This window comes from Schistocerca serialis, chromosome 1 (genome assembly GCF_023864345.2).
Source record: "Schistocerca serialis cubense isolate TAMUIC-IGC-003099 chromosome 1, iqSchSeri2.2, whole genome shotgun sequence".
NCBI classification, from domain to species: domain Eukaryota; kingdom Metazoa; phylum Arthropoda; class Insecta; order Orthoptera; family Acrididae; genus Schistocerca; species Schistocerca serialis.
This window is the reverse complement of record NC_064638.1, coordinates 568242872-568531229: the sequence shown is the minus strand read 5'-3', so window position 1 is coordinate 568531229 and position 288358 is coordinate 568242872. Positions and strand designations below refer to the sequence as shown.

General features: G+C 41.1%; 1 protein-coding gene and 1 non-coding gene across 3 annotated transcripts; both read right to left on the bottom strand.

Annotated features, from left to right (window-relative positions):
• Positions 1-122400: 122400 nt before the first annotated feature.
• Positions 122401-122475, bottom strand: Trnat-ugu (transfer RNA threonine (anticodon UGU)). Its single transcript has one exon. It is a non-coding gene; the product is annotated as a tRNA-Thr (tRNA).
• Positions 122476-146561: 24086 nt separating this feature from the next.
• On the bottom strand, positions 146562-278666 carry LOC126476135 (caspase-8). Of its 2 annotated transcripts, none has more exons than XM_050103521.1 (11): positions 278423-278666; positions 273000-273092; positions 244682-244829; positions 242859-243071; positions 214833-214996; positions 193573-193785; positions 173192-173507; positions 169914-170127; positions 158119-158259; positions 156259-156377; positions 146562-149619 (listed from the first exon to the last, which is right to left on the bottom strand). In XM_050103521.1, exons 1-11 carry the CDS (start codon positions 278452-278454, stop codon positions 149308-149310), a joined length of 1965 nt encoding a protein of 654 aa, XP_049959478.1. In that variant the 5' UTR covers positions 278455-278666; the 3' UTR covers positions 146562-149307. The 2 variants fall into 2 exon arrangements, with proteins under 2 accessions (XP_049959478.1, XP_049959479.1); XM_050103522.1 differs by lacking the exon at positions 278423-278666 and adding an exon at positions 278096-278252.
• Between the last annotated feature and the right edge of the window lie 9692 nt (positions 278667-288358).

The window sequence follows — 288358 nt, the reverse complement described above, 5'->3', positions numbered from 1 at the left end:
CTCACTGTACGGTCCCCGAGAATTTACTGGCCTTCGAAACCGCGTAGCTCCCATATAATGCACTCACTACTACACAGAACACTGCTATGACCACGACTGACACTTGCAGTGTATTAAAAGTAAAGTCGTAGTGCGAGAACCCGGAGAGCAGGTTTGGGTGCCTAATTGGAAAGATTTTTTTTCTATCCCTCGATCCTGCAGGCACCTTCATTTCGCGAAATATGATAGCTGTGTTTGTAAGCGTGAGTGTAGGTGACTGTAATAGGTGTGTTTGTAGTGTAGTGTCAAGTTCGAGTTGGAGACGATGAGAGAAGGGAGGGGGTGAAACCCGATATCAGCACATAGCCTGATCCTCACGAAGAACACAAGGGCACCGTCGGTCTTAACATCCCCATCCGACGAACGGGTCACCATTAGCAGTGTCAAATGCCCTCACTTCACGAGACACTGCATTGAATCCAGGACATTGGCGCAAAGACTGCTGCTGAGAGACTTTACCCCTCTTGCCCCGCTGCTATAAAGGCTCAGGGAAAACAGCACGCGGCTTACTGAGACGGTCACCCGTCCAAGTACTAGCGCCTGTTAACATCGGTGATCTGATGGGAAACGCTGTATCCACGTCGGCAAGACTGCCCAACTGCAGTGTATTGAGGACACGCCACTGGTGCTGTTCATAGTCAAAGACAACCGCGCAGCCTCCAGGCTTGGCTAGCACCTGCATTTATGTTCAAGCAAGCATTTCTGGTTGTGTTTCCATATTTCGTCCAACCTCTGTATACGAAGTAAGTTACACAGTAAGTAGATCCTAATGCTTTAAAGAAAATAGTGTGGTAAAATTGGTGGGCGGATCTCCTCGCACTAGGCTGTGTGTCATGTGTTTTGAAGGGATATCGAGCGACGTGCTAAAAAAAATGGTTCAAATGGCTCTGAGCACTATGGAACTCAACTGCTGTGGTCATTAGTCCCCTAGAACTTAGAACTACTTAAACCTAACTAACCTAAGGACATCACACACATCCATGCCCGAGGCAGGATTCGAACCTGCGACCGTAGCAGTCGCACGGTTCCGGACTGCGCGCCTAGAACCGCGAGACCACCGCGGCTGGCCGAGCGACGTGCTGCAGTTGTCAGGCAAGGCAACCGCATTCGAGATCATTGTGGTTTCAGTCCCCATCGGCCATTCATATTTAGTTTTCCCGTGGTTTCCCTAAATCGCTTAAGGTAAATGCTTCCTTCCCCATTCAAGAACTTGTGATCCGTCTCTAATGACTTCGTTGTCAGTGTAACGTTTAATCCTAATATTCCACCCTTCCTTCCGTCCTTCCTTCGAAAGGAGGCAGGCTCACCGCTGGCAACCGGGAAATCTGGACCATGTTCCGCATGCTATGTACAGTTTCTGCTCTTTACTCTTTAAAACAATTTATATATACGAAGCACTACAATTCTTCTTTGTTCTTATCAGATTTCTTGTATTTCTTTTATGCTACCCTCAAATAACCAGAGATCGGCGACATAACACCGCCTATATTTCACTAAAACCAAACGCAGCCCTTGAAGCCTAATGTGCGTCTAGTGGCACCTACGACAGGCAGCAGAGTGGCGCTATTGGCTGGTGTGTTACATCGTAAGCTCACCGAAGAAAATATTAGTATCCTTATTAAAAGACCCCAGTGGTAAATGCAGGTGGAATGAAACTGGTACCAAGCGGTCACGTGAGCCTCCACCGCTAAGGTCGTCATGACACTGAAATTGTTATTACGTGGCAGTGAGTTGTGCGGAATAAAGGCAATAAGGCGGGTTGACGTGCATACATGACAGAATGGCAGAAAGCAGTTAGCTTGTTTTCATGCAAACACGATCACATGGCCAGTGAAGTTACCCGATTTGCTACTGTATCAGTGTGGACTGTCCTCCGTGTTTACAAGGAAAGGTGAACCACACTCGGTTTCTGTCCAGATATAAACTGATAAATTGCTGCTCAATCAACGTCCGAGCGGCAGTTCTGAAGGCAAATGCAGTCAATGGACATTCAGAGTTGGACGCCACGCAAAAGGTCATTGCATACAACGGCACATAAATTCGTAAGTCTTCATTGGCCTAAACCATACATAAAGTGGACAGTTACTAACTGGAGGGCCGCAGTGTAGTTAAGTGAGTCGCGACTTTGCAACTTCTCAGATGATGCAAGCCGTGAAGCGTACTGGCGGCCCAATGAGACGCTTGATCCACAGTATTCTACATCTACATCTACATTTATACTCCGCAAGCCACCCAACGGTGTGTGGCGGAGGGCACTTTACGTGCCACTGTCATTACCTCCCTTTCCTGTTCCAGTCGCGTATGGTTCGCGGGAAGAACGACTGTCTGAAAGCCTCCGTGCGCGCTCTAATCACTCTAATTTTACATTCGTGATCTCCTCGGGAGGTATAAGTAGGGGGAAGCAATATATTCGATACCTCATCCAGAAACGCACCCTCTCGAAACCTGGCGAGCAAGCTACACCGCGATGCAGAGCGCCTCTCTTGCAGAGTCTGCCACTTGAGTTCGTTAAACATCTCCGTAACGCTATCACGGTTACCAAATAACCCTGTGACGAAACGCGCCGCTCTTCTTTGGATCTTCTCTATCTCCTCCGTCAACCCGATCTGGTACGGATCCCACACTGATGAGCAATACTCAAGTATAGGTCGAACGAGTGTTTTGTAAGCCACCTCCTTTGTTGATGGACTACATTTTCTAAGGACTCTCCCAATGAATCTCAACCTGGTACCCGCCTTACCAACAATTAATTTTATATGATAATTCCACTTCAAATCGTTCCGCACGCATACTCCCAGATATTTTACAGAAGTAACTGCTACCAGTGTTTGTTCCGCTATCAAATAATCATACAATAAAGGATCCTCCTTTCTATGTATTTGCAATACATTACATTTGTCTATGTTAAGGGTCAGTTGCCACTCCCTGCACCAAGTGCCTATCCGCTGCAGATCTTCCTGCATTTCGCTACAATTTTCTAATGCTGCAACTTCTCTGTATACTACAGCATCATCCGCGAAAAGCCGCATGGGACTTCCGACACTATCTACTAGGTCATTTATATATATTGTGAAAAGCAATGGTCCCATAACACTCCCCTGTGGCACGCCAGAGGTTACTTTAACGTCTGTAGACGTCTCTCCATTGATAACAACATGCTGTGTTCTGTTTGCTAAAAACTCTTCAATCCAGCCACACAGCTGGTCTGATATTCCGTAGGCTCTTACTTTGTTTATCAGGCGACAGTGCGGAACTGTATCGAACGCCTTCCGGAAGTCAAGAAAAATAGCATCTGCCTGGGAGCCTGTATCTAATATTTTCTGGGTCTCATGAACAAATAAAGCGAGTTGGGTCTCACACGATCGCTATTTCCGGAATCCATGTTGATTCCTACATAGTAGATTCTGGGTTTCCAAAAACGACATGATACTCGAGCAAAAAACATGTTCTAAAATTCTACAACAGATCGACGTCAGAGATATAGGTCTATAGTTTTGCGCATCTGCTCGACGATCCTTCTTGAAGACTGGGACTACCTGTGCTCTTTTCCAATCATTTGGAACCTTCCGTTCCTCTAGAGACTTGCGGTACACGGCTGTTAGAAGGGGGGCAAGTTCTTTCGCGTACTCTGTGTAGAATCGAATTGGTATCCCGTCAGGTCCAGTGGACTTTCCTCTGTTGAGTGATTCCAGTTGCTTTTCTATTCCTTGGACACTTATTTCGATGTCAGCCATTTTTTCGTATGTGCGAGGATTTAGAGAAGGAACTGCAGTGCGGTCTTCCTCTGTGAAACAGCTTTGGAAAAAGGTGTTCAGTGTTTCAGCTTTACGCGTGTCATGTAGTTAATGTCGGAGGTTATTTTTCTGTGCCATGACCTGGGCTCACTTATTCAGATTACAGTGGACGTAAATAAGGATATTCAGTTCTACATTCTCAATGACCAGTTGTCAGCAAGTCTTCCTCGCCGGTTAGAGTGGCCGAGCGGTTCTAGGCGCTACAGTCCGCAACCGCGGGACCGCTACGGTCGCAGGATCGAATCCTGCCTCGGGCATGGATGTGTGTGATGTCCTTAGGTTAGTTAGGTTTAAGTAGTTCCAAGTTCTAGGAGACTGATGACCTCAGAAGTTAAGTCCCATAGTGCTCAGAGCCAGTCTTCTACTTCCTCATGATTAGTATGCTGCGAACACTCTCGTCTTCCAAGATGACAACAGTCGTGTTCACAGGGCTACGCACGTACTTTTATGACCCGACGAATGCTCAGGCACTCTTTTAATCCTTGACTGACTCGCTATATCACCCGATATAGTCCCATATGCGTGCGTGGGACTAACTGTGGAAGTGGATGAAATGTAGCAATCAGTATCGCCACGATCATCAATGAGTGGCTTCAGCTGGACGTTGTATACCTGAAGACACTTATGAACTCTATTCCTTTCTGAACTGAGGCCATTATCACGGCAGGAGGTGGTGATGCACTAGGTTAGCGTGGTGTCTCCCAGGAGGGAACAACTTTTTTTTTGGGTGTGCGTATGTCCTCTCCTGCAACATAACATCAGAGCATTATCTGAATACGTGCCTCCTTGGGTGCTCACCCTCTAGTTCAGTGGGAGAATGGATCATACATCCCATAGATGTAAATGAAAGAATTTCTTCTGGCTCCAGATGTCTGTACACCTTTAGAGATTCGTTCAACATTCTGTGAAAATGAAGATCTATAATGCAGTTATACACCCCGATATCCTCTATGGTTCAGAAAGCTGGCCGCTATCTAAAAGGGAGGTGCAAATGCTTCTTACATTTGAAACAACGGCCCAGTGAGAGACGGAGATACTTGGAACAGCAAGAAAGAATAATGAAATTTATGAGGTCATGAATCAGCCCAACGTTTTACAATATCAAAAGGACAGACGAGTCCAATGGACAGGTCACATAATCCGTATCCCAGAGACATTACTTCCTCAGCAAGCTTTCTTTGCCCACATTAGTAGGCAAGGAAACAAACGGGAGGACGACACAAAAAGAGATGCCGAAATTTTGAATGTGGTCAAGTGGTACGAAAGAGCAATGGACAGAATGCAGTGAAGAATAATTGTTGATCCAGGGCATGGTCTACAGGGCTGGTGACTGCTGGATAACTAAGGAAGTAATTAAGTAAATAAATAAATAAGTAAAGGAAACTTAAATTTACATTCCTGCTAGTCTATAGTGCAACGTACCATCTCAAGCCTGTTGAGACTAGTAACAATTCTCCGATGCGAATGTGATATCCATGTTTCGATCAACTTGCGAGTTTGAAAGACATTTTTCGATTAAGACACTAAACAAGTCACGGTTATATGGCAACCTGACTGAGAAAATCCGCGAAGTTGCCTGTGTCTGTCGGTCGGCGGACAATTTGTGCCGGATATAAACCTTATTATGTCTCCAGCGCACCAAAAATAATTAAACAATACTAAAAATTTGGTTCAGAAATATGAAACATGAAACAAAGCTGCATACTACACGTGGCACTTTTCCGACAGATAGCGTGGCATGATTAGAAAGGAAAGTGTGCATTCGGGAGCGACAGAGTGGCATTCATCTACAAGCGCCAAATTTGAAAAGAGTTCTTACCTGTCCCTGAATTAAACCCTGAGTGCTGTCAGAACCTGCGAAGTTGGCTTAATAGCCAGAGATCCTCCCACAGTCAGGATTTTTAAAGCAAATTTTAAGTTGCGAATAAATTTGTGAGAAATCCTAGCACGAAGCAGCATCTCCAGAGAACTGCTATTAGCGGGAGAAGGGGATAACTTTGCTGCGAGAGTCATTTCCCTACGTAGGCTGGTTTTATTTTTCAAATAATCACTTTTTTTCATGATTTTGCCGTGAGCTAATTTCGCCACCTGGTCATTTTCAAACAGTGTGATATTACAATAACATCAAAACTTACAGGAGCTTGAAGAACAGAAGAAATAAAATAAAAATATACATACATCAAAAATTTACACACGTCTGTTACTTGCATCACAGTAAAAATTGTTATCATACAGGAACTTACATTCCACATATCTGTGTGGAGGAAGCAACGTCTGATGGGATCCATAATAACGGTTTCTTATGATCGTGGCAGTCACGGGCACAATCTGTATATACATCACTATAAAGCACAATTGACAACAAAAACGCAAAATATGGAATTCTTATGGGCTTACCGCCAAATTCTGTTGTGACCTACTGCGACAGACGTGAATGCCGTATGAAAAAAGGGAAAAACGGGACCGTTAAGTAGCTTTCATCACTGCACCAGCGTACAACGTATTTAAACGTGTTATTGTCACATTTCAAATAAAACTGCAGATGGTGCGGTCAAATTCTTAGAATTAAATCGAGTTCATGTCAACGAATTTAACAGTGCGACTGTGTCATCAAACATGCAAAAAACTTAAAGAAAAAGAAATACAGTTTTGGCCACAGACATTAGGGCAATGACTGTATGTAAGGGGTTAAAAAGAATGGGATATAATGGTCGGGCAGCTCCTCACAAGCCATACATTTCTGTAGTCACTGCTAAGCAACGCTGGACAGTGGATGACTGGAAATGAATGATTTGGAGTGATAAACGCTGTGACAATCTGATGGAAAGATTTGGGCTCGGCGAATGTTTGGACAACGTTATCTGTCATTATGTGTAGAGCCGAAAGTGAAATACAGAAGAGATGGTGTTACGGTATGAGGGTATTTTTCGTAGTTAGGATGTGGTCCCCTTATTGCACTCAAGCAAAGAGGATGATTGTATCAGCATGACAATGCACCCTCTCATAATGCAGGATCTGCGAGAAATGGCTTGTGGACAATAACATTCGCCGCGCGAAGTGGCAGCGCGGTTTGAGGCACTATTTCACGGATTGCGCGGCCCCTCCCGCCGGAAGTTCGACTCCTCCCTCGGGCATGGGTGTGCGTGTGTTGATCTTAGCATATAAGTTAGCTTAAGCAGTGTGTAAGTCTAGGGATCGCTGACCTCAGCAGTTTGGTCCCTTAGGAATTCACACACACACAATAACAGCCCTGAAATGGACTGGCCTGCTCAAGATCCCGACCTGAGCGCAATAGAACACTTTTGGGAAGATTTAGAAAGTCTACTTCGTTCCAGATCCCATCATCCAACACCAGTTCAAATGGTTCAAATGGCTCTGAGCACTATGGTACTCAACAACTGAGGTCATCAGTACCCTAGAACTGAGAACTACTTAAACCTAACTAACCTAAGGACAACACACACATCCATGCTCGAGGCAGGATTTGAACCTGCGACCATAGCGGTCGCGCTGTTCCAGACTGAAGCGCCTAGAACCGCTCGCCCACGGTGGCCGGCTCCAACACCAGGAGTTTCAGACGAAAAGTGGACACACGCAGTATCAACATATAAGTCATACGTGTCAGGATACGTTTGATCAGACAGTATACTTTACATCTACATCTACATTTATACTCCGCAAGCCACCCAACAGTGTGTGGCGGAGGGAACTTTACGTGCCACTGTCATTACCTCTACTCGCACTCATCATAGTTATCCACTCGAGGACGACGGTTCAAAACCCACGTCCGGCCATCCTGATTCAGGTTTTCCGTGATTTCCCTAAATCGCTTCAGGCAAATGCCAGGATGGTTCCTTTACAAGGGCACGGCCGACTTCCTTCCCCATCCTTCCATAATCCGACGGGACCGGTATCCTCGCTGCTTGGTCTCTTTCACCAAATCAACCATCCAACCTACTATCCACTCGAACGAAGCGACTGAATCCTCCCTGCTATTATGTCAGAGTTTATTTAGCCCGTGTGCCGTGTCAGGTGATTACGTTTTGGACGAGACACTAGTCTGTCACTTTCAGTTTCGATATCACGGCAATTTCGTTGTCACAAGCGAGCCACGGGCAGAGTTCGCTACGTACAAGGCTGGTGGCAGGCTAGCAGGCGGATCGCTGCCGCAGCCTCGCGGCACTTCCCCATGCAAATTGCCCCGGCCCAGTCACCCTCTCACTGCTCCGCCGCGGAATGCAGCCTTGGATCCGCGTCACGATAGCGTAGCCTAGCGCACATCCGCATCTCACTCGCGGTTGCCCTGTCCCCCAGCCTCTCCTTCCATTCACAAATCGCGTCCAGCGAGATCTTGTGAAAGTAAACAAGGTATGGAACTAATGAGTCTAGAAATATCTGTAACTTCTCTGTCCTATCATCTTTACTTGCGTGCTTTATTATGCTTATAATTATCACTTTAGGTCTGTCTAATTACAACTTATTGAGAGTAAAACGAATTTTTTGTGACAAGTGCATTTCGCCTTTATTATGTGAACGGCATCATCAGATGACTGAAGTATGTACATATTTGTGTTTGTACTATGTTACTTCACATAATGGAAACAGGGCACCGGATATTCAGTTTATAATCAATAAGGCACGTTCTGATTTTCTATGACGTAATGATAATTTAAATTTCTGTTTACAAAAAATGGTTCAAATGGCTCTAAGCACTATGGGACATAACTTCTAAGGTCATCAGTCCCCTAGAACTTAGAACTACTTAAACCTAAATAATCTAAGAACATCACACACATCCATGCCCGAGGCAGGATTCGAACCTACGACCGTAGCGGTCGTGCGGTTCCAGACTGTAGCGCCTAGAACCGCTCAGCCACCCGGCCGGCTTCTGTTTACAAATTTCGTATGTACTGCTGCATATTTACTCTTGTTCCGGTATTAGAACTGTTCTTAGAAATTTCATTTCTAAAATGAACACTCATGTTCTTGATTATGTATTTTGGATGCTGACGCTAACTGTTGTCCACTATCAAGTAGTTCAAATGGCTCTAAGCACTATTGGACTTAACATCTGAGGGCATCAGTCCCCTAGACTTAGGACTACTTAAACCTAACTAACCTAAGGACATCACACACATCTATGCTCGAGGCAGGATTCGAACCTGCGACCGTAGCAGCAGCGCGGTTCCGGACTGAAGTGCCTAGAGCCGCTCGGCCACAGCGGCCGGCTGTCCACTATCAAACGCGAGTTTGTGATACCTATGGTCCTTCGTGTGCGTGTTTGTGTGTGTGTGTGTGTGTGTGTGTGTGGCAGAGACAGAGACAAAGAATTTGAGCCAGAGACAAAGAATTTGTATTTGCTTTAGTATGGTCAGGCTTGTGTACCCATACGTCTCTTTATTTTCTTTTTTTCAAATGGCCTTAAGCAGAAGTACAACTCCAAAACCGGAACAAAACACATGTAGATCAGCATCCACGAAATTTGTAAGTGGATATGTAAATTACTATCACGTTGAAACTTAATGGCAGATTAAAACTATCACGTTATTAAAAATCGTAAAGTGCCAGAACTGTTTATAACCTCAGTGTACAATACTCATTATGCGAAACCAAATATTATAAACACGAATATGTACACATTTCAGGCTACTAGTGATACCTTTCGAATAATACGTACGGCGCGAAAAAATCGTTTTACGCTGTTCTAATTAGACGGAAATAAAGTGATGATTATCAATACAAAAATGATTCCAGAGCTTCTTTCTCCACGGTGTAAATAAAAACTTAAAGATGCAGAATAATCCTCTTTCTGAGTTTATAAACTTCTGTTTCTGGTTTTCCGGGTTTGCAAATTATGTTTTATTTCGAAAAACTCCGCTTCTTGCAAGAACAGAGTTCTTTCAATTTCTTATTCTTTATGCCTATGTATCGTCTTCAAGGTGTTTCGTTGTATTTCTGGAAAATATTATGAAAACTTTTGGTTGATTCTCTATTTTAGGCCTGAAAATTATATGGGATTCATTTTTTTTTATTACTACTCACCTGAAACTGTGTTAATTTGAGTTATTGTATCGTACAAATTAGCCTGGTCTCATGCGTTTTATGGCGTGCCAGCATCTCGTATGTAAAATAGCCGGAAAAACACAATGATCAGTTAGAACATCATGCGCACCAATCTACTATCGATATAATCCCATCCAGGCGATAGCAGTGTCAGCTGGCGAGGAATGACTACTATTCAGACATACACACGGTGCATGTAGTATCAGAGAGCATGCTGTCCGCGTGTAGAATGAGGAAGGCGCGCGCTCTATCTAAGTTTGATCAAGGGCAGATTTACATGGCCCGGAGGCTTGGCACGAGTATTTCGGAAACTGCACGACTTGTCAGGTGTTCGAGAAGTACTGTGGTGAGTGTCTTCAACACGTGGCAAAACCAAGGTGAAAGCACGAAAGACGTCGTGGGGTTGGGTGGTCATCCCTCATTACAGACGTCAGACTTCGTATGCTGGGCAGACTGGTAAAACGGGACAGACGGCGACTTGTGGCGGAATTAACATAAGATTTAAATGCTGGGCAGATTAAAAGTGTGTCTAAACACACAGTGCAACGAACACTCCCGGCTATGGGCCTCCGCAGCCGACGACTCATTCATGTGCCAATGTTCAGCACCACGACATCGGCAGCTACGCCTGAAATGGGCATGTGACTGTCGGCACTGGACGTTGGCGTATTGTCAGAGCGTTGCATGGGTCTGCTGAATCCCGATACCTTTTGGTTCAAAATGGTTCAAATGGCTCTGAGCATTATGGGACTTAGCATCTATGGTCATCAGTCCCCTAGAACTTAGAACTACTCAAACCTAACTAACCTAAGGACATCACACAACACCCAGTCATCACGGATACCTTTTGCATCATGCCGATGGGAGGGCGCGAATTCGCCGTCTTCCAGGGAGAAGGTTCCTTGGCATAAGGATTGCGGGACGAAGGCAAGCTGGCGGCAGCTCCGTTATGCTCTGGGGAACATTCACGTGGACAGCTTTGTGTCCAGAGAAGCTCGTGCAAGGCACTATGACGGCCAAGGAGTATTGTACACTGGTTTCAGACCACGTACAACCCTTCAGGACGATCATGTTACCCAACGGCAGTGGTATTTTTCAACAAGATAATGCGCGATGCCACAAGGCAAGGAGTGTGATGGAGTGGTTCGAGGGACACAGTGGCGAGCTCCAATTGATGTGCTGCCATCCCAACTCGCCAGATCTGAACCCGATCGAACACATCTGGCTGTCTCTGAGCGCTATGGGACTCAACTGCTGAGGTCATAAGTCCCCTAGAACTTAGAACTACTTAGACCTAACTAACCTAAGGACAACACACACATCCATGCCCGAGGCAGGATTCGAACCTGCGACCGTAGCGGTCGCGCGGTTCCAGACTGTAGCGCCAGAACCGCTCGGCCACCAGCGGCCGGCGAACACATCTGGAATGTGGCGTCAGAGTTCATCTCCCTCTTCCCGAAATTCTTGGGAATTTGGTGATTTGTGTGTGCAGATGTGGCGCCAACTCACTCCAGCGACCTACCAAGGCCTCAATGGTTCCCTGCCACGACGTGTCGTCGCTGTTATTCGTGCCAAAGGTGGACACACAGGCTATTACGTAGGTGGTCATAATGTTCTGGCTGATGAGCGTATATTTCTTTGCTCAATAAGATATTGTTTTCTATATTATCCCGGGGATAACAGTGCTGGTGGTTCCTTGCTTACATCTTTCGTCACGTTGTGCGTCCGTTGCGTATTTTACGAGTTCTGCATAAGAACAACATTCCTTTCTGCAGAAGGCGTAGTTTTTAAAAATCGAAGGAATTTCACAATTCACTGTGCTTATTTACAGAATTTATGTAAACAACACACTAGATAAACATTCACGAAATAAATAAAATAATTTTAGAAGGAAATAAAATAAACTCTCGGTTGTAACTTTTGATGTTCCTCAGACAGTATTTCTATTTTTCTTTTTTTCCCTTTTATGGCCCACACTGACTGCTTCACGATGTTACGGCGGTATGTGTTAGACTTGGTAGTGCAGCATTCCACTCTGTCCAACAAGTCAGAAGTGCCTGATTTTCCTGGAAGAAGTACTGGTGGAGTTCTTGGAAGGTGTACCACTGAATATTCGTCATTAAACACGACGGCGCGCCAGATAAATTCACAGTTCACTACAACTTCGACGCAACATTCGGGAAAATGTGAAAATGTCAAAGTGGATGATATCGCCAGCAGCCAAAATGTTCTAAATTTAGTTACCCAAGACCTTTTCTGGTCAGGATACATTAGGAGATTTTTTTTACAACGCTACTTCACGTACTAGGACTTTATACAGGATGAACAGTAATAAATCCGACAAAATTCAGGATGGATTCCTGACTGTAAATGGAGGGAAAAAAGTCCTATGAACCATGTTTTTGGAAATGCATCGTTGCCACGGTACATGGCGCTGACGAATGGTAGTTCCTCTGACCACATGCAGTGTGTTTCTTGTGTGCTGCAGGCTGTGTGATTGACGCAGCGTGGTTTAAGCAGCAGAATGGTCCGGTATTCATGTCGGGAACAAGCCGAGATAGTGATTCTGTACGGACCGCCAAGCAGATGGAAACAGTCGAAAGGCAACACGGCAATACAAAAACAATTAGCCTCACAGACTCCAACCATATCTCACAACATTTCACTTTTTGAGCGTTTGCGTGATCATAGATTCTTTCAGACACACGGACGTGCAAGGAGCTGGCGGATTGTGCGTACACCAGATTTGGAGGATTGGGTTCTACAGGATATGCAGACGAATCCTAGTAGAAGCTCCAGGCAAGTGGCCCGCCAACATGTTAAACCCAAAATACGATTATGTACATACTGCATGACAACCGCTACTATCCCTATCACCTGCAATGAGTGCAAGGATGATAATCAGCGGATTTCTCTCTACGGGACGGATTTTATCGATGGATTTTGCACCAAACCATCGTAATTATGGGATTCCTGTCATTAGTCCTCTTTGCCGACGAAGCAACCTTTACCAGAAATGACATCATCAATCTGCATAATCTCCATCTGTGGACTACAGACAATCCTCGAGGAATGCTTGAGGCGTCTCATCAGCGTCGGTTCAGCATCAAACTCTGAGCTGGGACTTTTGGCGACGATATCCGTGGACCGTTTATTACTCCACAATGCCTCGACGAAGGAACATACCTGCTCTGCCTGGGCTGCTTGAGAATGATCCTTTGGCAATGTGACGTATTATGTGGTTTCTACATGACGGAGCATCACCCCACTCCCTCATTACAGTTCGCCGGTGCCTCAACTACAACTTCCCCGGGAGCTGGAGAGAACGCAGACGCCCTGCTAGATCACCAGATTTAAGTCCCTTGGATTTTTATCTATTGGGGCAACTGGAAAGCATCGTGAGTGCTGAACCAGTTCCTGACGTACAGGCTTTTCAACAGCGTGTTCACGACGCCTGTGACGCTATTCGGAGAGAGACTAGAATGTGCGAAAGTGTGTGACTATCCATGAAGCGACGTGTGAACGCGTGCATTGCATCCCATGGAGGCCACATTGAACATCTGTTGTAACGCGGATGCGATGCAGCTCTGTACTGTGTTCTGGTATTGACAGCAAGGCGTCCGCCTCCATAGCTGCGTGGTCAGCGCTTTTCCCTGTCATGCGGAAAATTTTCGACACTGCCAGGGATTTTTCTTTGGTGGGAGGTATAGAATGGGACGCACTTCGTCTCATGAAACCAATTGACGACAAGATAATTAAAAGAAAAGTAGCGGTTCAAAGATCTGAAAAGCTGGTAACGGCGAAGAGAATAATGGGCTGAAATGGTCCCAACCACATCACATACATATGACGTCATATGAGAGAGGATGACACGGCGGCCAGTCGGCATCACGATGGAGTGAGGGCCTGATCGCGGCGTTATCCTTCACTCGGCCAGCGCAGGGTCTGTGTGACGATCCGTTTTCACCTCCTTTTTCCTTTGTTAAAGTAATCATACCAACAAAGAGATAAGTGAATTTTGCTAAAGATGTGTGCCCACATTATCTGCGTCAGGGCATACAAAATCCACTACACGCGCTGTCATGTGTGCACAGAACATTAAAAGGAGCATCGATACGTGTCACGAGAAGGAGAAAAGCCTGGGCAACTCGGATAAAACGGCAGTAACAGAGCTTTCGACTGGGACCTGGGGACTACAGATTACTATGTCACACCAAAGAAGAGACTGAAACTCTATTAACACGAGAACAACGACAAAACAACTCAGAAAAAAGTATTTAAACTAGACAGATCCTTTTCTTGCCATCGGAATCGTGGCTAGTAAGTCATTTTGTACAAGAGACTGAGCAAGCTGAAGCAACAAATTGACACTAGTATCACCAATATTCTCGCATTAGAAACTGCATCTACTTGCCGCAAGATCATGGACGTTTGAGTGATCAGTACCTGTAACCAAGTTTTTGTATGCACCTACAGCTTCTGTACCATCCCTGGTATCTTGCAGGCGATAGGGCCATATCTGCGTGCTGTTAAATCTTTATCTTATGGAGAGCGTTTTATGATTCGAATGTTATGTAATAATTTCACGTCGAAAAAAATTAGTTCAGTTGACCTATTCTCTACACTTTTCAATTCTAAATAAAATTAGAATTGTGTTGATTGGCAGTTACCATGAACTCTTATCAGCTACGTATTATAGGCCCTGCATATCTTTACACAATTTGTTTGAAAAGGTCATCGTACGTTTCCCCTATGTAAACAAGAGGTGACTGTAAAGTAGGTAAACCAAAAACACACATATCAAAAAAAGTTTTGCATCACCCCGGTTCCCAGAATTCCTGACGGTGACTGTGGATATTGTATCACAGACACAGTCCGTTTGGCTGTTCAGAGATGTCACTAAACCCGCAGAAAGATGTAAACAACCACGCATGAACAGCGCCTACTAGACTGAGGGGGTCCGGTAGCCGATCAGTTCCACTCATACCACCAGAAAGAAGGTATGCGGCTCGTGTTGTTTGTAGTTCAGCCATGCCTAGACAGTCAATACCGCGCTTCGATAGCCTCCGAATTGTTATTTTGGTCCAGAAAGGGCTCTCAACAAGGAAAGTGTCCAGGCATCTCGGAGTGAACCAAAGCGATGTTGTTCGGACATGGAAGAGATACAGAGAGACAGGAACTGTCGATGAAGTGCCTAGTTCAGGCCGCCCAAGGGCTACTACTGCAGTGGATGACCGTTACCTACGGATTATGGATCGGAAGAAACCTGACAGTAACGCCACCATGTTGAATAATGCTTTTCGTGCAGCCACAGGACGTCGTGTTACGACTCAAACTGTGCACAATAGGCTGCATGACGCGCAACTTCACAGGCCCAACAACATGCCGAATGGACTGCTCAGGATTTGTATCACGTTCTCTTCACCGATGAGTGTCGCATATGCCTCAAACCAGACAATCGTCGGAGACGTGTTGGGGGGCAACACGGTCAGGCTGAAGCCTTAGACACAATGTCCAGCGAGTGCAGCAAGGTGGAGGTTTCCTAATGTTTTGGGGTGGCATTATGTGGGGCCGACGTACGCTGCTGGTGGTCATGGAAGGCGCCGTAACGGCTGTACGATCGTGAATGCCATCCTCCGACCGATAGTGCAACCATATCGACAGCATATTGGTGAGGCATTCGTCTTCATGGACGACAATTCGTGCCCCATCCTGCACATCTTGTGATTGACTTCCTTCAGGATAACGACATATCGCTCGACTAGAGTGGCCAGCATGTTCTCCAGATATGAACCGTATCGAACATTCCTGGGATAGATCTAAAAGGGCTGTTTATGGACGACGTGAACCACCAACCACTCTGAGGGATCTACGCCAAATCGCTGTTGGGGAGTGGGACAGTCTGGACCAACAGAGCTTTGATGAACTTGTGGATAGTATGCCACGACGAATACAGGCTTGCATCAATGCAAGAGGACGTGCTACTGGGTATTAGAGGTACCGGTGTGTACAGAAATCTGCACCACCATCTCCGAAGGTCACGCTGTATGGTGGTACAACATGCAATGAGTGGTCTTCATGAGCAATTAAAAGGGAGGAAATGATGTTTATGTTGATCTCTATTCCAATTTTCAGTTCAGGTTCCGGAACTCTCGGAACCGAGGTAATGCAAAATTTCTTTTGATGTGTGTAAATTACAAAAAGAGACTTTGTCGCCGAATACGACATACGGCGGCGCAGCACAATTATTTTCTCATGTAATATTCGATGACGTCATCTCACTACGTCCATTGCGAGGGTACGAATTACCAATTCAGCTGTTTTATTTTTAATGTGTGGACAGCAGCTGAAACGTCTGACAGAAATATTTGCCTTGGTCCACCAACAATAGCAAAAAAAAAAGATAGTTGTCAATTAGAATATAAATACGCGGCTTTGAAAACCTGAACTCTAGAAACGTTGTTAGATATTCTTCAGCCATTCTTCTTACAGCTTTCAAGAACTTGCGTGACTAAAACTGCATGGCCTTGGACAGGATCAGTGGATGGGACGCAGGATCATGTAAAGTGTCCACGTCAGCGATGGTGTGACCTAACAAGCGTCCATAAATACCCCGATACCCGTACTGCTGAATTTCCTTGACTAACCCATCGCTCTTTAAGGTTGCGCAGTAGGACTTGTATTCTCATCAAACATAAATGATTCATTAGATAAGGTGAGCGGAAGTATGAGGCTATACGCTGACGGAAGTATCGTCGGTGGACGGTCGTAAGTCAATAAGAATTGCGTAAAGGCTTGAACAAAATTTCCATCTGCGTTGAAGAACGGCAAATTCCTTTAACTTTCATTAAATACAAAAAAATGACTATAGTGTAGAAAAACAACCCTGCAGTATCTGATTCCCGGATAAATAGAGAAAAATAAATGGAGAAAACCAGGTGTCACTTCCTGTAATTGTTTATGGATAATAATAAGAATCGATATGAAATGGAGTGAAGACGTAAAATTAGTAGTAGGGAAGTGGAATGGAAGACAGTGTTGTTGCAAGAGTTCTGGGATAGTGCAGTGCAGCGGTGAAATGCAGCCGCGTACTATACGCCACGGCGATCGATTCTAGACTGTCGTTGCAGTGTTTTGGGTCCTTATCACTTAGGAATGACCACATCCATCGAACGACATTCCAGATGCTCTCCTAGGATTGTAAAAGATCGGCATTATTTGTATACAACTACAGGGGTGGGGAAAAAACAAGTAAACACCGCGAGATATGCCTGCTTGAACATTAAAACAGTTGCTAGTCAAGTCTACAGGCTGCGCTGTTATAGGAAAATTGGAAATTTGTGGTAAGGTCTTATGGGACCAAACTGCTGAGGTTATCTGTCCCTAAGCTTACACACTACGTACGCCAACTCAACCTAACTTACGCTAACGACAACACACACACCCATGCTCGAGGAAGGACTCGAACCTCCGACGCGGGGAGCCGCGCTAACCGTGACAAGGTGCCCTAGACAGCGCTGTTATATTTGACAACGAACGACACCTGTACAATGGTCTCAATAAGTTATTAGTGTCATTCGTGTTCAGAACAGTGTTCTGTGTAGCTGTGAGTGTATTATATCGGAGCGCAATGCAGTAGAACACAGGCAAATTATTGGTGCTCGTGTAGATGAGTGCCCCCGCAACCAAGGTAGCCGAAATGTTTGGTGTTTCGAGATTCACCTCATCGAAGATTCATATCGCATACGAGGAAAGCGGGGAAACATCATTCCACATGTCACAACGTGGACGAAAGTGTTCTGAGTGATCCTAGCAGATGGTCATTCAGGAAGATTGTGACAAAAAATAACAGGACGACAGCTGCAAAATTCGCTAAATAACTGAACGTTGCACTAGCGATCACTGTCAGCACCAAAAGACACGAAGGAAGCTCCAGAAGCAGGGAACTGCAGAGCGAGCTGGAATTCCAACACCAGTCATCAGTGATGAAAATGACTGTAAAAGGAAAACGTTACGCCGAGGTCAAAATTCCTGGACTATGGAGAAGTGGAGGAAAGTCATTTGGTCGGATGAGTCTTGGCGGTGATTCGTGGATGACCTGACAGTCATATGGTTGTATTCCATGGGTGCCATCCCTACTTTGCAAGATCGCATTACTGCCATGGATTAAGTGACAATTTTTTCTGATCAGGTCCATCCCTTGGTAAAATGTTTGTTCCACAATGAGGAAGCTGTGTTCCAAGACGACAAGGTCTCCGTTCGTACAGGACACATATTCCAGGACTCGTTTAGTGAGCACAGCGATGAATTGTCGCATCTCCTCTTGTTACAATAGTCAACTTATCTTCAATATGACTGAGCCGTTGTCGTCTAGTTTGGAGAGAAGGGGGTGTGACCACTATCCACTTACATCATCATTACCCGAACTTGCCACTAGTCAGCAGGCTGGCTCTGTGCACTATGGGACTTAACATCTGAGGTCATCAGTCCCCTAGAACGTAGAACTACTTAAACTTGACTAAACTAAGGACATCACACACATCCATGCCCGAGACAAGATTCGAACCTGCGACGTAGCAGTGTCGCGGTTCCGGACTGAAGCGCCTAGAACCGCACGGCCACCGCGGCCGGCCTAGTCAGCAGGAAAGATGGTGCAAGATTCCCTTCAAAACCGTACGGGATCTGCGTTTATCCATTCCTAGACGACTAGAAGCTGTTTTTAATACCAACGATTTTCCTAAACCATATTAGGCCTTTTAATGTGTTTGTGGTGTTTCATTATTTTGGTTCAACCTCTGTACAAAAGAAATGCTCAGGAAAATTAAATAGGAATCCTTGTAAGAAAGTCGACGTTGTTGTCGCGATAACATGTTGGGGAATTTAGAGAATCGACAGAGTAAATATGTAGGAATCAATTGAACATTGTGTACTGTCGCGCGAGGCGTAGAAAATGGGATGCTGCCCCGTCACACATAACGCACATTCGTTGTATTTCAGCAGTGGTACAGTTCTCCAGTAGCATGAGTGGTTTGTCGCTCAGAAATTCTTGATAAATTACACACCCCAACGTGTTCGGTAACAATAAATAAATGAATAAATAAGGCAGAAGTATTTATTTTTCTGCTTTTAGAAGGAAAATGCCTGCATCATCAGAAACGTATTAACATAAGAATCTCCACTGCATAGAAAGCGTTGCAGGGATGAACTTTCGTCATAGTTTTATTATTAATTTTGTTATTTTATTATTAATTTATATTATACACTTCGTTTCCAAAATTACTTCTTAAAAAACCACTTCAACTCCCGAACAAATCTAGTGTTTCTAACTATCGCCCCGTACCTACAAACAGAAACAGAGTTCTTAGAATGTGGACCATCTGGAAAACTTGTCAGTCAAAATGTAGGTTTAGCCTCCCAACATACAAAAGCAAAAATTTTGCGAGTTTATAAGCTACATACAATCACAGAAGTACCTTAGCACATGAATCTGCATTACATGGAAAGCGTTGGCGAAAGTTTATCCGTATAAAGCTTTGCATGTAATGCAGATTCACGTGCTAAGGTAATTCTCTGACTATATGTAAGTTATAAACTCGTAAAAATTTATGCCTTTGCATTTTGGGTGGCTTAACCTACATTTTAACTTACAAGATTTCCACATGTTACACTTTCTAACTAATACTGTTTCTGTTTGTTGGTACGGAGCGATAGTTAGACACTTAAATCGTTCGAGAGGAGAAGGGTCTTCATTTTTATTTCTTTAAAGAAATAATTTTGGAGACCAAGTCTATAATGACACTCAGATTGGTTACAACTGCTACCATTAATACTTTTAAAAATCCGGATACACGCTTGCTTGTGAACAGTACAAGAGATTCTACAGTACATTGTTACAGGCTTAGGTACTATTACCTAATTTCGATACTCTGTAATGCAAATAACACAATGTTTTCTACCATACGTCAATTTCAACGTTACTTAAATGATTCTTCATTGTTTTGTAATCAGAGTTATCAGACTAGTTGTTAGTCCAAAATTCAAGTTTATGAGCGTTTCCCTGTCTACATATTATCATTGATATTCGCTGTGATTTTCCTAAGCCGCTTCAGGCATGGTTACTTTCAAAAGGATACGGCCGATTTACTTCCCTAATCTTGTTCAATTTGAGCTCGTGCTCTGTCTCTAACGAATATGACGTTGACGGAACATTCCTCTCTAACATTCCTTCCTTCCACTTCTGTGTGGCCTCTATCCTCGTGTGCGGCTGACAAACATGGCTATTTCCAATACGTTTCTGTGTCACTTAGAAAATATTCCGTTGTCAGCATTCCCTATTTCGCTGAAGTACGTGCTCGGATTTAGACATAACTGTCCGGCATTCGCCGCTGTTCGGCCGTGGCCAAAGGACTCCACGGTTCTGAACTGCAGCCGACTTCGAAAGCTCTCTTGGCGAACTGGTTGAAAGCCCTACAGTAAATAAATACCCGTATCTTTCATAATGTATTATCATTTTATCATCGTCAGCAGCATCTCGAAAGGAGATCAAAATCATTGGTGAAGAAGACCGGGACATGATGGGAAAACGACAGTGAAAGTTGTTTACCTCGTGTACTTATAAGAACATTTATAACTCGTCTTCTGCAACGGACCTTTATATTCTTTCTTAGCCATACATGTTTCGTACAATTATTTAAGAAACCTTCATTTTTACTTCTCCTATGTAACATGATTCGAAGTCCACGTTAAACTTAAGTCCCTCCCAAAACTAGCTGTGTAAACCATTTCAGACGTCGGATGAAGCCAACGGTATACCACCTCCAACGGACAAAGTCTGTGGCGTTCAAACACGTCTATGAATTGACAGTAGTTTTACTATATTTTATGTGTTCTACGTATGTCCGTCTGATAAACAAGAAAAACAAAAAAATCTATGAAAATGCGTCAAACAATCAGATGCATTAGTCTCCGTTACGAAAAAAATGTAATCCATTTGGAAAGACAAGTGATAATTATTTTTATCTACAACATCAACAGCGTTGAACCAGGAAATGAGGAAAAACGGCAACAAAGACTACCGACTGAACAGATATGTTGAGGCTCTGATCGGCCTAGTACCATACCGCAGTGAGACAGGTTTTCCAGTGAGACACGCTTCACCCAAAAACGTTGAGTATGCGAGTTAAATCCGAATCTCTTCTCGAAATATAAATAGAATTCGGTGCCTTCAGCTCAAGTTCTCTTAGCATTTGCACCATCAGAAGTGGATAAAATAGCGTGTACACACGTTAATACAAGGTGAACAAGTTCGAGTAAAGAAAACTGGCAGTTCGGTTTTTACAAGTATCGTCTGTTATCCGACGACTGGCGTTTCATTATCTTATATAAAAAAAATCGCAGCACCAAGAGGAGTTGGTAGGCGTTTCTCTATATCTGAAAAATGATGGCTATTCAAATCTCGCAGCAGGCGCATAAGAGTGGCGCTAGCAGCGCCACGAGGATACAAATCAGGTTTCCTGTAAATAAACGCTGCTCGTCGTGACACCTCTCATGAATTGATGCTAGTCAAGAAAGCCTTTAAGACGACAAAGACGCCATTATCAACACCTCACTGAGTTTGAAGGAGGTCGTGTAACAGGGCTACAAGAAGATGGATGTTCCTTCTGCGATACTACAGAAATACTTGGCAGGAATGTAGCCGCTGCAAGTGATTGCTAGCAGCGGTAGTCACGAGAATGTACAGTCACAAAAAGACCGGGATGGCACTACCGAGAGAGAAGACCATGGCTTTCGGCGTATGTCTCTGGCGCATGGTACTGCATCTTCAGCAACAATTTGAATACCAGTTGACACCAAAGTGACTCAGTGCATTGTTACAAATCGATTACTTCAATGAGAGCTCTGAGTCAGTCGCCATATAGCGTGCATTCCACCGACCCCAAACCGACGCCATTTTCGACTTCAGTGGTGTCAAGCGAGAGCTCATTGGAGGGCACCGTGGAGGTCTCTTTCTCGGTTCTGCGTCGGTGCCAGTGATGGCCGTGTTGGTTAGGAGCAGACCAGTTGAGGGCCTGCAACCAACCTGTGGCCGTGCTAGACACGCTGGACCTGCACCTGTAGTTACGGTCTGGAGTGCTATTTTGTATGGCAGCAAGAGCACTCTCCTAGCTATCCCACGCCCCCTGACTGCAGATTTGTACGCCAATCTGATGCTTCGACCTGTTGAGCTGTCATTCATGAACAACATTCCAGGAGGTGTTTTCTGCTCGATCACCAGATCTTTCTCCAATCGAGCACATATGGGACATCATCGGACGACGAAACGGCATTAACCGTCACCGTATTGACAGAGCAAGTGCAACAGGGACGGAACTGCATCCTAACAACTGACATCCGGCACCTGTACAACACAATGCACGGCAGTTTTTATGCTTGCATTCAACATTCTGTCTGCTAGAATTGTTATTAACGTCCAAGCATTTCACATTTGCATTGGCTTATCTCGTACTTACATTAACCTGTGATCTTGCAGTGTTAGTGACTTAAATACGTTATCTAGACAAAAATATTCCCAAAATTTCGTTACCGTACAGTAATTATTATGTGGTGTTGCGATTTTTCCCGCCAGTGTATTTCACTACATTTGTTTTGGGAAGAAATATAAAAAAAGAATATGTTACTTCATTATTTACACGAGCAAAAATTATTTTATTGTCACCATTATTACTTTAACTGTTACTATTACTATTATTATAACTATTATTATCATTATCACTCACCGTGCCACTTTCCTATGTAAACGGCACTGGGAACAGATTCGATTATTCAGCTGGGATCCCCAAAATATTTACAAAATATCATCGGCTATGAAAGAACAAAATCGGTACTCTTTTTGCTATTTGAAATGTAAGACACTCAAGGTTCGTATTACATTATGTGGAAACGGATGCACCATTTACTTATCACAAGCTGTCGCTCCCACGACTCATATGCCTGTAATCATTCTTTTAAGTTTTATTTCCACTGACGTTCCCTTCAGAGGGAACTAATTGAATGCCACGAATTTTAAACCTGCTGTATTAAACTTATTGTAATTACTTTTGAGCATACACGATGAGCTCTCATTTATCGCCATAGTAAGTTACTTATATGTTGTCATTTCATGTCCTTTCCGGAAGGCAATAACATTATGCTATGATTTTAAACTTATTTCGATTTTAATTGATAAGTAATTTAAACGTGATGCGGGAGATTAGAAATCATCTGATGAATATTAGAACTCGGGAAACTCATGGAAGTGAGAAAGAAGCTAAACTAAGGTTTGTTACATAAATCTCTGCACTCGCTACCTAATTCAACTTTGTTGCAGGAAAGCCAATAGAAACGAAGAAAGCGGAAAGAAATAATATTGTGACAGACAAATAAATTGCACGAGATTTTCTAATGTTCTAAAATTGTACCTGAGCAAATTCCGAAAAGTGTGAATTATATGGTAGACTAGATGGGATACACGGCTTCGCTCAGGGAGTTGATATGTGATTGTGTGGTAGTTGGAATAAAAGGATAAACTTTAAAGTATATGAGGTAAAAAAATATTGAAGACATATTCTAATTATTAACAATACTTGTTTAAGTATAAGAGGTAACAAAAAAATTATTGAAAACTTATTCTATCTATTTGCTATACTTGACTACAAACAAAATTTTTTTTTTGTTATCCTGGCTATATATGTACAAATTTTTCGAATTTCCTGTTGGAGAGCAAGCTACGTGTAATACACCGTGAGAGAAGCAGGAGGCTTTGAGATTGATGCCACAATATTTCAAAGTTTTTCCTTGCGCTTTGTTAATTGTAAAACTGTAAGCTAATTTGATTGGAAATTGTAGTCTTTTAGATTGGAATGGCAGTTCAGTAGAGATCCATGGTGTCTGGGATTAAATAGTATGTGGACTTCGTACTTTCCAGTCATAACTTCGGTTTCGATGATGTTATTCGATAGCTGTTTGACGATCATTCTTGTTACATTACATAGCTTTGGTGAGGTGAGATTTCTGGGTAGTACGATCGTAGATCCAACTTAAAGTCGACGGCAGAGTACTAGCATTCCTGGTACTTGCAAAGAGTTAAGAAATTCTGTAGGGAAGTTCACAATTTCTTCAACGTTAACATCGTGTCGATGTTCTCTCTTCACCGGGTATTTTCTTTTGAATATTAAAGCTGATATCGTCCACAATATTATTTTTAATTTGCAAAAGTACTCTTCCAAATAGCCAGTCCAGATTGACATATTTGTAGACTATGTATGGATAAATTTGGTCGATGAGTTCGTTTTCAGCAGTGGCTATGTTTAAAAAATCACTGTTGAGTTTAGTGAGGTCGGTCGTCTGGTCAGTAGGATATGTGCCTTCGCCTACTTGTAAAAGTTGTTGAGCAAAATGTACTGTTGTTTCGTCTTTCGAGAGCTCAACTATCGTATTTTTTGTTGATCGCAGTATTTCTATGTGGGAACAGAGATGTTACTTTTTGAAGCATGCGTTGATCTCGTCTGCTGGTGTTGACTTGGGGATAACTGGAAGTGTTTGTAGAAAATGTCCTGAGAGTATGAGTAGAGCTCCTTCCACCACTTCAGAGTTTCCTTGCAAGTCTTGTAATGTTCTGTCCATGCCTTCGAGTGATTTCTTATGTGCCATTGTGCATTCGTCCCAGAAGATAATTTCAGCTTTAGAAGTTCACCTCGTCCAGATGCTCTTGAAATTTTACATACCAGGAATTGTTCTTCGGTTATATTCAACGGCAGTTGTAGGGCGGAATGGGCAGTTCGTCCTCCTTGCGCAAGTGTGGCTGCAAAACGGATGATTCCAGTGCAAATGCGATGTGTTGTTCAGCACGTGTTTCCGCCAGCAACAGATTTATTAGAAACGCTTTCCCAGTGCAGCCTGGTGCCTCCATGAAAATAATTCCGCCAGTGTTGTTGTCGATACGGTCTATGACAATGTTGTAAATTTCCTTTTGACTGTCATTGAGGAGTGGTTTGTTGTGAGCAATGCATAGAAATAGTTCGTTAATATCGTAGCTTTTTTCATTTTTAATTTGCAAGTTTAGTACACAGATAGCATCTTTTCGTGGTGCTTGCATTCCACGATATACTAAGATCTGGTTGTTTATAGTTAAACATTTATCTTCTAGACGAATAAATGTTTCATTGACGATGTCAGTGGTCCTTTCAGGATGATCTGTCGGATTTGGTACAGTGTGCCACCACTCATAGACTCTTTGAAGGAGTCCCTTAGCTGTTTTGGATTCGATGGATTACATGTTGCTAGAATTGTGGCGAATAAGTCTCTCATTTGTTCTGCTGAGGCTGTGAGTCAGGCTTCTTGTAATATTAATTCCCAGTTGTTGTCGTTTCCAAGTAGTCCTAAGCGTTGGCGTGTTTCTCTGGCATGGGTAACCGTCGTCAACAATCTTGAGATCTCTGAAACTTGTTGGTGCCCGTATTTCGTGCAGCAACATCTGGAGATAGAAACCTTCGGAGTTGTTCGGATGTGTGGTGTATATTCGGCGTAGTACTCCAGATTTCATGATTCCTCGATGATCTTCTACTGGAATTCCTTGTTTTTGTCGTCGAAGGATTTTTCTTGTGTTGCACGTATATTAGGTAGGGACGTCGACATATAGTAATGTTTTCGCGAATGGATCCGTTTGGCACAGTTTGTAAAATACTGTTAATGTTGTGGGGTAGTTCGCTTGAATTTTTTCTCGCGGTGTCTTTTGTGAAGCAAACTCTCTGTCCATTCTCCATATGTTGCACAGTTGGTTCATGTTCGTGTAAAGGAAAACCGAAAATCCGCCACGCTGCTTCTTTACTGTTGATGCATCATCCTATTTCGTACATGAGGATCTCTAATCGTTTCTGTTTTGTTCGCTGTCTTTGGCTATTTGAATCACTGCCTTGTCACGGCCTTTGTTCACATACTTACAGACATATTTGATGGATTTCATTGAATTGCAATATTCTACGTTTATGTGAACTTGGAACCCTTTAGAAAGTAGTGTTTTATATGGCATTATCCATCGATTATCTATTTCCAGTTCGTCACTGCCGTCCGCAGCTCGTGGTCTGGTGGGTAGCGTTGCTACCTCCGGACCAGGGTTCGCGGGTTCGATTCGCGACAGGGACGGGAATTTTTCTCTGCAAGGACTGTGTTTGTGTTGTCATCATTTCATCATCACTAGTGAAAGAGGCGGGACTGGACCATGAGAAGATAGGGAATCGCTCCACAAACCAAGTAACATCATCATCATCATTATCATCGTCGCTGCCTCTTATTCGTATTACCGCTGTGAAGCCGCCGTTTTTAGGTGATCTTCTACTGTATTTCAGATGGCTATCAACTCCGATTTGTGTGTCACCCAAGTATGGTTTTCGGCACTTTCTTGTAGACTGTCCATCACATCATACGTGGCGAATTGGGGTTTACTGACCCGCATGATCCGCGAATCACGTTTTTCTTTACTATGTTGTACAGTTTCGGAACTCCTTGTAGATTGGGAAATTCAGTTTAGATGATTTTGTCGATATCCGTTGGGTGAATTCTGTCATGTAGCCACATGAGATTGTGTGTGTGAGGCAGTCCTCGTTTTTGCCGTTCGATTGTGCACAACCAGCATCTAACGGTTCCACAGATGAGGTATTTTGTGATAACTTTAATAAATCTCGTTTGGCTTTGCCGGAAAACGCAGGCTATTACGTCGTGTCGATGCATTGCGGATTGTCCGTATCTCAATTGTTCTTTGATTCCTGCCACGACGACTTGCATATGAATGTCACGAAAACGTCAGGTGTCATGGCACCTTGAGTCTATTCGTGCACATATCTCTGACTTCCTATGTATGATGAAGTAAAGATTACCATTGTTCCAAATTCGTCAATGTTTCCGTCATTTATGATTGCGTCTCGAAGGTGGGTGTATTCATCCGTGCGTAGTTTCTTCTGATTAAGTCGTACGTAAAGCATCCATTCCGCTTCTGCTTTTCCATACATATCTACCAAACTTTCAAAACAGAAAACGCGTCTCTAAATAAAATGAATTCTGCTACTTCGATAATTCGGTGAAAAGTGAACATTAAGAAAGAAACTGAAACTTGAGACAAAACTACGATTTTAAAAGGAACTACGCAAGCCTAAAATTAAGAAAGAAATGTGTCAAGACGTTTGTTAGAGAGTTACTAACTTATGCATAGTCTCTTGGAATGCTGTTGTTGTTGTTGTGGTCTTCAGTCCTGAGACTGGTTTTATACAGCTCTCCGTGCTACTCTATCCTGTGCATTTTTCTGTAGCACCACATTTCGAAAGCTTCTATTCTCTTCGTGTCCTAACTATTTATCGTCCACGTTTCACTTCCATACATGGCTACACTCCATACAAATACTCTCAGAAACGACGAAACGAGTTCCTGACACTTAAATTTATACTCGATGTTAAACAAATTTCTCTTCCTCAGAAACGCTTTCCTTGCCATTGCCAGTCTACATTTTATATCTTCTCTATTTCTACCATCATGAATTATTTTGCTCCCCAAATAGCAAAACTCCTTTACTACTTTAAGTGTCTTGGAATACAGATGACAAAAAAAATTGTTTTAGTAAAGTGCAACGAAGAAAAATGAAAGAAATATCTTCGTAGAACAATACTTCGATTGGCAAGTACTGAAATGTATAAATGAACAATTTTAGGAAAGAGATAAATAAAAATTATTGTACATCTCATTCAGGGGTACAGTTTCTTCATATTATGCGTTCTTAGACGGAGTAGTCGAGGGCAGTAAGACAACGAGTAAATCCAAAAGATCATTTTGAGAGCACCACAAGCTACTATGTAAAAATATCTGTATTGTGACAGTTATGAGGGGCGACCATAAAGTTTCCGTTCGAAAATGGTTCAAATGGCTCTGAGCACTATGGGACTTAACATCTGATTTCATCAGTCCCCTAGAACTTAGAACGATTTAAACCTAACTAACCTAAGGACACCACACACATCCATGCCCGAGGCAGGATTCGAACCTGCGACCGTAGCGGTCGCGCGGTTGCAGACTGAAGCGCCTAGAACCGCTCGGCTACAGCGACCGGCTTTCCGTTCGAAGGCCGTACAGTGCAGAGTCCATAATTTCCTGCTTCACATCCTTGTCTGACAATATTCGTCGATCTTTCAAGGCCTTGTTTAAGGTACCGAAGACGTGATAGTCGCATGGGGAGAGATCTGGAATATAGGACGGGTCCTCCCAATTGAGCTGGTGGGCGTTACAGTGAATCAGTACCTCCCCTTGTCGCAGTTTTCCACAACGATCGTTTTCGACAGACAAGCTGCCCCATACACATTCTTCATTCTCTGATGGATGTCTATCGCAGTGTGTCCTTCTGCAGCCAAGAAAAGAACAGCAGCACGATGTACGGATTTGGTAATAGGTCACATTTCCGCATTTACCATCTTTCCGCATCTGCCACACGCATGTCAGAAAGACTCGAATGTCCCACTAACCCCATGGCTACATCTCGGTGCTTAAATACCCGCATCGGAGTCGCGCTACTACGCTTATACGCTTGAGCAATGCCCCCAAAGGAAACTTTTTGATTGCCCGTTGTACTTTCGATTTATACTGGTCATCATCTGGTAGATTTTAGTTACAGCAAAAGAACATGTAACAAAGTACATAGGTCTGAAGAGTCATGTATATGTTCGAGCGGAAGAGTACCTACAATCTCATAACATAAAAGATATAACTACGGAACATCGCAAAAATATGGAACAGACATTTCGATATTGGAGATGTGGGGATGGGGTGCATAAAACAGAATGTCAGATAATGCGTATAACACTGAAAGCAATATTGAAACGTAATAGTTTATATAGCTCGAGTTATAACTTGCTGACTGTGGAAGTCGCTTACTGGTACTAATCGATTCTTTTATCCTCTTTCAGTTTCTCAACTTGAAGTGTTACGCTTTTATACCTACCCACGTAAACAACTGTAGCAGACCTTGGCTATCAATGCCACTGAAGATCCTTAAGTTCCTGTGCTTTGGAATTAAATAGTCCACGATTATTCTAAGTCTTTGCTCATTCTAGAACATAAACAAACAACAGCCATTTCTAAAATTAGTTGGCAGTGGAAGTTCGACGGTGTGGCAGCATTATGGCTCATGTTCGTAACAACAGTTGGTTGCACGATTTGTAAATAGAGCACTGATATGCTCGAACATATGTGGTATTACGTGTCTATTCGATATTTTCGTGACGTTTCGTGATTATAGTCTGGATATCAATAGGTAAGCAAATGATATTGCTATGTTCTTGCAAATACTGTTTCATTAGTACATATGTCTGACACCCCAAACGTGTACTGTTTCTGCTCATTCTTTTACAACTTACGTTTACGTTGACAAGATGATGGCCAATGCAGGTCGAAATTAATTCTCATAAGAAATCAGCTCACGATGCTCCTGAAATGTAGTCTTTAAATTTCTTAAAGCTTTGGAGTACCGTCTATATGAGACGTCCTGAAAGCTTATGACACGCATTTGAACTATATATTATATTCGTAGCTTAGTAACAATAACCTATCGAAAACAACTTTCACTTGTAAAAAGCCAATAGTGAAACAATTCCTTAACCCTGTAGTGCAAAGAAATACGAGTCACAGAAAAATCTACTGATTTCAACACTTTGCGAAACATGCACTATGTTAAAGTAGTTATAAAGCACAACAACGATCACATGGCCACAATCACGTGCAGTCACAACCATGTAAATAATGGACAATTGCTGCTTATATCTGAATTCCATTGATGTCCGAGAGTGGAAATGGAGGCACGACAAAGACTTCCAAGTGGTTCGAGAAAAGTGTAAGACATTCCCACTCACGCACATCTGTTGTATAATTATGGAGCACGTTTCACGCTCGCGGATTACGACCGTTTTGGAGAAGAAAAACCTTCTGCGTAGAAATCAGTTTGGGTTTTGCAAACAAGGATCTTACGACTCAGCTCACTCTGTTTGCCTGTGAAATCCAGAGCGCAGTAGATAACGGTGAATCCGTAGTGATTCGATGAAGTTACGCTATGTCATTTAGTGACCAAAATACAACATATCGGAATACCGTACTTCCTAGCAGATGGAACTTAACACGTCGTTCTTAGCGGGCAAAGTCGTCCACATGTGAAAGTGACTTATTTTGACTATCCCAAATGATTGTTATGAGGCCGTTACTGTTATAATGCTGTTGTATACAGAAAAGTTACAACTCCAAAAAGCAGCTGCGAAATGCTGGAAGATCGGCAGTTGACATTCAACGTAAGTAAATATATATTACTGCGCATAAACTTGAGGAAAGACCCATTACTATTGGATTACGCTATAGGATTCGATCACTTGAAATAGTACTAATCAGAAAATATCTAAGAGTGTCCGTTCAGAGCGAACTGGAGTGGATCGGTCACTTAAAATTAGTTGTGTGAAAATCAGATACCAGGCTGAGGTTCACAGAAAGAATATTAAACAACGTAATTTATACACAAAAGGAGTAGCTTACAAACCCCCCGATTACCGATTTTTGAGTATTGTTTACTTTTCTGGAATTTTTTTCAGAAAATGGCAACAGAGAGGACAGAGAAGACCAAAAGGAAAATCTTGTTTCGTTACGGATTCGTTTAGGAAGGTGAGAGCGTTAGGAAGATGCTAATGAAACTACAGTGAATGACACTGTAAGAATGGACATTTTCCCCCTTCATCTCAGAGCAGCAGATCCACCTCACGTCCTCAATTATTTGTTGGATGTATTACAGTCTCTGCCTTCCCTTACGGCTTTTGCCCTCTACAGTTCTCTCTAGTACCATGGAAGGTATTCCCAGATGTCCTAATACATACTCTATTATCCTGTCCCTTATTCTTGTCAATATTTTCTATATAGTCCATTCTTTGCCGATTTTGCGGGAAACTTCTTCATTTTTTATTTTATCAGTCCAGCTAATTTTCAGCAACCTTCTATAGCACCACTTTTAAAACGCATTTATTACTTTCTTTTCCGGTTTTCCAATAGTCTATGATTCGCTATCGTACAATGCTGTGCTCCAAGTACACATTTCCAGATATTAGCCAGATTATAACTAATGTGAAGGCATACCGATAATCATTTTTTCCACGCACCTTTCGTGTAAAGCTCGAGAAAGATACTAGACTGAAAAGTCAAAGAAATTGTTACACCTGCCTAATATCGTGTATGGCCCCCGAGAGCACGCAGAAGTGCCGCAGCACGACGTGGCGTGGACTCGACTAATGTCTGAAGCAGTACTGGAGGGAGCTGACATCATGAATATTGCAGGGCTGTCCATAAATCTGTGGGAGTACGAGGGAGTGGAGACCTCTTCAGAACAGCACATTGCAAGGCCTCCCAGATATGCTCAATGATCTACATGTCTGGGGAGTTTGGTGGCCAGCGGAAGTGTTTAAAGTCATGAGAGTATTCCTGGAGCCACTCCATAGCAATGCTGGACGTGTGCGGTGTCGCATTGTCCTGCTGGAATTGCCCAAGTCCGTGGTAATGCATAATGGGTATGAATGGATACAGGTGATCAGGCAGGACGCTTACGTACGTGTCACCTGTCAGAGTCGTATCTAGACGCATCAGGAGTGCCATATCACTCCAACAGCACACGCCGCACATCATTACAGAGCCTTCACCAGCTTGAACAGTCCCCTTCTAACATGAAGGGGCTATGGATTCATAAGGTTGCCTCCGTACCTGGCTCCGAAAGCCGATATCGATGATGTTTCGTTGAATGGTTCGCACACTGACTCTTGTTGATGGCCCAGCATTGACATCTGCAGCAATTTGAGAAATGGTTGCAATTCTGTCTCTTCAGTCGTAGTTGGTCCCGTTCTTGCAGTATCTTTTTCCGGTGGCAGCGGTGACGGAGATTTGAGGTCTTACCAGATTCCTCATGTTCATGGTACACTCGTGAAATGGTCGTAAAGGAAAATCTCCACTTCATCGCTACCTCGGACATGCTGTGTCCCATCGCTAGTGCGCCGACTATAACACTAGATTCAAACTCACTTTAATCTTGATAACCTGCCATTGTAGCAGCAGTAACCGATCTAACAACTGAGCTGACACTTGTTGTCTTATATAGGCGTTGCTGATCGCAGCGCCACATTCTGACTGTTTACATATATCTGTATTTGAATACGCATGCCTATACCAGTTTCTTTGGCGCTTCACTGTATAAGGTGGACACTGTCTAATCTTAGGATAACGTTCTCAAAATGGTTCAAATGGTTCAAATGGCTCTGACCACTATAGGACTTAACATCTGAGATCATCAGTCCCCTAGAACCTAGAACTGCTTAAAGCTAACTAACCTAAGGACATCACACACATCCATGCCCGAGGCAGGATTCGAACCTGCTACCGTAGCGGTCGCGCTGTTCCCGACTGAAGCGCCCAGAACCGCTCGGCCACCCCGGCCGGCTAACGTTCTCAGATTGTGAGTAAATTTGCTACTGTATTCGGGACACAAAGCGAGGAATTTGAAGAAACTCCTATTAAAATTCACTATGTGCTACATCGTTATGATTTACAATGGTCATTTCCGCGAACCAGCACGCCATAAGTATTATTCCTTTCAGATTCAGTTTTACACCTTTCAAAAGGGCGACAGAATTTAGTAAACAAGGCATACTATTTCAATTAAAGCCTTAGGAAATGAGAAATACAAGTTCGGCTACTCATAGTATAGCTACAGGATAAACAAGATATAAACTATTGAACGGCTGATGAGAGAATAGCAATAGACTAAGTAACAAAGGTGTAGAAAATGCAAACGGAGGCAAGGTAGTGGAAGGAAATAAAAGCTTTTCGTGTCTTTGATGGTGGTTTTATTAGTTTCGGAGCAGGATCTCTCATACACTTTGTAGTGTTAAAAAACAGTATTAGCATTTTTATGAACAATCCTGACATTCAACTCTATTGTTTTAAGCTGACAAGAAGTAGCGAATCAATAGGGTATTTGACTGTTTTCTGGAAATCGTCTTAAATGGTTAATTATACCGTTTTATGCTCATAACATGCTTATTTCCTCTTCAATTACAGTATTTAAAAAAGCCGAAATGAATTTCAAATAGTTTAGAAGCTCGATAAAACGCTCCATCTGAGTCATGTGATGCCTGTGACGTCACTGGCCGGCTCGCTGCTCCTACTGTTGTGAAACTTATTCACAGCGATATCTTGTTTCGGAATTTAATTTTCGGAAAATGGATTACAAATGGTGTACATTGTACAAAAACATCTATAAAAATTTCTGAAGTATTGTTTCTGAATATTCCAAAGAAAGATAAGATACATAAAATTTGATTTCACTGTACCGACAAAATTCTATCACGTCGATGCACAAGGTCACTAACATAATTATAAATGTCTCTCACTCTGAATCTGATATTAATTTACCTCCAAGATATGTTTTCCTTCTCTTGCTAGGAAGGATAGCATCATTCAATGAAATTAAACTCGCAGTGAAAATTGGGAGAACTGAGTACTGAACTGTAATGGGGTGTATGTAGATGTTGATAGGTCGGTGATATAAATCGGGCCCGGACGAATATTTTAACTTATTTATAAGCGACTCGACAGTTCTCTCATATGGAAGCCAAATCACAATTACAAAAGTGCACCAGACCGATCAGAAACATAGTATTGTTGAGTTTTCCTTCAGATTTTATATGCTTACATTTGCAATCGCTGTTCAAACACATCACCTTCAGGAATTTAGTCAACGTGACCACACACTTTTTAGTTTATTGGAAATAATCCTTTTTCTATCGGTACTGTGCAACTAGGATCCTTATTGTTTAAAGTTTCATCATCTTACATAAAGATGAAATAAGTCTGCTTCAGACAGTGACGTTATTTTCCACTCAAAAACTTAACAGCCCTCACATTTGTGTTATCAGCATATTGTAGATGCTTTATATTTCCCCGCATACAAAACATCATCGTCCTACTCGTAGTTGTACTGCTGGCGTGTGGTGAAACCTTCACCACAAGCAATGCTTTCAAATAATTTAACTTTGTGTACGCAAATTAAATGCATTTAGTCTCGGTTGTCCGTTTCTCCGACAAAGATTAATGTGAAGCTATATATAATATATCCCACCGTGTAAACAACTGCCACAAGGAGTTCTTGCTAACGCTATTTTCGTATTTCGTGTAACACTTTCAAAACTTTACGACGCTGCCAGGGTTCAAACCTGGGAGCTGCTGATCCGTTATCCGTTTGTGTCACAGAGCCCATGCACGCTGCGTTATCTCAAGTGATTGCCTTGTATACGAGGATATCATCACTATGTTTTGCCAAGCATTGCATTGTGCTTTGGGTAGTACTTCATGACTAATACTCGACGTCCTAGATGCAAGATACGGACCCAGTTGCAAAACGTCCTAAAATTCCTTAGTTTTGAGCGAGTTTAATGATGTTGCAGGGAGCGGGGAAAAGAATGTCCATCCTTGCACATATCGCCGCTCTAAATCGGTGGAGCGTAAACGCATCAACTTACGAAACGCATCAACTTACGGAAGGTTTCTAGTATCAGCATTCACAAATTTCCTTTCTATTGTTACGTAAAAGTTGTAAAGTCGTTTTCCATCGTTAAGTAGCTGAGCTTGAGCCAATAGGCGTTTTCGACCACGTGATCCACAAATCTTCAAATTTAAACATTTTTAAGCTTTAATTACATTGACCGAAAATGCTGTTCAAATATTATAATCATTCAGAATAACAACAGTCCGAACCATATTTTTAACACAGCCTATTGTAATCAGTGGAAAGTGAGATTCGACAATATCATCAAAATCAGGAAGTTTGAAGTAACAGATTGGCATAGTGACAAATTGTTCTTCAATAAGACTATAGAGGACGCAACAAAATCTAGGCAAAAGCTTCTGAAACTATGTTTGGAGCACAATGTGAAAGTAGAACATAGGCTGTGAAGAAAAGGAAGGACGTAGATGGTTCAAATGGTTCAAATGGCTCTGAGCGCTATGGGACATAACTGCTGAGGTCATCAGTCCTCTAGAACTTAGAACTACTTAAACCTAACTAACCTAGGGACATCACACACATCGATGCCCAAGGCAGGATTTTAACCTGCGACCGTAGCGGCAGCTCGGTTCCAGACTGTAGCGCCTAGAACCGCTCGGCCACTCCGGCCGGCCGGAAGGAGATGGAAGTACTGTACGTGAAACGCTACAGAATGGTGATAAAGACGTGAACAGGTAAGCTTCGATATAAAGAGGTATATAAGAGAATACTAGGAGAGAAATATGTGGACAGAATTTAATAGAAAAAGATACAAGTTGGCGATTTATATCCCAAAGCGTCCAGGAATTGTTCTCCTGGAAGTGCAGGAAATGATAAAAGGAAATAATAGGAAGCGCTGATGGCGATTGCAATATGCATTGCGAGTGAATTGCAGCCATGACGTTATTCCACCGCGATTTTTACTGCAAATGAAAAATTCTCTTACACATCTTGCACTAGCAACAGAGTTGACATACCATAGATAGGCAGATAGATAAAAGACATTTACGATACATAGAAATAAATAAAATGCAACATCTAAAATTAGAAATGAAATAATTGTCGCACAAAGTATTCTTTACGTTAGTGTTGAACAATTACACAATGAAATTTCTAAAAACTCTGCCTGTTCAACGAATAAGTACCACCAGAGGATCTTAGCCTCATTGGGAATGGAGCGAAGACTCAACATCGCAACGTGAGGCGCAAACGAAGACCCACTGTCTTTTATTGGTGATATAAAAATGTCAAACAATGGAAACTTAGAGCACATGAATTTGCTGCTTGTGACTCGCTCACTAAAGGCACTCCACCTTCTGACGATAGTGGCGAAAACGTGAAACAACCAGCTGTACGCCTACTGTTTTACGTGATTTCGCAAAGCAAGTATCTCGCACAGAGCGAGGTGGCGTGGCGTAGAGTCGGTACACTGCACTCTGGGTCGGTAGGAACGGGGGTCCTAACCTTGGCACAATCGAAATTTAAAGTTTTCGTGTTTTCCTAAATCATTCAAGAGGGATATAGGATGGCTCGTTTGAAAAAAACACGGTCGATTCCCCTTTCCCCGACCCCTCAATGTCCCTAACGACCTCATTGTCGTCGGGAGGTTATGATCTTATCCCCTATTCTATCCACTGTTTGGCTGGTTCCGTTCTCCCGATCAGAAAATATAGACTGCAGAGAACAGTGCTAATTCTCAGCGGATAAAACCGATACAAATGAAGGGAGAGGGGGGGTGGGGGGCGGCGCTCTTAAGAGCATCTGAATGTTGGTCCGATTGAAGGAAGAGGGTTCCAGAAAATTGTAATTGTACAGTTGAAACACCAATAGGAAGAACATTTAAACATACTACAGAGGTCACAGTTCGTAGTAATTGACGGAAAGTCATGCAAAGTCATGGAAAGTCATGGAAAGTCATGCATGCTGACGTTCTCCAAGGTAGTGCTATAGGCTCTTTGCTGTTCTTTATCTATATAAACGATTTAGGAGACAATCTGAGCAGCCGTCGCGTGGCCGCTACGGTCGCAGGTTCGAATCCTGCCTCGGGCATGGATGTGTGTGATGTCCTTAGGTTAGTTAGGTTTAAGTAGTTCTAAGTACTAGGGGACTGATGACCTTAGAAGTTAAGTCCCAAAGTGCTCAGAGCCATTTGAACCATTTTTTTGAGCAGCCGTCTTAGGTTGTTTGCAGATGATGCTATCGTTTATCGACTAGTAATGTCATCAGAAGATCAAAACAAATTGCAAAACGATTTAGAAATGATATCTGTATAGTGCAAAAATTGGCAAGTGGCATTAAATAACGAAAAGTGTGAGGTCATCCACATCAGTGCTAAAAGGAATCGGTTAAACTTCGGTTACACGATAAATCGCACAAATCTAAATGCTGTAAACTCAACTAAGTACTTAGTGATAGCGATTAGGAATAACTTAAATCGGAACGATCACCTACATAAAGTTGCGGGGAAAGCAAACCAAATCTTCCTTTTATGTGCAGAAGACTTAGAAAATGGAAGGTGTCAACTAAAGAGACTGCTTACACGCCGCTTGTGCTTCTTCTTCTGAAGTATTGCTGCGCGGTGTGTGACTCGCATCAGATAGAACTGATAGAGTACATCGAAAAAGGTCAAAGCAGGGCAGTGTCTTTTGTATTCTTGAAAAATAGGGAAGAGAGTGTCACAGACATGATACAGGATTTGGGGTGGACATCATGATATATGGTTTGGGGTACACATCATTTCAACAAAGGCGTTTCTCGTTGCGGCGGGATCTTCTCACGAAATTTCAGTTACCAAATTTCTGCTCCGTCTGTGAAAATATTTTGTTGACGCCAATCTACACATGGTGAAACGATCATCAAAATAAAATGAGGGAAATCGTAAATGACACGGGAAGACATAGGTTTGAGTTTTTTCCGTGAGCTGTTCGAGAGTGGAATAACAAAGAATGATTATGAAGGTGGTTCGATGAACCCTCTACCAGGACTTAAGGGGGGTAGGACGTCAAACGGGACGACTTGGAGCAGGAGAGACACCACAGGACATTTTAATTTTCACTGTCTATCCTTTTGCAAATAAATTCATAAAACTTTTTCAGCATGACCAGGAAGGATTCAGGATTCACACACATAGCAGTGGAAGTTCGGAAACATAACGAAATGATTTTTTTACTTGTGAAATTTCATCATTTTTTTCACTTACTAATGGCAATATTTGTTGCTATAGGTACACTTTTCTTCATAAGTAAGAGAGATTCTTCGATGAATTTTGCACAGCATACAAACCACACTTAAAGGTAGATGAAACTCTAGAATTTTCCAAATCTATCAAAAACTGTGGTAAAAATTGAAGTAATTAACTACAAGATTTGTGTTTTTTCTAAACATGAAGTTTAAAATATAACAGCTCATTCGTTTTTTCATAAATTAAATAAATTCAAGAGTTTCATACACTTGTAAGTATGGTATATATGCTGTGCAAAATTCATCGAAGAATCTCTCTAACTTATGAAGAAAAGTGTACCTACAGCAACAAATACAGCCATTAGTAAGTGAAAAAATGATGAAATTTCGCACGTAAAAAAAATTATTTTGTTATGTTTTCGAACTTCCACTGCAATGAGTGTGAATCCTGAATCCTTCCTGCTGATGCTGACAAACTTTTATGAATTTATTTATAGAAATGTCTTGTGATGCCTCTCCTGCTTCTAGCCGGCCCGTCTGACGTCCTACCCCCCATAAGTATGATTTGCAAAGCAGCTATGTAGATGTAGATCTGTAGCGTAGTCCGACGTCTAGATTACGTTGAAAGGTCACAGTCTGGTTGTGAGTTGGCGAAGCCAACGAATGTGGATACTAAATAATGGTTACGGTAACAGACTGACGTGTAGCGTAGCGTATGATGTTGGCGCCATATTTAGCTGATGTGTTTGAGCCTAACGTCAGCTGTACGGTTGTCGTTTTAGTTTCTCGTGGCTATCAGGAGGAGGAACGTGCGAGTGGGACGGCGGTATCCCGCGGAGTGCTGTGAGGCAGGGCAGCGCAGGCGAAGCTAGCGGCCGTGGGAAGCGGGTACTCACGCAGCGCATTCTCCGGCAGCCGCTGATGTCTGGGCCGCGAGCCGCGCGCAGACTGCGGAGAACCGCGAGCCCAGCACTCGCTGCCCTCAGAAGGGGGGGGGGGGGGGGGGCGGCGCAAGAACTGGAGCTGGAGCGGCCACCCCCGGACAACACAGGTGAGGCCAGGACGCTGAACTTGCCGCCCAGCCGGCAACGTGGGCCCCGCGAGGGGCTTCCGGCGAAGGCGACCTCACATCCGTCCGCTAGGCCCCGTCTCGGCACTAACACACTATCACTCATTTCGAACCCTTCGCTCTCTCAGCTTTTTGGCAACCGCGTTCGCACTGCCTGCTGGCGATTACAGTTGCAACACCATAAAAGCGGCAAGCAACAAACCGCGAATTTCCATGAAGTATATACACTACTGGCCATTAAAATTGCTACACCATGAAGATGACGTGCTACAGACGCGAAATTCAACCGACAGGAAGAACATGCTGTGATACGCACATGATTAGCTTTTCAGAGCATTCACACAAGGTTGGCGCCGGTGGCGACACCTACATCGTACTGACATGAGGAAACTTTCCAACCGATTTCTCATACACAAACAGTAGTTGACCGGCGTTGCCTGGTGAAACGTTGTTGTGATGCCTCGTGTAAGGAGGAGAAATGCGTACCATCACGTTTCCGAATTTGATAAAGGTCGGATTGTAGCCTATCGCGATTGCGGTTTATCGTATCGCGACATTACCGCTCGCGTTGGTCGATATCCTATGACTGTTAGCAGAATGTGGAATCGGTGGGTTCAGGAGGGTAATACGGAACGCCGTGCTGGATCCCAACGGCCTCGTATCACTAGCAGTCGAGATGACAGGCATCTTATCCGCATGGCTGTAACGGATCGTGCAGCCACGTCTCGATCCCTGAGACAACAGATGGGGACGTACGCAAGACAACAACCATCTGCACGAACAGTTCGACGACGTTTGCAGCAGCATGGACTATCAGCTCGGAGAACGTGGTTGCGGTTACCCTTGACGCTGCATCACAGACAGGAGCGCCTGCCATGGTGTACTCAACGGCGAACCTGGGTGCACGAATGGCAAAACGTCATTTTTTCGGATGAATCCACGTTCTGTTTACAGCATCATGGTGGTAGCATCGCGGTGAACGCTCATTGGAAGCGTGTATTCGTCATCGCCATACTGGCGTATCACCCGGCGTGATGGTATGGTGTGCCATTGGTTACACGTCTCGGTCACCTCTTGTTCGCGCTGACGGCACTTTGAACAGTGGACGTTACATTTCAGTTGTGTCACGACCCGTGGCTCTACCCTTCATTCGATCCCTGCGAAACCCTACATTTCAGCAGGATGATGCACGACCGCATGTTGCAGGTCCTGTACGGGCCTTTCTGGATACAGAAAATGTTCGACTGCTGCCCTGGCCAGCACATTCTCCAGATCTCTCTCCAATTGAAAACGTCTGGTCAATGGTGGCCGAGCAACTGGCTCGTCACAATACGCCAGTCACTACTCTTGATGAACTGTGGTATCGTGTTGACGCTGCATGGGCAGTTGTACCTGTACACGCCATCCAAGCTCTGTTTGACTCAATGCCCAGGCGTATGAAGCCCGATTACCGCCAGACGTGGCTGTTCTGGGTATTGATTTCTCAGGATCTATGCATCCAAATTACGTGAAAATGTAATCACATGTCAGTTCTAGTACAATATATGTTTCCAATGAATACCCGTTTATCATCTGCATTTCTTTTTGGTGTAGCAGTTTTAATGACCAGTAGTGTACTACATACGCTACCTGTCCAAAAAATTAGAAGCACCCAGAAGGCGACGAGGAAAGGCAATGAAATTTAACGGATTAAGATGTGATTTGCTGTTACTTCAGTGATCACAATATCGAGTGAAATTTCAAGAACTTGGCAGTATGAGCCCACTTATCAGCATGAAGTTCAAATGGTTCAAATGGCTCTGAGCACTATGGGACTTAACATCTGAGGTCATCAGTCCCCTAGACTTAGAACTACTTAAACCTAACTAACCTAAGGACATCACATACATCCATGCCAGCGGCAGGATTCGAACCTGCGACCGTAGGAGTCGTGCGGTTCCGGACTGAAGCGCTTAGAACCGCTCGGCCACCGCGGCGGGCACAGCATGAAGTTTCAGCCCCTCTGCCCTGCTTCCCGCATTGATAATCTGAGAGGGTGTTGTAACGTTGTTGTAGATATTCCTGAGGTAACGTCTCCCACACTACACTGAAGTTACAAAAGTCATTGAATACCTCTTAGTAACGTGTCGGATCTCCTTATGCCTGGCATAGTACAGAAAATTGGCGTGGCACTGACTCAACAATTCGTTGGAAGTACGCTGCAGAAATATTGAGCCATGCTGCCCATCTAGCCGTCCGTAATTGCGAAAATTTTGCCACAGCAGAATTTTGTGCGCTAACTGACCTCTCGATCATATCTCATAAATGTTCGATGGGTATCATGTCGAGTCATCTGGGTGGAATAAGTATTCGTTCGAACTGTCGAAAATGTTCTTCAGACCAATCGCGAACAATTATGGCCCCCTGATACGACGCATTGTCATCAATAAAAATTCCACCGTTGTTTTGGAACATCAAGCCCGTGAATGACTGAAAATGGTCTCCAAGCAACCGAACATAACCATCTGCAGTCAATGATCGGTTCCATTGGACCAGAGGACCCAATCCATTCCATGTAAACACAGCCCAGCGCATTATGGAGCCACCGCCAAATTGCACAGTGCCTTATTGACAACTTCGGACCATTGCTTTGTGGAGTCTGCGCCACACTCGAACACTACCATCAGCTCTTGCTATCTGAAATCGGGACTCATCTGTCCAGGCCACGATTTGCCAATCGCCTAGGGTCCAACCGGTAAGGTCACGAGCTCAGGAGTGGCGCTACAGGCGACGTCGTGCTGTTAGCAGAGGCACTCGAGTCGGCCGCGTGGTGCCACAGCCCATTAACGGCATATTGGTCGCACTGTCCTAATGGTTACGTTCGTCATACATCCCACATTGATTACTGCGGTTATTTCAGGCTGTCTTTCTTGTCTCTTAGCACTGACTATTCTACGCAAACGCCACTGCTCTCGGTTGTTAAGTGAAGAACGACGGACATCGTGTTGTCTGTGGTGAGACGTAATGTCTGAAATTTGGTGTTCTCGGCACTGTCTTGAGACTTTGGATTTCGGAATATTGAATTCCCTAACGATTTCCGAAATGAAATGTCCCGTGCATTTTCCTGTAACTACCATTGCGCGTTTAAAGACTGTTAATTCCCATCGTGAGGCCTTAATCACATCAGAAATCTTTTTAAAAATGTCTCCAAGCACTGTGGGACTTAACATCTGCGGTGATCAGTCTCCTAGACTTAGAACTACTAAAACCTTACTAACTTAAAGACGTCACAGAAATCCATGCCCAAGGTAGGATTCGAACCGTAGCAGCAGCGCGGTTCCGGACTGAAGCGCCTAGAACCGCTCGGCCACAGAGGCCGACAGAAATCTTTTCACGTGAATGACCTTAGTACTAATGATAGCACCGCCAAAGCACTGCCCTTTTATGTCTTGTCTAAGCGCTACTACCGCCATCTCTATATGTGCATATCGCTATCCCATGACTTCTGTCACCTCAGTAGTTTGTCATTGGTTCTTGTATAACCTCCATACCAGCACCATATTGGAGCTGACGTCCGACATGGTCTTACAGCTGTTGTGTCGCTGCCAGATGTGGGCATATTTTTGGGCGCTGAAGTATCTCAACATCACACACGCAGTTCACACAGTCACAGGTCACGTGTGGACGAACATTGTCCTGTTGAAAAATGGCACCACGATACAGCCGCAAGAAAAGTAACACATGAGGAAGTGGAATGTCCTTGACGTTCCGATGTGCGGTCAGAGCTCCCTGAATCATTACTATCCGTGTGACCTTCCGTAACACCAAATGGCCCTCACCACGACGCTAGTAATAACACTGCTTTACCTCTCCAAACATTCAAAGAATGTGACCAGCCACCCAGGTCTCCGCCAGGGTACTGCGGAACCGTGATTATTCGCTGAACACGATGCAATGTCATTCATCAGCAGTACGCGCTTTCCAATCACAGCACCACTCCGAATGCCGTGGTGCTTACGGCATCCTGTGCGTTGGACGATAATTAACTAGTCTAGCTGTTACTAGTCTTTAACCAATAGTACAGGATGACACAGAATATCCAGAGAGTCCATAACTTGTTTTCGGATGGCATGTGAAGATGTGAAGGGGTTACAATGTGCAAGGTGCATAATCGATCGTTCCTTGTGGTACACACATAGTTCAATAATGGCTCTGAGCACTATGGGACTCAACATCTTAGGTCATAAGTCCCCTAGAACTTAGAACTACTTAAACCTAACTAACCTAAGGACATCACACACATCCATGCCCGAGGCAGGATTCGAACCTGCGACCGTAGCAGTCCCGCACACACATAGTTGACCGGAACCTTGACGACATATATGCTTACTCTCACATTCCTATGCAGTCCTAGATTGGGCGACTGCACGTCCAAATGCCTCACAAATCTGGATGTTGGAGGATTCGACTACCTGACAAAATGGAGACACATAATCAAGCCCTTTCAAACTCTGTTAGGTGCTGATAACGCTACCTCAAATGAGTACGCAGCATCTCCCTGTCCTCCACTGTGATGACTCAAAATCTGACACTGATGACGCACTTAATATACTCTCCCAGGCCAGGTTACAACACTAAACACAAACAACACTGATGGACCCTCGTGATCTTTCTACTTGTCAGAGAACAGCAACTCTTATTAATCATTTACATTCTTGCTGATGGTGTATACATGTACAATGTCACACTGACATCTGATAATGTCTCCTGGAAGCTTCACTTTCTTTCTCAGGGAGTGTACTTGGATATTTTATTTATTTATTTATTTATTTCCTATTTTCTTTTAGACTGTTATCTAGATCAAATATTGCATATGAATTATTATGTGTGAATATAGCTCATAATATTTTAATATAAAATTTTAAATATATTACTATAACTCAGGATTCTGGTGTTTAAGAAAAAGAGAAATATCTACATTTTAAGAAAATCTACCACTACCCTAGTGCAGATATGTGCTCATCGGAATCCAGAAGACACATTTTACTGCTCTACTGTACTAGAGCCCATGGTTACATCACATATTTTGTAATTTCTAATTTTAGACTAGACACTACTCTATATGATACAACACTACACTGTACAGCACCCTATTACTGCACTTCGTACTAGAAGAAAAAGTGGACTTCCTCATTTTCTCTACATTGCTAGCCATTAGCTAAGATATAAACCGCTTTGTGTGCTGCTGTGCAGCAATTTCTAAGCTTTCAAGAACTTCCCTATTACTTTCGTCTAATTTTGCCCTTGTGCTGGTAGACACTATAACTAGCAGATTATTTGCATAGGAGATGGAGTCCTTCATATTGTGAAGGTGGATCAGAGGCGGCTCTACGCCAAAATCTCAGAACTTTGGAGCACAAATCAACAAAATTTTCTTCCCTGGGCATCGTTATTGGTCGTAGGTATTGTGGTATTGAAGCGATACTACGAGGGCGGCCCAGAAAGTAATGCACTGCATTTTTTTTCTCAGCCGAAAACAGGGCTACGAATGCGAAACGTTACGTATGTATTATTTGAAGTCTCCTGAGTGAACACGCCAAGTTTCCGTCACTTCCAACAGATAACGTAGGTGAAGTACGTGCCGTCATTGAATTTCTCACCACAGAGAAAGAAGCTATGGCGAAATTCACAAACGCTTGTGCAAGACCTATGGAATATCTGCTGTCGACAGAAGTACACTTAGTTGCTGGGCACGGAGGGTGTGGTCATCAGAAGGCGGTTCGGCGGCGATCCACGATTTGCAGTGGTCGGGTAGACCGTCCACGGCTGTCATACCTGACATGTTGCAACGAGTTGATGTTGTCATTCACGAAGACAGACGCATTACGTGGAAGACATTTTTAGGACGATGAGGAGGTGATTCACACAGTGAAGCAGTGGCTCCGCCACCAGTGCATGGACTTGTACCGACAGGGCATAAATGGTTCAAATGGCTCTGACCACTATGGGACTTAACATATGAGGTCATCAGTCCCCTAGAACTTAGAACTTCTTAAACCTAACTAACCTAAGGACATCACACACATCCATGCCCAAGGCAAGATTCGAACCTACGAACGTAACGGTCGCGCGGTTCCACAGTGAAGCGCCTAGAACCGCTCGGCCACACTGGCCGGCGACAGGGCATAGCGCCCTTGTTTCACACTGGAGGAAGGCCATAGAACAGGATGGAGATTACGTGGAAAAATCCGGTGTATAGATAAAACCCGAATCTTTCGTGTGTTAAATATCATTATTTTCAGTAAAAAATTGTTGCAGAAAAAAATGCGATGCGTTACTTTCTGGGCAACCCTCGTAGTAGTACGTTTTATTGACGAAACTCACTTGTGAGCAACATGAATGACAGATGCGGATAGATAATGAATTATTTTGTTAATTACAAGTTACTATTAACGTAACACCAGTCTTTATGTTTATTTCCTTATTCGCATACTTCAGTTTTTGGACATAGGAATGGAACAAACCAGTGTTTTAATTCAATAAAAGTCGTGCTGGGTCACATTTCTTGATCCTTTCTATGACCTCCTACTATGTGTGAGAGAGTAATGATGTGTGAAAGAAATAAGAACTAGAAGGGTGTATGTAGCTTCAAAGATAGGTAGTAGGGCAGTAGGCTTCTCAATGCAGAAACTAGCAAGGCTCAAAGCAGGAATGGCCTGGGATGCTTGAGAGAGATCAGTTTGGTTAGAGCAGAGAAGGCACCGGTCGGCCCTCACCCAATGAGAACGAGAGATTCGAGCAAGGGAGGTTGGGTCCGGCCAGGATCCCTCTGGGGTGACGGTTAGTCTAGCTGGAGCGCTCTAGACAGAGGACAAGCCACGGAGGCGCTGCGGCTGCGGTATCGGAAGATGTCGTAAATATGCAATATTCTACTCGAGTCGATTCTGGGCATTGCAGTTAGGTTCAGTCTGCTTGTAGAAGTACTGGACGTTCCAAGTTTGGCAGATTGAGCGCTTTTCTAGATCATAGTCATAACGGCTTTGTACTAGAGCTTCAGAGGCGTTAAGACGAACGGCAGATAACGGTACGATTCTTTCTCGTTACAATATAAATGATTTCAATTATTGGTATAAATTTTGTGGGGAGAAATTAATATTTTATGGTATTTCCTTTGTGATGTGTATCGGGGCGCATGTTGGCTCGCTTTTCCACGTGGAACCTTCAGTGTCCAGAGGAATGCATTCTGTGAGCAAATAAGGATAGGAAGTGGTGTAGGTCAAGGATAGGAACTGTGTTGCGGTAAGTTTTACGTAATTATTGTGTGAATTTGGTATGTTTCTTTACGCGTTGTGTTCGCGCCACGTGTCGTTCAGACAGGGAATGACCGCGGCAGTAGTAACAGTATTTCGCTTTTCTAATGTTTTTTCGTGTTAAACCATCAAAATAAACTTTATGAAATGAGAGGGACGCGTTTTCTGCAAGTTTTGTAAATTTCGAGCAGATTTTCTTTGTGCGGACATCGACGGTTATTACTCATACACCACGTGGCATGTGAGCGTGGCTCTGGCTTAGTAGAGACATGAGCATTATACTTAACGTCTCCGAGAACTCGTTAGTGCAAGTCTTAGTGTAACCATTTTATCGTCTCTCGTAATTTTTGGAAATTTTGTGATAGTTTTGTGTCCGAACCGGCCACGTTTACGATACTGGACGTTCTGACCGAATGATTATGGCCTTCAGCCATCCATGTCGTGTTCAATCCAGAGCTTTTGCCATAATATTTCCGATGAGAGAAGCGTCTTTGTTCGTTAATGCTAACTTGCGCTGGAATCGACTAAGCCGCGACGGCACAGATTACGGCAGTTGCTGTAGAAACGCACTTTAATTCGGTTTACTGACTAATAACGTGTAATTCTTTTGGTCCGGTCTTTGATTATGCTTGTGGAACTCTCAACTTGCAGCCCATTGCGTAGCCTATCTGGGTTTTTTGCATTTGCGCTTTGCTAGGCAAATAGAATACCGGCGCTGTGAGTAAATTTATGTGTGTGTATGTGTGTGCGTGTGTGTGTGCGGTTGGGGGAGGCGGGGGGGGGGGGCATGTTTCAAATGAAGTTATCTGGTTGGTTAGAAAGAGATCAGAATGTTCATCCCACCAACTTCCGCATAATGTGACCCACAGTAGTATTAAATAAGAGACTATTTCTATAGTTCATTTAGATTTATGTGTTGAATCAAACGAACGAGAGTTTTGTTTAGACAATAAATATCAGATCTTTCACAGTCAAATTTATGAAATAGTAACCGAAAATGATACCCCCTTACTTATCAAATCCACTTAATAACCAACAGTAAGCAATGACAGATCGTTACTGCCCCTATAAAGGATGTTCAATGATAGTAATTGTCATAGACAGTATTCTCATCATGTTCAGACAGTAGTTATATCCCCAGCTAAGGCATGCTTATAGCATGCGATTACCACCTCCCCCACGTATGCGTCGGCTTGGTGTGCAAGGATAGTTATCCGTTGCGCACATTGTTTCCTTTAAAAGTTATCAGATTCATTTGGAATTTAAATAAATTGCCTTGCACCCGTAACCTCAGTATAGGGTACGAGAGACACTTGGTAGCACAGTATCATAATTAAAGAGAATTAGAATCATCCAATGAAGGCACAAGCTTTTGCTGTGTGGCAAATTTAAATTTCAGAACCACCGGCATGGACGTGCAATATTTCAACATTAAGTAAGGTACAACAAGAAATTCGAATACTTTAATGAGAAACAAGAGTCGCTAATAGCATGCTTTGGTGCATTTTAGGTCATACATTGCGCATGGGAAATTTAGCTAACATACTGAATTTTTTTTATTTTTTTTTTTTAAGCTTGAGACGAGATCTACATCCATCTCCAGTCCCGAGACAATAGATTACAAGTAGTGCGATATTCATAATATCCCTCATACCTTATTAACTAATTAAGTTATCGAAACGAACTTTTGACAAATGATGGCACACATACCAAAGAGTATTCTGGCACATGTTTAACAGGCGAAACTTTGTCTACCGCGATATACGAGCAACTACAGAATTTTTCGAATAGTGTAATTACTTTGAGGGCCATCGATACCTGCTGCAAATAGAATTAGTAAGGGTATGCAACAACGTTAAGTTAAGAAATTAGACGTTTATTTTTATACCGAGGCTAAGCTTTTCATGAGCGACTAACCTGACGTTTCTTCAGTTGTTTGTTTAACACTTACTAAGTGGAATTATTTAACAATCAAGGAACATGCACATTATGTCTGATATCAGTAATTCAGAAAACAGATGTAAGGGATGATTCACAGGTAGCAAATATATGTAACAACCATTCCTGAAATGTAGTAGAAAATAGAGAGACAAACAGTCCAACAGAAAAAACGCAGCAGTATGTGTAAAAAGCAACTCTCACAAAATTCATATGAATGTATCAACAACTTCTCTCTCTCTGAAATTAAGAAAATTATATATTCTTTTAAAAAGTAAAAGCTCATATGGTTATGATGGTATTTCTAACAGAGTACTAAACAGTTGTTCCCATACAACAAGCCCTGTCTTATTTGAAATACGTAATGCATCACTTACTCAAGACATTTTTCCAGACAGATTAAAATACACCACTGTTAAACCCTTGTATAAGAAAGGTGATAGAAGAGATGTCAATAACTACCGATCTGTTTCACGACTGACGTCATTTTCCAAAGGTGATGTGTTCTAGAATAGTATCCAACCTGAGCAACAATAATATCCTCAGTAAATCGCAGTTTGGGTTTCAGCAGAATTGCTCTCCTGAGTATGTTATTTACATACTTACCTAGCAAATTTTACAAGCATTAAATAACAAAATAGCAACGTTTGGAATCTTCTGTGAAGGCATTTGACTGTGAACCATGTCGTCCTCCTAGATAAACTGAGATTTCACGGAACTGATGGTACAGCCAACCACTAGATGTCATATCTAACCAAAAGAATGCTAGAAGTTATACTTAGTAATTCAACCAATGTAAGCATGGGGGATTTGTCTGATTTGGGAGAAATCACGTATGGAATTCCACAGGGCTCAATATTAGGTCCATGACCGATCCTCATATATGCAAACGGTCTTCTGTCTAATATGCAACTAGCAGCATTAGTTCTCTTTCCGAATGACTCTACGACTGTAGTCAGCCTAGGCATGTATAAAGCAATAGAAGAAATGGTAAAAAATGTTCTTAAGAGGGTCATTGACTAGTTTATGCGTACGGTCTCACACTCAATTTTAAAAAGACACAACATATTCAGTTCTGCACATCCAGAGGCACTATACCAATGACAAGTGTAGCACACGGCGAGGAAGTAATAAACTGGGTGAAAATTTCAAAATTTTTAGGCATCCATACTGATGAGAATTTAAACTGAAAAACACATTTTGGAACTCCTAAAACAATTTAGTTTAGCCACATTTACATTTAGAATCATTGCAAATTTTAGCGACAGGCAAATCAGTAAGCTGTCATATTTTGCGTATTGTCATTCAATTTGTCATATAGAATAATGTTCTGGGGTAACTCATCTTTAAGCAAGAAAGTCTTCATTGCTCAAAAACGTGCTGTAAGTATATTATGTGGTGCTTACCCGTGATTATCTCGTAGACATCTGTTTGAGGAGTTGGACATTCCTACTACTGCTTCACGGTATATTAATGTCCTCATGAAGTTTTTGTAAGTTATCCACTACGATTCAAAAGGGACAATGATGTTCATTACAGTAGCAGAAGAAAAAATTACATTGATTAAGCCACATTATGATTTTCTTTAGAATAAAAAGGGGTGCACAATGCTGCTACTAAAATTTTTGACAGCAAAATAAAATTGAAAACAAACTGAAAAAGTATCACTTTGGCAATTCCTTATGTTCCATGCACGAATCTCTGTTATTGTATTGTATAAAAGGTTGTGGCTTTGAATTACTAACTCACATCTGTATACATAATAATGATAATAATAGAAAACAAGAAAGAACAAAAAAGTTATAAACGTTGAGCTTGTAGCCATAGCTACAAATTAATTAGATGTGTGAATGTAAAATGGCTCATTCCATATTATCATGATTTACCGAGCAAATGATCCATGCAATATGAAACTAATTAACTAACTAACAGACTGTTTCAAGATTCTGTCACAACTGCAACTGTATTTTCGTGACAGTAAACCTCACTGTTTTTTGGCAAAGGAAGCTAATTTTAACATGGCAACAAGAGAAACAAAAAAAGGTCTACAAGCCAGGCGAAAATAAATCGCTGCTTTTGTTGCAGTTTCAGTATAACCCCGTAACCATTGCGTTTTTTGTAATTGGTTGACTTGTAGAATTATTGTTCGTAGTGGCATAACATGTTAAAACGATCGTTCGCGGGCTCGCTAGCTGTAGCGTAGAAGTTCCCTGAGATAGGCGTTCGTGTGAAGGCTTCAGTTGTAGAATTACGCCACCCCTAAAGCGCCGCACGTCCGCAACGGAACCGCCATCACTACCGTTTTCCCTCTTCTAAAGCGTCATCTGCACAGCTAGCAGCCAAGTAATTTTGGACATATTCTGCCTGCTTGTACATGCAGTAATCTCATAGACATACTTAGATATGCAAATGATTGTCTTTGCTATGCAACCATGCAAAATAGATAATAGTTACAGCATCTACATTCAGCATAAAACGAAAGATTATACAGTGAGTTTTTATTCTGACTCCGCATTTGTATGTCAGTTTTTTGTGAAAATATAGCATTACGCCTCATGTATGAAGGAGAAAAGTGTACTAGACCATGTAGGAATTTGGTAGCGGCAAGAGCGTGGCTCATCGAGGCTGTTGCTTATCGTTTAGCGATACTGCTGTTTGCGTTGCCCAGGATCTCGGTACCGCCACACGAACATGGAATCAAAAGATTCAAGAGGCAACAGTTAACATCATTCAGTTTTTCAATGCCCCCCATGCATCTAGCGCATGAGGCGACAGTCATATTGCTCTTTAGGTGGAGCAGTGTCGCAAAGACACGTCACATACATTGAGTCTAGAAATAGGCTTCTTTGCAGCAAAACAAGTATTCACCGACAGTGCGACATGGTCTGGGGCGCCAGCCAGTGATGGTATACTAATATGACGAAAGTCATACGTTACCAATGTACAGCCGGCCGCGGTGGTCTAGCGGTTCTAGGCGCGGAGTCCGGAACCGCGCGACTGCTACGGTCGCAGGTTCGAATCCTGCCTCGGGCATGGATGTGTGTGATGTCCTTAGGTTAGTTAGGTTTAAGTAGTTCTAAGTTCTACGGGACTGATGACCACAGATGTTGTCCCATAGTGCTCAGAACCATTTGAACCAATGTACAGTAGATATGCAGATGGCGGTAGTATCGTGTACACGAGGTATAAAAGGGCAGTGCGTTGGCGGAGCTGTCATTTGTACTCGGGTGATTCATATGGAAGGGTTTCCGACATGATTATGGCCGCACGACGGACTTTGAACAGGGAATGGTAGTTGGAGCTAGACGCAAGGGACATTCCATTTCGTAAATCGTTAGAGAATTCAGTATTCCGAGATTCACAGTGTCAAGAGTGTGCCGAGAATACCAAATTTCAGGCGTTACTTCTCACCACCGACAACACAGCCGCCGTAGGCCTTCACTTAACGACCGAGTGAAGCTGAGTTTGCGTAGAGATGTCAGTGTTAACAGACAAGCAACACTGCGGGAAATAACCGCAGAAATCAGTGTCATACGTACGACGAACGTACCCGTTAGGACAGAGACACAGAATTTGGTGTTAATGGGCTATGGCAGCAGACGACCTACGCGAAAGCCTTTAGCTAACAGCACGACATCGTCTGCAGCTCCTCTCCTGCGCTCGTGACCACGTCGGTTGGACCCTAGACGACTGGCAAATCGCGGCCTCATCAGATGGTTCCCCATTTCAGATAATAATAATAATAATAATGGCGTGTGACGAGGGCCTCTCGTCGGGTAGACCGCTCGCCTGGTGCAAGTCTTTCCATTTGACGCCACTCGGCAACTTGCGCGTCGATGGGGATGAAATAATGATGATTAGGACAACACAACATCCAGTCCCTGAGCGGAGAAACTTTCCGACGCAGCCGGGAATCGAACCCGTGCTCCTAGGATTGACAGTCCGTCGCGCTGACGACTCAGCTACCGGGGGCGGACCCTATTTCGGATGGTAAGAGCTGATGGTAAAGATCGAGTGTGGCGCAGACCCCAATAAGCAATCAACCCGCAGCTGTCGATTCAACTCGAAGCCCAGTAAAGTCAGAGCCATTGTTGGCACCAGAAGAACGGATTCTTGTATACTACGTTACATATACTCTATAACCCCAAACTACTTGCAGCTTAAATAATGTAAGTAAAATTTCGTCGTTTGTTATCCTTTCCGGTGTTACAGTTTCGAATGCCAACATTATATTAATATTAGTAGAGATCTCGAAAACCTGGAGCCGAGAAAATACTTGGTTGTACAATGGAGTTTTGCCTTGCAGTCTCCGGTAAAACATTCACGTAATTCTTCCTTTTAGCTTGGAGCCATGTTCAGTATTAGGCCAAGGTAGTCCTAATGCTGAATTTAGTTGATGAAAGGAGAAAATATAAAAGTGCTGCAAATGAAGCAGGTGAAAGGGAATACAACCGCCAAAAAAATGAGACTGACAGGTAGTCGATATGGTTAAAAAGGGATGGCTAGAGAACAAATGTGGGGACATAGAAACATACACAGGGTGTTATAAACAGAAAAAAACTTTAACATTACGGACAGGTACCTTACACCAAAACAAGAAAAAACGTCTAGCAAACAATGGCTCTGAAGCGCATACCTTAAGAGATGTGAGCACTTGTTCACCTTCGATGCTACGAAACACATCTCTTCTATTGGAATCTCTTTGCTTTTCGTATTTTGGAAGGTGGTAGCATGGACCACAACAAAAGAAAGAGAACAAGAAAAAATGACTAGAAAACATGGGCTCCAAAATGCGTAACGTAAGAGCTACGAGCACTTGTTCAGTAGAAGGGATGTTTCACATTAGCGCAGATGAACAAGTGCTCATAGCTCTTACAGTATGCATTTTAGACCGCTTGTTTACTAGACTCCTTTCCTTATTTTGGTCAATACTTCCTCCTCCCAAAATACGGAAAGCAAAGACCTCGCAGTAGAAGAGATCTGTTCATAGCACCGAAAATTAACAAGCGCTCATACCTCTTAAGGTATGCACTTTAGAGTCCCTGTTTACTAGATATTTTTTACTTGTTTCTGTGTAAGGAACCCGTCCCTAAAGTTTGTCGACGTCTTTTTGGGTCACCCTGTATAACTAAGGGTAAGATAGATACTGGCTATAGCAAAACAAGAAAAGCAGCGGTATGAATATCAAGAGCTCTGATTGAAAACTAGTACTAAGCAATGAAGACAAATGTGACAGATGGAAAGAATATATACAAGAGCTCTGCAAGCTAAGTGAACTTCAAGGAAATGTTATAGAAAAAGAATACGACGTAGGAAAAGATGAGATAGAAGATTTGATACTCAGAGAAGAATTCAACAGATCACTCAAAGACGTAAGTCGAAAGAAGGCCCCCGGAGTACACGACATTCCGTCAGAACTGCTGATATCCTCGGGGGAGTCAACCAAACAAAACTATTTCATCTCGTATGAAAGATGTATGCGACAAGCAAAATACCCTCAGACTTCAAGAAGAACGTAACAATTCCAGCTCCAAACAAAGCAGATTCTGACAGGTGTGAATATTACAAAACTATCAGTTTAATAAGTCATGATTACAAAATACTAACACGAATTATTTACACAGGAATGTAGAAACTCGTAGGAGCTGACCTCGAGGAAGGTCAGTTGAGATTCCAAAGAAATACTGAACACACGAGGCAATACTGACCCTATAGCTTAGCTTAGAAGATAGGTTAAGGAAAGACAAAACTGCGTTTATAGCTGTTCTAGGTTTGGAGAAAGGTTTTGACAATGTTCACTGGAATAAATTCTTTGAAATTCTGAAAGCGGCAGGAGTAAAATACGGAGTGAGAAATGTTATTGACGATTTGTACGGAGAACACACGGAGCCGAGGGGCATGAAATGGAACCAATGCGTTGGAAGGGACTGAGGCACGTTCGTAGCCTATGTCCGACGCTATTCAATCTGTACACTCAGCAAGAATTGAAGCAAACCAAAGAAAAACTTGGAGGAGGAATTAAAGTCTTGAAAGAATAAAAAAGCTCTTAAGAAATAAAAACTTGGAATTCTGTCAGAGACAAGCAAAGGACTTAGAAGTTCAGTTGAACGGAATGGACTGGGTCTTGAAAGTAGAATTTAAGATTAACATTAACAAAAGCACAAAGAGGATAACGGATCGTAGTCGAATTAAGTCAGGCGATGCTGTGCGAATTTGATTAGGAAATGAGACGCTAAAAGTATATATGATTTTTGCTATTTGGGCATTAAAATAACTGATAACAGCCGAATTAGAGAGGCTAAAAAGTATGGACCAGTAACACCAAAAAAGCGTTTCTGGAGAAGAGAAATTTGTGTACATCGAAGACCTGCAGATGTTTTGCATTAAAGCTCCCTCTTACTCTGTTGAAATGTAGTTGACACTCACACCTTATGGGCTTCCTTTAACTTACAAATTTAAGACAAAAATATGAAATTTAAGTTAATTTTTCCACTTAAAAAATGTTTTTCTTCTAATTTGGAAAGTCACAGCACACCATCTTTTCTGTCATATTACCAGATACTTTTGATGTAATTATAAACAGTATCTTCTCTGCTCTAGATACCTGTATTACGTAAATATTTATTGCTAAAAATGTAAAAAAATTGCATTTTTACTAAGCTTTTACGAATTATTTACACGAAAACCCCCATCCGAAAACATCTGAGAATTACACAAAATATTGTCTGGTTAATATTTTACTAATCAGTGCTAACACAGTGGGCAATATTTTTTCTGTGTAAAGTGTTAAAAAAATTTTCAACATTCTGCATATTTCGCATCACTGAATTTCTTGTGTAAAATATGCATGTTGGCAACACTGTTTCCAACGCTCTTCTGTTTATATCAAACGAGTGAGAACTTGCATATAAACCATTCTGTATCGAGTTTTGCGTTTGGTTTGAACTTTTTGTTGATAGAGATGTCAGTGAGGAAGTACAGTAAGGTGTTTGGGCTATGAAAAAAGGCACAAGTAGGTGTGTTGTTTAAGAAAAATCAAAAACATTTCACAGTTGTTGGAAATCTGTCAGTGGTATTGCAGAAGTGGTTTGGTCGTCAAGCAACGGTATTAGTATCACATTTATCCGCCTACTCAGCTGAGTGGTTACGCGCTTGAATACCATCCAGCGGGCCCGGGTTCGATTCCTGGCCGCTTTGGAGATTTTTTTCCCCGCTCTTGGACTGGGTGTTGTGTTATCCTCATCATCATCTCATATTCACCGACGCACAAGTCGCTCAATGTGACGTCACCTGAAATAAGATTTGCAACCTGACGGCCAAACTTTCCCTGTTAGGGTCTCCCGGCCAACAATGTCACACGATTATTTCATCACATCTACTGTGCAGGAATTGTTACATTCACTACAAGAAGATATTTAGTTGCAACCGACCTGAATGATCACTATCACCCGAATGTGAGACTGAAGAAGACCGAGCAAATGTTTGTATTCCTGGGTGTGAAGTTATTGATACATTGAACGTTGACATTTCTGCTGTAGCCCCTACTATATCCCCCTTAAAAGTCCAGGAAAGATAAGAAGCTCAAGAAGAAAACAGTATGTAAAAAAAAAGTGGAATAAATTGAAACAACTTTTACACAAGCAACATCTTCAAAACTTTGTGAAGTTTATAATGTAGATGCACTTGGTGTAGAACCTGAAGATAGTGATGCGAGCACGAAATGTTATGTGTGGTTTCAAAACATATATACTGCAGTCTCAGCAGCCACCTATACTGAGAAGGTACAGTTACTGAATCTAATACCGGGTGGCTACTCTAAGCAGCAGATACAGAAATACATACCCACTTCCTCACATTATTTGATTTCAAAAGTTCGTAAAAAAAATAGTGAGCAAGATATTTGGGCATACCCAGATTCTTACTTTGGGTATCCGCTGCAAGGCGATATGCTTACTGTTGCTCTGGAATGTAATCCAAGTGATGACGAAGAATGCAGCAGACAAAGCACTAACCATGCTGATGTTATCTCTGTCAGTGAAGATGGTGAAAAAGGCAAAAAGATATATGACAGGAGCAATAGAGAAGCATATCTCCTAATGAAAAAAGAGAACCCGAATTTAAATCTACTCTTTATGACCAAAACGGATGAAATGCCAGCCAGTGAAGGAAGGATGCACATATATTTACTGCACTAATTTGAAACTTGTTTGTTTCGCCATAAGCAGTTTCACAGGAAAAAAGTACACAGAGGTGGGCCTGATGCTTTTGTGTATATGACAACAGCCGCAGGATAAATGTTGGCTGCAGGAGTGTTCAATGTGTCCTGGTGATGAAGTGATGACTTTTGAAGCATGACACCATCAGGATACTGACAGTGACGTAACCTATGCATTGTGGTAGGGAGGAGAGTTGGTGAAAAAGACAGTAGAGTCAGAGAAGTTTGTTACAGAAGTTAGGCATTGGGTCATGAAAGGAATAGCTCACCATCATATCTGGAGGCTTCAGAGACAGGCCATAGCAGTAGCAAAATCAGCCACATTCCAGAATTCTGACACATTAATTCTTCATTTCGAATTTGCTGAGAACTGGTCTGTTGCTTTGCAGAACGACATTCAAAGTTAACACTGGCACACATTACAGGTATCAATATTCACAAGTGTTGCTCACTTCATTGGAACATCACACTGTTTTGCTATTGTCAGTGATGATCTGGTTCATGACAGTGCATATGCATGCTACGCTGTCAGCATGATGATTGATGACATAGCGTTCAGAGACCAAGCGTTTCCTAAACATGTGTATATGACTGATGGTCCAGTATCTCATTTTAAAAACCGCTTTTAGCTTTATGAGCTTGGTCAACACTGTAGTCCAGGAATTTATACAAAAAATGGATATTTTCAGCAACAGATCATTGAAAAAGTATATGTAATGGGGTAGGAGGTCTCTGCAAACGTCTTGCAACAGGATTTAGTCTCCAACATGAAACTGTTGATGCTATAAGAGATGCTACTGGATTTTTACACATCATATCAACATTAGTAACAAGTTAAGGGAATTCAGTTTAAAAAAAGAGAAGAGTGGTCTGCTATGAAGCCTGAGGTAGAAATTCAATCAAGTCTCTACTGGGTCGCATCCCGGAGTGGGACATACATTGCAAGAACGGTTCTCCACGAAGTGCAGCCTGTTACTGTGTGTGAAATTCAGAGTTCACAGAATACATTATATGACTTTGTAGTGAGCCACTTTATTTGTTGTGTGTATGACAATCAGTGTTGGGTAGGACAGATAATAACTTTCTCGCACGAGCTGCAAGATGTAACCGTCTCCTTTATGACACATCATGGTCCTGCTAATACTTTAAAATGGCCATCATCAAATGATTAGCGTGCAGCTCCCATTTCCACTGCTTTTGTTCGATCGTCCTTGCCCGTGAGCAAATTAAGCTCGACTATACAAGTTCAATGAGAAGCAGATGAAAAAGCAAATGAAGTTTCAACAGTGCAGTGGTGATGGTTACATTGTAGGCACTTTCAGTATATGGAAAGTCAGGAAGAAGTAAAATCACGACAGAAGACAATAATAATTTGTGAATAATATCATAAAAAGAAAAATGGGTACAAATTTTCTATTTCTAATTTTTCTTGTAAAATGCTTTCGAACAAAATTATGAATTGTTTTCCCACTCACTTATACAGTTATAAAGTAATTACTGTGATTTAGAAATACCAGTTTTGCATGACATTTACTTAAATTCAGTGATCAATTTAAATATTTAAGTGTCCATGATTTTTGACCTTTTGAGAATAGGGCTAGGTATACCTAAAAATTACTCACATTTAAGTATTGTCCACTCTGATTGTACATTCCCTAAGTACAATGACCAATTAACGTACAATGAAATTTTCAGAACATTTAAGATTCGAGTTTTGGAGAAAATAATTTCTAAATAACCAAAAAATTTTAGATCCTTTCATCTGTATGTAGCAATATTTTGATAGTTTAAGAATTTTATGGATTAATGTCACAGCTTACAGTTAGTAGCCCTTCCACTTTATCATTCCTCAACACAATTAATCTCTGATTATTCATATTTTCAAAACATAATTTTGAAATTCACAAAAAGTTACGAACTTTTGTGGCTTATTTCTCGAAAAAAATTTAAAAAAGCTTAGAAATATGGATGTATTAATCATGTCTCATACTATTTGGAGCAAAGTATTTATTTAAAATAAATTCAGTTCTCTATCACTTTTGTTTTCTCTATTACAATATTTCAATTTTCCCTTTCGTTGTGATCTTTTCGCAATTAATACTCCCATTTAGAAAGGTCTGTAGAACTTTAACAAATCATCAGAAAATCAAAACACTGTAGTTGTGGAGAGGTATCATGTGGAACATCAACATATATTTTTTCCAGCAACCTTTGAAATAGTGATGTGACACATTCACTTCTGTATGATTTGAGATCAAATCGCCCTCTTTAACTAGAGTCGGCTGCAGGAGAAGTGCAGCCTGGTAACTCCATTCCATTCCAATATCTATACATCATCTCTTGGCGAAAGCGCGTGCACTGACTTCAATTTTGCAGGAATGAACTTGCTGGCGCCTAGGTAGCGTTGGTTCAGATCTAGCACAGAATGTAAATGCAATCATTTTGCTGGCTATAAATAATAGGAGTTATGCTACCAGAAGCCACTTCTGTTCTAGTCTGAGTTGTGGTATTAACATCAGTTTCTGTCTTGTAGCAGTGATGAAATGCCAATCTGGTTCAGTATGCAGCAGGGGCTAGCGAGAATCCTCAATTTGATTCTAGTGCTACCATAAGTATGAATGAAAGATGATTTTCTGTGTGTGTATATGTTTGTGTGTGTGTTCTCTCTAAATAACTGAAATCTGATGATTTCGTTTTGTTCCCTGATGGGAGTAGACCAATGCAGGATAGTGCGTTAGAAGGCCTAATGGATCTAATTAGCACTTCAAAGGGTGCAGGATGTGTCGGAATTGGTGAAACACAACGATTAAAAGGCGAATTTTGTGACCAGAAGTCGACTTTTTTCTCTGGCCCTAAGTGCGAATAATGATAATAACAATACTAATAATAATAATAATTATTATTATTAATATTAATATGATTACCTAACGTAGTGCTTTTTTTCTTGTAGAATGAGGCTGGGGTAAACAGTGATGGATGAAGCCTTATGACTGTGCACTCTCAGAGTATATCGACTATGCAACATATGATTGATTGAAACTGACACAATGCACACTCCGCCCTCAGCTGCAACCTACCAAGGTGAGTAAAGAAAGAAATATGTGATCCATCTCTGTGTGTGTATTATGTGCATGATAGTTACATGGCACCATCTGTCGTGTTTTTTGTAGAAATGCAATAGTTGATCAGGCCCTTAGTGTGCAGTTCCAGGAATTGACTCAAACTATAGTTGAGCGTGCAAGTGTTATTAGTAACTCACAGAAGAGAGTTATAGAGGCTGATTCCATGATGATGTTATAAGCTTCAAAAATGGTTCAAATAGCTCTATGCACTATGGGACTTAACATCTGAGGTCATCAGTCCCCTAAACTTAGAAACTACTTAAACCTAACTAACCTAAGGACATCGCACACATCCATGCCCGAGGCAGGACTCGAACCTGCGACCGTAGCGGTCGCGCGATTCCAGACTGAAGCACCTAGAACCGCTCGGCCACAGGGGCCGGCGTGTTATAAGCATTCAGGGATGATGGAAAAGAGTGAGCGTGTCAATCTGAGATAAGGGACCCTGGTCCAGAAATGACCGAGTCGAAAGTAAAAAGCGAAAATTGTTCATGTTCACTACTGTGAAAAACGTCTCTGCTACTGAACAAATGCTCATAGCTCTTAAGGTATGCATGTTAGAACCCATGTTCACTGGATTTCTTTTCTTGTTTCGGTTCATACCACCACCTTTGAAAGTTGTCTACCCTACAGTCTTAGCAATTAACAATACTGGTATGTTTTCCGCTGTCAGAGGTATGAGAACGATTTACGCTTATAATTTCGACTTGATCGTTTCCAGACCAGATCCCGAACATATACCTTTATCCATCACGGAATTCGTACAATGCTTATTGAATGTCGTTTCTTATTTCCTAGGAGACTTGGATAATATTATAGAGCTTTGTGTAGGGTAGATGCTGTTAACATAAAACAAATATGACATTTACCCAACCCAAGCTGTGACACCTGTTTCTAGTGTGAATTCACGTGGAGGATCTCCTACTGTTGATGAATACGTATGTATGTGGTAACTAATATTTCTCCTTGTTCTTCTGCAGTAATTTATGCCTGCTTGCGTTACTTATGAGATATTTTTGTTTCTTTCTAGGTGCTGTCAATGATGATGTGATTGTGGTGGGATGAGTCAATGGCACTGCTGCAGAGATAGGAGTACTCCTGAATGACCCATTCCAAGTCATGATGCCTTTCTGTATCATGAACTTCTGAGGAATGCCGGCAATCGTCGACGGGCAGATACCTAAGCAGTAGTAGTAGTTTATTTTTTCTCTTCTACAACAATAATATTTTTTTAATAAACTTGCATTCTTTACTTACGGATTTTTTTGTTTCTAGGTGCACTCGATAAAGATATTGTGATGGTGGAGGACGATTATGATATGGACACACTGCTAAGTGGCAGTACACCGATTGATGACGAGGTGAAAGCTATGTATTTCAGCAATGCCGACGCTAACAAATTACTATGTAAATACCAGAAAGTATTATTATAGACATCAGCTTGTGTCAGCTTCGAATAGTTACACATGGCACTTATCAATGTCTTTTCGTTTTCTTCCTTTGCAGGAGTACTGGAACAATCCAGAGGTTGCTTTGCACCAATAACAGCACAGCCAGACCCGTCTATGAGGTGTTCATTAATGTCACCCCAGCTGGGACTGTCAACGCTATGTTCGCCTCAACCTTGTCCATTGATGATGCATTCGCCCCACCCTGGACCATCACGGCATCTGCCATCACCTCGAATCGGCCTGGACATAGCAGCAGTCTGCTGTCCCCAGGCAGTACTGTTAAAGAGTAGCAGATTAGACCCACACCCAGTCTGAACTCCTCTGTGGTTGCAGCACCTTATGGGGACTGGATCTCATATAAATTCATACAAAACACTACTGTGGGCTACCAAGGCCCAGCCTTTTTCCTCAGTGCATGTCAACCCTTTTTGGAAATGCAGCTTCCCAGAATCGTTAATGACCCACAGTATCCCACTATTAAGCGGAGTGCAGTTCTACACTGTAGACTCACGCACCTCATGAAAGACTGTAGTAGTGGTGCTGAAGAAAATACTAATGGCTACATTTGGTGGGATAATGATGTGATATCACAGGGCAGCTCAACTGCAGATGGTTCAGGACATTTTTCTTAACGTTCGTACTCAGTCATTTATCCGAAATGCATGAAAGAGGGTCCGGTTAGGCACTCAACTGTTTATTCACCCCCAAGTGTATTCAAATGTCTATGATCCAGTAAATGGGAAGTACAGTTCCATCCCTCTTTAGAAAGATATTGCTGCTATAAGAGCATGTAGCAAAGTCCAAAATACTACTTAGGAGAATTTCTGTTGCTATGCATGGTTGCTTCTGGCGACGTTAACGTTTGTAATCATCATAACTTCAGTGGCATCTCATTCCCAATTAAGCTCCAGGACCAACCAAAATTATTCAGTTCATGTTTATGGCCTGGAAGTATATGAAAGAAGGACATGAATAACACACTGTGCAGAACAAGAAGATGTAAAGCATAAAGTTGTTGGTCCCGTCTATGACGCATGGTTCGATGCAATACTATGCCCGGATTGAAGATGTATCCCACCTACTCTCCTCCTAACCGAAAGACGGTCATAAATGTTATTATTGCTCTAGGTATCTTAAGTCACTTACTACAAACGAGTACTGAGGATAAAAAATTCTTTAAGTTTAAGAACGTTCACCACCACCTCTTTGTAATCTATGTGGATTTCGAGCACCTATCTCCTGTGGCTGTGTTGTGAAGGTGACCTGACTGCCTCCCATAGTACTTTCACAGAACGACACAGATCATATGCGGCAGTGAATCAAGTTGTATGCCCATAAGGCATGAATTCTAACAATTGAGAATCATGCATCGGGTATACTCCTGTGAGATGGTGGCTCTCTGAGCTCAATCATCAATAATCGTGTAACATCGGATTTAAATGTAGATGCTAGGAACTATTTTCCGAAGGTATTTGTCTGTAGCATACCCCTGTAAGCAAGCGAAATGTGAACAATAGGCATTTAAAACAAGGAGGAGATAAAAAAAATTTCAAAAGTGGTCCTAAAGAAGAATGCTGAAGATTAGATTAGATTAGATTAATACTAGTTCCATGGATCATGAATACGATATTTCGTAATGATGTGGAACGAGTCAAATTTTCCAATACATGACACAATGAAGTTCATTTAACAACATAATTAAGTTAATATAACAACTTTTTAATTTTTTAAATATTTTTTGTTTGCTTTTTTCTTAATTTATATCTAAAAATTCCTCTATGGAGTAGAAGGAGTTGTATTTCAGAAATTCTTTTAATTTCTTCTTAAATACTTGTTGGTTAACTGTCAGACTTTTGATACTATTTGGTAAGTGACCAAAGACTTTAGTGGCAGTATAATTCACCCCTTTCTGTGCCAAAGTTAGATTTAGTCTTGAATAGTGAAGATGATCCTTTCTCCTAGTATTGTAGTTATGCACACTGCTATTACTTTTGAATTGGTTTTGGTTGTTCATAACAAATTTCATAAGAGTGTATATATACTGAGAAGCTACTGTGAATATCCCTACATCCTTAAATAAATGTCTGCAGGATGATCTTGGGTGGACTCCAGCTATTATTCTGATTAAAATAAATGTCTGCAGGATGATCTTGGGTGGACTCCAGCTATTATTCTGATTAAAATAAATGTCTGCAGGATGATCTTGGGTGGACTCCAGCTATTATTCTGATTACACGCTTTTGTGCAATAAATACTTTATTCCTCAGTGATGAATTACCCCAAAATATGATGCCATACGCAAGCAATGAGTGAAAATAGGCGTAGTAAGCTAATTTACTAAGATGTTTATCACCAAAATTTGCAATGACCCTTATTGCATAAGTAGCTGAACTCAAACGTTTCAGCAGATCATCAATGTGTTTCTTCCAATTTAATCTCTCATCAATGGACACACCTAAAAATTTTGAATATTCTACCTTAGCTATATGCTTCTGATTAAGGTCTATATTTATTAATGGCGTCATACCATTTACTGTACGGAACTGTATGTACTATGTCTTATCAAAATTCAGTGAGAGTCCGTTTATAAGGAATCACTTAGTAATTTTAATTAAGATTAAATAGTAAACGATTAACAAATGAGAAGGAACTGAATCGAACTGGAAAAAAAATTTATGGCCCAACATGACCAAAAGAAGGGGTCGGCTGACGGTACAAACCCTGAGTCATCAAGGAATTACCAATTTAGTAAGAGAAGGAAATGGGGCGGGGGAAATACAATAGAGGGGGACCCAGGGTTGAACAAAGTAAGTAGGTTCAAGTGGGTGTAGGTTGCAGTATTTACCCACAGATGAAGAGTCTTCTACAGGATAGACTGGCGTAGAGAGCTGCATCAAACCAGTCTTAGGACTGAAGATGCCAGCAAGAATAAATCAAGTTTAGTGACAGCAGTCGCTTTCATAGAAGAATTTATACAAAATTAGTGTATCCTCACCAAAATACCAGGTCCATACATCTGAAAAGTAGGGTATACGTGGTTCTGATTCCTACAGCAACAAAAATGGCATTTCGAATGTCATACCCCTGAATGCTGCGTTTACACTTACAATGAGGTAACAAAAGTCTTGGGATAGCAATATTCACATAGACAGATGGCGGTCATATCTTGTACACAAGGTATTCGAGGGCAGTGCAATGGCGGTGTTGGCCGTCAGTTGCACTCAGGCGATTCATGAGAAGAAGTGTGCGACGCGATTAAGACTACACGACGGGAATTAACACACTTTGAATGCGGAATGGTAGTTGGAGCCTGACGCATGGTTCAAATGGTTCAAATGGCTCTGAGCACTATGGGACTCAACATTTTAGGTCATAAGTCCCCTAGAACTTAGAACTACTTAAACCTAACTAACCTAAGGACATCACACACACCCATGCCCGAGGCAGGATTCGAACCTGCGACCGTAGCAGTCCCACGGTTCCGGACTGCAGCGCCAGAACCGCACGGCCACCGCGGCCGGCTGACGCATGGGACAGTCCATTTCGAAAATAGTTAGGGGATTCAATATTCCGATGCCCACAGTGTCAAGAGTGTACCGATAGCACCAAATTTCAGACATTACCTCTCATCAAAGACAACGCAGTGGCCAATGGCCTTCACTTAACGACCAACAGCAGCAGCTCTGGCGTAGAGTTATAAGTTCCAACAGACAACCAATACTGCGTGAAATGACCGCAGAAATCAATGTGGGACGTACGACGAATGTATCCGATAGGACAATGCGCCGAAATTTGGCTTTAATGGACTATGGCAGCAGATGACCGAAGTGAAAGCCTTTGCTCACAACACGACAACGCCTCCAGCGCCTCTCCTGGGCTCGTGGCCGTATCGGTTGGACCCTAGACAACTGGAAACCGTGGCTTGGTCAGATGAGTCCCAATTTTAGTTGGTACGAACTGCTGGTACGGCTCGAGTGTGGTGCAGACTGCACGAAGCCATGGACCCAAATTGTCAACAAGCCATTGTGCAAGCTGGTTGTGGCTTCGTAATGGTGTGGGATGTTTACATGGACTCGACTGGGTCGTCTGGTTCAACTGAACCCATCACTGACTGAAAATAATTATGTTCGACAACTTGGACACCATTTGCATTCATGGACTTCATGCTTTCGGAAAACGATTTCACTGGGCCACAACTGTTCATGATTGGTTTGAAGAACATTGAGGACAATTCGAGCGAATGATCTTGGCCCCAGATCGCCGACATGAATGCCATCGAACATTCATAAGACATAATCTTGTGGTCAATTCGTGCACAAAATCCTGCACCGCCAGCGCTTTCACAGTTATGGACGGCTATTGGGGCAAATGGCTCAGTGTTTCTGCAGAGGACTTCCGAAGACTTTTTGAGTCCACGCCCCGTCGGTCTGATGCACTACGCCGGGCAAAAGAAGGTCTGATTCGACATTAGGAGGCATCCCATGACTTTTGCCAGCTCGGTGTATTATTCGCCTTCCGCATAGACTACCGTCGTAGCAGTAGCGTGTATTCTATTGCCTGCACCAAGGGGCTGCATAACCTGACGGTAAATTCATGAGCGAGCAACGCTCTTGGTGGTGAAACTGGAAGTTGCCAGGTTATTCCTGGAAGAACCTGGCAACCGCCCTACAGGTACACCCAAAATCAGTTGCCCGTTTCCTGTCCATCACCGTAGTGAAGCGCACGGTTACGTTGATTCTGTTCATGTGATATTACTTGCCAGAATCAGTCAATTTAGTTATTATATTTTGTAACATACTTACTTATTCGGAAGTGATAGATAAGCCTAAAATATCACAACCAATTCTGCGCGATACAAAGAAGAGGTGTTTCGGCGAAAAGAACGCTCGGTCACCTCTAACTTAATTAAATCTTGTGTTAAAGAGTTGGCTAATATTGACAGTCCTTATCAAAGGGCTACTATTTATACAGAAATCATCCTTGCCACAATAGGACGCGTCAGAAAAGAATCCGAAAATAGACCACATGTTTTACTGGAATCTACAAGAATGAGCGTTAATAATTTTGGAAGGAAATTGGCAAGTCGACAAGCAATGGAGAACTTTTGCATAACTTAGAAAATAGTGGCGACACTATACGAACTACTTATTATTGTAAAACAAAAAATCGATTTTCCTTGGCAGAAATATATTTTGGACAAGACAATGCGTGAAATTGGATTTATCTGCTAGAGTTCTGTAAGTAAAAGAAAGATTCTGGTAATGAAAAATTATGCAACTGAATGGCGATACAAATGCTTCGTACTAGTAAGGAAATTAAGAAAGCATGGTTGAAAGTTCTTTTACATAGACTAAACTTGGATGGACAACCACCTTACTTTTAGAAAATGTTGTCAATGACCTGTCGTTGACGGCACCCTGGACAATGTTAGTGGAAGCAATATGATTATTACGGTGAATTACTGATCTGATACTGGGTTTATTTACTAGCCTACATCAGTGTTATCTTCTTGAAAATATTCCCCGTTAAATATTATATACTTATGCCACCTTGTTTTCCAGTTTCAGAAACACTTCTTGAATTCTATCACTGGCATAGCTTTTAGCTCTGCTACCGACCCGCTTTTAATCTCATCTATGCTTGTAAAATACTATCCTTTAAAGTTTTCTTCATTTTTGGAAACTTAAGAAAGTCAGTAGAGAGATTGCGGAGGTTACGGCATAATTACAGTATTCTTTTACTATAGATTATCTGTTCTGAGCTGACTCCAACCCAATTAAAAAGAATTACACCAGACGCGTTTCGCTTTTATTTACAAAGCATCTTAGGTGGTTATTGGTGTTTCTTTACATAGTCTGCTCCTTCCCTTCTTGCTAGCACTGGTTGGTGTCGACAGGATTCATTTCATATCTCCACATAGCAGTTTTTGGCATTCTGCGGTATTTCCAGCGCTGCACTATTTGCAGTTGAATTTCCTAACTGTTTTTCAGTCTTCGCTGCCACAGGATTGAAGTTGGCGACGTGTGGCCTTGGAACATTTTGCGTAGTGATTTGAACACAATTTTCCCATTTGGGTATCATCAACGCTGACGGACGTTCATGAAGTTCTCCTGAATAGTGAGCCCGTCACTGTGTGGTGTGATTTCACAGCACTATTAATAACTGTTTCATTTTCCTTTAGGAACTAGGAATCCGCGTGAAACGGAAATATTACTCTGATCCGCTTCGCCAACATGTAATCCCTGCCCTGCGGGAAAGAGGTGTTTTGGACTCAACTGCTTTGATTCACGATGGAACTCCACCTCATACTGCTCGTGAGGTCACTAGGTTACTCCGTAACGCGTTTAGAGAAATAGGATCATTGGCCGATCGTTCCAAACTGCGTGGTCGCAAAAATGGTCAGATTTGAACTCGTATATTTTCTAACTGTGGGGTTACCTAAAGTGCAGGGTTAATCACTGCGACACTAACGCGTAGGAGGCTGAAGATGAGCATAGCGAGAGAGGAAGCACACATACCGCTTGAGATGTCTCGGGCAGCAGTACAGCAGACTGTCTTGAATGGAGACGGTCGTCACATTGAGTAACGTTTGTAGCCTGAACGTAAACAAGGTACGAAATTAATAAATATTATCTTCTCATGCGGAAACTAAAATTGTTTCTTTCAGCGGTTTATTCGTTATTTCTCTGCCGCATGCCCACACAAATGTTGGCAAATAGTTTAATTGTCTTGCGATCAACTCGCTTTTCATTGGGGGAGAGGGAGTCTTCTCAAATAGTGTAAGTTTATTTACAATCACCCTATAGCACTCATTATTGTTCGCTTCACCGTGTAGCGAGAATTAATGGCGCTGCGAGCTAACATCCCAAAGATGTCCCGGCTCACATGCGGTTCCTCGTCGTCGTAATGTCTTGGCTCAAATTCGTCAAAAGGAGTTGAACCGCACGTGTCGCATTACACGCCCTAAATTACACACTTGTGACCCTTTGGTTAAATTGTCTGGCTGATGGCAAGTTTGCGAAATACAAAGTTAACATAGCATATAATACAGTAATAATAATATCGGAAGCTAAATTAACGACCTATAAATGATGGAGGCCACACAGTTGCGATTTGGTTAGACTAATGTTTATTCAGAAAGCAAACTTATAGCGAAAGTGGTCGTATTTAGAGTTACTATTACACTTGAGTGCATATCCATTTGACACAGTTCGATCATTCACAATCTCATCGCGAAATACAAGTTATCTACGCGAGAGGGCGCGAGGCTGCTCACTGCTCAGAGACTAAGTCCCGCGATGCCACACAAGGCGAAATTTTCTAAGTCTTTTCACTTCCAAGTTGCCTAAAGACCGACCGTCCGCTTTCGCGTCTGCACCAGAACTGTCGCTCTGCCCGTCCCCGGCCGCGCTTCCCGCGCGCCGAACATCTTCGCTCAACTGTTTCTTCATGAACAGCTTTGTCTCTGACCACCTGTTTGTTTCTTTCATCTACTCAGGCCACGTAATTCCTTGTATTTTAGTCTGTGCACTGGTAAGCATAAACTCCCGCTTAATCATTACTTCATAACAAAACAATGCTGAATTGGTCCAAACAGCAGTTGTTTATTATGACAACACAGCGTCTACACCATGGACGCCAAATAAAATAAAGCTTTGTATTACATCGATACTATCTTTACTGACATTACTGATCTTTTCTTGTACCAGCTACTGCCTACTTCACTGAAGCTATTTCAATGTTCTCCTTACTATGCCTGGTACAGACGTTGCACTCTACACTATCCAGCTGCCACCACAATGTATTTTAAATAAAGTTAAATGGGGTATGGTTTCTTCAGAACTCAAGTGAAAGCCCATAAAACATCGTTACCACTTTGCTTCCGTCGATCTACATGAGAACACCATACATTGATAAACACAATTCTCCGACAGTTCACTGTCTCACATTTTCTACATGAGCAACCCAAGCATGAACACAGAACAGTCATAAAGGTAGAATAATTATAATGTACTAGTATATTCAGTTTATATGAGTATTTTATTTACTAATTAGTGACTGAACGTAATGCATTAATGTCACATAAGAATTTCTATTATGTATAGATTTCTTATTATCTCGTACACTCTGTGGTCGGCTTGAGTTAGTACAACGTCAAAGTTGTGACAAATCACTAGCGGTACTAATTACTCTCTAATCTAAATCTGTGATGGAAAATGTACAGTGCGGTCAGAAATAGTTTGTAAAGCTTGCAAGGGCTGGCTGTGCTGAGAAATAATTGTTAAGAACAAAATTCGATACGTTGCACCGTTCCCTAGCTGATTAGCAATAAAATTAGCTGACCAAGCCGTTGCGGCCGCCCGATGCAATTAGTGTCACTTGCCATAGCGTAGGTGGCAGCACACGAGATTGCTCAGAATTTGGCTCGGGTTCGATACTTACTGCCGTTCCGTGTTCGATATTTATACAGCTTTCTTATTCGGTTTTAGGAAACCAAATGAAGAACATATGAGGGGACTCTGTCTCCTGCAGTGAAACTGAATTTGTATGCACAACGGGCCGATTGCCGAACTTCAGTGCTAATGAACTCGGAAACAGCGCAATGTATCGATTTGTTTTTTCTTAATAATTATTTCTCAGCACTATCCAGCCAGCAACACCCTTACAAGCTTCCCAGGCTTCTCCGTCCATCGTGTATAATCTGTCTTCAAACTTCCTCATGAATAACACGGATTTAACTGGTTATACATATACAGAAATTGTACGGTACTGGACTACAGGAGAAATTACAGAGTCTGTATATTCTACTAGTCGGACCAACTACTATCTGCAAAGTTTTGCACTGGAAGCTAAATTTACTTTTTTGTATCATTTTCTATTGCATAAAAATGTTTTGAGGTTCAGTTAATTCACTTGTCTCAACTGATTTCATGATGATCGCGGTGTTCGTAGTCATAAGAAATACAACTTCTGATCTCCTACTTGTGGATATTTGTGACAGCTTGAACGTTCTATGTGGTACCTCATAGTCTATGGAGGAAAGGCAGCCCATTTTCCCTAAGGGGACAAAATCAGAAAAGAGAGTGATTTTAGATGCTTGGCCTAGAGTGTAAACGACATTCTAAAGCATCCCAAACGTGTTGCACAGTCGTCAGGACGGGAATCTGGGCGGGTCAGACCATTTCAGGAGTTTTGTTATCCACAGAGCATTGCCTCAAAGATGCTGCTATATATCACGTTGCATTGTTATGCTGATATAATCGTCGCTGAACTGTTGCTCTACTGTGTGCAGTACACAAAGCTATACAATGTATTTATATCTTTCCGCATTTAGGGTTGTCTTCAGCGGGGACCACAACCTGTCTATCTAACCCATGATAATTTAGGCAAGTATTTGACCCATTTCTGAAAAAAACTATTTGATGCAGGACCTTAATATTTTTACTGTATGTTACATGATGCTAATAGAGTCCACTGTACTAAACTCTACTTTATCCATTTTATAGTTTTTAAGAAATACTTTTTTAAATTTATTAACAAAAAATATTAATTTTTTTCTGCAGAAAATATTTTTGTGAACTTCCTAATGGGGGAATATTAATGAATGTAGTACCAGATGTGGCTTTTTATGTTATGCAGGGTCTCTGAAAACTTCATTCATTTATCTATGATAGTTTCTGATATAATGAGGCATATATACTGAAAATTTTGTTTTGTGGGAAATTTACTTTAGACAAAAACTTTTGAAATTTGTTACTTACAGTTAATTAAAACTGTCCTGCTGCATATGATGGCCCTTCTTTGGCCTCTAGCAGGTCTTCCAGCTTCTTTTTCACCTTCCTGGATTTTTGTCTTGCTATCTTGGCCTTATTAGATGCAGACCCGTCTGCATCGGCTATCCTCATTTTATCGCAATGTTGCAGTCCAGTGATCATATTTTCACCAGGATTAATTCGCAGCTTTTTCAGTACCAAACACTTTCCAATACTACCACAATTGAATGTAATAACAGCATCATGAACGCCTAGTTTCATTGTATGCATGCCTACAAATATAGTTTTAGGAAGGCAGTTCCAAATTATGCTGCTGAAACATTCATTTGGGTTCTGTGTCTGCCCATGGAGACTTTTCCTTGGAAGGTCAGAATGAGCCAAGTCTCTGAAAATAGGTTAATTGCTGTAATAACAGCAGCAAGAAGGGAACGCTGGTGAGAATAAGATTCTCCAGTTACCTGAGCCCTATTGTATTTGCACCACGAATTTTCTCCTGATGGACACAATCCATGACATGGTTTATCATCAGCAGAGGAATTACGGAAGAATATGGCCCAGACATCTCTCTTCATTGCCTCCAGATTTTCTTTATTTCTCCTCATTGCCTGCCCATAGTATGCCTGCAAGTTTTCTATTTCAGTTTTAGTTAACCGACCCTGTCCGGTCAACAATTTTCCATTTTCTAATTTTTTCCCTCTCATATCAACAGTTAATTTTCTCAGCCTTGTTCCCAAACGTTTTTGAACGTGCCCTACACATTCTATTTTGCTAATAATGGCATCTCCACATGGCTTAGAGTTAACAGTGGGTGGGTTGACAGTAGGTGACAGAAAAGTGGGCGTGACACATAAACACACGTGGTAGGAAAAGGCTCTTTAAAAGCTCGAAAAAAATTTTCAGCAAAATCCTTTTTAGAGTACTTAAATAAAACCTTAACCTTTCGAAATATGATGAAAATCGAAAATCGATTTTTTTCGACCTGAACCACGGTGTGGTCCCCTTAAGAGGAATGGCCACACAACACTGTAGAAAACCACATATCATGCCTGATTCATTGGAAGAATATTAAAGAAATGCAATTCATCTACGAAAGAAGTGGTTAAAAAAACAAACTTTCGACCGAGTCTTGATCATTGTTTACCTCCCTGGAACCTGCTATGAACACTTGCTCAGTAGAGCAGATGTGTTTCACATTAGCGAAGATGAACGAATGGTCATAGCTCCTCAGGTATGCAATTAAAGCCCACGTTTATTGGACATTTTTTCTCGTTTTTGACCACACTACCACCACTGAAAGTTACCAACCCTACACTCTTCGCAAGAGCCGGTACATGTATTCAACTATCAGAGGTATCAGAGCGGTTTTCGTTTATGACTTTCGACTCGTTCGCTTCCGGTACAGGGATCCTTACTTCAAATTAATACATTTATCGTTCCCCATCATCCAAGAAAGTCTGTAACATCATCTCGTAATCACTCCGTGTATACGTACGTTTACAGACGACCGCGCCTATAGCTTTGACGCCCTGTAGTCTCGTTGGATGACGTTTCCGGACATGGGTTCCTACTCAAAATACGATGTACTCACTCCCCTCTACAAGTCCTAGAAGTTTGTAACGGGAATTTCCGACCGCAGCGCCGTAATCTGCCTGTTTACATACCTCTGTATTTGAATAAGCATGCCTATACCAGTTTCTTTGGCGCTTCAGTGTAATTCGGGGTGTTTTGGTTCATACTGCAACTACATACAACGTTTGCTACCGGTCTGAGGGTCCGACATCTCTGTAGGTTTGGGTGTGAGCTCTCCTGATGGACCTTACTACTTCTCAACTGAAGCTTCCTGGCAGACTGAAACTGTGTGCCGGACCAAGACTCGAACTCGGGACCTTTGCGTTTAGCGGACAACTGCTCTACCATCTGAGTCTCGGTCCAGCACACAGTTTTAATTTGCCAGGAAGTTTCATATCAGAGCACACTCCACTGCAGAGTGAAAATTTCATGCTACTTCTCTACTATAAACTCAGTATTACCTAACGCCTTTTATACCGGCGGGTCCTTCTCTCGTGACATCTAGTGGTCAGTCCCGCATTACTCAGCGGTGTCTGGTTAGCTGTCATAAGATAGTGTGCTTTTGTTATTGTTTTGTGGCTGCTGTAAAAGATGTGTTTTGAGAAACCTCCTACCTCTGAGTGCAGAGTGTCTTCTTTCGCCGGATGATGTATGATGTATTACTGGATCACTCTGGCGTCACTGTGCTCAGATAGCTGTGAAAAGATGGAGTCTCCAACTCAAATTACCAAAACTAAGCTGAAAATTAATACATTCGAAACTGCTCCGGAGAACAGTCTGGTGAACACTAAACATCTTGGATAATCCACAGAAAGCTCCAGAAAGGATTTAGATGAGGTATACTGGTAAAACACAACAGTTATTTCCTAACAATCAGCACTCGCTCTATTGATATATTTGAAGAGGCAAAGTGCACATTTCACATTTATTGAAAACTTTACTTTCGACAAACAAAACGCATATTAAGTCCTCGCAAGTGATGAAACAGTTCTAACGTTGTTTGTAAATGTTAACTGTGCATTTAAAATGTAATTTGTCCCACCAAAACACTGTCCGTGCATCCTTTCACAATTCATGCACACGGCTTCCTCTCTATTGCCAAGTAATAACATTCTTGGTTGTTCTTGCCAGTACAATCTTCAGTCACTCTTTCTGACCACACGAATTCAAGAGTTCAAACAGTTGATAATCTCTTTCAAACCTAAGTAACTGATGAATACCATTACAGGAAAGTCTGATATCTCCTGGTCTCTTGTTTCTCGAAAAATCTTCTCCATGTCATTAACTCATCTTCTCCTGTCTGTCGATCCGTCTATCTTCTTTCTTGGTATGTTTTCTGAGCCTAACACCTGAAGTTCACCAACACATTCTACCACAACGCCATTACTCGGTGTCCGACAACACTCTTCGCTACACTCACAAATTTTCAAATTGTCATCATTTCATCTGCATCTCATTGCAACATCTCCTCTTGTATTATTCTCATCGTGTCACAGTCTAAACATTTCTACAAAATACTTCTCCTTGACCACATGATCATCCCTCCAATAACGAACTTCCATCATCTTTACTCGTCAGTATCAACAATTTATTTCTCCTTCCTCAAATACAAAACACAGATATTAATTTTGATCTAAGGGGCATAGTACCCTGCTACTTATATCATAAAATTTACATTCCATAAATTTAAAAGACTAGAATTCATTTACAAATACATTTTCACTACAACAGGATATAACAATTAAATTTTTATGATTGTATGACCAAACATAGGTAAATAAATGTGCAATAACTTCACATTGCAAACAAAGTCAATTAACAAAAACAGAGACTGCTGTCAAATTAACGCATATAAACTACATGGCGAGAATCTTCATCACAAATGGACATGAAAGGGAAGCGATAGTTGAGAAGTGTAGTAGCCTGTCTCCGATGTTACTTAATCTGTACACTGAACAAGCAGTAAAGAGAAGCATGGAAAAATTCGGTGTGTGTATCAAAGTTCAGGGAGAAGTAATAAAAATTTTGAGGTTTGCCAAAGATTTTGTAAATCTGATGGGGACAGCAAAGGACTTGGAAGAACAGCTGAATAGAATGGGTGGTTTAAGAGGTTATAAGATGAACATCAGCAGAAATGAAACAAGAGTAACAGAATGTAGTAGAATTAAGTCATATGATGCGGAAGTAATTAGATTAGGAAATGAAAAATTTAACATAAATTTAAGCGTTATGAAGTCTTTATGATGATGTTTGTCACGATTATAGCGTTTTACGGAAGTAAAACATGAATGTTAATCATTTCACACAAGAAGAGAAACAAGCTTTTGAAATGTGTGACCTACAAAGATACTGAAGATTATTTGGCTGGATCTCTCAGCTAATGAAGAGAAACTGGGCCGAACTGGCGAGAATAAAATTTATGGCACTACAGCAAAATATCGGTTAGAAAGGCACCAATCAAATATCACCTTGGTACTGGAGAGAAGGTGGGCGGCAAAAAATTGTAGAGGGAGATAAAGGGTGACTACAATAAGCAAGTTCAAATGAACGTATGTTGCTGAGGTTACTCAGACATGAAAGGCTTAGATGGGATAGACTGGTATGGAGAGCTGCAGCAAACCAGACTTCAGTCTGAAGACCCCAACCAGGATTTATCATGACTCGTAGAATGTAATATTTTCTCATGAATCAGTATTTTCCACAGTGAATGGTGGTCCATTATGAGCTATTGCCGCATTACGTTGATTTCAACCTCACAGTGACTGTGTTTCTGTGGCGGTTGGGGACTGGATGTGTTCCTATGGACTTGGGATGCTTCGTAAGACAGATATGCGCACGGTGCACTTATACTGTGGGTAATACTCTCGTCCAATCAGTGTGACAACCTATCTTTAGGAATCCAGCTAGACCAGTCTCCCACACGCACAATAGCTATGGCGTAACTCTGTTTTGCAGAACAGAGCAGAATGAGATTTCTCTTTTCTACTCACATCTTGCAACAGACCGATTCTCCATTGAGAACATATGCGAAAAGAAATGTACCATGCACGAAAAGTGGCCTCACTCCATGCCAAGAACCCGCAATGACCTTTGGAAAGTAGCCCTGTCTGCCTAGGAGGAGGTGGCATAAAATGATAGATTTATAACTCACTTCTTATCTCCCCCTTTCTCACAGGACGGAGATGGTCGTCGAAGCGGAAGGCCTTCTGACAAAATATTAATTGGTAAAGAAACCATATGTTGTGTCATTTTGGGGCCTGAAAAAGTCTTATGAAGGACATCGGACTATTTGTTCTCTTAATCTCTAGTTTTCTATAGACTAAACAAATTAACAATGAAAAAAAAAGAAGACTGGCGAAAGTGGGATTTGATAAGAATTCTGTTGTCAACTAATTTTCTTATCAATCTGTGGACTACGCTAACAAACTATGAGGTTGCTATACAAACTGCCATTACATTCAGGTATCTGTTTCACCACTGACTCCAACTCACGACTTCGAGTGCCTCTTCAATCTCTGAAATCTTACTAATGACAGGGAGCGTGATTCATTGTCTTTGATGGGTGCATGATTTGTGTAGAGTGTTAACAAGCCGTAGTTTTCTGAATTACTATTACAAAGTTATCTACTTTTATGAGCAGTAATATGTTCTATAATGTGATTGGCTCCTGCGTAACTTGTTAAATATATTATTATTATTATTATTATTATTATTATTATTATTATTGGTTAGTTAATTAAAAATATTCTTTATTTATTTACTATCATAAATAATTATTCTTAATGTGTGCTTTTATTTTAATTGTTGGTTTAGTTATTGGTTTTAGTTGGTTCCTCGCAGCATCGTTATCTGCTCCACCAGAAATCTCTAAAACCTTGACTCACTTCGCAAGTCGTTCGGCGCAAATGTGTTCTATGCTGTTTGATGACTCTGGATGACAGGTACAACAATTTAGCAAGTTAAAGTTTAATAATTCGGAGATAATCAATCGACGAATTCTGACGGTGGAAAATGCAGGTTCGCGTTTTCGTGTGTGTGTGTGTGTGTCTGAATTCCTAAGGAACCAAACTGCTGAGGTCATCGGTCCCTAAACTTACACACTACTTAAACTATCTTACGCTAAGAACAACAAACACACCCCTGCCCGAGGGAGGACTCGAACCTGCAGTCCGGCAGACCGTGACATGGCGCCTCTAACCGCGTGGCCACTCCGCGCGGCAGTCGCACTATCGTTCCAAACTTCACCTCCGAGCGATCTACGTCTCGTAATATCTGTACCGTGATAATTAACTAATTTCAGTAAGGAGATATACACACCTTGAATACTTTATGATAGTTATTGGAAATTATTTTGTGCAAAAAAACTATTTGAACTTTTACTATACACCGTAATGGCGTCTCACAAAACACAATCTCTCTCCCCCTCTCACACGTCCGATCTCTCCATCCCTTCACAAAGAGTCCCTAAAACAAAACCTTTGGCTGGGTAAGACACAGAGATGCGTTCGTATCACGGAACGTTCGATTCTCGCAGTTCGTATACGCCGTTCATCACAATATCAATTCGTCGCACCCAACTTAGAATTGTGCATATATTGATATATAATGCTATAACGCAAATATCGATTCCTCAATTGACGATCCGTGACATTTTCGTCAGGCGAGCTCTCCTTGATACACCATTTCCAGGTGTCAGTTCTATATATAATGCTATAGCGCAAAGATCGATTCCTCAATTGACGATCCGTGACATTTTCGTCAAGCGAGCTCTCCTTGATACACCATTTCCAGGTGTCAATTCTAACTTCATCCCTCGCCACTTTCAGTTCCGTCACATGCACAGCCTTATATCCAGTAGATGGCCATATTCTTTGAGAGTACACCTACCTAATGCAAAGATCGATTCCTCAATTGACGATCCGTGCTTGTTGCATTTGCGTCGATCAAGCGCTCTATGTCTCCACCTACATGTTGTTGCATGGCAGTTTTTCTCCAAAACTATCGAGCAACATATTTCATGACACAAAATGCTCATCCCCTTGCTCAATGTAGTTGCACTCTTACGTTGCTTCATAACTTCAGACACTATTCAGTACTTCCAGTGACTGCTCAGCTTATTGCCTATTTTTTACCATTTTCTTTTATGGTGAGGGCTTGGTATTTTCCGTATAGTTGAAACCGTCCAAGCTGGCATCCGAGCAGTTGAGAATATGGCGGAAATAAAAAGTTCGCGAACTTTTCGCTCTGTAAATTATGCCGATAACGAAAATGTTCCGTGTGAAGAATGTGTAAAAGTTAGTTTACAGAATCCTGGAATGTCCCACCGTTGTTATTTGAAAGTTAAAAATTCAAACAAAATCGTAACTAGGTCAAAATCGAAAAGCAAAACAGTCACAGATGCAAAAACGCGAGTTATTCATCCTTGTGACCAATGTGTCGATTATCACCGCATGTTAACGGTAAAAAGCAGTAAAATCCACGAACTAAAAAAGTTAGCTGGCGCTTTAAGAAGTCAACTGCGAGAGAAAGAAGTCATCAATGGGACATGTGAAGACCATAACCTCAAGCAACCTACCAACTGCAACGTAAGCAACGATCAGAAGAACAGAGTCCACATAGGGAAAACGAGTTCAAAATCTAACCTGAACGTAAGTCTTGCACAAAACTACATTTCCCAAGCTAAGACCGCAAATATTATAACTAAAAAATGTTCACTTTGTTCAAGCAATAAAGAACAGTCAGTGTTGTGTAGTGAAAATTGTCCAGATTCCAGTATGTCAATAAACACCACCACCTAAAAATGCCCATCTGTTTCAAACAATAAAAAATATACAGAAACGTGCATTTCGGGTACCGCTACGATAAACAACACAACAAAACAATACAGACGAGCTGAGACTGTGCAAAAAAGATCCACAGGTCCTTATACTCGCCGACAGTCACGGTCGTCAAATTGCAGAAAGAGTGTCAAGCCTTTTACCGAGCTACAATGTCATGGGTTTCGTGAAACCAGGAGCTCGTTTTTAAGAAGTAACAAAACCAGTTGAAAACTCTCGTAAAAACTTTAGACCATCAGACTACGTGGTAATTTTTGGAGGTGGAACTATGTTGCAGGGGATGAAGCCAACGAAATAAAAATAGCTCTTAAATGTGTACTGCAGCAGACAATCCACACGAATGTGTTAGTTATTAACCAACCACACAGGCATGACCTACCTTCCTGGTCATGTGTGAATAAATTAGTGATTAAGATAAACTCTGACATAAAGGATGTTTGTGGAAAATTTGAGCATGCAAATGTAATAGATGTAAGCACTCTTGAAAAATCCATGCACACCAGACATGGACTTCATCTAAACTATGCTGGTAAACAATACGTAACAGAGAAAATATATAATTTTGTTAAGCATTACACTAGAAAACTTACCAGTACGTTGGATAATTGGCTCATAACAGGCAATGAAAGCCCAAAAAACAAAGCAGAACATGGTAAAGGGGTCCAAATTGACTCACATGGAAGAATGAAAGCCAAGGAAAGAACGAATAACACAAAAATGGTCCAAAACACATTGGATAAATGGCAGGGAAGAAACACACACCAAGGGACAGGTAGATGTTTTTTAGACTAGCTGAGGGTGCCTCAGGGGAATGTGTTACAGAACAAACTTACACATGCACTTTAAAAGTAGTTCACCAAAACGTACAGTCTCCACCAAACAAACTTGATGAAATAAATGTGCTTCTTAGCAATGAGTGGAAGGAGGTATCAGTTTTATGTTTTTGTGAGCACTGGCTAGAGAAGGACCTTTTACAGTGTTCAGACATAACCCGTTTCACTCTGGCAAACTACGTTTGCAGATGAATATCAAAGCTTGGAGGAAGCTGCATTTATGTAAAAGAAAACATGGACTATAAGATAATAGACTGTGTAAATCAGTTAGGAAGTGAAAAACACTTTGAAGCCTCAGCTATTGAAATAACATCAGGAAAAGATATAATAATGTGTGTTGACAGATCACCCAACAGCAATGTTAATATTTTCTTTAAAAAACTTGACCTTACACTAGGGAAACTTAAAAATACTTGCAAAACTATAGTTCTGTGTGGCGATTTTAATATTGACCTCTTAAAACACAGCTCCCAAAGAGAAAAATTCCTTAATATTATTCAAGAATATAACCTGTGTACTAAAATAAACTCCCCTACACACATAACAAAAACTAGTGCTACACTTATTGATCAGGTCTTTGTAAACATAGACATTAACACCTTAGAAAACTTTAATACTGGCTACAGTGACCACAATGCACAGCTACTTGCCGTATGGGGAAGCAGCGACTTGTCTAGGAATGGAAGTGTTATCTACAAGAGAAAATTCAGCATACAAAATATTGAGCACTTCAAACATATGCTAAGTACCCACTCATAGAATAAAATCTACAACAGTTACAACACAGATGAAAAGCTGGATAATTTCATGGTTATTTACAGGCATTGTTTTGAAATTGCATTTCCTAAAATTAAAATAACTTGCAAAGGCCCCAGCAACCCAAAACTTGGATTACATCAACGATCAAAGTATCATGTAGAAGAAAAAGAGAACTTTTTGCACTATCAAAAACAGATAGCAGCACTGAATGGGCTCAATACTTCAAAAAATACAAGTTAACTCTGAGTCATGTAATAAGGGAAGCAAAATTAAGGGAAAATGACAAACTTATTATGAAACCATCAAACAAAGCTAAGACAATGTGGAACACGGTACAGGGACTTACTAGAAAGTTGGAAACACACAAAAATATTGTATTGTCACAGGTGGGCAACAAGATCACTGATCCAAAATTAATTGCTAACCACTTCAGTACATACTACACCAATATTGCTGGTGAGCTAGTGAAGAAACAAATGGGAAAAACATCAAACAAAATACTACAAGAAATTTCTGGAAATAGTGTAACAAATAAATCCATGTCCCTTCGACCAATAAGTAGGGATGAACTGTTAAACACCATAGTGTCATTAAAAAATAAATATTCAGCTGGAGTTGACGATGTGCCAGATTATATTATAAATGTATCAGCTGAACCAATACTCACACCACTGCAATTCTTCACTATCAAGTGGTATTTTTCCACAACAGTCAAAAACTGCAAAAGTTGTACCCCTTTACAAAAAGGGCGATCGGCCGCAGATGGTCAACTATAGGCCTGTGTCACTCCTCTCAGGTTTTTCAAAAATAATTGAAAAACTAGTTCTGTCACAATTAACTGATTTCTTCAACAATAAACTATGATCTCAGGATGTCAGCATGGCTTCAGGCCTCAGTGCAGTACTGAAACAGCGACTTTTAGCCTCATAAATCGTATTTCAAATTCAGTGGATAATCACAAAAATGTTTCAGGGATTTTCCTGGATTTAACAAAACCATTTGATTTAATAGGCCATAAAATTCCCCGAAAAAAGTTAGAGTGGTATGGTGTAAGAGGCCTGCCACATGAGTGGCTGCAATCCTACCTAGACAATCGCTCTCACATAACAGAGGTAAAACATATGGGAAAAAACGAACTCCAAGCTTATCAAACGAAACCTTCCACATTATCCCACGGTGTACCACAAGGCTCAATTTTAGTCCCTTTCTCTTCTTAATTGTCATAAACGACTTCCCCCTACATGTTCAATACTCCGAACCAGCGCTATTTGCAGATGACATGAGCATATTAATTGAAGGTGGAAATGAAATGGCTCCAAGTTTAAATGCTAAAGTAATAAATGAAAATGTCACAGAGTGGTTTATGAGGAATAAATTGCTGGAAAACCCTCAAAAAACAGTCGTCTTACACTTCCATACACAACAAAATAAAATCCCATTAAAACCAAACATGTCCATGGAAAATCAAAGAATTAACAGTGTCACTGAAACAAAATTTCTTGGCATCTGCTTACAAGACAATCTTAAATGGAATTCCCACATCACATCATTAAATTCTAAACTATTGAAAATGACTTATGCAATGAGGATTATATGGAACAACACAAGTCCTGAAACAGTTAGAGCAGTGTATTACGCTTGCATACACTCCCTGTTGAGATATGGCATCATATTCTGGGGAAATATACTAGAAGTTGTCACATACCTAAAAAAACATGCTAAAAATGGAAATGTATTTATTCAAAATAAATCTGTACATGAACACCATACAAGAGCAAATAGTGACATACACAGACATTATTGTTATACCACACTGTGCAAGTTAGGTGTATATCACTCAGGTTCACATTTGTTTAATAAGCTGCCAAGTAACTTAAAGGCCATTAACAAAATCCATAGCTTTAAAAAATCTGTAACTTCAAATCTCTTGGAAAACTGTTTTTACTCAGTTACACAGTATCTTGAAAAATAAGTTAATTTATGTTGTAACAATATAAAAATGTAATTTAACAATATAGCAATATAACAATGTAACAATTTAGAAATGTGATGCATACAATCAATGTAACAGTATATTAATGTAATGTCATTGTGTCCAACATCTAGGGTATAGTATATGTACCTCAAAATTCAGGACGTAAATAAACAAATAAATAAATAAAAAGGAATAGGACTCACAAAGTTGTAGGGCTGAAGACTGAGTCCCAGTGCAGGTAGGAGGGGTGAAATCCGCTTCACCCATCCCCCACATTCCAGGCGGCCAGAAACCTCTCAAAAATACTGTACTGTTCGAAGAATCCTTTTAGGAAGATAAAAATCGAAGTATGTGGTAAGATTTCAGAGACACAGCAATGTGAGAAACACCATTTGCCTTAATAGCCACACTATGAAAGAAGTTTTGGTTTAACCTTTTAGAAACAGACTTCCTCATTGGTTCATAGTATTATTTTCTGTCCATCACGAGAATTTATGTGCACATCTATGTGTGAGATATTCTATTTGTCAGCTTCAGAATCGTACTGTGGAGTGGGAATGTTCTGTAGCCTCCACACCACTCCACAGCATCATTTGTTAATAACAACGAAATTTGCACGAGTACAAGTTCGTTCAACGTTTCACATAACTATTACTGGACAGAACCTACAATGACTGATGCAGCTGGCTGTCGATATTCCTCCTCTGACATAAACAGCCAAGTTCCAGAGTGTTAAGTTTACAGGACACTTGCTGCTCAGGCAAGGAAGGATAGTCACTTGCCGCTGGATGCTTGAAGAGAACGCTTGTGGGTCAATGGTGGAAGGGTACAGACCTACTGCCAGATGAACCTTGCGGTCCTAGGCCAAGATGACTTCGCTTTAGCAATGAGTATAGAGGGAGGCTGAACTAAGAATCTCCAGCCACTACTGCAGCTGCTGACTGCCGCATTCATGCTGCACGAGTGTGGCAGGAACGGGCCCTGCACTGAAGTCACCAATTCCATAGGTGTGCAATGTTAGTTAACCTCCTTCAGGAGCCAGCTGCACGGTTTTAACATCTCGCAGCCAGGTAGTTGCATTTATCATGTGCTTTGGCAATCTTACTGATATTCGTACACATTTTCCTCTGTTCATTCTTTAACCATTAATGACTCATGCTGTCATTTATTCTCATAATCGTGCTTTCATCGCTCTCACCCACCTATGTCAAGGTTACATTTTTCAGCGTAGTCTTTTGTCCAGTTGGCAAATCTCCGTTCAGTTATATCAGCGGCTAATTCACATGTTGATGGTTTATGACGACAAATCTGATTGTTATAGTTATCACCTGTTTGTGACACACATAAATGATCCCTCCTCTTGTTAACATAACAATGTGCATGGCGTGGTAACCATATTTTCAACTTGATTGGACCACTCCTAATAATTATCATTTCAGTACTGCGTTTCCATTTCCAAGACACTATTATTTCCTCAAAATTAATTTACATGGTCCTATAGAGTACTTCCCTTCTCCACAGATACAGAATTTTACAGGAAATCTAAACAGCACAATTGACACCCCACAGTATATTCAACAACTAGTATCGTATACATTGCTCCAGTCTTAATACACTGATGGAATAAATTTGCAACACAAAAAAAAATTAATGTAGAGTTACGAATTTTCTGGAGTACATTTGTCTAGGTAACATAGATAAGCGATTGCAAATGCTAAATCCTTGTACATTAATAACTTGTGTAACTGACAGAACGTTGAATGGAAGCATCCATTCCATTAGAACGTTCTAAATGGGGTACTAGCAGTAATAGGCAGCCCAGGTGGTTGACTAGTGGGATAAGTGTATCATGTAGAACAAAGCGGGAATTATATCAAAATCTTAGATGCAGTCACAAACAGTACAGTAAGGTGCTTAAAAACGTTATTAGGAAGGCAAAGAGTATGTGGTATACAAATCGAATAGCTAATTCACAGGATAAAATTAGCACCATATGGTCAGTTGTCAAGGAAGTGTCTGGTCAGTAGCACAAGGTCGACGATATGAAGTCGGTTCATAGCAAAAATATTTCTGTTACCGATAAATAAGATATATGTGCAGTATTTAACAATCGTTTTCCGAGTATTGCTGGTGAATTAAATAAAAATTTAGTTTCTATAACTTTCTTGGCAAGTGCCTTTCCGAGATTGATGTCTGAAATACTCCTCTATGATAAAGACGAGAGAGAGATTGACTCAATAATTAAATCAGTGAAGACTAAGGACTCTCATGGTTATGATGGAGTGCCTATAAGAATATTAAAGTAGTGTGCTGCACATGTTAGCCCTGTATTTAGCCATATTTGTAATTTTTCCTTTAGGAATGATCAGTTTCCTGAACGATTAAAGTACTCAGTAGTAAAGCCGCTTTATAAAAAGGGAGAAAGGGATAATGCAGACAATTTTAGACCTATTTCTATGCCATCAGTTTTTGCTAAAGTTATTGAAAAGGATGTGTATCTGAGGATAATTGATCATTTTATATCACACGATTTGCTATCAAATGTACAGTTCGGCTTTAGAAGTCGTTTAACAACTGAATATACTATATTCTCTTTTCTCTGTGAGGCACTGGATGGGTTAAACAAAAGGTTTCGAACGCTAGCCATATTTTTTTATTTAACTAAGGTGTTTGTGTTGATAACAAAATATTGCTCCAGAAGTTGGACCATTACAGAATACAGAGACTAGCTCACAATTGCTTCACCTCTTACTTTAGCAACAGACAGCAAAAGGTCATTATTCACAATGTTGAGAATGGCTGTGATGTGGGGTCTGAGTGGGGTACAGTCAAGTTGGGGGTGCTCCAGGGATCAGTGTTGGGGCCACTCCTGTTCCTTGTTTATATAAATGATATTACAGTTAACTCCGAATTATTTCCTTTTGCTGATGACACTGGCTTGGTAGTAAAGGATGTTTTGTGCAACATTGGCTCAGTTTCAAGTAATGCAGTTCATGACCTAAGTTCAGGGCATGTAGAAAACGAACCAATGCTAAATCACAGTAAGACTCAGTTTTTCCAGTTTCTAACACACAATTCAACAAAACCTGACGTTTTAATTTCACAGAATGGGCATATGATTAGTGAAACTCAACAGTTCAAATTTCTAGGTGTTCAGTTAGATAGTAAACTGTCGTAGAATGCCCATGTTCAGGATCTTGTTCGAAGACTTAATGCTGCCATTTTTACTATTAGAACAGTATCTGAAGTGAGTGATCGATCGGCACGAAAATTTGTCTACTTTGTTTGCTTTCATTCGCTTATGTCGTATGGTATTATATTTTGGGGTACCTCTTCCCATTCTAAAAGAATATTTGTGGCCGAGAAATGGGTGGTTTGGGCAATAAGTGGTGTAAGTCCACGAACATCTTATCGACCCCTGTTCACGAGTCTGGGTATTTTGACACTGGCCTCTCAATAAATATATTCCTTACTGTCATTTCTTGTTAACAGTATTAGCTTGTTCCCAAGACTAAGCAGCTTTCTCTCAGTTAGTACTCGGCAGAAATCAAACCTGCATTTGGATCGGACTTCCTTACCTCTTGTGCAGAAAGGTGTGCAGTATACTGATGTAATCTTTTTCAGTAAGCTACCACTCGAATTCAAAAATCTTAGCAGTAATCCTCGTGCTTTCAAATGGAAACTGAAGAGGTTCCTCATGGGTCACTCCTCCTATTCTGTCGAGGAGTTCCTTGAAAAAGTAAGATGATTCTTGTTGTGTTGTTGATTGCATTTACTTAAACTGATGACTGACTTTTTCGGGTTCATAAACACTTGATTTTTATCTGTTATACTTTTATGTTTTATTTACTGTTAAAAACAGTCTTGATCACGATTTATTTATCAAGGTGACCGGTTTCGGCCACTACTGTGGTGGTTATCTTCAGACCTACAAGTCATATACAAAGCTTTAATTAGAGGGCTACATACATTAAAGAAAATACATAAAGTTATAAAGCTATAAAACGATGAATTACCATTGAGTAGGTTTGGCAACCCATGTACTGCCAAACTGAAGTTCATTTATCCTACATATTTAAATATTTTTAACGCTTCTTAATTGACAATAGCTGTTTGATAACCTAAATTTTGTGTGTGTTTATTTTTATTTTTTGACAATGTTCTTTTTAATTAAGAAATTTTACATTGTTATTCGACTTATAACTCATTGGTTAGTAATGACATCATGCCGTCAGATGTGGGCGGAGCCTCCATTATATATAGTAAGACGTGCACTGGTTTCTTCTGTAGTGATTCTCTAACAGAAAGATGTTCCTACTCAATGGCAATTCATCGTTTTATAGCTTTATAACTTTATGTATTTTCTTTAATGTATGTAGCCCTCTAATTAAAGCTTTGTATACGACTTGTAGGTCTGAAGATGACCACAGTAGTAGTCGAAACCGGTCACCTTGATAAATAAATCGTGATCAAGACTGTTTTTAATAGTAAATATTTGTAACCCATTGATCACTGTCACTCCCATAATGTATTCAAAAGTAATTTTATGTTTTAATTTCATGTACTGACACGTTCCATGACCTTGGAAATTTGCTCCTCAATTTGGTCCTACTCAACTTAACGTGTGAATCTACATCTACATCTATACTCCGCGAGCCACCTTACGGTGTGTGGCGGAGGGTACTTATTGTACCACTATCTGATCCCCCCTTCCCTGTTCCATTCACGAATTGTGCGTGGGAAGAACGACTGCTTGTAAGTCTCCGTATTTGCTCTAATTTCTCGGATCTTTTCGTTGTGATCATTACGCGAGATATATGTGGGCGGTAGTAATATGTTGCCCATCTCTTCCCGGAATGTGCTCTCTCGTAATTTCGATAATAAACCTCTCCGTATTGCGTAACGCCTTTCTTGAAGTGTCCGCCACTGGAGCTTGTTCAGCATCTCCGTAACGCTCTCGCGCTGACTAAATGTCCCCATGGCGAATCGCGCTGCTTTTCGCTGGATCATGTCTATCTCTTCTATTAATCCAACCTGGTAAGGGTCCCATACTGATGAGCAATACTCAAGAATCGGACGAACAAGCGTTTTGTAAGCTACTTCTTTCGTCGATGAGTCACATTTTCTTAGAATTCTTCCTATGAATCTCAACCTGGCGCCTGCTTTTCCCACTATTTGTTTTATGTGATCATTCCACTTCAGATCGCTCCGGATAGTAACTCCTAAGTATTTTACGGTCGTTACCGCTTCCAATGATTTACCACCTATGGCATAATCGTACTGGAATGGATTTCTGCCCCTATGTATGCGCATTATATTACATTTATCTACGTTTAGGGAAAGCTGCCAGCTGTCGCACCATGCATTAATCCTCTGCAGGTCCTCCTGGAGTACGTACGAGTCTTCTGATGTTGCTACTTTCTTGTAGACAACCGTGTCATCTGCAAATAGCCTCACGGAGCTACCGATGTTGTCAACTAAGTCATTTATGTATATTGTAAACAATAAAGGTCCTATCACGCTTCCCTGCGGTACTCCCGAAATTACCTCTACATCTGCAGATTTTGAACCGTTAAGAATGACATGTTGTGTTCTTTCTTCTAGGAAATCCTGAATCCAATCACAAACCTGGTCCGATATTCCGTAAGCTCGTATTTTTTTCACTAAACGTAAGTGCGGAACCGTATCAAATGCCTTCCTGAAGTCCAGGAATACGGCATCAATCTGCTCGCCAGTGTCTACGGCACTGTGAATTTCTTGGGCAAATAGGGCGAGCTGAGTTTCACATGATCTCTGTTTGCGGAATCCATGTTGGTTATGATGAAGGAGATTTGTATTATCTAAGAACGTCATAATACGAGAACACAAAACATGTTTCATTATTCTACAACAGATTGACGTAAGTGAAATAGGCCTATAATTATTCGCATCTGATTTATGACCCTTCTTGAAAATGGGAACGACCTGCGCTTTCTTCCAGTCGCTAGGTACTTTACGTTCTTCCAGCGATCTGCGATAAATTGCTGATAGAAAGGGTGGCAAGTTCTTTAGCATAATCACTGTAGAATCTTAAGGGTATCTCGTCTGGTCCGGATGCTTTTCCGCTACTAAGTGATAGCAGTTGTTTTTCAATTCCGATATCGTTTATTTCAATATTTTCCATTTTGGCGTCCGTGCGACGGCTGAAGTCAGGGACCGTGTTACGATTTTCCGCAGTGAAACAGTTTCGGAACACTGAATTCAGTATTTCTGCCTTTCTTCGGTCGTCCTCTGTTTCGGTGCCATCGTGGTCAACGAGTGACTGAATAGGGGATTTAGATCCGCTTACCGATTTTACATATGACCAAAACTTTTTAGGGTTCTTGTTTAGATTGTTTGCCAATGTTTTATGTTCGAATTCGTTGAATGCTTCTCTCATTGCTCTCTTTACGCTCTTTTTCGCTTCGTTCAGCTTTTCCTTATCAGCTATGATTCGACTACTCTTAAACCTATGATGAAGCTTGCTTTGTTTCCGTAGTACCTTTCGTACATGATTGTTATACCACGGTGGATCTTTCCCCTCGCTTTGGACCTTAGTCGGTACGAACTTATCTAAGGCGTACTGGACGATGTTTCTGAATTTTTTCCATTTTTGTTTCACATCCTCTTCCTCAGAAATGAACGTTTGATGGTGGTCACTCAGATATTCTGCGATTTGTGCCCTATCACTCTTGTTAAGCAAATATATTTTCCTTCCTTTCTCGGCATTTCTTATTACACTTGTAGTCATTGATGCAACCACTGACTTATGATCACTGATACCCTCTTCTACATTCACGGAGTCGAAAAGTTCCGGTCTATTTGTTGCTATGAGGTCTAAAACGTTAGCTTCACGAGTTGGTTCTCTAACTATCTGCTCGAAGTAATTCTCGGACAAGGCAGTCAGGATAATGTCACAAGAGTCTCTGTCCCTGGCTCCAGTTCTGATTGTGTGACTATCCCATTCTATACCTGGTAGATTGAAGTCTCCCCCTATTACAATAGTATGATCACGAAACTTCTTCACGACGTTCTGCAGGTTCTCTCTGAGGCGCTCAACTACTATAAAAATAAAATAAATAACAAACGTGCATGCATTATGATATACAGATGCCGAATGTCTGTTTGTGGGATGGAGATCCATGCCTGTTGCACTTGGTCAGTCCATACAGGGACAGTTAAGGTTGTTTGTGGATGATGCTGGAGTTGTCATCTGATGATATCCCGTAAGTGCTCGACTGGATACCGATCTGGTGATCGTGCAGGCCAACGCAACATGTCGACACACTGTGCGGCATGTTTGGTTACAACAACAGTATGTGAGCGAGTGTTATCCCGTCGGAAAACATCCCCTGGACTGCTGTTCATGAACGACAACACAACACCTGGAAATCATCAAAATGCCTTACAAATTTGCAGCCAGGGTGCTTGCAAAAGCCCTGGAGTGCTCATGCTGTCATATGAAATCGCAGCCCAGTCCTTAAATCCAGGCATAGGTCCAATGTGTCCAGCAAACAGACAGGTTGGTTGCAGGTTCTCAACTGGCCCCCTCCTAACCAACACAAGGCCATCACTGGCACCGAGGCAGAACCAGCTTTCATTGGGTACCGCAACAGACCTCCACCCTGCCCGTCAACGAGTTCTCGCTTGACACCACTGAAGTCTCAAATCGCGACAGTTTGGGGGTCACCGAAATGCACGCTAAAACGGGCACCTGGCTCAGAGTTCTTCTTGAAGTAACCAATTTGTTACAGTTTATTCTGCCACTGTGATGCCAACTGTTGCTAAAACTGCAGTACAGTGTGCCAGACCCATACACCTAGTACACTGATGTCTGCAGCCCAGTATTACTGAGACCTTACATTCTCGTGACCAGCTGCCAGCAATTACACAAAGTGGTTATGCTCCTGACCAGTCTTCCTGCAATATCACGGAAGCAACAGCCAGTTCCTCGCAGCGCTATTACATGACCTAGTTCAAAATCAGTGAGCCTGTTGATAACAGCGTCTGTCATGTTGAAGGCATTCTTGACTAAAACTGACTCACCACATCCAATGTCAAAATTGACTAATGCTCACACCCATTACAATGTGTATTTAAAGCAAACCTGTTCTGCATCCACATAGCGCGCTACTAGCGCCACTTTTATGTGACTGGCGCAAAATTTGAACAGACATCAGGTTTTAGACGTAGAAACACATCTACCAGCTTTCATTTATTTTGCACAACTACTTCTTGGGGTTATGATTTTCATCCCATGCGCTTAGATCCAATATGTGATATAACGCTGATAACTGTAATTTCTTAGAGCAATCCCAAGGATTTGCAATTCGCCTTCTGCCTAATGCTTCTCCATTCTATTCATATAAGGTTTACTGGGTCTTCAAAGCTGAATGTTTGAATGCTCAATTTATTTCCCAGTATTCCTACTGTCGACATTTCATTCTTATATAGTGCTATGTTCAAAGTGAGTCTCAAACTTGCTTCGCAAGCCAAGGCTAATGTTATATACCATTAGATCTCTGTAGTTGAAGGCCTTTATTGTAAGCATCATCTCATTTCCAACAGATGTGCGTTGTCTTTCAATTCTATGATGTCAGTCAGTTGATGGTTCGATCCCCCACATTCAGTTTCACCTTTTTCTTTGTCCTGTTAAACACTGAATTGAACTGTGTACCAAGCAGACTGTCCATCCTGTTTAAAAGTTCTGCCATGATGTTTCCTTTCCTTTCCTTTCCTTGCTCTCAGCAAAATGGTGTTTCACTACTATTACCGGTGCTTTTCCTTCCTCTCAAGATTTGCTCTAATACACACTCATAAACAGCTGACTTGGAGACAAATGGTCATCAGTCCCCTAGGACTTAGAACTACGTAAACCTAACTAACCTATGGACATCACACACATCCATGCCCGAGGCAGGATTCGAACCTGCGACCGTAGCGGTCGCGCGGTTCCAGACTGAAGCCCCTAGAACCGCTCGGCCACACCGGCCGGCCCATGTGGAAACAGCAGCTCTATTTCATAGTGTTTCTGTCACAAAAAAGTTTAGTTAATGACGTTCCTGGGGTGTTTTTAGCCCTTGTGCCTACACTTCACGTGATTCTCTACCAAAAGGTATAAGCACATTTGACCGCAGCCACGCCATTGGTATACCACACACCTTCTCCATCAGTGCCACATCAACTTGTTCGTTGGTGATCTCTTTCATGTGTGTGCATTTTGTCCAAGATCCCCACTCACAATTAGAAATGTAAGTAGCATAAACAGCATATTCGAAACACTAACATACTCTATGCATATTTTCTGCATTAATACTATCCCATTGATGTTCTTTGCTGAAATCCTTGGTCTATTAAATTCTTACCTGTGAACAATGCACTGAGGTGAGATAAGTCACAAGATAATATATGCACATATACAGATGGCGGTAGTATCGCGTACACGAGGTATAAAAGGGCAGCGCATTGGTAGAACTGTCATTTGTACTCAGGTGATTCACGTGAAAATGTTTCCGAAGTGATTATGGCCACATGGCGGGAGTAAACAGACTTCGAACGCGATATTGTAACTGCAGCCATATGCATGGGGCATCCCCTTTCGATAAACGTTAGAGAATTCAACATTCTGACATCAAGTATTAAGAGTGTGCTGAGAGTACCAAATTACAGGTATTACCTCTCACACGAACAATGCAGTGGCCGACGGCCTTCACTTAATGACTGAGAGCAGCAGCGTTTGTGTAGAGTTGTCACTGCTAACAGACAAGCAATACTAAGTTAAATAACCGCAGAAATCAATGTAGGACGTACGACGAACGTATCCATTAGGACAATATGGCGAAATTTGGTGTTAATTGGCTGCAGCAGCAGATGGCGGAACGAATGCCAGCACATCACCCGTAGCACCTCTCCTGGGTTCCTGACTGTATCAGTTGAACCCTAGATGACTGGAAAACCGTGGACTGGAAAACCGTGGCCTGGTTAGAAGAGTTCCGATTTCAGTTGCCAAGAGCTGATTGTATGGTTCCAGTGAGGTGCAGACCACACGAATCCATGGACCAAAGTTGTCAACAAGGCTCTGTGCAAAGTAGTGGTTGCTCGATAATGGTGTGGACCGTGTTTACATGGAATGAAGTGGGTCCTCTGGATGTTCGGCTTCTTGGAGACCATTTGCAGCCATTCATAGACTTCATGTTCCCAGAGGGTGATGGCATTTTCATGGATGACAATGTGCCACGTCACTGGGCCACAACTGTTCGCGTTTGGTTTGGGGAACATAGTGCACCATTCAAGCGAATGATTTGGCCATCCAGGCCACCCGACGTCAATCCTACCGAGCATTGATAAGACATAATCGAGAGGTCAGTTCGTGGACAAAATCCTGCACCGGAAACACTTTCACAATTATGAACAGAATAGCTCAATATGTCTGCAGGTAACTTCCAACAAAATGTTGAGTCCATGCCATGTCGAGATGCTGCACCACACCACGCGAAAGGACGTTGGACATGATAGTAGGAGGTACCCCATGACCTTAGTCACTTCACTTCAGTGTATTTGAGAGAGGAAAATACTTGAAACAGAAAACATCATATTAACAAACAACGGATAAAAAGGTTGATTAAAACAATGGAAACCAACAAAAATGAGTGTTTTTAAAACTTCATTATCAACATAATTAATAATACACAGAATATAGAGCAACTTACGTCTTACTGAAGACTGTTAAATGTGATGAAAACGGCCCATCCTGGAGGAGGTTCGAGTCCTCCCTCGGGCATGCGTGTGTGTGTTGTCCTTAGCATAAGTTAACTTAAGTTACATTAAGTAGTGTCTAAGTCTAGGGATCGATGACCTCAGCAGTTTGGTCCCTTAGAAATTCACACCCATTTTTTTGTGATGAAAATGATTGCTTATTCTTGCAAAACAGCTCGAAACGTGGCTTAATACGCATCACTGAAGTTCTCATGACACACTTGATGGTCTTAAGTCTTAATTGATGGTTGATTTAATGACACCATTTTTAAAGTGATGCTTTGCACAAAGTAAATCGTAGCAAGCGGCACAATAAAAGTCATTGTTAAATCTGACAGTACCACAACTTCTGCCCAACACCGAGCCAAAAAAAAAAAGCTAGTCATGATTTGTCTTCGAAATTAAAGTTTGCGATATAAGATACAACACAGTTCTGCAAATTCTTCCTGAGATTTTAGCAAGATGTTTCACATATTTCGTTCTTATGGCAAAAGGATTCTGATTTCAGTGTAATCACTTATTAAAGCCTGGATTTTTATGTCATTACATACTCTCGTCCATCACTCCTATGCACATGAAAAATGTAAATCTTCACAAACGAGTTTATTTCATAACATATTTCACTGTAATTACACGCTTTTACATATTTTTAATTTCCTTGGGTAAAATTACTTAGTTTCGCGTGAGCTACCGAGGCCCACTGCACGGTGTCCATGGAGACGAGGCGCTCGCCGGAGCTTAAGTTAAGTCTTGGTGGTGACTTAGTACCTATGTACCCCATTTTTAAAATGTGACTACGCCTATTCAGGCTGTTTTAATTTTATTTCTAGACCATGCCCTCGTAAACATATTATAGAATCAGGTATACCTTCTGAAGAAGGATCAATTACTTGGGCTGAAACCTAGGTAAAGATTGATTTCAATACCGCAATCGAGGCTGATAGTTTCTTATATATTAGATTATTACGATTGCTGACTAGGCTGCAATGTTGGCAGTATTTAAAAATTATATATTAGTCTATCTTTTTTTTTTTAACTTTCCATTTTCCCCTACACCCTCGATAGGCCGTCAGGAAGTAAATTACTTCCAAAAATAATGTTCTAGTTCAAATCGTTATTGCACTTAGAGTTGGATTATGAATGTTCTAAGATTCAAAATCTCATTTCTCAAAAGCATAGCAGATACAGTTACAATACTGTGTGTTAGCATTGCAGCAGCCACTATTATACGTAGATAGCGGCTTGATGTGCTGTCGTTATGGGAGAAGATATCTTCAGGGGCAGTAGTTGTACACTCATGAACAGCTATCCCTACTTCCACAGAACTTCAATGTCCAAGAAAATAGACAAACATTTTCACCAGTTGACAAAAGTTCTGGACAATTACGAATACATGTCATTTTGACCTACCTTCCTACTAAGATTCAGATGAAACTTTCCGTATCAAGATTGTCAGTGCGATGAACAAATGACCGAGATCTGCAGAAAGTGACTAACGGCCTCAAGTTTTCCAACGGCTAGCGGCTTCTAACAATTCAAAGTAGAGAATTCGTGCATCGAGGAAAGATAGTCAAATAATACTTCTGAAGAATTCACACCTGTTTGTGTTCATGATGGTGCATCGGAAATATACGAAAAAAGAAGCAGTAACCCCATGGACACCTCGGGCATATGTATTTTCCTACGAAGCTCGGACTGGTGTTATTACACACTAGAAACATTTAGACGACTTATACATAGCAGCTCTGTCAAGCCTCTGTCATGATGCCTTGAATTACAAAACTATCATCTAGACTAAGATCTTGGGCGACGATGAAGGACGCTTTCAGTACTCATGGAGAGATTGTCCTCTTCTTGTAGTTAAGCACAATAGGTGCTCTATGATCGCCGGCCGTTGTGGCCGAGCGGCTCTAGGCGCCTCAGTCTGGAACCGCGCGACCTCTACGGTCGCAGGTTAGAAACCTGTCTCAGGCATGGATGTGTGTGATGTCTTTAGGTTAGTTAGGTCTAAGTAGTTCTAAGTTCTAGGGGACTGATGAACTCAGATGTTAAGTCCCATAGTGCTCAGAGCCATTTGAACCATTTTGCTCTATGATCCCAACCTCAGCAACATATACTTAGTGATGTATACTCAAATAATAAAGCAGTACGATCATCAAAGAAACAAATGTTAGACGCAGAAGCAAAATACTCTAAATTCCACAAATGATTTTCTTGACGATGTGTGTTCCGCCACGGTTGCTGCAGACATTTCATAGCACAAAACTCAAGAGACGGAGCGAAGCACGTTTCTACAAAAATACAAGGAAAAAATTACTAATATCTTTGTAATCAAGAGGTTCTGAAAAGTGTTTTGTGCCGTATAAGCAACGAATAAACAAACACGTGTGGACACTTGATTGGCAAGCTCTCAGACTAACTCTCGAAGCTATTACAGATTTCCTGCAAAGTGTTGGAACCACAAATGAACAATTGCTCGTATTACGAATGACTGTCTTAAAATTCTGTGTCCTGAGGAACTTCAAGAATAATTTTTCGATATGTTTTCGGATGCTGTGGTCTACAAGTTGGAGGCGACAACTACCCTGCATGTACTCTATCCACATTTAACCCACTTCAGCTGCATGCCCCAAGCAATACAAGGAATTGCCGAAGAAGTGCGCAGCAACTACCCAGGAATAAATAAAAGTAACTGCATATACCAAGAAAGTTTTCTCAAATTATTACATCGTTTGACGCCCTCTACAGAACAGGTGCCAAACCTAGCATTGCCATCAAGTCTGTTCTAACGAGAAGGTGAACATGAACTAAAGTTGCTGGTTTCTACAATAAACAATTTCAAGCTGTGAAATCTGTAATTCTTTAATTCTGAGAGAATCTTCAGTTTCAGTACGCAAGGCACAAATTTTCACTGAACCTAAATTCGAAAATGCTCTGGCATAGGATCCATAAACCTTCAGCTCCCCTACAAGCAGAATTAACCAATTATAATCTATTGTGTTGCCTTTGCAGAAATCGTTAGAAATTGTTGCGAATGTTGATTGCACGTTGACTGGCCTTAGGGGTTATACAGGACAGAGGGTGCATAAGTTTACCACTGTTTTGCAAGATATCCTGGCTACTCGAAGTTTGACATTACCTGCAATATCGCCAGTGAGGAGGACGCCGACATTGCATTGGACATCTCTCCAGGATTTTTTATCTCCAAAAATTTGCACCATCAACGTCCAGTGACATGGAGAGATCATTTCCTTCCTCAAAAATATTTTTTTCTGATTGGTGAGACCTTCTTAGAAGTACCCTGCGGTTCACTGCACTTCAAAATGAAAGGTAGGGTGAAGATTGACATTCTAGTAAACACATGAGTTCTTTATTAGCAAAGTATACACTCTCAAAATAAATTAAATACTGTGAAATGTACCTTTCTAGTGTACTTTCTGTGTTTCAGTAACTATTTTGAGACAAAATTAGTACTACTTAATTTTTCAACTCTAAGAACAGCTTCATAGCTCATTCCCTTGACAGCCATTGCGCTTCAATATGCAGAAGGAATACCATATAATTCGATTCCATTTTGTTATGTGTCTGTGAATAGATGGATGCTATATCACAAAAAATCAATTCAAGTTATGACTCTTAGAAACATCAGGACCGCAGAAATTTTAGTCGACACTAAATCTTGTAGCCGAACCACGTGAGCAACAGTAATAACAACAGTACCATTTCCTACGTATCTAAACGTAACATGAAATCTAGCTATTATTTCTGTCAGTGGCCGGCCGCGGAGGCCGTGCGGTTCTAGGCGCTGCAGTCCGAAACCGCGGGACTGCTACGGTCGCAGGTTCGAATCCTGCCTCGGGCATGGATGTGTGTGATGTCCTTAGGTTAGTTAGGTTTAAGTAGTTCTAAGTTTTAGGGGACTGATGACCTAAGATGTTAAGTCCCATAGTGCTCAGAGCCATTTGAACCATTTTTTCTGTCAGTGTCACCATACTATCTGTCACACTTATTCCATTCAAGGAGTGTTGCATTGAAAAATCCGTTCACTTTTTTAAAAATCTTGTCACTCCAAACAGGACCTGCTAATGGCTGACAGAGCTTTATGTATACGCTCAGCAAAACAATAACCTACGTATGCCAACAGATGTTTGAAGTTTCTAGCACAAGCCGATCCATGATGCTGAATTGCAGATATCGAAGTTCCCTTAATTCTTGCTTTGGTATCCCCGACAGACACTGGAACATCAGACAATGACTTGCTCGCAGTTAAGTCACAAATGATCCATAAGCAACAAAAGTATTGCATATATTAGTTTCATACTAACTTTCGTTGTTCGCTGTGCAGAAATTCGAAGTCAGACACATGGTAGTCATTAGCCATGATACTAGTTTGCTAGGCTTACGCTTGTTAGCATAGTCATCCTATGATAATCTTTGTTTGTCCCTGCCCACACTTGTAGACCAACTGCTTGACAGTTGGGTTGACTCTCGGTGTTTAGTGTGTATTGTAGGCACCATGCGACTTTGACTTCCATGCTCCTTTCCATCTCATTACACAAGACATAGGAGTTCAGGACGAGCACTTTATCTCGTAAGTTCCTTCAGCAACGTCAGCTGCTGGCCCCACAGCCAGAGACACGAAAGTACACTGTGCAGCCTCTGTCACCAGCCCCATTTCCAGGTTTTCGAGGAACCACGAAAAAATGCTAAGAGTATTTCACTATTTTAAACTATCCTGCCACGTAAGAGGCATCACCGAGCCTGTAGACCAGAGCTCTTTGTTTCTGTCGAGTAGCACTACCTTGTATGAGGTACTACCACAGAACGCGAATTTGCAGAGTGGTGTCAAATACTGAAACATTACTATAGTCAGCAGATGCATGTGGTAGCTGCCCACTTAGAGTTTCTGAAGCGTACTGAGCATTCATATGCAACATAATTAGCAGGACTGTAGGGGTTAGAACACAGATGTTATTTTGTGTGTAAACATTGAAGCACTTCCTATGCGTACTCGATACATTGTGATATAGTGGTTTGAGTGATGCCAGGCAGAGCTGTGAAGACTAAAGCATTTGCACATTATATGATGCAGCACAAATTCCAGGGTCGAATGAGTTGATTGTTGCAATGCAAAATGTTCTTTCGGACGAATGGCAGGTAGCAAAACATGAAGAGTCACACAAGTAGCATGGGTCCATATTGGAGGCTGTTCAGGCTTTTGCGACGCAGAGGTGTCTGGACAGGTATAGTATCAGTATGAGTACTCCATCATCTTGGGGCATGATTGCTGCAAAGGTGGAGGCCACACTGAAGCACTCACAGTCTCTGCTATGTTAGTCTTCCACTGAGTTCACAGCAGGTGTAGACCACCATACTTCCACAGACCCACAGCCAGACTCTCCCTCGTGGGCAAAATAGCTGACATTGCATCGGTGCACCATCACCTTCACCTTTTCACGCAATTGATCACCCTAAAAGGCCAAGATGAAGATACCAGTAGCAACCCTATTGTCCTTTGGCCCCCTACGTACACAATGGGCGAAGTGTACACCGTGTCGCTCCAAGTTGGCGTGTAGCTCATCGTCAGATTGTAAGAGCAGGCCTCTGTGTAAAATGATGCACTTAGCTAAATTTAGACTGTGATGTGGAGTGACAGTCATGGGTATGTCATCTAGCTTGATACAAGCGAGCAGTGCCTGTGACAGGCCTGGGGATGCCATCTTGTTTAGGATTTTTCATTTTAGAGATGGCTTCCACTTCCCCAAACATGTCATTTAAGTTCTCCACACAAAATAAGGGCTTTGTGGTCAAGAAGGAATCACTCAGTCCTCATACAAACCAAGTATTGTGGGGAGTACTGCTCTGATTGCCGCTTAGCCCTACATTCCTCCTGTGATATAGTTAAGAAGGTGAACATTTTAGTGCCATCTCTCTCTGCTTTGAAAGAGAACTTTTGTTTCACAGAGACTGCTAGGCCATATGGCCCCCAGCGGGAGACAACATCTGCTTCATTTGCAGTTGATCTGCCATGGTGCCACCCACTGTAAATGGGGCTCTCACATGGGTATCACCCAGCCTCAGCAATGGGTACCTGGCTAGTAACCCGGTGCTCAGAGGCCCCGTGCCACAGTGACGAAGAACACGTACTCTCTGGCGTGCATGGAGAGTTCCCAGTTCAGGCACCAATAGTGCCATCCCTGCTTGGGTCAGGAGGCTAGCACCATGCAAGTACTAAATGACCCCCTCCACATCTGGATGGCTACCAAGCTGGGTTTTGGGTGTATTACTTTATTAAAGGGAAAGTTACACAAAGATGGAGCACACACCTCATTAGGCGACCTCAGGTCAGACTCATCTGATGGAGAGGCAGAGGGAGGATGGGATAGAGGAAGTATAAGCACACAGCACAAAAAGGAAGTAACGGTACAAATGCTGGGGCTCTGTTGTAGCCAAGCACATGCTCGCAAGAGATTTCTGAGCCCCCTGTGCGGTGCTTAAAATCTGATGAGTCAACTCTGGTTAACTGTACTGTGTATTCAGTGCAGGGTGTAAACTCAGACAAGGAAAAAAATTACCCAATTTCCCAGTTAAAAATTCACTTTCTCCTGGGTGAAAATACACTTTTTCCGTGTTAAGTGACAGTATACTTTTTCTTGGAACTGTAAAACTTATCAATTCTTTGAATGGTTATAGTTTTACACACTGGCATAGAATTTCCCGGCACTTTAGAAAACGTAACTCAGGGAGCAAATACGTTTTGGGAAGATCTTTGATGTGCAGCAACATGTATACTGCACAGTTTCTTATCACGAAAGTATAAATTCGAATTCCAACAATCACCATCACCACATGTTACTTTCCGAATCATTGAAATCGAGATTGCAATGCGCTTTTGTAAGTCAGTCATACCTCATGTCACGTGATCTCGCCAGCCGATGACAGCGGATATTCAGAGCATGGGACACGCGATGTAATCAGCCAATAGCAAATCACTGTTAAGTAGCGCGAACACAGAAAGAGGAAAAGTTAATAGTTTAAATTAATGTACACAGTACTGATACAAGGAAAAAAATCTTTCACATATAATGTTGATCTTTTTTGCGGTTGTTACACTTTAAGATACATCACACACATGTGCCAGTAAAATTTTTAACGACATAAATCTCTTATCTTCTGGGCTCGAAATTCTTCTAAATGGCTCGTCATCAAGGAGTCGATTTTTAAATGAGAGTCAAACGCTCTCTGATTTAAGAAATTCGTCGTACATCATCGCACATAGTTCATCTCGCGTAAAGGGAAATTTACTTCGAAAGTAACGCTTTTCAATTATGCACAGTATTTTCCCGCGACCCGTTAGAAATAGGTTCGTTTCAACAGTTGCCAGAGAGCGCCAGAAAAGAGGCGTCACCGCGCTTGCGCAGCTACGATGACGCAGAAAGCCCGTATGTGTAAAACATTAAAAGATCTTTCATTATGTCATAAAAGAAACAAGACATTAGAGGACACTCTAAGAACATCAGAATTTCGTGAACCATACTAAAATGCATAATTCGGATTAAAGTGCACATTCGTATGTCAAGATTCGGATGTAAATTTTCTTGAGTACCAGTACCGTATTAATCTCATGTTTGGTTCTTTATTATGTCATAATGCCATAGTGTTAGAAGAGGAAAACGTGCACTTGAAATGCAGCAAACAGTTGAAACTAGCCAATAATGTGGAATTAAACACTTCAGCGGAAAATTTTAATAAAAGCCAAATTTCTTTGGCGAACCAACAAAAATAACTTCATTGTTCTGCAAGGCGATTAATAATCGACTGTCACAAGGGCGTACATAAAATTAAATCTGAAACTAATACCATAACATATTTTAGCCTTCCGTAATTATGTGAATGTACTTCAATTCACTTGATAGCTTCTGGTCACAGAAATACGTTTTGTTTTCATTTGACGTGAGAGCAAGAAACGAAGAGAAAACAGCAAATTCACTAAACGTAAACACGGGTCACGTGGAGACTACCGGCTCCTCAAATACAACTCACTCTACTCGCGTTTGAGGTAGGACACCAAAAATTTTAAAAATAACTTTTCATAAATATGTTCATTTTGTAGCGCAGAGTCTGAAACACAAAATGTGTGTTCGAGGAAATGTAAGACACGTTACTTGGCCTTAAGTGTGCGAAAGTGCAGTGCCACGCCTCTTCACACAGCATTCTTCTATATTACCTGTGGTGCCTCTCTTGCTCACAGTCGGCCGGTTTGACATCCTGCTCCCTTTTTTAAAAAGTCGCAATTAATACTGGATGGGATTATTTGTAACCGAAAGAAAAAGAACTCTCCAGAAAATTTGCTCTCTTTGTTGTCTATTAGGTAATAACTTGCCGTTTTGTATGACAATATTAAATACAGGATACATAAAACAAGTAAAGACAAGAGACAAACAAGACAGTACACATTTCTTCAATCCTTAAGTCCTGGCATTTTTCTCTCTCTAATCTTGCTACAGCTTGCGTGATTTCCTTTCTGTGAAAGTATCACCTCATCAAAGTCCGTCAAACGTTTGTTATATGAAAAAACGAAATTTCGTCGTCTAATACTGAAAAAGCTGTTAATAACAAGAGTACCTCAGATTGATTACACGTATTTTGTCACTGTTAGATAAAACGAAACAGGCCTGTCTAATATTGCAGCAATTTTAACACCACCAAATAAACGAGACTGTTTTGGCACAAATGGTCATTTTCATAACACGACAGAATATAATCCACCAAGTACCAAAATCAAATGCCTATTAGGCCTACTACAAACAAAAAGCTTTATATTAGGAAATAGCTTCACATTTCATTCATATGCTCCAGCCTCTCAAGTATGAAATTGAAAGGTGGTAGAAGTAGTAGTAGTAGTAGTAGTAGTAGTAGTACGAAATTTTTATATAAATTTGGAATCGTTCTTATTCTTCCATAATTTGCGTGATGTCCCACTTGTTCTTCTTCCTCGTTCTAATAAACAATCTTATCACTTATACTACTCCTGCGAGTGCCAAAACTTATTCTCCGGTTAGTTAAACTAACCCTGCCACAATCACCAGTTTAGTTATCCCGCAATTACTCTGCAGTTAGGCATTATTACGTGTTCGTAAAAGCGTTTTCCACGCTATTCCCAGAATATAATTTAAGTGGCTGCTGGCTGGGGACTGTACAACTGGCCCTTATTAGTGTAGCAGCGTGGGCAAAAATTCCCTGTCAAAGTTTCATTGTCTTGGATACAACGAGAAGATAATACGTTATCTCTCTCACCTGTTATTTCTGTTGGTCGTTTATTTCCACTCAGGTAGTCCGAATTTATGAATTTCGCTAGTAATTATGACAACGCTTATGATATGCAAACTCAGTGAACCACACAGACCAGGGATTCCCAAAGTGGTCGATATCGACCCCTTGGGGTCGATATCGGTTTCCTAGGGATCGACATAAACGAAAACTGATTTTGGGGGTCGACGGGGTCTAAAAATCGACCCCTATTAAATTAACACAAGTTCTTATTTAAAACTTTCAAGATAGGTCGGTACTGTATTATTTTGTGTTACGTGTAGTAAGAATACTTAATATATTTGTAGGAAATAGCATTGTTGTAGTAATGTCAAGTCTCAAGTTCGTACAAGATGAATAACTCGGCAAGTCTGTGTGGACAAGTTTGTGCAAGATAATGAGTTCGAGCGTACGGCTTTCAGGCGCGTTTTGACTTGCTCTCTATTTGACGCTTACGCGATTTAACACGAACGAATTCATGATCAAGTTCAAACATGTTCCTGATATTTTACTATTTAAGCCAATGTGATAATGCAAGATGAGTTGATTACCATCAGCACAGACGAAGAGCTTAAGCAGAAGTTCAACCGAGGCTATCAGAAGATCTGGTTGCAACGCAACATTGAAACACAGTATCCTACATTGTGGAACACTGCTGAAAAATACCTTATCGCTTTTCCATCATCATACCTAGTTGAAAAAAGCTTCAGTGTGGTAACAAACATTTTGACGAAACAAAGAAACCGTTTGAAAATCAACGAACGTGGAGATTTAAGGCTGCAACTCACCAATATTGAACCGGATGTAGCTAGATTGGTAGATAGTCACCAGGTTCATCCATCACACTGAATGTTTTATTTTCTCTTTGCGAAGTAATACTTTTTTAAATATAATTTCCTACCTACTTAAGATTCTTTAAGCACTTAATTTGTAATAATCATTGTAAATTAAACTTGATATTTACTGAATTGTATGTCTTCTTATTTTGTTAAATTTTGATGAGAAAATTAAGTCAACTTTACTCACATGACCAAGTGCAAAGTTTTCCAATTGGTACCTTAGTACCTAGGTATTTTGTATCAATAGGAAAAAACTAAAGATAGGCCCCCTTATTCATAATAGTCTGCTAACTTAAAGCGTTCCTAATTCTCACTCTGTCTTCTTCTATTGACCTAAGTCAGAATGAAAAATAACGCTCTGTAGCAGCTGTTTTAAGTTAGCGGACCATTATGAATAAGGAGGTTGATCTTAACGTAGGTAATTTGGCCATGGGGGTCTGAGGTAACAGTTCATTTTGGAAAAGGGGTCACTTGTACAAAATAGTTTGGTGATCCCTGACACAGACGAACAGCGATTGGCATTCATCCGTTCGGTTTTATTCCGCTCAGCTCGTATAGCCCCAGCACTGTTTGTGGGCAGGGAAGTTTGTTTCTAGGCGCGACGAGGATTCCCCTGGCAGACACATCACGTAGACTATGGACGCATTCAAAAATCAACTTATGATTCATTCAGAAATCAGCTTAGAATGAGTTCAAAAACCAGCAGGGATGCATTTCAAAATCATGTGAATAGTCGTTAGACCAACATGCGCTGGATAGTAAGTGCTTTGTGAAACAAGGTTTTTTTTTATTATTATTCAAGAATATAACAGCGCCATCTTTATCGTTATTTATGAGAACGTAACTGTTTGCTCCTATGGGATCTTTAGAGTGTCTTGCAGGCATTGCATTTAAATTCCAATGTTCATCTCCTCCAAAAAAGGTTTTCTGGTGTTGTTGAGTTTGTCGTATGGCCAGTTTCACACAAAGTCCAACACATCAAGATGCTGCTGTAATTCACTCTTTTATGCTAACTCTGTTCACGAGAATGGAAGACCATACTGCATCGAGTAGTGTCTTGGAGAAGTTGGAGGCTTAGTTACCAGACACCCTGGTAGCTGTATTTTGCTATGCTAGGACGATATATGCGGCAGGAGTATGGTAAAACTAGGTGGTTGACAATTTGGAGTGGACAGCACTGCGATTTGTAGAGATGGTCGATTCTGCTTTGCCCTCGTAGGTAGTGAACTCTGTATTGGTAGGTGGCACTGCTGCCATCTGTCTACCTCGTGAAATTTGCCCACCAGTCTGCAGCTCACATTTGACTGCTGTTGATGCCTGGTCTTCTTCAGACAGCACACAGTTCAAGTTGCCTCCTATGGTGGTACGCTCAGTGAGGCTTTGAAGCAACTTGCAAATTTCTCTACTGAAGAAACAATCACACACTTCTCTGTGCCCAAGATGTTAACAATGTGTGTGTTTTCAATCATGCATGTAATACCTCATCCACTAAGTAAAGAAGCTGTTTGTGTGACTATGTCCGATTTCACCAAGATTACTGTACCACATTGTTTCTGGGTCTATATTTGAGTAAAATAGCCCAATATCTTTCCTACATAGTTACTTGTCATTTCCTGTAATCGTGGAATCAGTTCAGGTATAGCCTAAGTCTGCTAGTGCAAATATTTTATAACGGATTTTCATTTTGTTGGCGTTTATTGGAAGGCTATTACACTCACATGGTTGAACTTGAGACTGCATTAAAACTTTGCATTACAACTCTCAAAGGAACAAAATTTGATGTCCGAGATGAGATGAATGATTTACTTGTCCATAGTTAGTAGTTACTTCACACTTTGTATCTGACATTGCCTTTATACACGTATTTTATCACAAATAAAATGAAAAGTACGTAAAACACAATACTAACCAATACAGAACAATCCATGTGTTGATGTTAACACTTATTGACAGTCGCATTAAGGGGCAATGACCTCTCTTCAGGCTGGAAAGCTCTGGAATGTCTTTGGTGTGGTGGTCAGTGGCGTGGGGCAAGCTGGAAGCAGGGCGGGTAAGGCACTGTTGGTGGGCCGAGGGAACTGGGCGGGAACTAGTGGTGCACTTGCAGTCCTGCTCAAACACGCCATTGCAGAAAATGCGATACCTGCATTTTATGGTGTTGCAAGTACATACAGAGTTAATGTCTGAATTAAGGTAGGATTGTACCACGCCTTGCTGAGAGTATACAGAAGGAGCCACTACTGCTGTCAGTCTCTCTCTTGTGAAATACCAAGAACTAATTATGGTTTAGCGACAAGGTGATGAATTTAATAGTGGTCAGTCTGCTGCAGTATGGCAACACTGTTTTAAAAAGGAACACTAAAGACATCCTTACAAGGCACCAAAGTAATAGACTGGTGTTTCTCCAATAGTATTGGTAGGAATCTTACGCTACTGACCTCATTACAGGTGCTTCCGTATTATTTGTTATGTTGATGAAATGATGTTTCCAGCGTGTAACAGACACTGGTTTCATTAACCTGCAACAGATATAAGTCGCATATATATGAGACATGCCAATAAACTAAATGTAATGATGCTGCCGTACAAGGAAAACGTGCTACTCCCAAGTTCTATGATGCTGAATTACTAGACAGGATAGTGGCAGTAGTTTTGGCATGCTGCAACGGAAGGGAGCTATCATTTTGTATTCATTACAGATTTCTGTAATGAGTGTTCATATACACATTTCTAACCTGGATTGAAAGACCAGTGAGCTCCATGATTATGCTGTATTAAATAAATTAGGGCTTTATAAAATTAATAACTTTGGGCTTGTTGTTTTTAAAGACCTTTGTCTTAACATCCTGTTTTTGATTAACAGAAACTGTATTATGGAAGTTAAAGGTTGTAAACTATTTTTCATAAGATTTTGCTGCAACAGTTAATTTTTTATTAGTTTTATCCTGATCGTCATTCTTATAGTAACTTGCAGTTATTATGTTGTGCTAAGTATGCTAATTACAGCTGAAGTCACTTTTGTGGATTTGATAAAAAGTTTGACATTGTATTGTATACAATGATATTCAATCGACTCCACGAGTAATTATTTTGGGCCCCAACTCCCTGCTTCCATAACAATGTATAGAGCAAATATACCTGCAAATAGTGAAATTACTTTTAGATTTGAAATTTTGAATAAACTTCTGGATTGTTCTGCCTTGACCTCATTGTTACCAGTGCATCACGTCAACTGACACACTGTCTCTTGTCAGGAGCGGTATTGACAGGACCCGGTCAGAAATATCTTCCTCTGACAGCTTGGTGGCATTTTCTTTGTTCATCAGAAATGGCAGTTTTCGTTATTCTGTGCTACCGCCTCATCTTCCATAGTTAATAGTTTGCTCGTTCTTTTTACATCTGCTGCTTCACTAATTTTAGGCTGACAGTTCTGTTTTCATCCGCAATCGCTATTCTGGAGACTTCCAGAACTTGTTTGGCTTTAACAATATATGAAGGTTCAGAAGTTGTGCAGCTGCCTGTGCTCTCATTGTTTGCCATGGTGCAGCGTTTTGCTGCCTGTATGTTGTGTGCACCACCATCAGAGTGCTTGCCGGTACTGCTCCGATGGGTTTGTGACTGGATTTTCCTGCATTGCAGGTCCCTGTGTCGATTGCCTGCCTGTCTGCAATGGGTGTGACTCCTTGGGTGTGTAGCAAGTGTCCCCACAGCCATTGACATATGTTCGTTGCACTACTGTCTGCATTGTTGTGAGAAAATTGTACAGATTATTTTTCTTGTAGTTTCTAAATACAGGGTGTATACGTGGACAAGGAAGAAAATTCCCGGATTTCCCGGTTAAAAAATACACTTTCTCCTTGGTGAAAATACACTTTTTCCGTGTTAAGTGACAGTATACTTTCCCTTGGAATCAGAAAACTTATCGATCCTTTGAATGGTCAAGGTTTTATACATCAGCGTAGGAACTCCCGCCCCTTTAGGAAACTAACCACAGAAAAAAATGCGTTTTCGAAAGATATTTGATTTGCAGCAACATGTACGCTGCATATTTTCGTATTACGAATGTATATAGTCGAATTCCACCAAACACAGAACGCTAGTTTCCGAAGCATTGAAACTGAGATCGCGATGCGATTTTGTAAGCCAGTCATAGCTCATGTCAGGTGATCTCGCCACCTGATGGTAGCAGATATTCATCGCGTTTACATGGGGCACCCAAAATCGGATTTCGTAAAGCAATCTCCCAATACCGGTTCTCGGTGGTCACGTAAGCACTTCAAAATCGAATCTGGAAATCCGCTTCTGGTTGCCGGTTTTCCAATTCTGCAATCGATTTTCGCTCCCATGTAAACGCAACCGGTATTAAAACGTGCTTAGGCTGTCAGGTTTAGTCTTGTTCTCAAAAATTTCTGCTAATATTGACGGAGTGGCTTTTTGTGCAGTGAAGGACAAGTAGAAATATTAGACTGAAGCTGTTTATACCTCGTCTAATTGAAGAGAAATAGCGATTGTGCTGACTAGATCAAAAACTGTATCTGCTGTTTTCCAGGCGCCGTAGTTAACTGGGCTAGCAAATCCGCTTGAGACAGCGAAAAACGATTTCCGAAATTCCGTTTTCGTCCTTCAGAAGACGTGTCGCATGTAAACGTAGTGATTCAGAGCATAGGACACGTGATGCGGTCAGCCTATAGCAACATCACTGTTAACACACAAATAGGAAAATCTAATGGCATAAATTAATGTACGCACTGTAGCTGCAAGAAAAGCTAAGCTTTCACATAATATATTTGTCTTTTTTTGCGTGTGTTACACTTCGATACATCACACAAATGTGCCAGTAAAATTTTAAGTTCTGGGCTCGAAATTCTGGCCCTCAAAGTGTTAAGCTTTAAATGAAAATCAAACGCTCTCTGATGTACGAAATTAAAAGCACGTTCGCACACGTAACATAACTCATATTGCGTAAAATAAAATGTACTTTGAAAGTAACGCTTTTCAAACCATCGATCACAATATTTTCCCGTGACCTATTAGAATTCATTCCAGCAGTTGTCAGAAAGCGCCAGAAAACGGCGTTACTGTGCCTGCGCAGCTACGATGACGTAGGTAGCCCGTATATTCGTACACATGTAACATTAAGAGACCTTACATTACATCATAAACTAAACAGGACATCAGAGGATGCTCCAAGTGCATCGGAATTTCGTAAACGATAGTAAAATGCATAATTAGACTTGATAGAACATTCGTAAGTCCAGATTCACAAAGATGTACGCACACCTTTCAGTGTGGTTTTTGGGACGCAAATGTTCTTGGACTACCAGAACTGTATTATCTCATGTTTAGTTCTTTATTATGGCATAATGCCATACATCCCAAAAGATACCAACTCGCACTTGAAATTCCGCAAACATTTGAGACTAACCAATAGTGTTACCAATTAATTGACTGCCTTTGAGGAAAAGATTAATTAAAGGCAACTTTTTATATCAAATCGAAAAAAATCAGTGTTCTGCAAGGCAATTAATGCCTGACTGCCAAAAATCTGAAAATAAAATTATGGCGTCCTTGGCGCAGAGCGCTCTATCTTTGTGACTTATTCTTTGGACTGTTTTGTTCCAGTGTCCATTTTCGGCGCGTAACATGTTCAACTGCCATATTTGTTATATACAAGTTGTTAATAAATGTGTATTGACTACTCAGTGTGTGTTATCTCTCTGCTAATCCTACCTGATAACCACAGTGGTGACCCCGACACCAACGTCATCTCATCACAAGTTATTTTGTGCTTGTTTCCGTCATTTACGAACTTCGTGTGTCAGCCCGCATTGCTTCCGCCACAATGGACCTACCAGTGACTTTCGGTGCAAGCGTAATGGGCCCCATTAACTATGACACTTGTGACCACGAGTGGATAAGTGTACCTACCTCGAATTTGGTTAAAAGTGAAATATTATTTACGCCTGGCCACCCCGGCGGCCAAATAACCTTACCCGGCTCAACATAGCTGCTAACCTTCAGAATGGCTTGATGTGCCGACAAAGTTCCAAACTGTGAATCTAAAATTTCTATGCATGGGGGTAGCACATTCTAATATACATGGTGTTGCAGTACTCCCCACAATCCGTCTCGGCGACGCAGGTCGCCTCGACTGTATCAGTTTCCCCAACCGTTGCACAGTGGCTGCACCACGACTGCCTTCTGCTCACCTTCACAACGGCGCCAGCCATTCCACCGGCGATAGTTAATGGGTCATCTGCCCCATCGCTCCACCACGACCACCCCCCGCCCACTGTTGCAACAGCACCGGCCATTACACCCACACCGTGTTCTTTGTCAGGGTTGCAGATTGTACACACCATGCCAACTTATAAGCCCGCACCACGTACTGCATGCGGCCACCACCCCACACATACCTCGGGCGACGCACAGTTTACCGCTACCACACTTCTGGCATCTGAGGTCTCCTGCTTTATCTGCACCGATCCCCATCTGCCGGTGCTGCCTCAACATGTGTTACCTGACAGGTTTCCTAAACTACCTGCATTACAAAACGACAATCCCAAAACTCTGTTTGCATTATTGGACCACCTACTGGATATCCACAGCATTTTGGATGACTCCCATTTTGTCTGCCTGGTGAGCCACCTACACACACATATGGACCTCATCAGTGACTTGCTTCTCTCACCGCCCATCTACAAATATTTGACGGCGAAAGCACTGCTTATCAAGTGCCTTTCCTACCCTCTGGCAGAGCTTATTCGTCACATTATTCACGAGGAGCACCTCAATGACCGTACCCATTTGCAGCTTTGGCAGCACCTACATGCATTAATCAACGATCAAGCTTTACCTGATGCTGTGCTTTGGACATTGTGAATGGTTAAAATGCCTCCATCTACTGTCTCACATTGCTGACCCACCTGGGGTTTGGTTACGCATGGCGGATCAGGCTTATGCTGTCATTCATCACTGCCATTGCCTATTACAAACGTCTCCTCCATCATCCTCAGGTGCCCTGTTGGCAGAGGCCAGCGCACTCACCTCTGCTGCCTGTCAGGAGCTGCCACCTAGTGGCCTACAGGACAGTCCCAGCTGACTCCTGACAGCCACCGACCTCTCCTGAGCAGCAACCCAATTGGCTACTGGTTCCAAAGCAGTTAGCTGCAACCTCCTCCCTTACCGCACCACCACGCCAACCGACATACGCGCTGTTCTGGTTCCATGCTACTTACAGAGACACTGCCCGCAACTACCATGGGCCTTGTGCCTACCCAAACGAGACCAGCGAGCTTATTTAGGCGCCTCATATCTTCACAGCGCCTACCGTCTGACACTCCATCGTTTTAGCGATGCGATGCCTCTATACCACAGACATATTGATGAGCATCCGTTAGCATAATTCTGGCCAAGCATGCTGTCGACGCCTTGTCCCCTTCTACCCCGTGCCTTGATCGCCGCCAATCGTTCTCCTATTGAGGTCCATAGCTCCATCAAGATGTTGCTTCACCTATCACCGGTTCACACCTTCTCTTGGAGCTTCCACACTGCCTATGTGGATGAACCTGTGATCAGTTTGGATTTTCTACACCATTGTAAACCTTTCACCAGACCTGCAGGACACCATGCTCTGCCACACATCTGACCTACAGTTCCGTGCTCACATGAGTTCAGCACGACGTCGCTGTCTGCCTCCTTGGATACGCTTTCCACGTGTGCGTCCCTGGTTGAGTGCATAACACGGTTATCTGATCTGTCGTACATGCACTCAGAAATCGACGAACTCCACATCCAGAACAAGGCCTTACACACCCGCATCAGCTCTGCAGAATAGTCACATACACGGCATACCATGCATCGCCTACCTGCAGTCCCACAGCGAGGCGGACCATCATATGTCTCCACAGTGTCTTCTCATCAATCTGCTCCTGTGTCGATCATTCCACCACCTGCTTTTTTTTTCCACACCGCCATGGACGAATCTACAAGACACACCTGCATGTGCCCCTCCAGATCCTTCACGCCGCTTTGCTCCTGCACCATGCCTTCCATCGCCGACGCATTGCTTATGCCACCCCGGTTCACCAAGGTCAGTGAACCAACGTTGCCTGCAGATACCTTCTTGACCCTTCTTGCCAACCTCCTACTCGAGTATCAGCCATCAGTAATGGCACTTGTCATAGGATTAGCACCATCAATGGTCCACCTGTTCGTTATAAGGCCAGGCATCTTAACACTTCCAAACTTCTGCACGCTAAGGAGATCGTTCAGGATCTGTTGGCTTCGGGTGTCGTCTGTCCTTCCGACAGGAACTGGTCTTCACCTATTCACCTTGTTACCAAAAAGGACGGCACCTTACATATGTGCGGGGACTACAGGTCCCTTAATGCCCGCACCATTATCGATAACTATCTCATTCCACATATCCAAAATTTCGCAGTTACTCCATGGTTGCACCTTTTTCTCCATTTTAGATTTTTCGGAGGTATCATCAGATTCCTGTGCATCCACTAGATATTCCAAAGACAGCCATCATCACACCCTTTGGCCTATTTCAATACTATAACATGCCTTGCGGATTGAAAAATGCTGCACCGACATGGCAGCAATCCATTGATTCCATTTTGTTCCCTCTGACATTTGTCTATGCTTACTTAGATGATATACTTATCTTTTCGTCCTCCGCTGAAGAGCATCAAGTTCACCTTGATGCAGTCTGTTCGGCCCTCACTGTCAATGGCATGGTGAGAAACCACGATAAATCTCAACTGTTTTCCACATCCGTTAATTTCCTAGGCCATTCTGTCTCTGCCGATGACGACAGACCGACGAGTTCTCATGTCGAAATCGTACTTAGCCTTCCTCTTCCCGAGGATTATGCTCAGCTCCATCGTTTTCTTGGTATGGTAAACTTTTACTGCCGCCATATTCCTCAAGCTGCCTCCATGCAAATGGCCCTCACCGATGCTCTCAGGCAAAAACACCTCTGGAAAATGGAAGTTGGAATGGATCGCTTGATGCTTTTGGTAATCTTAAAACTGCCCTCGCCCAATCCATCACACTTGCCCACCCTGACCCTGAGGCCCATGTCTCGATCATGACTGATGCCAGTGACTCAGATGTGGGCGCCATTTTACAACAGCACACCGCTGATTGCACCCAACTCCTCCACTCCTTTTCCAAAAAACTGACTAAGAGCGAGTGCAAGTGGTCGTCTTTCGACCGTGAGCTACTCGCTGTGACTAGACATTTCTGTAGCGACCTCAAGGAGCGACCCTTCACGATCTATCCAGATCACAAGCCACTCATGGACGCTATTCCTAATACTGCTAAGGACCTTCCATCGAGGTATTTCCGCCATATGGACTACATCTGTCAGCACTCTTCCGACACATTCTACATCCGTGGCACAGAGAATGCTGTGGCATACTACCTTTCCGACATCTGCATGCTAACCGCACCACTGAATCTGGAGGAGCTTGCCCAACTACAAGCCAATGATGATGATGATGATATACAGGAACTCATCGCTCTCTGTCCAGCCTCATGTTCGATGATCCCTGTCCTTTGCGACACCTCTACATGGCCACACTCCGCCCCCTGGTCCCTGCCGCCCTTCGTTATAGGGTCTTTACAACTTGCACAGCTTAGCTCACCCTAAGATGTGAGCCACGACGTGGCTGCTTATGGAGCACTTCATCTGACCTAGCATGAAGCACAACTGTCCCATTTGGAGCCATGCGTGCATCCGGTGCCAGCGCAGCAAGGTCGGCAGGCATGCTCAACCTCCATTGGGCAAGTCTGGCACTCCAAAGGGACATTTCCGGCCCATCCATATTAATGTCGTTGGTCCCTTCCCCCCTTCCTAGGGTTACAGATACATCTTATCGATATGAACCGTGTGACGCACTGGGTCGAGTTGACAAGTGATGCCAGTTTGAGTCTGCCCTCTTCACTCGCCTCTACAAACTCTCCAGCATCACAGATTTCATACCACAGTGTACCACCTGCAGGCGAACAGCCTGGTCAAGCAGTGGCACCGTATACTCAAGGCTGCCTTAATGTGCTACAGAAGCCTGTGGTCGGAAGCCCTTCCATTGGTCATGCTAGGTATTTGCTCGGCCCATGATCTTAACACCTCGCTCACTGAGGTTCTATATGGCGAGCCTCTCCTTCTCCCCACTTAGTTCATTGAGGATTCACCTTCAGCTGCATCTGAGGATCTCCCCACACTGGTTGAGCAGGTATGCCCACCTCCACACGCCCTTGCTCCGCCCTCACACCACACCACCTGTGTTTATCCACAAGGACCTAGCTACGTGCGACTGTTATGCTGCGGGACGACACTGTGCAAGCAGCCCTAGTCACCTTATTCTGACCCTCACCGTGTGCTACGTCACGGTACAAACACGTTCGTGATCCACCTCCACGGACGGCCACAGTGTCTGTTAATTGACTGAAACCAGCGTAGTCACTCACCAATCTGCCTCCCAACGCAGCCGACCTGCCTATGGCTGATTCGTCTCTGCCTATGCAGCTGTTGGAATCACGGCACTGCTGCACAGCAAACACTGACGCCCCCACTTCCTGCACCAGCCGCCTCCTACAACCGTTGCATTGGTACCATGATTACGAATTCGTGCAATGAGGCTTCCCGCCAACATGCTCCGCACTATCGGCGGACGGAGGTGGGGGGGAGGGGGAGGCGGGAGGTGCTCTGGGACAGAGCGCCATTTGTTTGTGGCTTTGCTTCTTTGGACTGTTTTGTTCCAGTGTGTAACATGTTCAACTGCCATATTTCTTATATACAAGTTATTAATAAATGTGCATTGAATACTTAGTGTGTGTTATCTCTCAACTAATCGTATTAACCACATAATAAAATCAGGAAACTGAAACTAATGCCATATTTTAGCTTTCCATAGTTAAGTGAATTTATTTTAATTCACTTTATTGACCCGGCCACAGAAACCCATTTGGTCACTAAACGTACACATGGATCACGTGGAGACTACCCCTCACCCACTTCAACTCTGACAGCTCTGCGCATGTGCTAATCTGGCAGCTTTGGCACACAAACATGTTTCCGGGTAGCATCTGGCTGCTTGTTGCTACGGCTGGTACAGCTCGTGTCTACTTACCTTGAATACAGCTAACAGCTGCACTTCAAGTAGCCAGAAGCGGGAGGAGGTACTGCTCATACGCAACTCAACTGCGTATGTGCATAAGCCTGCTGGTTATGAAGTATTGCATAGTCCTCGTCCTAAAGTCTTTGACACATTTTGCTGTTGGCAGACACTTGGATGTGCATTGCGTTTTGTTGCTGTAAATGGCGCTTTCCCTTTGCAAATTAGGGTTTCTTTTTTTTCTCGTTATTGTAGTAGTGTGCTAAAGTAAAATTCTTTGTTAGAGTTTCAGTTCTTGCCAGTCAAAACTACAAAAATTTAACTGAAAACTAAAACAACGGAAAATTTCTGGAATTCTACAAAATTCCTGTTTTTTTCTGGCTGTCCCGGAGCATATACACCCTGAAATAGTAAGAAAATGGCTTAGGTCTGCAGTTCTCTATTACATTCAGCCCCGATGTACAGCAATATTAAGGAATGAGGGAATTTTATTTCTTGAAATTCATACCAATGTCTCTGACATCATTGTTACTTTATATCTAACTGCAGCACTCATATTTTTCGTTGGTTACCAAAAATACTGTTCCAAACTATCTGGCAACTGCCTCATTTGGGAATTTCAAATTAGAAAACCTCACAATTCAAATTCTGTATCCAGCAAACAATAGAGCTACATTAGTTAGAGAACTGCCAGTACATCACAATTGCCTCTTTCCGCTGTTGTCTATGATCTGTCTTTCACAGAAGTCTGTTGATTTTTCATAAATAGAGAATTTTGCATGAAATCCATTTTGAGTCCTACTAGGTTATCTCAGGTTACCTTTAGTTCCCAATTTATTCATTTGTGAATTTTGTAGACAGGCGGGCCATGCTCCTATCAAATACACACTGAATAGTCATTCAATTTTGCAAGCAATGACACACCCAAGCAGCTAACTTCCATGGCCATTGCAAGATGGCAGAGATAACAATGAGTTGTACACAGGTTCAATTAGACACAGAGGACTGGCAGTCTAATCAACTTGGATACTTAACACCAGCTGGATCCCCGCCCCCTCACCTTACAGCACTCTCAGCACGAGGTTGTATCTACGGTGGGCAGCAGGTTCCCTTGAGGAGACAACTACTACCCGCAGCCAAATACAAAAATGTGGAATGCCACTTCACACTTTTGGTTGTAAATCTGCAGTTGACAGAAAACATTTTCTGACTTAATGCTTTCGCTATTTATGCATTTGAAGTAGTCTATGAACTTAACCTGGTCTGTCAGGTAGGGCCATTTCAGAAATTCGAAGCATTGAAACTCTGGTTCGATCGACTATTTGGTAAAGATCTGGGTAGAGAAACTAGTTTTGAGTCCATACATGGGCAGTTCCGTCAAGCCTACCTCATGCTCCTTGCCATGCAAGAGAAAGTGAAGGCAGAATTTGACATATGGCAGAAGATCAAGTTGGTGTCACTGGTTTCATCAAGCACATGGGCCACCCCCATGCTCACAACACAGAAACATGACAGTGATGCTAAGGCTCTGCAACAATTTCAAGCACATGATCAATGCACAAAGTCAAATGGATATTTATACCATACCACATCCTGAGAAATTGTTGACCAAGTTGGCCAGCAGTCACCATATTTCCAAAATTGGTCTCAAAGATGCATACTTGCAGTCACCATTAGGTGCAGTGTCTTTGCAGATTTTAGTATTAATGCTCCTTTTGGGATTGCTGGTTGGGGTAGCAGACACACAAATACTCCAAAGTTTCCCCAGGCAATATATCAGCCATTGCATGCTGTGTCAACTATCTCGACAACTTTTGACTCACTCCAGGAAACAACTACCTTTGCAAAATATGCAGGCAGTTCTTCAGTGGCGGCTGGAGAATGCCCTGTGTTACAACCTTGAGAAATGGTAGTTTTTTGCTCCAAAAGTGCAATACTTAGGAAATGTGTTAAGTAAGGATGGTACAGTACCAACAGTAGAGCAAGTTGCAGCAAATCAATGAATTTCCAGTTATTAAGAATATTACCAAGTTGCAGTCATTTTTAGGGAAGGCAAATTACTGCGTGAAATGCATTCAACAGGATGCTCACCTTTGTCATCTGCTGAATCAGCTCCATACGAAAAAGAACGAAGTTTGAGTCGTTGGAGGCCTGCCAACCAGCATTCCAAAAATTAAAGCAACACCTCCACTCCTTGTCTGAGCACATTCACCCATGGTAAGCCTTTGACTACCTGCTGATGAATCCCGATGCAGCATCGGCACTGTTCGCTCACAGAACTCCTGATAGTTCATTGCAGCCTACTGCATTTGCCTCCAGCGCAAAGGAATTATTTCCTGACTGAAAAGGAGGCACTTGCAATACGTGTGGCATTAAAAAGTTCCATTTCAACTTATATGGCACTAAGTTCCACCTTCTTAATGATCATAAGCCATCACCTCCTCGTTTGGTCCCCAGTCCACCCAGACACAAGAGCACAGCATTTACTGTGCTGAGCTTTGTTCCTGCACTCTTACGATTTTCACTACCGACTGCCTTCCATTACACGAATGCTAATACTGTTACAGTTACCAGTGTGTCACAACATCAACAAGCAGGAAGGAATTTGTTTTTCACTCGACAGAATCCATGGATACCAACTAATTTCCGCTGACATTGTAAAAAATCACATCAGCTACAAATGAGGATCTCCTGTGCAGTCATTGCAGTGGTCCTGTAGGGAATGCGGGAGCATTTTTTTGTAGGGTCTGACCAGGCGCTCCCAAAATATTTCAAATTTCATAATAATCACTACGTTGTCAGTGGTGTCCTAATGCTAGCTAAGGGAGAACGGAATTGCCACATTGTTATTCCACTGTTGACGCATCAACATGTTCTGCAGATGTCACGCGAATCTCACTGGTCAATGTACCGACTAATGCACTCGCCCTGCGATCGATTGATTGACTGCGATTGACTGATTAACTTCGAGGTTTTATGGGACCAAATGGTGAGGTAATCAGTCCCATGATTCCAAAGTCACTCACAGAAGAAAGAGGGTCTGCTAAAAGTTGATGGATCCAGTCATGGGAGTCAAACTATAAAACAAGGACGTTAAAACACACACAGTAAAAGCCATAAAAGGTTAGAACAAACTAAAAACTGGAAAAAAGAGCAGTTTCTCTGCAGGGGACCAGTCATGGGGTCCCAGACCGAGAAAATATGGAGAGGCCCCAAACACAACCATCCTGCCCCTGCTCCAGGAGTAGAGCAAAACCTTATATCTGGAAATAAAAACCCACTTTCATGGAGGAAACTGAGGACCAGTTCAACAATGCGTGAATCGTCTCCTAATATTAAAATTGATTAATCTGGAAGACTATGCTTAGCACGAAGGGCCAAAAGAAGGGAACATTCCACCAATATGCCGGGATACCGTCAGTCTGGCTTCACTTCCACTTTGTGAGGGTGGTTCGTTATACAAAAGGAAACAATGAGCTAGCCTGGTATGACAAATGCGTAGACGGCATAACAGTGTACTCCTTTCGAAAGGAGTGGAAAGATGAGCATCAAACTGCAGTAGTCTCCCTGATTGAGTGGAGTTTATTACTGAGACCAGTAGCAGTGTAGGAGATGGTAGCACCCTGGAATGTACACGACCATAGGCGCGACAGAGACCTTAGGACCCTAGAATACATTGGTCCTAATCCTTGGTCTAGGCACCATCCAATTGGGGGGGGGGGGGGGGCAGTGAGAGGAAATATACAGGGTGCATTCCAGTGAGTGGAGATGGAGATCCTGAGAGAGTGAAGGTGATGAGGTGATCAGGAAGGAGACATCCCTCACTTTGCAAAGATGACAGGGTACACGGGATGATCAAGGAATCTGTGAATGGTGATTGCGTAAGAAACCAGGAGTTGGCTTCATTGTATCTGTAGAGGGGGAATCCCCACTTCTGTGAGGAGACTGCAAACGGGAGTAGAGTGACAGGCACTGATAGCCAGACACATCCCACAATAATGAACAGGATTAAGTATTTTCTGAGTGGAAGGAGCTGCTGAGCCATAAACCTGAGTTCCATAATCTAGTCTGGACAAGACTAGAGCCAGTAAAGATGGGAAAGTGTAGCACAGTCTGCACTGCAAGATATGTGGACCAGGAGGCAAATAGCATTAAGCTTCTGCATGCATGTAGTCTAAAGGTGGCGAATATGGGACAGCCACATCAGCTTTTTATCAAAAATAAGGCCAAAGAAATGGGAGTTTGTTACAACATCTAGGAGCTGGTTGCCTAAATAAAGTTCTGAATCGAGGTGTACTAAGGGTTGACAAAAATTCATATCCCGCATTATGGAGGGAGAAAACTGGAAGCCATGGGAAACAGCCCACACAGAGGTCCACTGGATGGCGCCTTGGAGACGGTACTCAGCAGACGCTATGGAGTGGAAGCTGTGCCAGATGCAAAAATCATCGCCATTAGGTGCCAGGGTAACCAGAAACCCAATAGTGGTTACAAGCCTATTGATGGCTATGAGGAAGAATGTAACATTTAATACAGAACACTGAGGGACACCATTCTTCTGAATCCGAGGGGAGCTGAGTGAAGTGCCAACTCTAACCCTGAAGAGCTGATGGGATAAAAACTCGCAAATAAAAATTGGAAGGCGGCCACAAAAGGCCCAGTCATGGATGGTAACTAAAATGTAATGACGCCAAACCGTGTCATATGCCTTATGCAGGTCAAAAAAGACTGGAACAAGGTGCTGACGGTTAGTAAAAGCACATTGGATTGCAGCTTCCAATCTGAGGAAATGGTCAGTTGGAGATCATCGTTTCTGGAAGCCACACTGATACTGGGACAAAAGGCCCCAAGATTTGAGTACCCAATGTAATTGGAAGCTAACCATCCTCTCAAACAGTTACGTTCATCAGGCTTATCAGGACGGGGATAAGTATACTGTCTCGCCATTGTGAGTGGAAGGCACCGTTGAGCTAAATGCATTTCAAGACTAAGTAGATATTGCCTCTGTGTAATGGCCAAGTGTTAGATCATCTAGTTGTGGAATCTGGGCCTGGGGCCTTGTCGCAAAGAGGTAAGAGACTGCAAGAATTCCCATTCAGTGAATGGTTCATCATAGGGTTCAGCTTGATGAGGGCTGAAACACAGCGGGGTCTGTTCAGATTGGTGTTTCTGCTGGAGAAAGGTAGCACGATAGGAAGAAGATGCCAATGCTGTCACAAAGTGTGTCACAAGCTGTTCTGCAAACACCAATGGACCAGTAGACAAAGTACCTCTGAAGATAAGGCCTTGGAAATTTGACTGTTGCTGGTGGCCCAGAAGGCTATGGGACTCGGACCAAGCCAGCGATGAAAAGGCATACATCCTCAGGGAGGAAACAGAGTTTCCAGCATTCCTTTCTACTCCGCTTAATAAGGTAATAAGCCTTAGTATGGAGACACTTAAAAGCAAGGACATCCTTTGCACACTGCAGTACCAGCTGACGATGAGCAGGACCTGTGGATAGCAGGACAGCAGTGCCAGCAGCATGAAAAATAGTGGCAGAGATGCCCTGCATGACCGCATCAATACAATTTGAGAAAGGGGTGTTGAAGTGCACAGCAGACGTACATAATGGCCAACTGGTCCTGCGGAATCTCTGTCTGGCAGTGGCAGGGGAATGATAGAATCACATCGGAAAGTTGTCACTGTCACAAAGATGATTATGGGGCGACTAATGAAGCGAAGCCACCAGAGCAGGGGAGGAGATTGTGAGATCAATAGCAGTAAAGGTGCCATACGCGGCACTGTGGTGTAGGGGAAAGGTTATACAGGAGACACAAATCAAAGTCTGTAATAAGTTGGTTACGACCCCAACCCGTCGAAGTGGTACTCCCCCAAAGGGGTCGGTGTGCATTCAAGTCCCCAAGGAGAAGATGGGAGGTGGGAGTTGCTGTATTAAGGTAGACAGTTCAACATAAGGAAGTGGGCTGCCTGGAGGGAGGTAGACATTGCAAACGGTGATTGCCGGAGTCGTCTCCACTCTAACCACTATCGCTTCCAGGTTGGTGTGAAGGGGGGGGGGGGGGGGGGGGGGATCCAGACACTAATGACATCAGTGCAAACCTAAGGGCAGACCCCTCCAGATGCTATCCTGGGGCTGGCATGTTTCCAACAGAACACCCTATAACCACAAGACGTTGGAGAGTGGTCATCACAAAATTGTGTTTCTTGAAGAGCAAGACAGAATGAAGAGTAGGAGCAAACAAGGCACTGTATTTCCAGTACATGACGGTAATATCCATTACAATTCCACTGGATCATCGTGTGGTGAGAGTCCAGGTGAGACATGAAGGCGAGGGGTTCTCATATCACTCTACTGGTGGTCATTGCCAACGAGGATGGGGCGACATCCATAAAAACTGGATCTGATTCAGGATGAGGAGGAGGAGGAAGAGAATAAAGGCTGCAATAGCTTGAGGACCCACACGCGCCACATATATACCCACAAGAGAGCTTTGGGCCCTCTTTGGGGCTCGCTGTGCGACATTTGATGGCCTGACTTCCATAGTACAGGCGATAACAGCCTGTACAGAACTAAAAACATGTCATGAAGGCCCAACAGTAACATCCGGCCACCATGTCATCCTTAGCCCACTGGCATATGGAGTTGCATATGGTCAGCACACCACTCTCCCGGCCATATGTCGGTTTACAAGACTGGAGCCGCAATTAAATAGCTCCTCAGTTTTCAGCCTGTACGGAAAGTTCCCCACAACCAGGTGGTGCTGCCACAAAAATTTACTCCCTAGTCTGTGCCAAAGCGTCAATGGGAACAGTGCCACCTGCATTTTTCCAGTCCTTCCTTATATGCCATATGGCAGTTAGTGGTAGAGTCTGGTCTAATTTCCCAGATGTTGCCAAATTATCCTCCATGACTTAACATACTACATTTTGGGCTTTAGCTGCCATGTCACCACTGAGGTAACATGATGTACCCATGTCTCATTCAATGGTCACCAGTTTGTGTCAGAAGAATGGAATCGTGTTCAGCATGTGAGCACTGTACTTTTCCACCCAGAATTTTAATGCAGAGCTCTAGCAGTTGGTCATGACAGCCAAATTGCAACTCAAGGTAAGTAATGGAAGCCCTAGTGAGGACGCTGTCTGGTTTTTTGGTGTCTTGCAGATCAATTCCAAGCCACTGGCATAACCCAACTGAGGTACTGCATGGTGGTCAGCCTCACATTCACAACTATTACAACTAACACCGAACACCCCTCACCCAAGGACAGTGACACATCACATGCACATTCAGGTGGACAGTGGGACAGATTCAAGGCACTGTGGTGAGGAATAAGGGGCAGCATCTTTATATTGTTGCATTGGGTCAATAGAACCAAAACTCAGTCACACAGGCAACATTCATGCAGGCGGGAGGGACCAACCACTCCTTGCCCCGAAGCACTAGGTGGCACCTGCCAACATTCCAACTGCCTCTGCACCTCTCGTCGTATAATCTGTGTCCTGATCTGTGAAACCCACCACCCTGGAGAACTGTTTGCAATGTGGGATCTGGTAGAGGTGAAGTACTTCCCTCCCTCATTGCAACTGGCAGGAGTTACCATCCCACCATCGATGTGGAGCATTAGCTTGTCACCACCCACAGTGTCGCCCTTGACGTCCTTGTAGAAAGTGCCCAGGCAGAACCCATGGCACATATCTCCATTGTCTCCCATCCTTTGAATCAGCAATTCCGGCACAGCCCTGGGCATTTTTCAGCCCTAAGTGCTTCTTAAGGAGGGGAGGGGGGGGGGGAAATTGGTATCCCAGCCAGATACTTGGGGTGTCAAGTGAGTTGTTGTTTGCAGTTGAGAGTGAGTGACCCATGACTCCACTGTAAGCAGTGTGTCACATACACATGGAGTGTATCTTCACAATTGTAGCTTTCTTGGTTTGTCTGCATAGAATCCAAGAGTTATTTGCATGCTAGCCATTAGGCAAGATTTTATTTGCTAGGATTATGGTTAACTGCATACTCATGTTGCGATTACTTCAGGCTGTCACACTTTTATAATTCTTCAGACCATCTGTTTGCCAGTTATGTCACTACAGGTGTATCCATCATAGGTCTCCGCACTCATTCCAAGTATTTTCCTGAAACTAATCATCTCACTACAAGAGATATAACAATAGCATTAAGTTTTTCACATTTCTCACATGTCTATCTACTATAACATCTGACAATGTGTAATTTTTCTCATAATTTTGGCCTTGAAAATTTTCATTCATTCTCACTGATACAATCTTCACCTCGTGTGTTTTTTTTTGTGTTTTCCATAATTATAATAGCTGTCAAAAACTTTATAGGGGTACTGGAATAGGAGCAAATTCTGTAACAATATTTTCTTCTAATTTCATAAGTTTCAGGATTACAGTCCTCTAGCATTCATTCAAATCAAGAACACTGACCTTCAAACTGTCTCCAATACTTATGGAAATAAAAGTAAACCCATACTGTAGAAACATTTAATTTCAGTTTCATTCTTTTGCATGCAAAGACACATTTGCAGTTTTATGTACATACCTGTCACAGTTGGATGCTTCCAGTGTTGCAGGAACTGTAGCATCAGTAATACCTGTTTTTGACAGGGAGATTTAAACACTTATTCGTTGCTAGGGTCTTATGGGTTATATATGAAGGTAGTATCTGTTCCCAAAAGAACAGTTACTGTTGACGACCATGCAGCTTTGCTAGAAATGAAATGACAATTAAATGGACACCCTAGCTGCAAACAGGCATTGATATACTTCATTGGGGACATGTTGAAAATGTGTGCCCCGACCGGGACTCGAACCCGGGATCTCCTGCTTACATGGCAGACACTCTATCCATCTGAGCCACCGAGGGCACAGAGGATAGTGCGCCTGCAGGGACTTATCCCTTGCACGCTCCCCGTGAGACCCACATTCCCAACATGTCCACACCACTACATTTGTAGTGCACCTAATAGATGTTTGCCCATCATACTCATTACTTGTGGCAGATTAATCTACCAAGCCTCGTATAAGTTTGGGCATAGCGTGTGTGTTCGCACAAGAAGGTCAATGGCCAGGAAGCCATATTTTAACTATATATGACAGTAGTATCTGTTCCTGAAAGAACAGTTACCGTTGATGACCATGCAGTCTGATGGGCAAACATCTATTACTACTCTGTGCACTCGCAGAGTATGCTGAAAAAAATATTAGTTCCACTTTCTGCCATCTGGTGAAAATATGGTGCTGTAAGTAGTCAGTCTGTGGTGTGTGTGTGTGTGTGTGTGTGTAGGACAGGGTGAGCAACAATCAAACACGTGATAACTGTGGTTCTGGCATGTTTGTTAGGATATGGTCTGAAGTTACATTTTGCTTAATATTTAGTCCTGACACAGCAACATGCTGTGTCCTCATTGTATGCTATCCCTCAGATCAAGAGTCCAGGTACACCCCTGACAAGACACGATCCTACATATATCCCACAATCACAGTTACATGAATTTACGTCAGGGGTTCTGGAAGGCCACACACCTTTAAATTGCCTACAGATGACGCATCATTACAGAAAGTTTCTTGGAGCAAATCTTTTGCTTGGCAAGTGATGTCATGAATGATGATGATGATGATCACTATGACAACACTAACACCCAGTTCCCAGGCACAGAAATCCCCAACCCGGCCAGGAATCGAACCCGGTACCTCGTGATCCAAAGGCAGCAACACTAGCCACTAGACCATGAGCTGCAGATGCATTCTTGCAAAGCTGGAAATCATGTGTTGCACAAGAAGGTCCTTATTAACGAGCAGATGTGTCTGCACACCTAACAGGCCTGCAAGTCATCCGCTCCTACATCACGCAGTCATGTAAGCTGAGTATAGTGGGTTTTCCTCCACAGCGTGTGTGGAGTAAAACCCCCATATGCAACCACTCTGTGCGTTCACAGCAACATGCAGAGTAAAATGCATTTCACCTGTTAAAAGAAAATTCCCCAGCCACATATCGTCTATTTCCATGTGTGCCAAAAAATGAAGAGCAAAGTCATGGCACTGTGGCCTATCATGAGGTTTCTTTTGGTACGCATTATGAATCTTGTAGGGATACCAGTGTAAAATGTGCCAAAGTCTTTTGAACTGTTGACCAGGGGAGGGACGTGATGCACCTTTCGCATTTCTTGCTTTTATTTTTTCGTTTTCTTTAAAGGCAAACAGGAAAGGTGAAGCGGTAGCCCAGTGTAGAGCCTGCACCTATCATCATGTGTTTTTTTTATTTTCATGTGTTAAAAAACATAAGATGTTTTTCCTGTTCCTCGATGAGAGGAAGGACTAGCTCTCTGCTAATGAACGAAGGCAGATGCTCGTTAATTTAGAGTAATCAGTGGTAGCCATTTTGGGTTGAGAGAACAACTTTAAAAAAATCTGTATTTTTTTATGTGTGTAGAAGAAATAATACATTTGTATTTCACCAGTGAAAAACTGAGTTGTTATTCCAAGTAGCACTGTAATATAGAAAAATTCAGGAAACTCACCTGTGTACTTTGGAGCTACTACGAAGATCCGATTACAAAAGGAATGATGGACGTGGACAAGATTTTGCAGGTGCAGGTGCAGCAATCAGACGTAGTGTTATTAATTGGTAAGCATAAATCTACAGCAAGAGAAAGACTATTTCGTCCACGCAGAACTAATATGAAGCCATTTACAGGCATAGCCCAGCTTCTTGTGCTTGTTCGAGCACTGAACAATTAATCTCATTATTTCTGTATATCTTAACATTTATTATTATATATATTTTTTTTATTATGTTATAAAGTGGTCACAAGTGACAGGCATGATACGCAGTGGGCAAAACAGTGAGTACTAGTATTGTTAAGACAATGAATATATGTTTATGTTAATAATTTCTTTAAGTTCCATGTATTCTGATGACATGAGAGACAATGATGTAACGCTGGAAAAAAACTAACTCAAAGAGAAATAAATACTAAATAAATTAGAAGCAAGAAAACAATAACACCAAGAGTGGACAACTAGAAGTACAATAGAGGGAAGTACCAGTTACAAAAGACAACAATAAGGTAGGACCATGCAATGCACATAGAAAATGCGTTCCTAGTAGACATATTAGAAAATCCAAGCACCTATTTCCTAAAATCCACAGCCTAAAGCATCAGAGGTCAACACAACTGCAATCAAGTAGAGAGAATGAGATTTCTTCATCAGTATGAAAAGCATATTGAGTGAACAACAATTGACGTTAATATTACATACAGCTGTATATGCATTCTGTTGCGCGTGAAATAGCGCGGAAGGAAAATCCAAACAGAGAAAATATTAATTTTGATAACTGCAGAGGCATAAAGATTTCTGTAATGGATGGACAAAACAATAAGGAAATGTCATTACAAAATCAAAATGCCAATGTAGTAGAATTGCATTTGCAAAATGTAAAAATGAGTGGTCTGGAACCGTCAAGCAGTGATTATTTGGATGGCTATGCCACTATTGCATTCAACACCTGTAAATACAGAACATTGCATTACAAGTAATACGTTGATTACAGTGGACGAAATTAATGACACCTCAAGGCAAAAGAATATTTTAAATGAAAGTAGTGCACGTAGTACAGCCACAGATGCTGACAGGCATAGGCCAGAAGTGACTAGGGAAGATATGCAAGCCTTATTTTGAGCCTAAACAGAAATACAGACAGACATGAATGCAATGAAAACAGACCCAAATTCAAGAATGTCAGGTTTAGAGACTAATTTGATGACAGTAAATTCAAAATTATCGGATTTAGAGACCAAGCTGAACACAGTAAATTAAAAAATATCAAATTTAGAAACAATACAAGCAGACATGAACACAATCAATTCAAAGATGTCAAGTTGAGACAATACAGACAGACATGAATAATATGAAAGCAGACATGACCACAGTAAAGTCCAATATCGGGAAGGTAAATACAAATGACACACATTTCAGGCGAGGTAAAAAAATTTGCGCACAGAACTCAATAATCTGGATACAAAGTTCACTCAGCAGATTTTGCTGATCTCCATGGAGGTGGATAGGAAAATTAACGAACAAGCACAAACTTCAGGTCATGATATGAATGAGAAATTAAAAGGCACAGTGGAAGAAAACTTTGAAACAATCACACGTACGTATCGACAGGAGCTATCCAAAATCAGAGAAACTCAGGATAATTTACAGGTAATGCAAAAGGGTACACAGGTTAACATAGATAATGTACAATCAGAAGTAGCGAAGCTGCATTCTTTCTGTGACGACTTACCAGAAAACGTAGAGAAAATCGCTGTGGATATAGGATTACTTAAGTTAGAACACAAAAGAATCAACACAGTTATTGTCCAATTTTACGAAACAGTAAAGGATAATACAAAAGATGAAAACAACGTTCGCGGAAAAATGCGTAAGCGAACAGCGTACTTATGTGGAAGCAGTAAAGGAAGTAATGGGGGACAAGGAAGAAGAAATTCTAAAACGCATAGAACATGATATCAAACAGTTAGAACAAAGATTAATGGAAGAAATAATAAGCAAACAAAGTATGATAATATCATCACCAGGGGTGGTAAGGGGAGCTATTAACAGCCGTCTGCCGGTGAGAGAAATCAGTGACATGGACTACAATGCCCAACCCACGTCACGCGAGCGCATGCAGACGCACAATGCGAGCAACAGGCAAAACTTTTATGAGACAGATATGCACGTAAATGCTGCTCCGTCCTGCTAGACAGTGTTGTTAATGGACAAGAGTTTCTTGTATTTTCAAATGAAATGAAGTGAACAGAGCCAGTAGTGTTTATGCAAGCCTCTCGGAATGTATTGTCTAGGACTTGGACAGAAGCTCAAAAGATCAAATATGTGGTAAGACGCATAGAAGGCGATGCCCTTTTGTGGGCTATAGAGATGTCAGAACTCTGCGAGACATATGATCAATTTCAGAATGAATTTTTAGATAAATACAGGTCAAAGGCTATCCAGGAGAGATTAAGGCGAGAGGTATTCAATCCATTATCGTATCATCCAAAATTCGGGGGGCTAAGAAACTATTTTGAAACATATATAAACAAGACCCACTACTGGAATAATCACATCTCATGTCGATGTATTGAAAATCTTAAAGAACAAGTTGCCTGCAAATATTAGGGAAAAATTAGTAACCATTCCCAAATATGACTGAGTATTTTCTCTCAGTGCTCGACTCAATAGATCTAATTCATGGGGATGAGCAAGCCATCCCTAGTTATCACAACAGCAATGAACACAACCCAAATGGGAAGAACAACTACGGTAACGGCAATGGCTTTGGAAACTATAATGGTCATGTGCGTATGAACGAATGGCATCCTTATGCACTGCCGCACCGCAATGGAAATCCGTACAGTCAGTTTATCTATCAGCCACAGGATGACTGAAGATACAAAAATAAATATTAGCCCCATTGGTATGACAGTGGCCGAGATAGGAGAAATTCAAGAGAAAACTTTGATACTAGGCCACAAGGAAATGCAAATTACCAGGATCAGATTGTGGAACAAGGATTTGAGAGAGAACTGGCAGCCCGTACAGTCAAACCGAAACAACCAGGACATGAACTGGCGAGCACGCGAACATAGTAGAAGTGACGGCACAAAATGAAACAATACCTTTACCACCCCCAGGAAATAATAATAATTGAGCATGACTAGAGGAAGAAGGTAATGTACTGTCAGTGTGCCACAGTACTAATATTAGCGACATAAACACTAACATGAACAGAAACAGAAAAGCGGAAGTAGACACTGAAATAAACTTACACGTACAGCATATACGTAATCTATTTTTAAGGTATGATAAGCAAACATAAATGAAAGAAGATTTGTTCACTGAAAAGAAAGAAACAACACGTAAGATAAGTGAAATTATTCAAGCAACAATAAAGGTAAAGGTGGGAAACATAAATATAAAAGTTGTTTTGGATACTGGTGCGTCAACAAGCCTGATGTAAACCAGCTTGTTTAAAAGGAGAGTGCGGGAAGTAAATGTACCTACGCTACCCGTAGAGAACTGTAAGATTGTAACAGTGATGGAAAGTAAATCTAAAGTTATAAAATTATAGGCTAGCATACCCATTAGCATATGTGGTGTAATTTTGCAGTGTACTTTCTTGTTGGGAGACAAACTTATAGTGAACTGTATACTTGGTATGGAGGTATTCAGAAGATATGGGGTAAAAACAGACATCGGCAGCGGGGAATGTCAATTTCACATAGGAGAGCGCACACTGACAGTAGACTTAATAAGAACTACAATGACAAATCAGACTAGGCAGACACCTGACACTAATGTCAAACTTATCTACCCTCAAATTTTAAGGGTAAATGAAATGGAACATCATGATGTTGGCAAGGAGATCCTTGATGAGCAAACAGTAGACAGCAAAATAAGTAAATCCACTGGTCTTAACAATGAACAGTGAAGTGAATTGACAAAATTACTCTTTAAGTATCACAGCATTTTTTGTAAACAAACCAGTGTCATTAAGTGATATGAATATAAAATGGAAGTGTATCCACATGAAATCTATTGTAGAACATCATATGGCATTCCTTGGGCCGAGAAAGAGGCAGTAAGACAACAAATAGAGCATATGATTAGATGAAAGGTTAGTGAAACATCGCACTAACCTTACTGCAGTCCGATTCTCGCAGTTGGTAAAACTGATGGAACAGTGCAGTTGGTGTTAGGCGCGACAGAAATAAACAAAATCATCTTTCCTATAAGAACAAGGCCAGAGAATTTAGAAAAGTAGTTAAACACCCCTCAAGTTGAAGCCTTCATACTGGCAAATTTTATTACATGAAGAGAGTAGGAAGTATACAGCTTTCATAAATGCCAGAAGGAGCTACCAGTTTAGGTGTTACCTGTCAGATTAAACGTGAGTGCTGGTGTATTAATTTAAGCATTAGATGGAACTGCTTAACCAGGTTACACTCTATGTTGATGACCTATTAATTGCAACCCAAACCTGGAATGAACATGCAAGTATTTTGGAGAAGATTTTTCAAAGATTTGCTGCATATGATGTCACAGTTTACTTTAAAAGGTTTGAATTTGGGAAAGACAAAATATAATCCGTAGGGCATATCATTTCACCAGTAAACTAGATGTGATACGCAATTTCCCAACACCACACACAAAGAAACAATTGAAAGGTTTTCTGGGACTGGCCTCATTTCTCAGGAAATTTCTGCCACAACAATTGTTGAACAGTAGCTCACCATTAAACTTACTGTGTAAAAACCACAGCTGCTTGTGGACTAAAGAATGCAAAAATGATTTTCAGCAGGTTACACAGGCACTGATTAATGCACCTATCCTTAAACACCCAGATATGGAGTTGGACTTCTGTTTAAGTACAGATGCTTGTTATCACGGGCTCGGTGAGTGTCCGTTTCATAAAATAACAAATGATGATAAAGAAGAAGTCAATACAATCAGTTTTACTAACAGAACCACTGTGATCATCAAGCTTTGTCCTTTCCTCTCACGTATAAGTTGTTACATAAGAGGATAGTGAGGTGGCGCATGTATGTTCAAGAGTCTGATTTTGAAGTAGTGTACGTAAAAGGCAAACCAAATGTTTTGGTACATGCACTATCATGGTTACACCAAGGCCTCACTGATTTCCACAAGTTGGAAGAACAAACATCAGATTTCAGGATACTTTTAATAGATGGTGGAAGTTTCAAACCAGATTATACCAAAATGTGCAAAAACATGCAACACTTGCAGGAAGAAGATCCGAGATGGAGCAAGGTAATAAAAAATTTGCAGTCTAGAATACACCACATGAACATTTAGAGCAGCATTATGTTATACATAATGGTGTACTTTTTCATAGAAGAGATCAACAAATGGATAAGTAGTGTGTGTGCATATCTCAGGAATATGTGAACAACTTAATTCAACACACACACCGCACATGGTGTGCTGAATTGTGCTGCCAAGATTTCTACGTAGTGTTACTTCCCTAATATGAGGCGACGTACAGAGCAAATTATCAGACGCTCTGTGGTTTGTCAAGAGGTCAAGCATCAGAATAGGACACATATTAACGTACTAAACCCAATATTACCAAAGCAACCACGGGATCTTGTATCTACTGACGCTGCAGGACCTTATTCCCAAGCCCGCGGCGGTGTCAAATACATCACAGACCTGTATGACGTTTTTAGTAAGTATCTCCAGCTATACATAGTCAAAACAGTTAGGTCTGGACCAATTATAAGGCGGATTCTGGAAGACTATGTATCACGTGTTGGGAAACCCTGTACAGTAATAACTGATAACGCATCAAATTTTACAAGTAACCAGAGGAAATCATTTTTGAAATCACAAAACATACGTCATACTTTAGTATCGAAGTGAATGAGTGAAAACCATTAGATGACTTATTATACTACATCAGGCACAAAAACTTGCCTGAGAGTTATGGAAAAGGAAGGAATTCACAGCGCACGAGGCTCAAGCAAGTCAAGAGCAGTGAAATGTGCTGAGACGCACAGCCGCACTTAAAGCAGAAGCAAGTCCCATCGAACAATGCTTTCGTGAATTTAATAGATTTATTCAGACATATACACCACAGAATCAAAAGAAATGGATAGAATACCTGGGTCAGTTTCAGCACATAATAAATTATCTACTGCACTCATCAACAGGGTACACACCAGCCGAACTTATGTTTGAAAAGGTAGAACTAGATGAATGGGCAATACCGATACCTAAATTAGGGCACAAAGATGTAGTCTTAGATGAGTAAGTACAGCGAACGCTAATAACATTGGAAGGGAAGCTCAAATAAGGAAAGGAATTTACAACAGAAAATTGAAAAACTTAACAGAATTCCAGATTGGAAAGGGGGTACTACTAAGAACTCATCCAAAAACATCGAAGTTAAAAGCACTGAATAAAAAACCAAAAACATCGAAGTTAAAAGCACTGAATAAAAAACCAAAAACATTGAAGTTAAAAGCACTGAATAACAAAATGGCAATTGTTATATGATGGCCCATATATCACTGTTCACAAGCCACATCCTGGGTGCTACTTAATAGGAAATGTAAAAAGTGGTGAAATGAAAGGCGTGTATCCACATAAAGATTTGTAGAAATATATTAAATGAAAATTCGAGTCTCATTCTTTCCCTATCTGTTGTATCAATAAAACACAAGAATGTAGGAGGTGTGTCGCCCTTTGATGAATAAATCAACTGGCGCTCGGTACCTCTCCAGCTGGGGGTACAATATTTACATTTCCGGTACCCTCTCCCTCTTCTACTATCCTGTTTGCCCAATAAGGAATGTTCCATTTTCTCTTACTATCTACTCATTCTTTTCCTTGTATTTTGATATTGTACGTTATTAAGACTTAAATATCTATAGAAGCAAAGGAAACTTTCTGATATTCCTTAAGGAAACACAGAATATACTACAAGAACTAAAATAACTATACATAATACTGAACGAGTGAAAACCATTAGATGACTTATTATACTACATCAGGCACAAAAACTTGCCTAGGAGTTATGGAAAAGGAAGGAATTCACAGCGCACGAGGCTTAAGCAAGAGTCAAGAGCGGTGAAATGTGCTGAGACGCACAGCCGCACTTAAAGCTGAGCAAACATTAGCAACTGTATGTGAAGCGGCTAACAGCTGATCATAGGGGCAGAGTAAGCAAAATGCAAACTTGAGTTCAGTGTCCCCTTTAAGATGCACAAAGACACACTACACACTGCGATGGAAACCATTTTAGAATTTAAGAGAATCGGAATCCACAGCACGCAGCCAACTGGACAAACCAGAAATGATACGAAATGGAGTAACTATCAACTGATTACTGTAACATAAATCAGTTACACAAACAAAATGAATAGATACATTTATTCTCAAGCCGGAGACTATACTGTAAAGAACACTGATTTTAAGAGTATATCATTAGATTAGGCACATGTAGTTTTAAAAAAGGAGCACATCGACACAAGTAAATTGTAAGGAGCGTAGAGTACACTAAATTTGTGAACTTGACATAGGCTATTGAATGTAGATAGTTAGGTATAAGGACTCAAAGCAGAAGAGAATATACACAAGAAATGACCTATCGGACTATATACAACAGGATTAAGAAAAGTCTGAAAGAGAGGTACACTTGAAAGAAAACAATTGGCACAGAACTTAAGAACTACGCGACTTACATACAGTATGCAGGTAAGCGACAATGAGAAAGGTAGAATGAAATATACACACAGAAAAATATGTGAAAGATGTAAACTATAAAACAACAAAGTACAAGATTTAGCGACAGGAGCAGTTGTGCACTTACAGAGCTACACTTCTCTACAGACAGCGTTAAAAGTACTGAGCTTAATGTACATGGAGAATACATACCCACAAATTTGCTATTACAGAACTCACTTTTGTTAGTTGCTATTAATTACACAGTACCTTATAGGGAAAGCAGAAGCAGCATAATAAAACTGTGAACATGAATTGTACAACACATGGGAGATAAGCCAATATGCACACGACGTAATTACACGAACTTAAGCAAAATAACTGAAGTAAGTACTGTATGTTTAAAAAGCAATATAGAAAAATAAATGAAATTTCACTGCTGGATGATACTTGGAAGTAGAGAGAGTGTGAAAGATTTTAGATTTAACTGGAGGTATTAATTGATGTTTGCAGTGACATATCATACAGGGAGTGAAACTAGGAAGAGAATGAAAGTGTATTAGAGCAATATGAGATTATTTATATTTGTGGGAAGAAATAAATAGGGTGATGGTGCCAGTGTGAGAACCCCACAGGTAATACATGGATATAAAAGGAGATTTATATGGAAGATTTTTAATGAATAATTGTACGGGTACATGGCGATGAATCTGAAGGTGAATATTACAGGGGTACCTAGGAAAGGGTCACAAAGGTGACGTAGGTTGGTTGGTTGCTTTGGGGAAGGAGACCAGACAGCGTGGTCATCGGTCTCATCGGATTAGGGAAGGATGGGGAAGGAAGTCGGCCGTGCCCTTTCAGAGGAACCATCCCGGCATTTGCCTGGAGTGATTTAGGGAAATCACGGAAAACCTAAATCAGGATGGCCGGACGCGGGATTGAACCGTCGTCCTCCCGAATGCGAGGTGACGTAGGAAAGAATAGATTATATGGTTTTAAGTCTTAGAATGAATGATTGTATGAGCGTGGAAAGTGAAGTATGACGATATATGTATGATAAGTAATTGTGAAAATGAACATCTTGAAGAAGCAGTGAAGAGTAAAGAAGAAACAGTGAAGTCAATAGCAACAAAGGTACATGGTACATTTAACATACACCACAGCACAGTAATTTGCTACACATACACCAGAATGAAAAACAACTTAGAATGAAAACTATTTCCTTAGCGGGTAACTGTTACAGCTTGGGCAACCATAAGTTGAATATAAATGAAAATATGATATACAATTCGTACAAAGGATGAACACAAAATGCAGTGGAACAATATTTTCTGCACTGAGTTCTTGACACACGCAGAAGCAAAAATGGTACATTTAGCATAAGCACCTTTTTCTTTAGTGGGAATGAATAATTAGTGGAACTACACATGACAAAAACAAAGTAAAATTACCCATCACACGTTACGAAGGTAAACATGTATACGTTGTCACACCAATAAGGCAGATATACAGCTTGAAATACGTGTACATGAATGTGAAATATTATGACAATCAACAAGTAGTGATTAAGTCGGGATTGTCAAGGGATAGAACATTCCTCATACTCCCCCACAAACGAGTACTTATAGATACTGTACATAGTATGAAGATTTATCAAATGCCAAGGATAGAATAAGTACACTAACGATTCACTCCAAGTAGCAATCCTACAAGTAGCCTGATCTCTGAAGCAGACCCTAGCAAATCCTCTTTTTCCAGTGCTGTGTGCGGCGTGTAGTTGTGAAGGTAAAAATGCACAGGTCAGTCCTACAAGACAAGAAAAAAAAATGCACATATTCAGAATAAATGCAATTACAATTTACATATTAGTGTGTAAAATGGTGCATGTCATGGAGTCCACATATGAAATTTGAATGAGAATTGTACATTTCTTTGCCAACTTTATTATCGCCAATGTCCATGACTATGTAAAATGTATGTATTAGTGTCAATTTTATGTGGAATTTTATTCTTGAAGGAGAACCATTCATGTATGTATGTATGTATGTATGTATGTAAAGTGCAACGCACCAGACGAGTGAAATACTTGCACATGTGAAGTTACACAAAAATAGTAAGGCCTAATAATAGTGAAAATAATGGTTGTTGCTAACGGTAAGTACAGCGAACAATGAGATAGCGTGTGCTGGAAGGACACATTCTCAGAATTGCCAATGAACCGAAAGCAAATGAGAAACACAATTTTTAAAACATGATGGGCAGTTTAAGAAATTTAATTTTTCTCCCCTGTTCACACCACACAGCTTAACAAATGTAAGGATAAATAGCAAACCGTGACAGTAGCACAACATGGACATGCAATTATGTAATATAAATACAAGTGAATATATTAATGTGTACGAATTTGCAATGGACAAAGAAATGAAGCTTCGTAAATATACTTGTAGTAGCATAAGGGTATTAAAACTGCACTGACTTGTACCAAGAGACCAAACTATGAGCCCCAATGTAAATAAGGCTACTGTATACTATCTCCCTACATAAAGAGACTTATTTCCGGCAGTATACAGGAGGGGGCATTTGTGATGTACCTTTTGCATTTCTTGCTTTTATGTTTTCGTTTTCTTTAAAGGCAAAGAGAAAAGGTGAAGCGGTAGCCCAGTGTAGAGTCTGCACCTACTGTCATGTATGTTTGATTTTCAGAATGTATGATGTTTCTCCTGTTCCTCGGTAAAAGGAAAGCCTCCCTCTCTGCTAATGAACGAAGATCCATCCACATTAATTTAGAGCATAATCAACAGTAGCCATTTTCATTTTAGATAATAATTAAAAAAACTGTATTTTTGATGTGTGTGGAAGAAATAATACATTCATATTTCACCTGTGAAAAATTGAGTTATTATTCCAAGTAGTACTGTAATATAGAAAAATTCGAGAAGCCCACCTGTGTACTTCGGAGCTACTACGAAGATCTGATTACAAAAGGAATGATGGACGCAGTCAAGATTTTGCAGATGGATACAGTGATTGCACGTAGTATTATTAATTGGTGAGCATAATTTACAACAAGAGATAAGACTATTTTATCCATGCAGAACTAATATGAACCCATTTACAGGCATAGCCCATCTTATTGTGCTAGTCCGAGCATTATTATTATTATTATTTCTTTCCTTCCTCAGACGTTATGTCTGGTTAAAAATGGAAAGTGACGCGGACCTTGATCAAGCGTGACTTCCTTTTAACTGTACGGTATATGCTACATTGCATTTAGGAACTTTCGGGTAATTGAACAAGTATCAATAATTACAGATTTCTGTAGTTTGGATGTAGCTGTATTGCTTTGATGTACTGGTGGATATTGTGTGGTATGACTCCTGTAGTTGATAGTATAATCGGTATAATGTCAACTTTATCCTGATGCCACATGTCCTTGACTTCCTCAGCCAGTTGGATGTATCTTTCAATTTTTTCTCATGTTTTCTTCTGTATATTTGTTGTATTGGGTATGGATATTTCGATTAGTTGTGTTAATTTCTTCTTTTTATTGGTGAGTATGATGTCAGGTTTGTTATGTGGTGGTGTTTTATCTGTTATAATGGTTCTGTTCCAGTATAATTTGTATTCATTATTCTCCAGTACATTTTTTGGTGCACACTTGTATGTGGGAACGTGTTGTTTTATTAGTTTATGTTATATGGCAAGTTGTTGTTGTATAATTTTTGCTACATTGTCATGTCTTCTGGGGTATTCTGTATTTGCTAGTATTGTACATTCGCTTGTTACGTGATCTACTGTTTCTATTTGTTGTTTGCAAAGTCTGCATTTATCTGTTGTGGTATTGGGATCTTTAATAATATGCTTGCTATAATATTTGGTGTTTATTGTTTGATCCTGTATTGCAATCATGAATCCTTCCATCTCACTGTATATATTGCCTTTTGTTAGCCATGTGTTGGATGCATCTTGATCAATGTGTGGCTGTTTTAGATGATAAGGGTGCTTGCCATGTAGTGTTTTGTTTTTACAATTTACTTTCTTCGTATCCGTTGATGTTATGTGATCTAAAGGGTTGTAGAAGTGGTTATGAAATTGCAATGGTGTAGCCAATGTATTTATATGAGTGATTGCTTTGTGTATTTTGCTAGTTTCTGCTCGTTCTATAAAGTATTTCCTTAAATTGTCTACCTGTCCATAATGTAGGTTTTTTATGTCGATAAATCCCCTCCCTCCTTCCTTTCTGCTTAATGTGAATCTTTCTGTTGCTGAATGTATGTGATTTATTCTATATTTGTGGCATTGTGATTGTGTAAGTGTATTGAGTGCTTCTAGGTCTGTGTTACTCCATTTCACTACTCCAAACGAGTAGGTTAATATTGGTATAGCATAGGTATTTATAGCTTTTGTCTTGTTTCTTGCTGTCAATTCTGTTTTCAGTATTTTTGTTAGTCTTTGTCTATATTTTTCTTTTAGTTCTTCTTTAATATTTGTATTATCTATTACTATTTTTTGTCTGTATCCTAGATATTTATAGGCATCTGTTTTTTCCATCGCTTCTATGCAGTCGCTGTGGTTATCCAATATGTAATCTTCCTGTTTAGTGTGTTTTCCCTTGACTATGCTATTTTTCTTACATTTGTCTGTTCCAAAAGCCATATTTATATCATTGCTGAATACTTCTGTTATCTTTAGTAATTGGTTGAGTTGTTGATTTGTTGCTGCCAGTAGTTTTAGATCATCCATGTATAGCAAATGTGTGATTTTGTGTTGGTATGTTCCAGTAATATTGTGTCCATAATTTGTATTGTTTAGCATGTTGGATAGTGGGTTCAGAGGAAGGCAGAACCAGAAAGGACTTAATGAGTCTCCTTGGTATATTCCACGCTTAATCTGTATTGGCGGTCATGTGATATTATTTGTATTTGTTTGGATATTAAGTGTGGTTTTCCAATTTTTCATTACTATGTTTAGGAACTGTATCAATTTAGTATCTACTTTGTATATTTCCAATATTTGTAGTAACCATGAATGGGGTACACTATCAAAAGCTTTTTAGTAATCAATGTATGCATAGTGTAGCGACCTATGTTTAGTTTTAGCTTGATATGTCACTTCTGCATCTATTATTATTATTATTATTATTATTATGAATATAATAGAGGGAAACATTCCACGTGGGAAAAATATATCTAAAAACAAAGATGATGTGACTTACCAAACGAAAGTGCTGGCAGGTCGATAGACACTCAAACAAACACAAACATACACACAAAATTCTAGCTTTCGCAACCAACAGTTGCTTCATCAGGAAAGAGGGAAGGAGAGGGAAAGACGAAAGGATGTGGGTTTTAAAGGAGAGGGTAAGGAGTCATTCCAATCCCGGGAGCAGAAAGACTTACCTTAAGGGGAAAAAAGGACAGGTATACACTCGCACACACACACACACACACACACACACACACACACACACACACACATATCCATCCGCACATACACAGACACAAGCAGACATTTGTAAAGGCAAAGAGTTTGGGCAGAGATGTCAGTCGAGGCGGAAGTACAGAGACAAAGATGTTGTTGAAAGACAGGTGAGGTATGAGCAGCGGCAAATTGAAATTAGCGGAGATTGAGGCCTGCCGGATAATGAGAAGAGAGGATATACTGAAGGGCAAGTTCCCATCTCCGGAGTTCTGACAGGTTGGTGTTAGTGGGAATAGGTTGGCGTGATGGGTCGCTTAGAGGAGGCGTTCTTGGTTACCCAGGCCCGCCAACCCAAAGTTTGGTACAGATTTATTGACGACATCTTCATGATCTCGACTCACAGTGAAGAAGAACTCCAGAATTTCCTCTCCAACCTCAACTCCTTTGGTTCCATCAGATTCACCTGGTCCTACTCCAAATCCCATGCCACTTTCCTTGACGTTGACCTCCACCAGTCCAATGGCCAGCTCCACACGTCTGTCCACATCAAACCCACCAACAAGCAACAGCACCTCCATTATGACAGCTGCCACCCATTCCACATCAAACGGTCCCTTCCCTACAGCCTAGGTCTTCATGGCAAACGAATCTGCTCCAGTCCGGAATCCCTGAACCATTACACCAACAACCTGAAAACAGCTTTCGCATCCTGCAACTACCCTCCCGACCTGGTACAGAAGCAAATAACCAGAGCCACTTCCTCATCTCCTCAAATCCAGAACCTCCCACAGAAGAACCCCAAAAGTGCCCCACTTGTGACAGGATACTTTCCAGGACTGGATCAGACTCTGAATGTGGCTCTCCAGCAGGGATATGACTTCCTCAAATCCTGCCCTGAAATGAGATCCATCCTTCATGAAATCCTCCCCACTCCACCACGAGTGTCTTTCCGCCGTCCACCTAACCTTCGTAACCTCTTAGTTCACCCCTATGAAATCACCAAACCACCTTCCCTACCCTCTGCCTCCTACCCTTGTAACCGCCCCCGTGTAAAACCTGCCCCATGCACCCTCCCACCACCACCTACTCCAGTCCTGTAACCCGGAAGGTGTCCACGATCAAAGGCAGAGCCACGTGTGAAAGCACCCACGTGATTTACCAACTGACCTGCCTACACTGTGACGCTTTCTATGTGGGAATGACCAGCAACAAACTGTCCATTCGCATGAATGGACACAGGTAGACAGTGTTTGTTGGTAATGAGGATCACCCTGTGGCTAAACATGCCTTGGTGCACGGCCAGCACATCTCGGTACAGTGTTACACCGTCCGGGTTATCTGGATACTTCCCACTAACACCAACCTGCCAGCACTCCGGAGATGGGAACTTGCCCTTCAGTATATCCTCTCTTCTCGTTATCCGCCAGGCCCCAATCTCCGCTAATTTCAATTTGCCGCTGCTCATACCTCACCTGTCTTTCAACAACATCTTTGCCTCTGTACTTCCGCCTCGACTGACATCTCTGCCCAAACTCTTTGCCTTTACAAATGTCTGCTTGTGTCTGTGTATGTGCGGATGGATATGTGTGTGTGCGCGCGAGTGTATACCTGTCCTTTTTTCCGCTTAAGGTAAGTCTTTCCGCTCCCGGGATTGGAATGACTCCTTACCCTGTCCCTTAAAACCCACATCCTTTCGTCTTTCCCTCTCCTTCCCTCTTTCATGATGAAGCAACCGTTGGTTGGGAAAGCTAGAAATTTCTGTGTGTGTGTTTGTGTGCCTTTCGACCTGCCAGCACTTTCGTTTGGTAAGTTACATCATCTTTGTTTTTAGATTTATTATTATTACTATTATTATTATTATTATTTATATATTTTTTATTGTGTTATAGAGCGAATTATACCCATGACACAGTTTGTGCACTGGGGACAGAATTTGAGCTATGTGCTGCACAGTCAGCTATAACTACAGCAACTTCATCAACAACTGCCATGGGAATGGGCTGTCTCCTCCTCTCTGCTGCACCACATAATTCACCTGTTTCATCGAACAGCCAATTTATTGACATGGGGGCTCTTCATGGCTGTTTTTGTTGGCAATATTCCTACAATGCGGTGTTGATATTGCCACTGTTCTGATAAAACAATTTTACCAGCAGTGCACTCTTCCTTCTCAACAGCTAATGCATTTAGTACAGAGAATTTAAACCATTTACACCAACAGTCACTTCACAAAAGAAATAAACAGGAGTCTCACTGTAACCTATGTCCTCAAGTAGTTAGCTCTACAACACTGCTTTGTAGTACTAGTGGAGACCACACCCACATATTTGACAGAGAAAATACTATTAACAGAAAACGAAGTTGGAGCTTGCAAATGTTATTAAGTAATGGTAATATGTGAATTTCCATACTTGGTTGCTGTCACACCTAATAACATTTTTGAATTTAATTGATGTTGCTGCATAACTACATAAGTAACTACTTTTAAAATTTTGCTCATCAATAATCAATACTGCTGTGATTCATTGATTACGGTATACTGCTACACCACTGAACATAGTTACTATTGTCTGATTAAAAGTACACATTATTTGACACTTCACCCTTTAGAATCTATTTTTTCAGATCAGAGCTCTCAACATCCCACGTCACCAGTCCGCCATTCCCATTGCACCACAACGGAGGACCAGATTACAGTCAGTTTTTAGTAGTGCAGTACACAAAATGCATTTGCTCAGTGACTGATGGTGAGTATGGTCAAGTTTCTTGAATTACAAAATAAAAGACAGAGACTGGAACATAAATTTTGTTGACATAGTTTGGATCAATGGTCAAATGCTGATCAGAATGTTACAAAAGGTTAAGACACAAGTTTAGCTTGAATTAATTTCTGTGTGCTGTTCTCTCATTGGCTGTTTAAAACCAGCTGTGAACATGTTTGTATTGCACCTCACAGAAGGTACTGCCAACATTGCTCTGGTAAACGTGTCCATGTGGACCAGCTAAGTCATTCTCTTATCCTGCACATGCTGATGTCCTGTGGATGTCAGTTGTGGATGTTCTCACAAAAGTGAATCCATTTACTCCGACAGGGAGACCATACATTCTTAATGAAAGTGATGTAAAACAAACCCAGTCAGCTTTATTAAAACGTAATATGTGAAGTTCCAAGACAGTTTATTGGGAAACTGCTTTCAACTCAAAACTTAATTATTGTCTCAGGTTAGTGTTAATGTATATTTTATAGAAAGTTGTTTCAAAATTATTGTTAGTACCTATTGTGTTAAATTTAGCTATGTACAGAAACCTGTTACTCAAAAACAAGCATTACGTATTTAATTTGTTCAATAGTTCCATTTCAAACATCATGGACCAGAACTATTATGTAAATACTTGTACTTATTCATACTTTATTTCAGTTTGTAATTAAATGCTCAATTTCTTGTTTTTGCTATATCGCTTAATATACTGTTAGTGAAGTTGTATGAAATTAAAATAAGTAATCAACTTAATTATAAAATATGCTGATTAGTTTTGGTTTAATAAGGTGATGTTTTGATATTTCTAATACTTTTACTTACCTTTCAGTATATTTTAAAGAAATTCCTGTTTGTTAAAGGTCAATTTAGTCAAACTAGGGCCGTTAGTGAAAAACAAGAGTCTGGAATAATTTTTTTTAACAATGGACCCATCATCATCCCAGATTTATATTTTGCCATGTGATTTACAATAGTATGAAGTAGTTATGGAAATATTTTGAAAATTTTCAATTATGTACTTTTTGTAAAAAAATTAAAATTTAATCAAAATATTAATTAGTATTTTGAAAAAGGTTATTAATTACAAGCTATGTTTTGTTGTATATCCCTGGAAAGAGCATGCAAAATTCTACAAAATGACACCTTTCCCAGTTCTCTAGTTCAATTAGGGCAGCTCCTAGGACAATTTAAGAAAAGTCTGTTCACACATTTTTGGCTGGTTTTTGAAAAGTTTACATAGCCATCTTTCAGGAATGGTTTGAGATTAAAAATTGAAATTCGATATTTTTCTTAGTCTCAGTGCCCACTTTAAGTATACCAACTTTCAGCAAAATCTAAGAGGGTGAGGTAAAATAGGTGTGTTGATTTGACATGGAATGACACTCCTGTAATACCAGTTTTGAAATGACCCAAAAAATAAGTGTCATATGTACTCGCACAGTCGCTGACCGGCACAGTGGCAACTCTGTAGTGCATGACATATGTCTCATAAACAGTAAGTTTGATCAAAGTGTAGCTTCAGTTCCAATAAACTGTGAGCAGTCATTATAGTTTCCAAAAAAAGTAAATGCTGACTACTTTTGAGCACTATGTCATGCACTGATTAAAATTTCTCTCTCTGTCATTGTTATCACTACATTTTTGGTGATAAAATGAAAGAACAACATTGACATGGGGTAGTGACATACTAAGCATCTGACAAAACCTCAGAAAAATGTAGGAGCGGGTTACATTCAGTATATGTTTACCATAAAAAATGAAAAATCATGGGATTAACTTACACATTAAATGTAAGAATGCAGGATGTAAACAAACTGATGAAACCACAGCAGAAATTTTGCAACTCCCATTACTCTCCAACTCTAGTGATAGGCAATATTGACAAAAAAAATTTCCTGACCAATGAACCTTAGGCCACCATTTTCCTACATTCCTCCTCCTTGACTCATGCTAGCATAACTTGACAGAGCAGTTACCTATGAACACATTTCACATTATTCCTCTTTTCTCATGATATATGCACAGAACTTTAATTTTCACCAATTTGAAGAATTACTCAGCGTAATAATCAAACCCACACTGTTCATTATAGTAGCTCAATACATCAAATCTGCACAACAAATTTAAATAAAACTTTTACATAGGCAGCCTCACTAATCTCAAATGACTAAGGGCTACCATTTTCAGTACATCCTTCAAGTGCACCATGTTCAAGGAAAGTACAGCCATGTCCGAATTCAGCCACCGATTTCTCAAATTTCTGGAATAATGGAACAGATCCCTTATAGTCTTTCACCAACTTGGGATAAATTCCAGTGTTGATAAATAGTCAAAAATAGAGCAGTTTCTGGTGGCATAGTATCCCAGTTTATTAATTTGAATGGAACAAACAACCCCAATTACTTAAAAATGATGTATAAATAAAGCAAAACAGCTTATCAAATAGATGTTATGAAAAAAATAAAATGTCACTGAAACTATTACCTTTATACCAAGTTGAGAATTCCATGTCCACTAAGTGTGTGACTCCTTTAGTTTTTATGGCAGTCCTCAGGTGTTAAGTGTAATATTTGTTGCGACTTTCAGTGCAGTAGGCCTTCAGCAAGTAAGTTGAACATTCTGGTGATTGTTGTACAGTATAGTTGGTAGTGTGTTCGTACATAGTCATCCAGCAGTGTCACTATTGTGATAAATCATAGCATCTTAGTTGGTCTGCGGTGGTCCAGGCAGAATAGGATGCATTTACTGCGGCTCATGCATCCCACCAACCACTGGATGAAGTTGTCACCTTTTGTGAGTGCTAGTAACACAAAAACACCTCTACTCTGGGAAGCCTATCTTGTCTAAGTTTTGTGTGTCTAGTGGCGTGAGGAGGTAGCCTTAGTGTTGTGTGTCACTCTTACATATTTAGTTCACCTTGCAGGAGAAACAGTGGCTCATTAATTTCCCGAGGACATGCAGCTTTACTGACATGCAGCTTTACTGTATGATTAAATGATGATGGCGTCCTCTTGGGTAAAATAGTCCCCCATTCGGATCTCCGGGCGGGGACTACTCAAGAGGATGTCGTTATCAGGAGAAAGAAAACTGGCATTCTACAGATCGGAGCGTGGAATGTCAGATCCCTTAATCGGGCAGGTAGGTTAGAAAATTTAAAAAGGGAAATGGATAGGTTAAAGTTAGATATAGTGGGAATTAGTGAAGTTCGGTGGCAGGAGGAACAAGACTTTTGGTCAGGTGATTACAGGGTTATAAATACAAAATCAAATAGGGGTAATGCAGGGGTAGGTTTAATAATGAATAAAAAAATAGGAGTGCGGGTTAGCTACTACAAACAGCATAGTGAACGCATTATTGTGCCCAAGATAGACACAAAGCCCATGCCTACTACAGTAGTACAGGTTTATATGCCAACTAGCTCTGCAGATGTTGAAGAAATTCATGAAATTTATGACGAGAGAAAAGAAATTATTCAGGTAGTGAACAGAGACGAAAATTTAATAGTCATGGGTGACTGGGATTCGTCAGTAGGAAAAGCGAGAGAAGGAAACATAGTAGGTGAATATGGATTGGGGGGAAGAAATGAAAGAGGAAGCCGCCTTGTAGAATTTTGCACAGAGCATAACTTAATCATAGCTAACACTTGGTTCAAGAATCATAAAAGAAGGTTGTATACCTGGAAGAATCCTGGAGATACTAAAAGGTATCAGATTGATTATATAATGGTAAGACAGAGATTTAGGAACCAGGTTTTAAATTGTAATACATTTCCAGGGGCAGATGTGGATTCTGACCACAATCTATTGGTTATGAACTGCAGATTGAAACTGAAGAAACTGCAAAAAGGTGGGAATTTAAGGAGATGGGACATGAATAAACTGAAAGAACCAGAGGTTGTAGAGAGTTTCAGGGAGAGCATAAGGGAACAATTGACAGCAATGGGGGAAAGAAATACAGTAGAAGAAGAATGGGTAGCTCTGAGGGATGAAGTAGTGAAGGCAGCAGAGGATCAAGTAGGTAAAAAGACGAGGGCTAATAGAAATCCTTGGGTAACAGAAGAAATATTGAATTTAATTGATGAAAGGAGAAAATATAAAAATGCAGTAAATGAAGCAGGCAAAAAGGAATACAAACGTCTCAAAAATGAGATCGACAGGAAGTGCAAAATGGCTAAGCAGGGATGGCTTAAGGACAAATGTAAGGATGTAGAGGCTTGTCTCACTAGGGGTAAGATAGATACTGCCTACAGGAAAATTAAAGAGACCTTTGGAGAGAAGAGAACCACTTGTATGAATATCAAGAGCTCAGATGGCAACCCAGTTCTAAGCAAAGAAGGGAAGGCAGAAAGGTGGAAGGAGTATATAGAGGGTTTATACAAGGGTGATGTACTTGAGGACAATATTATGGAAATGGAAGAGGATGTAGATGAAGATGAAATGGGAGATAAGATACTGCGTGAAGAGTTTGACAGAGCACTGAAAGACCTGAGTCAAAACAAGGCCCCGGGAGTAGATAACATTCCATTAGAACTACTGATGGCCTTGGGAGTGCCAGTCATGACAAAACTCTACCATCTGGTGAGCAAGATGTATGAGACAGGCGAAATATCCACAGACTTCAAGAAGAATATAATTCCAATCCCAAAGAAAGCGGGTGTTGACAGATGTGAAAATTACCGAACTATCAGTTTAATAAGTCACAGCTGCAAAATACTAACGCGAATTCTTTACAGACGAATGGAAAAACTGGTAGAAGCGGACCTCGGCGAAGATCAGTTTGGATTCCGTAGAAATGTTGGAACACGTGAGGCAATACTAACCTTACGACTTATCTTAGAAGAAAGATTAAGAAAAGGCAAACCTACATTTCTAGCATTTGTAGACTTAGAGAAAGCTTTTGACAACGTTAACTGGAATACTCTCTTTCAAATTCTGAAGGTGGCACGGGTAAAATACAGGGAGCGAAAGGCTATTTACAATTTGTACAGAAACCAGATGGCAGTTATAAGAGTCGAGGGGCATGAAAGGGAAGCAGTGGTTGGGAAAGGAGTGAGACAGGGTTGTAGCCTCTCCCCGATGTTATTCAATCTGTATATTGAGCAAGCAGTAAAGGAAACAAAAGAAAAATTCGGAGTAGGTGTTAAAATCCATGGAGAAGAAATAAAAACTTTGAGGTTCGCCGATGACATTGTAATTCTGTCAGAGACAGCAAAGGACTTGGAAGAGCAGTTGAACGGAATGGACAGTGTCTTGAAAGGAGGATATAAGATGAACATCAACAAAAGCAAAACAAGGGTAATGGAATGTAGTAGAATTAAATCGGGTGATGCTGAGGGGATTAGATTAGGAAATGAGACACTTAAAGTAGTAAAGGAGTTTTGCTATTTGGGGAGTAAAATAACTGATGATGGTCGAAGTAGAGAGGATATAAAATGTAGACTGGCAGTGGCAAGGAAAGCATTTCTGAAGAAAAGAAATTTGTTAGCACTGAGTATAGATTTTAGTGTCAGGAAGTCGTTTCTGAAAGTATTTGTATGGAGTGTAGCCATGTATGGAAGTGAAACATGGACAATAAATAGTTTGGACAAGAAGAGAATAGAAGCTTTTGAAATGTGGTGCTACAGAAGAATGCTGAAGATAAGGTGGGTAGATCACGTAACTAATGAGGAGGTATTGAATAGGATTGGGGAGAAGAGAAGTTTGTGGCACAACTTGACAAGAAGAAGGGATCGGTTGGTAGGACATGTTTTGAGGCATCAAGGGGTCACAAATTTAGCATTGGAGGGCAGCGTGGAGGGTAAAAATCGTAGAGGGAGACCAAGAGATCAATACACTAAGCAGATTCAGAAGGATGTAGGTTGCAATAGGTACTGGGAGATGAAGAAGCTTGCACAGGATAGAGTAGCATGGAGAGCTGCATCAAACCAGTCTCAGGACTGAAGACCACAACAACAACATTAATGCTCTTTTGTCTCTGCAACCTGTGCTAGTAGTCTAGTAGTCTCCACCCCCCCCCCCCCCCCCCCTCCCTGCCCCCCCCCCTTTCCCCTACCTACTGCCTCAAAACAAATCAAATATAAATAAACTATTACAGGCAACAGTCTAATGTTTCAGTTAATGATAAAGAAAATCATTTTCAGTACATGAATAATCTTGTTTAAAGACATTTTTGTGTTGGCAGTTTCTGCAACATTTTCAGTTCAATGGCAGTTTTCTAGCATAATAGTAAAAGTTGACTGTAAAAGGATTAAAATAATAATGCGACAGATCTGGAATTCGAAAAACTGTTTTGACACTAGTCGTGCAAAAATACTTTGTGCTCATGTATTATTTTAAATAGTTTAAATAACTGTGACTGTATTCCACAATTATGTTAGAAATCTCCATACTATGATACACCAGCAACTGACTGCTGACAATCATTATTAAGTTTAAATATAACTAAAAAAACAAATGTAAAAATGCTTTTATAAACAGCCATTAAATTGTTTTACTGATTACACTGTATAGCATACAATTTTAAAAATCATTCCTGTGCATATTTCAAAATGCTATAATGAAAAAACTGTTCACAAATATAAAATCAGTAAACACAGAACATGCAAAACTTTGAAATGATATGTATAATATTCCAAAATTTCACATCAATTAGTGCCCAATGAACAACATTAGTACATGTGCAATGCAAAAACATATAAATATACTTGAGAATATGAGTTTCTCAGGTATTTCTTACTCTAAACTTCACAGTTTAAGCACAAAGGTATATATGTAAAGGAACAATCTACAAACAACATTACATATACACAAGCAAATTATTTTTCCACACAATATACCTTATTTGCCGACGCCAGGCCAGGCCAATGGGCAGCTGTGCTTGATGAGCTCAAAGCTATGAGCCATAAATAAACGAAGAGGGTTCTCTGTACTTTTGACGATAGGGTCCGTGATAAGGATGGGAACTGAAGTTATAAACAGTATTGCTGGTTAGATAGATAGATAGAGATAGAGATAGAGAGAGAGAGTGAGAGAGAGAGAGAGAGAGAGTGAGAGAGAGAGAGAGAGACGAGAGGGAGAAAGAGGGAGGGCCTACTGGGCCTTCTGGTGGGGACAGCACTACGTTACGAGAAGCCAATACAGGGCTAAGGATGCAGTGTGTGACCATATTAAGAGGCGTCTCTACCCCTCCACCCAGCCTCTGAAGAACCACAGAAGAATAGTGCAACCATCACAGCCAATAAGGAGGCAAGTAGCCCTCGACATTACGTCATTGCAATAGACAGTGGGGTCGAAGAGGAAAAGGATACAAAACTCGGCAGCGAGACGCTCCAAAGCAGACAGTCTAGGAGTGAAGAAAATAGGCAGTAAGAGGTCAAGGGAATCAGGAGACGAGACAGAGGTCTGACACGAGGTGTTGCAGGGAGAGTCAGGGCTTGCTGTGGAGTTAGCACTCGGAGCTGATGATCAGATAGGCAGCAGCTGTGAGACTCTTAAGCTAGTCGTGTGGGTTGCAATCTAAGAGTAGACAGAACGGCAGTTGTCTTACACCGTCTCTGCATCAGACTTGGCTGCTCATTGGAAACGTCTCACCCAGAGCAGTTAGGAAGTCATTCTGTATATTTTGAATAAACTTCAGATAGTAAAACAATTCTGGAGAATACTTCAATTATCTCCCAGCCTTCTTCCACTTTCACACCAAGGATTGTAACTTCTTAGCTAGGTCAAAGTCTCCCTCTCACTAAGGCCAAGCAGCTACTCTGTGGTTACAAACCGTGTCACGCAATCTCACGTGAAACCTGTACCTGGGATGCGACAGCATGCATTCTATGTGATGTTGTTTCCTAGAAATGACATCAGGATATAAAATGTTCCAACGTTTCGGCCACTATCTTCATATATAGTGGGAGATACACTCAAAAATACATCAGCTAAACCTCTAAAATTTAGCTTCGTCATTGAAAACAATGAATATTATAGGTTAACACTCTGGGTACAACAACCTACCTTTAACAAAATACCATTTTCCATGTGAGCACAAAGAATCCCAGAGGCCCTGTGTACACAAATACCAATTAGTGTTAGTATTCGTGATCAACAGATCCAAAAGTGTTTTTAAGTATGTTGTTACTAGCCACTTAGTCATATTTGTGACTATCAAGGTTTTTGCCAGGAGAAAAAGTGTAGCATGTGGTATGGAAGTTATTGTACATATTCTACCACCAGCTTCAAAATTATGGTTAGCTACAAATTTAGCTGCTCACTGGCAACTTACTTGTTTGTAACAAAATGAAATCACCACATAATTGAGCTGGTATTCAGACTTATCTCTGTTTGGGATAGAAATCTGTAATAGCTATAAAACAAAAAATGTTTAAGCACTATATTCCAATAGAGATAAAAATATAAAATCATTAATCACTGACACCATGAATCAAAACTGAATTGACAAAGAACTACAGTAAGTTGGAAATCTGGAAATGAACTGATTTATCCATAAGGTGATCAACAGAGCACTCTAATCAAAAAGAAGTCTGTTTATATAATGGGATACGAACAAACCTCCTACCATGAAGGTACAAGACAAGTTTGATGATCAGATCAAGTTGCAATTACCATGTGTCACACTGATTTGAAGAATCAAAGCCAGAAATAACTGCAGAAAGTGAGTGAGTGAGTGTGTATGTAAGTAAATGTTGTCACTACAGCTTTCACAACAATATTTGGACTCTTAATCATTTCAGTTAGTATGTAGTAACAGCAACGTTGCTGGATTGTATTTTAATCACATTTGTCTAAAAACAGGTATCTGGCAACTTACTTGTTTATAACAAAATGAATCACTGCATAATTGAGCTGTCACAAATCGGAAAAATAGTAATTTTTACCAATAGCTTAAGATGAGGGAGATAAAAACCTTTTAAGAATCAGTTTAAATTCACTGTACTTTATCATGACTCCATTTGCTCAGCAGCAGTTCCTTCTGATTTCTGATGTTTGTAGTACATATCAAGAACTTTCCAAGTAACTTTTTCGACAAGCATCTACATACATTACAAAAATAGAAGAACTACAGGACCTTCACAAACGAATGTTTATGATCACAACATTATTTCAAATACAGAAGAGAAAGTGTACAAAGATAAAAAAATAATTTCCATCTCAAAATGTAATTCTTCACAGCCATAAAATTAAGGTAACAACTGTTTCCCAATGACCGTATCAGCACCTCTTAGCAGTTTTTGGCCAGATACGATTGTGGCCTAACAATGTCAGAAGTACTTTTTCAATGAAACATTTGTCGTCGCCTCTTTGCCAAATAAAAGTTGGCAAATTCATCAATTAGCTTGTAATACATAATTCTTTCTACTACTTTGTGTGCAGCTTCAGCATAAGACTTAGGTAGACGAGGAAATATTAAATCGCGACGTAAGGTAGAATTGAATGTTGGCATCATGGCTTTTCTTTCACCATCCATATTAGCATGGCGGTCACTCACTCTACCAATAACACGAGTGAATATTTTCGCAAGATCCCTTTGGGTTCCTTCACTCATCATTTCGTTCCAGAGTGATTTGACGAACCATGAACCGTGAACCTGAAAAGATAATATGGATAAACAACAAAATGAAACAACAATAATGCATGATGACATTCCCAATGACAAGTTCTGGTTAACACATAATAAACAGAATCCACAGATAATATCAAGCATCACAGTACACAATTTTGTTAACCTTAGGAGAAGAATCTAATTACAGAAACTAAAATAGAAATTTCTAAAGCCATGGCATCAGTAGAAATTTATACAGGGAGATAGAGGGAGGGGGGTCTCTAAAATTGCCACTTTGTTTTGTATAAATGAGTTGGGTCAGTTTCAAGATTTATTATGCCACATGGACTACATTTTTATAGGTGACAAAAAATTAATACACTGGAAATTTGTTATATTAATTGATTGTTATCCACGATGTATGAGAATTCTGTAACTAATAAAAACCTCTGTACACCAGGGAGGGGGGTCGAGTTGCCAGAAGGATTTTTCTGATTCTAACCTCAGGTTTCTCGATATTTTCTAGTGCATGTGTCCAGTCGACAATCAACATATCTGCCGCATACAAGGTGTCTGGTTCTGGCCTGATGGCACTGTTGTGATTTCTCACTTTAACAACATGTGATAGGCGTTACGTTTCCAGTCTTCTAGTACGCTCTAATAATCTCCCTATTTCTCTGTTCATGAACTACTTTCTCTATCCCATGTGTCCATATCATTTGGTCAGTAACTGAATTTAAAAACTCTTGATCTCACAACATTTTTTCATAACCATTTTTCATGTGTATTTTTGGTTTCATATGTATTCTTTTATGGAGATTTGTAGACCTACCTTTGCGACTATCGCTTTCAGAACCTCTATTTGCTTTACTGTAGTTTCTGTATTATCTGCGAGTATGGCAAATTCATCAGCCTGGCAATTAATATCTAGTCCTTCAGTTCTCGACCTCAGCCTGATTGGCTTAATAAAGACCCCGTGTCTTCAATTCTTTTTCCAGTTCCCCGACAACTTTATATAATAGTAAGCTGAACAAGAGCAGTAAAATACTATTGCCCTGTCTCACCACTGTTCTAAACTTTAAGGGCTCTGATAACTATTCCATTAATTCCATTTTGAATTTGGTGTTTGTTAGTGACTGACTGATAATGTTCACTGTCTTCTCATCGATACAGCTCTCTTGCAGTTCTTGGATCAGTGATGGTGTACCTATAGTGTCTTGTGCCTTCTTGAAATGTGAAAGTATGCATGTGATCTCTCTGCTCTAGTCTTTAGACTTTGAACAGGATCTTCCTCGTCTGAAGTGTGCTTAGTATTCTCCTATCTTGTTTTCCAGTTGAAATGTGTCCTATTTGACAGGCAGTAAAGATAGCCCTCTGAAATTGGTAACATCAGTCCTACCCTCTTTCTTATGTAGAAGATGTATAACTGTGTACATCCTGTCTGCAGGTATTACCATGTCTTACGATATTAGTTATGCCTCTGATGGTATTAGAGCCAGCTCCCTTTAGGCATTCAGCAACAATGCCACCTTCTCCTACCATTCTATCATTTTTCAGTTTCACGATTTGTCTCTTTATCAACTCATTGGTGCTTTTGATTTATTTCTCTTTATCTCTCGACTCCTTGGGATCTATCTGCTGGTTGAGAACAATTCAGTAATTCATATAAATACTGCACCAGTATGCTGCAGTTCTTTTCGTCATCACAAGATTTTGTGGTTGGATCTGCACATCTGAGCGACAAGGAATTTGATGAGAAGCTGCAAATCCATCAGCTGAAGGGTCTCTGAAATGGGGAAGTGGCACTAAAATGGGCAGGCAAACTATCATAATGGTTCGCAAAAAACTGGTGTGTAAGGAGAACCTGACTACACAAAAAAGCATTTCCTCACAAGGAAGTGATGGGCATTAAAATCTCCAAGGGGGAGGGAGGGGGGGGGGGGGTAGTTAAGGCAGCAGACGTAGGTGGCCTGTTATGAGGAAGATAGAGACTCGAAACAGTGACTACAGAGTCCAAGTGGACGAGGTCAGCAACTGTTCCCTCTTTGCGACAAAGGGTGATGCGTGTGCTAACAATGTCCAGAAGGACCAACATGCAAGCACCACTGGGAGCCATCAAACAGTACACCCAATTCAGACAGAAAGCATGGAACCCAAAAGAATCAGTGAGTAAACATCAATACAATGAGATTCCTGTATGTAGAATGATACAAGCTGCAGAGTAAAAGGAAACTAAGAATTGCTACTCTGGAAGGTGACTGTAGTATCTGTTACAGTTCAACTGAATAAGGATAACATGGGGATCCAAATGGGAGGCAAACGGTCCGAGGACAGACACTCTGCTGGGTCACCAACTATCACCAACAAGGGTGGGGTGACATCCATAAACAATAGATCAGATTCAGGTTGCAACATTCTGGAGGCACTGGAGGGGCCTTGTCCCAGAACTTACATTTCTTCTTCTTTTCTTTTGTATGTCAAGTAGTGCAGGGCCCGGACAGAGATCAGGTGACCTTGGTGTGCACAGATTTTGAGTCCCACGGCCAATGTGTGCAGCAGGCCTCTGGTCTGGACAACAAGGGGAGAGGAGGCATCCCGAGAGGGGGACCCAACATTGGGAGATGCTTCCCCAGAGGGGAGGGAGTGGGAACAACAGGAGAGGGGAAAAGGCGAGTGCAAAAGGAAAGGGGGGAAAAAGGCGAGTGCAAAAGGAGAGGGGGGGAAAAGGAGAGGGCAAAAGGAGAGGGGGGGAAAAGGCGAGTGCAAAAGGAGAGGGGGGGGAAAAGGCGAGTGCAAAAGGAGAGGGGGGGAAAAGGCGAGTGCAAAAGGAGAGGGGGGGGGAAAAGGCGAGTGCAAAAGGAGAGGGGGGGAAAAGGCGAGTGCAAAAGGAGAGGGGGGGAAAAGGAGAGGGCAAAAGGAGAGGGGGGGAAAAGGCGAGTGCAAAAGGAGAGGGGGGAAAAGGTGAGTGCAAAAGGAGAGGGGGGAAAAGGTGAGTGCAAAAGGAGAGGGGGGAAAAGGTGAGTGCAAAAGGAGAGGGGGGAAAAGGTGAGTGCAAAAGGAGAGGGGGGAAAAGGCGAGTGCAAAAGGAGAGGGGGGGAAAAGGCGAGTGCAAAAGGAGAGGGGGGGAAAAGGCGAGTGCAAAAGGAGAGGGGGGGAAAAGGCGAGTGCAAAAGGAGAGGGGGGGGGGGGGAAAGGGCGAGTGCAAAAGGAGAGGGGGGGGGGGAAAGGGCGAGTGCAAAAGGAGAGGGGGGAAAAAGGCGAGTGCAAAAGGAGAGGGGGGAAAAAGGCGAGTGCAAAAGGAGAGGGGGGAAAAAGGCGAGTGCAAAAGGAGAGGGGGGAAAAAGGCGAGTGCAAAAGGAGAGGGGGGAAAAAGGCGAGTGCAAAAGGAGAGGGGGGGAAAAAGGCGAGTGCAAAAGGAGAGGGGGGGAAAAAGGCGAGTGCAAAAGGAGAGGGGGGGAAAAAGGCGAGTGCAAAAGGAGAGGGGGGAAAAAGGCGAGTGCAAAAGGAGAGGGGGGAAAAAGGCGAGTGCAAAAGGAGAGGGGGAAAAAGGCGAGTGCAAAAGGAGAGGGGGGAAAAAGGCGAGTGCAAAAGGAGAGGGGGGAAAAAGGCGAGTGCAAAAGGAGAGGGGGGGAAAAAGGCGAGTGCAAAAGGAGAGGGGGGGGAAAAAGGCGAGTGCAAAAGGAGAGGGGGGGAAAAAGGCGAGTGCAAAAGGAGAGGGGGGAAAAAGGCGAGTGCAAAAGGAGAGGGGGGAAAAAGGCGAGTGCAAAAGGAGAGGGGGGAAAAAGGCGAGTGCAAAAGGAGAGGGGGAAAAAGGCGAGTGCAAAAGGAGAGGGGGGAAAAAGGCGAGTGCAAAAGGAGAGGGGGGAAAAAGGCGAGTGCAAAAGGAGAGGGGGGGGAAAAGGCGAGTGCAAAAGGAGAGGGGGGAAAAGGCGAGTGCAAAAGGAGAGGGGGGGGGGGGGGACAAGACTGGGATGAGGAGGGAGGAGGGGTAACAGAGGCAAAGTTAGATGTCATAGCCACAGGGTGAGTATGGTCAAATTTCTGACAAGCCTCAGTGTAGTATAAATAATCAAGGGACTGATCCTCCTGCCTCTTCTTTTCCTTCTCATTCACTTGACAATCTGGCGATCATGGAGAGTGATGGTTGCAACAATAAATGCACAAGAGCAGTGAAACACAGGAACTCTCCCCATGTAGTGTGTGTCCACATTCAACACGCAAATGGTCCACAGTACGGCAGGAAGACGCGCACAGAACTTGAACACCAAAAGCACCTCTTAGGTGACATGACGTAAGGCTTCACAGCACACCAATAAACGATAATCTTGACCTACTCCAGAACAACCCCCTCAAATGAGAGAATAAAGGCACCAGTATCTACATGATTGTCCTTACAGCCTTTCTGAACACAATGAACAAAATGAATGCCCCACCATTTCAGACTGGTTCGGAGTTCCTCGTCAGTTTGAAGGATTAATTCCCTATTAAAAATGACTTGCGGAACCATATTCAAAGACTGGCGAGGAGTAACATACACCACAATGTTACCAAGATGGTCACAGGCATACAGATCCACAGATTGGACAGCAGAGGGAGTTCTGATTGACAACGAACGTGCCTGCATCAGAGGCCATTGCTGGGAGTTCCAATGCTCCAGAATGACAGGTCACCACTCCTAGGCATACATGGGGAGGAAGCAGCTCAGGTGTCAGAGCTGTAAAGGTGCTCAACCAATAATATTACATAACAATCCTTCACACAGACTGGCTACCGTGCTGGCCGTATAGTGTTAAAAGACAATGATGTCTAGGAAAAGATGGAATAGTTAGTAAGGCCACATGCAGAAGACTAAATAAGGTGTTCTTCCTCAACTGGCTCACACTATGGAGATGAAATTTGGATGAAGAGGTTGAAACCCAAATGGTAAGAAAAAAAGAAATTAGGAAGGGGGTGGGGGGGTTGCACAATCTTCTTAATGGATAGCAGAATACAGGAGGATAGCCGGGGTGACGTAAGCAAGGACACCAAAAGAGGAGGAGGAGGAGGAGGACGAGGACAGAGAGAGACAGCCGCAGGGAAGAGAATGCAGCCTGGGATAGAAGAAAGGGCTGCAATAGCTTGGTGGACCATGTGCACCACACATGAAATCATAAGAGGGTCTAGAGAGTCTCGTGAGGGGGGAGGTCCTGGTATTGATTCTGGTGAGATAATGATCTGAGCTTATGTCTTCCACTCTTCTGACCTCTACATCCCTGAGTTCTCTGTGGTTCTTGTGTATAATTAGTACACGGTCAAATTTGGATTCTTCTCAGGATTTCAGCAGTGATCTCTACATCTTTGTTTTCTAAATCTCTTTCTTGAAGGGAGTTGACATTATCCTGATACTGTACAAGTAACATAGCAGAACCTGTCTGACCATTCTCATTACTGAATCTGTATCCTGGTTATTGACCTACTGTTCCTCTGAATCTCTTCTCTGCTGAAGAAGGGGGACACTTCCCTGGTCAGGAAGGGGGAGCAGCAACCAGAGGGGAAGGAGAGGGGGAAAAGCCAAGGGCAAAAGGAGAGTGAGGCAAGACTGGGATGAGGAGGGAGAAGGGGTAACAGAGGAAAAGTTAGAATGTCATAGCCACAGGGTGAGTACGGTCATATTTCTGACAAGTCTCAGTTACAACCTAACAGAATTTTAATATCTTTAGAAATTTTTTTCATGGTTTTCTCTAGTTTGTCCCAGCACTTACTGATTACTATTTTGTCCCTCTTGTTATCTTTGTTTCCTGGTGCAAGTGCATCAGTTATCATTTAAGACTTATTAGCAAATTTAAGCCTCACTGTCATCAGTCTGTATATTGGTTTCACTTCTATTACTAACTAGAAGATCCACTTGTTGATCAAAAAGGCCATTCCCAGGAATGCAGCTCCTTCACCTGTTTTCTTGTCCGCTTTGTTCTTGAGCAGACTGTAGTTACTGAAGCCTACAGTGTTGTCACCTGTTATTCAGGTCTCCGATTTTCATTATCAGGACCTTTTGATTGTTCACCGTCTTTTATAATTCACACAGTTTCCCTGCTCTAAATTAGAGTATGGTCGCCGAGTGCCCCTATGTGTCTTCACTTTGGTTGAAGGTTTTCCAGAGGAATCTTTTTTGTGGATTTCACAGAATGTTGAAGGACAATCAATTCAGATAAGACATTATGGTGACAGAAGCATCATTTAAAATTAGTGAGACATGGACGCTTCACTACTGCGGTCACATTTTTGTTCAATAATGCTTAGCCACACTGCATGGCAAACAAAACTTGTTGTGTCCATTAAAATGAACATTTTTGGAAATCCACATTGCAACCCAGACTCGGCCCCCAGTGACTTCCATTTCATCACTCACATGAAAAAGTGGTCTGAATTCCAATATTGAGTTTGATGAAAAACTTCAAAATGCTGTTTTAAATTGGCTGCAGTCTCTGGTGTCAGAACTGTGTGCAAAATGAATTTGTCAACTTGTTAAGAGTTACAATACATGCTTGAAGGTGAATAATGAGGATGTAGAGAAATAATACAAAGGTAGTATTTTAATATTCCTCTAACAGGTTTGCTTCTATTGTTCCAGTACTTTATTTATAGAGTAATGGAGGTTGCTTTTCAGATAATGATAATAATAATAATAGTGATAAACAGTTCTGATACCTTATCCCGGAAAGCAGCGTATCCTGGAACAGTTGACCAAAATGTTACCATATCACCAACTTCTGGTGCAGTCCTTACACATGCAGGTCCATCCGTCACAATGTCTTCATAGGGAACAGCTACAGAAAACAAAAAGAGGTCACAATAAATATCCGATGCTGAGTTTTCTCATTAAGTCCAACAGAATGTGCATAGTTACGAACTACTGTTATAATTTATTCATTCACAAGACAGACCAAAGTAATCACAGAATATTGTCAAGCCTATACCACACATCAGTAATCCCCCTTTTCAGTGGTAACTAATGCACATTTGATACCATTTATAGCTTCAAGCAATTTATGTATCTACATCTACATCCATACTCTGCAAGCCACCTGACAGTGTGTGGTGGAGGGTACCTTGAGTACCTCTATCGGTTCTCCCTTCTATTCCAGTCTTGTATTGTTCTGTAAAGAAAGATTGTCGGTATGCCTATGTGTGGGCTCTAATCTCTCTCATTTTATCTTCATGGTCTCTTCGCGAGATATATGTAGGAGGGAGCAAATACTGTTTGACTCCTCAGTGAAGGTATGTTCGCGAAACTTCAACAAAAGCCCATACCGAGTTACTGAGCATCTCTCTTGCTGAGCCTTCCACTGGAGTTCATCTACCATCTCCGTAACGCTTTCGTGATTACTAAATGATACCGTAATGAAGCGTGATGCTCTCCGTTGGATCTTCTCTATCCCTCCTATCAATCCTATCTGGTATGGATCCCACACCAGTGAGCAGTATTCGAGCAGTGGACAAACAAGTGTGCTGTAACCTACTTACTTTGTTTTCGGACTGCATTTCCTTAGGATTCTTCCAATGAATCTCAGTCTGGCATCTGCTTTACTGATGATTAATTTTATATGTTCATTCCATTTTAAATCACTCCTAATGCCTACTCCCAGATAATTTATGGAATTAACTGCTTCCAGTTGCTGACCTGCTGTATTGTAGCTAAATGATAAAGGATCTTTCTCTCTGTGTATTCGCAGCACATTACACTTGTCCACATTGAGATTCATTTGCCATTCCCTGCACCATGCATCAATTCGTTGCAGATCCTCCTGCATTTCAGTACAATTTTCCATTGTTACAACTTCTCTATATACTACAGCATCGTCTGCAAAAAGTTTCAGTGAACTTCCAATGTTATCCACAAGGTCATTTATATATATTGTGAATAGCAATGGTCCTACGACACTCCCCTGCAGCACACCTGAAATCACTCTTACTTTGGAAAACGTCTCTCCAATGAGAATGACATGCTGCGTTCTGTTATCTAGGAACTCTTCAATCCAATCACACAATTGGTCTCACAGTCCATATGCTCTTACTTTGTTCATTAAACGACTGTGGGGATATGTATTTTTGCAATACGTTCATACTTTGAAACATGAACTCTTTCTAATTAACAATTACATCATTCTCAGGTTAATGTAACTAATTTTTGTTAACTTGCCAAGAAAATGCACCAGGAATTAGAAAAGAATGCAATATATGTCTCGCACACACACACACACACACATTCACACACTGTTCATGCATGATATTTATTATATCAAGATTGCCACACGGGGTAGCTGTGCGGTCCAAGGCATCTTGTCACAGTTCGTGCAGCTCCCCTCGAGGCGCGCGCGTGTGTGTGTGTGTGTGTGTGTGTGTGTGTGTGTGTGTGTGTGTGTGTGTGTGTGTGTTTTGTTGTTATTGTTAGCGTTAAGTTAGTTTAAGTAGTGCATAAGCCTAGGGACTGATGACCTCAGCAGTTTGGTCCCAGTCCTTACCACAAATTTCCAAAATACCAAGACTGACTTAAAATTTCTCACTCACCTTGTTGGCGAGTGGTACCCTGGCAGGCTTGGATGATTAAAATCTTGGGTTTTCTAAACAATGGCTTACACTGTGAGCCATGCAGCATACTTTCTATTTTATCAACATATACTGGTAAGCTATTGCTGCCATAAACAACATCTGAAATGAAAAATGAGAGAGAATAAATTTCATGTTGTCAATGGAATGAAATACACAAGAATGCAGAGTACTACAATCTAATGTCACTGCATGTTTCTAGCACTACTTATTTAACCATCAAGAGGGAGAACGGAGAGGGGAGAGGACTGTGCATAAAACCTGATATGCAGTATACGTGATAAGTCACCTGGTCCGTACTGCCCACTAGTGGGCATTTCATGGTAGGGTTTTTCAATATATTTTCATTTGCTTTTTATAAAATTTTGGCATAACATATTTGGTAAGTAATTATCATCATCATCAACTTGCTGTAACTCTACTTTCCAATTTTTAAAATTAATTTACTTCCCTATTTAATAAATCGCCATTACTGCATAACCATTGGGCTGTTGGAAAATTTTACTACTTACAAAGATACAAAAGTGGGCAGTAGCTAGAAAAGGTTTTCTACACCTGTGCTATATCTACATATGACAATATAAAGCATGTGAGTCATGAGCGGGAACCTAATCATAATTTCAAAAGTTTTGAATCTTTGTATGAAATCAGTGCTTGCAAGCAGGTGTGATGGATGAAGAAAGAAAGGGGAAGAAAAGATGGTGAGGTGCTCAGAGCTTTCCTTAACTGTTCTTGAGAAATCTCAATGGGTCACAAACTTCCTGGAGCAAAAGAGAATGCTTCTACACTCTACAGGAACCAGAGAGAAATAATATCCTGTGAAGATTGACTTACTTTGCTGTCTCTGGTACCACATCTATGACAGCTAAGGTATCCATACCTAAATTGGAACATTCATGGTTTGTGTCCAAAATGCTCCTGAATGGGCATTCTTTTTAAATGTTAGTGAGGTGTATTTTCCACTATCATTATCACAAATTAATCATGCTTGTGAGAAAGTGGCATTCACCAAGTGTGCTTGGTGGAAGTTTGTACCACATTTTTTCACACTTTCATGATGGATACCACCTCACTTGCTGTCAACCTACCTATAATGAAGAATTCAAAATATTCACTTCATCATCATTTCTTGTTATAGCTCTCCATAAATGTATCATTATGATTGCATTATTAGTGTTGGTTTCCAAAGAAACTTGATCCATTAGAGAGATTCAAGTCTTTGGTTGAAGATTAGGAAAAAATGCAAGACCCTTACAGCAATGCATATAGAGTTCCAAGTGTGCAACCACAAACAGTTACGCTAACACTACTGCTCGCCAACTGCCACTTTCCTCTGATATTCGACAAGCTTGTAAAACTGAACCTGAATGTATAGATGAAAACCCCTGAGAAATGCATCCTAATAGAGCAGCATTTGTTACATTTAATTATGCATCACAATCGTGTGAAACATGAGCAAAATCTACAACTTTTTCGGTGCACACTTCCCATAAAGTCTCTTACAAGCCCATCTTTCCTGATTACAAACATACCGTAATGCTTCCTTTGAGTGTGTCCTTCTGCAATATAGGCTATCATATCTCACAGCTATAAATAACCAACAATGACTAGGGGAACAAAGCCAACAGTGCCATTCCTAATCCTACAACCACTCCTTTCCCAATCTTATTTTCTTGGCTTGACATCATTAAGAGCACTGAGATCCACATCTCCTCATTTATTATGCAAGCATTGGCCAACGTATGGTGGGCAGTGCTTCGTACCAGTATTATCGACAATTCTGGTCAACTAAAAGTACAACACGGCCTATAGCTAACTCCTGACAACGATGACAACACACGATCATCAGATGCTTGAGATTTCATACAGATTTAATGTGGCAAGAAATCCGTGAAGCATTTATTCAAATTTGTTGTCTTATTCCATTTGTGTATTGAGTGAGGGAAAAGTGACACTATATGCCTCTGTAAATGCATTAATTTATCTTATATTACTCTCATGATCCCTACACAAGACATGCAATGGTTAGGGACATAAAAATATGGCGTTAATTTTTTTGGTAAAATTAACATTTCTTAAGTTTTCTTTATTTATTTTTAATGATTAGACATACAAATTTAAAGAATAACACTTTGGGCCTGGAGATTAAGTCTTAATGCTCTGAAACAGGCTAAAAAAAAAAAGGTGTTTGGGGAACTTTCGAATGGAATGTTTACTTTTGCTAAAACTTCAACCGTCTTCTTTTTTCCCCCAAAATGGTCTGCTCATTTTCTTCTTCTGACCATATTTAAGCTTTCAACAAATGTTTTTTGTTGAGAATCAGTAACATTTTCCCACCAGGTTACCATCCTAGATAATCTGAGGACTCCAGGTTGGATAAGTCAGTGACATGGTGGATCACTCGAAAGATGTGGTCCACTCATTCCCGGATGCTGCCCAAGTGCTCAGACATAGCCAACTGGCTGACCAGTGTATAATTAGCTCTCAGCTGACCATCTATTTCAGCAACTTCCTTTCAAGTAATGCTCCATCTGGTAGGTGGACCCACAGTGGGAAGTGGTCACTGGAATGTAGGTCATCAGCCATTTCCAAATGAGCAGTTTGTGAGGGCCGGAAGGTTTAAAAGAGGTCAGTGACTAAGAAGACCCAGTAACACTCGAGAAATAAGGAGGACTGTCCATGTTGCTGCACAGCTCCTGAAACAGCACAAGGCTCTCCAAAACTTGACCCCTAGGGTAAGTTGAGTTCGAGCTCCATAATACATTATAGACACTGACATCAGAAGTACGAGAAATGGTCTGGAAAGTTTTTCTATAAGGCCTGTGAGAGTCTCAGAGTTTATCACATCCTGAGTAGGTAAATACAGTGCACTTCAATGGCTGCTACTTGTAGGTCAATAACCAAGGAGAGAGAAAAGGAATGGCGTGTGTGCGCACACGTGCATGTGCATGTGTAACTGACAAACACAACAAACCTTCCCTTGGCTCCTCCCCTAGTCAGATAACCTAGTGGTAGAGGGTACAGCCCCACAGCACAAGGCAACATAGATTTACAATGTGTTTCTTGTAAACACATGCACAGGGGGTATGCCTGGGGTAGGGGCCTCAGTTTTGGCATACAAGTTCTGAACCCATTAATGTTCCTCTGTAGTATGGTAGTCATATACCACACAGGTGCCATTTTCACCGTGTCTCTCTGCAAGGGTGGGGAATCGTCAAAGGGTGGAGGTTCAGTCTTGGGGGCAAGAAGGCTGCCCCAGCAGACTTCATAATCCATTGGCTCTAAAGCAGAAGCAGTTGAACCATAAAGTCAAAGGACACTGACATGGCCTGACGATTTACTGCCTGCTTTCCCCTGCAGTGGAAGCTTCCTGTTTGCTTTTTTTGGCTGGGAAGACTTTGTACTAACTATCGCAGCAATAGTAGAGACAGTGCTGGACTGTTTGCCAGCCTCTGGTGGCTTTTTCTGATGTTTTCAGGACTTATTTTTTTTTGGGGGGGGGGGGGGGGATGCAGTGCCAACACTAGCAACATCTGTTTGTGCAATGGCATCAGCTGTCGGATTAGGCTTTTTTTAAGAGCTGAGGCGAAAGATATAGTGAATGTGAGAGGCTGCATGGCCTTGCAGATCTTTTTCACTTCACCATACAGGATACACTTTGTTGCTTCAATATCCTATACTCCCTTTCTTTGAGGAAGACACTACAGCCCCTACTCTAGACAGGGTGATCCACGGAGCAGTTTACACACTTCGGAGGAGATAAATAACCGGCACCTTTGTATGCAGCCTTACCATTATTTTCCACAAGTGGTTTAGACCTTACATCTTAAAAGTGGTATGCCAAAAGCACTGGAATTTAAAACAGTGCGCTGAGTTGGGAACAGAAGGCCGCACGTTTGAGCAAAGGAAAACGCCTTGATATGCTCTGGGAGTTTCATGCTATTTAAGGTAAAGATAAAGGAACCAGATTTTACCAGATCTCCATCCATCCTTTTCATGACATTTTCCACATCAAGGATACTTTCTTAAGCCCAATCATCTTTCAATTCTTCTTTCAGAATATTGACAAGATCTCACAACACAAAGCCTTTGCTGTAGTTCAAGGTGGTGTATAACTCCATTTCAGTGCTGTATTCATCAAGGCATTTAGATTTCTGGAGATTTGTCATTTGTTGGGAACTAGAAGTTTCAACCAACAGTGTTCCATTACAAAATCTATTGTCAGGTTTTGATGTGCCAGCAATTTCCTTATTCATTTTTGGATATAAAAAGGTGAAACTTTCTCGAAGCTGCCCTCTTTCCTCTTAAACATCAAAAACCTTCTGATTACCAGCACACATTCTGTTACTACAAATACAAGAACTCTGAAAAATTCGTAAGTCAGGAGGACTGCTTACATGACCCCTCTTGTTAGATTAGGTGTTGATGCATCCATTATAATAAAAGTTTTGGAGTTTAAGGTTGAGGGTTCCATCTCAGTCCCGCGAGCAGATAGGGGAATGAGGGTCCACACAAAGAGCTACACTAGCCTGGATAGGCCTTATACTACTGAGGTGCAGCAGGTTCCCTACAGGTTGCTTGCTAACAACTGTTCCACCTCAACAGCCATGCATCTCACCAGCACACAACAACACTTTGAAACCAAGAATTTATTTTAGAGAGTTTTCGACAGGCAGCTAACCAAGATCCCTGGCCCCTGTGACACTCAACCTTCCACAGACATGCCGCACAGTGGTTGTTTAAACATGTCCAGAGCTTATGGTTACAGAGGACTGGCGCCACCTATCTGTCACCTGCTCAGAAAACCAAGGTTCGCCAAGCCCACACCCAGCAAGCCAATGCTGATCTCTCTGAGGTGATCACTATTTAGCACAACATGGATGACGTGTGGTTTATCCAATGCCATGGAAACGGTGACGAATACCTCCCCCACCCACCCCCTCAGTGCAGTCAAAACATGTAGAAGGCTTCTGGTCACTACAGAGCAGAGTGCGGAAACAATAAACTGGCAGTCTGAACAAACTAGAACTAACATTGCTACGGGGAAGGTGAGAGAGGGTACCAAACCCCGCCTCCCTCTTGCTGGACAACACTGTGTTCTGCACAAGCAGAATGGACGTATGGTCATGGGGATCAATGATCCCTTCTAGTGTTGTAAGATCTGTAAGCGAACTCTGTGAGTCTCTTCACTCATTTCAAAATACAGAAAGGAAACAAGAAAAAACACTGACACAAATCATTCAGCAAGAGCTACCAGCACAAATGCTTACTGATGTCGGCAGTGTCATAAACGAGGTGGTTCAGGCTCAGCCTCTACTAGTATTTGATGCAAACACAGTTCAGAACATTTTCAATCTTAATCTGCTACCTCACAAGGGTTCGTATGATACCAACTTTTGAACTCTAGCTAATAGACATACATATGTGTTTATTTTAAGAGAATAGGTCTCACAGCTCGGTAGCAATTTGCATAATGCAACTTGTATCTTAACTCAGACCATTCAACAGCCGGTAATTAGTGTGGTAACATAGTATCGAGTCCACTGATGTGTTGTTGCATTCGTGCACTTTTTATTTTGCAAACACAATATGACACACATTATCTTTCCAAATCTGGCTTCACCACATATGCAACACCAGCAACCGAAAATTGGTTACATTTTCAATATCTATCTGCACAAAATAAAGCTATTTCAAATCATCTCTGATAAAATAATTCATCTAGACAATTCACTGTGAAACAACATCTATTGACTAATTTCACGCTTTCGCATTTTGATGCAGAATTTGCATCTGTATACACATTCACCATAAAATGGGAATTTTTCAGGCACCTAGCAATGTCACAGTGTTCTATGAACACCCATTTTCTTAAAGTACTGAACAGGGTTTTGGAAAACTTATGTTATCTTTCTTCTAAAGATTTCCATTTAAGCACCATGAGAATTCTTGAGCTGCTACAATTTCACATGACCTATACCATTCTGTTACAGTCCTAACAGTGTATCTCTCAATAGACAACGGATGGGTGGGCAGGTGGATGGACGGACAGATGGATGGGCGAGTGGACTATGGGCATTTCAGGGTTCAAAGCACTGAGGACTGACATATCCACTCTGGATATGTCAGAAACATGACAGGATTTTTTTTTTTAAATGACAAAGGAGGGTAAAAGATAATTGGCATAGGACAGCCATGTGAGGTATTAAGAATAAATTATTAAGAAATCTGGGGGAGAGGGTAAAAGGTAATAGTACTGGGTCGATGTCAGCTGGGAACAATTCAAGTTCCACAGCTGGTTATCATGCAGTGGAAGACATACCCCCAGCCAAGCAGGCTTCCCCACTCAGTCAATAGTTAAGTAGGCTGTCTAATAAGAGAAGCAGTAAGACATTTTTAAGAACAAACTAAGTGTCAAGGTAATGGCATAACTGAGCTGAACTGAGCTGGGACGTCAGGAATCAATCAAGCCTCATCTGGGGCAGCCACAAGTCCCGAGGGCTGAAATGCAGCAGCAGGTAACACTCCTCTGCTGTGTGGCAGCAAGTATGATCATAATGAAGCTTTTAAGTACAACTATGCAATCCAGTGAAACGGATAAAATTTAAAACTATTTTTTCCATCTTGAGATTATCTGCTAGCATTTAAAGGAGTGACTCAGCCAGTCATGAAGTCTGTTATGTAGCACCGGAGGAGAGGCACTCCAAATGGATGTAGACAACTGCTCCACGAGCATCACAGCTACAATAGGGTGAGAGAGAGCTTCTTGTAGACTGTACACATAGGTCAGACTGGTGAGACCGATATGGAGCCAGCCGAGATTGCGGATACACAGTAACATGGTTGTAGCAGATCACCACACAGTCAGTAACTTTTTGATTGTGGTCGTGACACGATTTGCTGTTTCATGCTGCTGAGAGTCAATGAGGTGATGCTGTCCTCATGGCAGATCACAATATCTGTATTTCCAGAGCACTTTTCCAGTCAGCCCCCTCGGCAAGCTGAGCCACGAGTTTATTCCCTGGGATGCCAATGTGACTCAGGGGACAAAAGGAACACAACCTACCTCCTATTGTTGTTGATATCCTAAGAGGATATCTTGTATTTGTGTTACCAATGGAGGCTGAGAATTTTCTGTAGGCTGCTCGCCGAGTCCCTGCAAATTAGTAAAGCCTCATGTGAGTGTGGGTGTACTGAAGGGCACACATGAGTGCCATCAGTTCTACCAAAAAGTTTCTGCTTAGTGTACGCAGGAGTGTTGCTTTCTGCTTTCTTGTTCTCTTGCACGTAAAGGTATAGTGTGTCCAGTATTCAGCTCTTAATCATTTCGTATAAATGATATTTAAATTGGGGTACTCACCAAGTACCAAGGTGAGCAACTAAAGAAAAACCAATGGGTCTAACACATTGCCTGGGCCAAGAGAGAAAGATCAGAACAAATTTGTGGATAAGGCATAGGGGAGGGCGACATAGTGAGAGGACAAAGGGTAAGCAGAAGTAGGAATTGACGGGTTGTAACTGGGACAATACATGAATGACCAACTGAGGCTGCTTTTCTGGAAGTCTTACTTCCATATCAGGAAGCAGAAGGCATTGATTTGAATGTTCTGAATGGCTATGAATGTGCACGGTGTAAATGAGCTATAGCTTCTGGCATCTCATCTGTACAGGGAGGGGGAGGGGGGGGGGGGGCACAGGATGCCTGCTGTTACTACGAGCTTGCCCTCCAGGCTCATGCGAAAGACACCAGTCACATACCTGATTGCTGATCCCAGAATGGTGGATCATTGCCAATGGTGCTGCTGGTCTATAGGGGCAGGCTTCTGTATTACAAATGTGATAAAATGAAAGCTTTGTAGAGTTGATAAATGGTTGAAAGATCCACATCTCAGGTGATGTTACTAAGACAATGTAGGACAGTAATTTTTAACTTAAGCTGTCACATATGGGAAAACAAAATTAACTTGTCAGGAATACAAGTCCTAAAAATTGCCAAGTCTATATCACATCAAACAACCTATTATGTAGATAGGATTCTGGGTGCAGATGAACAGTTTAATATTGACAGAAATGCGCTATGTAAGTATGGTGACCCTCACACTTTAAGAACTCTCGTAGATGTAGAAGTCATCAACATGTGAGGATGGTAAAACTAAAGATCCCACTGTTTTTCTGAGAGTTTATTTAGCATCATTAAGAAGAGGATCACACTCAGGGAAGAGCTTTATGGGATTCTGTTTTCCTGTATGTGGGAAGCACAGTAGGAACTACCAACTTGGACTCTGAAGAATCACTGAGAAGGAAAAAAAAAGTGAAAATTGGAAGAAATCCATTGAAGGCCTACTCATGTAAGGTGTTGAGGGTGCAGTGGCACTGTGTGGTGACATCACAGACTTTATGCAGGTCAAAGAAGACAGCAGTAAGATGCTGATAAGTAAGAAGTCATTCCAATATGACTCCAGGTGGAGCGCGTGATCACTAGTGCACAAGGCCTCCCAAAACCCAGTCAGACAAAAGCTATTCCTCCAACCACCTCCAGTTATAAAGAGCTAGATTGTGGTGCTCGCATTTTATGCATGGATGACATAACAACTGATATGTATTCAATCACAGCTGTATTTTGGCACATTGATAAGTGTGCTGAGGAGTTTCCATTACAAAAAGAAGTTTACAGCACTCCCAACTACATACCTTGAAAGACAGGATGACACACACTGCTCACATTTTGTGGAGACAAAAGACAGGGGTGGATGTCGGGCACCGATGTTTGGGCAAAGTGCACAGAGCAAGAGCATGTACTCCCTTCCAATGGCAGTGTGAAAAAGATAAAATTCTCAATCACAATTCTGTTTGGCTTAGCACCACGTGTTGGATGATTTTGATAGTGGTGGAGGTGGTAGGGGTGGGGCCCAGGGCAGTCATGGGTGCCAAGTCTGTCTTCACATCTGATTTCAAACACCCCCCCCCCCCCCCCCCCCCCCACCCCCCGCCCCGTCCTCATCCTCGTCCTCGTCCTCCTCCTCATGGATTTGAATTCGGTATGAGTAGTATCCACATAGAGCAGTACAGACAAGTAGCATGCTGCTCTGAGACCTATGGCCACACCTCTCTGTTGGGGGATGATGATGAAGTGGTTTTGGTAGTGGGGCTGGAAGGGAGCAACCCTCAACTAGGGTGTGTCAGTCAGGTAGTCTCTCTTACAGGCATGTAGAGGGCCAAGGTCCCCTGTGCAGATGTAGAGATAAGGGGAAGGGGGAGGAGCCCTTCCCTTAAAAAGGAAGGGACTACAGTGGTCGCTAGGGCAGAATGACAAGGAAGGAAAGGGGATATTCAGGGAGCATTTGATGGAAGCAATACCTTTTGGGAGAAGTTTGTCATCTGGACAGAGAAAAGGCAATTGCACTTGTCCCTAGATGCCTAGTGCATTTAACAGCCAATATTGGATCTCATGTTCCCTTCTTGCGATAAGGCACACTGGTAATCGAGAGGAGTGATCCTCTCCACTATTCCACACAAAATAATAGCTTGGTATTTAGGAAGCACCCACCGTCAGACCTTATGCAGATCAGGAATTAAGGTACATAACGTGCTTGCCTACCAGACAGTGGACCTGGGTTTGATCCCCAGCAGGGTTAGAGATTTTATCCGTACATGGACTGGCTGTTGTGCTGTCGTCGTCGTCATCATCATCATCATCATCATCATCATCATGCAAGTCGCCCAATGTGGCATCACCTTAAGTAGGACTTACACCCAGCGGCCGAACTCCCCCAGAAGGGGCTTCTGGCCATCAACGGCACACTATCATTTCCATTTCATTTCTGATGAGAACTCAAGAATTATATGGCGAAAATCATGGTTCACCATGATTGGTCCTCCACTATGCCATTCGTTCTAACAGGGGGCACTTTCCATGTATGCAACCGAACATTGCAAATGGCTCTCATGCATGTCCCAAGTAAGATAGGCACAAGCTGCTTGGCATTTGCAGGGAGGAAGCAGCATAGGCACCAACAGTGCATTCCCTGCATGGTCTGGTGGCTACCATCATACAGGTACCCGATGACTGTCACATGGACTGGCTAACGAGTAGGGTATTTGGTGACCACCTGTATGGACTGCACTAATGAAAAAAATTTGAAGAGGGAGATCACACCCGTTAATGGTGGCCTGTTGTAAATAAATCGAAAGGGGTATAAGATTTAACAAGAAAATAAAACTGAGTAACAGAAAGCAGAGACCGGAGATACGACCGAGTCAGTATCGAATAGGACATTCATTAGATTGGAGCACAGGAAGAGGAAACACCAAAATGGCTAAGTGTCCTGAGCTTGCCATGCACATGCACATTGTTTGCCACCTAAGGGACACATCTCTATTTGTTAATTCGTTCAAAACCCGTTGTTGTGCGAACTCCTAACACTGGACCAATACTCTGAAACTGGTTGCACTAACATTCGAACACACTATTTCCTTTACAGATGCTCTGCACTTTCCCAAAACCCTTCCAATAAATCTTGATTATTCCATTCCTTTCCCTAATACTGATTTTGTGTGATTGTCTCATTTCACATCACTTCATAATATTACCGCAGGAGAAACTGATTAGCTCCATGGTGTAGTGGTTATGACACTAAATTGTTGCATGGAGGGTTGTGAGTTCAAAACTCACCTGGACTGTACAATTTTAATTTCTAAATTCGGTTCGATTACATTCTAGAAGTAGCCCCAAATGTTAAGAATCATTGTACTGCAATGTTCTGTAGGTGTAAATATACTGTATGTGTTCTGGCCCGAGGCAGTTTGCTCCGCACTCTTGTATGTGCAAGTGCTAAATAAACCTTCGTTAAGTCAAGTCAGTGTTTGTCATTCATCTAATTACACCTCCTTCTTCGTGACAATATTACCCATAAATACTTTTACAATGTGACATGCTTAAAATGTCCACAACTTATCTTGTCATTAGATATTATCTGGCTCTTTTGCTTTAATAAAGACATTATCTTGTACTAATTCCCATTTAAAAAGAGAGCTACCATTCATTGCTCCATGTGGGAACTTTGTGTGATTCTTTCTGATATTCCTCATGACAGCCCAACAATACTCTGCCGTAGACAACAGCATTGTCAAAAGTCTGTTGGTGCTGCTGATTCTACACAATAATCCATGTATTTTTTTAAAATTTATTTACTTACTTACTTCCTTTTTAATTACTTACTTACTTATTTGTTTGAGATTTCAGTGTGCTTAATGGTTTAGCAATATGCCAAAGAATATGAGAGCATCACAGAGGTCACCCAATGTTACTTTCTTTTCTGTAGAACATTCCCCATCCCAAAGACCATACAGTACTGGGTTTTCTAAACCAAATATTAAATCATACATCTGCAAAGATACTACGTATTACCATAACTTGGTTAGAGGTTAACAGTGTGGTACACATCTATCTTAACAATCACCCTTCAGGCTGCTTGCAGATATCTGTCAGCAGTCACAGTGTGGCTTGTCATTAAATTTATAAGCCGTTCAAGGAGCAGGTGATACACGTGTTACACTACCTCTTAGTGAAATGGAAAAAAAATGACATTTCTGATTTTCATTTATAAATACATAAACTAGACTCACTATTTTTCATTGTTCTAAATGAAACACAAAATCTTTGATAAATCCTTTCACAGTCTCTCTCACACTGCATTAATTGCTAAATATAAGGTGAACTCAAAATATCAAGATGTTATCTAGCTTCTCATACTCACTTTTCTTTCCATGACTCAGAATGCAGAGAGCAAAACACGAATGATATGGCAGGACTTTATTGGCAATGGTCTTCACCTCTGCCTCCATTGTTACATCTGTAAGATTCTCACGAACAAGCACAAGAAATCCTAATTTCGTAAATATTTCAATCAGGCGATCCCTGTCGAGATCTGTACCCATACGAGTCTCCAGGGGCTCTTCTGGCAAGAGATGCTGTCAGAAGATAAGTTCGAATCAGAAGTATGAAACCAAAACACAAAATATTATATTCCAAATGACAATTTTTGAAATGTGGGAAGAGGATAGGGGATATGGAGAGTATGCTGACTTCTGCACCATCAACGATGGTACCCTTTGCAGTGTCATCTGGCAATGCTGTAAAGCTCAAATTCTTTTAACCACAAGTAACAATGGTGATGACGGCATGTGAAACAATACATAATTAATACTTCTATTTCCCATTATGCTTTTACAGATCTGAAATTCGTAGCAACCTAGAGCATTTTATGATTCAATTGTTCGCTGCAAAATTCAAGTTATGGTCCTGAGCTCACTAACAATCTGTATTGGAAAGTTAAATAAGCATGGCAACAAACTTAGTACAAGTCAACCAACAGATATCCAAGTGTCTACATGCATGCCATGAAACCTCATTACTCTCCAAGTCACTCCTCTATCTTTCACGAGCTTTTCTATCATATTTTAAAAATAATACAAAAAAAATCAATATCAATGGCAAGGAGGTGCATGTCTCTGAGTAGCTCTGGTGATATCCTGCATGAATGGGCAGAAAATGTTATTTCCTTGGTCCTGACTACATACTGCCTATTGCCAACAAATATCACTTCTTGTTAGTTTCTTCCTCATTGGCAACTGCTGTTATTCCTTTCATATCCACTAACCCAAGTTTAACTTCTAATACTGCAAATGCTCATTAAGTGACTTTTTATTTTGTTATTTTGTGAATGTGAACATGTATAGCGGTGAAGTTTCAAAATAAGTAATTTACTTCAATGATATTTGTTCCCACATTTGTTCTGCATCTACTTGCCCATAACGGTCTTCTTCCATTAAGAAGTAAATCTACCTATAACTTTTGTTTATGCCTTTCTATGCTAAAGGAGACTTACTTTATCAGTTCAGCATCTCATTTATTTTACTGTACTTTTTCATGACCTGTCATACTTTTTACAACATTACAACAGATTCTAATGTACTTGGCTTCTACTGCAAGCTAGGTCATGATCAGTACACCAAAGACACCAGTGTTCTGAAACAAGGAATCTCTATGATACGAGAACACAATGATTATGAGCTTTGGCAGTAATTTCTTCCCTTCAATCAAGGATGGAAGGAAGGACGTTAATACTGTGAAACATCACAAACATCTGGATTTTTAAGAGAAGTGGAGCAGTAACTCAGAAAAACTAGGATTTAGAAGCAAACTGGCAGTGGCCTTTAAGCAAAAATCCAAGCATTTACATGAAATTATTTAAGGCAACCGCAGACATAAAGCAAACACAAATCTGTGTGATGTTTCTCCCAAGCACAAGTTCATTACCTTAACTATGTGGTGTTTGGTGCTATGAAGGAGTGTAGTCTGCAGTGTGGTGGATTAAATAGTTGTCCACTGAACTGGACTGAAAGCAGTGATGAAAACTGGAAACTTCTGAGTTGCAAGAATGGTGTATTGTGGCTGTGTCATTACTTACAGAAACTGCATCTAAAACTGCTAGATTCACCTAGTTCAACAAGTTCATGACACCCCAGCAAATCACATAATTTAAAATAACAGTGGACAGTAAATTATTCCTTTGAAGATTCTGCTAACAACATAACAGTCATGAACACAGAGATGACAAATGTTGTTAGAACTCAAGTCAGCATCTCAAGCAACACAGACTCAGTCACAAACAGCACACACTGCAGTTACAGTTTTCCACTTACAAATTTCCCAAACACAAACTCAAACCCAAACCTGCTGACCACTAAAATGAATGCAACAACACAACATAAATACATGATGGAGATGAAAATGATAGTAGTAATGTGTGATAAATCATCCCTTAGCTCATTCTCCACCAGGGATTTGACTACCTCTCACTATGTCCTGAAATGAGGAATTTCCTGCCCACCATCAACTCCACTCCTCCCACCATGGTATTCTACCACCCACTGAATCTACACACTATAACTATCCATCTCTAACCCACCCTTTGTCCCAAACCCTTGCCTCATGGCTCATTCCCTGCAATAGAGCTAGACCCGAAACCTGTCCCATATATCCTCATACTAACACCTATTCCAGCCTTCTCCATGCTATCTCCTACTCCTCAAAGGCAGGCCTACAAGTGAAAACAGCTATGTGATCTACAAACTAAACTGCAACCACTGCGCTGCTTTCTACGTGGGCAAGTCAACAAACAAGCTGTGTGTTCACATGAATGGCCACTGCAAAACTGTGGCCAAAAAAAAGCTGGACCACACAGTTGCTAATGCCCCGATCCGCCCCACCCGCACATTTGAACAAATAATTTCTCCTTGATACCCACCATACTTAATTACAGGGGTTAAAGCAAATATCTTTTTTTATGAACTTGGAAAAATGAGTCCTAAAATGTCACCGTATCACCATTTTCTGAAAATGGATTGCAAATTGTAAGCTGTTGCGGTTAGAGCATTAGCAGTGGAATTTAAATCAAAATATGTAGTAGAACTTCAAACCAGATTGTTTCATTAACACTAACATAGAATATTATTGGGGAATCCTGTTCTGTAAGACAACTGATAAACTGTCAAATTAACATGACAGCAAGATCTCTCACTAGCAAGACAGTCACGCACAAAATCCTTGGCATTCTGCCAAAGGTATGTGCGTTTCCCAACTGAAAGCATGGTTGCAAATAATAAAATGTGAGACTGAGTAACGAAAAAAATTAAACAATAAGGGAAATCCAGGATGGAATATAACAATATTAATTTTTGTAATAAGGAACAAAATTAACTTATCAAACAAACAACTGAAATCAAACATTAAGAAGAGCCCTGGTAAAATAGTCATTTGGGGGGGGGGGGGGGGGGAGAGGGAGAGAGAAAGAGAAAGAGAGAGAGAGAGAGAGAGAGAGAGAGAGAGAGAGGGGGGGGGAGGGGGAGGGGGAGGGCTCAGGGGGAGGGGGGAGGAGGGGGGGAGGGGGGGGGGAGAGAGAGAGAGAGAGAGAGAGAGAGAGAGAGAGAGAGAGAGAGAGAGAGAGAGTCTCTCAGAATGGAATATACTAACCTGGGATGCTGGAGTCGTATCTCTTGTAAACACTTTCTGGTTTATTATTAAACACATCCCAACATGCTTTGGGTTAATGTAATATCGGAAATCGTCATCACAAACTGAAGGCACCGCAGATATTTCATTCTTCAATTTGCTGGGGCTGGTAGACGAACTCTTAAAACTCATTTCACTGGCAGTTGACAATGACTCTTCACCTTTCCTTGAACATAGTGACTGAAAATTTTCAGCCAGTTCAGGGGCACCAACAGCTTTTAAACCATACACAAGCCCAGCTGCATCTGTGTCTGTGCAGCTGCCAACATTCAGGAACCTATAAAAAATGTGTTTCATATGAATAATCATATCACAAAATTCACTTTTAGTGAGTGAATTTTTTTTGACATGGTAACTTCAACCAGTAGCAGAAGGAAGTGCTAACCTTTATCAATTAAAAGATATGAATAATTGAACTTCATATTATGGCATGCCAGAGTGGACTTGGGCTGAGCTAACATTTTGTTTTGAAGATACTGAAAGTTCATAACTCCGTGTAATATGTTTGGCTAAATCCAAAAGCAACATAAATGAAACCAAGCAATTTACACAGCAGACTGTACTTTCTAGTGGTACATAAAAAATACTTGTAACCAGTATACAGCGCATGAGAGAAAGTTATCACATTAATCCTTACTAAATTAAAGGTTAGCATATTTGTCCAACAACCCCTCACTATGCTGTGAAGCACAATAAGACACTAAGAAAGACCGAGAAAATAGCAGAAAACTTGTCTAGGATGGATACATACATTTTTCTGCAGACTGCACTTGTCTTCCAAGGTATGATAAAATTTTGGTGAACAGACTTGCTGCTATTGAATAAAAAAAATGGAGCATTGCATTAACATAGCAAGCTGGAGCTATCCCACTTCTATGATTGCACTCCTATCAATTTATTTCTCTTTATATTCATTTTTCAGTTTACAGTTTACATCCACGTACATAAGAAGTGCAGTCATAGTATATAACTAAATTTATTAGAACATAAATCAGACTTTGCTTCACTTGAATTTATTGACCAGACTACTTTACTTTCCTATATGCCAATTCCAGTAGAGTATTTATTTTTCACAGACACCTTATTAATTAATAGATACGAATAATTGAACTTCATATTGTAGCATGTCAGAGTAGACTTCGGCTGAGCTAACACTGTTTTGAAAATACTGAAACCATTCATTATAAAGCCCAAGATTCCAACCCTTGAGTAAACATCCCTCAATTTGTGTGAAACTAACTTACCAGATAATTAATGCTAAATTTCAAAAGTATCTAGATTCTCTATCACTGATTGAGCCAATATAATTATTAGATTCAAGAGTTTACTGCTGTAGTTTTGTTACCCTATTTTAACTGAATCAGATGACTCCTTTCACTAACTGATTGACCCTTTAAGGGATTACATAAATTTGCACTGATTATAAATCTAAAGATGGCGCCTGTACTCATAAATGGATTATTCCCAATGCGATTGTACAAAATGGTCCCATGATGACCTGCATTTTCCAAAACCACTACATATTTTATAAACCAAAATAACTGTCATAACATACAGACCATCCAAACCTAGCTGTTTTTCAAACCAAAACATATTTTGCAGAATTGGAATATGCTCATATGCAGTCTTTATAAGGGTAACCCATAAGCTCACAAGCAACCCCTAAGTGGAAGTCTGCTGCTGGTAATCACAAGAATAACATCTCCAAAAAAGTCTGTCACCCATACCACACATCATGTAATCTCATATGTGGTATCTTCGTTAAGTTGGTTGGTAAAGTTTAATTTGCATCTGAACTTCAATCCTGCAGTACTTCCAGGTTAAGATCTCTGCAGAGTATGATGAAAATTTTTCTATGTACTCTAAACACATTCCTGAGCATTTTTTTTCTGGAAGTGTATCCATTTAACAGTATGATCTGATACAAACTTCGGACTGTCCATGCGGATTTCAAGTACAAAAGCACACTGTTTCTTGGGATTGTGAATGTATCTGTATAAATAACTGTTTCATTTGGAAACTGGAACTGCTCACTGTACCAGATATAATGGCAATAAATGTTGTAATAATCTAAGTTAGTTAAAAAGTTGTGTGGAGTACGTCATCAGAATATTTCCCATAGAAACAATTTTACAACAAATCTACAACATCCTTCAACCAGACACTGAGGGCAGAATAAAGGTTTGCAGATGTATCACATACCATATGACAAAAGCAGCATAAATTTGAGCATCAATTGAGCTGTGGCCGACCACTAGCAGCAGCATGGTCAACAAAGGTAATATGATCTATCTGATCAGCTAAGACTTAGTCAGTTTGGAGTTTTGGTTTGGCCATTTCTCACTGACTTGTACAAACATACTTATAGGACTCTAGCATTTTTTTGATAATTATGCATTTTCTTAAAATCTCCAATATAATGTAGGGCTAGACATTCCCCAGGGGATTGCTTGGCAGCAGCTCAGGCAAAGTCTGCGACCATGTTAAAAGAAGACATCATCCAACCATGAAGTGGTCCATGGTCTTTCCACTGACCCTGGTTCCCAAGAAGAGTGGATCATGGTGTCCATGTGATGATTACAGAGCACTTAATGCAAGAATTGTACCAGACATTACCCAGTTCCATTGCTACAGGATTATAATTATGCTTTACACGGTGCAACAATTTTTAATGTGCTGGACTACTCCAAGGCTTATATTCAAATACCAGAGCCAGAAGATACCGGCAACTATTATACCATTCAGGTTGTTCGAGTGCATGTTTATAACCTATGGTTAATGCAACGCAGCCCAAACATTGCAACGATTTATAGAATCTGTACTACAGAGCCTGCCCTTCTGCTTTGCTTACCTTGATATCTCTAACTTTTCGAACAGTGAAGAAGAATACCAACATCTCTGAGAGGTATTCAAACAATTGGAACAGTACAGTGTCAATTTGAACACAACCAAATGCATATTACAGTGACCTGAATTTAATTTTTTTCTGCAGGCTGCCCTACCAACAACATTGAAACTATTCTGCAAATACAGAAAACAAGCACAGTCAAGGAGCTATGTCAGTTCCTCAGGATGCTAATATTTTTTTTTTTTTTTTACTGTCGGCAACTACTGTGGGCAGTACAGCTAAAAGAACAACTGCAGCAGTTTCTTGCCCTAAGATTAAAGAAAAACTCTTCTGTGCGTTGGACTGAGGTGATGAGCTCTGCCTTTGATGCTCCTAACTAAAGTATGGCAAGCACTGTACTTCTGGTGCATCCTAAGCTTGATGCACCCTTGGCAATGGTGGTTGATGCAAGTTTAACGGCTATAGGTGCCGTATTACAACAATGGACAGAGGGCTCATTGCTACTGCTAGCCTTTTATTCTCAAACTGTCACTGTCACAACAGAAGTGCTCACTGGGTACGAAGCAATCACACACTTATAGCAACACCATAAACAGTTAACATATACATTTTCAAGCAGAACAGCAACAACTGTTCACTGCAATTATATCAGGAATTTATCGCACAGTTTACCACCAACATCAGGCCCGTCTCTGGTACGGGCAACATGGTAGCCAACTGGCTTCCGCGAATGAACAGTGTGTTGAAGCCCATGGACCAACACATTCACCCAGGTGCAACAGACTAACCAAGAACCAACAGACTAAGCAAGAACTTCACACTTTCCTGAACGATGCCAACTAACCAAGAACCAACAGACTAAGCAAGAACTTCACACTTTCCTGAACGATGCCAACTTGGCATTACAGCTAAAACTTGTTAATGTCTCTGGCACATTTGTTAAAATATTTGTGACATTTCACAACTAAGAACCAACCATTCCTGACGGCTCAATTTCACATGCAAGCCTTCAATAATGTGCCATCCCAGAGCCCGTCCAATGTGCTGTCTGATGTTTAAGCACTCTCTCTTGCCAGAAATTGAGAAGGACTGCCACGAGTGGATGTGCATGTTTATGCTATGCCAGCACAGCAAAGTGTCTCCCCATGTACACGGACCAGTGGGAAAATTCCCCAACATCACCTTACATTTTGTACAAGTAAATCTGAATGTCATGGGTCCACTACCTCAGTCACATGATCAGCAATACCTACTGACTATCTTACATCGTTTCACTCTATGGCCAGAGGCAGTAACATTGGACAACACCCTTGCAGAAACACCAGCCTCCACCTCCATGTCCACATGTCTATCAAAATTTGGTTGCCCACTGCACATACCAGGTCACAACAGGCAATACGAATCGGAGCTATTCGCCAAGCGTAAAAGTTTCTGCAGGTACTTCCATCATAAAACCATAACTTACCACCAACCAAGCAAGGATTTGTTCACTCAAAGCTGCTCTCAAACGCCATGAATTGACTTGGACGATTGCTCTACTGATTGTATTACCTGTACCACAAAATACTTATGAACCAGACACAGACGCTTCATCCGTTGAACTGGTTTTCAGCGAAGCAATATCTTCCTGGCGAATTTGTCGATGTCCATTTCTGCAATACATCACGCACGATCAGACAGACTTTCTGCAGCACTTGCACAAGCATATTGCTTGTTTTCATCCACATCAATGTTCCAGACTGGCATCACTCTTTTGCATGTATCACGACTTGGCCAGTTGTTCACACATTATGCTGTGCTGTACATGGGCACACACCATGTGTTACAAAGCTGTGAACTGATGTTAAGATACTGCCGTCAACGGCAAGTTCACAACTGTCTCCACTGACTGCATCAAACTGGTGTACATCTTTAAAGGCACATCACCAGCAAAATTTTCACTCTGGATGGAATGGTCACTTCCCTGCACATTTCAAAGATGATGCTCCCCTTCCACCATGGCGGCTGATGTAGCAGTAAGTCACCACCATCTGCCGTCACCTGCTGTGTGTTGTCATGTCCAACAAGTGGAATTGCATGCACCACCACAGATAATGTTTGAGTGACAATGCTCTGCATTCCTTGCTTTCCACTTACTCTCAGGGAGACTATACATACAATGTAACTGGATAAAAAATCTAATCATCAAGCGGCAGCAGGAGAAAACACACACACACACACACACACACACACACACACACACACAGGGTGTATGTAAAGTCCAGGAACACTCTCAATTATTTATTGCACAAGAACCAAACATTGTACAGATATCATACCTATGTCATTTTGAAGAGAAACCCTGAAAGTTTTTTTCATGTATAATTCCACAGTGTAGTTTGGTAATTTGCCGATAGTCAGCGCTAGTCGCAAACGTGGCGAGTTGGATCGGCCACGGAAGCGACTGCCACAGTTGACGATGCCATGCTGGGATGGATGTGGCAAGAATTCAATGGCCAACCGAGGTGAAGTTCATTTTTGCAAATGGTAACCCCTATTATTTATTCCATATTCGTATTCTATGTGAAAAAACCACATTAATTTTAGGGAACATTTCTTTCGAAAAACCGACTGTTTTACCAGAAGACAAAGAATGAAGCAATTCTGCCCAATGCTGGCAACGAGATCACCGAACGCAGAGATGGTGGTCAATCAATGTCTGGGTGGGCATAGTTTGTGATTACGTGATAGGTCCTGTTTTTTATGGTGAAACGTTGAATGGCTTGCGCTATCTTCATATTCTCCAGAATCTGGTGCTTCATTTACTAGAAAATATCCTCCCAGACATACGAGCATGTATGTGGTTTCAACATGACGGCGCCCCTTCACATGAGGCCTTACCTGTCAGAAGGTACCTTAATGCAACTTACCCAAGTCCATGGATTGGTGTTGGTAGTGCAATTCCTGAATTCCCGCCAAGATCACAGACTTAACACCACTGGACAACTACTAATGGGGAGCTGTGAAGCAGAAGGTGTGCTCAACTCCTACTGACGATGCCAGAGGATATGAGAGAAAGGACTGTAGTGGCTTTCCAAGCAATCACCCACCAGACATAGAATGATGACGAGACCAGTTTCCAACAGTGTGCAAATGTGCATTAGCAAAATGGGCAGTTGATCCTGTATATGAGATCTTAAGTCCACTGCGCAACCTCCACGTGGTTCACATTGGTTTCCGCTAATGCCAACAGTATTTGCTTTCCGGTTAATCACTACTGAAGAATTTCAAGGTCATTTCAAGTTCACAAAAACAGTGGACAGAGTTCAGAAATCAGATAAGATTTTCACTGAAAATTTTTCCCACTCTTGCTTCATTCTCGAGACACTGGTAACCCGGGAAAGTTACAATGAAGTACCCCTGGTGACAAACAATTAGTTTTTCGAAAAAAATGTACCTTACTAACAATGCATTTTTTTCATGTAGAATACGAATATGGAATAAAAAATAGGGTTACCATTTGTAAAAATGGACTTGACCTTGAAAACAGGGTTCAAGGTCATTTTGAGGTAACCACTCCATGATCCCATGATCCCCTTAAACATTACAACTTTTATTAGACACTTTTTCAGAATTGTGCCGCTCCAGAGATATCGGCCAGTATAGATTAAAATGGGACACCCTGTATACAGGTATTGAAATTTGGAAGCTTTCAGAGCAAGCTGCTGCTCCTCCTCCTGACAGAAGGATTGAAGGGGAAGGAAGACAGGTGAAGGAAAAAAAAAACTGGTGAGGTTTAGGAAATGGGGAGAGTTCAGGAAAGTCACTCAGAACCACTGTGTCAGGGGAGACTTGCTGGACGGGATGAGAAGGAAAGACTGAGTGTTGGGCACTGTGCAATTTGAAAACCTAAGAGCATAAAGGTGGAAGACTAGGTAATATGCAAGACAGTGATTACTAACAAAACATTGTGCACGAGTTAATAAGAGCTGAAAGCTAAGTGCATTGTATTTGTTAGAGGTAGGACAAAATAGACAGGTCAGCAAATAAAAGATACAGAATACTAAAAGGTAGTGAAGAACGGAATAGTTACTGAGAAGGAATGCTGAGATGGAAGAAATTAACGTAAATTAAGGCCAGGTGGATGGCAAGAACCAAGGACATGTTGTAACACCAGTTCCAACTGCGGAGTTCTGAGGAACCGTTGTCCGAGAGAAGAAGACAGATGGCGAAGTCCACTGGGCAACCTCCATTTAGGTCATGACTGTTCAGTTGTTGAGCATGCTCTGCAACATGATACTGTGTATTGTTAGTATAAACCCCCCTGCCTACGCCCATTCATCGTAACTGACAACTTGAGGACAGTCATGCTGTGAAAGACCCAACAGTGTTTATTTAACAGCTGCTACACAACATGCATGTCATTTCACAGGTGGCTTGTTTTGCCAGTTACAGGGACGATATAGGTGATGGTAGGAGGGTACATAGATAAGTCTGAACAAAGATGTTTGCCTCAAATGCTAAAGCTGTATGGGTGGGAACTTTTAACATGGAAAGGAGGCAACTGCCAAAACGTAAGTACTGTTGTTTGGTACATCTACATCTACATTCTACATTTATACTCTGCAAGCCACCCAATGGTGTGTGGCGGAGGGTACTTAACATGCCACTGTCATTACCTCCCTTTCCTGTTCCAGTCGCGTATGGTTTGCGAGAAGAACGACTGCCAAAAAGCCTCCGTGCGCGCTCGAATCTCTCTAATTTTACATTCGTGATCTCCTCAGGAGGTAGAAGTAGGGGGAAGAAATATATTCGATACCTCATCCAGAAATGCACCCTCTCGAAACCTGGACAGCAAGCTACACTGGGATGCAGAGCACCTCTCTCGCAGAGTCTGCCACTTGAGTTTGCTAAACATCTCTGTAACACTATCACGCTTACCAAATAACCCTGTGACGAAATGCGCCGCTCTTCTTTGGATCTTCTCTATCTCCTCTGTCAACTCGACCTAGTACGGATCCCACACTGATGAGCAATACTCAAGTATAGGTCGAACGAGTGTTTTGTAAGCCACCTCCTTTGTTGACGGGACTACATTTTCTAAGGACTCTCCCAATGAATCTCAACCTGGCACCTGCCTTACTAACAATTTTATATGATCATTCCAGTTCAAATCGTTCCGTACACATACTCCCAGATATTTTATAGAAGTAACTGCTACCAGTGTTTGCTCTGCTATCATATAATCATACAATAAAGGATCTTCCTTTCTATGTATTCGCAATACATTACATTTGTCTATGTTAAGGGTCAGTTGCCACTCCCTGCACCAAGTGCCTATCCGCTGTAGATCTTCCTGCATTTCGCTGCAATTTTCTAATGCTGCAACTTCTCTGTATACTACAGCATCATCAGCAAAAAGCTGCATGGAACTTCCGACACTATCTACTAGGTCATTTATATATATTGTGAAAAATCATGGTCCCATAACACTCCCCTGTGGCACACCAGAGGTTAGTTTAACGTCTTTAGACGTCTCTCCATTGAGAACAACATGCTGTGTTCTGTTTGCTAAAAACTCTTCAATCCAGCCACACAGCTGGTCTGATATTCCGTAGGCTCTTACTTTGTTTATCAGGCGACAGTGCGGAACTGTATCGAACGCCTTCCGGAAGCCAAGGAAAATGGCATCTACCTGGGAGCCTGTATCTAATATTTTCTGGGTCTCATGAACAAATAAAGCGAGTTGGGTCTCACACGGTTACTGTTTCCAGAATCCATGTTGATTCCTACAAAGTAGATTCTGGGTTTCCAGAAATGACACGATATGTGAGCAAAAAACATGTTCTAAAATTCTACAACAGATTGATGTCTGAGATATAGGCCTATAGTTTAGCGCATCTGCTCGGCGACCCTTCTTGAAGACTGGGACTACCTGTGCTCTTTTGCAATCATTTGGAACCTTCAGTTCCTCTAGAGACTTGCGGTACAGGGCTGTTAGAAGGGCAAGTTCTTTCGCGTACTCTGTGTAGAATCGAACTGGTATCCCGTCACGTCCAGATGACTTTCCTCTGTTGAGTGATTTCAGTTGCGTTTCTATTCCTTGGACACTTATTTCAATGTCCGGTTTAATGTGAACAGAAGTGTGTAGCTGACCCTTGGTGAGAACAAGGTCAGCAGCAAGGGAAGTGGCATGGGATTTGGAACAGATCACTGAGAAATATACTTGGGAGAATGTACATAGTTACACATAGCTTGACTACTGACTCATTGTTCTGTTTCAGCCTTTTAAGAGACAATTTTACACTCAAGTAAAATGTATCCGAACAGTTCATAAGCAAGTTGAGTTCTGATAAATAAAGTTATTATTCTATGTAATTTGGAGAGTGGATTATTTACACACTAGCTGGCTTGGAAGATGCACGTCTAATAATTCTAACAGTCCTAATCACAGGTGCACTGACAACACTATCAATTATACTATAGTTCCAGCACAACAGCAGTACTTTATGTGGCATACAATTTCTACAAATGGCTAAGGGCTGTAACCACAGCTGTCATTATCTGCTATTTAATTATAGCAAATCACACCAAAAATGATGCACTTTTGATAAATAATCACTGCACTGTACATTTGAAATAGCATACTGTCATAGCATAGACAAATTTAATTTCCTGTCACTTTTTTTGCAACAAACCATACCATAAATGATGTGTGTGGGAGATTTTCACTGTGCAGGTCCATTGAATCAGCTCATTTTCATAATACCTATGTCAAAATACAAAAACCACCAAATACAAAGTTCATTTCCACATAACTTAATCCTATATGGTTTTTCCCAAGTCCTGCTAATGATGTAAAACATATGTAGCACCTCACTGGCTACATTTCTCTCCATGAAGCAAAAATCTAACTTGGCAGATAATACTATTCTAAATTCGCAATGTAGTGGAATGTGAAATTTCTCAGCGTGACATCACAAAACTCTACTAGCTCCTCATTCAGAAATGCTTTCACATACTATGGGAAGATGCTTTTGCACTGCTGCCTCAACCACATGTTTGGTGGATTAACTTTGATGGGAAACTTTACTACCCATCTTGCAATCCAGAACTTATCACTTAATGATTTTCTTTTTTTTATGAAGCTTTCCTGGGTGGTAGTTAATGTTTTTCAAGTGATGCCAATGTTAAAAATGCAGTGAAAACACAGGAACTCTACAGTTCATGGAAAGATCTCTCAAATTTATAAATAAATTAGGTATTGCATGGATAAATAACGCAAGCTTCAGTTTTGTACAGGACATGCTTTCTGTTAGTGAAATATTTGGCGTTTCAAATAAATTTAACCAATTTCACACATCTTTCATATATCTTCTACATGCATTAAGGTAGAACCTTAGACAGAATTAAGTTACACATGAAAACTAAGATTTACTCTGGCACAAGTTGTAAGTTGTCAGTTGATTTGGTTGCCATTAAGGGTCTCCATGGTGCAGCGAGTTCAATCACTATCTCATTCATTCTTAACCCTGTATCTATCATATTGAGATGGCAGTAGACAGCAATTTTGTTTTGTCAGTTTCAGTAAGCACAATTCATAACCACACAGCACATAAGTTTGCTTTGCGGAAGTTTGTGAAACACTATGCTTGCAGTATTGCATTGAGTATACAATCATCAACTAAACACTAGTTTGGCCACGGGCCTGGCACAACAGCTTATATAAGGCTGTTTAGCACACAGCGCAGCACTTCTTGTGCCCTCTATGCCAATGTGCAATGACCTCTTTAGACCAACAGAGGAGGCACGCACACACGTCAGCAGTGATAGACTGCTGGTATCCACTTAGGGAACCAGTCAAACCCTCGATCCCAGACTGAGCCTAGTCAAAATAGCTGCGAGGCGATCATTTGTGGGTGGCCGAGCTCTTCCCCTAGCAGACGAGCAATGTACGAGGCTGGCAGCTGCAAATCAGCTCCAACTGGTTACAGTCACGAACAGGACTCCGCCTATGTGAATTCAAGTTTTGAATGTACAGACAAACTGCACCATCTCACTGTTGAACTGGGGATGAAAGGGAGCGACCGTAACATGCCAGATACGACTCTGTACAAAAAGATTCAAAATCTTAAGAGATAAACTGTGGCCTATTAACAATCACAAGCATATGCGGCCATCACTAAGCAAAAAATCTTTGAGAGGGCTGTAGGTGTAGCTCCCATGGATGTGAACAAGCAATGAACCACATAAGGAAATTCTGAGAAAGCATCAACTCCAGAAGCCAAAAGGAGTTAAAGAATGGACCCACAAAATCAGCAAGAATATGCTCCCAAGAACAGTGGGGGACAGGCCGTGGAGAAAGAGAGGCCCGTGGGTCGCTTGATGGGTGGCGCACTGTGGACAGGCTGCCAACTCATGATCTCATTGTCAATACCCAGCCAAAACATGTGGCTGCGGGCCAGCAATTTTGTACAAGAAATACCCCACTGGTCCATGTGGAGAACAAGCATAAAATCTCACCATAATGAGGGTAGGGTCACAACCCTGGGTGCCAACTCTTCAGTAGCTGACAGTAAAACATCATCAAGTAATGATAGGCATGCAAGGGATCCGACGCTTGGCCTGGTGGTTTATCCAAGACCTCTAGAACTCAAAGAGCTGATTTTTAAATGAGAGTCAAATGCTTTGTGATTTAAGAAAGTCATTGTACATTCTTGCACATAGTTCAGCTTGCATTAAAGGAAATTTACTTTGAAAGTAACGCTTTTCAAACAACCATTCGCAATATTTTCCCGCAACCTGTTAGAAATAGGTTCGTCTCAGCAGTTGCCAGAGAGCACAAGATAACAGGTGTCTCTGGGCTTGCACAGCTACGATGACAAAAAAAGCCCGTATGTTTGTATGTGTAAAACATTAAAAGACCTTACATTATGTCATAAAAGAAGCAAGACATTAGAGGATACCCCAAGAGCATCGGAGTTTCGTGAACCTTATTAAAATGCGTAATTCGGCTTAAAGTGCAGATTCGTATGTCCAGATTCGGATGTAAATTTTCTTGGAGTACCAGCACTGTATTCTCATGTTTGGTTCTTTATTGTGGCATAATGCCATACGTGCTAGAAGATGAAAACCTGCACATCAATTACTTCATTTCAAATAAATTGACTGCCTTAGCAGAAAAGATTAATGAAAGCCAAATGTCTTTAGCAAACTGACAAAAATAACTTCATTGTTCCGCAAGGCGATTAATGCTTGACTGTCAGAAAGATGGAAATAAAATCAAATCTGAAACTAATAACATACTTTAGCCTTCCGTAGTTATGTGAATGTATATTCACTTGATAGCTCTCGGCCACAGAAATCAGTTTTGTTTTCATTTGACGCGAGAGCAATAAACAAAGAGGAAACAGCAAAATCACTAAATGTACACAAGGGGCACTTGGAGACTATCCACCTCCCAACTACAACTCAGATTGCTCTGTGCATAAGCCCCGGATCAATTATATTTCCAAATCGTGGCAATACTAGATAGAAGTGTCTGCAAATGTAACACAACTCTAAACTTTTCAAGTGACAAATTTTGGGAAAAACCTCATCTTATAATTGGATAAATACAGTATGTAGAAGATACATTAAGGCACCGCAACACTGCACTCCAACTATCACGAGACTGAATGCAGCCTGGTGGGTGACAAACTGACTGAAGTACGTAAGAGGAGTAGAGATGAATCTGGAATTATTCTGGCAATGATTAGGGCCGCAAATGAGAAAGTCCACTGAAATAAGCAACTTTGTGAAAGGACTGATTGTCACGTCTTAACACCTCTGTACGAGCATCTCCAAAAATGGCAAAGCTGGTCAGCTGATTACATGTTACTGTCATGAAAATCCATGGAAAGTGGTTGAAGGATAGTAAATCCACAAGCAGGCAACAAAGAGTTGGACATCCACACTTCATCACAGATTGTAGAGGTTATTTGTCCATTCTAAAGCAGAATAGGTGGGAACCTGTAGTAGAAATGATGACAGTACAATGCTGGTAAAACATGGCAGTGTCCACTGCTCAAGGGACACAGCTGAACTTGGAGTTCAGCAGCAAATAACCCCTGTGTGCTCCATTTGACCCACCGGGTTTTGGGTACACTTTCTTTGGAGCGAACAGTTGCTGGAAACATTCAACTTAGCACAGGCTGGTGGGTGCAGTATTATGCTATAGGGAATATTTATCTGGGTTTCCATATGATTGGAGATAGTAACCGAAGACAACAACTGCTGCTGCCGACTATGCGAACATTATTATAGACCACCTGCATCCCTTCATTCGTCTATTTGATGGGGCTGACCAGCAAGTTTGACTCTCAATGATTTTTTTTTTTTCCTAGAGGGGTGAGGGTGGGAGTGACTGGTGGGGTGTAGGTGCTGTCCCTGCGACAACTTGGGACATCCTTGTCTGCTAGAATCCAAAACAGAAAGAAGCTGATGCAATGGTGTAAACAAAAAGCTGTACAAGCTGAATCTGAATGGTCTATAACAGAAAATCAGTGCTTGTTATATAACTAAGCAGGGAGACTGCAAAGCAGGGAGACTGCAAAGCAGGGAGACCGCAAAGCAGGGAGGCCGCAAAGCAGGGAGGCCGCAAAGCAGGGAGGCCGCAAAGCAGGGAGGCCGCAAAGCAGGGAGGCCGCAAAGCAGGGAGGCCGCAAAGCAGGGAGGCCGCAAAGCAGGGAGGCCGCAAAGCAGGGAGGCCGCAAAGCAGGGAGGCCGCAAAGCAGGGAGGCCGCAAAGCATTAGGCAGTGGGAGAAAACATTTTGGGATATGTAGCAAACAGACTATAAGATCCTTTGGAAACAGCATCAGATAAACAATTTTTAATATACTGGTCAGACCGGACACTCAACCAATGCTGGATGATGCATGAGACATACAGGACACTTGCCACCACCCCAACAAGGAAGAGCCAGTGCCATTGCTACTTGGCACCTGGCCACAAGGGCCTGCCTGAATCGTGGAACCAGAGGCCATGAAACACGTGACACCACACCCTCTCCCCCTTCTCCTTCCCAGCAGTAATTGCTCTACCATGTGGCCAGACAGTGACCAGGTCAACATGGGCACTGCTGTGGCTCCTGATACAATAAGAGCCAGCAATTGGGAATGCTATCTGCAAACTCTCGTGCACTGCTTGGGTTGTCCCACAAAACTTTAACACCATCACTGCCTAGTAACAGCATGCATTTAGGCATTGTCACAACCCATACGACAATTCCCTTTATCTCTGAACAACAATTAATAAAAACCATGGTAATGAACCTGAGGCACTCATCAATACAACTGGCATGTTACTGTTTTCTCACTTATAACAGCAATAGTGTTGTTGTTGTTGTTGTTGTTGTGGTCTTCAGTCCTGAGACTGGTTTGATGCAGCTCTCCATGCTACTCTATCCTGTGCAAGGTTCTTCATCTCTCAGTACCTACTGCAACCTACATCCTTCTGAATCTGCTTAGTGTATTCATCCCTTGGCACAATTTTTACCCTCCACGCTGCCCTCCAATACAAAATTGGTGATCCCTTGATGCCTCAGAACATGTCCTACCAACCGATCCCTTCTTCTGGTCAAGTTGTGCCACAAACTTCTCTTCTCCCCAATCCTATTCAATACTTCCTCATTAGTTATGTGATTTCCCATCTAATCTTCAGCATTCTTCTGTAGCACCACATTTCGAAAGCTTCTATTCTCTTCTTGTCCAAACTATTTATCGTCCATGTTTCACTTCCATACATGGCTACACTCCATACAAATATTTTCAGAAAAGACTTCCTGACACTTAAATCTATACTCGATGTTAACAAATTTCTCTTCTTCAGAAACGCTTTCCTTGCCACTGCCAGTCTACATTTTATATCCTCTCTACTTCGACCATCATCAGTTATTTTGCTCCCCAAATAGCGAAACTCCTTTACTACTTTAAGTGTCTCATTTCCTAATCTAATTCCCTCAGCATCACCCTACTTAATTCTACTACATTCCATTATCCTTGTTTTGCTTTTGTTGATGTTCATCTCATATACTCCTCTCAAGACACTGTCCATTCCATTCAACTGCTCTTCCAAGTCCTTTGCTGTCTCTGACAGAATTACGTCATCGGCGAACCTCAAAGTTTTTATTTCTTCTCCATGGATTTTAATACCTACTCCGAATTTTTCTTTTGTTTCCTTTACTGCTTGCTCAATATACAGATTGAATAACATCGGGGAGAGGCTACAACCCTGTCTTACTCCCTTCCCAACCACTGCTTCCCTTTCATGCCCCTCGACTCTTATAACTGCTATCTGGTTTCTGTACGAATTGTAAATAGCCTTTCTCTCCCTGTATTTTACCCCTGCCACCTTTAGAATTTGAAAGAGAGTATTCCAGTCAACATTGTCAAAAGCTTTCTCTAAGTCTACAAATGCTAGAAACGTAGGTTTGCCTTTCCTTAATCTTTCTTCTAAGATAAGTCGTAAGGTCAGCACTGCCTCACGTGTTCCAGTATTTCTACGAAATCCAAACTGATCTTCCCCGAGGTCGGCTTCTACTAGTTCTTCCATTCGTCTGTAAAGAATTTGTGTTAGTATTTTGCAGCTGTGGCTTATTAAACTGATTGTTCGGTAATTTTCACATCTGTCAACACCCGCTTTTTTTGGGATTGGAATTATTATATTCTCCTTGAAGTCTTGCTCACCAGATGGTAGAGTTTTGTCAGGACTGGCTCTCCCAAGGCCGTCAGTAGTTCCAATGGAATGTTGTCTACTCCGGGGGCCTTGTTTCGACTTCAGTGCTCTCTCAAACTCTTCACGCAGTATCGTCTCTCCCATTTCATCTTCATCTACATCCTTTTCCATTTCCATAATATTGTCCTCAAGTACATCGCCCTTGTATAGATCCTCTATATACTCCTTCCACCTTTCTGCTTTCCCTTCTTTGCTTAGAACTGGGTTTCCATCTGAGCTCTTGATGTTCATACAAGTGGTTCTCTTGTCTCCAAAGGTCTCTTTAATTTTTGTGTAGGCAGTATCTATCTTACCCCTAGTGAGATAAGCCTCTACATCCTTACATTTGTCCTCTAGCCATCCCTGCTTAGCCATTTTGCACTTCCTGTCGATCTCATTTTTAGATGTTTGTATTCCTTTTTGCATGCTTCATTTATTGCATTTTTATATGTTCTCCTTTCATCAATTAAATTCAATATTTCTTGTGTTACCCAAGGATTTCTACAAGCCCTCGTCTTTTTACCTACTTGATCCTCTGCTGCCTTCGCTACTTCATCCCTCAAAGCTACCCATTCTTCTTCTACTGTATTTCTTTCCCCCATTGCTGTCAATTGTTCCCTTATGCTCTCCCTGAAACTCTGTACAACCTCTGGTTTAGTCAGTTTATCCAGGTCCCTTCTCCTTAAATTCCCACCTTTTTGCAGTTTCTTCAGTTTTAATCTACAGTTCATAACCAATAGATTGCGGTCAGAGACCACATCTGCCCCTGGAAATGTCTTACAATTTAAAACCTGGTTCCTAAATCTCTGTCTTACCATTATACAATCTATCTGATACCTTTTAGTATCTCCAGGATTCTTCCATGTATACAACCTTCTTTCATGATTCTTAAACCAAGTGTTAGCTATGATTAAGTTGTGCTCTGTGCAAAGTTCTACCAGGCGGCTTCCTCTTTCATTTCTTAGCCCCAATCCATATCCACCTACTACGTTTCCTTCTCTCCCTTTTCCTACACTCAAATTCCAGTCACCCATGACTATTAAATTTTCATCTCCCTTCACTATCTGAATAATTTCTTTTATTTCATCATACATTTCTTCAATTTCTTCGTCATCTGCAGAGATAGTTGGCATATAAACTTGTACTACTGTAGTAGGTGTGGGCTTCGTATCTATCTTGGCCACAATAATGCGTTCACTATGCTGTTTGTAGTAGCTTACCCGCATTCCTATTCTCCTATTCATTATTAAACCTAATCCTGCATTACCCCTATTTGATTTTGTGTTTATAACCCTGTAGTCACCTGACCAGAAGTCTTGTTCCTCCTGCCACTGAACTTCACTAATTCCCACTATATCTAACTTTAACCTATCCATTTCCCTTTTTTAATTTTCTAACCTACCTGCCCGATTAAGGGATCTGACATTCCACGCTCCGATCCGTAGAACGCCAGTTTTCTTTCTCCTGATAACGACATCCTCTTGAGTAGTCCCCGCCCAGAGATCCGAATGGGGGACTATTTTACCTCCGGAATATTTTACCCAAGAGGACGCCATCATCATTTAATCATTCAGTAAAGCTGCATGCCCTCGGGAAAAATTACGGCCATAGTTTCCCCTTGCTTTCAGCCGTTCGCAGTACCAGCACAGCAAGGCCGTTTTGGTTATTGTTACAAGGCCAGATCAGTCAATCATCCAGACTGTTGCCCTTGCAACTACTGAAAAGGCTGCTGTCCCTCTTCAGGAACCACACCTTTGTCTGGCCTCTCAACAGATACCCCTCCGTTGTGGTTGTACCTACGGTACGGCTATCTGTATCGCTGAGGCACGCAAGCCTCCCCACCAACAGCAAGGTCCATGGTTCATGGGGTGAACAGCAATAGTACAAAGAGCATTTTATGGTAAGAAATGATTCAATGCAATCTATTTACTTTCCCCTCAGTTGGCACATCCAATCCTTTTATTTATTATTAAGATGCTGATGCTACACTCAAATGCAATAACATGAACATTAACATTAATAAAATACAGTCAGGAACACTAATAAAATACATCACTATTCAAGTGAAAGGCAATCACCTTCACCAAAAGAAGCTGTTGGGAACCCTGAATTACCAGGGTAAGGTTGAAAGAAATGCCTCCCGCAAATCACAGTATTAAAATCCTAATGGTAAACTGCTCAAGCACTCTCAACAAAGTGTCAGAGTTTGAAGTACTCATGAAAAGCAGTGAAGTTCACATAATACTAGGTACAGAAAGCTGGTTGAGACCTGCTATCAAGCAGTGAGATTTTTCGGGAAAATTTAAGTGTATATTGAAAGGATAGGCAAATGGGAAATGGTGTATTTGTCACAGCAGAAAAAAAGCATCAAAATAGAAATTTAAGCTGCATGCAAGACAATTTGGGCAAGCCTCTACCTGGGGTGGGATAACATTATAATCGGATCCTTCTATTGCCCACAAGACTCATCTCCTGATGTGATGAAACACTTTAAAGAAAACCTCAGTTCACTTGTACATAATTTCCCCAATCATCAGCGGAGACTTTCATCATGAATCAATTAACTGGGAAAATTACAGTTTTGTTAGTGGTGGGCATGAAAGCCACCCTGTAAAACGTCACAAAACATCTTGTCCGAAAACTATCTCGAATAGAAAGTTACGGACCCCACCCATAACGGAAATATATTGGATTTAATGGCAACAAATAGACATCAGCTTCAGGTCTCTGAGAATGTCCACATTGAAACTGGTATAGTGACCCTGACACGGGCATGGCAACAATGACTGCCAAAGTACAAAGAACAACTAAAACAAGCAGAAAGATACGTGTGTTCATTAAGCAGATAAAAAATCAGTAGTGTCACATCAGCTCGTGGACGAGTCAGGGATGAAACTGAAGATAGTAAAGCAAAAGCTGAAATGCTTAACTACATTTTCAAATGTTCCTTAACAAAGGAAACCCAGGAGAATCACTCCAATCTAATCCTCATAAAACTGAAAAGATGAATGAAACAAGTATTAGTGTCAGTGGTGTTGAGAAATAGCCGATTTGTTAAAATTGAATAAAGTTCCAGGTCCCAATGGAATCCCTGTCAGATTCAACACAGAATTTGCGGCGGAGTTAGCCCCTCTTCTCACTTTAATCTATTGTAGTAATACCATGCCCAGTTCTTGGAAAAAGGCATAGGTCACACCCGTCTACAAGAAACGTAGTAGAAGTGATCCACAAAACTACTGTCCAGTATTCTTGACATTGATTTGTTGTAGACTTGTAGAACATGTTCTGAGCTCAAATATAATGAGGTATCTTGAACAGAATGACCTCCTCAATGCCAACCAGCATGGTTTTTGAAAAGAGGGTGAAACCCAACCTGCACTTTTTTCACATGACATACTGAAAGCCTTGGATAAAGGCAATCAAGTAGACGCAGTGTTTCTTGATTTCCAAAAAGCAAATGACTTTGTACTGCATCCACACTTATTGTCAAAAGTATGATCATAAGGGGGTATCAACTGAAATTTTTGACTGGATCAAGGACTTTTTGGTAGGGAGGTTGGGATGGAGAGTCATTCATCAGATATAGAAGTACCTTGGGCTGTGTTCCAGGAAATGTGCTGGGACCCTTGCTGTTGATGATGTATATTAATGACCTTGTAGACAATGTCAATATGCTTTTCGCATATGTTGAAGTTATCGATAATGAAGTACTCTCTGAGAGAAGCTGCATAAATATTCAGTCAGATCTTGACGAGATTTTAACATGGTTCAGAAATTGGCAACATGTCTAAAATGTTCATAACTGTAAAACTTTGCACTTCACAAATCTAAAAAAAACTTAGTACCCTACAACTATAATATAAATGAGTTACTGTTGGAATCTTCTGTCTAATACAAATACCTAGACGTTACACTTTGTACAGATATGAAATGGAAATATCACATAGGAGCAGTTGTGGGTAAAGTGGGTGGTAGATTTTGGTTTATTGGTAGAATACTAGGAAAGTGCAATCAGTCTATAAAAGAGATTTCTCACAAATCACTCGTGCGAGCCACCCTAGAATAATGCTCAATTGTGTGGGACCCGTACTGGATAGGTCTAACAGGGGATATTGAATGTATACAGAGAAGGGCAGCTCAAATGGTCAAAGGTTTGTTTAATCCATGGAAGTGTGTCACAGAGATACTGAAGGAACTGAAATGGCAGACTCGAGTTTCAAAAACCAGCTTTAAATCATTATTCTAGGGATATGTTACAATCCCCTAAATATCGCTCCAACAGGGATCATGAGGATAAGATTAGAGTAATTACTGCACACAGAAGCATTGAAACAATCATTCTACCCATTCTTCATATGTGAATGGACCAGGAAGAAACCCTAATAACTGGTACAATGGGATGTACCCTCCGATATGCACCTCACTGTGGTATGCAGGGTTTAGACGTAAATGAAGATGTAGAAGCAGCTTGGGAGAAGGTAGCATAACCAAGATAAAATTAAAGTTGTAAATATATTGGACCAAAGAGCTGACTTATGAATATTATCACATATTACCATAGTATGAAGGCAGTGAACAGGCTTACTATCGCAGTTGTGTACCTTCATTGTTTTAGCCCTATTTCTTGCAAGCACAATGGATTCCACACCCTGCAACCCGCACTGTGCATTTTAACTACATTGCAGCAGGCACATTATCAAACCAAATTATAATTTTTATTAGGCACTAGGGTCCTAGTTCGAATAATTAAGTTTGCTTACCGCAGTGACATCATCTGCAATAGCGCTATCTCCAATAAATCTGGATCGAAGGCCCACAAATCTTCTGGCGCATGTCCAGATTCCACTAACTTCCTTTTCAAGTGATTTAAGAGTTGGACTGATTGACTTCCATCAAGTGACTCACACAAAATGTACAGAGCCTTGCGAACAATATGCACATATACTGAAGTTTCATTGTTGTCCGGAAGAAATCTGTAAAAAAAAGTATAATACACATTTTTAAATAAACCCTGGAATAATGGTTATGACAACATAAAATATCTTTTAAATAAATTTGGAAAAAAACAAAAGTAATCAATTACTGGTACTAATATGTCACGCAGCAATTAAATAGCCTTGATAAGGGTGAAAAAAGTTATTTTAAATAATTCTGTAATTATTAAAGTGTTCTGACACACCATTAAATGTTAATTCTATCAGAGAACAGAATCTAATTTTTTTTAAGAGTCCCTTTCCCCTTTCAATCTCTCAGAATATATAGCAGATTCCTGCTTATCAATATTACCAACATTTTTACACCTCTTTCCACATGAACAGACACCACCGTATACATATAAAACATTTTTAGTCCCTTATACTTGCACATGCCTGCCCTAAAATTTAATCCATGAAAATTAGGATTGCACTAATCGTCGTCGTCGGCTGATACTCGTATCCGAGTTTTCATTTCTCTCCTGAGATTTCCTTTGTCACGGTTCAGGCATGGAAGTGTCGTTGATGGCTTAGCAATCCAATCCTAGCATGGAACAGGCGGCCACAGACATTACAGCTGATGGAAGGTTGAGGACGTGGCTGAGCCTGGAGGAATTTACGTCTCTGGCGTTTGTTATTCTCCATTCTTCGACGTTCCAGCTCAAAGTTTTGAAGAGCATTTGAGGTAACTGAGCGCCAGCGACTTCCGTCTTCTGCTATTGTGGACCAGTTACTCGGATCGATGTTCAAGTTTTTCAGATCTTTCTTGTACTGATCCTTATAACGTTTGAGAGGGGCACCTCGTGGCCTTTTACCTGTGCTCACTTCGCTGTACAGCATTTGGCGTGGAAGTCTGTCATTTTTCATCCGCTGGACATGTCCGACCCATCTGAGTTAATGCCCAATGATAAGAGCTTCCATGCTATGCATTTTTGCTTTCTCTAGAACAGCCGTGTTGGATATGAAGTCATCCCATTTCAGGTTCATGATATATCTTAGCTTCTGTTGGTTGAAGCATTCTAGTTTCTTCAGATCGCAGCGATATAACGTCCAGGTTTCGCAACCATATAGCAGGGTGGAAATGACTACAGCTTTGTACACCATCAGTTTGGTGTACAGTGTTAGGTCTTTATTCAGGAAGACATGGTTTGTAAGACGACCAAATGCTACATGTGCAGCACGTAATCTATTCTCCACATCTTTTCCAGATGAGCAGTTGGATGACAGTATGCTTCCCAGGTAGAGGAAATGGTCCACTTGTTCCAAGGGTGTATCATAGATGGATATGCTGAAGTCAGGAACGAAGGAGCCAGGAGTTGGCTGCGCCATCACCTTTGTCTTTGGAATATTGATGGAGAGACCAAATCGTTCGTACGCCCTGCTGAAGGAATCAACTGACAGCTGCAACTCTGCAGGTGAATGAGCTGGAGAGGCATTGTCATCAGCATACTGCAGCTCTGTCACACGAGTGGTACTGGTGAACCTTTTTGAATGGAGTCTGGACTGGTTGAATAATCCTCCATCAAACCTGTACTTTAGTTCTATTCCTGCATTGTTTACGGTTGTCTCGTAAAGCATAGCTGCCAGATACAATGCAAATAATGTTGGTGCAAGAACGCATCCTTGTTTAAGCCCACTTGTTATTGGGAATTCACCAGTCATTTCATTCTGGCAGAGGACCTGTCCAGTCATATCAACGTGGAGAGCTTCAATCAGGTCAACAAAATGTTCAGGGCAGCCGAAGCGTTTTAAGACCATCCACATGGCTTCTCTGGGAACTGTATTAAAGGGCTTTTCTAGATCGTAGAAAACAAGTAGTAAAGGCTTTTGCTGTTCTCTGCACTTCTCCTGTAGTTGTCGTGCACAGAAGATCATATCAATTGTCCCTCTTGAAGGTCGAAACCCGTATTGAGACTCAGGTAGTATAGTCTCTGAAAGTGTCTGGAGGCGATTTAAAAGGATTCTTGCAAAAAATTTTCCAGTGACAGAGAGTAGAGATATTCCCCGGTAGTTACCACAGACGCTTCTGTCGGCCTTTTTGAAGATGGTGACAATTGTGGAGTTCTTCAAGTCAGCTGGTACCTTGCGGGTTTCCCACAATAATATAATAAGTGAGAAGAGTCTAGTTTTTAGAGGCAAGCTGCCACCCTCAATAAGCTCCATCGGGATGCTGTCAGGTCCAGGAGCCTTCCCAGGTTTCACACTCTTGAGTGCCTTGCAAAATTCTTGAAAAGTTGGAGGATCAGCCAGCCAGGGTTTTGGAGGGTGCTGTGGGACATTTTTGAGAAAATCTCCAGTGGCAGTAGAAGGGCTGTTTAACAGTGAGCTGAAGTGCTCTTTCCAACGATTTAAGATGTCCTGACTTTCAGTAAGAATGGTGGAGTTGTCAGCAGCTTTCAGTGCTCCTGATGAGGAGCGGATAGGTCCATACAGCTCTTTAATACCAGCGTAAAAGCCACGCAGGTTCCTTGCATCAGAAAGATTTTGGAGTTCTGTGGCTTTCTGTTGCCACCATTTGTTCTTGATTACTCGTATTTCACTTTGACATTTCTGCTTGAGTTCTTGAAAGTGTGCTTTCTTTTCTGCGCAGGATGGATCTTGAGCAAGGGATAGGTAAGCATCCCGCTTTGCATTGATGATGGCTTGGATTTCTCCGTGGTTGTCATCAAACCAGTCACTTCTTTTCCGTGCACTACAACCAACAACATTCTCAGCAGTTTCTTTGATGATATTCTTTAATGTGGTCCATTCTTGTTTGACGTCATCTGTGGTTGCTGGAGCTTTGTTAAGTTGTTCAGAAAGTATGTCTTGGAAGTGTGAGAGAATGTTTTTGTTGTTCAGGTTGCTTATGTTGAATTTTCTGCGTGGTGGGTTTGAAAAGTGGGATCGTGGCTTGCGATACTTTGTTACTCTCAAACGGCTGACTAAAAGTCTATGGTCCGTCCAGCACTCATCGATGTTTAGTGCTGCTTTTGTGATGAGAATGTCTTTCTTGTCACGCTGTCGCGTAATAACGTAGTCTATAAGATGCCAATGTTTGGAGCGTGGGTGCATCCATGTAGTCTTATAGCGGTTACGCAAACGGAATTGGGTATTGGAGATGAAAAGCTCGTGCTCAGCACATAGACCAAGAAGTAGCAACCCATTTGCATTGCAGTTTCCCACCCCTTGTTTACCCATGACATCTCTCCAAAAACGGTTGTCCCTTCCCACTCTGGCATTGAAATCACCAAGTAAAATTAATTTATCTTGAATGGGTATTTTAGAGAGAGTACTGTTCAGTTGGTGGTAGAACTGATTCTTTGTGTCTTCATCACTGTCTAAAGTAGGAGCATATGCAGAGACGAAGGTGATGAATCTGTCTGAACCAATGGGTACTCTAAGAGTCATCAATTGCACTAATCAGTTCCATGACAACCTTCAACAAACACCATACAGCAGTATCTATCAAATTCATACAGAGAGTTTGTGCACAGGCTTCGCTGTAGCTACGACATTTCCCCTCTACATTCCCTTTTACTACTAGTGGTCGGTTGTTCCGCAGCAATTGGCAGTTTTCACTTACCAAGTGTTCGCCATCCCTCACCAAGTGTCAGATGCCCACAGCATCAAGCAGTGTACGAGGGGTATTCAATAAGGAGTGCAACACATTCTTTTCTGAAGGTAGATTGGTTTTATTCAGGATTCCAATATTAATATTATTCTGCACTCTTTTGGCTACAAAACCTTGTTTTTCAAATTAATCTCCATTCGATGCAATGGCCTTACACCCACCTTACTGGGATGGCTTTTATGCCTGCATGGTACCAACCTACCAGTCAATGCTGGAGTCAACGTTTTCTGTATCATCAAGTACTGCTTGTCACAGAGTGCATCATTCATTGGGCAAACAGTTTGAAGTCTGGATGTGTGAGAGCCAGGCTGTAAGGTTGATGAGGAGCAACAGACCAATAAAGTTTTATGAACTCGTCTCAGGTGCGTAGACTTTTGTGAGGCCTTGTGTAGTTTTGGAGAAGGAAAAGTTAAGTTTGCAGTTTTGTGGTAATGAATACACTGAAGTCGTTTCTCCAATTTCCTGAGGGTAGCACAATACATGTCCAAGTCGATTGTTGCACCATGGAGGAGGACAACAAACAGAATAATCTCCGAGTCCAAGAAGACCATTGTCATCATGTCACTGGCTGAGGGCGTAGGTTTGAACTGTTTCTTCACGGAAGACGTGGTGTGCCACCACTCCATGGACTGTTGTTTTGTTTCTAGTTCGAAGTGATAAACCTGTTTCACCACCTGTGATGATATTCGACAAAGAATTGTCACTATCAGCCTCTTAACACACAAGCACAGATGTTTCTTCATTACTCATCAGGACCTCCTGATAGGCAGCGAGGAACCCAGCGGGCACACACCTTTGAGTACCCAACTGGCAGACGACTCTTAGCTCTACCAACAGAGATGTCCAGCTGTGCAATGATATGTTTCATTGCGATTCATCCTTCACCTCAAATGAGATTGTCTGCACGTTCCAACATTGTAGGGGTCACAGCTGTGTGTGGCCAGCCGGCACATGGGAGATCAGACATGTATGTCTATGCAAACCTGGATTGCAATGATGACAGATGCCTCACCCAATGACTCATCATGCTATTGTTCACTGCCAGGTCTCTGCAGATGATGGAGCACAGTAAATTGCTTTTTCTAGAATTCACATTGTTGCAACACTGTTGGTTGAATAGAGGGGAGAATGGGCGTGGTCGATAGGCGCTGTCATTTTAAGACATGTGTATTTCTCAAATTCCCATTCAATCATTGCAGTACAGGGTGCTTTTCATTTGTGATTTGTAGTACCCCCACACGGATGGCAATCAATTTTAAATTGGGTAAACACATTCATGACAACAGGAGATGTGTCATCTGTACGAAGAGGACCCGAGAGAAACGTTACAGCACCACAAAATGAAGAACGAGTTAGAGCAGCAGTACTGCGATGTCCGAAACGCTCAGCTCAGAAACACGCATTTGCTCTTTACATTTCACGACATTCTTTCCACCAGCTTCTTCAGAAGAACTGAATTTTCACCTGTATAAATTGTGTGTGGCCTATAAATTGTCAGTACAGGATTGTGTAACACAAAGAACATCTTGTGAAAACATGCTTGCAACCATACCCCGTGACGCAAATGTGTCCTTTTCTGATGAGGCACATTTTCATCTCAGTGGGTGTGTAAACAGAATATTCACTACTGGCATGACACAAACCCCAGGCAAATTCATCAGAGATCCCTGCAATCGGATCATGTCACTGTGCAGTGTGCCATATTATGAGTAAGCGTCAGTGGCCCTTACTTTTTCCAGGAAAATCGTCACGCTGTAACTGTGAATTCGGATTGTTACTTAAATACGCTGCAAGAGTTTTTCCAGCCAGCTTTCAAGGCTATGCAATTACAGGATACATGCTTTCAACAAAATGCTGCCACTGCACACTGAGCAGGCTTACCATGAATTTTTTGAGGCAAACATTTCCTGAAAGGCTTATCTCTCAGATGAGGGATCTCAACTGCACAATCACTGGACTTAGCCCCATGCGATTTTTTCCTTTGGGGCTACCTGAAGTCAAAGGTGTATTGCAACTGTCCCAACACCTTGGAAGACCTACAGAACAATACTGAGACTGACATTGCAAGAATACCAGACGACATACTTGAAAGAGTGCATGAGAATTTCAGAAAATGACTACAGCAGTGTGTGAACTGTGGAGATATACTGGTCGAACTATGTAATTAGAAACTTCCATTATTGGCCAATATGATAAAAATAAACCTGTAAGTTTCTAAGCGTTAATTATTTTTTCATTTCACTCCCAAATCAGCAAATTACAGTGCTCCACCTTGTACAAGCACAAAGAATATCTATGATTCTCTGTTTTTCTGCCAAAAGAAACTTTTTTAACACACCTCTGTAACAGATGCCATTTTGTAGGCTATGTACTCCACCACCACCACCTATCTGAACTACCTGAAACAATAGTGGCTGAAGCAGGAATGTTCCATGATGTTCCACAACAAATTCTGCATTTTGTCAACCAAGGAAAAGAAAAGAAAAATGTGTTGCATTACTTATCGAATGCCCCACGTAGAGCAGGTGACATGGTTGCCCACACAAATGTTCTCTTGTCTGTAGAGTTCTGCTCACACTATTCTGAAACAACCTGGGAGCAATGGGGTAATTCACTAAACTACTGCAAGTCCAGGTCTTCTACTGGTGGTTGTAGCCAAACAAATTATTCACAATTGCATACTAGGTTTCCACACAGTTTGCTAGCTAAAGACAAAGATACATGCTGTCTACTTCATCACATATTAACATCCAATACACGGAAATATTTTGTCATACACCCTAATAGAATATTATATCAAGCAGGGCACATCGCATTGCTTCAAAGGGAATTCAATGTACTCAGACCCAGTTATTAGTAAGCACCAACATGTAAAATGACCAATCATCCAGGCAAACTTTTGACGAGCTTTCCATGCTCAGCAGTAGCATTCCTGAAATAATGTTTATGTTGGCTCCCGTTAACATATAGTGGGCACTAGTGCAAGAATGAACTGGCTACAGTATTCTGTAACAAGATGGTAGTTCTATATGGTATGGTCCTCACTAGCTACTGCTGTTCTTCAATAAATTAACAACTGGTTTGCTACACTAAGGAATATTTATCTGCTTGAAAACAATTAACAGTTGTCAACAGCAAGTGACAGGCTGCAACTGCTTTCCTCTAAGCGAAGTACTCATCTACATCCACAACACAGCAGTACACGAAACTCTAATGCTTCTGCAATCTTTGAAATTTGAGAGGCTCAAGTGTTAAGACACTCATGATCTGATAACAATAAATCTAAATAATAAAACAAACCTTACCCATCTTGCACTGTCATGCTGTGTGTGTGTGTGTGTGTGTGTGTGTGTGTGTGTGTGTGAGAGAGAGAGAGAGAGAGAGAGAGAGAGAGAGAGAGAGAGAGAGAGAACTACTGTAAAACACAAAAATTCAGTAAATAAATGATAAATATACTACTACAATGAAACGTAGGCCACACCACACAAGAAGAAGACTGTGTCTTCCCCTATGTCTACATGGTTACTCTGCAAATCGCACTTAAGTGCCTGGCAGAGGATTCACTTAAACACCTTCGCACTAATTCTCTATTTTTCCATTCTTGAACAGCACAAGGACAACATAAACAGAACTTGGACAAAGCAGACACTTATCTCTTTCTGTGAAAACTCTGATTTCCCTTATTTTATTATGATAATCATTTCTCCCTCTGCAGGTCAGCATCAACAAAATATTTTCGCAATCTGAGGAGAAATTTCATTACGAGATCCTGCTGCAACAATAAACATCTTTGTTATGTCCACTCCATATTCTGTATCATATCTGTTACACTCTCTGCCCTATTTCTCAATAATACAAAGCATGCTGCCCTTCTTTGAACTTTCTCAATGTACTCTGATAAACCTATATCTGGCAAGGGCCCCATGCGATGCAACAGTACTCCAAAATAAGACGTAAGCATAGTGTAGACAGATTCTTTAGTAGGTCTGTTGAATCTTCTAAGTTTTCTGCCAATAAAATACAGTCTTTGGTTTGCCTTCCACACAACATTTTCTGGGTATTCTTTTTGATTTAAGTTTTTCATAATTGTAATTCCTAGATATTCAGTTGCAATTACAACCTTTAGATTTCACTGATTAACCCTGTAACTGAAGTTTAATAGATTTCTTTTAGCACTCACACTGCTCATTATTTATGGTCAACTGTCAATTTTCGCACCATACAGATATTTTATCTAAATCATTTTGCATTTAGTTTTGATCTTCTAATGGCTTGACTGGACAATAAATAGCAGCATCATCTCCAAACAACCTAAGATTATTGCTCAGACTGTCTCCTAAATCTTTTATATAGATAAGGAACAGCATAGGGCCTATAACTCTACCTTCAGTAATGCCAGAAATCAATTCCATTTTACTCAGTGACTTTCTGTCAATTACTATGAACTGTGATCTCCAACAGGAACTCTAGAAATACAGACTGAGTTTGAAATCCTTTGTTGAGTGTATGTCAAGAGACCATTCCCTTCGAGGTAATTCATAATGTTCAAACACAATGTGTGTTTCAGAGGGCTGCTGCATATCGGCATTAATGATGTGGACCTGTAATTAAATGGATTATTCCTACTGCCTTTCTTGAACATGTGTGTGATCTGTGCAACTTTCCCATCTCAACTTTCCAATCTTTGAATACAGATCTTTTGTCGAACGAGCAGTTGTATATGATCGTTAAGTATGAATATATTGCATCAGCATACTCTGAATGGAACATAATTGGTATACAATCGGGAGCATTACTCTCAATATATCTACTTCTAAGTTACTGATGTTGGCAGCTATTCTCGATTCAAATTCTATAATATTTACTTTGTCTTCTTTGGTGATCTAATTTCAGAAGGCTGTGTTCAGTAATTTTGCTTTAGCATCACTGTCATTGATAGTATTTCCATTGTTATCATGCAGACAAGGCACTGATTGTGTCTTGTCACTACTTTACATACAAACAGAATCTCTGTGAACTGTGTGTCAGGTTTCGAGATAAAGTTTCGTCATGGAAACTATTATAAACATCTTGCACTTAAGTCCTTGCTAAATTCTGAACTTCTGTAGATCACCAATCTTGGGAATCGAGCATTCGTTTAAATTTGGCATGCTTTTTTCATTGTTTCTGCGACAGTGTTCTGACCTGTTTTGTGTACCATGGGGGATCAGCTCCGCCATTTGTTAATTCATTTGGTATAAGATTATAAATTTGAATGAAATATCTTTTAGACTGTTTACTAGTATTTGCTCTAGTTCCTGTACCCACTGTGTTTTGTTGTTCTGCCCTTAGTTAATACTATCTTTATCTATTTGATTTACCTGTTTCTATTTCAGTGAAGGAAATTCACTCACGTTTCTTTCTTCCATACAGAATCATAAGTAGGTGCATTTTTTTCCCACAAAAACCTGCCCTGTAGTCTTAGTAGTATATGTTACTGTTTTTTATATGATGGTCCCCTAACCACTGATTACCATTATTTTCTTTGTTCTGTAGGAACAGCCAAAGTTTGTCCATTTCCAATAAATTAATGTTTAACAAAATTAATGCTTTGTATTCGAGGATATTTCAATCTTCATGCACATTACATACTAGAAAAATCTAGATAATAACATGTCTTTAACTTAATGGTAACTGACAAAATAACACAACTTCTCTAATTCAATATAAGTAATTTTATCACCCAAATGCCCTGTAGAAAGTCAGAACCACAAACTCACAAAAACTACTTTAAACTGTTTTGTATTACAACTGAAAAGTAGTTGCAGATTACAATTATGAATGAAAAAGTTCTCAACAATGAAGGCCCGAAAACATGCAAGGCATGAATAACTACTCTGAGAAGTTTAATCACAAAGATATTGTCAAAAACGCATATTCTTATGAAATGAAGATAAAAGTGATTACATATAATTCAATGGAGTAGTATGAAAAAAAAAAAAAAAAATACCATACCAAGAGCAATATGAACTATTCTGTAGATAAGCTTCAGTAATTTACAAGTACATTATTAAAATTTTTAATGTTTCACAAGACACTCTTAATCCAACTCCACAGTTGAATGGTAGTGACATTTTAAATAAATTGGAAGACCTGCCTATGAAGGACCATCTTCTATCATGAATCAGTGACATACCATAAGAGAAAGAAGTTAGAGAATGTACAGTGTTTGATGAGAGCTTTGATAAAGTTTTTTTCAAACACTGTCTCACTAGAATCAATAGCCAAGATGGTGACAAAGGAAGAGAGAGACACTCTTAATGACACTGCATCTTAAGGCAGGTACCCATGGAATGTACTTTTATTCTTTAGCAACCAGAACCACCGCCATTAAGCAATTAATGCATTATCAGTTGTTTTTTTCAAACTGCAACAAATATTAATTCTCATCTGACTTCCCTATTCAGGACTAAGGCTACTAAGCATGCCAATGAAAATTACCGATCAGTATTCCCAACAGTAGGTAATTGCAGCCAGTAACTCAATAACACAAAAGCCAAGAAATACTAATACAAAAACTGAACATCTGCTGCATCAGTACCATATCTGCACAGAACAATGCCAGAAGCCAGGAAGTATATTGAGTCAAATTCTCATAGTGCGGTTCGAGTACGTACAGCTGGAGTATGCACAACTTACTAAGCACAAAAACATCAAGTCCACAACAGTATTTGTCATGTTGTAAGAATGGTCTGTTTTTCAATAATCCTGCTGTAATTGTAAACATTGTATAAAAGCTAGGACAGTGTCAACACATACAGTTCAAGAAATTCAACATCAAGCAAGGTGGACTTGCAGGGGGTTGGATTGTCCTGAAGAAGATCCACTCATCACATGGAAATGTCAGCCAAAGCACCTGACAAATTTTAACAGATTTATGTAGCACAGAAATCCCAGAAGACTAATCTAAAATGTCTATCATTACCTCTTATTAAAAATAGCAGGCCTGTACTATAGGCAAAGGTAGTTGTTCCACATCCTCAAATTGTTACTGAAGATCACAGCAGAATAGGTGTATGATGTGGTGATTATGATCATATACTGGGTGTTTGAAAAGTGTCAAGTATTTTTACAGGAGATTATCAGACCAAATTGATTGTGCTGAGAACAGCCAGTACTCAGTGATGAAGGCTGTATTCCTATCGACGTTCATTTGTTATTTATTCAAATCACATACAGCGTGTGCTAGTTCTCGGGCCACAAGACTACCATGCCATATTACAGTTTTGCCAATGGATTCTAAGATGGAGCACTAGATTCACAAAAAATGGGATAATAAAGTACCACAGTAATCACAGACTGACAAATTCAAATCCTTGAGAATCATGGCAGCAAGGTCATCAGATTCACTTTAGTACCAACGTGGTGGCAGGAACTGTTCCTGCAGAATCTTAGAAAAATTAATAGGCACTATTTATCGACAACTCCTGCGCAACAATCTCACGCATTATTACAAAATTTTATTCTAGCAAAAGATAGTGGATAGTTTTATGCACAATGGAGCTCCACATTTATTTTCTATGCCTCATAGAATAGTACCAAATGCAAATATTTCATGAGATATGGATTGGTTGATGTTGGACTGTTTGGTTTTAGGATGCAAAAACAACTGGGGTCATATTCAGCCAACTCAAAGTATAGAACACGAAGACAGAGAGGAGTTAAAAAACTACTACACATCAATCCCAATCAGCGTAAGAGAAGACAGCTAAAAACAGAGACGTGGTGAAAGGTATATAAAATACACCACAGAGAAACAAAGGGAAAGAAAAGGCTTTCACCACATTGCTGCAAAGAATAAAAAATAAAATGCGGTCAACAACCCATGCATCATTTGCTAAAATGGCGGATAACTTTGATGTTTGATGGCAAACCCAAGTGGGAACATAAATGGTTAAAACGTGGGCATTCCATCAGGAAATGGAGGACAGGTAAAACTTGGGCACAATGTGCATGAAGTGGTGGGGGAGCACCGCTTAAATGGTGATGGCTAACATGCAATCTAGTTAAAATGACCTCTCCCAGCGGGAGGGCCAAGAGTTGGTCATCCAAGCCACTCCAAGAGTCTTAATAATCTGGAGCTTCTTCCCATGAAGGGAGGACAAATGCCAACGCCAAAGTGACACCACCTCCTGACAGATGGCAATGCAGATATCACCAGAGGGAATACAGGAACTAGTGGGCAGAGGTATGAGGACTGCAGCCTTGGCAGCAGCCTCATTTCCTGGCAGATCGACATCACCAGGAACTCACATAAACATCACAGTGCCTCCATCAACAGTGAGCAAGTCACAGTTTTATTGGACTTGTTGCACTAAGGAATGGGGTTGTACACCGCACAGAGACTTTGAATAGCGCTGAGAGACTAGTCTGAGCAGAGGACACCACAATTTAAAGCTTGTGTCGCCAGATGTACTCTGTGGCCTGATGCAAGTCGAAGAGCTCTGCTGTAAACACTGAGCAGTGTGCGGGAAGCAGATACTGAAAAATGGTGGCACCAATGATGAAAGCACACCTGATACCACAGCCAGTCCGAGAGCCATCAGCATACACAACGGTACTATTGCGAAGTTCCATGCAAAGGCCATGTAATTGAAGAATATAGAGTGAGGCTGGAGTAGTGTCCTTAGGAATTGAATGAAGGCCAAGGTAAACATGAGCCACTGCACGAAGCCAAGGTGGTGAAGGGTTCACACCCACCAGAAAAGTTTTAGGTAGTGTACGTTAAGCCCTCAGAGCAAGAGCCGAAAGTGGACTCTAGGAAGTAACAGAGAAGAGCGATGCACCCCATACTGGTGATCAAAGGAGTCATCAAAGGAGGCGGCACAGGGTGTGTGGCCATGCACGGCAGACAAACGGCATGCACACGTGCTGAGGAGATAGTCATGGCAGTAGGACAATGGTAGTTCAGCAGCTTCGACTTACAGACTCTCAACCGGGCTAGTGTAAAAGGTGCCAGTGGCCAGACAGATGCCACAATGGTGGATAGTGTTGAGACTGTATAAGAGGGTTGGACGTGCAGACGCATAAACAAAGCACCTGTAGCCTAGTTTCGAATGGACAAGGAACCAGTAAAAACAGAGGAGGGTGGTTCGATATGCTCCCCAGGAAGTACCATTGAGGGCACGTAGGACATTAAGGGACCTCGTACAGCAGGCAGCCAGGTAAGACACATGGGAGGATCAAGAGTGTTTCCTATTGAGCATGAGTCCCAGGAATTTTTTAGTTTCAATGAACTAAAGAGCAATAGGCCCAAAATGTGAAGATGGTGGGAAAAACCAACTGCACCGCCAGAAATTCAGACAAACAATTTTGATAGTGAAAAAACAAACGCCATTATCGATGCTCCATGAGTACAGACAATCTAGACATCGTTAAAGACGTCACTCAATGAGACAGCTCTGCAGAGAACTGCAATGGATGGCAAAATCGTCAACAAAAAGGGAGTCAGAGTTGCCTGGCAGGAGACAGACCATTACAGGGTTAATGGTGACACCAAAGAGGATGACGCTCGGGACAAAACCCTTAGGCACATCATTTTCCTGTCTAAAGGTGTCCAACAAGGCAGAACCCACACACACCTTGAATACTCAGTCTTTTAAAAATTCCTCAAGGAGAAGGGCAGGCTGCCATGAAAGCCCCACATGTAGAGAGTACAGAGGATACCAATTCTCCATAAGGTGTCGTAGGCCTTCTTCAAATCAGAAAGCACAGCCACAGTCTAGGGTTTCCACAGAAAACCATTTGTGACAATGGTGGACAAAGTGACGAGATGGTCAACTGCAGAACGGCACGCTCAAAATACACACTGTGCAGTGGTTAGTAAATTGCAATCCAGGCATGAATCATACATTCCATCACCACGCAAACACAACCGGTGAGAGAAATGGGGCCTTAACTGGAAGGAAGGTGTTTGTCCTTACCGGACTTAGGTATTGGTATGACAGGGGCTTCATGCCAGTGTCTGGGAAATGTACCCTCTGCCCAGACGTGGTTGTATGTATTAAGCAGAAAGTGCTTGCCTGTAAAAGAAAGGTACTGCAACATCTGAATGTGAACAGCGTCTGGCCCTGGGGCAGAGGATCGGGATGAAGTGAAAGCATGATCTAGCTCCCTCATAGTGAAGGCAGCATTGTAGCACTCAAGTCTGAGAAGAGAATGGTGTCGCCTGGGCCGCCTCCTTCCATTGGAGGAAGGGAGGGTGATAGTGTGAAGAGCTCAAAATTTCCGCAAAATGGCAGCCCAAGGTGTTTGAGATAGCAACAGGGTCCACAATGAGATTGTCTGCTACTGTCAGGTCGGAAATTGGGGAATGGATCTTGGTCCCAGAGAGCCGTTGGAGGTTGGCCCACACGACAAATGGGGGCCGAAGGGGGGCGGGGGGGGGGGGGGGGGGGGGTTGGGAGGGAGTGGAAATGTTAAAAGAACTAGTGAATGAAATCCAGCTAGCTTTGTTGCTACCCCAAAGAACAAAATGACACTGTACACAAATTCTGTTTTATAATGAATGCATTTTGCCATTGAAGGCGCACAAATCATGTCACGGCATGCCTCAGTCCACCAAGAGATTGGGACTTGGGACATGTGGTAAAGAGGGAGTGTGAGGAATGGAACATTCTAAAGCAGTAAGGATAACATTAGATGGGTAGATCACATAACTAATGATGAAGTATCGAATAGGATTGGGGAGAAGAGAAGTTTGTGGCACAACTTGACCAGAAGAAGGGATCGGTTGGTAGGACATGTTCTGAGGCATCAAGGGATCACCAATTTAGTATTGGAGGGCAGCGTGGAGGGTAAAAATCATAGGGGGAGACCAAGAGATGAATACACTAAGCAGATTCAGAAGGATGTAGGTTGCAGTAGGTACTGGGAGATGAAGAAGCTTGCACAGGATAGAGTAGCATGGAGAGCTGCATCAAACCAGTCTCAGGACTGAAGACCACAACAACAAACAAAGGATAACATTTGTAAGGTATTCCACCGAGTCATCACAACTGGGGAAATCTTGTTCTTCGAAGGTTGACATGGAGGAGTAAAGCCGCCAGTCAGACTAGAAAGCTACCATTTGGGTGTGCACGCAGGTGGGGTAGGAGTCAGCAAATGGATAGCACATGAGAAATGGTCGCTTGAGTAGATGTCAGAAAGAACGGGTCACTCGAGATGATGGGCAAGTTGGGCAGTGTGGAAAAGCAGGTCCAAATGGGAATAGGTGTGTCAGGAGTCGGTAAGGAATGTGGGTGCTCCTGTGTTAAGGTAGAAGAGGTTATTTAAGTTTATTAAGGAGGTCAGCCAAGAGGGCACCTCTGACAGGTCCTGGGAAAACCCCAAAGGGGATGGTGCACATTAAGGTCACCGAGCAGCTGAAATGGATGAGGTAGCTACCCAATAAGCTGGAGGAAGTCTGCCCTGGTGACAACGAATGATGGAGGGATATAAATGGTACAAAGGGAAAACGTCACATAAGGAAGGAAAAGGCGAACTGCAGTAGTTTGAAAATGGGTAGGCAGGGAGATAGGCTGACTGAATGTCATCCTGTATGAGCAGCATTACTCCCGCATGTAATGGAATGCCGACCTTCCGCATGAAATGGAATGCCGACCTTAGGGGGAAGATCTAAACGGACCAGGAAGAAATGCAAAAACTCAAAGCCAACGTGAGGACACAATTTTGTTTCCTGAAAGCAGAACACAAGGGAACACTGCAATTGTAAAAGCAGTAATAAATCCTCTTTGTTTGATCAAAGGCTGTGAACTTTGCATCAGAGGAAAGTCATGATGAGGAAAAAATGAAGAGGTTTAAATTCGGCAGCTGTCGAGTGCCAGACTGCAAAGACTCACTGCTATAGGGCACAGAGGCAGGAGAATCCTGCTCCATGAGGCTCACTGAAGCAGCAGCTTTCTTGTGCTGTTTGTCTGTCCAACACAGAAAAACGATTGGTGGTGCACACCAGCGGCAATGAGGCCGGCTGGGTGAAGGTGTTATGTGGTGACACACTGTTAAAGAGGATCTTCGAGTCAGGGAAGTAGAGGACCATTTGCCTTTGTTGGACAGCTTTGAACTTTTCCAGTTAGCAGAGGAGTATTCAGGTTTTGGTTGGCTGGAGGGACGTAGGAAGTCTTCACGAGAGTACTACTACTGTTCTTTCCGGCCTACTGGTTGTGAAGCAGCTGACTTTGCCCCTCGAGGTGAGAGTTTGATGGCTTGTTGCACAGCTGGACGAGGGGATGGTGATGCTACCTTGACACTGGGCGATTTCACAACCTCGGAGCTGAAATTCAGGTCGCATGTCTGTGTGGTCATGTCCTTCATGGAGCGAGATGTAGCAAGCACATTATTACAAGTCCCACATGGTAGAACACAGGGTTTGGGAATAGCCAGTAACTTGCGAGCAACCGGGTAAGTAACTTTTTCTTTTACTTGCATCTCCTGGACAGCCCACTCTTCGAGACACAGGGAAAAATCTCCGGAGCAGGCAGTATGGTCAGCACTGCAGTTGATACAGTGGGGAAGAGGAGGCGGACAACTATCCTCGTGCGCATCCCTACCACATGATACACATTTGGCTGGGTGTCCACAAGACATTCAAGTGAGGTTGAAATGACGACACTGATACCAGTGAATCAGAGTCGGAATGTATGGTTGGACTGTGATAATTTCTTGATCTGCTTCGATCTTTCATAATGGACGGCAATGACACTCTGATCAGAGAGGTATGATTGGATTTCTGCCGCTGGCAGACCATCAAGCAGCCTAGTGTAAATAACACCACAGGAAGAATTCAGAGTTCTATGGGCCTTGACATGAACAGGATAGCCATGGAAAAGCAAAGTGGCATGTAGTTGTTGTGCTTGAGAACCAGAAGTAGTCTCAAAAAGCACAGTGCCATTCTGTGAACAAGAGCAGGATTTCACAAGACCAGCAATTTCTTCAACTCCTTTCTGAATAATGAATGGATTTACCATTGCGAAGGACTGACTGTCTTCAGTATGTGAAACCATGAGGAACCATGGTGTAGCTGAAAGGATATTTGAATCATTAGCCTCATTCATTATGTTTCATAGACATTAATTATGAAGATGATTAGCTCATTGTGAGAAAATCCTCCATGATTGCCAGTGTCTCCAATGGTGCGCGCCTTCCAACTGGGAGCCCCCTTCACAAGAGGGGGCACCCGCCTTAGGTGACCGTTCACACCTCAGGTCACAACTCCCGAACAACTGATGGAAGGACCATTCGGCCATTTAGGAAGGTAGCAGCTCAGGCAGTCACGCTTCCCTAGGCCTGGCCTATACTAGGAGTATGTGCGAACCCTACCTGACAACCCGGGACTGGGAATTATGCATTACCCAGTCACCTGTAACATGTCAAGACACTTGGGCCGGCCTTCAGGAGCACAGAGGGAGGAAGAAGAAAAAGAGGAACCTCAAACGCCAATGCGGAGGAAGGGTAGGAGAAGGTGAACAAAGAAAGGAAAAGGGAATGGGAACAAAAAATAGTGGTGAGACTGTTCTTATGTCAGCGACAGACAATGTGGAACATTCCCAATAACACCCCAGACATGTTCCCCAAGGGAGGGGAAAAAATAGCAAGAGGATGGACATGCAGCACGGAAGGGAAAAGATGCTGCAAGGGCTGGGGCCCTGTGGTAGCCAAGCACGAACCCGCCAATGAGTGGTGAGCCCCCGGGAGGTGGATTGGTTGAGGAGACCGAAGAGAATAGTTTCCCTCATTCACCTGATATTAATCCCTTAAATTTTTTGTTATGGGGTCATTTTAAGGCAGATGGCTATCAGAGTAGAACTACCCATTAGTCAAGAAGTATTTCTTTCTGAAAACATTTAGTTTTGATCAAAGACTATCTCTTGCAAAAAAAGAGGACACTATTTTTAAACATTCTGCACCATTTACAGCCTGTATAAAATGTCCTTTGCATGGAACAGTTGGTACAGCATATCTATTTTTCATTTTCCATAACTGATTTTTTACCCTGACACACACAAGTAATTACTACAGCTAATGATGGTTCCACAATATACTATCTTTAGGTCATCAATATGCTAAAAACTAAACTGAGTATTAATCACCTAACTGTTACCTCGAGATACAAGGTGGTTATAATTACTGTTTTTCTACTTGAGCCAGTGTAAATAGAAAACTATTTGCCATATGAGTACCACACTTCATAGACATGATGTTCATATTGTGTACTGCAGGATTTGCTTGTGTAGTAAAATGTCATGACACGGTATTTGTATGGAGACACTGGTTAAAATGTGTCAGAACATATTACAGGTGCAGACAGTAAACATGGGTCTGGGCAACGTGAACAGCAATTTACTCATCATGCTTTTTTATCAAAACAATAGCAGTAGTGCTGTTGCTCTTCAGAAGTATCGATGGGTTAAAGGAATATGGAGAGGTCCTCTTTCCACACCCAAGCTTAAGAACATGGTTCCGAAGTTCAAATTAACTGGAGATTTGAGACTTGCTCCTGGGAGAGGTAAATAGCCAATTGCACCACGAACTGCTGAAGTTACTGTTGGCATTGCTGAGAATGCTTGATACAATGTGCAATCTTCAAGCAATACATGAGCTGTGTCCCAACAGCTGAACATTTCAGGGTCCACCATTGGAAAAGTGCTGCGAACAATTGTGAAATGGTATCCCTAGTGTGATTCCAGGCTGTTGTGGACACAGAAGGTTATCACAGTGAGCAATGTTTGTAATCTGATGTGTACACATTGTATGCAATTAACAAATATTACCCTCATGTACAAACAAGTTTCTTTCAATGCTTTGTTCGTTGTTTCTCTTCTGCATGTCCTTCGAACGTTTCCAGAAAGTAAAACTGTCCTTCAATCACTCTTTTTTTCATGGGAGGCCTCATAAATAGCAGAAATGTAATTATAAACACCCTGTACTGTACTGTGTGTGTGTGTGTGTGTGTGTGTGTGTGTGTGTGTGTGTGATAGCAAAAAAATATTTTACTTGAAGGGAGTACCAATTATAATAAAGTGAAAAAGGAACATAAAACTAAGAGACTACCCAGCCAAAACCATCTCAATCTACACAAATTGTGCACTACAAAGAAGGTACAAAGAGAGCTGATAATTACAATGATTGATGTGTCAGGGCATTAGAACCAAAGCAAAACACTACATTTCCCATTTCTGTAAGAAAGGAAAATGTGACTTACCACAGGAATCCACTTCATCAAAAAGCAGTATTTCATGTGTATGAACTAATGTTTGAACACACAACAAAAACTGAGCTTCCCGCATATGTATTATCTCTGCTGATGAGACCTATGAAAAATTGATTGAATGTTTGAATTTGAAAGAAAGTATAGAATCCAATATTCCAGCACAGAAAAAAGATGGCTCATTTCATCACACAAATTGTGTTAGAAAGGGACTGGTGCAACATTTTAAACTTCTATACATTTACAGCATGTAGTCTCTGTGAAATGTGCAATTAAAATTTAACTGTAGTAATTTGCAAGTAGTGTGGCTGAAACAGGGGTTAAGTAATGAAAATGAAATTGGAAAATCTGGATACACAGAAGTAAAATTTTTAATTAAAATTCATACACTATGATACATCAAACTCGCTAAAAATGGAATAATAGCTGAAGCTCTCTACAGGTACAAGAAAATTATTTATTGCATTAACATAGAAATCAACTTGGCATCTGCCTGCTATAATTTAGTAGAATGCTTAGGCTACATTCTACAAAAGCTGAAATTTAATTAAGTGTTAGCTTATATCATCTCCATTAAAAAAATAAATTAAAATATGTAAATGCTGCCTCTCACCTGTAGATGAACAACACTTGGCTGACAAGCTCACCTTAAAAACAGAAGTCTGAAGCTTTCATTTTTTTCTGCATCTTAGAATTCCTGTTTCCACCACAAATTTTATGAACTTGTATAGGACTTGGGAGTAGTTGTCCACGAATTTTTTATAGCGGTATATTTAATGCATTTGGCATGTCTAGCATTAAATATGCAAACTATAGTTACTTTTCCTCAAAGTATTAGGAATTCCCTACAGCCTTCATGACTCCAAAGTCTGGGAAAGACTGATTTAAGAACTTCAGTTAAGGTATACACATAAAACTTTAATTCCATTTCATCTGTACTACCAGAAGAGATTTTTTTTACTGTGACAATTCATTCATAAATTAACTCTAAAAGCATTAGTTTAACATAATATTCCCCTAAGAGTTGAAACTGAAGAGGGGCCTGTTTACTGATGATACAGAAAGAAGGAAGCTGTAAACTGAGCAGAAAAGATGGTTTAATGTTTGACTGACAATGAGGGTAAGAGATATAGAGCACCAACTAGGAAAGCAATAAATAGGTAACAATCTGGTTCTCTCTTATTGAAGAAACTATCTATCATTTGCCTGAAGTACTCTAGCAAAAGCATTGAACATGTAAATCAGGATGACTCCTGAAAACAAGATTGGCATTTATACTATATCATCTTCCTCACAGCATCACAATACACTGACCCTCGAAACAAACATGACATTATTACGATACCAGAAAGTCCCAAGGTGGAACACACAATGGAAGGACTAGTATAACCACTCGCTCTATAGTGGCAGTGTTGAGTAGTCAATAGTCTAATAGAGGCTGCAGTTCCAGAACAATGTGTCTCATTGGGGGAAGTGGGACACGGTAGTGGCAGGGGGGGGGGGGGGGGGCCGGGGGGGGGGGGGGGGTCGGGGAGGGGGGGGGGGCATAAGTGTGCAGAGTATGTAGGACCACTTCATCCTAAAGATCAGCAACATTTTTCATCTGCTTTATGTTGTCTGTCAACCATTCAGTGCCTCGAACTGAGTAATTACTTTTATTATTATAAAGCACATTAGCACAGGGAACCTAATACAATCATCTGTGTGTAGTTTAGTGAAGGTAAGTATTAACCATCAGAAAGTTAGAAGGTGCTACCCATTTAAAATAAAATAATTTTTATGGTTGTGTAATTATCATCATATAAAATTAAAATTTAAAATTATTTAAAACAAAAATATTAAACATCAAATATTGTTAAGAACTTCCTACAAAATTTCACATTCTGCAACCCTTTCACAGTTCAAGGTACAAGTCAGCACACAATTACATTTTGTTATAAATAATCAACCAAATTTACACTCCAAAAGAATGGAATGTCCATTCAAATTTCTCGCAAAACATCCTTTTCTGTAAATTGTGTGTGATATTGCTCTCACCATTAAACCTTTTTTATTTTCTACTTTCTCAATCTCTTGATGAAAGATCAAACCGGTATCCTCAAATATTCTCCAATATACTTCTTTTTTTCCTCTGTAAATAAAAGAACTTAAAAACTAGTAGCAAAGCACTGAAACCATTTTATTTCTCACCTCAGATCAACATCTGATCGAGAAAATCCCAACTTCCGAATCAATTTATAATTCTGAATAATACATAAAGCTTCTAAAAATTTGTCATGCCAATGTGGATTGGTGCTGCTTTCCAACCTGGCCCAATCAGAGATTAGCCCAATTCTATTGGACTGCTTAGCAACCTAAAAAACAAAACAAGAACAATGGCAACGCATTTTCATTTGTGCACTTAGGTGAAAAACTTTTTCACACATACCTAATTTACTTCACGTTATGATAACATTATTTTCCTGCAGATTTATCTTTACACTAAGTAAGACAACTAATGAATACTACATATAATCCTGTTTCAACTGAATCAGAAGGATGTTATATTAACAAACAACAGTCTGAGCAGGAAGAGGTTTACTAGTTGTCGGGAGCTCCAACATTAGGCACATTATGAAGACCCTTAGGCATTTGTCATTCAGGTCTGGAAAGTTAAGTCAATGTAAGTTCAGTATATCTGCCAGCGACTCTCATCTGAGATGTGGAGGCAGCCTTACCTGTGACTACAGTGTGTGCAATGTGCAGATGTCTGCAAGCTGCAGTTCACATCAGTAGCACAGACACCTGTTGCAGGGGTTCTGAGGCCATCCTTTGTTCAAACAGATAGCTGGCAGAAGTGACATCTGCTGGCCTCATGCATGGGGTGCTAGCAGAGCTTGCAATTTGCAGCATCGTTCCCAGAGTTATCAGACTCCTTTGGTTTGGAGGCAAGTGAGGGGTCTCAACCAAAGGACTGGCTACAGATTTCTAGACCTGTGATATTGGTTTTGTGGAATTCCCCTGGATAGGTCAGGGATGCAATACATCAAGGAAGCAGCTTCTCGGGTAAAAGAGTACTCATGGATTGCACATGAGGAATTTTTATGCTAGGCGGTAGTCTGAGGGAAGACAGATGGCATTTAAAGTAATGACACTTCAACTGTCAAAATTTCCTATGTAAATTGTCTAAGTATTCGTAACAAAGTTCCTGCACTTACTGCCCTCCAGGAAAGTTCGAGTCATGGAACATACATCAAAAAGACAGATTAGAGGCCATAGGAGGGAAGTATTCATTTCAGTTGACAAAAATATTCTCTATTGAGGTCAAAGTTGAGGGTGACAATGAACTTATCTGGTCACGTATAACAGGTCTAGATGAGATGTTTTACCAGCCAGCTGATACTACTGTGAAAGTTCTACTGTTATTCAAAGAGTCTACAGTCAGCAGTGCATAAATATCCAGATTATGCAATACTAGTTGGAGGTGACTTTAATCTTTATAGAGTGGCATATCTGTGGATTCATTGCAGGGAACAGGCAGACAATTGTGTGAAGTACTTTTGAACACATTTTCAGTAAACAGTCTTGAGCAGCTGGTTTGTCAGCTCACACACAATGGAAATATCTTAGACCTTGTAGCTATACATAGGCCGAACCTTGTCAACAAGGTCAGTACAGAAATGGTGATAAGCAATGATGATGTCTTTATAATGAACTTAATAAATCAGTTAAGAAGGCTAGAAGAGTGTTTCTGCAAAAAGGGGCACCAACTGGCAAACAGTGAACAGACATAACTTAGTTAAATTATGATGGACATAGAGGAATTATGTGCAAAGTTTAAACAGATTGTAAACCATGGTCTGGAGAACTATGCACCTAGTAAGCAGATTAAGGACAGAGAAGACCCACCATGGTCTAATAACATGATTTGGAAAAGGCTGAGGAGGCAGAGGCTGTTGCACTCTTGGTTCAAAAGAGAATGTGCAAATGATGACAAGCAAAGGTTAGTAGAGATTCACACATGAAGCACTGAACTACCACCACCATCATACACCAGCAAAAGGTCTGGTGGAGAACTCAAGAAAATTCTGGTCTTATGTAAAATTGATTACTGGGGTCTAATGTTTCCATCCATTCACTGGTTGAGCAGTCTGGTGAGGCAGTCGAAGATAGCAAAACAAAAGTGCAAGTTTCAAATTTCACGTTTAAGAAACTTTGCACGCAAGAGAATCGTACAAATGTGCCGTTGTTTGACCATCGAACAAACTTCCACATGGACGACATAGTAAGAATATCTCTGGCACAGAGAAATGGCAAAAGGAGTTGAAAACAAATAAGTCTAAGTCGCCAGGTCCTGACAGAATTCCAATTCCGCTTTACGAAGAGTGCTCTACAGCACTGGTCCCTTACCTAGCTTGCATTTATCATGAATATCTCAACCAGCACAAAAGTCCCAAGCTACTGAAAAAAAAAGCACAGGTGACTCCTGTATACAAGAAAGGCAAATAAATGGACCCACAAAATTACAGACCAATATCGCTAACATACGTTTGGTACATAATCATTGAAAGCATTCTCATTTTTCTTGAGACCAAGAATCTTTTGTCCACCTATCAGCATGGTTTTAGAAAGCATTGCTCATGCAAAACTCAGCTTGCCATTTTCTCATGTGATGTACTCACAGATCTAGATTTATGGAAGGTGTCTGACATTGACCCATTGCAGATTGTTAAAGTAGGTACGAGCATATGGGAGATGTTTACAAATATGTGAATGCACAAAGACTTCTTATGTTATAGAACCCAGTGTGTTGTCCTCAATAGCAGGTGTTCATCAGAGAGAAGGGTATAGCCAGGAGTGCCCGAGGGAAGTATGATAGGACCACTATTATTCACTATATACATAAACAATTTGCAGGGCAGGGTGCGCAGCAATCTGTGGTTGTTTGCCGATTATGCTGTTGTAAACAGTAAGGTATCAGCATTGAGCGACTGTAGGTGGATACAAGATGACTTGGACAAAATTTCTAGTTGGTGTGACGAATGGCAGCTATCTCTAAATGTAGGACAATGTAATTTACAGTGGATGAGTAGGAAAAACAAACTCATTATGTTCGGATACGGCATTAGTCATGTCCTGCTTGACACAATCACATTGTTTAAATATTGGGCATGTTGCAAAGAATTATGAAAAAGAACGAGTATTTAAGGATTGTGGTAGGGAAGGGTGAAAGGTTGACTTCAGTTTATTGGAAGAACTTTAGGAAAGTGTGGTTCACCCGTAATGGGCACCACATTTAGGACACTAGTGTAACCAACTCTTAAGAACTGCTCGAGTATTTTGGGTCTATACCAGCTCTGATTAAAGGAGGACATCAAAGCAATTCAGAGCTGGACTGTTAGATTTGTTACTAGTACAGTAAAACAATACCCAAGCGTTACAGACGTGCTTCAGGAACTCAGATTGGAAACCCTGGAGGAAAGGTGACATTCTTTTCGAAAGCACAGAGAAAATTGAGAGAAACAGCATTTGAAGCTGGCTACATAATGATTCTACTGCCTCCAACATACACTACATGTAACGGCCACCAAGATAAGATACGAGAAATTAAGGCTCATACAGAGTTGTATACTGTTTTTCCTTTGCTCTTTTTGCAAGCGTAACAGAAAAGGAAATGATTAGAAGTGGTATGGAATACCCTCCACCACATGCAATATGGTGGACTGCAAAGTATGTAGATGTAGAAGTAGAGATCCCTCAGGAGGACATCCAACAGCTCTATCAATCAATGCCAGGCTAGATAGCTTCTTGTGTAAGAGCCACAGGGGGATGAATGCGTTGTTGACTTGCTCAATTTGTGAAGGTATTCCTCTTAAATACATCATCCAATTTTTCTAAAACTTAATCTCTTGTTTTGCTGTATGTGTACTTCACATCTGCAATTTTTCCATTCTATTCGGACAATTCCTCCTTAGTTTTTGTCCGAGCATATTACACTCTTTGTTCTGTAATATTCACGCATTCCAGAAATCTGAACTCTCCGTATTCATATTCTCTTTTCTACATAAATCTCTAATTTTCCTACAGGCAGTATTTATCTTTTCAGTAATCGTGCATGCATTTACAGGGTCGCACTTCTATTCTGACATTTTGCACTTTGTCAATCTTTTTTCGACTATTCTCTCTCACTCATTTCATTTGCTACATTTTTATATTTTCTCCTTTTGTCAAATAAGTTCAATGTGTGTTCCCATTGATTTTTAATAGTCTTCTCTTTTTGCATTTGTGACTCTTTCCTGCCACTCTTTAAATGCTATCCACTCATATTCCACTGTATTCCTTTCCCCGTTTCGGTCAATTGTTGCCTAGCACTACCATTGGAACTCTCAACATTCACTTCTCTTAATTTATCAAGATCACATCATCTTAATATCCTACCTTTTTGGAAATTCTTCAATTTTAAACTGCAGTTCATAACCATAAAATATGGATGGAATCCACGTCTGCCCCTGGATATTTTTTCAATTTTAAAATCTGGTTTCAAAATCGCATTCTTACCATGATACACTGAAGTGCCAAAGAAACTGGTATAGGTATGCAAATTCAAATACAGAGATATATAAACAGGCAGAATACGGCACTGTTGTCGGCAATGCCTATATAAGACAACAAGTGTTCATTTCACAAGTGTACTGTGAACATCTGGAACTCAGAAAACATCAAACCCCCAACATTGTTGCAGCCAGAAAAAGATCCTGCAAGAACGGGACCAATGACGACTGAAAAGAATTGTTGAATGCAACAGAAGTCAGTGTGTGAACCATTCAACTGAACATATCAATATGGGCTTTCGCAGCCGAAGACCCACTCGTATATCCTTGATGACTGTACCACACAAAGCTTTATGCCTCGCCTAGGTCTGTCAGCACTGGACTGTTGTTGACTGAAAATGTGTTACTCGTCGGATGAGTCTCATTTCAAATTGAATTGAGCGGATGGACATGTACTGGTATGTACACAACCTCATGAAGCCATGGACCCTGCATGTCAGCAGGGGACTGTTCAAGCTGGTGGAGGCTCTGTAATGGTGGGGGTGGGGTGGGGGGGGGGGGGGGCAGTTGAGTGATATGGGACCCCCAATACGTCTAGATACGACTGACAGGTGACGTGCACAAACATCTTGTCTGGTGACCTGCATCCATTCATGTCCATTGTGCATTCTGATAGACTGAGGCAATTCCAGCAGGACAAAGCAACACCCCAAACATCCAGAACTGCTACAGAGTGGTTCTAGGAACACACTTCTTATTTTAAACACTTCCCCTGCCCACCAAACTCCCCAGACATTAACATTACTGAGCATATCTGGGATGCCTTGCAACATGCTGCTCAGAAGAGACCTTCATCCCCTCATATGCTTACGGGATTATGAACAGCCCTGCATAATTCTTGGTGTCAATTCCTCCAGCACTACTTCAGACATTAGTCCAAGTTCATGCCACGTCGTGTTGTGGCACTTCTGCATTCTTGCAGAGGCCCTACACGATATTAGGCAGGTGTACCAGTTTCTTTGGCTCTTCAGCGTATAATCTATCTGAAACCTTCCAGTGTCCTTAAGTGTGTTAACGTACACAACCTTCTTGCATGACCCTTATTTCATGTATTAGCACTAATTAAGTTGTGTTCTGTGCTAAATTCTACCAGATGGCTTCCCCATTCACTCCCCTCTCCCAGTCCATGTTGTTCTTTTTCTTCTCATCTGCTGCCTACTAACGAATTTCAGTCCCTCATTGCAATTACATTTTCATCTCACTTAACTGATTAGTTTCTTTTACCTCATCAAACAGTCTTTCCATCTCTTCATTATTTGTGGAGCTAGACAGCATTTAATCTTGTACTACTGTGGTCAGTGTTGACTTCATGCATCTTTGTTATGATTAGACATTTATTATGCTATTCATACTATCATTCCTATTTCTTTATTAATGGTTAGATCTACAACATTACCCCAATGACATGTGTTGATAACACACTTTTCAGCCCACTGGTAGTACTGTTCTTCCTGCCACTAGACTTCAATTAATTCCAGTGCACATAACTTCAACCTATCCACCTCTCTAAATCATCTAGCCTATCTAACCATTTAAGGAATTAAGTCTCCATGCATTAACCCACAGAAAGTAAATTTTGTTTCTCCCAATAACATCCCAAGTAGAACCATGCAGACTACTGTAACTCCAGAATATTTTCAGAGGAGGATGGCATCATCATTAAGCCATGCACTATAGCTGCATACCCTTGGTAAATGTGACGGTTGTAGTTTCTCTTTGCTTTCAGTCATTCACAGTACCAACATGTATGACTATGTTGGCTTATGTTACAATCCACACTGCAACTACTGAAAACACTACTGTCCCTTTTCCACAACCACTACGTTTGTGTGGCCTCTTCAATGATACACAGCCACTGGACTTGTCAATGATACACAGCCACTGGACTTGTCAATGATACACAGCCACTGGACTTGTCAATGATACACAGCCACTGGACTTGTCAATGATACACAGCCACTGGACTTGTCAATGATACACAGCCACTGGACTTGTCAATGATACACAGCCACTGGACTTGTCAATGATACACAGCCACTGGACTTGTCAATGATACACAGCCACTGGACTTGTCAATGATACACAGCCACTGGACTTACTTTACACACACTGTGTTTTTCTTGATTTAATCAAGTGTGATTAGTTATATAAATAATAGAAACAGGTTTGTATTCCATCAGGGTTCTTAAGGACAATTCTAACCTCAAAATGAATGAAAATCATGTTTATATCACGCCTTTAATCTATAAACTTTAAATGGAAAGGAAATAGAACTCTGAAGTGGCATGACACTTTTCATAGCTGTATTGGCTTGTCTGAAAACAGTATAAGAACAAATTTCAAGTTTTTAGGAAGTAAACTGGAAACAATGTTTATGTCGTGTATGGAGAATAGCTCTCTCGCTCTTCACTTTTTCAGCACTTCTATAGCAGTGTGGGACACCATAAACCTAATTTCACATTAATAAAGACTCAATATTTACATAAATGATCACAGGTGTTCTTTGAACTACAGAAAACCTCTTCATAATACTATACGTGCTTTACATAGGATCACAGTGCCCTGTTAATTGGTTTCAGAGACATCTTCAACATCAGGCCACACAAATGTGTATGTTGAGTCCTGCATCATCTTCAGGAACTAGTCTCATCACAAGACATCACTGTCTACTTGTCCTATAAAGTTCTTTGTTTTCTTCTTTTTTGCTTTTTGGTATCTAATGACCTGTGTAAAGCTACCTCATGAAGCCCCGAGTCATACATCTTCGGTTGTTTTCAGCTCACTAGTAACATGCCTCAACAAGAAACAACTTTTGTCTACAGTTCCCAACTCTTCAGGCCTTATTGAAGCACATTTCATACAAACAAGAATAACAATTAGAACATAGCTATGACATAGCAATGAAAGCTTTTAGGGAATATAGAACACAAAGATACTCACATCCAGTTAAATGCATTTATCATCAAGCAGGACGATGTACGAACAACGCAATCGCCAATAAAGTTCACTATGTCTTACTGAGCAGCCATTTTACTCAGAACTTCCAAAACTGACCATGTGTGGCGCCTGACGACTTTGTGTGAAGTGTGTAAAGTAACCCCAGTTGATGGTGCCAATCAAATATATTGTCACTCATAGTTCGGTTATCCGTATCTTACCAGCATGTGAACCACACCACCTGAGCGAGGTTGATTAACCAGTGACATAAAATAAAGAAAGGTGGTAAATTAAACAAAAATTTAAAATATTGTAACTCTATTGCAGATATGTAATGACTTAGGTATAAGAAAGTTTTTGGACACAATTTTTAGACTCTGCAGGTCACCCAGGGACAATTAAATGCACTTACGCACACAAAACATACTGGTGCAATTCCAAGAATTGTTCACACACAAAGACACCCTGGTCTTTAAGAATATCTACAGAAAAGTTATGCTGGAAGATGAATAGAAAAATAGGGCACTTCAAATTCCGCATTGTAACAGAATGAAGCATCATTATCACATGTAGTGTAAATAATCACCTTGGTGAATTGATGAGATGTACAAGTATCTACCAAACCGACTAACAATGTTCACTGCCATAAAAAGTTTATTTAGCTAATGAATTGGTATAGCCTGCTGTTCAGAAGCTTGTTTTCTTTACGTACACTTATCCTGGAATGGATGGACGCAGCATATCTGCAAGTCAGGATGACAATAGCAATCTTACTACATTCACAATACCTGCTTGTTGGGCAGCTTATTCCCTGTATCCAGTCCTGCCACGACATCATCATGGGAACACAAGAGAAGCTGTTATCTGTTGCTATTCAATTGGAATCTGTCAGCTTGGACAGGAAATTTTGGACACAGTCCATATTAATGTATTTGTGTGATGTTCTGATTAATGAGCAAACTTTGTTATGCATGGTCATTGTAAATCAGAGAACGATGTACAACACATTGTTTCTGAGAAGCATCTTATTTATTTTGAGAATCTCTATACTGGACTGTACTCTTAACTAAGAAATGAAGTCTGACAGATATCAGTGAGTGTGAAGAAATAACAAGGTGAGCAAATGATAGTAAGAAATCTTAGCTGTAAAGCACACTTTACAGTACCACTCTATATTATGATAACCAGTGGGACCATCACATAGTGTTCCACAAAGATTCAAAGAAGGCTGAAGCAGCCTCATTCAGTAACAACTGAAATGCTGTATCATTACCTCATTCATTAACTGTAATATGTAGAATACTTAATGTGTCCTCATGGAGCAAGTACTCATTTTACTGCAGTCTAAGGAAAAAATCTTAAATGATGTTATAGATGTCTCCTGCAGCAGGTTCAGCATTAATGGAGTGAAAATGTTGTTATGTGATTCACAATGAATGCTGGTGTATACTAGTGATATCACAGATTGCCAGTATATCTAATTCACCGTACAGCACATTGTGACTAATAGTGCCCAAAAACACCATTACATACTGGACACCTAAACCAAGTGACTTCATAAACTTTCCCAGAGTAGTAACTTTTGACACTCCTCTCTGGTTTGTAGCCCTATCACATCAAAGCTCCTGATCAAGGTATAATTCTGAGTCAGGAGAACAGCTGCTACATTTCTGTGCACTTTCCAACATAGTCACTAAAAATAAATAATTTCTATAGATTCTGTATTTTATCTTGCAAACAACAAAATTCAAGTAACAGGAGTCACTACCAATGGCCCTGCAGGACTACTCAGTAAAGGATGAGAGGGGTCACTCGGGTGTTTTCATAGCAGGTAACCGATAAAGTAATAACATTCTATTGTTGAACACCACATGTAGCTTACACACAGGTCTGCAGCATCCAGTGGGTTAGGGGTGATAATTACTTACAGATGTAGCTGACATATGACTCGACATTTGACATCATAATCTGAAAAAATTAAATATAAGGGTGAATAGGAATGCAAGAAGGCACAATTACAATTCTGAGACAAGTGTTATATATACTGAATACTTCTGATGTGACTATGAGCCACAAAGCTTCAGTAATTCCTGTCTAAATTATACAGGGAATTCAGACAAACAGTATCTCAATGTCTCAAAGTGGCACAGAAAGTGGCCAGGGAACACTAAGCATTTCAACAGGGAATACTGCATTCGTCTCCGAACAGACAATAAAATTAATTAACAAAGAGATGAACTGTAGGAAACTTTGCAAGAAGCATCAATGATCTCAGTCAGTAAAAATTAGGCACTTGTGTAATCTCAACCAGAATGGCTGCATGGCATTTTCTAGCTAAGTCAGAAAATCATTTCTCCAAGTAACAAGCCTCTCAGAAGACCAACCCCCCATCCAAGTTACGAGAGGAAGACAATGCTGCAAAATATGTGAAGGCCTACAAGGGTGAAGTATACAGTGAGGGCTTCAAGTGCACTGGAGCCAATACAGTAGCTGTGAAGGCCCTGCAGACACTCCAAAAATTAGCAACTAACAAGGCTCTCGTGAAGCTGTGATAGTGCTAGATAGCCAACAGTATATCAACAAGCAGCCTTCAACAAGTGACTTAGCTTCAGAAAGGATGGTTATAAAAGACAACTATCCAGCAATACAAATGGACTACAAATTGGAACACTGAACATTGCAGTGCTGACAGGAAAGGAAGAGGAGGTAGTGGATATGATGTGAAGAAGAAGCTGGATATGTTAGACATGGGAGATAAGATGAAAAGAAGAAGGCAGCAGGGAACGAGGACAGTTTACAGATTGTACTGAAATGGAAATGAAGAAGAAAGACAAAAGGGAGTGGGAGCAGTTGTGGGGGATGCACCAAAAGAAGAGGTGTAGAGATTAAGCAACAGGATAATAAAGATCAGAATAATGGCAAAGGGAAGAAGTATGAAGGTGGTTTAAGTGTATGCCCCTTAAGTGAGATATCTCATAGGAAGAAGACTGAAGAAGAACTGCATTAACAATGGAATGGTCAAAGGATAATAGTCCTACAGCCATTCAATTGCTTTTTTAGTTCATCCTCAAAGTCGTCCTCCCCTTGAGATGCACAGCCCACTTAAAAGCACACATAGGGAAAGAAAAACAAGGGTATGAAAATGTACTGGGAACAGAAGGATGAGTAACTGGGAAAGAAGAAAGAAAGATTGCCCAAATTCTGCAAGAGAAATGGTTTAGTGATAGGTAATTCCTGGTTTCAAAAGAAAGAGAAAAACAAAGTACATCTACATCTACATCTACATCTACATCGATACTCCGCAAGCCACCCAACGGCGTGTGGCGGAGGGCACTTTACGTGCCACTGTCATTACCTCCCTTTCCTGTTCCAGTCGCGTATGGTTCGCGGAAAGAACGACTGTCTGAAAGCCTCCATGCGCGCTCGAATCTCTCTAATTTTACAATCGTGATCTCCTCGGGAGGTATAAGTAGGGGGAAGCAATATATTCGATACCTCATCCAGAAATGCACCCTCTCGAAACCTGGCGAGCAAGCTACACCACGATGCAGAGCGCCTCTCTTGCAGAGTCTGCCACTTGAGTTTATTAAACATCTCCGTAACGCTATCACGGTTACCAAATAACCCTGTGACGAAACGCGCCACTCTTCTTTGGATCTTCTCTATCTCCTCCGTCAGACCGATCTGGTACGGATCCCACACTGATGAGCAATACTCAAGTATAGGTCGAACGAGTGTTTTGTAAGCCACCTCCTTTGTTGATGGACTACATTTTCTAAGCACTATCCCAATGAATCTCAACCTGGTACCCGCCTTACCAACAATTAATTTTATATGATCATTCCACTTCAAATCGTTCCGCACGCATACTCCCAGATATTTTACAGAAGTAACTGCTACCAGTGTTTGTTCCGCTATCATATAATCATACAATAAAGGATCCTCCTTTCTATGTATTCGCAATACATTACATTTGTCTATGTTAAGGGTCAGTTGCCACTCCCTGCATCAAGTGCCTATCCGCTGCAGATCTTCCTGCATTTCGCTACAATTTTCTAATGCTGCAACTTCTCTGTATACTACAGCATCATCCGCGAAAAGCCGCATGGAACTTCCGACACTATCTACTAGGTAACGTAGTAAAGCAGGAATCGGAGCAGAAATGTTTGGGAAGATTATAAAGGAAAGATTACCAAATGGGGAACCAAAAACAGGAGAAGATGAATGGGTAGCAGAAAATGGTGGAAGGAGATATCATGCTGCAATGAAAGTGTCAAGGAGGTAATGAGAAGGAAGAACAAGGCCTTCAGACTGTGGTTTGAAGAAAGGACTATGGTATGTTAGTTTTTGGAAGCTCCAACATTAGGCACATTGTGGAGCCCCTTGGGAAGACAGCTTTCAGGGCTGAAAAGAAAGTCAGACTGCACTTGATATGTCTGCCACGGTGCTTCATCTGAGATGTGAAAGTGGGCCTTGCCTGATGCTATCTAGCATGCAGGGTGTAGTCATCTGTAAGCTGTGGCTTACGTCGGCACCAACGACACCTGTCTCATGGGTTCTGAGGCCATCCTCAGTTCACACAGGCAGCTGGAGGAAGTGGTGATACCTACTGGCTTCACACGTGGGGTGTGAGCACAGCTTGCAATATGGAGGGTCTCAACCAAAGGCTTTGTCGAATCTGAAGCAGCACTGATTGTAGATCTCAGGACCTGTGTTATCATATGGAGACTTTTTGAACTCTTCATGATTCGTTACAGGTACACTACACAAAAGAAGCAGCTCCTTGGTTGGCAGAATACTTGGGAAGTGCACATGGGGCTTTTTTAGCCCAACAAAGTTCCTTAATTTACTGCACTCCAGGAAAGTTCTCATGCTCAAATTAATATTGGGACTGAGAGCTGCCTGGAACCTGAGGTAGAAAGCTCTCAGATAGATAGTAAGTCATGGAACATATATCGGGAAGAGATTAGACATCATATGACAGGGGTGTTCATTGCAGCTGGCAAAACAATTGCCTCCAACGTCAATTGTGAGCTTGACTTAGAAGTTACCTGGACATGCATAACAGGTCTATTTGAAATCAACTTAATTACTGAATGTTTTTACTGGGCTGTGACAGTTCTAGGATCATTCAAACAAAGTCAATCTATGGTTAATAGAGAGGAAACACCCAGGTACGCAGTATTAGTTGGAGGCAACTTTAACTTACAAAGTATAGAATGGGATGTCTACGGATTCACTACAGTAAAAAGCGAGGGGGGGGGGGGGGGGGGGGGGGGAGAGGTGGCGAGTACAGACAGTTTTGAGAAGTACTTTTGATCATATTTTCCGAAAGCATGTCTTTGGCAGCTAGTTTGGCACCCCAGATGCAATGGAAATATCTTAGGCCTGGTAGTTACAAACAGGTAAGACTTTACTGACAGTGTTGGTCTAGAGAGTGATCATGATGTCGTCATAGGGACTATAGTGACCAAAGCTAATAAATCACTCAAGAATGAAAGGAGAGTGTTTCTGCTAGAAAGAGCAGATAGCAGTAGGTAGGATCTCACTTAGATAACGAACCGGCATCACTTAGTTGCAGTAACACGGACATAGAGGAATTATGGGCAAAGTTTAAACAGTTTGTAAATTGTGGCTGGAACAACAGTGTGTCTAGTTAGTGGATTAAGGATGTAAAAGACCCACCATGGTATAACAGAAGTAAGAAAAATGCTAAGGAAGCAAAGGCTGTTTTACTCTCCGCTCCAAAGAAAATAAACAAATGATTAAAGAAAAAGGTTAGTAGAGATTTGTGCGCCTCTGAGAAGATCTGTACACAAACGACCACCACTGTTATACCTTAACAAAAGATCTGCCCAAGATTCGGAGAAAATTCTGGTCCTACATAAAATTGGTACCCAAGTTCAGTCGCTTGTTGACCAGTCTGCTGTGTCAATAAAAAATAGCAAAGTTAAGATGAAGTTTCAAATTTCCCATTTAAGAAATCATTCATACAGGAGAATCACACAGACATACCAGTGTTTGACTACTGAACAGGCTTCCGTATGGATGACATAGTAATAAGCATCCCTGAAGTAGCAAAACAACTGAAAGAGTTGAAAACCAATAAGCCACCAGGTCCAATGGAATCCCAATTCAGTTTTACAAATAGTACTCTAAGGATTAGCCCCACGTTTGGCTTGCATTGATTGGTTGGTTGGTTGAAAGGTGGGTCGTCACAGTGCAGAGGGTCGGCAGAGAACCACAGAGACCCTGCCAGAGGCCCGCATGGAGGACAACCACACATTCGTAGTCTCCTTAATGGCACGCAGTTAGTTGTGCATGCTGAGGTTATGCCATTTCGTCTCCCAAAGCCACAAAACCTTGCAGCGTAGTACTGAAATCAAGTACAGTTGCAGAGAAGCTGATCTCCATAACCGGTTTCCACATAGCCCGTATCGCCAGCCTGTCGGCAAGTCCATTGCCTGGGATTCCGACGTGACCTGGGGTCCAGACAAACACCACTAAATGACTGGATCCTTCCAGGACATGGATGGACTCCTGTATGGTCGCTACCAAAGGATGACGAGGGTAGTGCTTGTCGATAGCTTGTAGGCTGCTCAAGGAGTCTGTACACAGAAGGAACACCTCCCCAGGGCATGAACGGATGTGCGCAAGAGCACGAGATATAGCCACTGGCTCGGCAGTGAAAACACTGCAGCCATTGGGCAACGAAAGCTGCTCAATATGTCCTCAATGGACATACGCAAAGCCGACGTGACCATCAGCCATCGAGCCATTGGTGTAAACCACTTTGCGGCCTCAGTACTTGTCAAGAATTGAGACGAAGTAGAAGAGGAGAGCCACGGGGTTAACTGAGTTCTTAGGGCCATGTGGAAGGTCCAGGCGAAGCTGCACCCTAGGTGTACACCGTAGAGGTGTACGTGAATGGACCTCAAGTATAGGTGATAAAGGCAAGGACTCCAGTTCAGAAAGAAGGGATCGGACATGAACTGCAATTGGAAAACCTGATCTGGGCCGCCGATACGGGAGACGAACTGCTGTGGGAGGGAAAAGGAGACGGTGATTCGGATGTGCAGGAGGACTATGAACGTGTGCTACGTAACTGGCCAACAGTAGTTGTGCATGCCTAACCATCAATGGAGGCACTCCAGCTTCCAGAAGGGCGCTGGTCACCGGACTCTTCCTAAAAGCTACTGTCGCTAGGCGAACGCCACATTGGTACACTGGGTCGAGTTAATGCAACGCTGATGGCACCACTGAACCATAAACCAGACTCCCATAGTCAAGGCGGGATTGAACAAGGGCTCTGTAGAGCTGCAGCAGTGTAGAGCGATCTGCATCCCAGCTGGTGTTGCTCTTTGTGTTACTCAGGCAGCAGAGGGTATTGAGGTGCTGCCAGCACTTCCGCTTAAGCTGACAAAGGCGAGGAAGCCAAGTCAACCGAGCATCAAAAACCAGTCCTAAGAATTGATATGTCTCCACTACAGTGATTGGATTATCATTAAGGTAAAGTTCTGGTTCCAGATGAATGGTATGGCACCAACAGAAGTACATAACACATGACTTTGTGGCCGAAAACTGGAAACTGTGGGCTAGAGCCCATTATTGCGCCTTGTGGATCGGTCCCTGTAGGTGCTGCTCAGCAACACCGGTACTGGTGGAGCAATACAAAATGCAGAAGTCATCTGCATACAGAGAAGGTGAGACAAACAGCCCTACAGCTGTTGCTAGACCATTAATGGCCACTAAAAACAGAGATACACTCAATACAGAGCCCTGTGGGACCCCATTCTCCTGGATATGGGGGGAAACTATGGGAGGCACCAACTTGGACATAGAAAGTATGAAGCAATAGGAAATTCTGGATAAAAATCGGGTGTGGGCCTCAAGACCCCACTCGTATTATGTGGCAAGGATATGATGTCGCCAGGTCATGTCGTATGCTTTTCGTAAATAAAAAAAGGCGGCAATTAGGTGTTGGTGTCTGGAAAAGGCTGTTCAGATGGCAGACTCTAGGGACACAAGATTATCAGTGGTAGAGCAACCCTGGTGGAAGCCGCACTGACATGGAGCCAGTAGGCCACTTTACTCCAGGACCCAACCCAACCACCGACACACCATATGTTCCAGCACCTTACAAAGAACGTTGGTGAGGCTGACGGGCCAACAGCGACCCACATCAAGCAGGTTTTTAACGAGTTTGAGCACCGGAATAATGGTGCTCTCCTGCCATTGCGATGGAGAGATACCACCACACCAGATCTGGTTGAAGATGGTGAGGAGATGTCGCTTGTAGTCAGATGAGAGAGGTTTAATCTTATGACTGTGGATCCAAACTGGTCCAGGAGCCATGTCAGGGCAATGTGCAAGGTCACTGAGGAGCACCCACTCTGCAAATGGGGCGTTACAGGATTCACGGTGGCGCATAGTGAACGAGAGGACTTTCCCTTCTAGCCACCGTTTGAGAGTGAAAATGGCTGGGGGGTAATTCTCCGATGCAGAGGCTCCAGCAAAGCGCCCGGCAAAGTGCCCGGCAATCGCGTTTGTGTCGGTAGATAATACGCCATTTACATCAACACCGGGAACATCTGTTGGGGTCTGGTACATGAAAACACGTTTGATCTTTGGCCAGACTTGGGAAGGTGATGTATGGCACCCAATGCTTGGGACATATCTCACCCAACACTCCTGCTTCCGTCGTTTGATAAGTTGGCGAACGTGAGCACGGAGCCGTTTAAAAGCTATAAAGTGCTCCAGGGAAGGGTGCCGCTTATGCCGCGGTAGAGCTTACTGATGCTCCTTAATAGCTTCAGCGACTTCTGGCGACCACCAAGGGACTGTCTTTCGCCGGGGGCACCCTAAAGAGTGAGGGATCGTGTTTTCTGCCACAGAAACAATTGTTGTAGTCACCTGCTCAAGTATCACATCGATGTTCCCATGTGGGGGAGATTCAATGGTGACAGCAGAGGTGACAGGTTCCCAGTCTGCTCTGTTTAAGGCCCATCTGGACAGGTGTCTGTGGGCTTGACACCAGGGCAGTGACAAGAAGGTGGGGAAGTGGTCACTACCACACAGGTCGTCATGTACTCTCCTGTGGATAGATGGGCATGAAAATCTCCCAAAAGTAGCAAAGGTTTAGGGAGTTGATCCATCAGTGCAGTTAATACATTCAGGGATACGATACCATCGGTAGATAATACGCCATTTACATCAACACCGGGAACATCTGTTGGGGTATGGTACACTTCCCCATCTTCCTGTCACTGCCCTGGTGTCAAGCCCACAGACACCTGCCCAGATATACATTGCAGACAGTTATTTCCTGCGTTGTTCTTATTCTGACAGCCACAGCTTCAAGAGGGGTTGGAAGGGGCACAGGTTCACTACAGACTGAGTTTAGGACATAAACACAAACTCCACCTGACACTCTATTACAGTCGCTATGGTTCCTGTAGTATCCCTTATAGCCACAGAGGGCAGGGGTCTGCATTGCCGGGAACCAAGTTTCCTGCAGGGCAATGCAGAAAGCAGGTGTAAAGCTTAACACTTTCGCTGCGGCTGACGCTTATTAGCGTCACAACAAGCCAAGAGCCAGTGCGGCGTCCGCGCTTACTGTCGGATTACTCAGTCTAGTTGCAGTGTCTAAGCTAGCACCCAAGCGTGTAAACTTTTGTTTTTTGTGGTCAGTTATCGAATGTATATTGTTCATGATGGCGGCTAATGAACCGATACCTGGACCTTCCAATGTGAAAAGGAGCATAAAAAGTGTTAAATTGACAGAGGAACAGTTACTTAGTGTACTAGACGACAGTGATTTTCTGTGTAGTGAGGACGAGGCATACCACGGAGTTTGTCATTTCAGGGCAGCAAAAGAAATTGCAGAGTGATGATAGCGTGGAAGCACAGCTTTCGAATCTGTTTCATGACAGTTTCAAATCTGATGATATACGGATCACGGCGATTGTGTGGAAATCTACGACGAAAAAGAGCCCGACCTGTCACACGGAGATAATCCAGGTGAGTCCTGGCATAAAGAGCCACATAATACGCAGTATCATCCATTTACGAAGGAAGAAGGTTTGCAGACTCATCCTGCTAGCAATTCTCCTACGGATTTCTTGAGATTATTGGTAACAGATGAATTGCTGCAACTTGTAGTTGACAAAACGAACGATAACGCACTTAACATATTGCTGAGCGAAAATACAAAAGAGGTATCTACGATCTGTAAATGGAACCCTCTAAGTATAGGCGAATTACTAACTTTTCTGGGTGTTTCGTTACATATGGGTAACGTTAAATACCCGCGATTACAAAACTACTAGAAGAAAGAACCGCTGTTTGAGAATAGAGGAGTACCAATGAGTATAAGCAGAGACCGGTAATTGATCATATTACGCTCTCTGCATTTTGCAAAAAATCCATTTCCAGGAAACCCGAAACCAGACGATCGTTTGTATAAGATACGACCTATATTGGATTATTTTAACACGAGATTTATCAATAGATGAGTCAATGAGTTTTTGGAGGGGAAGATTGTCATTTACACAATACATAAAAAGCAAACATAGTAAATATGGCATTAAGATGTACATGCTCAACGTAGGGTGTGTTTCACTTACTAATTTCTACATGTCCGGGCCTCCCCTGGGCATCTATGATAAATGTAGATTGCTAATTCTCTCATACCAGGAGCAAACATGCTACTAAATTGACGACCTCTATCAGAGTCAATCTTAGAAACGCGGATTTGAAGTAAATATAATTTAAAATGAATCCAGTTTCCATTTCCTTTTTTTCCCTCTCAAGAATTTGCATTTTGGAATCCAAATTTTTCCTGAATGCAGTGGATTTGTTGCTTGTTTGAATTGTATTTTTTGTTACATTATCAACAAATCACGAACATTTGAATGACACCTGTGACCCCTATTGGTGTCAAACAGCAAACAGACTTTAAAACATGACCACAATACAGTCTAAGCTTATTTCAAGTAATGCATCTAAGGTGTCATCATTAAGTCAGTATAGAACATGATTTTACAGATCTTACAAGGTCTTGACGTCAGACTGTAGCTCAGGTGTGCTTTGGAGCGTCGGCTCCGAGCGGTACCTGCCGTTTCATAACGTTACCGGCCCACACTCTCACGTTGCCCAGCCGCACTGGGGAGTTGCGCGCCTGCACCGATGCCACAGCGAAAGTGTTAACAGATGCCGTAGCTCAGCCATATAGTGGAAAAAACTGCCACAATTCCACTTGAGGATGACATCATCGTGAGACTGGGAAGGTATGAAACACGACATGAGGCAGTTTACGTCTCAGGGTCACCTGCTGCCACCGACTTTTTGCCTGAGCAGTCCATATCCATTTTGTCTGAGGGTCCGACAAGATCTAGATCCTCAGCGGATGCCAGAATCTTCACCTGACCCGCAGTCACAGAGCTCTTTCCCACTAGCAGAAACCTGGGAAGGGAGTGACCCAAGGGACTCCTTCCTAGTAAGAGCAGCAAAAGAATTTGAACGCTTCTCCGGCTTTGAAGTGGGGTCGGACATCCCCGGAGGTTGGGGAGGGGGATGTTGTTCCTGAAGTAGGTGGTGCAGGAGCAACAGGGAGGGAAGTGACTGCTGTGTAGTGCTGGAATGGGAACAGGGAGAGGGCTGGATGGGTGAGGACAGTGACTAACGAAGGTTGAGGCCAGGAGGGTTATGGGAACGTAGGATGTACTGCAGGGAAAGTTCCCACTTGCGCAATTCAGAAAAGCTGGTGTTGGTGGGAAGGATTCATATGGCACAGGCTGTGAAGCATTCATTGAGATGAGGGGTATCATGTTTGGCAGCATGTTCAGCTACAGGGTGGTCCACTGGTTTTTTGGCCAGTTTGTCGGTGGCCGTTCATACAGACAGACAGCTTGTTGGTTGTCATGCCTACATAAAAGGCAGCACAGTAGTTGCAGCTTAGCTTGTAGATCACATGACTGGTTTCACAGGTAGCCCTGCGTTTGATGGGATAGGTGTTGTTAGGACTGGAAGAGGGCACTAATCATCCCTGTATTCAAGAATGGAAGGATTGTAGAACCTACAAGGAAGTCACACTGCTACCACACTGTGCAAAAGTATACAAAAAGAACCTCGAGGACAGAAGTTGAAAAAGTGTAGAGAACAAATTCAGATAAGAGCAGTATGGCTGCAGTCATGGGACGTCAACTATCGACTTCACATTTGCAGTGAGGCAGCTCGTGGAGCAGGCAGCTCGTGGAGTATCGCTATGAATTTGGGGACCTTGAAATGGCCTTTACAATGTAGGAAAGGCATCTGATAGTCTGTAGAAGAAAGGTCTGAGAAGCACTAGGAAAGAGAAAAGTGGAAAAGAGAGATAACAAGCAGGGTACTGTGGAAATCTGAGTTGTGTCTAAGTGGGATATGAAAAGATAGATTGGTTCCAGCAAACAACTGAAGTGAAACACGGCAGTGCATTGTCACATTTCCTCTTCACTGTGGTCTTGTATGAAATAACGGCAAAGTTGGCAGAAAAACTGGAGAAGACAAGATGAAAGCAATGGTGTTCGTGGACGACGAGATGATCTGGGAAAACAGAGATGCCTCTGAAACACAGGTAATGAGAAAAATAGAAGTAAGCAGGTTTCTGGCATGTGAAATGAAGTTCCTCGAAAGCAAGATAGGAGTAATGAAGAAAGAGAGGATGAGGAATGAGACAATAAGGAAAATAGTGAATGAGAAACCCTTGCAGAACAGGATAGTAACATGCTATGGGCACTTAAAGGGAATGGAAAACAAGGAATTTTCAAGAAGATACATGAAACAGAGATGCGAAGGAAACTACCAAGAAGAAGACCAAAGGGTATATGGCTAAAAGGTGTGGAAGAGTATGTTGCATGGGGAAAAAAAGAAAGAGAGAAAGAGGGGAGGACTGGCAAGGATTATGTTCCAAACATATCCAGCCTGGGACTGGAAACATGATGATGTGATGATGACGATGACACAGATAAGAAAAAAAAAATGAAGTGTAGAGACGGCAAAACATGGGAAACATTTAAACAGGAGGAAAACATAACTACTAGAGTTTATTACTTCTACACTTATAAGAAGATATTAAAAGAATTTTAAAAAGCAGAACAACAATGCCACGGGCTGTGCTTGTGTTGTACGCATTTCTGCTGCTAGGCACATATAGCACAACTCATTGCCAGTTCAGTGCCGCAAGTGGTGTCGACCTGGCCTGTTCTGCTCATCTGCAGAGATCGTTTTTGCTAGAACTGTTTTGTTCTTATTTCATTTTTTATGATGGCAAGTTTAAGTGAACAATGTGCAGCTGTGAAATTTTGTTTCTACTCAGTAAAAATGCTGCTGAAACTTAATTCTGAAAACACCATACCAAAATGATACTATGGGAAAAACTCAAGTACACAAGTGATTTGCTCGATTTAAAAATGGTGACACGTCGATTGATAACAAACCTAGTTTCGGACATCCATTACCTACCTGTATCAACGAAAATACTGAAAAAACTTTGAGAGCTTGTGCTTAAACCTTTTATTTAGAAGTTTTAGGAAGACTGTGCAACAGTGTTCATGAAAAAAGATCCGATTTGTGTCAGACAGGAGACTGGTTCTTCCACAACAACAACACACCTGCATATACCGCAATCTCTGTTAGATAGTTTTTTACTAAAAATGGCATAGTTCCGTTGCCCCATGCACTTTACTCACCTGACATGGCTCTGTGAAACTTTTCTTATTTTCAGACATGAAAAGGGGCATGAAAGGACACCGACTAAGTCAAGAAAAACATTAGGGAGGAGCTGTCGGCCCTTTGTTAACACTATGTCGTCCGGCGACACCACAGTGGTGTTGTGCACAAAATAGTGTGCCAACGGCCAGAGACACAGTGGTGTCATGTGCGTAGTATCGCGCAGTGGCCGGTGACAGCATTTTAGTATCTTTTGCATTCTGTTGCTGTTTTGTTTAGGTAACCGTAAGTTACACACCTGAACAAGTTTTTTGTTTTTAAAAGTACTTGTGCCCTTTCATCATGACAGACGAAAGAGACGATACAATTATTTACAATGAATACGTAGATGTCTTGTCTGACGTTCCAGATGACTTGGCCAATTGGGAAGAATACACTGGACATTACATATAAAAAAAAAAAAAAAAAAAAAAATAAATAAATAAATAAATAAAGCAGAATCTTCGGAAAATAGTGAAATACATCCAAGAAGAATTCGGCAAACGTTACAGTTGCGAACTGATTCCGATGAATCAGACAAAGAAGACAGTGCACAGTGATCAGACTTTGATTTACCAAGGACCAATAATAAATCTGAAGGATCTCATGTGTCCAAACATATTTCCCAAAGATACACAAATCATCGAGAATATTGTAGAATTATATATTGGGAACAATATATTTGAATATATTGGCAATGAAACCAACAAATACTACATTAAAAATTGCAACAGGAGGAAACTGGGTAAAAAAAATGCCAAATTTGTCGACGTTATGGGACACGAACTTAGAAAACGGTTTGGGCTTGCTATTCTTATGGGAGTTGTAAAAAAAGCAAAACCCAATGATTGTTGGTCAATGAATCCATTGATAGACACATCGATATTTCGCAAAACGATGTCCTGCAACCCATTCAGACAAATATGATCATTTTTGCATTTTTTGGATAACAACAATAAACTGGATAATGCCGACCGGCTTTTCAAACTGCAATTTGGATTGATTATTTTTCCAAAAAGTGTAAAGAAACTTTTAATCAAGTCGAAACATCTCAACTGATGAAGGAATGATACGGTGGCATGGATGGTTAAATTTTAAGTTTACAATCTGTCGAAAATTACGAAATATGGCATACTCATTCAGATGCATTTCCTCATTCTGCCTTTAGTAAAAACAGTGATGAAACTATTGACATCATCTTATGCAAAGTGGCATCACCTCTAAATGAATAATTATTGTAACAGTGCAGAACTTGCAGAGAAGTTACTTGATAAGAAAATTCAAGTTTGTGGAACAATACGGCAAAATAGAGAATTTCCGGAATAAGTAAAGTGCACAAAAGTCAGTTTGTTTGAAGCTTGTCATCAATGGAAAGGTGAAGTACTCTGACAGGTACGGAGAGCTTTGAAAACTAAAATGATACAAATGATCTGTACAATACACAATGCCACTTTGACTGACACTCAAAGAAAATGTAGAAAAACCAAATACACAATTTAAAAAAACCTGAAAGTGTATTAGACTACAACAAATACACGAAAGGAATGGATCGGGCAGACCAATATTTGATTTATTACCCTATATACAGAAAAACTATAAATGGTCAAAAAAGGTTTGCATGTACCTCTGTAACTGTGCATTATTTAATGCATTCCGTACATGTCAATATTTCAATATATAACACAAGAGTCTCCGGTTTCACGATTTTTTACTGAACGTGTGTGGTTCATGGATGAACAACCATGTACCTGCTTCTGAGCAAAACTTGCAGGTTGCCACTACATCACATACATCTCATCACAATCCAGATGACAGACTTTCTGGTCACCAATAACACCAACTAATACTTATTTCTGAAACAAATAAATGAAAATGAAGAAACTGCCATGTATGTTCCAAATCAAAAACGGGAGAACAATGAACTTAATGTGCAAGTCTTGTAGAGTTGCGTTACAACTTGGAGACTGTTTTGCTGCATATCAGATAAAAGAGAAATACTAAATACCAAAGACAATGCAAATAAACAAATATATGAAACAAAAAAAAATTATATTTATTTACGTATGTATATCTTTGAAATTTCATGAATGTACGGGAACAGGGTTGTGAACTTATGAGAAGTAACGATGAGATTAGTAAAACTTAACAATTTATAATTTCCTGATAATGTCAAGAATGCCAGCAACAAGCCAAGTAATCCGAATTGGCACTGCCAACGCCAAGCGAATAAATTTGTACAAGACCTGCAGACGGCAAAATGTTAAGATGACTGCAAAAAATGTTTCGAACAGTGAAAGCACCAGTGGGACAAATGTACAGGGTGATTCAAAAAGAATACCACATCTTTAAAAATGTGTATTTAATGAAAGAAACATAATATAACCTTCTGTTATACATCATTACAAAGAGTATTTAAAAAGTTTTTTTTCACTCAAAAACAAGTTCAGAGATGTTCAATATGGCCCCCTCCAGACACTCGAGCAATATCAACCCGATACTCCAACTCGTTCCACACACTCTGTAGCATATCAGGCGTAACAGTTTGGATAGCTGCTGTTATTTCTCGTTTCAAATCATCAATGATGGCTGGGAGAGGTGGCCGAAACACCATATCCTTAACATACCCCCATAAGTGAAAATCGCAGAGGGTAAGATCAGGGCTTCTTGGAGGTCAGTGATGGAGTGCTCTGTCATGGGCTGCCTGGCGGCCGATCCATCGCCTCGGGTAGTTGACGTTCAGGTAGTTACGGACAGATAAGTGCCAATGTGGTGGCGCTCCATCCTGCTGAAATGGAATCTCCATACAGTTGATTGTGGAATTTGCAGCTCTCTGCTAGCTCTGCGAGTCGATTTTCCTGGGCTGCGAACAAATGCTTGCTGGATGCGTGCTACATTTTCATCACTCGTTCTCGGCCGTCCAGAACTTTTCCCTTTGCACAAACACCCATTCTCTGTAAACTGTTTATACCAACATTTAATACACCACCTATCAGGAGGTTTAACACCATACTTCGTTCGAAATGCACGCTGAACAACTGTCGTCGATTCACTTCTGCCGCACTTAATAACACAAAAAGCTTTCTGTTGAGCGGTTGCCATCTTAGCATCAACTGACGCTGACGCCTAGTCAACAGCGCCTCAAGCGAACAAATGTACAACTAAATGAAACTTTATAGCTCCCTTAATTCGCCGACAGATAGTGCTTAGCTCTGCCTTTTGTCGTTGCAGAGTTTTAAATTCCTAAAGTTGTGGTATTCTTTTTGAATCACCCTGTATTACATGTAATGGCGAGCATTTTGAATGGTATAAGATAGTTCTTGAAAATATATAGCCTTTAAAAAACAATTCCTTTTTTTGGCAGGTGGGGAGTGGGTTCCCCTTTGTACAAACATACTCTGCAAGCCACCATATTGTATGTTGTTGAGGCTACCATGTACTACTACTAATTGTTTCATTTCCATTCCATACGCAAATGAAGTCTGGGAAAACATGTCTATACGCCTCGAAATGAGCCCTACTTTCACTCACCTTGCCTTTCCAGTCCTTACACAAATTGTATACTTGTGGCAGTAGAATCATTCTGCAGCCAGCTGTAAATGCCTGTTCTCTAAGCTTTGTCAACAGTGAAAAGAACGTTGTCTTTCCCCCAGCGAATCCCCTTCGAGTTCACGAAGTATCTGTATTTAGCACATTTCGCTGACAAATCTGGCAGCACCCTTCTGAACCACTCCGATGCCAACCTTTAATCCGACCTGGTGGGAATCCCAGATGCTCTAGCAATGCTCAACAATGGGTTGCACGAGTGTTCTATACACGGTCTCCTTTGTAGATAAGCTAGTTTCCAAAAACTGTCACAATAAAGCAAAGTTTACATCTACATCTACATCCATACTCCGCAAGCCACCTGACGGTGTGTGGCGGAGGGTACCTTGAGTACCTCTATCGGTTCTCCCTTCTATTCCAGTCTCGTATTCTTCGTGGAAAGAAGGATTGTCGGTATGCCTCTGTGTGGGCTCTAATCTCTCTGATTTTATCCTCATGGTCTCTTCGCGAGATATACGTAGGAGGGAGCAATATACTGCTTGACTCTTCGGTGAAGGTATGTTCTCGAAACTTTGACAAAAGCCCGTACCGAGCTACTGAGCGTCTCTCCTGCAGAGTCTTCCACTGGAGTTTATCTATCATCTCCGTAACGCTTTCGCGATTACTAAATGATCCTGTAACGAAGCGCACTACTCTCCGTTGGAACTTCTCTATATCTTCTATCAACCCTATCTGGTACGGATCCCACACTGCTGAGCAGTATTCAAGCAGTGGGCGAACAAGCGTACTGTAACCTACTTACTTTGTTTTCGGATTGCATTTCCTTAGGATTCTTCCAATGAATCTCAGTCTGGCATCTGCTTTACCGACGATCAACATTATATGATCATTCCATTTTAAATCACTCCTAATGCGTACTCCCAGATAATTTATGGTATTAACTGCTTCCAGTTGCTGACCTGCTATTTTGTAGCTAAATGATAAAGGATCTATCTTTCTGTGTATTCGCAGCACATTACACTTGTCTACATTGAGATTCAATTGCCATTCCCTGCACCATGCAGCAATTCGCTGCAGATCCTCCTGCATTTCAGTACAATTTTCCATTGTTACAACCTCTCGATACACCACAGCATCATCCGCAAAAAGCCTCAGTGAACTTCCGATGTCATCCACAAGGTCATTTATGTATATTGTGAATAGCAACGGTCCTATGACACTCCCCTGCGGCACACCTGAAATCACTCTTACTTTGGAAGACTTCTCTCCATTGAGAATGACATGCTGCGTCCTGTTATCTAGGAACTCCTCAATCCAATCACACAATTGGTCTGATAGTCCATATGCTCTTACTTTGTTCATTAAACGACTGTGGGGAACTGTATCGAACGCCTTGCGGAAGTCAAGAAACACGGCATCTACCTGTGAACCCGTGTCTATGGCCCTCTGAGTCTCGTGGACGAATAGCGCGAGCTGGGTTTCACATGACCGTCTTTTTCGAAACCCATGCTGATTCCTACAGAGTAGATTTCTTGTCTCCAGAAAAGTCATTATACTCTAACACAATACGTGTTCCAAAATTCTACAACTGATCGACATTAGAGATATAGGTCTATAGTTCTGCACATCTGCTCGACGTCCCTTCTTGAAAAACGGGGATGACCTGTGCCCTTTTACAATCCTTTGGAACGCTACGCTCTTCTAGAGACCTACGGTACACCGCTGCAAGAAGGGGGGCAAGTTCCTTCGCGTACTCTGTGTAAAATTGAACTGGTATCCCATCAGGTCCAGAGGCCTTTCCTCTTTTGAGCGATTTTAATTGTTTCTCTATCCCTCTGTCGTCTATTTCGATATCTACCATTTTGTCATCTGTGCGACAATCTAGAGAAGGAACTACAGTGCAATCTTCCTCTGTGAAACAACTTTGGAAAAAGACATTTAGTATTTCGGCCTTTAGTCTGTCATCCTCTGTTTCAGTACCATTTTGGTCACAGAGTGTCTGGACATTTTGTTTTGACCCACCTACCGCTTTGACATAAGACCAAAATTTCTTAGGATTTTCTGCCAAGTCAGTACATAGAACTTTACTTTCGAATTCATTGAACGCCTCTCACATAGCCCTCCTCACACTACATTTCACTTCACGTAATTTTTGTTTGTCTGCAAGGCTTTGGCTATGTTTATGTTTGCTGTGAAGTTCCCTTTGCTTCCGCAGCAGTTTTCTAACTCGGTTGTTGTACCACGGTGGCTCTTTTGCATCTCTTACGATCTTGCTTGGCACATACTCATCTAACGCATTATGTACGACGGTTTTGAACTTTGTCCACTGATCCTCAACACTATCTGTACTTGAGACAGAACTTTTGTGTTGAGCCAACAGGTACTCTGAAATCTGCTTTTTGTCACTTTTTCTAAACAGAAAAATCTTCCTACCCTATTATTGTCCATATGTGCTTGTTCAATTTCATATCGCTTTGTAACATTATGTCCAGATATTTAATAGAAGTGAATGCTTCAACCAAAATACCACTAATACGATGTTCAAACATTACAGGATTTTTTTCCCCACTGTGTTAACTCCTGTTTTTTCTACATTCAGAGCAATCTGCCATTCATCACACCAAATTATTTCTAAGTTATCCTTCACTCCTGTATCAGTCACCTCAAGACTGTACTTTCCTGTACACTACAGCTTCACCAGCAAACATTCACCAACTGCTGCTCACCCTATCTATCAGATCATTCTGCAACAAAAAGTTATAAAGAAATGAATATTCAAATTACTCTGATCCATTCCATGGACATCCCTTGCCTAGAAAGTAGATGAGGAAGCTCTTCTCCCTTTAAGTTTTATCTGGATCTATTACAGTATTCAAAACCTCTACAACTGTAAAATTTCAATATCACCAGGAGGACAATTGTGTTTACACAATCATCAGATTAAGTAAAAAAAATGGACATAAGGTAATTTGATTTGCAAATAAATATCTACAATGAATATTAAGGTAGTTGTATCAGTCACAGAAACAATCACATTCTACGAAAGGTGTTCCTGCTTCACAGTCAGTCAGCACATGACAGACTGGCAGAAGAGAAGCGTTGTGGCTTGATACCAGTACCCAGAAAACGCCTTACTGGAAACTAAAATGACAAACTTGCTTCTGTTGGCAATGACCTATCTTGTTGTTGGGTATAAATAATTTGTGATAATAAAACAAAAATGAGAAACTGACTGGCAATCTGCATTCACCATAAATCACAACTTTCAACATTTAATATTTAGGTTTAGCACAGGAAAGAAGTGACAGGTAACAAGACTGAGTTAAATATTCCCAAAAAATTTACAATTAGGTAGGTTGCACTTTACAAATAACAATAATTCAAAGTACAAATCACTTACTTTTATTCTCTGAAGAGCGAGGTCTTCATTATCATAAAGTAAAAAGACAAGTGCAATCTTCTCATAGAAGTCCAGTTCTTTCTCAATATCAGACACCTGATCTGGTGTTATATGATTGCCTGTTAGTTGCCATCGTGGATTCACTGTATTCCTTTGATGACCAACATGTTTCACAGGATTTTCATGATCATTTGCAAGTTTTATATCATTTGGCTGTAACATCAATAGCAAAGGCAAGTGACGATACTCTATGAATACCAGTAATACATAAAAAGTAAGTATGACAAAAATTGAAAGAAAACAGTATGCGAGGGTATGATATTGACTAATCAGGATGTATACATGGACAAGAAAAAAAATCTTATATTTCTTGGTTAAAATACACTTTTTACAGGATGAAATAAAACTTATCAATCATCTGAAGGGTAAAGATTTTATAACCCAGCATAGAACTTCCCGACACTTTGAGAACCAAAACCGCGCAAAAAGCAACGTGTCTTGAAAGATCTTTTGCGCATACACTGAATATTTTTCTATTTTTCCCAGTCGGCAAGACTCAGCACAATCAGGAGGACCTCTGAAGATGTCCAACGTAGCTTTGAATGAAACATCAGGGATAGAAGAGTTCCATAGACCAAGACCATACAACCCAGAAGAATTCTCAGCAGCTGAAACATATGGTCATGAAAGCCTTCATTGTATGACCAAAGTTAATGTTTCCGGATTTACTGTACACATGTCAGCAATGTGTGAATGCCACATCAGTCCCTTGCTTAGATATCAGTGCTTATATACCCACATCAGGATCACACTAGATTGCATATATGTTGCAACAACTCTCTCGAATCTGAATGGGGAACTTATCTCCATAATGTTTTACCCAAGAGGATATCATCATTAAGACAGACAATAGGCTAGAAATCCTTATTTTAAGTGATTTGAGTTATAGGTTTGTCCACAAACTGCACATTTCTTATCAAACTAATTTTTTAAAAAAAAAAAAAAAACACACACACACACACACACACACACACACACACACACACACACACACACACACACACACACACAGAGAGAGAGAGAGAGAGAGAGAGAGAGAGAGAGAGAGAGAGAGAGAGAGAGAGAGAGAGGAAATGAGCTAATGTTTCAAGGGATTTTTCTAACATTTCACCAACACAGTGTATTGTCTTATGGTGACACTGCTTGTTGACTAACCACTAATTCTACAGAATGAAATCACAGGAGTTACTCAAGAATGGCCAAAAATTGTTTCCAAATACAAAGTAATGCATAGATAGCCAACCAGAATCTTTGTCTTGAGGCAATGGCATTTATTTTTAAGGTACGAGAGTAAGCTGATAGAACTGGAGTATATAGTTAAAAAAACATGCAAGAAATGCTTTCTATTTTGTCACTGGAGATGACATCTCCTCACCACAACACACATGCACCCATCGCCCAATGCGCATTTGCGCCATGCGATATCCTGCTGAGAATGGACTAAAATGGTTTAGATTCTTAAAAGATAATTGGAGAATTCCCCATTATGACTATTGGTGCAGCACTTAATTTTGATCTGTCAGGAAGTTTCAAATCCAAATACACATTGTTTATCTTGTTGTACAGTAAGCAATTCTGTTTCAAGTTACATAAGTAATCAGGTTTTTATAATCCACTGCTCTTGTATGCATGGTAACCCCCCCCTGCACACACACACGCACACACAGACACTACAGAACAACCAAATGTTTTCTTTTTCCTTTCACTGACTGCTTGTTGTTAAACAATCACTGACAAAAAGGACCTGGAAAAAAAACACTTACCTCCACATTATCTGTTTCTATATCCTCATCAGAACCACCCAGAAATTCTGATGAATTATGATCAGATTCTGCGAGGTCAATTGCCTTCTTGACAAGAGATGCTACTTCGGTACTAGAGGACTCTGAAGAACAGTTTGGTATCTCCATCCTGTGACAAAGATAGTCATCATATTGATATCATTACAACACTGTACATATCAATAAAAGTTTCTAAGACATTTTAATTAAAAATGTTTATGAAATTAAACAGCTGACACGACCGATATCCAACTGAGAATGGACTAAAATGGTTTAGATTCTGAAAAGATAGTTGGAGAATTCCCATTTTGAGCATCAATGCGGCACTCAATTTTGATCTGTCAGGAAGTGTCAAATCCAGATACATATTGTTTATCTGATTGTACAGTAAGCAGAACCGTTCCAAGTTACACAAGAAATCAGGTTGCCACAATCCACAGCTCTTGTATGCATGGTGAAGTAGTTAAGTTCCTGCATTGTTCTACATAACTTTCTAAAATCAGCAGGAGTTAAGAGTGAGTTGCTCCAACAGGAAATAAATATGAATTAAATGTGCATTCCATGACACATACGAGCTGAATATAACTCATGAACAAGGGAAATGAATTGCCGTGAAATTTCTACAACAAAGAAGTAGCAATGTACAATTTCCTGCCACTGAATCCCCTGTCGCTACTCTTCCAGGTGCTTTCCTTCTTTCCTTCTAGCCGATTGCCCCTTTCTCTTCTCCTGGATTTTCTGCCTCCCATCTCTAACTTGTGCGTCTCCCATGCATCTTCACCACTCTGATTAAATGCCCATACCATGTTAATCTTTTTTCAACAAATCATCTCTTGTTGGGGGTACTCTTGTGTTACCTCCCTAACCCATTCATTTCTCATTTTTTCCCTTTTTTGTTACACCTACCTGACTTCTCCAGGACTTAATCTCACTAGCTCACACCAAGTTGTTCTCTTTCCTTCATGTCCCACGTTGTAGCAGAATTTAGGACAAATTGTATAAACACATCTGGTATACCACCTATTTACTTGTTTAAAGTTCCATACCTTCCTCTCACACTTCACATAAAGCTCTCAGCTTGCTTTGCACATTAACTTATTCCTTTAACATTTCTTCCCTTTTCCTGTATTATGCTCATCAGATACTCTAAATTTCATCATTTTCAGCTGCTCCCCACCCAGTGCTATGTTTAGTATAGATCTACACTTTTTGTTATTGTGACCAACAGCTCACACTTGTCTGCATTAAATTTTAGATCATATTCTTATACAACTCCTTTCCAACTAATTGCTCCTGAACTTCATCCTCATTCTCCCAGACACTCCCAAAATTCCTCTTCATTCTCCCATACCATAAACTCATCAGCAAACAACACTGGTGTCATCTTACCTCCATTATCTCTCACCATTTGTGTCACTACGTATATCAATTATCAACACTTTGAATAGTAGTACAGATCACTTCCAGATACAGTGTCACACTTTTTCTAAATCCAGGATGATGATCAGTAGATTTATCCCATACTCACAGCCATGTTTTTGCAGCTATCTCACCGAAGTATGAGATCTAGTCTACTGTTTAACTCTCCAGTCTGGAGCCATACTGTTTCTCTCCCAGTTGCTTTTACATTGCTCTCCAGATTCTTATCAGATTTTCGCATAGTGGCACTAAAGGATGAAGCCCCTATAGTTCTGAAGAATCCATCTATCTTGTCAAATTAAAATAACATACTGAGAATTTTGTCAGATAGGATAGATTCAAATGATGTAAACTGGACACACAATGAGTTTTGAAAGTGTTTCATCCCAATTTATTTGCACAGTATAACACCTGGTGGCCCATTCTGGTAAATAGATGCACATCACCTTTGTGATCCCATAAGGAAGTAGAATCATCCAACTACTACGCGTGCCATGGATTTGGTTAACATTCACGGTGCGGAAAAAATAACTGAATTATGGTTGTTCAGTTAGAACTGCTGCACTGAGAAGCCATGGTCAGTATAAAACTGCTTCTTGATGTTTCATCTCCAATTGCGGGAGACATCTTCTGAGGTAAAAAAAGGCTACTGCCATTAAGGTTTGAGGGGCTCTAGCTTTTATATAGTGCACAGAGGGTACCACAATATGCCATGTAATGCTGACTGTGTGACTGCATTTATGAATCTCTATAGCTTTTCTATACATGTGTGCATGATAATGTGATGTCTTTGTTAAAATGCTCATCTCATTGGAGCCAAAACATCAGAAAGCAATTTTGTACATTGACAATGGCCACTCAGCCCAGAAGTTTTAACTTGAGACAACTCTGGCTATGAGAGCCTACATTGTATAATTATGATTGTGTCAGTGCCCAGTGTTCAGTTTGCAGATAATTAGGACTTTTAAGGTTAATATTTACTAGTTCAGAGATTTCCAGACACAAAGTTATTATAAAGTTTCATATTCTTTATAACAGACTATTTATTGTGCATGTTATTTTAAGGTGAAGAATTTCACCTTAACCGACACTGGGCTAGCAATATGCAAACCTTCACACAAACCAACACGTTTATGTTTTATGTATGATTGCTAATCACAAACTATAATGTGAACTGACATATAGACGTTACAAGTGTACCAGTCTAATGCAATCTGGCAGATGTTAGTCGTATACTGATCAGACAAGGACTTTCTTATTCAAGCCGACAAAGACGTTTAACGCTAGGTGGGTTCAGACACTTACACAATCTGACATAAAAGTTTTTGTCTGTATGCTGGCTGGTCAGGGAGTGCAGACTCTGAGACAGGGGTCACTATAAATACACAGGCATACGAGCACATTCTAAATTCTGAGATTACATAATACTTTGAAATTCTGTAAGGTTTGATTTTACTATTTTGCACAGATTCTTAAGACTTAACTATTGTTTGGTTTACGTAAAATGTTCCAGGTTAGCAATTCACAGCAGTATACTGAATACAGTTATTACTTGGTTTCTGAAATCCCCTATTTACAACTATGGCATCCATCTTTAAGTAAATACTTCATGATTCTAGATTAATCAAAATCTTAATTATTGACTGAATTAGAGAGTTGTATTGTCAGATTTAGGGAAAAATGCAGCAGTAAGATCCTACTGTCAAAGTTCCGAATCTTGCAGTCATTAAAGCAAAATAGGTGATTGAAATCTGGAGGTTCTGATCTTTTGAGTCAATTATTTCATAAGTTAATTACTTTTAGGTAATTCCAAGTATGTTCTCTTGACGTTGGGAGTGTCTGCTTTTGGATCAGTGGTAACAATACTACTTCTGTTGCTTAATGGCTCACAATGTTTTTCTCATTGCATGACATCACTAATGTTAATTATATGTATCTTTCAATTACTAATGCTTTTAATAAAAAACTTTGCATGACTATATTCTTGAACAAAAATATAAACAACTGAGCTAGCAATTTACATGACATTTTACATGGACAACAATTCAACATACTCCTATACATACCACGTATTAAACATGCATCTGCATTAATATATAGCACAAAAAAGTTCAAAAAATTGGTTATTCTTAGGAACAAAAAAACAAATAGATGGGTAAATCCCAACTCGCTACATCTCAGAAGGCTACCATTATTCCTTTCTCTCAGTCTATTTCAGTCTTCATTTTCTTTCACACAGCTCTCATAACTCTATAAAGCCTCTGTCACCATCTCTTCTACTCTGATCCTGAGTAGTACCATTTAGATAATAGCACAGACTGTAACCACAACAAACATGAACAAGTTCCACATCCCATATCCTGTGATGTATGCATAACATGGATCACTGGAACACAAAATAAATAAATGAATAACATAATAAATAAAAATAAATTTCCACAGTTTATCCAACCCCAATGCTTTTCCTCATTTCATATTCTTCAATGCCTTTTCAACTTCTGTCCTCATTAGTTCTTTTTCCCATTCCACCTTAACTTTTATGTGCTTTACCCCTAAATACCTGTAATTCCTGTACTCTTCCACCCAAATTCAGCAAATTAAAATATGTTCTCCATAGCCTTTTGAGGTCCTCCTCCTCTACCTCAATCTCATCTTTATCAATGATTTTTACACTCTCTGCTTTTCTTCTTCCCCTCTTTCTGATCATTCCATATAGTATTTTCTTATTTCCTTTACTACCCTGCCCACGTCATGACACATTCTTCCATCCACTTTATCTTTCCCTCTATCACCTCTTATTGTGCCACCCTCTTCCTCACTTTACATTATTCTCTCACCTCTGATGTCCTTTGTTGAAAGCATACTCTAAATGGAGTTTTCTTTAAAACTGCTTCTTTAACTTTAAAATTCCACCAATGTCTCCTCTTATCTGTTCCTATTACCAGGTCTTCCACAAATCATCTCGGCTGCTTCTCCAAATCACTCTTCAAACTTGTGCATTCTTCTTTCACAGTTTGAAGCCCATTTAGTAGGATTTTGTTTCTTCTTTTCCTCTGATACTGTTTCTTGAACTCCGCTCCTTTTACATGCTACGCCGTATTTCATCTACCTTACTTCTGCTTGCCAAGCCATTTGCTCTAAGTACGTTTTGACATTCATGTCTCTATACTAACATGTACACTAAGATTTCCCACTACAATTTCTGCCTCGTCACCTGCGGGAAAGCCATTAAATTGGTACAGCGGATTTAATTCCAGCAAAGCTCAGGTACTTTTTACAATCTTGTTGACTACCTGGTGGTTCAAAAGAAGAATAAAAAACAGGAGGACGAGGGAGGGACCAGAGTAAAGAGCACCCCAGAGCCACCAAACATGTAGGGACACCCAGCACTGTCATCTACCAATTCCAATCTCCACAGCATACAACAATCTTGACACAACAGAGGTAACACCAGGGAAAGAAATGACAAGAAAAGGCAACCCAAACGACCAGACAATATGTACGGAAAAGGGGGGGAATCCGGGGGCGAGAAACTGACCGGGGAGAAGGGGGGAGGTAGTGTTCAGTAGAGAATGTAGGAAAAAGGACAAAGAGGGAAGACAGAAAATCCCAGCAGCAAGAAGTGAGGCAGAGCCCAACCATTAAACTCAGTCGAAATGAAGCAACAGACGGGCGATGTCCTGAAGCTGACGAATGAATAGAACAGGAGGGGTGAGCAGGATAACAGCAGATACAGATAGAATAAGAAAGCAAGAGGTACTAATGGCCATATGAATACCATGCTGGAGAACTGGGTCCAAGAGGGGCAATGTCGAAGAGGCAACTGGGCCATAAACTTGACAGCCAAAGATGAGACGGGACAGAACTAATGCCTGATAAAAATGGAGGAAAATCTATTGATGCACATCCCAAGAGGTGCGGGCAAGAGAGTGAAGGATACCCAGTTTCCAGAAACAACCAATCTTCAGAAGGCAGTTATGGGGCAACCAAGTAATCTACTTGTAAAAAAAGACCCAAGGGATGGAACTAGCAGATCATGGTCAGGTGCTCTGAGTCTGGTGTAAAGCTCCAGATCGATGTGGACTGGAGGATTGTATCAGAAATATGCCACCCAAGATACAAGGGGGAGAGAATTTAAAAATGTTTGAGTGTCCACACGAAAGTGCACCAGATGGCACAGGAGTTCACGGGAGTTGTCACTTGGCAGAGGCAACTGGGTGGGAACTAGCCAAGATAGAGAAATCATTCACATACAGAGTAGGTGTGACCAATGGATCAACGGAGACCACAAGTCTGTTAATAACGAGGAAGAGGACACTTAATACGGAACCCTGTGGATCACCACCCTCCTGGGTCTGCAGAGAACTGAGGAACTGCCAAACTGAACTGAGAACAACCAGTGTGACAGGAAATGGTAAATAAAAATTGGGAGGGGCCCCTGAAGATCCCACTCATGGATTGTAAGTAAGATGTGATGGCTCCTGCCTTAGGCCTTTTTTAAAAAAAAAAAAAACTGCGATGAGATGGCAATAGTGAGGAAAGACCTGCTGAGCTGCAGTTTCCAACCAAAGCAGATGGTCTATCAGAGACTGTCCCTTCGGAAGCCTGCAGTAGTAAGGGTACAAAAGGTCCCAAGATTAGGGGACCCAACAGAGCTGATGAGCCACAATCCATTCAAATAACTTACAGGGGACACTGGTAGACTGATCGGCCAGTAACTATCAAGGGACAACAAATCGATAATGGACTTAGAGAGGAACCACAATACAGTCCCTCCATTGAGAGGGGTAAATCCCTTGGTGCCAAATACAGTTTAATGCCCGGAGAAGATGATGTGGAGGACTGAGGCATTTAACTTATTGGTTGTGGATGGTTTTGTTTTGTTTTAGGGTGCAACTGGGGTCATACGCACCCAACTCAAAACTATAGAACACTAAGATCGAGATGAGTTAAAAAACGTCTATCTTCAGATCCAATTCACATAACAGAAGATGGGTAAAAACAGGCACATGGAAAAAGGGCTAGAAAAGACACCATACAGGAATGGAGGTCCAAAACTAAAACTTAAATGGCCTTTGCCATATTGCTTTGATGGATAAAAAGTAAAACGCGGTCAACAGCCCACGTGTCATTTGCTAAAACGGCCGATAACTCAGACGTCAAACCCAAGATGGAATGTAAACAGCTAAAAAATGGGCATTCCATCAGGAAGTGGCGGACAGCTAAAACCTGGGCACAATGTGTACAAATTGGTGGGGTAGCACCACTTATCAAATGACGATGGCTAAAAAGGCAGCGCCCAATACACAGCCTAGTTAAAATTACCTCCTCCTGGTGGGAGTGCCGAGAGGTGGTCATCCAAGCTGCAAAGAGAGGCTTAATAAGCCGGAGCTTACTCCAGTGAAGGGAGGACCACTGGCAATGGCAGAGGGGCACCACCTCCTGACAGAAGGCAACACAGAGATCATCTGAAGGAATATAGGAACTCAAGGGCTGTGGTACGAGGACTGCAGCCTTGGCAGCAGCCTCTTTTCCTGGAAGACTGACATGACCACGAACCCACAAACATCACACTGGCTCCACCAATAGTGAGCAAGTGACAGTTTTCCTGGACCCGCTGCACTAAGGGATGGGCAGTGTACAGCACACAGACTTTGAAGGGCACTGAGTGAGTCCAAGCAGAGGACACAATTGAAAAGGCTGTGTCACCAGATATACTCTGTGGCCTGATACAGGGCAAAGACCTTGGCTGTAAATACTGAGCAGTGTGATGGAAGCCGATACCAAAAGACATGGGTGCCAATGACGAATGCACACCCGACACCACAGTCGGTCCAAGAGCCATCAGTGTATACAAAGGTACTATTGCTAAGTTCCTTGTGAAGGTTGTGAAACTGAAGGCAATAGATCGAGGCTGGAGACGTGTGCTTAGGAAGCAAATGAAGGCCAGGGTTAACATGGGTTGCTTCACAAAGACAAGGCGGTGAACAGTTCACACCCACCTGGAAAGTTGCAGGTAGCGTGAAGTTAAGCTGCCGTATCAAGTACTGAAAGTGGACGCCAGGAGGTAACAGAGAAGAGGGACATGCCCCATACTAGCAATCATGGGAATCATCAAAGAAGGTGGCATAGGATGGGTGCCCATGTATGGCAGACAAACGGCATGCATACCTGCTTAGGAGAAAGTCACAGCAGTACGCCAGTGGTAGTACAGCAGCTTCAGCATACAGACTCTACCGAGCTAGTGTAAAAGGCACCCTTGGCCAAACAGATACTACAATGGTGGATAGTGTTGATACGGCGTAAGTGTGATGCGCAGAGGAGGGTGGTTCGATCAGCAGCCCAGGAAGTACCATTGAGGACACATAGAACATAGAGGAACCGCATACAGCGGACTGCCAGGTATGACACATGGGAGGATCAAGACCATTTCCTATCGAGCACGAGGCCTGAATGACCTGCTCTTTCTTTTTAACCTTCCCCAATCTGTCGCTGTTACCTCAGTGAAGAAGGAAGTATTAGTTCTGAACGCCACGTAGTGCATCATTGTAACAACCATATAAGAAGTAACTCCTTTTTAAACAGACAGAGGGAGGTCAATGCAAGTGAAAAATAGACACCAAAGTGCAAAACAAATATCGGAAAAAGATGTGAAAGATAACAAAAGTGAAAGGAATGAGCCCACAGGCAAATAGGGCACGCACAGCCAAGGGCACTTCTGGTGTTCAACATGTAACTTGACCCACACATATGCTGAAAGCTACAGAGATCTTAGATACCCAAGGCTGTTGTAACATGCAAGCATGAAACATACTCTCCCTCCATAATTCTACAACTGATCAACATCAGCAACATGGTGTCTAGTTATCAGGCGACCTTCACAGAGAAGTGAAGCACGCTGTGTTTTCTTCCTATCACTTGTCATGCTTTTTAGTCCAGTGACCTATGATACACCACTGCTAGAATGGGCTAAGGCTTGTCATATGATCTGTATAGTTGCGACAGTTATCAGTTCAACTCCATCAGTTAGTGAGCTACTAAAGATTATTTGCAATTTCAGAATCATTCTATCTCAGTGTCATTTTAAAAAGTTTTAAAAGTTGATGTGCTCACAGTAAACAGGAGCATCTTCCTTGCAGGAAAGAGTTATGGTATACAGAAGTCAGTATTTCAACTTGCACTTTGCCAATACGCATTTTAGTGCCAGCACAATGAACGAGTGATTATACAGATAATTCTGAAATAGAATTAATATTTCTCACACTGTCTCCAGCAAATCATTCAGATTCTGTTCATATTCTAGGCTTCAACTTTGTTCCTGACTGCCAAGAATCTCTGTGGTTTTCTAGCAACTTTAAAAGACGGCTGCTGAACCACAACCAGACTTTCTTGCTCCTTATAACACTGCTCAAAACAAATGTTTCTTAAGTGTGTCAACTCCTGCTCCACATTTTCAGATCCAGAGATGGATTTCACACTTCCACTGTCTACTTAATCGGTAATATGTTTCTTGCCGCACTTGCCAAGGGAAAATTGATCCATATTGTTCTTAACCATCCCTTTATCACCTGCAATCAATGATGCTACAATAGCTGTTTTTCTCCAGTAAGGTAACTAAATTGTGGCTGTACCTGTAAGGAGAAGGGGAGAGGGGGGGGGGGGGGGGGGGGGGGGGGGAACAACAACTAACACAACAATCTCACGGTCTAAAAGTTACACCAATTTTCATTAAGATATTTAGTACAATATCACACACATTCCTGTCTCTGCTGCCTATGCTGAATACATATTGTTGGAAGATGTGGGAGTAAACAGGTTGTTCATCAGCCCCTCAGTCGAGAGATCATCTGGAGTTAGTGAGTTCCAAAAGAAATTTTACCGAGTTATGAAAAGAAGTAGGAGTGATAAAATCGAGGCATTGAAAGAAATAGTGATGCCAAAGATGTGAAATAATTTAAGAAGTGAAAGTACATAATCTGATCAAAAGCATTCAGGCACCTATTAGTAGACATTAATATGGAGTGTGTCTATCCATTATCTTTACCATGGCTTGAATTCTGCTGAAAAAATTTTCAATTAAGTGTCAACGTCTGAGGAGAAATGGCAGCCCATTCTTCCCCAAGAACTGAAACGAAAAGGTAGTGCTTAATTTCAATTCAATTCACTGCTGCAAATTTATGACTTGTTTAATGTTCCTTATTACTTTATATAACGTTCTCTTAATTAAATTTATATACACCTATCATTACCTATAATGGAGGATTGCTTCCTTGATCTGTTGAAATTTTGATATTCAGAGCGTCCACTGTATCTTACAGACAAAGCTGCCTTTTAGATATTCAATCTGCAATCATTAACTGTAGTCCCCAAGTTTTGGTCACTTCGACTGTTTGCAGATGCCTGCAATTTTCTCTCTACTTGGAAAAGTGGGCATATAAGAACAATACGATCAGCACAGCCTTCCTCTTCACATTCACTGACTGGTGTGTTACTACAACTCACTTGATGCAAATGTTTGGGATACGGACTGTGACCTGTTAACAGGTGCACCATACCTCAAGTAGGGGTGATGTCACACAGTTGAGCCTGTTCTTGATGCATGGGAATACATTGTAAACCCACTCTGCAGTGCTGCTAAGTCAGACTGCCATTCATCTAACTTCCAGGTAGTGATGCTGGACACTGGAATCTGGAAAAAAGTCGTTTTACCTCTTCGCAAATGTGCTCCGATGGGTTCATGTCTTAACTCTGCGAAGGCCAGTCCATTCCAGGAATGTTAGTCCACAAACCATTGCCTCACAGATGCTGCTTTACAATAGGATGCACTGTCAAGTTGATGCAAATAATCACAGTCTGTTCCTTTGTTGTACACAGAACGCAATGCTGTAAAATGTGTTCATACCCTTATGAATTTAGCATTTTCTCAAGTGCAATAACAGGACTACACCCTAGCCATGTAAAACACCACCTCTGCAGCACTTCACTGTTGGCACTACACTTGATGGATCCAATTTCCATAGGGTACAGTGTGATTCATCACTCCAAATAACTTCTTTCCAGTCACCCTCCATCCAGTGACATTGCACTTTACACCACCTACGCCAGCGTCACTAACCACTGGCTATAGATATGCATGGCTTATAAGGACATGCTCAACCCTGTACCCCCCATTCACTTTAACTCTTCACGCACAGACAATGTCTTTTTCTACTGGTGGGTCAACCTCTCACGACTTTTAGCAGTCATTTCTGTATTACATAGGGGTGTCCAGATACTTTTTATCAGATAGCGTACATTGGTTGAGGCAGTATGAAGCTCAGAGCAGATGAGGTGTCTCCCAGTGCTTAAATACACTCCTGGAAATTGAAATAAGAACACCGTGAATTCATTGTCCCAGGAAGGGGAAACTTTATTGACACATTCCTGGGGTCAGATACATCACATGATCACACTGACAGAACCACAGACACATAGACACAGGCAACAGAGCATGCACAATGTCGGCACTAGTACAGTGTATATCCACCTTTCGCAGCAACGCAGGCTGCTATTCTCCCATGGAGACGATCGTAGAGATGCTGGATGTAGTCCTGTGGAACGGCTTGCCATGCCATTTCCACCTGGCGCCTCAGTTGGACCAGCGTTCGTGCTGGACGTGCAGACCGCGTGAGACGACGCTTCATCCAGTCCCAAACATGCTCAATGGGGGACAGATCCGGAGATCTTGCTGGCCAGGGTAGTTGACTTACACCTTCTAGAGCACGTTGGGTGGCACGGGATACATGCGGACATGCATTGTCCTGTTGGAACAGCAAGTTCCCTTGCCGGTCTAGGAATGGTAGAACGATGGGTTCGATGACGGTTTGGATGTACCGTGCACTATTCAGTGTCCCCTCGACGATCACCAGTGGTGTACGGCCAGTGTAGGAGATCGCTCCCCACACCATGATGCCGGGTGTTGGCCCTGTGTGCCTCGGTCGTATGCAGTCCAGATTGTGGCGCTCACCTGCACGGCGCCAAACACGCATACGACCATCATTGGCACCAAGGCAGAAGCGACTCTCATCGCTGAAGACGACACGTCTCCATTCGTCCCTCCATTCACGCCTGTCGCGACACCACTGGAGGCAGGCTGCACGATGTTGGGGCGTGAGCGGAAGACGACCTAACGGTGTGCGGGACCGTAGCCCAGCTTCATGGAGACGGTTGCGAATGGTCCTCGCCGATACCCCAGGAGCAACAGTGTCCCTAATTTGCTGGGAAGTGGCGGTGCGGTCCCCTACGGCACTGCGTAGGATCCTACGGTCCTGGCGTGCATCCGTGCGTCGCTGCGGTCCGGTCCCAGGTCGACGGGCACGTGCACCTGGCGACAACATCGATGTACTGTGGAGACCTCACGCCCCACGTGTTGAGCAATTCGGCGGTACGTCCACCCGGCCTCCCGCATGCCCACTATACGCCCTCGCTCAAAGTCCGTCAACTGCACATACGGTTCACGGCTACGCTGTCGAGGCATGCTACCAGTGTTAAAGACTGCGATGGAGCTCCGTATGCCACGGCAAACTGGCTGACACTGACGGCGGCGGTGCACAAATGCTGCGCAGCTAGCGCCATTCGACGGCCAACACCGCGGTTCCTGGTGTGTCCGCTGTGCCGTGCGTGTGATCATTGCTTGTACAGCCCTCTCGCAGTGTCCGGAGCAAGTATGGTGGGTCTGACACACCGGTGTCAATGTGTTCTTTTTTCTATTTCCAGGAGTGTATTTGTGGTGAGAGACCTCATCTGCATTTGGGTTTTACTTTGTTTTAGACTTTGAACAACAATACTATATCACCACTCGACAGGAAACCCTTTCTAGACAAATAAAAGTCAAAGATCAAGTAGATGGAGTTTGAGTAACATTCAGACGTTGGATCATCCTTTTATAAATCTAATCAGGGCCTGGGGTTGTGTTGTTTGAAAAGTCAAAAGCCTGAAACAGTGCTCAGTCACTGAAATGTTCACTATACAATTTGGCATGATTGAGTTAAAAACACAGAGATGTCTTCAACTTTCTACCTTCCAAAGAAAGCCGGAAAAGAAGACACAGATTCTGTAGCAACATAGGTTACATGGTGCTCACTAAAAACTTCATGCATCTGTACAAATTTCATGAAGAACGAGACCCAGAACAGCTGTTGTTCTTTGTTACCCAGAAGATTACAAAGCTGGGTCCACATCTGGGATGAAGAGGCATACGTTCTCAGGGAGCAGATGTAGCACTCCCAGCATTCCTTCTTACTACTGAATTAGATAGCAAGCCTTAGCATGAAGCTGCTTAAAAGTGAGTAAGGTGGTCTGTGAAGGGTGTCATTTGAGATATTTCAACACCCTTTGATGATCCTGAATAGCTGTTGCAATGTCTGGTCCAACAAAGCATTGGTCAGTAGTGGAGTGAGCCTTTAGAAAGGGGAATAGCAGTTCCAGCAGCATTGGTGATCACATCAGACACATATCTCACAACTTCATCTATACAATCTGACAGAAGGACGAATGTGACAGCAGAGGTATGCAACTACCAGTTGACTGACTGAAGAGCCCAACATTGTAAACGGTCCATTGGACAGTGACAAGGAAGTAACAGGATCGGTGGAAAAGTCGTTACTGTCACGAAGATCATTATGTGGCAAACACTGGAGGGAAGCCATGAGATTAGGGAAGCAGATCATAAGGTTAACAGCCAGAAAGATCCTGTAAGTAGCACAGAACCGGTAAGAGGACCACCAGATAATGTATTACTTCCACACAGGGAATGGTACACACTGAAATCTCCCAAAAAGGAAAGGGCACAGGGATGAAGGGGGTAGGGGGGGGGGAGGATTTTTAGATTAAGTTGGTCATTTCAAGGTATGTAAGTGCCCTGTCTGGAGACAGAGAAATGTCACAAACAGTGATCACTGGGGTGATTTGCACTCTCACTATTTGCTTCCAACATGGGAAATCCATTCACTGATGACATATACACAAACCAATGTATAGACCCTTCTAGATGTTCTCTCTGAGCCAGTATGTACAGTAATCTCTCAGAATTTGGGAATTGTCGTCAGTAATATGTATTGCTTGGAGAGCAAGAGCAAATTAGTTATTGTAGTTCTGGCAGGTGACAGTAACATACATTGCAGTTTCATCTGGATTATCACATTGCAGGTGATCTGCTCATGAATGAAGGGGTAGGGAAGATAGGTCATATACCAGGATCACTGCATCACTGGTGGGTATGGATCAACAACAATGAATTCTGGATCGGAAACAGATGTGTGAGGGGGATCTGATGCCTCCGAAGTCACCAGAGTAGCCTTGTCACACGGTTTCCAAGTCTTCCTCCTCCTCTTTCATCAATGGCAGAGAATATGGTATGGACTTATTCGCTTTGAGTTTCAGAACAGAAGAGAGCAGGCAGCCCTGCGGGCCACAGCCCATGGCTCCATCAGCTACTGGTTCGTGTTAGACTTCTGATCTGTGGATTGCTGCAGAGATGGTCCCAAGTGGAGGAAGCTGCTTTTTGGGCAGGTCCGGAGAGTAGTTCCACGTGAGGGGATGGCCTGTGCCACCATGCCCAACTTTATTTGTGCAACTACTAGAAGTCAGTTGTGAGAGATTAAGTACACTACGTACTGCTGATGACCTGACCATAATAGCAGCGAATTTTGATACCACTGCAACTGGATACAAAAATTTCTTCCAAGCTTCAAAATATGAGAGATACTTTGTGAGCTTCAGTCCTTGATTTTGCATTCCTTTAGTAGGTTAGCACATTTCTGAGACTGTGAGTGGTAGTCATTCATGCAACTGTCGCAGGCAGGTGGTAGCATAGTACTGCATTTGGGTCATTCCCCACTTCAAAGGTACCAATATTAAAATATGATGAAATTTGGTGTGAAGGTTCTATATGGTCTGATGGTTATATACCAAATTTCAGCCCAGTACCTTCAGTGGTTGAATTTTTAGGAGCTTTTAAAGAGATGCTACTTATCTCCGCACCACATACGAAGCTGCAAATGTGCAAAGTTTGCTAGACTTTTAAAAAAGTTCTAGCAGACTTTTGATCCTTTGCTTTAATATACATAGACAACTTTTTATGCTGAATTACACCTCGGCAAAAAATCAGGGATTTAGCCACACCTAAATATAGATACAAGCCTCTGAAGTGGCTAAAAAATTCATCATGCTATTTCGAGAATCCAGGTTTGACCACCACTGCTACTTTTCATATGAGCCAATCACACCAAAACTTCAGAAGGTTATTGCCACCTATAATGTCTATATGTGGATCAAATTTAATTAAGATTGGATGCCTAGACGAAAAGATATGCATCTGCAAAGATGGCTAAAATTATCTACGTGCAAATTTTAGGCTATTTTTTGTGGGCAATATCTCAACTGTGTCTTATTCAATCCTTTTTTTCTTACCACAGCTGGAAAGAGCATGCTTTAAGCTTTCCAAGCTATATTGTTTAATTTCTGGATCTTGCATATTGATGAGTATGAATACCTATCAAAATATGGAAAATGAATTATTGATAAATTAAAAAAATTGATATAATTTCAAGCTGTAAATTAAAAAAAAAAAGTTTAATTGTAGTGTCTTGATAGATTTGTCTGTGGTTTAGGGAATGTAACTACGCTAATAAGAAGTGTTTTTACATTATTTTCCAGTATAGAATGTAAATATAGTAAAATCTCAGAAAATGGTCTTCAGATAATAAAATCTGGAAGATCATGACTGAAAGCAATCTAGCTTTAGAACATTTTAACCCTACAAGGCATGGTGGTGCATATATGCCTTGTCAGCCACTTTCCATTGGCATTATAAAGCAGCAATAGTTTAGTAAGGGTCTATTCTTGCAGCAATGATCCATTGCTGGATCACCACTTTCAGTTGTTGCTTTCATTATTGGCAGTTTTCATAGTTTCACTCTTATGTGCGGTGTAATTTTTGGTGTCGACATTGTACAATGTTAGTGTTGAATACTGAGTGTTTGAATAATCAATAATCGTTGTAGCTGAAGGTAAGCTCTAAAACAATATGTTTTGATTCACTAATTTGTATACTTTTTATAGAAACAAATCTGAATCTGCCACGCTTCAAACCAGGACATTCATGAGCTTTCAAAATTGTTTGTTATAGGTTAATCAACTATTGTATAAAATGAACCAAGAGATCCTTGCGCCCTGCTCTTCGGTGGATCAGATGGAGCTGATTGTCATTACGTCATCACCATTCTATTGTGGGAAAAGTCAACTACGATCAGTTAAGGAAATGTCACCAGTGGACAAAAAGCTTCTACAATGTAGGTCTGGTCTTGATTTTATTGAAGATGCCCAAATTTGTCCCTACCATAAAGTCTTGTTGATGAAAAATTTCAATTTCTGCAGAAAACTTGCTGCAACCCATTTGGTAAATAGAAACATGAAATCAAGAAGGCTTTAACAACAGTAACCACTGCAATGTCTGATAGGTTGAAGTTACTGACTAATGAAGTTTTTAAACCTGGTCAGAAAATTTGTACCAAATGTAGACATGAAGTGGCCCAAAAAGAATCATCCCACCAAGATAAGTAAGAATCACCTCCCACTGAAGATATGGATGTTGATGCTTGCTTTACAGCTAGAGTTCATTATCACCACTTGGAGAGTCACCATTAAAGCTTCAATGGATCAGCAAAAAGGGATTCAATGGGATACATAAAGCGCAAAGTTCTAAAAGCCTAAGGCAGTATTACTAATGTAATTGCCACAGCTGCTGGTGTGAGCCAAGTAGATATTGTGCAAATACAAACAGAAGAGTGCCAAAACAGTAAAGATGTCCATATCTTAATGGAAGAACTTAGGATTAAGCTTCAGACTTCACGTAATTGCAGTAAAGTCCAAATTTTGACCCCGGCCCCAAATAGCTGGACTATTGAAAAAATGGCTAAAGAATTTGCTGATTGAACTAAAGTGGTGAAGAAGGCTAGGAAACTAAAGATAGAAGATGGGATTTTGGCAACACCTGCAGACTGAAAAGGGAAAAAGATCAGTGTTGATATAAAACAAAATTTTCTTTTAAGAAGAAGATGAGTTTTCTCATTTATGTCCCGGCAAAAAGGATTGTGTTGCAGTATGAATAAATGGGGAAAAGATTCACAAGCAGAAATGCCTGCACCTTTGTAACCTGAGAGAAATGTTCATTGCTTATTGCAAATAACATGGAAATCAACTAAGCTTCTCAAAATTTTGTGAGCTCAGGCCGAAATGGTGTACTACAGTTGGCGCTTCTGAATCACACTCAATATGTGTTATGTGCAATTCATGAAAATGTCACATTACTGCTGGCTTCAGCAACATACATCCAAGTTGACTACAATGATTTGGTGAAAAAAACTGTATGCAGTTTGGAATCAAAAGACTGTATGCTGCAACATTGTGAGGAATGGCCAAGAAAAATGCAACTAGAGGCTTTTCTTGAAGATGCTTTAAAGGTATATGACTCTGAAGAAACAGTAGAATACAAGCAATGGGTCCACACAGACAAAGATACATTAGAGACACGTCAAAACTGTTTAAGATTTCGTGGAGGCACTAATTTTGAAAATTACAGGTTTGAGAAGCCACCAATTTGTGTCAAAACACCGAAGTTTATACCTTAAGCAGCTGAAGAGAAATCTTGCAGAAAATTAATTTATTATATTGATGGACTTTGCTGATCATTATTCATTTGTTGTTCAAGATGCTGTGCAAGAATTTCATTGGGAGAACAGTCAGGCCACATTATATCCATTTGTTGTCTATTTTGGCGGCAAAGAATGTCATTGTATTAGCATTTGCATGATCAGCAACTGTCTCCATCATGATACCACTGCTGTTCATGCCTTTCAAATAAAGTTAATAGCATATTTAAAGACAAATATTGAAAACATTAAGAACATTTATTACTTTGGTGACGGTTCAGTAGCCCAGTATAAGAATTTCAAAAATTTCATCAATTTATGTTTGCACAAGAAGGATTTTGGCATCACTGCTGAATGGAATTTTTTTGGAACAAGCCACGGTAAATCGCCTTGTGATGGCATTGCGGTTAACAGCAAAAACACTAGCAGCCCGTGCTAGTCTGCAGACACCCTTAGATAACCAAATGTTGACTCCGTATGATTTATTCAAATTCTGTGATGTCAGTATTCCGAGCATCAAGTTTTTTTTATGTACCAGAAGAAGAGATTGAAAAAATTCAGCATAATCAAGAAACAAGGTTTGCCGTGGGACATACAATACGTGCAACAAGAGAAAATCATCAATTTAAGGCAATTAATTGTAATCAGCTGTGAGTAAGCAATGATGCTACAGAATTCACAGTTCATGCCTTTGAAGCAGATGAAGAAACTCCAGCAATCTCAATTCCAAGTTTACAACCAGGAAAATATGTTGCATGTATGTATGACAATTGTTGGTGGGTTGGAAATGTGTGTGAAGTTTCACATGAACAACAAGACGTCATCAGCTTTATGCACCCACATGGTTTTGCTCATTTCTTCCACTAGCCAGCTGCTAAAGACACCTACTGGATTCCTGAGCAACATATTTTCATGACTTTAGAAGCACCATCAACATCATCATCAGGAAGACAATACAGTTATCCACAATCTGCCCTTGACAAAATTTTAGAACTGTTTAACCAAAAATGGACTGACTCTTAGCATTTTTTGTTTGCAAATTTGCTGTGTAGTGTATTACACTTGTTTTTATGACATGTGTTAAATTAATGTTTGAAACTGATTTATATACTGCAATAAAAAAAATTATCACGGGACTTAATCAGCAAAATATTTCACTTTTCAATCTTCTCAAAGTGCTAAAATAATAACTTTTGAAACATGTTCTTCCTCAAGAAAATGCAAGATCCAGAATTTAAACAATGTAGCTTGGAAAGCTTAATGTATGCTCTTTCCAGCAGTAGCAAGAAAAAACAGGATTGAACAAGGCACAGCCGAGATATTGCCCCCCAAAAATACCCTAAAACTTGCATGTAGAAAATTTTGGCCAACTTTGGACAAGCATATATTTTCATCTAGGCACACAGTCTTAATTAAATTTGATCCATATATAGGAATCACAGGTAGTATCAACCCACTGAAGTTTTGGTGTGATTGGTTCATATGAAAAGTAGCAATGGTCGGTCAAACCTTGGCTCTCAGAATAGTGCGCTGAATTTTTTAGCCACTCTAGAGGCTTGGATCTATATTTAGGTGTGGCTAAATCCCTAATTTCTGCCATGGAGAGATTCAGCATAAAAATTTGTCTGTGTATATTAAAGAAAATGATCAAATGTCTGTTAGAACTTTTAAACAAGCACAGCAAACTCGGCACATTTGCACCTTCGCATGTGATGCAAAGATGAGTAGCCTCTCTTTAAAAACCCCTAAAAATTCAACCACTGAAGATACTGACTGAAATTTGGTACACAACCATCTAAGACCATACACCAGATTTCATTAGATATGGAGAGGGTCGAGTGGGGACCCCTGTGCAGCGTGGCGGGGTTTAAAAATTCCATGTGCTGTGCAGGCTGCAAACTAGAAATTCACTTACCTCAGAACAGCGTCCGCTTGATGTCCCTTCACTTGGCAATGTAGATACTTACAAGAGAATGTAAAAGCAGTGTTGATAAGAGACAGCATCTAACACAACTCTAGTAATGAAATAAAGTCCTATAGAAAAACTATCAATGAAAAGTTTATCGGGCAGTAACATAATGGATTGGATTCTAGTAAATAATGTCCAAAATTTCCACACAAAAATATTTATTTATTCTTATAACGAAAGAAACTGTACTAATAACTCCAGTTTAAACCATTGGTTATTTTCATCACGTTCACAATTCATACACTCACTCATTTCGTACGCACAGCAACCAGAAATCTGTCCAAATCCGACGCAAGTTAAACATTTCCTCAGTCATTAATTCCATCACTAACAAGAGTTATTACATTCAGTCCTCCTGGTGGATTTCAAAAAGGAAATCGCTCACCAAAAATGCTCAGTGGTTGAATACTGAAACATGCCACGCGAATACTACAACGGCCAAATTTTCACACATGAATATCATTCCAACAATACAGTTCTGAAACTTTCAAACTTCACAAAACTGTCCGTAACTACGTCAGCATTAGTCACGACATGTATCAAACGTGAGGAACTCAATATTACTTCATTTTACACATTATTTTGACTAACACTAGTAACATGACAGTCCATGTTCAAAGCTATCAAGTCTCCCTTCTTGTGGTCTCACTCCCAGTATAACTATCAGGTAACGAGCGGGAACTGTCTCAATTCTGATTGGCTAACCATACTCACTGCCAATCGGAATGCTCGCTCATGATCATACTTGTGCCAAAACTGGCCTGCACCGAACCTTACATACAGACGCATCTACGTCATTCTGATATAGAAATATTAAGGTAATGTTTAATACATGAAAACGAAAACGCAATAAATCTGGAAATATCCTTTAGATACAGATAATACTCCAGCTGACATTCTGGCTGCTCTGTTACAATAGCAATCACACATAGACATACATCAGCAAAGTGGGTAAATTCCCTATGTACATTTTCCCCACAACAGGCTTGCGTAGCTCTTGCAGGTTACTTAAGACGGTGTATAATGCAACATTAGAATTTGGTGAATGTCCCACATACACACACTCATTTGCTCACATATACTCCCACAACAATTTTAGACACCAATAATAATTTTGTCTGATTTTTATATTATAAAAACGAAAAATTAAAGTTTTAATATGAAAACCTCAATTAATTAATTCTGCACCCTGCAAGTTCTGTTTATGTTTTTAGATAATACCACACGATGAATTATTATATTTCCTAACTGAATTTAGTTTCCTAAGTGTTGGTTTTTGACTTTTTTAGCAATTTTTTCTATCTCTGAAACTGTGATATTTATAAAGCTTAAATTTGGATACAATCTTCTCCTGAATGTCAAAAGGTAGTGTACCAATTTTGAAAATGATTGAATAATATTTAATATTTGTTTAGGTTCTTATAAGTGGTGAATGTACGCGTCCAGTAAGACACACTGGATAGCTTTCCCATGGCAAGTAGTGACAGACGCACATGTGTCTCCCAGTTAGGCCGGCAGTTGTCAGCCCCTGAAGTTACGTGCAGCTAGCTATCCTAAAACAAATGTTTGCTCAGAACAAACTTGCGACGCTACATCTGGTCCCCTCGACGTGGAATGACCCACTTAAAATACTATATCAGGGGTGGTAAATACAGCTTCGTACTGCACTGGTAACAATTTTGACCTTTACTGGAAGCAAATCCCCCTCAAATGAAAGGATGAATGCACCAGTGTATATTGTTATCTGATGGATATTTCAATACTTGGCGTATGCAGTGGATCCTTCACCTCTCCAAGTGTGTGTGTGTGTGTGTGTGTGTGTGTGTGTGTGTGTGTGTGTGTGTGTGAGTGAGTGAGTGAGAGTGAGAGAGAGAGAGAGAGAGAGAGAGAGAGAGAGAGAGAGAGATTGATTCTTTGCCTGTTTGCAGAATTAGGTCCCAGTGAAAAATTGATCCCTCTACCTAGTTCAGGTTCTTATGGGGTACTTCATTAAGTTATTTACAAGACAGTAACACCAAAGACTCGAGAGGATTGGTTGACTTAAGACAGAAACTCTTCGAAATTTGCTAAGTGAGGAGAAAACCACTGTATGGTGCTTGGCTGAGGAAGCCTTATATTGGAACTATTATTTTTCTCTCTTGTTCTGCTCACAGATGGAGGCAAGGAAAAATAACTATACGCCTCCATACAAGCCCTAATTTCTCCTCTTGACTGTCCTCACACAAAATGTGCATTGGCAGAATCATTCTGCAGTCAGCTGCAAATGCTCATTCTCTAAATTTTTTTAATAGTCATTTTTCCTCCCAGGATTCCCATATGAGTTCATGAAGCACCTTCATAATACTTGCTTGTTGACTGAACTTATTGGTAATAAATCTACAGCATGTCTCTGAATCACTTTGATGTCTTCCTTTAATCTGACCAAACACTAGCCATACTCACGAATGGGTCTGACTAATGTCAGATAAGCTATGTTTTTCTAGCATTCTCCCATTAACAATCTTTTGTGCCCTTCCCATTTCATGTCACTTGGGAATGTTACACCTAAATATTTAATCAATTTGACTCTTTCAAGCAGCACACCACTAATATTGTGTTCAAACATTATAGGATTGCTTTTACTACTTGTTAATATTAATTTACATTTTTCCATATTTAGGAGAAGCTGCCACTCATCACACCAAATAGAAATTATATGTAGATCATCCTGTGTCACCCTAGTCACTCTACAATGACATGTTCCTGTATACTGCAATATCATCAGCAAATAGCTGAATATTGCTGCTAAATCTATCCATTGGATCATATATGTATACAGAGAACAGAAGTAGTCTTATCACACTTTCCAGGGGCACTACTGACAATAACTTTGTTGCTGACAAACACTCAATGTACTGGATTCTATTTCTTACGAAATCTTTGACCAACTCTGATATTTTAAACACTCAGACCTTGATTAACTGTCTACAGTGGGGTATCGTGTCAAACGCTTTATGAAAATATGGGATCTGCTTGCTGCCCTTTATCCACGCTTTGCAGGGTATCATGTGAGAAATGGACAAGCTAAGTTTTTCACAAGTCATACTTTCTAAATTCTTACCAATTTGTGGACAGAAACTCTCCTCCCTAAATGACATTAATTATACTCAACTTTGAACATGTTCAAGAAAATGGCTCTGAGCACTATGGGACTTAACGTCTGAGGTCATCAGTCCCCTAGAACTTCGACCTAGTTAAACCTAACTAACCTACGGACATCACACACACCCACGCCCAAGGCAGGATTCGAACCTGCGACCGTAGCTGTCGCACAGTTCCAGACTGTGGCGCCTAGAACCGCTCGGCCACCCCGGCCGGCGAACATGTTCAAGAATCTGCAGCAAAAGGTCACTCATATGTAATTTAGCGGGTCCATACTTTTACCCTCCTTGTATACAGGAATCACCTGCGGCATTTTTTAGTTGCTTCAGATCTTACACTGGGTGAGACACTCATGATAAATGCAATCTAAGTAAGGGGCCAATGTAAAAGAGTATTCTCTTTAAAACTAAACTGGGATTCCATCTGGACCTGTCAAATTACTTGTTTTCCACTCTTTCAGCTGCTTCTCTACGCCATGCCTGCTTATTACTATGTACTCCACAGGAAATCTCTGTAATGATCAAACATGAATGCATGAATTAAAAAGTTCATGCTTCTGTTGCCACAGCAGACTGGTCAACGGTGGAAGTTGTGTATTTCACATATCAATATTTTATTTTAGATGCATGAAATTTTACTAACTTTTGTCTGTCTGATGAGACATAAAGCCTGTGGCTACTGGTTGATAACTTTGGCTGTTTCACAATGACCCATACCTGCCATGATGCCACCTTCTCTGAACAAGGGTTCGTGCCACACCACCCAGCCAGAGCAAAGGCTGGAGAGTTATTAGGGGGAATGAACTGGACTCAACACATGAATTTTTACATCTTTAAGGAGATCAGTTCTTGGGGTAGTATATAATAAAGTAAAGTTTATATTAAGCAGTTCACCTTTAGGTAGTATTTTTAATTGTACTATACTACTGCAAAAAATTAAAAAGTTTTTCTCAAACACTGTGCCTAACTCCAGCATAATTTTTTCAAATTCTGAGGGCACTTGAAACACTTGTCAATATGCTTTTCCATTTTGTTGGTGTGTGACTGTATTCTTTAAAACAATATTTACAAAATACTCCTTTCCCTTTTAAATTGAAAATAAAAGTCCCAAAAGGGTCCTCCTTTCTTAATCTTCTAGCAACTGTTGAGTAGCCAATTTTCTACAAAAACTGTAAATAACACAGCAACGAGGTTATGTTTCTGCTCACTCAACCACATAGCAATAAATGACTGTCACACAGTCAGATCTCTGTCGTCAATTCCAATTAACTAAATAACCCAGAGAATAGGCTATTTTCCTAGATAAAAATATGATCTGGATTTTGTTATTCTGATTGATTATAACATATAAATAGCATTTATGGTCAATATTCTCACAAAATATCTAATTTTTATGTAATTACAGATTGAAAATTATTAAATATCAATATCTGGTCATGTGATTGAAAACACACTGTTATTGGCTGACGTCAAGAGACTAAGAGTATGACGAAGCTATACGTAAGTTAAGAAGCGTAAGTCGAAGTTATGAGGTTTTTTACATACTTTTTTCCTGCAAACAGTTTAGCTGTTTAGAGATGGAAAACACAATTACAACTTCACAATACACAGGAATTTTGTGAGCGCTTATATGGAAGGTCATTTACAGCGATGATATGTGCAACGATACACATTCTTTTCACTGCTCCTTGAAATATCATTAAACTTGCTCAAAACTAAGAAATTGTAAAACTTTTGCAAGAGGGTTCCCATATTGCAACTAGATTGTCTACCATAGTCATGAGCTATGGCCCAAAGCACAATAAAATTATTTTTGGCAAAACTTAATGCTGATTTCCTTTGCAGAGAACCCTCAGCAGGTATACTGCCTGTAGCAGGTGTTTACTGACACAATGAATAGCAACTTCAACTGCATATTAAGAGGTTACATGTTCGAATACTTGAAGCGTCATATCTTTTAAAAAGTTGTACATGAAATATGAAAATAGCATTAGCAAGAACTGACGTGGCAGTTGTTTCGATTGTGGGATGTATTGTATACAGCTTCACATTAGTATCAATCTGAGAAATTGACAACAGAAGATACATGCATTTCCTGTGCAAACAGGCAAGTCACTTTTTTGGAAAGCATTGCTAGTAATGAAGATATCACCATACATCCAGAGTACAACACGGTGTACAGCGATGAGGTTATACAGAGAGATATAAAGCATGTACAGCATGCAGGTGACACAAACTTAAGCGCTGTGACGATAGTGAGGGTAAACTAATTTTAGTATCTGAAGCAGACTTACTTCATATTTATGCAAGATGATGAAACAGCAAATGTTTAAGAAATATGGATCCCAGCTGGACAGTACGATGATAAAAGCACTGTTTCTAAGAAAGTAAAAGGTGCGTGGTCACGTTAAGCAGAAAATATCTTTTCGAACATGACTTGTGTGAACAGCAAATGCAAATGTAAGTGCATGTAAACAGCAAGGAAATTACAATAATATTCAGTTCCTGATCAGTGTGATGCAGTTTTGTAATTGAAATTAACCGAATTACCGAATAATTGAGGTGTAGTTGGGTAAAACAATTTTCACTAGGTGCTTAATTTCGCCAAATGATGCAACCCTTCATTGTAACTGTGGAAGAGCATATCTCAGAGGCAATTTAATGTTAACTTCACAGTGTATCATGTTTTCGGTAAGTTAGTGAATGTGTGTGGCGACATGATGGCAATTTGTCGGTACAGTGCAACCGCATTTTAAAAACCTTATTCTCTGAAATGCACAAACACAACTCTTCAGTTTTTATAAATGTATTTGTACAAGATGGTGCTACAGACCAATTTAACCAATTTTCCAAAATGTAAATTCCAAAACAAGATATCACTGTGAATTACCATTATGATGGTGGGAGCAGCAAGCTACCTAGTTACAACACACATGTCGCATGATTCGAATGGAGCATTTTAGCAGGCTTTCAAACCATTTGTATTTCATTTCCGTTTTTATAAAAGAATACTGAAATTCAAGCGGGGAGAAAGGATGTCAGGAGCATAAACCATAATTTATCATTTAAGACCATTTCCAGAAAACAATCAAATATCCAATTGCATGAATTACCTGGAATTACCATCCACTCACTCACTCAAAATTTCATTTACTACCTATCTGAACAGTAGCAATAGCACTAATATTTACTTAAAATAATTGTAAGATTATCCATAATGTTTTATTTAGGAATGTGTCACATACTGATTCTGATTCCACAATTCCAAGAATCACGGATTCTCCAGGAATCGACTAGTATCAGAATCAAAGAATTCCAACATCTCGTGCATTGATTCTTTGTTATTAAATCTTTTTTATGTCAGTGTTCTCACTATCTTCAAAGTAGTGCACCCATACAAAAGCAGATAAAGAAAGGAGCAAAATAGGAAACTACAGTCTGTCTCAGATGTCACTACATCTGACAAAACTTTTTTTCCCCAGTTTAACATTTAAGAATACATTTACCATCATGAAAAACATGCCAGCTGTTTAATACATACAGTAACAATTTGTTGTCAACAATCATTCTTCAATAATATTCAGAGATTTGACACAGATTATAAAGTGTGTTACATTACAAAACGATGACCTAAGGATAATGATTTTTATACTGGCTTTATCACTACACAGCCATTCAACGTGTGTGTGTGTGTGTGTGTGTGTGTGTGTGTGTTCATGAATGCAAGAGAGAGCCGAGAGTGAGGAGCAGAACTGGTAAAAGTAACAAGAAAATTACAAATAAAAAGAAGCTGTCAATAACACGTGCCCTTCCTTAGTACAGGAAGTTGGAAGGCTGGTAAAAAAAAAAATTAAACTGTTTTTCTCTTCTTTCCTTTCATTCTCAGTAATAAAGGCAAGTGTAAACATCTAATAACTTTTGATATCTGGAATATCATCCCATTCCCTTATTTTAATTGACAAATTATACATTCTAGAAATAAAAACTTTAAAATTACTTTTTTATTTGATTTTGTGCCTTTAAAACTGCTCTGGGCAAATGCCATTTATAAAATGTCCCACCAAATGGGCATTTGACTGTCTCAGCCCACACCACTCACTACCCTTGCTGGACAGTGGGCAACCTTTCCCGCATGACCCACAAATCTGTAGGAAGTTCTGAAAAAGGTGGGGGTCAAACATTAGCTGTGGGGGCCTAGCATAAATTAACCGAAGAGCAAGGCCAAAACCGACATCTTACAAATGAACTACATTTTCAATAGAGAATCTGTCCTACAGAAAGTGAGAGAGAGGATATAGTCAGAGAGTAAGATTGCAGCACCAAATAAGAAGTACTGCAAAGGCCTGGGGTCCCAGTTCACTGCACTCATACACAACAGAAAGAGTTGTGAGCCTCCTGATGGATAGACACATTCATTTGAAAGCTCCCAGCACACAATGAGATTGTTATATCAGCAATCTCTCAGTTCTACCTGAAGTTCTGGTACTACAGCACGTGCAGCAATGATATATGCAAGCCTTAAACCACATTGCATGACGTACATTCACTACAGTATTTGCATGTACATTATTTTGCTGTTTGAACTGGTACAAGTGGCATTCAGAGACCTTATCCTGGATATTCCTGCTTTCCTCCCTACAATTTAGATGAGTGACCCACACATATCAGTGTGTCAGTTATTTGACATGCTGCTCTAAATAAGAAACCAATATGTACACACCATACACAATATGCTACCTGAGCAGCTTTTTATTGAGTGCACAGCATACAAGACAAAGTGAGGCCCTAAAACTGACACCCAATAGCACAAATTTTTGAGCCACTGATTTCAGCATTTCTCAGTCTAAAGCAGAGGATGAATATAACTTCTAGGAACAATATGCAGTTCACGAGCTCTGCTTCCTTGCTGCATGCCATTTCAGACAGCCATCTAAAAAAAATAAAGGAAAGGCTCTGAACTCTGATGTCAGCCACATATTAGCCTTTCCCACACTATGACAGGACAAATTAGCGTCTTTAAATGTACACATTATCCCTAATTTTTATACTATTCTCAATGACTACTTGCGAGATATCTAATGGTGGCAAAACGATAAAGTTTAAGGATGACTAAAAACTTCACATAGGACGTAACTTTGTTACCAATAACCAAATTAAATTTGAAGCTGCAAACAATTCTGACCACTCATACACAGCAATATTTCACAACTAAACATACAGATCACTTAGATAAGTTATCAATGTATCAAGTACCAGTTCTTTAAAGTCATCCAACACAATTTCACTGTAAAATTGCTTATCACTCCAACAACTTCCATTCAAACAATGAGCATTTCAATTACACTGTTACAGACTACACTGCCTCATTAAAAAACCTAATAGCTTTACTTTAAGCTCCTTTGGATGTCTTTTGCATGACAAACTTTACAAGAACACAAAATACTCTAACAGTACTCTAAAGACTGTATCACAAGAGCCACATGAGTGGTCTCATACCAGAAGCATAACATTTTGTCATAATTCCCTCACAAATCTATGTCTTACTTATTCTTCCTCAGTATATACTGCAAGCATAAGTTCCATTCCGTGTCAGTCTGTAGCAAACCATACATATTTAAATGATGTGACAAACAGCAGGTTTGTTTCATTACAGTCGTTGTGCAGTAATAGTCTGCTGATACAGCAAACAATTCAGTTTTTCTGCATCTACCTGATTAACTTACCAAGTATACTGCAATCATTAGAAGATATCATCACTATCTTACAAGCACCCAATGTTGCTTTTATTTATACCAAATTTTTGCTCCCCAATGAGAATACAGAAAACATTGTGCATGAAAGGAAAGGAAAGCTGCATTTCAAGTATGTAAAATTTCCTGAAAGTGTGACACGTCCTTTGAACAAATAAAACAAATGTAACAAACATACAAATTATACTAAATTTACTCAATAATTAAGTCAAAATTTTCCTGATAATTTATTAACTGAGTTACTAATGTTTTCAAACAAGCCATAAATTGAACTGAGCACATATCTTGGTTTAACACATAAATTTTGTACTATAATTACATATAAAAACACACCTCAATGGCAAGTATCTGAGGACCCAAGAAACTGAAGCAGAACTGCAGAAGAAAATAAAATCCCACAGCGTAATAAAAGCCTGGCTTATGAACCTGCAACATAAAACAGTCTTTTATCCTGGATCAAAAACAAAAACATATAATAACAGAAATATTACATTACATAAACGACTTTTCCAAAGAAATGTAGCCTCTAACATGACACCTGTTATATATTTGAGCATTCTGTACATAAAACTGGAAACTGCTTAAACTTCCTTTACACATGTTCCTAATGTAAGGTGTCAATGATTAGAAGGGGGGAAAAATGATCAACTGCCACACCAATAGTGCTTTCCCCCCTCTCCCCCATTATCGACCTTCCTTCATATCTCTCTCTCTCTCTCTCTCTCTCTCTCTCTCTCTCTCTAAGAGATCAGGTTTCTGTATCACAGATACACAAGGCAGTTTGGGTATGTAATTGTATTCTGTCCCACTAGAGATGACATTTTCCACAACTAAGTACACAATTATGATTAACAGGAGTTGGTTATGAGGTGCTTAGCATTTTATAAAAAAAATTATATTTTATAACAAGAATTGCATGACTACTATGACACCTGGTCACAGAAAAACCTCTGAAGACACCTAAAGGCACTACACATACTAAAAACAGTGTTACAGAAAATCACTGTCTTTGGAGGTTTGTCATTAATGACATAATGGTGCAGAAAGAAAAATGATAAACTTTAAGGATGACTAAAAACTTCACATAGGATGTAACTTTATTGTTACCAATAACCAAATTAAATTTGAAGCTGCAAACAATTCTGACCACTCATACACAGCAATATTTCACAACTAAACATACAGATCACTTAGATAAGTTATCAGCATTTAATTTCACAAGGACTTAAAAGATTGAGAATGTAAAACAAACTTCAAGATCAAAGTAAGACACATTGTAAATCAACTACTTAAAATATCAATGTCTGCACTACAAGCTACACATACTGCAGAAGTAGAAATCAATTAAAAAAAGAAACATTCATTGGCAAGATGGAAGCCTATAATTTATTATTACAAGACAAAAACTGAACAGTGAAGAAGACTGCAACAGCAATAGAAATTCATGGATGGAGCAATAAAATAAGGGTAAGGAAACCACTCATCTACAGCAAACTGATATGTGGGGGCACAGAAACATGTAACAGAAAACAATGTTCACACTAGTTATTGAGCACTAGCTCTTTGTCTAGCTAACATATACATATTCATGCATACAACCACACAAGACACCCCAAACATATTTTTCACCTTAGATGCCCTGCAACATACAATTATGTCACACTGTCATACCGACTCACGATTTGCCAAGTATGCCAAATATCCTGTCAGCATGTCAATACAAAGAGAGAGAAAGAATGAAAAGCCAACTAGATAATGGAAAATACTGTAATTGTGACCTAGTGGTAAAAAGTCAAAACCTGATCAGTCCTAGGACTTTTTCCTCTCACTTATCACTGTATTCCCTTCTCGCAATGTTTGTTAATGTGAAAAATGCTGAGTTGCACCCTGATTTGGAGTCCGTGTTGAATGCCAGGTCTCTCTATTATTGTAGACGCTCCTTTAACTTATTCTCATTTTCCAGAACATTTACTGTTTCAGGTCTAACATTAATTACTACTGTTATGAAATCATTTTCAGCTTACTGATCTACATAGTCACTGTAAAAGAATTATTTTCAAGGTGCCACCAGACAAAGCAACAAACTTTTATGTCTCAGTGATTCAAAGGAAAACTACATAAATTTAACAGCTCCACAATTAAATAGATCCTAGAATGGAAAGTCCCTTTAAAAAAAATCTTTAGTAATAATGTCGCACCAGACACACATCTGAACATTCTTAGCAAATAAACCTATTGCTAGATTACACTTGCCAGAATATGCCTAAATTCTAAAAGTAAATCAGCACCAGTTTTATTTTACCACAAACATCCAAAAAGTATGAGGAAAATTGCTAGACAGTAATACTTTACATATACATTCTAACTAACATTTCTAAAAGTAAAAAGATATGAATTAAACAAATAGGACTTTAGAACAAGCAGGTAATGCATTTGGTAGTAACAATACGTTTTAGGCTCCCAGTGCAAAACAATTCTGCAGGAGGAAAGAGCATAAACTGGGTGTTTTTGTCAGCAGGGCAATCCCAATCACATGCCAGCCTAACTGTGTATTCTAGTCGTTAATTTCAACAGTACAGTATACACTTCACTGAGGACTGAAGCCTATATCCTGAATTTGATTTTTGTGGTCATATGAGAGGATGAGATGCACAATATTTTCATGTTAGTGTGGTACATGACACAAACCTAGGAGTTACTGCTGAACACTCAAGTTATCAGACAAACCATTTTACAATACAAGAGTTTTGTGCCATGAGTAGTGGTAAGGTCAATTTGCAAAACAGCAACTATATTCACCAGTTATTCACCTAACATAGGCCAATCAACTAACAAATTTATAAATACGTTCGGATTAAAGGAGACCAGTCCCCAAAGAAGAAGTGTTGTGTGGTCGATCAGCACACACAAAAGAATATGTCTGTTCCTTTGATGAGCTAGGATGAAAAAAAAAAGCAACAAACGCGCACGCACACACACACCTACCTTACACAGTGCCAACTGGACTAATGTTGTATTTTGCCAGCTTAACTGCTTGGAATGAGGACGTTATATGACGGTATAGATATAGGGTGAGATACTGGGGCTGAGTGGCAGCCAGTATGCCAGCTAGGAATGCAGGTGGGGCACATCGGCCCATCCCTCCACCACCAGCTCCTCTGAACTACACAGATGGGAGTTATCCTTACAGAACACCCACCACTCCCATAATTGTCCTGGCCTTAATCACAGGTTACCCCTTCCTTCATCCTATCAACACTTCCCAATTCTGGTCCCCTTGCCACACACTGTATGGGCCTCTCTCCACCTGCCCCCAACAATCATGCATTACACGTCGAGCCCACATAATCACACACCCCCCCCCCCCCAATTCCTAGCTGGCAAACCAGCTGGCTCCCTCCGAGCTATTAGCCAGTCATTCCCAGACCCTCTCCCTCTACCTACCCCACACAACACTAACCCAACCACAACCACTCCACATTCTGAGATACTGTGGAAATCCAGCCAGCACCATGTAAAAGCATAGGTATGCCCATTTTACTCAAGTTCATCAAGAGTACCTCCAAAACTTGGCAAGTTTTCTTTCTTGTGTATGTGTGCCTATTAACAACTCAAAACTTCTGCTCTTTGGTGAGAACTGTCCTTTAATCAAGAAGTATTTACATTCTACAAGAACTTTCCTGTTTCAAAATAGGCCTATATTGTAATTTTGGGTGCTAACTGCATTCACCCAGTAAAATAATTGTGTACTGAACACTACATACACAGTCTTCATATTTATGTTATTTATAATTTTCCTGTATTTTAACTACATCTATTCACTGTATACAATATCAGCTATTTTTATTAAGATATATACAAAATACGGCAAATTTCACCTCATATGATCAATGAAGGTTCTTAATTTTTGAAAAACAATTTTTGTATCAGGATAATATGTCACGCAGAAAGCTGGGAACTGATACAATACGAACTACGAGGTTCAGTGTTCACCATATGGTAGTAGTTCATCCACAGTACCTAAATGTTATCACCCTCTTCATAACATATATAAAAAAGGAAGCACAATCTATAGATTTCAGACAGTAAAGTGTTAGCTGCCCAAAAAGCATACATGAACTTTTATTGGGGTATTCTGAAGTTTCGTAATCAAATGCATCACAGTGAAGATTGTGTGGTGTGCTTTTAAATGACATGTCTCCTTTTTCTAGAAAAGAATTCTGGATTTGTGGTTAATTTACATCTTCTGTTTTTGTTTACCTTTTATTACCGAAGGTCTTCATAACATCACCACATAACTGTTTATTAAGGCTTTAAATAAACACTTATTAAGAATATCAAGTTATAAATACCACACCATCAAAGCAGAACATGAAACAGGCACTAAGATTATATGTACCTGCATAAAGGAAATGAAGAAATGTTCCACAGCAGAGTAACAATGACAACAACATTCTCAATACACCCAGCCATCCTTTTTTTTTCCTTGTGTCACCGCATAACTGGGTAATATCACTCTGTACACTCTCTCGTGTGTTAGTATATCACAAATTTTGCAACAGATATGGTATTAATACAAAAAATGAAACGTGAAAAAACGAACAGGCATTCTTACATGTAATAACACTTGGGTTTCTCAAGCAAAAAAGTGAAGCAGGGATAAGAAGAATGTTCCACATACTGGCCGAGCATCTCAGGAATTTGCATACACGAAATGTAGTATCAAACTAGTAAACAAAAAGCTTTAACACAAATGCCGTAAGGCACTCCAACATTTGAGTACTAAAATGGTAATGCTAATTCCAGAATGCATGTTAGCTGATACATAAAAAACCACACTTAAGTAATGACAAAACTATTCATAGTGATTAAATTATATACCGAAGCATTAAATCTGAATTGCTTAAAATTACAAAATGTTGATAGGAAAATGATTCTATCAAGGTCAAAGCTCAGAACACAGGGAACGGTCCAAATGAATGAAAGTGGGAAGTGTAGGGAAACTGAATTAAAAGTAATGGCCTACATATCCCACAAGCTTACAACACAAATGGTTGCTGAATCCAGACGTTATCATGGCTATAATGCAAATGAAGTAACTAGCATGTCAACCAGTGACACAGTTAAGTGAACAAAACTAGTCATTAAAAGAAACGAACGGATACCCTATCATTGATGAGATTTTTTTTTAACAACATCGAGATTGTTCCCAACAGAATCCAATTTAGAGTAAACTTTTAAACACGATATGGTAGGATGTTTTACACATCACAAAACTAAAAAATCAACGATAATGCTGTTCAGGAACGATTTGTGAGTGTAAATCAATAAAGTCGAACATATCGCACTTTAGGACACCAACCGTATCTGTGCATACCTACTCAATGTTACAAGCTACAGTAAAACACACTAGTGTAAAGTATATTTACTTTGGACTCGCGCGTTTCTCCCAATTGCGTTTCACAAATTGTCACAATTTGCAAACAAACTCTGATGTCGCTAGACACAAGCTCCAATCATAAACAAACTATCTTTTCATGCTGCAGCCATAACTCGACGTCACTGCAGTAACTATATATCATAGCACAGGCTAACTTTCGCGATAAAAACTAATTTTGTGTTTTTGTCATTTAATTAATAAAAAAAATATTTAACACTGGCCTTCTGTTCTAAAACAATAAAGCTACTGCATTACATGTTAAAAATAAAACTGTAATATTACATATCTTCGATAAGGATAAAACGAAAGTTTGTACCTGAGAACCAAACTTCCCCGCTCACCCAACATGTGCGTCACCACTGTGTACACACTTCCTCGTAGATTGACAGTACTACCATCACTCACCAAAGACACCCCGCAATTCTGCGATGCCAAGCCGGTACGGTACCTACGGTGAATAAGTTGCCCGGTGCGGTAAAATGTGAAATGAAAGGGCCATCACAAATGGGAATGGAGAGCTGTAATCCGATGCACCTATTGCTCGTGTTGTTGCGGGCGAATCGCAGATCGCAACAATCGATTGGTGATCGCATGGACCTCTCTTACATTATGATGAATCGCACGCGATATAGAACAATCTGTCGGCGAATCGTTTTCTAGATATTAAGTGTGGTTACAGTTCAAGTAGTTTCGTTTCACTTCGTTGTACGCACGTAGAATAATAACTGTACTTTACAATTTATAGTTATTTGGAGAATAAAAAACATTCTGGAAAGTGAAGCTGAGGCCGGAGTTACTACTTTTATTAAGAAGAAATACAAGTGTAAAAACCTCAGATTTTGCAGTGATGAGCATTTGTAAGTTCGGGCTGTAGAAGTAGAAAGTCATGCAGGGGTCATAGCTGTTGTCACCAAACACAGAGAAAGAAGCTGCAATGCATCTTCATACCGTACAGAACAAACAGCAATTAACCTCCCACTATAAATCTATTTAAAAAACAATTATAAATCGTAAAAGTAACAAAATTTCTAGTGATATGGATTTAGTTAAGCACGAAAAAGTACATGGACATCAGCTGCATTAATAAGAAGCTAAGCAATATATGCTTTGGCATAAAAATAGCTAGGAAGTGTATAGCAAAAGAAAGGTTAAAAAATGTAAATGGCCAAACAGAATCATTACTATGATAGCCATTAGATGATAATTTTTTGGAGTAACACGCAAACAAGAAAACTCTTTTCACAGCACAAAAGCAGGTCATAATGGCAACAAAAAGTACAACCCCGAGAGACTACCATTGTCACGAATTGATGAAGTTACTTATAGATAGGAAATTTCAGAGGCTAAAGCCAATTTAGTGTGCACAGATCAAGCAATCTATACACATGACATCAAGCAAAAATTGGACCTTCACAGTGAGCATGCAGAGTCAACTCTCAGACAAAATGGACCACTGAAAACTGGGAAAAAGTTTCACAATAAACTTCCATACCACATCGAGACAAAAAAGGAATAACAAAAATTCACAGTGGTCCAAAAACACATTTGCAAGATGGTTCTAGTACAGTGTAAGTGAATGTTTGTTGACATAAATTTAAATTATTTTCTTATTTCTATTTTGTTTCTGAAATCGCTTTTGTTATCTACTGCGCTATACAGGGCATTTGGAAAGCGGGGAGCAAGTACATAATATTTTGAATAGGAACCCTCATTCAGAAACGCACCATATCCGTTCTACGACGGTTTCAGTTCAGATGTGTAACGTGGCCACGCCTACTCAGAGTTGACTGTCATGGCATGCAATGGGGTGCACAGGATGATGTGTATTACTTACTGTGGGGCGATACACAACCTTTGATCTTACAGACTCCTATAGAGACAGAGGAAGATCTGCTGCCACGGGCCCTGGCTGCTGCACTAGAAGTTCAAGAGAGACCTGGTGGAGTGGGGAGTGTGTACCAGTTATTATTTTTGAATTAGGATGGGTTATTCATAGCAAACGTCATAAGTGAATATATGTACTGCAAAGGTACTGTGAACAGCCCGAGTTCCTTAAATAAATGTCCACAGGGTGATACTGGGTGGCCGCCAGCTATTATTGTGACTACACACTTTTATGCTGTGAATCCCTTTTCTCTTAATGACGAATTAGCCCAAAATATAGTGTCATATGAAAGCAGTGAATGAAAATAGGCATAGCTGGCAAATTACTGATAAGTTTATCACCAAAATTTGCAGTAACGCTAACAGTGTAAGTAGCAGAACATAACTGTTTCATCAAATCATCAATGTGTTCCTTCCAATTCAATTTCTCATCAATACAGACATGCAGAAGTTTTGAATATTCTGCCCTAGCAGCAGACTTCTATTCAAAGTCTGTATTTGCCAATGGTGTTACGCCATTTACTATACATACATATTTTCTCAAAATTTAGTGAGAGTCCATTTCCTCAAGTAGAAGTGGCCGAGTCTAACATCTGAATTGAAACTGACTTAGAACAGAAATGGTACTTTTCTCGACCTGGATTCCTCTTAAAAATATTACGTAATCACTCCCTTCTACAAGTCCTGGAAGTTTGTAACAGGAATTTGTGAACACCCTGCACAGAATATTAGGTTATACTATTACCTTCGTAGTAGAGCTACAGGGGTGTCGCTCCACATTCCATTGTTGCCAGATCTATCCAAGATGGCAGCGATGACGTCATCCAAGATGGCATTATGTAGACTTGGCAACAGCGCATGACATCATTCAAGATGGCGGGAAGATAGGTCAATTGGTCTACCTCCACTAACCAAACCCTCCAGAAACAATGGCGGGAAGTTTAAATTGCAACAGGATAATGCGTCACTCCTAAGAAAATCGTTGGAAGGTAAGTCACTTGAGGTTTCGCTGCTAATCTAAGAAAATCATGGGAAGAAGGTAATTGGGCTACCTCCTCTAGCCTAAGTCACCCGACCGCCACTTCCTCCTACAAACTGGTGCCAAGTTTGAATTTAGGCAGTAAAGAAAGCTCACTTGGGGTTTCGGTACCAATGCAAGAACATTGTTGCAAACGAAACTCACCACCACCACTAACCTAAGTCACCAGGCCGCGACCTCTTCCTAGGGGCAGGTGGAAAAAAAACTCTCCCGCACTATGCTAGATGGAGGGAGGAAGGAATGTACTTTATTTATTTAGGGATGGAGTATATTTATCACAGAACACATGCTCTGACATGCTCCACACCATACAGACCTGCAAACTACTCCTGCATAACTCATGTTTAAGACTCCACACACACACACACACACACACACACACACACACACACACACACACACACACAAACACACACACACAAACACAATTGTAAACTGTCAAAAATAATCAATTGCACAGCTGACAGACATGCGAACCTCTCGTAAATAATGCAATATAATTACGTCCATAGAGCCAAACAACTGGTAAATAATAATAAGAATAATCCTTCTAAAAGACTCTGCTTGCTAATCATCAGCTGTCTAAATCATACAATAGTCTTTATTTAAACAATTAGATGCAGCAGCACCACCACCACCACCACCACCACCACCACCACCACCCAGTGTGTTCGCCACTGAGTCCACGGCCCAACTGTCTTAGTACATTTTGTCGCCATCAGAGGACGCTGTAGTGACGTCATGTGATGACTCAAGTACCATGTATCTGCCACGAGCTCCAGAGCACAAGTGGTATAGTTCAAATCACCATCACCAGAGAGCACCACCTTCACATCAGATCAAGCCGCATGTACCGTTATTCAAAATGGCGGCATACATTATGTCCACCACGTGGTGTTGACCTAGTTCCTATTGGCGCCAGCACGTCAGGTGATGACTGAAGATCGTCAGCTTTCTCTCTCACACTGCTGACATCACAGCCAGGGCCTTATACTTGTGCCAGACATAGTCTTCTGGAAATATTCTCTGAGACTATGATCATACTACTCTTCATGCATAAAATATGTACTTGTTTCCTTCTTGTAGTCAATATAGCTCAATCGGTTAAGTGATGGAACTATACTGACTGTACACACAAATACTATTATTATCCTTCCAGGTGTATTTTCTATATATAGCTCAACTACATGACCATACTAATCAGATATCTCTGTGCCGCGATGCTTTATATATCCAGTCATTTTCTTCCTCCTCTTACTATGACCCTGATCGCCCTTCCCTTGAATAGCATCAACCTTTTTAGTTAAGTCGGTTACTTTCTCACTGACTTGATTAACTAGCTCATTTAATGCCATCACCATTCTCAGAAGAGTCCGGTAATATGTCTCTAGTTCCCTGCGCATACCTGCAACTTTATGTGCCGTACCCTGAATTTTCGCAACCAACTACAAGCGAATGTTCTGTCTGTGTACACCCATCCTCTCGTGTTGAGAGGTGGACGTACGCGCGAATTTGTCCATGATATGGCGTAGGCTGATGTCCTAACCTCTCTTACCGTGCTATATATGCAAAAACTCTTGAAAGTTTCGCCTGTACCTATCATCATTAAGTTTTCTTATTTTATCAATAACTAGAAAACCATACTGTGAATGGCCGGCCGGGGTGACCGAGCGGTTTTGGCGCTCCAGTCTGGAACCGCGCGACCGCTACGGTCGCAGGTTCGAATCCTGCCTCGGGCATGGATGTGTGAGATGTCCTTAGGTTAGTTAGGTTTAATTAGTTCTAAGTTTTAGGGGACTGATGACCTCAGAAGTTAAGTCCCATAGTGCTCACAGCCATTTTAGCCATACTGTGAATGGTTCCACCAATCTGCACATATCGTTGAACAACATGTCCATTCCCAGATGTGCTTGGTAAATGTGCTTTAAATTCAGATTGTCTTGCTTGAAGACTAATGAGGTTTGCGTTATCCCTAACAAGCTGTTTGGGGATTCTTGAATATATTTGACTTAGACAAAATACATCAGCACCCATATGACGACCGAAACACAAATATTTTCGAATTTGGTCTTTGTTTTCCACGCCAACATCATCAAATATGAAGACTGTTTGGTTTTGCTTTTTCAGTTGGGGGGGGATATCACCGCTTTCACTGAATGTTGTGTATGTAACACCACCTACACCTCGCAATATCTCTTGCAATAACTGATACTTGGGTTGAAGGAGTGTTTTTGAGAATACAGACATGTTCGAATCACACAACGCCTGCATGCGTTAGCAGAGTCATGAGGACACTAGTCTTGCCGCAGTTGGATGGACCTACAGTAACTGCTTGTATATTATTGGGAAGGAGAATTCTGTTCTTCTTCTTGTTCTTCTTCTTCTTCAGCTCTTCACTTGAATCTTCACATGACCAGTCACTGACAACAAAGTCCTTGTGGCGAGGGTGCCTTACCCAAGCCGCCATTATACTAAATGAGTCATGCATGGTCATGTAGATGAGCTATATATAGAAAATACACCTGGAAGGATAATAATAGTATTTGTGTGTATAGTCAGTATAGTTCCATCACTTAACCGATTGAGCTATATTGACTACAAGAAGGAAACAAGTACATATTTTACACATTAAGAGTAGTATGATCATAGTCTCAGAGAATATTTCCATAAGACTATGTCTGGCACGAGTATAAGGCCCTGTCTGTGATGTCAGCAGTGAGTAAGAGAAAGCTGACGATCTTCAGTCATCACCCGATGTCGCGTCGCCGATTGGAACTAGGTCAAGACCACATGGTGGACACAATGTATGCCGCCATTTTGAATAATGGTACATGCAGCATTATCTGATGTGTAGGTGGTGACGGTGATATGAACTAAACCACTTGTGCTCTGGAGCTTGTGGCATATACATGGTACTTGAGTCATCACATGACATCACTATGTAACCTCCCCCTCACTTATCGACCTGAATAACAGTGAAAAATGAAACCTCATACACCTAATGGAAATTTGGGAAAAGCAATTGTCACCGAAGTTAATTTGTCGGTAAAGAGGGAGGAAAGGGTTACATCTAAATGAAAGGAAAAATGCAAATGAAATTGCTGGAAATTAGTTTTGAAAAGGGGTAAAGTTAATAAAGAAAGTGAATGTGCGGTCGTTACATTAACAATTAATTGGCGTTAATTAGATATTTGAGATTTGGGGAAAATTATGGTCGCCAGTCCCATGGACAACTACTATAATAACTGAAAATGAAAGATTAATGCACATATATTTAGCACTAAAAGCATGGCAACTGAAGGTTGACAGGTATTGTGTGGAAAACTGAATTTTTGTCAGAAGTAATAAATTTCGCTACCCTCTGACTTAATTTAGCGAAAGAATTAATAAAACTGGAAAATTGAAAGTTAATTTAGTGACTGAAATTAATAGTGAACTTTGTTTCTGAAGCACTACAAAATTCAATAAAATAAGGTTAGTCTTGGGCTACCTTAACAATCATTTCAAAAGCTACTTGAATCTACACAATTTAGAAATAAGAGATTTAACTTTGAATTTGAGTTAAATGATTCTGAACAATTAACAATAGTAAAATTTAGTACGTACCAAGCTGAGCTGCAGTCACAGGTAAGCTAAAATATGGTAACAAAACTTGCACTCTTAATTTGTGCTTGTGTAATCTAAATATTGTAGCGAGCTATGAATACTTTAACTGAACTTTGAAATTAAAGCAGTGAAATGGAATGGTATTACTTTAATGCTGGCGTTTGAATCTCAACGACACTCAGGTTCATTCCGGAAAAGGAAGGGACCCTGCTTGGTAATGCAATTGGGACAATGAGCAACAAAGGTTCATCCTACATTGCTGCAATTTGGTGACACAAATTGACCAGTTTGAAAAGCTGATATCTGGCATACAGTTCTAAAACTTTACGTGGTTCTAGTCTTCCTTGGTGGTTGATTGAAGGTTTGCAGTTGTCGATCAAGGAGGTGGCGACAGTCACTCATTATCGGCCGCCGCTGTTGCAGAAGCTGGATGTTGGAGCGCCTTCTTCTCGACACGGTCTCCAGCCGAAACGGGCTCTTGATGTGTGCCAGCTAACGCTTCCCGTCCGCGACACCATGTCAGAAACTAACATAGCAAGTCGAGCGCAATTACATGCTGTCAAATGCCGAAAGTGCAGCAACTCTCGGGAGCGTCACACAATACACCTGCACCACTGCCCTACTCCCCCCAGACTCCCTCTGCTCTGCCCGCGCTCCACGCAGCAGAGTTCACACTACCAAAGAACCTAAACACTTTGGTTTTCCACACGACCTATCGATGTAGTCGTTCAATAGCATAGTTTTCCCTAGGCAAGACCCAGCGTAAAAATACAAATAATATTTACAAAACAAACCAATTACACATCGACATATATGACATATATACAAACAGTAAAACAATTACAATATATAAAGATACAGAAATGTCATATCTTCAGGTAACAAAATAAGGAAAAAATTTACAGTACAATAGATGGAAATAGGAGGATATGCATTTCTGGCGTTATAACTACAGCATCCTGTGATGGCGACAAAATGTACTAAGACAGTTGGGCTGTGGACTCAGTAGCGATCACACTGAGTGGTGGTGGTGCTGCATCTAATTGTTTAAATAAATACTGTTGTATGATTTAGACAGTTGATGATTAGACAGTTGATGATTAGCAAGCAGAGTCTTTTAGAAGGATTATTATTATTATTATTATTATTATTATTATCTTTCCTTTCTCAGGTCTGGTTCGGAATGAAAGTGACGTGGACCTTGATCAAGCGTCACTTCCTTTTAACTGTACGGTATATGTTACATTGCGTTTAGGAACTTTCGGGTAATTGAACATGTATCAATAATTACGGATTTCTGAAGTTGTATATATAAGATTGGATGTAGCTGTATTGCATTGATGTACTGGTGGATATTGCGTGGTATGACTCCTGTAGTTGAAAGTATAATTGGTATTATGTCAACTTTATCCTGATGCCACATGTCCTTGACTTCCTCAGCCAGTTGGATGTATTTTTCAATTTTTTCTCCTGTTTTCTTCTGTATATTTGCTGTATTGGGTATGGATATTTCAATTAGTTGTGTTAATTTCTTCTTTTTATTGGTGAGTATGATGTCAGGTTTGTTATGTGGTGGTGTTTTATCTGTTATAATGGTTCTGTTCCAGTATAATTTGTATTCATTATTCTCCAGTACATTTTTTGGTGCACACTTGTATGTGGGAACGTGTTGTTTTATTAGTTTATGTTATATGGCAAGTTGTTGTTGTATAATTTTTGCTACATTGTCATGTCTTCTGGGGTATTCTGTATTTGCTAGTATTGTACATTCGCTTGTTACGTGATCTACTGTTTCTATTTGTTGTTTGCAAAGTCTGCATTTATCTGTTGTGGTATTGGGATCTTTAATAATATGCTTGCTGTAATATCTGGTGTTTATTGTTTGATCCTGTATTGCAATCATGAATCCTTCCGTCTCACTGTATATATTGCCTTTTCTTAGCCATGCGTTGGATGCGTCTTGATCGATGTGTGGCTGTGTTAGATGATACAGGTGCTTGCCATGAAGTGTTTTCTTTTTCCAATTTACTTTCTTCGTATCTGTTGATGTTATGTGATCTAAAGGGTTGTAGAAGTGGTTATGAAATTGCAGTGGTGTAGCCGTTGTATTTATATGAGTGATTGCCTTGTGTATTTTGCTAGTTTCTGCTCATTCTATAAAGAAATTCCTTAAATTGTCTACCTGTCCATAATGTAGGTTTTTTATGTCGATAAATCCCCTTCCTCCTTCCTTTCTGCTTAATGCGAATCTTTCTGTTGCTGAATGTATGTGATGTATTCTATATTTGTAGCATTGTGAACGTGTAAGTGTATTTAGTGCTTCAAGGTCTGTGTTACTCCATTTCACTACTCCAAATGAGTAGGTCAATATTGGTATGGCATAAGTATTTATAGCTTTTGTCTTGTTTCTTGCTGTCAATTCTGTTTTCAGTAATTTTGTTAGTCTTTGTCTATATTTTTCTTTTAGTTCTTCTTTAATATTTGTATTATCTATTCCTATTTTTTGTCTGTATCCTAGATATTTATAGGCATCCGTTTTTTCCATCGCTTCTATGCAGTCGCTGTGGTTATCCAATATGTAATCTTCTTGTTTAGTGTGTTTTCCCTTGACTACGCCATTTTTCTTACATTTGTCTGTTCCAAAAGCCATACTTATATCATTGCTGAATCCTTCTGTTATCTGTTATTATTATCTTATTATTATTATTATTATTATTATTATTATTATTATTATTAGTTATTATTATTATTATTATTAGTTATTATTATTATTAGTTATTATTATTATTAGTTATTATTATTATTATTAGTTATTATTATTATTAGTTATTATTATTATTATCTGTTATTATTATTATCTGTTATTATTATTATCTGTTATTATTATTATTATTATTATTATTAACGAGTTGTTTGGCTCTATGGACGTAAATTTATTGCATTATTTACGAGTGGTTCACATGTCTGTAGACTGTGCAGTTCATTATTTTCTGATGGTTTACAATTAGCAAACGTACGTACGTACGTACGTACGTACGTACGTACGTACGCGCGCGTGTGTGTGTGTGTGTGTGTGTGTGTGTGTGTGTGTGTGTGTGTGTGTGTGTGTGCGCGCGCGCGCTGTGGAGCATGTCAGAACATGTGTTCTGTGATAAATATACTCCATCCCTAAATAAATTGCCCCCAAATAAATAAAGTAGATTCCTTCCTCTCTCCGTCTAGCCTAGTGCGGGCGAGTCTTTCTTCCACCTGGTCCTAGGAAGAGGTCGCAGCCTGGTGACTTAGGTTAGTGGTGGTGGTGAGTTTCGTTTGCAACGATTTTCTAGCGATGGTACCAAAACCCCAAGTGAGCTTTCTTTACTGCCTAAATTCAGACTTGGCACCAGTTTGTAGGAGGAAGTGGTGGTTGGGTGACTTAGGCTGGAGGAGGTAGCCCAATTACCTTCTTCCCATGATTTTCTTAGGTTAGCAGCGAAGCCTCAAGTGACTTATCTTCCAACGATTTTCTTAGGAGTGACGCATTATCCTGTTGCAATTTAAACTTCCCGCCATTTTTTCTGGAGGGTTAGGTTAGTGGAGGTAGCCCAATTGACCTATCTTCCCACCAAAATCCGCCATCTTGAATGATGTCATGCACTGTTGCCAAGTCTACATGACGCCACCTTGGAAGACATCATCGCCGCCATCTTGGATACACCTGGCAACAATGGAATGTGGAGCGAC

Bases quoted from the DNA above. Each gene is read 5' to 3' on its own strand.
- LOC126476135 (XM_050103521.1), bottom strand. From the start codon at position 278,454: ATGTTGGGTGAGCGGGGAAGTTTGGTTCTCAG. The intron at 214,997-242,858 runs GTAAGTGATTTG...TTTGTTTTTTAG, and splicing joins TCGCTCTTCAGAGAATAAAA to GTTGCTAAGCAGTCCAATAG. The intron at 156,378-158,118 runs GTGAGTGAGAAA...TGTTTTCTGTAG, and splicing joins GGGTACCACTCGCCAACAAG to CTGTTCCCTATGAAGACATT.